The sequence below is a fragment of the Ictalurus furcatus genome, chromosome 8, assembly GCF_023375685.1.
Source record: "Ictalurus furcatus strain D&B chromosome 8, Billie_1.0, whole genome shotgun sequence".
In the NCBI taxonomy this organism is placed as follows: domain Eukaryota; kingdom Metazoa; phylum Chordata; class Actinopteri; order Siluriformes; family Ictaluridae; genus Ictalurus; species Ictalurus furcatus.
Window position 1 is genome coordinate 5,927,886 of NC_071262.1, and position 288,358 is coordinate 6,216,243.

At 39.5% G+C, this 288,358-nt stretch overlaps 5 protein-coding genes, 1 non-coding gene and 1 pseudogene across 14 annotated transcripts; 3 read left to right on the top strand and 4 right to left on the bottom strand.

The window, feature by feature from the left end:
• Window positions 1-5,161: 5,161 nt before the first annotated feature.
• Window positions 5,162-47,725, bottom strand: elf1 (E74-like ETS transcription factor 1). Of its 6 annotated transcripts, XM_053630409.1 has the most exons (11): window positions 47,421-47,725; window positions 46,684-47,015; window positions 42,083-42,155; window positions 19,644-19,980; window positions 11,511-11,682; window positions 11,145-11,252; window positions 8,977-9,138; window positions 8,544-8,627; window positions 7,855-8,047; window positions 7,401-7,760; window positions 5,162-6,667 (listed from the first exon to the last, which is right to left on the bottom strand). In XM_053630409.1, exons 4-11 carry the CDS (start codon window positions 19,713-19,715, stop codon window positions 6,097-6,099), a joined length of 1,722 nt encoding a protein of 573 aa, XP_053486384.1. In that variant the 5' UTR covers window positions 19,716-19,980; window positions 42,083-42,155; window positions 46,684-47,015; window positions 47,421-47,725; the 3' UTR covers window positions 5,162-6,096. The 6 variants fall into 6 exon arrangements, with proteins under 6 accessions (XP_053486384.1, XP_053486382.1, XP_053486385.1 ...); XM_053630407.1 differs by having other exon boundaries at window positions 46,684-47,725; XM_053630410.1 differs by lacking the exon at window positions 42,083-42,155 and having other exon boundaries at window positions 46,684-47,725.
• Window positions 47,422-47,493, bottom strand: trnae-uuc (transfer RNA glutamic acid (anticodon UUC)). The gene has a single exon. It is a non-coding gene; the product is annotated as a tRNA-Glu (tRNA).
• Window positions 47,726-59,218: 11,493 nt separating the features above from the next.
• taf7 (TAF7 RNA polymerase II, TATA box binding protein (TBP)-associated factor) lies at window positions 59,219-70,072 on the top strand. Of its 2 annotated transcripts, none has more exons than XM_053631123.1 (13): window positions 59,219-59,325; window positions 59,639-59,700; window positions 60,598-60,674; window positions 62,238-62,316; window positions 62,559-62,692; window positions 65,139-65,262; window positions 65,407-65,465; window positions 65,623-65,695; window positions 66,608-66,718; window positions 66,979-67,173; window positions 67,655-67,767; window positions 69,069-69,128; window positions 69,418-70,072. In XM_053631123.1, exons 2-13 carry the CDS (start codon window positions 59,682-59,684, stop codon window positions 69,460-69,462), a joined length of 1,089 nt encoding a protein of 362 aa, XP_053487098.1. In that variant the 5' UTR covers window positions 59,219-59,325; window positions 59,639-59,681; the 3' UTR covers window positions 69,463-70,072. The 2 variants fall into 2 exon arrangements, with proteins under 2 accessions (XP_053487098.1, XP_053487099.1); XM_053631124.1 differs by having other exon boundaries at window positions 59,254-59,365.
• A 3,748-nt stretch (window positions 70,073-73,820) lies between these two features.
• Window positions 73,821-75,934, bottom strand: LOC128611258 (uncharacterized; annotated as a pseudogene).
• Window positions 75,935-77,513: 1,579 nt separating this feature from the next.
• On the top strand, window positions 77,514-84,226 carry LOC128611126 (aryl-hydrocarbon-interacting protein-like 1). 2 transcript variants are annotated; one of them, XM_053630418.1, is made up of 5 exons: window positions 77,514-77,656; window positions 78,262-78,441; window positions 78,637-78,825; window positions 79,093-79,265; window positions 84,112-84,226. In XM_053630418.1, exons 1-5 carry the CDS (start codon window positions 77,561-77,563, stop codon window positions 84,143-84,145), a joined length of 672 nt encoding a protein of 223 aa, XP_053486393.1. In that variant the 5' UTR covers window positions 77,514-77,560; the 3' UTR covers window positions 84,146-84,226. The 2 variants fall into 2 exon arrangements, with proteins under 2 accessions (XP_053486393.1, XP_053486392.1); XM_053630417.1 differs by lacking the exon at window positions 84,112-84,226 and having other exon boundaries at window positions 78,637-79,168.
• A 519-nt stretch (window positions 84,227-84,745) lies between these two features.
• On the top strand, window positions 84,746-94,255 carry LOC128611125 (peptidyl-prolyl cis-trans isomerase FKBP5-like). Its single transcript, XM_053630416.1, has 3 exons — window positions 84,746-85,686; window positions 86,054-86,198; window positions 92,377-94,255. Exons 1-3 carry the CDS (start codon window positions 85,204-85,206, stop codon window positions 92,817-92,819), a joined length of 1,071 nt encoding a protein of 356 aa, XP_053486391.1. The 5' UTR covers window positions 84,746-85,203; the 3' UTR covers window positions 92,820-94,255.
• Window positions 94,256-98,927: 4,672 nt separating this feature from the next.
• drp2 (dystrophin related protein 2) lies at window positions 98,928-213,265 on the bottom strand. Of its 2 annotated transcripts, none has more exons than XM_053630414.1 (23): window positions 212,285-213,265; window positions 198,487-198,655; window positions 159,826-159,982; window positions 158,870-158,990; window positions 158,395-158,663; window positions 157,373-157,519; window positions 156,609-156,687; window positions 155,734-155,794; window positions 153,722-153,783; window positions 153,290-153,364; window positions 152,300-152,501; window positions 142,023-142,108; window positions 129,596-129,753; window positions 127,397-127,563; window positions 126,261-126,372; window positions 125,676-125,812; window positions 125,393-125,458; window positions 116,770-116,835; window positions 109,798-109,941; window positions 103,844-104,090; window positions 102,332-102,446; window positions 102,086-102,192; window positions 98,928-101,576 (listed from the first exon to the last, which is right to left on the bottom strand). In XM_053630414.1, the coding sequence occupies exons 2-22, from the start codon at window positions 198,531-198,533 to the stop codon at window positions 102,098-102,100; spliced, it is 2,613 nt and encodes an 870-aa protein (XP_053486389.1). In that variant the 5' UTR covers window positions 198,534-198,655; window positions 212,285-213,265; the 3' UTR covers window positions 98,928-101,576; window positions 102,086-102,097. The 2 variants fall into 2 exon arrangements, with proteins under 2 accessions (XP_053486389.1, XP_053486388.1); XM_053630413.1 differs by lacking the exon at window positions 212,285-213,265 and adding an exon at window positions 210,620-210,732 and having other exon boundaries at window positions 98,928-101,757.
• Window positions 213,266-288,358: the final 75,093 nt, after the last annotated feature.

A 288,358-nucleotide genomic window follows, 5' to 3' on the forward strand; every position in this document is an offset into this window, starting at 1 on the left:
GACCACAGTGAGAGCCATTCCCAGAAGTGGCCAACCTTCCAAAATTCCTCCAAGAGCACAGTAACTACTCATCTAGGAATGACAAAAGGACATCAAAGGACCTACAGGCCTCTCTTACATCAACAAAGGTCACTGTTCATGACTCCATTATCAGAAAAATACTGGGTAAAAATGGCATCCATGGAGTGGCGAGACGAAAACCACTGCTAACCCAGAAGAACATTAAGGCTCATCTGAATTTTGCCAAAACACACCTTGATGATCCTCAAACCTTTTGGGAGAATGTTCTGTGGATTGATGAGTCGAAAGTGGAACTGTTTGGAAGACATGGTTACATCTGGCGTAAACCAAACACAGAATTCCACAAAAAGAATATCATACCTACGGTCAAGCATGGTGGTGGAAGTGTGATGGTGTGGGGATGCTTTGCTGCCTCAGGGCCTGGGCAATTTGCAATACTTAAGGGAAACTTGAATTCTGCTCTCTACCACAAAATCCTAAAGGAAAATGTCCGGTCTTCAGTCTGTAATTTGAAACTCAAGTGCAACTGTATTATGCAGCAAGACAATGATGCAAAGCATAGGAGTAACTCCTAGTCTTAGAAGTAAGTGAGAGATGGATCTCCAGTTATCAAAAGCATTTGGTTGCAATTATTGTTGCTAAATGTGGCACAACCATATTTTCCATTTAAGGGCCAATTTGTTTTTTTTTTCACATAGGTGATAGGTGTTGAATAACTTTTTTTTTTTTGCTTCAATAAAGTTTTTTTTTTTTTTAATTGTATTATGTGTTTACTCAGGTTGCCTTTGTTTTATGTTGTATTTTGTTTGAAGATCTAAAGCTATTTAGTATGAGATGCACAAAATCAGAAAAGTATTTTTTTTTCACAGCACTGTAGAAGGTATTCATTTAATTATTTAAATTCAATTTTCAACTTATAAATATTACTTAAAAAGGGAAGATTTGAGATGGGTCTAAAATGATTGACTATAGTTGAATCCATGCAACTCTTTTTTAACAAGGGCTTGATAATAAGCTTGAAATCACTTGGGATAACTCCAGTTGACGGGAAAGAGTTCACAAAATGATGCTGGTAGAGGGGCAAACTCAAGTCCCATTTTTATCTACAGGATTTTTATGTGCTCTATAGTCAGTAAGGGGAAAAAATTTCATAGTTGGCTGATCAGGTGGATTTCTGAGCTATGCTCTGTGTGATCAAAAATATTTTGAAAATGAGTTGCAAATTTTGATGGGGGATGACGTTAAAGTTTTCTATGTAATACTTTTGTGAGCTTCCTTTCTTATTGAACACAGGGGGAACAGTATCTGACTGTACCATTCCCAACTGTCAGGATGTGTTCCCCCTGCTATGATGGACAAATGTGCTATGATGGAGGTGGTGTTAAGACAAAGATAAAAGCTAAAACCTTGTATGCTGTTGTGTGTGGTTTTTTTTTTTGTTTGTTTGTTTGTTTGTTTGTTTTTAATCTTCCATTTCTCTGAAAGTGGCTTGTTGGGATGGAAAACCATCATATTTAGTTTACTCTAAACAGCTGAACTGAAGTGGACAACAGAGCTCTCTTGTAGCCAAATCACACAATTATAGTTATATGAGTGAGCCCACATTTCTTCCAAAAGTGTCAAAATGAAAACTCTCTCACAAATATAACATTATATATGGAAAGAAATAACAGTAGGTGTTCTGTTACCCCATTTTCAAAATATAACTAGACAGTCGTGAAATATGCCTTTCACTTCTGGAATACGTTCTACAGATAAAAGTCGTTAAACGTTAGTTTTGAGTCTTAGGGCTTTCCATAGTACCTCAGTGGTACGAGCACAGCATTTTGGGGGTGAGTTTGTCCACGCGCGCTTTTTTCTTGGTTTGGGCGGGGTGTGGCTAGAGGAAACCTATCCCGACGGGGAAATGGAGTTCGACACAAGACCTGTACGGTACATGTATGCAGTGCGCGGTACATGCAAACGCTACATTCAAAATCGCATACTACCCTACCCTACCAAATAGTATGTTCTCCTGTACTGCTACACTTATGGTGCCGTACTGAGATGAAGCACTACTGCCATCATCTGGCACAGTGTGCAAACAACAATGTTGATTGTCACAAGCTGGTAAGCGTATATAGAAAATAATCGATGTCCCGGTAGCATAAGAAATCTTGTGGGTTTACCTTTTCGCACCTTTAAGTATCTGCCTATATCATCCGTATCTGCGGTCTGTGCTCAGTCCTGTATATATTTCTCTCTCTCTATCACACACACACACAACTGAACGTGCACTGAGCTATTCCTGCAGCAGATGTCGAGAAGATACGGCTTCAAAAGGATCCATAAAGTGTAGGCCTACTCAAATCCTTATTCTTTGCTGTTCCTCAAGTACAATTATTATTTATTTATTTTTTTCAGAGTGAATCAAAGAAAAAAAATGTAAGTGTATTCACTGACCTCTGCTTTTTCTGGAAGGTCAAACTTCACATATTGCAATATTTCCTGATGTTATACATCTGATCTATTATGGATTAATTAAGTGTACTGTGTAACTTTAATTTTAGCCGTGTCAATGGCACTTGCAAGTGGAAATTCATTCTTATATCGTTTTGTAGTTATAAAATGTAAGCAACATCCCTTGTTGCTATTTTTATTTATATGTGCTTATGGTTTTACCTGCCTCTAGATTTCTTATGTTGTGTGTGTTGTCTGTTATTGTTTTATTTTGTCTGCATATTGATTTGTTTTGCCAGTGGAATTGAGAGTGCTTTGTATTCTGCAGAAGTGTATGAATAGGATACTTGAGGGCAGGGAGCTACAACATGGACCAGCTGCCAGATGACTCCATTATCACACACACACACACACACACACACACACGGAATTTGCCTCAGAAAGTCTGCCATTTGAGTAACACAGTGATGTTTCTATCACAAACCATGCCACCTTCAGAGTTGCAAATATAAAAATAGGAAAACATTCGATGAATATTTCAGGTCATTTGTGAACACAATAGTTTAATTTAGTTTAATTTAGCACATGTTCTTAAATCCAATTCATTGATGCCCTTTTCCTATCACCTGCATCAGCTCATTAGTAATTGTGCATTTGGGTTTCACTCACCTACAGCAGAGATAAAGATTGTACACAAGCTATACACCATCTCACACTACTGAATATAAACATTTAGTTATTTACTGATTAGAGCTGCCTATCAGTGTTTTGCATTCTTCACAAAGACAAAAATCATCAAAGCATGCATGAAATCTAATAAACATATAAAGAAATTTCAAACAATTGCTCTTGTCAGCTTCCTTTTGCTCAGTAATGTTAACAGATTGCAGTTTTATCTGAAGCCATCTCAACACTCTTTAGTTTTCTATTTGAACAGATGAGATGATTTGGAGCACATATGGCTGGAAAATGAACAGCCTCCAACAAATTCAACTCTCAGCAAGATGTTTGTACATACTCAGAGTAGGTCTGACCTCATAGGAAGGTTTTGTGTTAATTCACATTACTAGATAAAACATGTAAGGACACACAGAGAGGAACAACCTGTTTCTTGTGCATGCAACAACGAACATATCTCCCTGCAGGGTCTGCAGTTATCTCTGCAGATGATCCTTACAGCTAAGGATTTATTTACTTGCCATAGCTGTAGTGGACAGAAGTTCAAACGTTTCTGTTGAAGCAATAAAAAATTTTTAAAAACTTTTTTTTGTATCTTTTTTATTGTAAAAAATAAAATAAAACAAAATAAAAAATAAAAACAAAACTACATCGAACATATGGAAAACGGCCCCAAAAAGCAGATGAGGTTAAGAAACAGGCAGGGATACATTTACCCAAGAGAGCTGGTATACATTTACCCCAAAGCAAGTTCTTAGGCAGTTGTTTCTTTATTGCACAATGTGCTAGGTAAGATAATTTCTTCATCACATGAATGTCAATGATTTTCATATCAGCATCACATAATTTGTAAGCTTGATTGTCAGAGCATTGTGACTCCATGCCCAGTGCAGCTACTGCATTTCAGACCATTGAATCTGTGCTCACTCCTGACTGCAACTAATTTAGCACAAATTGAGTCCAGGATCAATATAGCTACAACATGCCCACTATCTGCTAGGGGAGAGGCAGCTATTAAAACCACCTGTCTCAGAGATTATAGATGGTATACTTAGAAAGTATGCCATAGATAGAAAATTACATTAGATGTGAGAAGACTACGAATAAATATATTTAACTCATATAAAAAGGCACAGAACTAGGTCTAAAACCCAATAATATGTTTTTTTAAATGCATTGAAGATATTTTCAATAAGGAGGAGAATGATTGAGCCCTTTTACCTTTTACCCTGAGCATTGTGTGTCTGGATTGTGTCCTGATAAGATCTTAATCCCAAGTATTTAACCTTGGATCTCTGGTTTGCCGGACTGAAGGCTGATAGCTGTATTGTGAGTTAATATGCAGATCAGCTGATTTTAGTTATTTTTTGAATGACAGTTGTATTTTTTCCAATTTCTTTTTGCTAACATGTTTTAAAATTGCCACTGTCAGAACATGCGCATCCCCTCATGAAGTGGAACAAAAACTGATGCAAATGCATCATGGGTGCATTTATATATATATATATATATATATATATATATATATATATATATATATATATACATACATACATACATACATACATACATATATATATATATATATATATATATATATATATATATATATATATATAAAACACATATATTTTACACAATATCCTCTGCATATAATCCTGATATTCAAGATGTCTACAATGATGAGGTGTAAATGGGGCCATTTTGTTTTGCCTCACTGTGATGGAGTAAGAGTATGTCAGAGTAGAAACAGAAAGAAATAAGATCTGTAGAAATAAAGGCTTTAAAAACATCACAATAGATACCAAGGCAGAGATCAATTTCATAAAGCTCTATATATGTAAAAAAAAAATGTTACCCTTATATTGAAAATATGTAAAGGGTGCCAAGGACATGGAATGCTTTGAACTGAAATATACAACTTGCAATAAAACTAACATGTAGCTTGAAATAACATATTTTATATGTATGTATGTATGTGTATATATATATATATATATATATATATATATATATATATATATATATATATATATTACACTGCATGATCCCAATATTTATTACAATTTTAAAAAATTACCTTTTATACAGAATTTAGAAATTCACAAAATAAATAAATGTGTGGCCATAAACTCAATTATATATCATATATATTTATATACTGTATATTCTGTCTTATATGACATTTGATTTATATAAAATTGATTAAGGAATAATGGAGAAATACTCTGCTTCTGTAGCAGATGATTAGGGAATCTGCCATTGTACTGTCTCTGTATTCAGTAAATATATAAAGGTCTAATTAAGTTTTCTCTTATGACAGGAAATGCCCATTTCCATAGTAGCACAACAAATCCTTTAGGAATCTTTGTAATATGATTTGAAAATAACCTGGTCTCAGCCATGTGGTTTTATAGGCAAAGTCTGTAGTCCACAACAACATTTTTCCATCAGCATATTCTCACACCAAATCTAAGATATATTTAAAAAAAAATAATTCCAACCATTTGTGCCAGTTACAGAAGGCACTCTTTCAGTCTGGACAGCAATAAACCACAGGCAAAGACTTCACCCCTTTTAAGTGAAAATATTCTTGAACCTACGATATATTGGGTTATTTTTGTTCCATAGCAGCTCTGTGTCAACACTTCAATGTGCTGTTGGCTCTGTTTTAGGTGGAGCATATTAAAAAATGCAGGTAAGTCTAAGGAGATGAAACATAATAAGAAACTGGCACATGGCAGAACAATCCCTGGTCCAATAAATGGCTGGTCTCTGATTACAGGATTGCATATTGGATTGAAGGTGATGCCACAGAGCCAGCCATTAGATCTTTATATCCCTTAATATTCAAATTTAAGCACAATATCACAATATTGTGAGTAAACAATTGTCCTCAGGTGACTATCACTGAATTATTTAAGCACAGTCTGCGGTCTCCTGACCTTGGTTAACTTTTTAGGTCTCAGAGAGCTCTGTTTTTACCTGGATGAACTGGGAAGTGGGTATTTGCACAGCAATAGGCACTTGCGGGCAATCTAGCAACTCTTTGGCTCCGGCAATTTCGCTCTTCACCTCCAGCTCTTCCACTGGGGTTAGACCTTCACTGGGGCTGCTTGCCAGCTCTGCCCCTGCCTCTGAGTGTCCGTTAGTAAGCTGGCACATGCCCTGGCTAGCAACACCAACAATCACAGTCCTATGGCCAAGCTCAGATGACTCCCCATCCGTCTCCTCCTTGTAGAATGGATTGCCATTGACCAGCGACTGCAGGAACTGTGGCTCCAGGATCTCCTCTTTTACCTGCAAGTTCTGAAGCTCTCCAGGCTTCAGCACAGTGGCAATGACAGTACCAGGCTGCTGCGCTACCACAGGCTGCCCATTGGCATTGAGTGTAACCACACGGGTCAGACCATTCAGAGAGTCACTGTTGGCCAGTACAGACAGGGGCACCGTTTGCAGTGTGACTGGTGCTCCTCCTTGCGATCCGGATGTAAGGACCATGGGAACAGTGGCAGGCATGTTAATGGCTCTGTAAAGACAGATACAGATAAAGTAAGCAGGAACTGTCATTAGAGACACACAGATCATCTGAAATTTAGTGAAGTTCCCAAAAATGTACTTTCCCAACTTTAATTCAATTAAATTTTTATAGTGTTTTAATAGACAATGTCACAAAGCAGATTTGCAGAAATCTGGATGTAAATCCAGATCCCTAGAGAGCAAACCAAGGGCAATAATGGCAAGACAACACAAGGAAGACACCCTGACTTGAAAAGGGATTCCATCCTCTTCTGGGTGACCCCAAGTAGTAGGATTATTACAGTATTACTCATATACTGAAAAGGTAAAGAGTACTACACATATTGAAAAGGGTAGAGTGTTCAGTATGATCATATTATGTACAGGAGTCTTGAGATTGGTAGGACGTGACAGTTTATCCAGGTAAGATTATCAGTTTAAGCAGGAATGGAAGTCTTATGGCCTCCCAGGAGCTACCATGTCTTCTCACTACATAACGTATCACACCACTTACTATTCAATCCGTTCTATTCATCATTTAGCAGTTTTACATTTCTAGAGCATAGCACTTGCCACATGCAGATATTTACAATATTAGGCATATTTACTAACAGTTTGTAAAAGATATAATCATTTTGCCTTTTCATTTAAGACTCTCAGTTCAGCAATATTTTGCCCTTTTTTTATTCCAATACACAAGTTAATAGAAACCCAGATATTTTGTTCACATCTGCTTTACTCACCTCATTGTGTGTGCAGGAGCAGGAACAGCAGCCCCCTGGTTTGGCTGCAGCACATGTACAGTCTGCAGCAGCTGCTCACTTTGTTTATATTTGGCATTCTGGTAGAGCACACTGGCACCTGGCTCCTTCTTCACTGCCTTAGTTTGTGCGTGGCCTGACCCTTTGCCCTGGGCACGCAATGCTCCGCGGCTCATGACACGACTGTGGCAGTTGGAGCGCTGACTGCCAAAACCAGGGCTGGAGTCTCCACACTGCCCATCATCTTCATCAATCACCACCAAGTCTGTAGGCATCTCCTTAAACTGGTACACAAGCCTCTGACCTTCAACTTTGGCAAGAATGCCCCTCTGGTAGTAATACCTAAGAAGACAAAATGACAAAGGAGAGAAAAGAGATCATGAAACATAGGACATTTTTTCACATTTGCTTTTGATTGGGTTGCTACAGCAGTTACCTGAGAGCCCTTCCCATGGTCTCATAGTTCATATCAGGCTTGTTCTTGTGCTTTCCCCACAGCTTGGATACAGCCTTGGAGTCCACTAGCTTAAAGATACCCTTCTCTCTCTGTGTCCACTTGATGTATTTGGGACATGTGTTTTTGTCTTGCAGCAAAGCCAGCAAAAACTCCCACAGATAAATCGTGTTACCTACGTCAAGAGAAAGATGAAAATGAAAAAAAAGGACTATTCAAACTACTATACATTTGCATATTTCACTTCGTACTCCTTGGGTTATATTTTAAAAATGGAATTAGAGGTGAAATTATAGTATTTCTGCTCATAACCTTAATAAATCAATTGTACTCCGGCCCTGAACTAGGCCTAGAATTAATTTGAAGGGTCAGGCAGGAGATTATTCTTGTTTGTCAGGTGCTTTGGCCAGAAGCAGCACAAAACTGCAACCCAGAGGAGTAGTGTAGAAGAGTAAGAAGCCACAAGGGGATGACATCATCATGCCCTCTTGCCCACTATGACTTTCATTTCACTCAGAAACAGAGCATTTTAAGTACCCTTCATCAGTTAAGCAGCCATGATTCAATCCCTCAAGAATGGATAGGTGACAACATCAGAGACACTGAGGACAATGAGGCATGGAAGACTAACTTTAGTATATGCATGTCTCCACCTCTGCAGCAGGATTTACCTTTTCCTTCTTTACTCTTTTTCTTCAGTGGGAGAGAGGGATTGGTGATGGGGGAACAAGGGCGCACCACCCTAGGTTTGCGCACTGCAAAAAGTGAAATAAAAATGATTAATCTCTTGCTTTATTAATCATAAAATTATATTATAAATCTCTTTATTAATCTTAATTCTTAATCTATCTCTCTAATTCTCACAATACTGTTTTTATCTTAATATAAAAACTTTCATGAACCTGTCTCACACACACCTAATACTTCAGCAGGGATTTCCTGCACCAGACAAATGTAGCTAAATTTATCAACTATTAACCAATAGAAGCTGTTTACTTTATTTGTAAAATTATATCTTCTTATTTGTGTGTTCTATTGGAAAAATACAAATTAGAGTATGGATTTACAACACCACCTACTGGAAAGTATGTGCTATTGTAGTACCTTTATTTTTCCTAGGTGGTTTGGATGGACTCTTCTGAGGAATCTCATCCATAGATGATGTTTCTTCATCCAGAGAGACATCTATGCAGTCAGCATTAAGTTGCTCCGGCCGCAAAGATATGTAGGTCAGGTCTGGATCCAGCAGAGATCCATATGTGTGAACTACACATTACCAAGTAAGACCAGTGTGTGAGCAAAAATCTAAATTAGGTATCCAAAAATGCAAACCAAGTTCTGATATGTAATTATTAAATATTAAAGAAGAATTAACATTATTAGCTTCCTTACAAAAACACAAAAAAACAAAATTTATGATACTATATCCTTACATTTTCTAGGGCTGCACGATTATGTCCAAAATGATAATCACGGTTATTTTGATCAATATTGAGATCACGATTATTTATCACGATTATTCTTTGATTTTAGGGACAACATATTTTTATTTCACTTTCACATTTAAATAAACAAACCACTGCATTCACCTCCATGTTGTGCTACATTCCTGCTAATCTACAAATCTTTGCATCAAATTAGACTGGTCCTTAAAGTGCATCATCTCGTAGAGGCAAAATATAAATAAAATTGTACCCAAAATATAGGATAAGTAAAAATAAAAATGCCATGAACCAAATGAAGATATACATCAAATATAACAATAAGCAACCAAATGAAACAATTTATGCCTATGCAGAAAAGGCAATAACAGTGTTTGCATGAGGAGAGACGCAGCCAAATCACCCAATAGAGTGGCACAGGGATGACGTCATTTGATACCGAAACCTGGAAGTTAGCATCACACCGGTTTCCTCGACAAAAACCCAATAGGATTTTCCCATAGGCTTTTGGATTATTGCAAAAAAAATAAGTTCTGTGATCAACAAAACTTTACAATATTAACACGTTTTGTCCATCAAGATAATTTTCACAAATTGACACAACTTTTATGAAGTTTGAAGCCTAAATACAATCACCAGAAATAAAAAGCTAACCATATGCTATAAACGAACTACACCACAGTCACTCAACTTCAACGTCACAATCACCAAGCTTCCGACTACTTTTACAAACGTGATTTCCATAATACGGATTTACTCTGTGGATGAATCTTCATCCACATTTTGTTTTTGGGAATTGTGCACAGCATACCTGAACCAGTTTATCTGCAAAGTTTTTTCTTGTTCGGCATGATGTCGTTTAATGTCCCCGACAACGTCTGTAGTCCCATTTAGCAACATGTTAGTGACATGATTTCCCCTTGCGCAAGCGCTGGAGCACGCAGCGTGCTCTGAAACCCGAAGCGAAGCTCGCAGCGCAAGCGCATGCTTCTGGGTTTTTTAGTGATATTGACTTTGTTTACTTTCTACATGTGCATTTGTTATGATTTCTGTCCTGTCTCCATCAGTGTATTGTCATTGGTTGCTTCCTTATGTGTCATCATTAGTCTCAGCTGTTTTGTGTTCCCCCTTAATTACGTTTGTTATTTAAACCCCTCGTGTCTCATTGTTTGAAGCAAAGTAATGCGTGAGTTTTCTGTGTACCAAGCATTTGTTCATAGTTTTACGTCACATAGTTTTGATCCTGTTCTCAACCTCATTGTTTGATTCTTGTTTAGCCTTATTTAGGCCTGTTTGCTGATCGCCTGACCTTTTGCCCGTTTTTGACCACTCTATTGTCTCACGCTTTGGATTTGTCTGCCTCTCTTCAATAAAGCTATTATCTGCACTTGCATCCATCCTAAACCTTCATTACGTGACAGGTAGCAACCGCCTTTCTCAATACACGTAAAAGCATTTAAAAAATCATGAGTGGGGTTTTAGTGGCGTATTTTATGTCATAAGTTGGCTGTAAGTTTAGGAAGTACTTGATTTGATCTGCAGTGGAGTTTTCTATGAGCACGGGGCGAACTTTAAACGTCAATATCGCAGTCGCTCATGTTCATGTAATCGTGGGCAGTCCAAATCGTAACCGAGATCAATATTCAATTAATTGTGCAGCCCTAACATTTTCACAAACTAAAGAGCATTCTTTAGGAAAAAAAATAGGCTCTTGAAATATTTTACATTAATTAAATATTATTCATGAGAATTTAATGTGCTGTGGATTCAAGAAACTCTAACATATCAAAATACACATGCTTAGACAACAGAAAATATATCATGTCATACTCATGCGTTTCTCATCCAGGATGTTATTGGGAGACTCCATATTCAGCAAAGCCTCAGCTGCCTCAATGGTCTCTACATTATCTTCTCCTCCAGAGACTGGAGTCTCTACTATAGCCAATGAAATAGGAGTTTACATTAGAGCTAAATCTGAATTTTATTATACAGGATGATCCTAACCAAATCTAAGGCCACAATATAACAAAATTATTTTTGATCGAAAAATTGAAAATATCACATATTGTGATATAAAAAAGATATTGGGTTGTTATGTAGTTAATTCTACCCCAACACTAATCATAACCAAGATGAAAAACAATTCCAGCTGAAATGATTTGTTATGACGGTCAGATAACATGTCAGACTCACCAGACAGCCCTACATTTCCCACCATAATGTTCTCCTCCACTACATCCTGCATGGTGTCTACCATGATACCATTGGTGACCTCATCAGCCTCCAACCCTGAGTACACTTGCATGAGGTCAGCAGCCGGCACCTGCTCCACGATCACCGCTGGAAACACAGATGGGTCATCCAGCTGCCAAACACACACCCAGAGCAATGCCATTAACCTATTAATCTATAATTACCAAATAAACAGTGCAAATATACTCATGTTAAAGCATAAGTATATATAAGTATACTCATGTATATTCATGTTAAAACAAGTATATATATATATATATATATACTTATATATAAGTGTATATATAAGTATACATACGAGCCTATACATACAGTTCTGTGAAAAAGAATTTGCCCCATCCAGATTTCTTCTGTTTTTGTGTATATCTCATACTAAATTGTTTCATAAATGAAAAGAAAACCTAAGATAAAACAAAGGCAACCTGAGTAAACACAAAATGCAGTTTTTAAATTGTGCTGGATAACTTTTTTTTGCCTCAATAAAAATAAATAAATAAAAACTGTATTGTGTGTTCACACACAATACAGCAACATAAAACAAAGGTTGCCTTTGGTTTATGTTGTATTTCATTTGAAGATCTAAAACTACTGGGTATGGGACAAAAACAGACAAAATCAGGATTAGGGCAAATACTTTTTTACAGCTCTCACGCATGCACGCGCACACACACACACATCGATCAACACAATATTTAAACCACTGACAGGTGAAGTGAATAACTGCTGCCTAATATATCCCACCCCTTGACAGGTGCCACTGTAACAAGATCATCATCATCGTCTCCAAAATAGCAGGTCTTTTGGGTTACATGGTACGTGGCTGAGGCGCGGTGGGTCGCATAACTGGACTAATCTTGTTGCACAGCCAGTGTCTGTCATAGAAATAATTTAGTATAATTACCCCAAAACTGTCTCACACGATTCCTTTCCCAAATTCCTTTCCCTTTCCTTTCTCCTCCTATTGCAAGATAACATGAGGTTTGTGATAGCATTTCATCTGTGTGCTCTGAAGTACAAGTCATTTATTATATTGGAAAAAAAGAGATACAGTGACTTCCCCAGTTTCAGCAATTTCTATTTGTATTGATGCTTTGTGCCAGTTTCCCCATAAGTGACGATTTTGTTCTCTTGAACACATGGGATGGAAACGGTGCTCATGGTTCACATGTTTTTCCGTTAGGGATTAAAGTTATAAGCAGGACATATCTCCTTGATCTGCATGGAAGGATTTTTTTTGTTTGTTTATTTAGTTTGTTGGGTTTTTTTTGCAAATTGGATATCTGTCCTCTAGGACAACCCCCCTTTCGTTTTTGGCATATCCAAAGTAATGGAACATTGATGATTTTAGTTTTCAGCAGTGGGTATGGAGATGCACTATGGGAAGAAGGCAAGCTGGCAGAGCAGTGTGATGCTCTGCGCAATGTTCTGTTGGGAAACCTTGGGTCCAGGCATTCATATGAATTACTTTGACACATACCACCTACCTAAACATTGTTGCAGATGAAGTACACCCCTTCATGGCAACGGTATTCACTAATGGCCTCTTTCAGCAGGATAATGCACCCTGCCACACTGCAAAAATTGTTCAGGAATGGTTTGAGGAACATGACAGAGTTCAAGGTGTGGACTTCTCTGGGGTGTGCTGGACAAAAAAGTCTGTGGAGGCCCCACCTCACAACTTTCAGGACTTAAAGGATCTTCTGCTAACATCTTGATGCTAGATACAACAGCATACCTTCAGAAGTCTTGTGGAATCCATGCCTTGATGGGTCAGAACTGTTTTTGTGACAAAAGCAGGACCTACACAATATTAGGCAAAGTGGTTTTAATGTTATGGCTGATCGGTGTGGAATGGGATGGAATGTGATGTTTTCATGAACCATTTCAAATATCTAATGCTTTCAACTCATGCAGCCTCAGAAACATTTTGTTTGTATATTTGATTAAGGACATTTGTCAGAAACATCCTGTTTCTCTGAAAACTTTATGTATTATACTTAACATCTTATAGAATGTATTTTGAGCATGAATGTCGCTGAACATCAAAATTATAGTCATAATTCAGGCTCACTCATGGTACTGTACAATATTATATCATTCAGTAGGTAGATGTGACCTTGTTTTATATCAATTGGAATGGAATAATGAGAATAACAGCTCCACTGGCGCATTCCTGTGTGAGTGGGGCACAGCAACCCAGTGCAGGGGGGAAATATTTTGTGCTAGATGATATAATTATAAGAAATTGCATGCCATGCATTGTAGGCTTTTTTTTAACAGACAATACCAGACATAAAATCATGAATGGTCTTTCTTTCTTTTACTCTGTTTCATGTATTTTCTCTGAATGTCCTATCTTTTTTGAGCTATAGAGTTGACAAAGTCAAGTGGGAAAAATCGGCCATCATTCTGCTGCAATTTCTCTCAGTTTCAGCATGCAGCATTGTGTGTGTGTTTGTATATAAATGTGTGTGTGCGTATATGCCCTGCTAAAGCTCTTAATCAAACTGCAGTGGGAATAGAGACAGTGACTTTATATTATTTCTCTGAAAGACCTACAACCCGAATTCCAAAGAAGTTGGGATGCTGTCTAAAATGTAAATAAAAACAGAATGCAATGATTTGCAAATCTCATAAATCCATATGTTATTCACAATAGAACATAGAAAACATATCAAATGTTTAAACTGAGGAAATGTCCCATTTTAAGGTAATTTTGAATTTGATGGCCGCAACACGTCTCAAAAATGTTGTGACGGGGCAACAAAAGGCATGGTTTCCAAAAAGAATTTCAAAATTCAATTCGTCTGAACACAGAACGGTTTTCCACTCAGTCCATTTTAAATGAGCTTTGGCCCAGAGAAGACGGTAGCGTTTCTGTATCATGTTCACATATGGCTTTTTATTTGTATGATAGAGCATTAACCAGCATTTATGGATGGCAGAGCAAACTCTGCTCACAGACGATGAGTTCTGGAGGTGTTTCTGAGCCCATGCAGTGATTTCCATTACAGAATCATGCCTGTTTTTAATGCCTGAGGGCCCGAAGATCACGGGCATGCAATATTGATTTTCACCCTTGTCCCTTGCGTGTTTTCAGAACATTCGAATCCAGGCGAGGCCACCGTTCCCTGACTGCGCGTGCGGCGTTGCCTTACGGCCCAAAAGAGCCCTCATTTATCCGGGAAGCACCGGCGCGACTCCGGCAAAATCCTGCAACTCCTGCCTGCACGCAAGCACGCGCACTCACACACACTCCCACCCCCTGAACACCAAAAAAAACAAAAGAAAAGAAAAACTCATTTGACCACCTGACAACGGCCTCCTGTGTGTCTTTGCTCCTTTTTAGTAATACTTACTTGTCCAGCTTTTTGTTGCCCCGTCCCAAATTTTTTGAGACTTGTTGCAGCCATCAAATTCAAAATTATCTCTTTTTTTTCTTAAAATGGTACATTTACTCAGTTTAAACATTTTGATGTTTTCTATGTTTTATTGTGAATAACATATGGGTTTATGAGATTTGCAGATCATTGTACTCTGTTTTTATTTTCGTTTTACACAGCATCCCAACTTTTTTGGAATTTGGGTTGTAAACAAGACAAATGACTGCAACAGAATATGAATTACAAAAACAGACTGATTAGATGATTACTGGCATCTGATGTAGTGATATAATGACAGCAAAGCATAAGTTTGCTTAAAAAAATATATATATATTTTTATAAAATATATATATATTGGTTTGAGCTGCAAGGAAGGACATAATAACTCATATAATCACTCTACAACCATGGTAAGCAGAAAAGCATTCAGCATGCACAAAACGTGTGTTGTGTGTTCTGAGATGCTTTTCTGCTCACCACAGTAAAGAGTGCTTATTTGAGTTACTATAGACTTACTTTCAGGTCAGACCAGTCTGGTCATCCTACACTGATCTCTCTCATCAGAGGATTTTTTTTTTTTTTGCTCTAGAGACTGTTGTGTGTGAAAATCCCAGGAGATCAGCTGCTTCTGAAATACTCAAACCATGAGCTTGAGTATTTCAGAAGGGCTGATTGGATAACTGCATAAATCAGCAGGTGTACAGGTGTTAATATTTAAGTGGACAATGAGTGTAAATGCATGCATACATTTGCATTATACCACCAGGAGACGGCAGCAGAGTGCAAAAGACCAAACACACAGGCCTGTGTTGCACAGGTGAAATAAACAAACAAATAAAAAGCTTTTAAATTGACATAGAATGCACAGTGTTGCATAGAACTGCATACAAATGTTTCTGGCCTGACTAGATTACCATAAACAACCAATGAGATGCACTGGTGCACAACAGCATTGCCAAGAGTAAGACTGAAATGCACATGTACGTTTCCATGATCTTGGCACAGTTTTCTTCTTCATTCTCCCACAAGTCACTATTTCTGTGTCATATGGTCGTTTCACAGTAACTAGAATTGTTTTAGTGGTAGACTACATTCACCTAATAAAGGTACGAAAACAAGCCCTAAAATCAACCAGCTGACAAAGAATTTTGACAGAGCAGTATTCAGTGGCATGCCAGAGAGTATGGGGTACATCCCAATGTACTGAGCACACAATATCAGACCTCTACCTGCTTTCAGCCTTCTACAACCAGCTATGGACAAAAATCTGTTCTATACAAGCAATGTCTGAGATTGTTTTCCTCTACTTTCAGGATTACCCATATTAGGTATAGAAATGCCACTGTCATTTTTACTGCAAAAACCAAGTGAGATGTTCCTGTCTGGTATCAGGTAAGATTTTCTAGTCCTAGTGCATGTTCTTCTGTTGAGTATTCCATTATTTTTAGCATATCTTTACAAATTAGGCCTAGAAGAGAGACTCTCAACATGTAGCCTCAAACGCGGCTTCTTCCTCTTTGCTGTAATCAAGTGAATTTCTAAAAGGGAAATAGCTGATAAGGATCACATCTTTGCATATCTGAGTTCCCTGTTCCTGTTGTCAGAACAAACCCAGCAACATAAACCATGTTTCCCTCTTGTAAACATTTTTCTGTTTTACCTGTCATCTGCAACAACCATTAACCACCAAGTCTGTCTAACTAGCTGATGCAACATAATGTCCCATATTCCCAACACTTCAGTTCTAATATCAAGCTAACTTCAAGTGAAGGTTTAGCCATGATGAGGCTAGACCCAAGGCCCAGGGCTAGACCATTTATTTAACATACGTTTATGTTTAGCTTATTCAACATACAATGAACAAGTTATAGCTTCAGTTTAGTTGAACTGACCATGTGTATACATTAATTGCATACTGTAGGTATCAAGACAGGCTCACAGTAGCTGCACTCAGACATCCAGACGTGACATAATTTCACAGTCATTACATGATGTCTTGACATACAGTGGCAATTACTGACTTTGCACAACTTGATCCAGTTTGGCTGAAAATTAGAGCCCAGACAAGCACCTATACACCTCTATCATAGCTCTGAAGAAAAATCAACATGCACAATCAAATATAAATATAAGCTAACACACACATATTGGAATTTAAATCATATTAAATTCTATTTTAATAATATTGAACTTTGAGAAATTATGGCCCACCAGTAGGACACATACAGTGCCGGTAAATGTGTAAAAGTGCCGTAATGCAGGAATAGGGAGGAGTGTCATTCTTTAGAACAATAGTAGGAACACGCCCAGTGGCTCCACAACCAACAGGTCAGGCTGGTCAGGCCTGAAATCTATGTGGCACAGGACTGAATACAGCGAACAGATGACAGTTGCAGTTGTCACTTGCCTGTCTGTCTGTCTGTCTGTCTCTCTCTCTCTCTCACACACACTCACATTCACACACACACACACACACACACACATACATATACAAATGCAAACACAAACAAAAAATACACTGCATTCAGAGCAGGTTCCAGCTGCAGGAGGGACAAGCACATACACAAACACACATTCACCATTTCATTTCAGAAAAGTCAGCAGATGTGCTGGTTTATGAGTACATAATAAGTACAAGAAACTACTTAAAGACTTAAAGTCTACACATTGCAGTTATTACAAACCATGTCCTCTGAATAACCATCTATTCTTGAGTAATCTCCACCTCACCCATCTCACACATACACACACACTTTCCATCTGAGCCCTGACAGAAACCCACAGTCACTCCTCCTCCTTGCACTCAGTTTTTAACCCTTCCCACACCCTCCTGTCATGTAAGCAGATCAGACCTCAATGTCCTGGGGCCCTAACCCCCAAAAGCCCTTAGCGATTCTCTGTTCTGAACAATACAAACACATACACATATACACTCACCGTCCACTTTAATGGGAACATCTGTACATCTGCCCATTTATGCAGTTATACAATCAGCCAATCATGTGGCAGCAGTACAATGCATAAAATCATGCAGATACAAATACAGATTCAGTTAACATTCTCATTAAACATCAGAATGCGGAAAAAGTGATTGGAACAGCAAGGCCAATGCTACAGTGAATTTACATCTATATGTGTTAAATAACTTAAAACATGGCACCTTTTGGTGTCAGGCCACCCAATATTTAGGTAAGCTAAACTATAGGAACTGAAAGTCTTAAAGTAAATTAAAGTAAATAACACTTAATATTTGTTTGCATATCCTTTGCTTGCAATAACTGCATCAAGCTAGTGACCCACTGACATCACCAAACTGTTCCAGGCGTGCACTGCAGCTTCTTTCAGTTGCTGTTTGGTTTGGGGGGGTGTTCTCCTTTTAGTCTCCTCTTCAGCAGTTGAAATGCATGCTCAATTGGGTTAAGGTCTGGTGATTGACTTTGCCGGTCTAAAACCTTCCACTTTTTTCCCCTGATGCAGTCCTTTGTTGAGTTGGCAGTGTGTCTTGGGTCATTGTCTTGCTGCATGATGAAGTTCTTCCCAATTAGACTGGATGCATTTCTCTGTTGTTTTTTTTAAACATCTTGTTTCCATAGACTTTTGAATTTAATCTGCTGTTACCATCATGAGTTACATCTTTAATAAAGATTAGTGAGCCCATTCCAGAAGCAGCCATGCAAGCCAAAGCCATGATACTACCGCCACCGTGCTTGACTGATGAGCTTTGGATGTTTTGGATCATGAGCAGATCCACACTTTAGCTTTTCTATCACGTTGGTAGAGATTAATGTTGGTTCCAGAACTTTTCTAGCTCAACTCTATATTTCTTTGCGAATTCCAATCTGGCTTTCAGATTCTCACTGCTCATGGGTGGTTTGCATCTTGTGGTATGGCCTATATATTTCTGCAGTTGAAGTCTTCTTCAAATAGTGGATTGTGAAAGCTTCACCCCTGTCCTGTGAAGGTTGTTCATGATGTCACTAACTGTAGTTATTGGGTTTTTCTTGACAGCTCTCACAAAGTTTCTATCGTCAACTGCTGTTGTTTTCCTTGGCTGGCCTGTTCCATGTCTGGTTGTTAGTACACCAGTGGTATCTTTCTTTTTTAGGACATTCAAAGTTGTTGTATTGGCTATGAAATTTGTGTGTGCAATAGCTCTAATAGATTTTCCCTTTTTTCTCAGCTTCAAAATGGCTTGCTTTTCTCCCATAGACAGCTCTCTGATTTTCATGTTGGTTTATCCTTTTTAACAAAAAATACAATATTCACAGGCAAAACCTAGGGTTCAAGCCAAGAGTACACATTCAGACATAATAAGTCTTTAAACAGTTAATCTAACAGGGTACACCTGGGCAGCAAGAAACACCTATCAGTCACGTGTTCCAATATTTTGATCACTTGAATAAATGGGTGGGTTCAAACAAAAAGATGCCATGTTCTACGCTGTTTAACACCTCTAGATGTTAATATGAGGAAAGGAAAGCTGAAATTCTGATCTATATATATCACACACACACACGTGCACACACACACACACACACACACACACACACACACACACACAGAAGAACAAAAGTAAAATGCAGTGTGTGTACATGTTATGTCTTCTGTCTTCTATATGTTAGATTTAATGAAAAGGTAACTCGCATGCAGTGTCTTAGTAAAATATGTGGTTGTGTGTGCTTTTGGGTACCTGGTTGATTTCATCCATGCCACTGCTGGCAAATTCGAAGACAAGCTCGTTGGGCTGAACTGCAGTGGTCATGGTGCAACAGTGGACAGAGGGAGGACTCAGACTGATGGGCACTCTCCTGCCTCTCAAGATACTCCCCACATACACACACACACACCACTCTGCACCACACCCCTCAACACAGGAAGAGCTTCAAGGGGGACACACAGCTGAAGAATTTTTATCCACTTTCACAAGACAAAAGGTGCTAAAAACGATATAAAGGTCCCTTTATGGTCTTGTCCACACTCTTTTTCTGTCTCCCTCACTTTTGTGGCTCAATCCAGGGCATCTACACCTTCAAGGAGAAAAATATGGAGAGAAGGACAGAAGAAATCACATTAGGGGCATGTTTAAATAGGCTATATCACTAGGTATGCTTCCATCCAAGTTGCAAATGTAATTTTTAAGAACAATTGGAATATTGCATAAAACATTTGCAAATAAAACACCACTTCCATCCCGTGTGTTCAAGAGTACAAAATCGTCACTTCCAGGGAGTATCAACTATCAATACGAAGGGAAGTCACTGTGCCTCTTTTTTCCAATATAATAAAATACTTGTGCTTCAGAGCATGCAGACGAAACACTATAACAATCCTCATGTTATCTTGTGATCAGACTTGCATGCCTGATATTTGGGAACAGAATGGTGTAAGACAGATTTGGAAGGTAAAATTCTACCAAATCATTTCGATGACAGACTTTGGCTCAGACATTTCAGAATGACAAAAACAACATTTGAGATGCTGTGCAACAAGATTGGTCCACTGGTTAGTTCAGTTATGCTGACCACCGTGCCCCAGTTCCAACAGGAAAACGCATTGTCATTGTGCCATTTTTACTTTTCTGAGCCAAATATCCAATCACATAATTTGTTGAGGCAAAGTCACATGAATTTTTCTGATGTGTATTGAGGAATTTATTCGGTAAATGTGTTTCCATCATAGCTCATGTGCATGTCTTCATATTGAATAAAAATTATCTACCTCAAATGAGTGCATATGTTTTTTTATGCGCACTTTGGAGATTTTATTTGCATTTGGTGTTTCCATCCAGCGTTATGCGATATCCCAAAATTCGCATAAAAATACATGGAGGGAAACACAACTACTGTGTGATCTCCAAGAGAAAAAGGCTTTGGTAGACAATTACAAGAATGAGGCATTAGCAGTAGGTCAAATCCTGGTGGAATTGCCAGCTTCCAGCTTTCTGTCCCTGAGAGAATTCCCTTTTTCACAGAAGATTTAGATGCCTCATTCATGCTAGTCAGAGCCCACATCTCAAAGACTGTCAAAAATATGCCATTGCTTTCCAGTAATGCATCCATCATGGTCAATCTTCACAAATGATATAACTCATGTTTATTCATATCCATATCAGGACAGAGAGCTAAACATGTAATATCATAAGGAAAGAAATGACAAATTCCTCACCTGGCCATAAATATTGCCCTACATAATGTTCCCATTAATTATGTAGGGCAAAATTCTGAGTTGATGATTTAAGTTAAAAATACATGCCAATATTTATGCATATTTAAAGTTGTTGGTGCCAGACTGATCTCTTGAGATTTTCATAAACACCAGTCTCTAGAGTTTACACAGAATGATGAAAAACAAAAAACATTTAGTGAGCGGCAGTTCTGTGGGCAGAGAGTGATTTGAAAGGTCAGAGGAGAATGGCCAGACTGGGTTGAACTGACAGGAAGGCTACGAGAACTTAAATCACCACTTTTATAATCATAGTGAATAAAAAGCACCTCAGAACACACAATACACCAAACCATTTTCAGGTTGTCAACTGAATAAAATAACACTTAAGTTTTTTTTTTCTAATTCACTGTGCTCTCTTGTTTGAGAAACATGTCAACAACTTAAAGGACAAGCACGTATCTGCTACATTTACAGCTCACTTTAAGTGCTGTATCCACATACAGTTCAGTCCTCAAGATCAGAAATGTCTCAGATTACGATTCTAGCTCCTCCAAGCTCTTCTGTGCAAAAAAAAATCTATTCATTTTATTCATATATTCTATTTATTCATTCATTAATTAAGGGATGATACTCATTTATTCATTCATTCTTCCATGGTTTTTGAGTTCATTTACCCAATACATGAATTTCAGGCTTGCTTGTAACTGAAACATGACTCTATTCAGCAAATTCTGCCCTCTGCATTCAACTCCCATGCTGTCAGAGTAATGGCCAATGGCCTCAATATACTTTCAGGCAAAATTAAGTTCATGAGGGTTGTGAAAAGGCACTTAATTTAACAACTGCCATGTGTGCAACATGGGAGAAGAAGAAGACTTTATTTGTTACATATACATTACAGCACAGCAAAATTCTTTTCTTCACATATCCTAGCTTGATACAGTCAGACATGATATGGCCCTGCTGCAGCAGACAGGGTTAAGGGCCTTGCTCAAGGTCCCAACATGTCCCAACACTTTGCAGCGCTAAGGTTTGAATCCTCAACCTTCCAATTAGTAACCCAGCACCTTAACCACTGAGCCACCACTGCATCAGACAATTTGCAAATGCTGGTGCACATACAGTTTTAAAATGCTGCGCTGATATTAACTGAAAAACGAAACTGTGCTCACACACACTGGCTTCTGAATGTTGCACTGTAATTTACGAATACAGTGTTATTATAGAACATTTATTTCTGTTTATATGGACAATCTTGTGGAATATTGATATTTTAGATTTTATCAGTTAATTCCTAACATCAACAACACACACTTCTATACCTACGTTGCACCTGTCTCTCTGCAGCTTTGAAAAGCTTTGACACTCATGCAGTCTCCCCAGCCAGAGGTCAGAAACTGGAACCAGTTTAGCCCTGCATCATTTAACACAGGCCGTTTGCATCATTTAACACAGTTCCACTTCATGGTTTCACTTCCTTCTTTTTCTTCAAGTAATCAGAAGTGAAAATCCAAGGATAGCAGTCATCATCAGCCACAATTATATATCAGAATACAAATTTGATAATTCTATTAGAAGAGTTCACTCCAGACTCAGCAGTGCTCTGATGTGTTTTTGAACATTACTTGCACCATGTGAAGTTCATCTGCTGTCAAATGAGAATATGTTATCAGACTTATTAAAATGTTTCCTAGATAGAGAGCCTGGTGTGTTTCTGATTTGTATAAAGTCATTAGGGCGTGTGTGCATCACTGTGTCAAATGATAATGATGATGATGATGGTGATGTGGAATCTTGCACAAACGTACATGTAATACTACTTCTCGCTATCTTAACAATGAATCAGCTCAACAGAGGGAGCAAACAGTGAGTGGCCTTTGACACCAAGACAGCAGCCTATAAATGGCTGCAGAGAGCATGACAACAGCAGCTTTGTTTCAGTCCATGAGCTGCAATGCAGCACGTCACTCAGGCCTGCTGAGAGGGAGGTACAGCGTGTCTGTTACTCAATACACAAAACTCCAGTGAGCAAACATTCTCCAGGGTGGAGCTGACATGGATAGACTTAGAAACTATAGAACGTCTCACATTTTTTCCTCCACCAAAGGTGTAAATATTTTATGCATCCCTAGGATGCATCAGTATAGGTTAGTTGTATGGAACCCAGAATTAAACAGGGCAAGTTTGTATACAAATTTGTCTTCCCCCAAATAAACTTTTTTCAGCCCCAATCCCATTTAGTTTTCTCTGCCGAGCATGCTGTTGACCATGAAAGGAGGCAGTTTAAAACAATCAAATGACTAAACCATGAGTCACCCTGCTAGTTGAATTCTTACTTGGAAAGAGCTCATTCATGCATCATGATATAGAGGCAAACATAATAAACTATTTGGATGAGGCAGAAAAACATAATACAATATGTACAGTACGCATCAGCTGATGCAAAAAAAAAAAGGGGAATGACATCATGGCCACAGTGATGTCATATGTTTTGGAGAAAAACAGGTCTTAGCTCTCAGAATAGCATGGGAGTGGAAGCACACTTTAAGAAAGAGAGAAATCAAGAGATAACGTTTAAGAGACAAACAAAAAAAGAGGTCTGCAAAGGGCACAGAGGTCTTTTCAGTTTGGCAAGGAATCAGGAACGCCTAATTAGGCTAGTTTAGCTGCTACAGTGCCATGCAAAGTACAGTGTCTTTCTTTATGCTCTGCTCATATCATGTTCACGTAAACTGGAATTCATATAGATGTTTACACAATTTGTTTTCCTGTTCAGCATCAGAGGATGTTACTGTTTCAGTTTCAACTAAAAAAAAAAATCTGCATATATCCATTTTTCCTCACAGTGACTGTGTGAGCTAGCGTTTGGCAGAATTGAGACTGTCAGCCAATAAGACACAAGTGTTTCCATGTATTTTCCTGTAGACCCTTTCTGATTGGTCTCACCTCCGTTCACTGATGATATAAAATTACAACATTGCCGTCTTCTTTTACTGACATTCAGTTACATAGTGACAAACCACTCCAAGTGGAGAATTATTCGGTACTAAAGAAAAAATCTTTGGGGCTACAGCCCCAAATGCCCAGGCCAGGTTACACCCCTGGCAGCTGCGCAAAACATGATTTATTTAAAAAAATGCATTTTACTTAATATTGTTTTCTTAACGATAAATCTGTAATGCAAGTAACGTAATTTTACTGACATAAGTCGCTACAATCAAATTATAGAAATTTAAAATGTAATGCGTTACATTACTGTGTTATCAGAAAAAGTAATTAGAATACAGTACCATGTTACTTTGTAACGTGTTATACCCAACTCTCTTACTGGCATTGTAAAACTTACTCCCTTTGCAAGATGTCTGGACAGAGAATATTTCCAAAGAGACACAGGGGTGTAAATCAAACTCCCCATACCCTCCCTGTTCACTCCAGTATCTAAATAGCATCATTCAATACAACACCATTATAATATTCTCCCAACAAGAGACAAAGAAAGATACAAAGCAAGTAAAGACATAGAGAGAAAGTTGCTAGTAGATTGTTTGTGATACCAGAACAAAGCCCCTTTTACAAAGTCATCAGCTCCTGTCAGATGAACATAGCTGTTTTGGCCAGTTCCTATGAGGATGTGACTCAGGGATGTGCTGCCAGTGTGAGCTACTGCAACAACATGATAGTGAACATGGGCCAAAGGGGGGTCAAGTGAACTTGTCTTTATTTCTGACAACAAAGGTAGCTGCCTAATAACTACTAATGATTTAATATGGTTTATAATTATTAAGTTGCTTTGAAAATACTAATTACTTGCCAGTTTTATGCTGTCAGGTTCAATTACTGATCCAATCACAAAACAATGTATTCCTTTCTTTAAAAAATGCTACACACCATGCTCTAGACAAGAAAGGTCAACTGAATTATACACTATAAAGAAAGGTCATACACCAACAATGTGTGTGCTAGCTCATTCAATAGAATGAGAAGACAGCAGTTATTAAGTTGCCTTGACATGAAATGGAGAGACGAAAGAACACAGGCAATTCCCAGAGAATGCCAAAACAGCAAAGCCACATAATATGGGCTGCAGATTGTATCTTAACTACATAAAAACTTGTACACCACTGTGTTTTACAATTTAGACACTAATCTATGGACAGACAAAAGCCTTGGGGCATCCTCTAATGAGCACCAGTTGTTGTTTGAAAGAGCTGTGGAAAAACAGAAAAACAAAAGGCACAGACACTGAAACAGTGTCATTAATTCACATCACCTCCTGCTTGAAAGAAAAGGTATAGACTGGTAATGCTTATTTATCTGCTTAACAAGCATAGATTTAATGTACATTAACTTTTCATTTGACACAAAATGTACTTAAGCAGTGTAAATAATTACATATTTGCCCTGTATCATAGTCTTTGAGATACTGTTTTAAACTTGAGTGGTTAGCATAAAAACAAGCGTCTGATGCAGACACATTTAGTTGTAAGAGTGCAAAAAAAGAGAGGGAGTTAAAATAGATGCTGATAATTTTGAAAGGAAAGAGGACAGCCACAAACTGACCTGTGAATCTTGCAGTGACAGGAAATGCATCACTGAGCAATGGGTTTCTTGCTACTTCCTGACTGTTAGACCACAGACAGCAGAACACTTCTCTCTCAGTATGAGAATGGAAAGTTCTCCTGCACTCCTCTCTCACTGCGGCCTTTCTGGGGGCTTCAGACACAGTTAATGCTAAATGCTTCTCTGTTGTTGATGCTAATAACTACTTTTAGGACTGCCTGCTCATAACAAATAACAGCATGTTTGGTCATAAGCAATACTCAGAATATGCATGAAAGAGAATACCTATAGAATATGGAGGCAGACTTGTCTGGTTTGACCATGCAGCTTTAGCTTTTGAGCTTTGAAGTGAACCACTAACTATCCTCACTTATCATCCTTTATGAGGAAAATCAGAAAACCATAGTTCTCAGAAGTGTCTTATAAGGTGGTATTCAAAAAGCTTCTCTTACATATAAAACAAAATATTTTTCAGTTCTGTCAGCTGACATCAACATCTGTAAGCTGACAGTGATCGCAATCATTGAATATTTATTAAATATTGTTGAAATATTTATTAAATGATGATGTTATGCATGTGTTATGCACATGCTACACATAATATCCTAATCTACTATTATGTACTTATAATGTAAAAGATACATTTTTGTATACTTGTACTGTTAACATGGTCAATAATTAAGTAAATCAATGAAGAAAGGGTGTGAGCCTTTGAGTCTGAATACATCATGCATCTCATAGGCTGTGTACGTACTGAGAAACAGATGAAAAGGAACAGAGCATGGTGCACCACTACTCACTTCCTCTCTCTCACATCGCACTGAGTGCTTAGATCTTTTGTTCCATAACATTCAGCTACTTCCTCTAAATGGATGCCATGTCCTCATGCACTTTTACAAAAATATGAATAACTGAATGGATTTAACTTTTTTCCAAAGTTTTGAAATGTTAGTATATAAGATGATGCCTTATATACGTTTACTCAACCGTCAACTCTGAAACCATGAACTTGATAAGTGCAGGCTGTGTTCTAAAGAAATAGGCTTAGCAACATTCAGAGTGATCTATTTCTACTATGTGGCAACAGGCCACATGCCACAGATAGGAAGAACTACCCAAGTTGTGAAAACAAGACAGGAAATTGTTGCAGAAGGTTGTAAAGATGTGTTCTCCAATTTGTTGAAACACAAGATAGATTTGGGACATGTGGGACTACAAATGATAAATTATACTAGTAGTACCACTACACAAATAAAATAACTACTTATAATAACTGTTCATTGATACATAGCATTTTTAAAATCTAAAATATAGGGTTTTATTTGCAATTGGTTCTATTGCAATATAGCTACAGCTAATATCTGTATATGTATTTGTATAAAACATTAATGTTAAAAACGTTTTCTTTATTTTCTTTATTTAATTGAATTAGTTGAATTGAATTGAATGAGCTAATTAAAATAAACAAAGAAGACAGAGACAAAGCAATCAGAATAACTTAGCTATCTCAATGTGAAGAATATGTTTTGGCTTCAGTGAAAAAAACTATTCAGTGCATGACAGAACTGGAGGAACAAACTATTAGAGCTCTATCCAGACTTCAAACCTTGGCCAAAAGCTATTCAAATCATGAGCCTTTCACATACTTTAAGCCATAGATGTTTATTAGTTGACATTCCTTGGTAAAGTTCATCTAATGGATTCTATGCCATGGTACTGCATAGCATTGTACGGTATTGAATAAAACGGCAGATAATTATTATTTAATTTCTAATCAATAACCCACTTTTCATATTCACTAAACCACTCTTGTCGATAGGATGAATGTATACACAGTATACTATTTTTCATAGAAATACCTAGAATAATCTTGTACATTGCAAAGCCATGTAAAAACTACTCTCCTCAGGTTTTATTAGCCATGTTCTGGGTTTGCAGGCAGCAAATATAATATTGCAAAAGAGCGCCACGCGCACCATTTTGACTCGCCCATGTGTTTACTGTCATACCAATACCAACATGTTACAGCATATGTCTACTGAAGAAGGCAACGTGAATATACCAGCAAAACATGCCTGCCACACACCCACATATTCCAGCTACAATGAAAACAAAAGTACAATATGATATTGCCGCTACATAAAACAGGCTGCATTTGAACAACACAGCTGATTTTCTACATCAAATTACAATGTATTCTGGACTTTTGATTCTCACATATACCAAAATGCACTGCCATCAGAGGCTGAGATAAAAAGTAAGGTAAAAGAAAACATAAGATTTAATCCTCTATGGAATACTTAAAAATGTTTTGAGGAATCACATACAGTATATAGGCTGAAGTTGCTGAGAAGCTGAAGCTGGCTTGCTAAATGCAGAATGCATTCCAAACAGGTCTGGACACAAGCTGCTTGATGTCTGCACACACATCAGCCCAACAAGCTGCACTTTCAAAGCACAACTACTGATATCATTTTCATATTCCCAAGATCATATAATGTTTTTAGGTTGCATATTTCACATATTTAATATCATTCCACATTCATTCATCACTGTGACATTACAAATCTAATCCCAGGTTAATGTAAGCATGAAAATGTAAGAGCATGGCTCATACCAGTACTCAGTGATCTGGTTAAACAACAACAGGTTTCATACTGCTTCACAGAGTGAACGAGCACATGCTCGTTTATTGCATTCAGTTTTAGCCTCTGAGCAGTGCTAGCTAGCAGATCAGAGCAGAAGTAACTACAGGAAACTTATTCAGACTGCACCACTGAGATTGGCATCAAGGCTGTCATTGTCATCTTAAATTAGTGGTCTAAGACACAGCTTAAAAAAGGCAACTCGTGTTTAATTTATGAGGAGTGGTGTAATCATATTAGCTGTTTTCCCTCTAAACATTGTTTTTCAATGGCTAACACTAATCAACTCTCCTTAATCAACTCTCCTGGACATTGTTATGCAATTTTGCCAACCATCCTGATTTTGTTCCATGTAATCAGGTCACTTTAGCTACTTGTGTGTGCTTCAAATAAAAGATTTTACCACAGTAAAAAGACAGAACACACTGACTAGCACCTGTCTAGCCAGGTAAATCTATTGATGTTAAGAGACTTAATAGAAAAAGTGCTAATAACTTTTAACATTTTAAAATTAATGTATTTATTTGTCTGCAAATATTTGTTGCAGTCAAATATATGTTTGGTGTCTGAACTGTGCTTAAGGCGGCCAGTTTAGTATGCTTAAAATCACACAGCTGCCTGACATATAAACTTGCATATGTGGTTTTTGACATTGTGTGACATAATGCTGTATATAAAAGCAGTGGGCACAGCCATCTTTAAGTTAGAATCACTTTCAGCAAATAATTTGGTATCAGTCCACACAAGCAACTGGCAAACTAACACTGGTTGTATTTGTATTACCGATTAGAGGCCATACATTTCCTGGCCAAAGTTGGTGGAATTGTGTGTTGAAAGCAATTCAGATGATAATATGGTTCCAATTTGAATTTAAATTCATATAAGGTCTTACTATTATTTTATATAACTTCATCAACAAAGTCTTGCCAAACAAGGAGCGCATCCCAATACAGTAACTGATACCTTGATTCCTTGATCCTACACCCTTCAATCTGTGACCTGAAAATCCGCAATCAGTTAGGACATACCAATTCATAAAATGCATTTGGAGGAATCAAGGTATGAGGAGCTAGGAGGCTTCTAGATCAAGTATACTCAGGTCCTTCCTGCGGAAGTTGTTTTTTTGTAGCATGTGATATAAGTGAACAGTATAAATGCATTAAAGGAAACAGCCCCCAAAAAGTAATTCTATTCAAAGATACAACAATAGTACAATAGTAGAAATCAATAATTTGATCAATAAGTCCCTTTAAGGCAATGCTTCAGAGAACAAGGATGTCTAATTTGGTTCATCCTTGTCCTTGATTCATCTTGTCCTTGTTTGCTTTCCTTGTACATTTTCCTCACTGCCTTAGAGGGAGGAAGGGAAGCAAGCAGGTGCAATTCAAGAAATTAAAAATTTCCTTTGTCTACTTTTGCCATTTAGGTACAGAGAAAAACTAAAAGAACTTAAGACACCAAATAACTGCTGGCTGATCAACTACATTTGGGTCAGGAAAAAAAAAAGTTAATTTAATTTCTTTATAACAAGTTCCTGTTAATACGGCTTTATAGCAGGTTAGCAAGTCTCTTATCAATACATAATAAATTAAATAATAAACCAAAGCTAATTAATTTGTTGCTTTAATCACACCTGGTACTCTTCTAAACAGAATACTTTATAAAATGCTATGGGGCTGACATAATTATTTCAAACATGCATTGCACTGACTTCCCAAATGTAAAGAAGAACTTGCTTTGAGTTTAGAACTGTATACATGGAGTTTGTGATTTCAGTTTCCATGGAGTCTATGATTTCAGTTTCATTCCAAAGATAAAAATCAGTGTTGATTACTTACTTTTTTTTTACTAAAGTGTAATAATCACAACAAATTAGAATACTCATATTTGTATCACAAGACCTTTCTTGTAGGGCTCCCAGCAACCACAGTAATATCAAAAGGAAAAGTCATATCACAGACCCACGACCCTGATGTAACCATGCAGTCAACAAAAGCAGTCAAGATATAAATACACCTATTGGCATTGTACACTATAATGCACATGTATGATGCACACCACCTTGTATAGCATTTCTCAGTGACAGTTGTACTCTATTTAATGACAAATTCTTACTGTTTTTACATAGTTTCTGTGTAACCCTAATAATAACACTACCTTTAATAGAAAATAGGCAACATACAACTGAATCTCCATTATTACATTACTTAACTACCACTATAAATCAAGTGACACAACATGAAAAATGAGCTCATGAGAAACTAGATATAGGCATCACCTGTGCTTTTAATAAAGCTGCTCAGAAAGAAACAGCTCTACAAGGTAATCACTGACAAACACAGGAATAATGAAGCACAACACACCAAAGTCAATGCCCCCAATTCGCCTGTAAAGTTGCTGAAGCTAATAAAACATCAAGCAATCTACTGTTGCAAGAATTACATGATATGAGAATGTTAAAAAAGGGTACTTTTTGACAAATTGCTTTCAAAGGCCATTCAAGGGAGGGCAAAATTGCATATCTGAATTTTCTTGTTCTGTGGTGGTGGTGGCTTGGTGCAGGTCAATATTTGAGAAGGGATGTTGGGCTCAGTACAACATATAATTTGCTCACAAAGACCAACAATCTAACACAAGGTCATAAACCACTGGTTTAACCAAAAGCCTCATATGCCATAAAATCAAATATAATTTGTCTTTTTTGCACAAGTGGACTGCTCATACTTAATAATTTTTTAACTGTGTCCTCTGTTCAATTTAAACCAAAAATATTAGATTAATGAATATTAATAAATATGCAACAGATTCTCAATATATGTATTGAAATATAAAGTGTGTCAACCATGTGATTAAAGACATTCAATAAAAGCACATTCTAAGTCATTTGAAACTATATGTTTATAAACAATAAATGTTAGAATAAATGTAGACAAATCAAACAGAACAAGTCTGATTTATATAAGAAAAAATAATTCAGGATTGATGGATTTGTTTTCTTGCTAAACAGGCAAGATTTTTCTATAACTTGCTGGGAAGAACGATAGATGATAATCAGCTGATTTATCCTTGCTATGTAATTTTATTGCTGTCCAGCTGTGAAATTGTTGTCCTAGAGAATCATGAATGCTAGAGACTAATGAGAGGTGTTAGTGATTTTCTCTGTATTTTTGACTCAGTTATGTCAGGTAGCAGTGAGTCATCTGCTACATTAGAAGTGATGAGATGTGAAATTTTTTGTTATCTATGCTGTTTTTTTAGCTAGCTCGCTAGATTTAGCTGGCTAGTTCATGTCTACCATATCAGAGATATGTGGAACCATTTCTGATGTAGACTGACACAGGCCTACCACGAGCTTTGAACCTAAAGAGGTTTTGGTCTTTAACTTGGTACTCAGTGACTGTGAGTCACAGTGATGTGCACAATATTTCATAATGCATCCACAATACTGAGGAAATGGCAGCATTTAAATGTAAATCAGTAATACTTAACATACTAAATAGTTTGTCAGTGCCATAGGCATACCTGCAGTATATGGATTGGGACAGAGCCTTGAATTTTCTCTGAATGGATGCACTTGGAGATGTGAGATTAATTCATATGGTGGTCAACGATGCCACACAACCCACGTTTTGCGAGCAGCTATATGTGCAATAGCATGTTTTTACCAGAGAGGGTAAAATTTCAACATCCTGTAGATTTAAGTTTCACAGCATAAGCATTTTAAAGATAAATCTGCAACAAATGTGTGTATGGAGGACTGTAATGCAGGATAAAAGACAAAGGAATTCAACTTCCCTGGCAACATTTCAGAGTGTTTTTAAAACCATACCTTCCACCATGTAATGTTTTCTACATTTATTAAATAAATTCAGTGAACTGAAATAATGTTTGCACCCTGTTTGTAGGCACAAAGGTATGGGACTACATTAATTCTACTGTATAAGTGGCTGAAGGTTTAACTTCTGCCTTTATACACTACCAGGAAATAAGTGACCAGGCCTCAATTATGCAATTCCCCATAAAATCAATAAAATGTATGTTGTATGTGCTGCAGAAACAGATTACTTTCATTTTAGATCCTCATGAAGTTTTGAAAATTTCCCTCTATCACTATGAAATGGAAACCCAGTCATTAGACAATATACATAATTCTACACAAGATTACACAGCAAAATATGGGCATTTCTAATGGCTACGTATTTGGTCTCACTGCATTTGGAATGTAAGGGTACTAATTACTTTCTGTCCAACTTTTCAATCGCAAAGCACTGAAGTATGCTAACATCAGTTCCTCTTGTAGGGAAAATAATATTTACATCTTCAAGACATCAGAAACTTTTTTATAACTATTTTATTATAACCTAGTTATAACTGTTATAAACCTTGTTATCTCTATTTTTGGAACCTGAGACTTGTGGCTCTTTATAGTCTGTCAAACTGCAGTAAATGCTAAGTGTAAGTGTTAAGTGAGTGTCATTTTAAATACAAGATCTGATCACAAAATCTATGTGGAACATTAGACCTTGAGAGATTCATCACATGATAAACTGAAGCAGACTCTTTTCTGATATTTCTGTAAGTGGAATATGTCAATCATTGGTGATGGGTTTGACTTTTGATATGTTTCACAATTCACCTTCACATTCACCTGTGCAGATAAAGCACAGACTCTGGATTAGAGCCAACACTCCAGCTGTTGGTGTCCAATACTGTGAAACTCAATTAAATTGGTAGCTGATGAAAATATTTTATTGTGCACTACAAATGTCATCTTTGAATCGTAGGAACTGATGCAGTGAATATTCATTAATATGAGCATTCCATTAATACTCTATGAAATCATTTCTTCTTTAGTAACTTGTTTTTCATTGAAATACATGTTAAACAGTGGTTTGAAAACACCTACATACACATAAAGGAGAAACATGCATCTGTTTTATCCATGAGGACAGTATTTGTCATATCAACGAGTTTGCAAATTATTGCATTTATCATTATGTAACATGAAAATGATAGAGGGAAGATACTAGGCTATGTGATATTTTCATGACATATAGTATCTAAGCAGTATAGCAAGCAGTGTGATCACATGGGAAGTGGTCTAACACGTCAACTATCTTGACACATGATGTGTCTCTCAGATCTTATGAAGCACAGTGACAATGATGAATAACTTTTCAACTGAACAATTTTTTTAAATAAATTTTAAAAAATAATAATAAAAAAGCTGGTCAGTTTTATAACATTACATATTAGTAATGTCTTTCCCCTTCAGGAAAGCATAATCAAAGGCACAAGAGCCTTAAAACATTTTAACAGGCCTTATCCTGAGTCCTGGAAAACCTGCATGCATTCCATGTCAACCTATGCCCTTCTAATGGTGCCAAGCTTATCCCTGACCACACCCATTCCACCATTTCTATGTTGCTTTACCATGAAGTGTTATCAAAAGCTGTAACAAGTTATTCCAACAATAAACTCCTTCTGCCCTGGCCAGGGCTGCTGGGGCAACAATCAGGACATTTATTGGCCTGCTGGAGTGCTGTAAACTACCAGACCATCCTGTAAAGCTCAGGGAAAAAGACAGAAAAAATGTGGCTGAGAGCTGGGTAAGTTCTTACCAAAAAGTCAATTGCAACAAGGCACTTAAAAATACTAGCTTCTAACATTATCTTTTTAGCACCTTTTAATTTTTAAACAAACAAGTTATTACAGGTCACAAGACCAAGGAAATGGAAGTGTGCTGATGATGCAAACTGAGTCATTCCACTATGACATTCACATTTACCTCAAGCTTTTGCAAAAAAATGCATGATTAAAATATGTTGTGACTGGGCAGTGGGTACCTAGCTCTTACTCTGGGTACCTGACTGTAGAGGCATGCCAGTCTGAGCTTGTTAAAATCATTTAGTGTTCAGTATTCAGACAGTTGTAACACTGAGAATGTGCGTTGCTCAATGAAACTGAGGGAGAACATTATGGAAATGTGATGCAAATTGACTCCAGACACAAGTAGCATGCACACAAAAGGGAGTTGACAAAATGACACAGCCAGACGGCCTGACTACTCTCACCTCAAGACAATAAAATGGACATTACATGGGAGCTGTTAACATACTCTGTAGTGATGTATTTTTTTCCCATGCTGGCTTTAATGAATATCTCATTTGGATTCAGGCAAAAATGGTTCATTATAATAAGATATAACATTAACATTATATTAAGTTGCTTGAACTTACCAGGACACTAAATATACATCAAAGCTCACCGAAAATCTGAAAGAAGAGGAGATTCCTTCCACAGAACTATCAGTCCAACAGGTTTTTTTAACACCCACAAATTTTCCAACTCCATTCCAAATCATCCTTGAAAGTCAAGATGAAAGACAGCGTGTGTAATTTAAATCTGCATATCGATTTCACTACATCACTCCAACTATCCATTAAAATCCAGCCATGCAACAATATTGTTGCATAGAGGGAGACAAATACTGTTTTCATCTACCTAGCCCTCTAGTGTTTGTTATGCCAGTCCAGCTGAAGCAGTGTAAAACCCACCTCTCCAGTTTATCAGGGCCTAATGATCCCATTACAGGCAGGAACTTGTTGACAGTGCATTGTGTGAGGAACCAACCTGACACTACTGCCCACCCCGCCCATCGTGACAGAAACTCAGCCTCAAAGAGAAACTCTAAACAAAGCCATTCTCAACTGCAGGGCCTGTGCTTTGCTGCTGCCTGATTCTAGGTACTGCAGCTCATTTACAACACAAATTAGACAAGAAAAGGTGGGGGACATAGTTAGAGAGCTGTGGCCATGAGGAATTCCAAAGTTATTGGAGGTTTAAGGAGATATGAAGGTAAACAAAGCTGAATCTACCACTGCTTGGTAAACCTTTACCCCATGTGTCCTGGACATGGGTAGCCCTTGGTAGAGTAATCTAATCTTTAATTACAACATATTTCACAGAGAGTGCATTTGTATATACATAGAAGATGAACAAGTTCTCAACAACTTCTCAACACAACCTTAAACAAAGCTTTGGTGCTCTGTCAATAATAAAGTAGAACGAGTCGTCCTAGTAGGAGAAGTATGTAAATATTCTAATTAATGGCAATTTCTGTGATATGAACCCAGCGTGCATATACAGAATGCTATGTGGAAAGACATTGGAAGCGGCCTGAACTGAACTGACTCCAACCATCCACAGAAGAGGAACAGGTTATACAAGAGGAAGCAAAACCGAATGAATCTATTTGTTGTAATAGGGGCCTATATAAAGTAAGTAAAGTATAGGTTATAATCACATGGCTTTGTATCATATTGAGAACCTGCTTGTTCTCAGTACAACAGGATTAACAACATTTAAGCAAGGCGCCAGTGAACAGATGTAGCCTTGATAAGCTATGATGAGAAATTTTGGGGGACCAAGAGACCAAGAATAATCAACTCTTAACAACAGAGAGAATGACCATACCTGACCAAAGGTCACATAAGGTAGATATGATTTCATTTAATTTCATTTGACATTATAAGGTCAATATAGTTTGTACATCTTTCATATTAGTATATTCTAGGCACCATCACAAAAGAAAATTCTGTGTTCACACAGCCAGTCATTCTAACTGTCACATGGGATTGGTCAACAGGGTTGCAGAACATGATTCTCTGCCTTGCTTGAGCGACCCATATAAGGCAATGACGTTTTACATGTGGCAAAAAGGAAACCTACAAAATTGTTACCAAACAGAATCACCAATTATGCTTGTTTTTCACAACTTGCCATAAAGTAGATTAAAAACTTATACGTCAGTAAAGGAAAAAGTATTTATTAACCTCAATCACTCGTCTTTCAGTTCTATAAATCCCGTACACGTTATAAACCAATAATTTCCATAGTAATGCATGATATAGATCAGTAAAACTAAATAATTACATTAAACAAAGTTAGATTTTAGTCACTAACCTCAGCAAAACAGGTCTTTTTGTCACACTCCATGTTTGCGGTGGAGGATCTGTCAGATCTGAATTACAACAAAACTGAGAGAAAAAACAGAAGGTTGGCAGGAGAAAAAAAATACCCAAGGGTGGGGTGTGTCTAAAGCAACGAGAAATGCATGCTGAAGGTACCGAACACCGAGTGACCTTCTGCCTATCCCACTCTCATCAACAAGAGATAAAGTTAAAATGAAACTATAAAAGAGTGAGAAATGGCTTCTAAGCAATTTCTCTTTTTTGTCAGACCAGTATGGTGAAGCAATTTGCTCTCTGTCTCTCACTCTGTGTCAGTGTGTAAGCAACCACTGGGACGCTGAGCTGTGAAGCAGAACATTTTCTCCTAACCAATCAGCAGACAGGGCGGGACATAAAAGCAAATCCCTTCAGGTGAGCTCTGGGGGTGGTTTCGATTGGCTGGGGAACTTAGTGGGGGAGGGGAGACTGGGGCAAATATCTGACCCCAGCAGACAAAAATCCTTGAATTATGCATCAAAATATAAGACTCGTTTCTATAAAGTGGGAGTATTTAGTCCAAGACTGAGCTTGGAGATTATTTCAACAACCTACAGTAAAATGACTCAGTGGACATCGAATTCACTGAAACTCTTCTTCCCTTCTCCATTTACACTCATCCAGCAATGAAAATGGGACAGGTAGCTCAAAGGTAAAAGCAGGGGTGTGGCCTCATAAGCTTACAGAAAAGGCCGCAGAGGAGGCTTTCCGTCTAACATGAGAACCATATAAAGAATCCAGAGGTTATAAACCTAGAGAGACAGTGCCACTTGACCTGCCTGTGGAAAGCACACTGTTCTTAACCTTGTTGTTATAAACTCTGTGGGAGGGGGGGACTTCTGTATAATACGTGTTTAGAGTGCAGGACTCTACCACCAGGTGTCAGACTCTATGCCAATATTTCAAAGTCTTTAAATGCCATGCTCAGCACTCGTTTTCCTCATAATGGCTACACCTGACTAGGCCTTGAAAGTTTCCATAAACATATGGATCTGTGTTTCTGCTTATGTGTGCATGTTAAATTCTTTTGGCATGTTCATACATTTGTTCACATTCATGTCTGTATTTATGCATTTGCATTGTTGTGTGCACATTTAAGCATGTGTGAGCACACATGAGTTTTATCTGAGACTATCCAGTTGACAAACAGGAAGCTAGGGGTCTGAGGTGGGGCTTAGTGAGAACTGAGACGCATCTAGACGCATTAGACTATATGCTAATGACAAACAGGCCAACATACACTCAGCAAAATTTGAATAGTAACCTTATTGAGTCTCTACACATGTGTGTGATTATGTGTTACTTAAATGCACTTAAGAGTTAATTAAACACCATAAAACATCTTAGGCAACCTAAAATCTGATGTCTGTATACTTCAAATGCCACAGATGAAGATGAGTCAACCAGATTAAGCACATTATGTATTGCACAGAAAATGCTTGTTGCAATCCAAAACAGCTTTACAAGTGAGAACCTGCCTGAGTGTATGAGAAAATATACTTCAGTGACTAGAAAAGGCTTGGAATAGGGGAGATTGTGTGTTTTGAGATTTTCTTCTCAGTTTGAGAAAGTTGTAATGCAAAATATGCAAGAAATCAATGAGCATCTGCATCAATATGCACACACATGTGCATGCACACACACACACACACACGCGCGCGCGCGCGTACACACACACATGCACACACACGCACAGACGCACACACGCATACACAATGGACACAAAAAATGTATACACCCCTGTTAAATTTCAGGTTTTTGTGATATAAAAACAATTAAACCAAGATAAATCATATCAGATCTTTTTCCACCTTTAATGTGATATTTTAAGAAAAGAATGAGAAATAAAAAAACAATAACCGTAAGTGCATAAGTGTGCACACCCTATTAAAATGGTGCATGTGACTGTGCTCAAAATTAATTAGTCATATTCAAACTTATGTTCAAAAATAATTATCATACACCTGTCATCAGTTAAGTGATTCTGGTTAACCCTAAATAAAGATCAGCTGTTCCTGTAGGATTTTCTTGATATCATCTTGGTTTTGTTCATCTTGCAACATTAAAGGAACTGCAGGAATATCTGGCAAGCACTGGTCACTCCCTGCATGTGACAACAATCTCTCATATTCTTCACATATCTTTGCTGAGGGGAAGGCTGGCAATCAAAGGCTGGTAAGCCCTTTCTCATGAAATTTTGCCATAACATACATACAATCACCCCAGATCATGTGGCAAAATGTGTTATGGGCCTGAATAACTTTTTGGGTATAATTTCATACAGAGCTTGAAAATGTGAAATTTCTGCAAACGATTATATCTGCAAAAATATGACCTAAAACATCATCAGCTTTTCACACAAGTCCTAATAGTAGACATTGAGAACCCTTTTAAACAAATGAGACAAAAATATTATACTTGGTCATTTATTTATTGGGGAAAATGATCCAATATTAAATATCAGTGAGTAGCAAAAGTATGGGAACCTCTAGGATTAGCAGTTAATTTGCAGGTAAAAATAGGTGTCTGATCTTCACAACACATGTTTGCGGAAGTGTATCATGCCATGAACAAAGGAAATTTCTGAAGACCTCAGAAAAGGAGTGGTTTATGTTCATCAGACTGAAAAAAAGGTTACAAAACCATCTCTAAAGAATTTGGACTCCACCAATACACAGTCAGACAAATTACGTACAAATGGAGGAAATTCAAGACCACTGTTACTGCTACCCAGGAGTGGTCAACCAACAAAGATCACTCCAAGAGCAAGCTGTGTAATAGTCCACAAGGTCACAAAGGAACCCAGGGTAACTTCTAAGCAACTAACGGCCTCTCTCACATAGGCTAATGCTATTGTTCATGAGTTCACCATCAGGAAAACACTGAACAACAATGGTGTGCATGACAGGGTTGCAAGGAGAAAGCCACTGATCTCTAAAAAGAACAGTGCTGCCAGTCTGCAGTTTGAAAAAGATCACATGGACAAATAAGCAGTGTTTTGTTTGTGAGAATGGAAAACACTGCATTCCAGTATAAGATCCTTATCCCAACTGTGAAACATGGCGGTGGCAGTATCATGGTTTGAGCCTGTTTTGCTGCATCTGGGCTAGGACGGCTTGCCATCATTGATGGAACAATGAATTCTGAATAATAAAATGTCAGGACATCTGTACTGAAGTGAAGCTCAAGAGAAAGTGGGTCATGGAGTACTTGGTCTGTACAATGATGGACTAGCCTTTTCTCCCGATGCACATCAGTGAGCCTTGGGTGCCCATGACCCTGTTGCTGGTTCACCAGTTGTCCTTCCTTGGACCATTTTTGGTAGGTACGAACCAGTGTATACCAGAAACACCAAACAAGATGTGCCATTTTGGAAATGCTCTGACCCAAAACAGTTTATCCAAATAAAAATATAACTTGGTAGACAATTTTAGCTAAGCCTAAGGAATATTCTGATAGTTATCAAATACAGTATATAGATAAGGTAAAGGGTAAATACCCTATGTACCTGCTCTATATTTTTGCACAAGTGCTCACAAATTGCAGGTTTAGAGTCATTTCATAGACAATGCTTTTCACAGCATAATGTAAATCTGTTTATTGAGGTTTAGAGGTCAGTCAGACTTAAACTGCAAACTCTCTCTGTCTAAGACCATATGGGGTTAGTAACTGTCTTCATGAAGGCTAGCCTTGATCATGTGCTCATGCTGATTAAGTGCAAAGTCATACCTTTCCTTTATAGCCTAAATAAACCACTTGCCCCAAGTTACTACAGCCCATCAGAACTCCAACACCCTTTTGAGGCACAAAAAAGACTTTAGTCCAACTACATGTCTTAACACATGAATGCTGTGTCTCAGAAACACTGGCAAAAACACACATCCTACAGTTTATGGAATAAAACTAAATCATTTAAGACAAAAGTATTTTTGAGCAAGAAATCAGTGCAAGTATGGTGATGCAGTTAATTTCATCACTAAGAGAAACTGGGCTAGAAAAAAGTCTAAAACTAGTCATGTGCTTATTATTTCATTAGTCACTGGAATCTGAGGACAGTTACATTCTCTACCAGCATGGGTGATAGCAACTCTCAGGGGTCACAGTGAGAAATGCACAGAATTTTAACCCTCTGAGGTCAGCAAAAAACTTTAATTAAATTAAGGGTATCATCAAGACACACATGACAATTTGTACAAATTACACTGTTAGAGCACAGATGAAAGCAACAAGTGTGAAAACATTCCACAAGATTGTGATACACTTACTCTTAAAGCTGCTGGCTTACTAAAAATAATTTTAAAAAATAATTGAGAGATGACAAACTTCATAATTATTGGTTATACAATAAACCATAATCTATAAATCTATACCATTATATAACTACTTTATCCCTGTCCTTGTACTGTGCTTTTATCAAAGCAGAGATGCTAGGAGGAGATTGCGAGTAAACAAATGTCACATTTTTCCAAATGAAATGTTGCCACGGTTCTTCATTAGGCTAGATACTTAGCAAGATAACATATAGTTCTTAAGTCTTTTTTATGAACATTGTAAAATATGCAGTGACAGTGGAAGCAAGTCAAAACCATTAGGAATATTAAACTATTATGAAAATCCTCAGAACAATTTACCACAAATTCCCACTAGATGCATCACATAAAGAACTGACCAATCCATACTTGACACATCTCAGCTATGTTTCCATATTCGCTAGCAACAGCACCTTCAATTTTAGTCTACTTTGGCAACTTCGCCATTTGATTATCAGTTATCAGTAGATGAATGTGGTGATGTTGTTTTTTGGTTTGAGACAGACATTAACTGTTTAATGTTTAATAATTAACTAGTACTAGAGACAGATACCTAGTTAAATTGTTGAATATTCCAGTTTATCTTGCATTTACAATTAATTTGACAATCAATTGGCTCAAATTATTTAATTCGAATCTGTTAATGTACATTATTGTTGGAGAATGTCAGTTTTCCTAGTAATTGAACACATTTAATTTGTTTTACATTGGTGCTTGAAAGGTTGGGTTTTTGTTTGTTTGTTTGTTGTTGTTTTTTTTAGAATTTTTTATATATCTGCATAAATATTCTATCATTGATGGAACAATAAATTTTGAGTTATACCAGTGAATTCTGAAGGAAACTGTCAGGACATCTGTCCATGAAGTGAATCTCAAGAGAAAGTGGGTCATGCAGCAAGACAACGGCCCTAAGCACACAAGCCATTCTACTAAAGAATGGTTAAAGAAGAATAAAGTTAATGTTTTGGAATGGCAGAGTGAAAGTCCTGACCTTAATTCAATAGAAATGGTGTGAAAGGACCTGAAGCAAACAGTTCATGTGAGGAAACCTACCAACATCGTAGAGTTGAAACTGTTCAACACTGAGAAATGGTCAAAAATTCTTCGAAGCCAATGTGCAGGACTAATCAACAGTTACCACAAATGTTTAGTTGCAGTTTTTGCTGCACAAAGGAGTACCAGCTACTGAAAGCAGAAGTTCATATACTTTTGCCACTGAAAAATATGTAATATTGGATCATTTTCCTCAATATATAAATTACAGAGTATAATATTTTTGTCTTATTTGTTTAATTGGGTTCTCTTTGTCTACTTGTAGGACTTGTGTGCAAATCTGATGATGTTATAGGTCCTATTTATGCAGAAACATAGGAAATTCCAAAGAGTTCACAAACATTCAAGCACTTCTGTATATCTTTACAGTTCCACAGTCAGGTGTACCTCATGCCTGGTTTTGCCACACGATATGACACGTTGCTTGTTTTGGTCTTCTTCAGGACCTCAGCAGCCAGAGCTTTCGCCAGGGCAACCAGCCAGAGAGCACACAGGAGAAAGAGAATCATTTTATACAGTGTTACTACCAATAGGGAATGATTAGTCTGCAATTACAAAACAGTTCAAACAAAAACATCATAAAACTGTGGAATAGTGGGACCAGTATATTTGTGTTTTTTGTTTTTTCCATGTTTGTGTAAATTATCATAACATATAAACGCTTTGCAATGTTCAGAATTCATGACATCCTTATAACTAAACGTGTGTTTACAGTGTACAGAACACGTTATTTTGTAAGATATATGGATTTCTATTGAGTTTATGTTTCACTTACAAGCATGAGTGGAAAAGGTGTCTATCACATCTCTGTTGTAACCAGTGTAGTTTTTAAAGGCTTGTTAAAATAGAAGCACATTCAGTGCAAACTGGCCTTAAAACTAATCTAAATTATACTTCACTTCACTTGCAAACCAAAATTCGATGAATATCACGAGTTGGCTATTCATATGATATGTCCTTGCAAACACAGTACACGCATTTTCATTTAGCACTTAAATTAGCAATTTGTTTAAAAAATAAATAAATAAATACTCAAACACCAACATGTGCAGTGGCTGGTTGTGTTGATACTACATGGGTGGGATAGAAACTAATATCTATCAATACCTTGACAACCACAACAACAACAACAATAATAATAATAATAATAATATGTAAGTCACTCTGGATAAGGGCATGTGTTAAATGCTATAAATGCCCCAACAACTTTAGGTAGGAGATTTAGTACAGGTGCATATCAAAAAAATTATAATAATGTGGGAAAGTTTATTTTTTCTGTAATTTAATTCAAAAGTGGAACTTTCATATATTTTAGATTAAATGAGCTGTAAGCCATAATGATCAAGATTAAAATATATATATATATATAAAGTGAAATATTTCAAGCCTTTTTTTTGCTTTTAATCTTGAGATATATATATATATATATATATATATATATATATATATATATATATATATATATATATATAATGTTAGAATGTATACTCAGCAAAAAATTTATTGTCTCTTTTTCAGGAGACTGTATTTTAAAGATAATTTTGTCAAATTCAAATAAGTTTTACAGATCTTTATCAGAAATGGTTTAAACGATGTTTTTCATGCTTCAATGAACCATAAACAATTATTGCACATACACCTGTGGAACATTCCTTAAGATATGAACAGTTTACAGGCGGTAGGCAATTAAGGTCACAGTTACAATAACTTAGGACACTAAAGAGAACTTTCTACTGACTCTGAAAAACACCAGAATAAAGATGCCTAGTGTACCTGCTCACCTGCGTGAACATGCCATATACCTGCTGCAGCGAGGTATGAGGACTGCAGATGTGGCCAGAGCAATAAACTGCAATGTCTGTAATGTAAGACGCCTAAGACAGTGCTACAGGGAGACAGGAAGGACAGCTGATCGTCCTTGTAGTGGAAAATTACATGTAACCATGTCCCTGTGCAGAACTGACAAATCCTGTGCAATCCATGAGAATGAGATGTACTGTAGCACTTAAAGCAGCTGGTGAACACACCAGATACTGACTGTTACTTTTGATATTGACCCCCCGCCCTTTGTTCAGGGACTCATTATTCCATTTCTGTTTGTCAAATTTCTGTGAAACTTGTTCAGTTTATGTCTCAATTGTTGAATGTTTTTATGTTATTACAAATATTTACACGTGTTAAGAAATTTGCTGGAAATAAAAGCAATTGACTGTGAGAGGACGTTTTATTCGGCAATGTGGCAGCACCTGCAAAGGCTAAAATGTGGAGACAAATTAGAGATATAGCAAAATGGAAATAACTACACCAATACACCAACTGAGCCATTGTGCTAATTTGTATTGTGGTCAAATTACAGCAAATGGAACCTTTTACCATGTACACCTTTAACACTTTTCATGAAAAACAGGACTACATGGAATCATGCAATGGCAATCTCAGTCTCTGGATTTGAACCCTTTTGAATATGTGTGGTCCACATGCGCATTAGAATATAAAGGTGTGTGAAATGTTCCTCTATAAGTTATCTACAACTTTATTAGACATTACAGGAAGAAGCTCAGCTCCACCACACATTAATTGTTAAAATTATTGCTTTGCAGAAAAAAAAATGCTCTATTTTTTATGTTTTATTACAATTTTTATATATATTATGGATAACATTGTGTTAAAATAAAACTAACCTGATTTAAGGTCAAAATATAACTCATTGCTTGTGGTGTTCCTTTGTTATATTACTTTTTGCTCATATTAATGAAGGGTGACAAAATACCGGAATTAAGCCTAACTAAAGATCATCAGGGGTGTGGGGAGTGTGTGGAAGAACTGGAATTAGCCCACAGAATCACACATACTTGTACGTGTCTATGTGTTAATACATGTTCTCTCTTTAATCTTTTCTTTAACAGAAATGTAATAACATGTACCAATGACAGTGTCCTTATTTCTTTGTCCAGGACCACAGTTCACTTCTATTTTGAAAGTTAAGCAAAAGCACATGTTGAGACAAATTATAAAATAGGAAAATTTCTTTGTCAGTTGTAGTTAAGCCTCAGTGTGTCTCTTCGCAACAAATAATGTCATGTGCTCTTAAATTTGCTCATGTGACAAACCATGTGCTTATATATGAACAATGCCACCTTGTGGAAGACATAATCTTAATTTGTTTGGTCTACCTCAGTTAACTGAAATATCAAGGGAATGAGGCCTTTTTATTTTGTCCACATTTTATTATTTGTTGATTAAACATATATATCAAACAAGTAGGCAACCTTTAAAAAATGGTCTCAGGAATGAGACCATGATACCTCCCCACCCCAAAATATGTGCTAGCTCTAGATATCTAAGTGATATTGGTCTGTGAGTATGATTCATCTCATTGTTTCTGTTTTGGTCTGAGCCCATAGTGCCCTGCTGATGCAGTTTTGTACAAAGAAAAATGTCTCCAAATGAGCAGACAAATCAATAACCACCCCATTAGATCACATCTTATATGATTTCCAAACCATCAGTCCATGAGCACTCGAATAGAGTGCTCGAGTCAGGGCATGAGTCAGGGCCTTCTACTGTCTTCTGACACTCCTTTATTCCTCAGTTTGTATTCAGCTGAAGATGACTTGATGGTCATAGTTACTAGAATGGGAATAAGAATATTCCAGTTTCCCTGTTCACAAATGTGGCCCACATACCTACTGTTGTCATCCAGCAACATAAAATCCTGTGTTGGATCTAATAAGACATTGGACTACTGATTGTAAGATTGTGAGTTCAAATCCCAGCACCACCAAGCTGCCACTGCTGGGCCCTTGAGCAAGGCCCTTAGTCCTCAACTGCTCAATTGTATAAAAAAAAATGTAAGTGTACAAAAAATCAAGAGGACTAATGCACTGAAGGCACTTTTTTCCAGGAACAAAACCCAGCTTGCATTGGGTTAGAGAGCAACTACACTGTTGTTGGTATATTTAGAGCTCCTTACTGAGTCTAATTGGTTTCAGAAGACTGAAATTTCCAGCTTTCTGGCCACTGGGATGTGGGGACATTGAAAAGGTGGGGCCATGAAAACTGGATAACGTCCTTTCTGGACAGACAGGCTGTTCTGAGTCATACCAAAAACTCCCAAAGTAAGACAACAACATTTAAATTTCTCCTCCTCAAAATGGCCTTAGAAAAATGGGATATTTCAACTTTTGTGTCTTAGGCTGAAAATCTAAACATTTAAACAAACATCTGGGCCATTAACAGATGTAGGGAAACTCAGCAACAAAGTATAAGAACTGAAATTATATTAAAACATATTAACCTTAAATTATATTGAACATAGTTCTCTCTCTCTCTCTCTCTCTCTCTCTCACACACACACACACACACACACACACACACACACACACATATATATATATATATATATATATATATATATATATATATATATATATATATATATATATATATATATGATAATTATGATTCAGCTTATAGTTAATAGCCTATTTTCTGGCCATTTGACTGGGTTTAAGCCAAACCTCCATAACTCAAAACAAGTCAGCCTATAAATAATGTCAACTTGTTTGGAGGGGACCGTGTAATTTATTTTAAAAATAACGGGGTCCCTGCCTGCAAAAAGTTAGAGAAGCCCTGGCTCTGAGGACTGACAGGGCATCTTCCAACACGCTGGTAGCTCAGTGTCCGTGAACTACTCTGATGAGGAGAAAACTGCGGTAGTAAATCTTTTGCTTTATTTCAACGTGGTATTATGACAAATTCGAGGACCGTTTGAACTAGTGGGGGGAAAAAACATTAGAAAACGGAACTATAAATCAGTTGCAATTTAGTAGCCCAGTTGGTGGCTGTTGGGTATGTTTATGTTACATTAAATGTTACCATACGTTGTAACAACAGAGCTTCAAAAGGAAATGTCTGCAGCACTTTTATTAATATTCTGTCTTTTACATAAACTTTACGATGTTATGTTAAGGAAAAAACATACTTACCATTTGATGTACGATCTTGTAAAGTTGACTGTTTCAAGCCTCTCGTGCTAGCAATGATAGATACAAAATCCACTTTAATGAAGCGGCTCCAAAAAATGCAGACATGCTGCCTTCGTTGTCCGGTTGTCAGGAAAAGACACTCTTCTGTTAGGCTGTTGGTTCTCTTTGCTGTAGGTCGTGTCACGCAGTTCATTTCTCTGTGCACTCGTGCCTGCCTTAAGGTTCCACTGTTTTCCTGAACGAGGACCGTGGGGGAATTCCGAGGACTCACACTTTCCCTCTGAACCCACTGGGCAACATTCACTCAGCAAGAAACGCTCGAGAGCCTGCGCCTATAATGGACAAGCCGGACATTAAGCCCGTCATTGACCTTACCGGCACTGAGTAAAACGAAGACCGAATCAATTGCTAAAATATCTAAAATATTGCTAAAACCACGCCTATAGCTGATAGACTATGCTACGTTTAATGTAGTTTGTAGTAAATTAAAATTACACTTCGCCTCTAGAAGTAGGCTTTAATTAATCCCTAGTCTTGTAAAATCGTATGATTCTAATCTGAAAGCACATTAACGAGATGGTGGGCTGTTTGGTGTTATAATTCGGTGTCACTTTAATTAAAGGGAAATATATGTAGACTCTACTTCCTTATAGAACGAAAAGTGTACTGTTGTTTAACAAAAGATAAAATTCACCCTGGCATCTAGGTGTAATAAATACGCAACAAAGAAAACATACCTTCCCATACCGGGAGTCGAACCCGGGCCGCCTGGGTGAAAACCAGGAATCCTAACCGCTAGACCATATGGGAATCTATAACTCATTGCATCGGTCCTGTCTATATTTGTTGAAATACAATATATATTATTTATAGTATCTTCTTCGACACGAGGTCGCAACTTGTAATCATAACATCCAAGCAGGAAAAGCCAAAGAAAACATCCCCCAACTTTTAAATTCCTAATCGTCAATTTGGGGTAATCTCACTTCCTCCCCAGGTTAACGGAGTGACGTCAAATCAACATGGCCACGAACAGAATCACAAGTAAACAAAGTAGCACTTCTTTCCTTTAAACAAGTTGTGCTGTATATACAAGTGTTTACGTTAGATCTATCAACACAAACACATTCGCTTGCCAAATCGATAACACTGACAATATAGATCTTGTTTGAGGAGGAAAATATGCATCACTTTTCAGTTAGCTGGCTAGTTTGTTGCTTAAGAAAGAGGGTCATGAAGTCGTCCATGTTTTTTTTTCACTTTGTTATGTTTAAAGCTTAAGTTCACAATGCACCGACAGACGCTGACCAACGCCAGCAGACACGTTTGTCGGTTTTTGTCTCATCAGTGTGTTACCCCTGTTGGCGTCTGTTGCCGTTGATAGGCGTTTGTTTTCACCGACTGAACATGTTCAATAGGCATCTGTCGGTCGTGAAATGTCTGAACGGTGTGGTATGATTTTCCAACAAACTCTGACGTAATTTGACCTGGGAACGAATCGTTGCCATGACGATGAGGCAAGTGTCCCTGAAAACTCCATAGAAACAAAAGCCCGTGCACCAGGTGTGATAAGTGCTAAATCGTTGTTGTGGGTGGAATGACAGATTTCTGGACGAATCAGAAATAAGAGAATAAATTATGTATCGATGTGTTATTTAAACAAAATTGTTTATTTTGACCCCTGATGAGGATCATCTCGTGTTTTGATATTAATCGGGATAATCCGTTAACCGTATGCCATTCTGTTTCATGAAGTAAGAAGCGACATCGCAACAAATGTTTAAAACTTACATGTGCATAAAATTATTGTTCATAATGTATGGCCTAACAATGGTCTTAGCTTACCATATACAGTGCCCTGCACTAATATTGGCACTCTTGGTAAATATGAGCAAAGAAGGCTGTTGGATATCAAACAATTGCAAAAAAAAATCACAGGTTTATCCAAAAAAAAATCTTTGTTAAATATAGGTGTGCAACAATTATTGGCACCCTTTTAGTCAATACTTTGTGCTACCTCCCTTTGCCAAGATAACAGAATACAGAATTATCAGAATACAGAATACAGAATCTCTCCAGATCCTTAAAATTTTGAGGTCCACGCTGGTGGACTCGCCTCTTCAGTTCACCGCACAGGTAGATCCAACCGTGGCCCATTTTAAGCTTTCTAGCAGATGCAGTCAGGTTTTCATTTATGCCATGTATCCTAACAAAATGTCCAGGTCCTCTGGCAGAAAAACATTAAAGCCCCAAAACATTAAAGAGTCACCACCATATTTAACTGTGGGCAAATATATGTTTCTCGTATGAATTCATGGGGTGCCAATAATTGTTGCTTAAGACGTCTTTCGTAGAGTTGTTGAAACTGCTTGGGGTCAAACCAAACAAAATTTTGAAAGCCTTGCACATCCTTTGTCTGCAGTTCTCTGCATAATTTTAAATAAGTGCCTGTCTCTTACATGGCAACAACCAAGGCTTCAGCCACAACCTCTTTTTTTTCACTCTTCCTCTTTTCAGGAGAAGAACGATGCATAAATATACTAGTAATAGTAACATTTTGATTGTGGTAAAAGGATCTTTAATTTTTCAACCAGTCTGAGTGTCCATAAAAAAGTTTGCTGGTGTCTGTTGTGGCAGTGTGAACATCACAGCTGTGTTTCACAACATTCTAAATCCAATGGCCAACTTTTAAATGTTGGTGATTGTTGGCATGGGTCAGCGTCTGTCGGTGCAGTAGAGTTGGTGTAATCAATCCCGGACTTGAGTCCAATTACAGTGCATCTGCTGTGAACGTATTCACAGCACTTCACTTTTTCCACATTTTGTTATGTCACAGCCTTATTCCAAAATGGATTAAATTCATTATTTTCCTTAAAATTCTACAAACAATACCCCATAATGACAACATGAAAGAAGTTTGTTTGAAATCTTTGCAAATTTATTAAAAATAAAAAACAAAAAAAGCAAATGTACATAAGTATTCACAGCCTTTGCTCAATACTTTGTTGAAGCACCTTTGGCACCAATTACAGCCTCAAGTCTTTTTGAGTATGATGCTACAAGCTTGGCACACCTATTTTTGGGCAGTTTCTCCCATTCTTTTTTGCAGGACCTCTCAAGCTCCATCAGGTTGGATGGGGAGCATTGGTGCACAGCCATTTTCAGATCTCTCCAGAGATGTTCAATTGGGTTCAAGTCTGGGCTCTGGCTGGGCCACTCAAGGACATTCACAGAGTTGTCCTGTAGCCACTCCTTCGTTATCTTGGCTGTGTGCTTAGGGTCGTTGTCCTGTTGGAAGATAAACCTTCACCCCAGTCTGAGATCCAGAGTTCTCTGGAGCAGGTTTTCATCAAGGATGTCTCTGTACATTGCTGCATTCATCTTTCACTCGATCCTGACTAGTCTCCCAGTTCCTGCCACTGAAAAACATCCCCACAGTATGATGCTGACACCATCATGTTTCACTGTAGGGATGGTATTTGCCAGGTGATGAGTGGTGCCTCATCATGGTCTGAGAGTCCTTCAGGTGCCTTTTGGCAAACTCCAGGTGGGCTGTTATGTGCCTTTTCTGATTAGTGGCTTCCGTCTGGCCACTCAACCATACAGGCCTGATTGGTGGAGTGCTGCAGAGATGGTTGTTCTTCTGGAAGGTTCTCCTCTCTCCACAGAGACACGCTGGAGCTCTGTCAGAGTGACCATCGGGTTTTTGGTCACCTCCCTGACTAAGGCCCTTCTCCCACGATCGCTCAGTTTGGCCAGGCAGCCAGCTCTAGGAAGAGCCCTGGTGGTTCCAAACCTTCCATTTACGGATGACAAAGGCCACTGTGCTCATTGGGACCTTTAATGCTGCAGAAATGTTTCTGTACCCTTCCCCAGATCTGTGCCTCGATACAATCCTGTCTCGGAGGTCTACACACAACTCCTTGGACTTCATGGCTTGGTTTGTGCTCTGACATGCATTGTTAACTGTGGGACCTTATATAGACAGGTGTGTGCCTTTCCAAATCATGTCTAATCAACTGAATTTACCACAGGTGGACTCTAATCAAGTTGTAGAAACATCTCAAGGATGATCAGTGGAAACAGGATGCACTTGAGCTCAATTTTGAGTGTTATGGCAAAGGCTGTGAATACTTATGTACATGTGCTTTTTTTGTTGTTTATTTTTAATAAATTTGCAAAGATTTCAAACAAACTTCTTTCACGTTGTCATTATGGGGTATTGTTTGTAGAATTTTGAGAAAAATTATTAATTTAATCCATTTTGGAATAAGGCTGTAACATAACAAAATGTGGAAAAAGTGAAGCGCTGTGAATACTTTCCGGATGCACTGTTTGAACGAACTTGGGTAAACTTGTAATCAAACTTGGCACGGACTCTGAAGTTTTTCTGAGTACAGTCGAGTTCGTGTCATGTGTAACTTGAAAAGAAAGATAAAAAATAAATAGCAACATAAAAATATAGCTGCAAGCAGCAATGGCAGATTCCTCCTCAAGATTGCAGACCATTTAAAAATTTACATGGTAGAGAAATGTATCTCACAGATACAACATTTCAATGCATTTGGATCAATGGCAGATTTTAAGTTCATTTTTGTAATTTTCCACAAATGATCATTGTAGAGAAAAATCAGGAGTCAGTGAGCATTTTGGAGAATTACTTTGTGCTGCTACAATGCAACTTTAACATTATTTTTAATTTATTCCTGCTGCTATATCATTCATTTGATTTACTGCTGCTATAACATTAACTTGATTTACTCTGTGCTGCTATAACATTAATCTGAATGATTTCCTGCTGCTAAAATATTCATTTGATTTACTCTGTGCTGCTATAACATTATTTTAAATGACTTTGTGCTGCTATAACTCAGTGTTGCAGCACTGAGAATACATAATACAAATACACTTTTTTTTTTCCTGAACAGTGCTACAACCTGTTTATATTTACTCAACTCTGCATTTCGCAGACTGCTATACTTACACGAAAGGCAAAACATTCGGGGGAGAACAGTGCGTCAACAGTCCCACCTCTTCTCCACCACACACATGCATGCACACACACGCAAAGAGCAAGAGACAGAGAGAGGAGATTGTCACAAACAGCAAAACTCACCAAATACAATCACAAAAGATTACAAACTAGAAAGATGAATAATAAAAAAAAACCTCACAAGAAAAGCTTCTTCCAGACTTTACACAAATGATTCAACGCGTGTTCTTCACTCCGCCAAATTAAAATGGCTACAGCATGCAGAAAAACTACAAATAAAGTTGTATTTCAAAGTGTTCTTTGGCTCGATCCAAGACAAACAGTGCCATCTAGTGGACGATAAAAATATTGTTAAACATAATATAACATTATCAAAGATAACATAACAGGTCCTTTTAAAATCAATGTTTTTGGAGATATTAAGTTGGCATCACACATGGTAACATACTGTAGTGTCCTCTTTGTGTGTGGCACAGATCAGGTCCATAGGTTAATGGTCCACTGATTTATGGACACAAGAAATATGTGCAACAGTTGTCAGTTCACAAATATGTAAATAGTTCAGCCAATTTTTGATTCCTTATTGCTTATCACGCTATAGAAAGACATGTTAAAAGCCCATTATGTCAATTTATGCATCCACAAATAGGAAATGCAATTGGAAATACAGTTTGCAATTGCTTTTGAATATTGTCTGCAAAATACTTCCATAGACTGCAATTCCAATTTTAAACATATCGTTTAAGACCTGTTGTAATCAATAATGAAATGTGGGACTAAATAAGAGTGGACCATGGCAAAGAAATCTTCTTGACTCTGTTTATTCAAGAAATCCTTGCTGACCACAGACTGAATACAGAAACACCATTTGACCCAATCAAGAAAAGAAGGTGTTCCCTGGTGTTGAGGTTTAGATGTAAACTATTACTCTGCTGAAGATTCAAAATTTTTAGAAAGATAAGAACAACGTAATACTGTACACATAGATTGCAACAGATAAAACCAAATAATTAATAAGATGTTTAAATTAGTCATGAGTCACCTGCCTTTACAACAAGAAAAGTGTATTTGTAATCCTCACAAAAATAAAATGGCAAAAGTTAGTTATTTTTAACAAAAATAAAATAAAAACACATGAAAATCATAAGAAACATGGTAACTGGTTATATCCATCAATCTTTTGACTCAAATCTTATCGTGATAAGATTACAAATGAATTTTTACAAATTACAAATTTTTAAGCATATTCCACATTGAAGTTTAAGCAATATGATCTAAAATACTTTAGTTGTAAATGCCCACATATATGATTTTCTCCAGGAAAGTTTTTACTTGAAATACTGTGTCATTTCAGCAAAAAAAAAAAAAAAATATATATATATATATATATATATATATATATATATATATATATATATATATTTACACCACTATGCATTTTAAGCTCATTTAGATAAATTATTTTAAGTGCTAACAATTTCAAAATCTAGGTACTGTTCCATTATTTCTAATTAACTTTACATTAGACAGGGTGTCCGCAGGTCCTTAAAAAGTCTTACAATGTCTTAAATACCTTAATGTAAAAATGAGGCCTTAATTAGCATTAAAATTTCTTAAATTCAAGTTTCAAAGGTCTTATAAATGCAACCGAACTGACACCGTAAAGAATATTTAGATTTTATTTTGGTTGGTTGCTGTTTGAGATGGTAAAGCCATGTGACTGTTTGCACTCAGAGTGTGTGTGGCTCCTCAGTGTTTGAGTGGCCCGATCCACAGAAAGCGCTGCTCCACACCAACTCCATCTCTGTCTGTGCTGTGAGTTTGAGTCGCTTATAACCTGCGTTTAGACACAACACGCGCCAGGTTCACTTTGGTTTTATGTTAGCGTAATCTTAAACATTTTTGTCGGCAGAGGTTTCACCTGAAGCATTTCACCTGATTGGTAATGAGAAGTGAATTTTAAAAAACTGTTGCCAACTAAAAGGTCTTCCTTCAAGTTTCCACCAAAATAAAAGCCACATGGTCTAACACATAAAAGTGAATTAAGTCAGAAATATTATATATAATAAATATAATATTATACTGTTATATTACTATTTGTACCTCAACTAAAATTGTGTTATTATTTTTATTATTATTATTATTATTATTATTATTATTAATCAGTGCAAAGGTTTTATAATATATATATATTTTCTTCTTTACAAAAATTTCTGTACATTTCTAACACTACTTGTTACATTACCCTGGCATTAAATTACAAAAACACAAACAAACAAACAAACAAACTGGTAAACACTGCTGCAAGGGGGTTTCTAATACAGTTCCTGAGGGAGTGATGGTAAATTTGACATCTTTTTCTCTTCTGACTGCCATAATCCATCGCTCTATATATTTTTTCCTCTCTTGGAAAGTCATGGGAAGGAAATACTGGATTTTCCTTTCACTGTTGGAGGAAATGGTAATGCAAGAAGAATATTTGCTCTGGTCTCCCATACTTTACTTAAACCCATAAATGGATGCATGAACACAATCTATTATAGCTGATGTATCGTGTAACATGACTGAAGTGACATGCAGGTCTTAAAATCTTTTGGAAATGTCTTGAATATGGTATTAAAAAGTATTACATTTGAAGTGCTGATACCTGCAGATACTCCGATACAAGCTTCAAAGTTTTCGGTTGTGAATCGGTCACATCACTACTTGGCTGTATCCAATCAGCCACGCACACGGACCCTTTTTAAAGAGACCAAGACGTTTGATCCTGTTGTGCCTCTCTGATATTAACACTATTTCTTTCACATTTTTGTGTTTCCACTGTTTGGTTTATCCTTTTTGCTGATCTCCTGACCTTTTGCCTGTTTTTTTTTTTTTTTTACATTGACTCTGCCTTACAATTTGGAACTGTTCACCTGTGTTTTATACAGTAAAGACCCTGCTTTACCTGCATTTTCATTCGTTTGCACTTTCATTTCATGACAGAATACTTCACCGACAACGTAAACGGCCTACCGAGCTCTGCTCATGCCTGAGGCCAAGGGCTCAGCCTTTCAAGAATAGCTCAAGGCGGCTACAACCCCGGCAAGCCTGTTGCCGACCCACCACCTGCTTCCTGCCTGCATGCCCCAAGTCTGCTCCCTGGCTTCTCTGGAAGTAGACCACATAGTCAGTGCCAGCCTCGGCACCTTGAACTTAGTTTTGACACTTTGCCAGAGGGCCAGGACCACTGGGAGGGGGAGAGTGTTTTGGTCTGGGGATCTGTTAGAGATATGTAGGTAACTGCTGAGATCTGTCAGGGGATCTGTCAGCCCATAGCGCAACAGCACGCACTTCCGGATTGTCAAACTTTTGTTTACTTTGTACACGTGTTTTTTTTATGGCTTATGTCATGTCTCCGCCCCTGTATTGTTATTGGTTGTGTCCCTAACAAGTCTCACCTGTTCTGTTTTTAAGCTTGATTTATCAAAGCTTGACTATCAACCCAGAGGTTGATATTTAATCCTCTCATGTGTCTTTATTCCCCGCGCAATATTGTTTCAGAGTTTCGCCGCCTGAACATTACAGAGCCTTTTGTTTCCATAGTGACGTGATCTTGTTTCCGGTTTTTGCTTCTGGAGTTCCCCTGTTGTCTCTGTTTGTACATCGCATGACCCTTGCCTGTTTTGTGGACTATGTTTTTGATCACGATTTGGATTTGTTTGCCTGCCTCTCTTCAAATAAAGCCTTTTACTACAATTGCATCTGCCTGCACCCCAGTTATGTGACACTCATGAATTTTATAAACAGTTTTGTGATGTTTCTACAGATGAAGTGCAGGTATCAGGCAGCCAGAGAGTAACAGATTACAATAGGGAGCAGTCTGCAAGGAGACACCACATATCCACTGGGCTGACCATCGGTTTTTCTGGTACTATAATGAATTTGGATATACATTAGATATTACATCTAATACCTCTGGGGGGGGGGGGGGGGGGGGGTGTCATGTAGAACATTATTGCTAAATTTTGTTGCTTTGTAATAAACATTGCTGAGACAAAACAAAGAGAACAGACAGTGACAAAAAGGACAGTATCACTGTCTGTAGCTTGATGAACTGGTAGACTGGACAGGTGCATCTCCCCATTACATCAGCTGAAGTGTAAAATGACTGCTGAATTTGAGCATGATTGTCAGGTAGACTATGGTCAACATGGCATTTGTTACCATGTTGTGAATGTATTTCCTACCCTGCACATAGGCACATACCCAGAGTTTGTTCATGTCACTAATGAACAAGCCTTAAACAACAGCTGCCTGTTAAGTTCAGTGATTTTTAAGACTAATCAAAATTACATTTGACACAGGTTCATTCACAGCAGATAAATGTGTACTACAAGTACAAGAATTGACTTCATTTACATATGCATTTTGAAAAATATTAAATACTCTCAGTTTTCAGTGGGTTTTTATTTTTCCATTTGTGGAAGTCACATTGCAGCTACATATCAATACTTTTATTTTAAGTAACAAGTCATTTGAAATACATAGCTTTAAAAATAATCAAAGGCTCTCAAGCTCTCCAGCAGGGAAAAAGTCTCTGAAATAAAACCAAAATCAGTGGTTAAAAAACAGTGCATCTCTAATATTAAATAACTAAATGTACATGCAAAATCAGTAAAATATTGCACACTGTCAAAGCATTTAGATGAGGGAAAGTTCATGACACAGCATCTGACCCCAGCATTCCTATCAGAAAACTACAGTGAAAACCAAACATAGCATATCACAACACAAGCCTCATACCAACTGTGAAGCATGGTGGTGGAAGGGTGATGATTTGGGCTTGTTTTGCAACCACAGGACTTGGGAGACAACAATGAACTCTGAAAATTGAATATTATTGAGACAAATGTGAGGCCATCTGTCCAGCAGCACACAAGCAAATCGAAATCTGAATGGCTCAAGAAGAAAAAAAATCAAGGTGTTGAAATGGCCAAGTCAAAGTCCAGACCTAAATTCCATAGGGATACTGTGGCAGGATCTTGAGAGAGCTGTGCATAAACGAATAGCCTCAAACATTGCTATATATAATTATAATATTTGATTGATGAATTTGCTTCTATGTCAATTGGACATGGATCATTTCCCCATCCAAAACCCCCTGTTTTACTGTGGTTCACCTTTGCACCAGCTATTAATTTATGTTTTAAAATGATAATATATTCTATTATCTTCTTTCTTTCTACAGATACATCGCCTGCATATGCTGTGACTTTTATAATTGTTTTTGTTGAGGTTTGAGCTCATTGTACCATTGTTTCCTTGCTTTTTTATTATACCTAATTCAGCTAATTAGCAGCTAGAATGTCGAGCAGGGAATCCGTGACAGACAGAAACGAGAAAGGGTCATTAAGAGCCGCAACAACAGGGGGCAGTAGTGCTACGGCGTGCACACGGAGAACACCAATAGAGGACAGGGGAACAAAGAATGACTTTTTTATTATTATTTTTTTATTTTTTTTAATTTTTTTTTATGTAGCCCAATACTGCTTAATATTATGATTAATGACATATTTGATCAGGTCGGAGGAAATATAGGAAAGTCATTTTATGCGGATGATGGGGCACTCTGGGTTACGGGTCGGAATATAGAATATTTAAGAAAGAAAATGCAACATGCAATAGGGAAAGTAGAATAGTGGGCAAATGAATGGGGATTTAAACTTTAAATCAATTTCAAATCACAAGGTATATGTTTCTCTAAACGTCATAAAACAGTACCACTTAAATTATATGCGCTAGATCTTGAACAGGTCAAGGCTGTGAGATTTTTACGAATGTTTTTTGATGAAAAGCTGACCTGGGGTCTGCATATTGATAAAATTAAAAACAAATGTAAAAAGATTAGTCATGTTCTAAGATGTCTGTCAGGGCGAGACTGGGGAGCAAGTAGGGCATCACTCATAAATATATATCAGGCTCTTATGAGGGCTGCCTTTGATTATGGCTGCCTAGAATATATGTCTTAATATATCTTAAACTTTGGATATGTACTAGAGCATTTAAATCATAACTAGTGACTGCATTACAGGTCGAGACAGGAGAGATGCCATTGTGTATCAGGAGGGTTAAGATCATGCTGGCATATTGGGTAAATCTACAAGAGCATAGCAGGGTGCACCCCACGAAAGCCATCTTACAATAATGCTCAGAGTTTTATAGGACTAACTTTAATAGCTTTGGATGGTTAGGAAATGTAAAGGCAAAAAATGCAGGTCTCAGTCAGCTACAAGTAAGCCCCATTGTGTCGATACCAACTGTACCACCCTGGAGATTCATAAAACCATCTGTAGATACAAGATTACAACAAATATTAAAAGAGAATTCGAAAATAGCACCACAAGGGATAATAATTCAAAACTATATGGACCAATATCAGGATAAATTACTCATATATACAGATGGGTCTAAACAGCCTGAGACTGGCCGCACTGGTGCAGCTTTTTTCATTCCTCAGTATGAAGTAGCAGTCACAAAAAGGGCGACTGATTATTTATCAGTGTACACTGTAGAATTATTAGGAGTCCTATTGACACTGCAGTGGTTGGAAAAAAATCATCAGAGCCAAGATGCCGCTATAGCTTCTGACAGTCTATCAGCACTATCTAGCATACAGTCTGGGAAAACATCATGCAGACAAGACATTGTCTATCAAATACTTTATCTGCTTCTCATACTTCATGCTAAGGGGCTGAGTGTTTCCTTCTTCTGGGTTCCTGTACATGTAGGGATAGAAGGGAATGAAATTGTGGATGTACTGGCAAAAAGATCTATAAAACATGAAACAGTTGATATACAAGTACCATTAAGTAGAGCAGAGATCAAAACCATTATAAAGGGGCACACGCATAAAATATGGCAGGAATACTGGGACACAGCTGACACCGGACGACACCTATATACTATACAAAAACAAGTAGGCATAAGTGTGAGGCAGGGCAGAAACCCAAAGGAAGAGATGATAATTAAGCGTCTTAGAATAGGTCATACTGGATTAAATCTAGCATTAAACAGAATAGGAAAACACCCCAATGGACTCTGCACACACTGCAGTACACAAGAGACAGTGAAACATATTCTGTTAGACTGCAAAAGGTATGAGGAGGAAAGAGCTGAGCTAGAGATGTAGATTGGAAAAAAAACATGACACTAGAGAACTTGCTGGGGAAAACATCTGGGGAAATGCACCGCCTCCTAATAAACTATTTAAAAAGTACTGGTATAAGTGAGAGAATTTAGTAACCTGTAGTACGAATAACTAGTATATAGCTATTTATCTCTTTATTTTCTTTTATGTATGCAGTATTGTTTTGGTATTATTATTATTAGTGTTTTTTTCTATTTAATTTTACTATTATCATTATTACTATTATTTATTTATTTTACTATTATATTATTATTTAAAAATAAATAAATTCCTGCCAATCTACTGCCCACACTCCAGTCCAGTAGGTGGCGGTAATGCACCTTTAGTGGTTTGCCAACGGCCATTAAAAACAAAAAGAAGAAGACTTTTTTTTTTTTTTTTTTTACCCCAAGAAACTAGGTTTCCTTTAGTAATTTAGCCTCGCAAGCTAGGCCCACTAGACAATTGACCAAGTTAGCTGGTAAGCTCCTGTCATTTAACATACAGTTGATATATTTAAGGTAATGTTATCCATGTTTGCCTTGATGATTTCTGGTTAAATTGCTCTAAGGGAATTGTTGTTGTTAAGATAGCTAATCTACGTAGCTAGCTAAATGTAAACATATTCGAAGTTAACAGTTAAGATCGGTAGTTGCCATGTGTTCATATTAGCCATGTTTTTGTAATAACTGTAGTGGTCTGTATTAATTTGTTTGCCAATTTGATACCGTTAGCTAACTTTCGAGCTAAAGTTATTGCAAAAGCACCAGATAACCAGCGACATCCCGTTTTAGGAGGACGATTATCAACTGACGTTACATACAGGATAAGATCACCATGGCATCTAAAACGAAAGGTAGGCACCAACCTTATGGAGGACGTTTACATTGTAACCTAAATGTCAGGTAGAAAATACTTATTTACATTTGCAGGATTTAGCAGACGCCCTTATCCAGAGCTACTTTACGGAAGTGTTTACGTCCTCGTGCAAGTTCAGTATTTCAAGGTGTAAGAACAGCGTCGAGCTTAAAAAAAAAATAAACTACTTCGATTATAGTAGAAATTAGTACAGAATGAAAAGAAAACACGCAAGTCAGAGGTAGGTGTTTAGTCTTCGTTTGAAGACAGTCAGTGCCAGGACAGAAAAGTGTCTTGGTGCAAGTCTTTCTTGTACCTTGAGTGATGGTGGGTCCAGTCAAGCCATGTTTGTGTGCCTGGTGCTTAAACTTGGAGGATTTTGAGAAGCAGATAAAATGCTATCAAAGCTCTGCCTCCTCTGTAATAGTGCATGCCAGCTTTCTAAGAGCAAAGCGAACCTTATACTATATAGTTCTATATTCAGTGAGTAATTGTAGTTAAAGTAGATAAGAGTGTGAGCATTACAGGGAGACAATACATCCGCTGCATGTGATCTAGGCAGTTATTAATATGGGTGACCTTATATAAGTAGCACTGTTCACTGACCCACTGAGCCATGGGGAAAAGTCCCATCCTCCATCCTGAGTGCCGTGTGGAGTTCTCTCCGGCTTCTCTGTTTTTTTTTTTTTTTTTCCTGTATGGGTTTCCTCCCACTTTAAATTGTCCCCAGCTGTGAATGAGTGTGTCCTATAATGTGGTGTCATGCAATGGACTGGCATTGCATCTGGAATAGGCTTCAGATTCACCTGAGCAGAATAAATTGCTTCCTAAAGACATGCTGCTAAATATATATACTTTTTATATACATGACTTTTAAAAAGTTTCTCTTTTGCAGCTGGAAAGGTTAATTCCAAGAACAAGGAAGATGCTCCTCATGAGCTGGAAAGCCAGTTCGTTCTGCGCCTACCTCAGGTAGGTCAAACCAAATAAATAACCCAATAAATATGACAGCATAAAAAAAAATTGAGTTCACATGCACAGCTAAATATGAAGTTTTAGGTAATAATGTACAATCTCCACTTAATATTCACTGAAATTTAAATGCCTTTTGGTACTATGAAAATGTACTAAAACCACAGTCCACTGTGCATGCAGTGTAAAGTTTTTTTCCCCCAGACATTAAGCATTAGTCATTAGCTTCTATCATTAGTGTAGTGTAGCTTTATTATTTAAAGAAATATTCCAGCTTTATTTTCTAATCTCTGTCCATGGCATGTGTCACATGTGTGTGATTACATATATGTACTCCTCACTTTCTTGCACCTTGCACACTTGCACTATATCTAAGTGGTTTGTTTAGGCTTATTTTTTTGTATAGGGACAAGCTTTATCTCTCTAATAATAAAAGAATGGTTTACTTAAAACTGAAATACAGTGTTAGCCTAAGGACAGTTATGTTCCATTAATAAACATTTAATATACTGTATTCATCTACATAATGCAATGGTACACACATGGGAGAATCTTTGCAAAGCTGGAATTTAAGCACTAGAGCTTAAAAAGTCAATTCTGTTACTCACACTTTCCTGAAGGTTTTGTTCTACACATGTGGCATCATGGTAATGCATAGCTAAATATTATTCCCTCTGAAAAAGAATGTAATTCATCCTTTCATCTATGAAAGGATGAATTACATTCAATAGTTCATAAAAGTTTCTAAAATATGAGCTTCACATATTGACTGCCAAAACAAACTGCCCTTATACTTATAAATCCATTCTTTTCTCCAAACAGGGAAATGTTACTTATTGTTCATAGTAAAATATACTAGCATTTGCTTACCATGTAGCATGTACTGAGCTGACTACTTGAAATGAGTAGGCCATTGATGTCACCTGGTGTGCTACTCGGAATAAGTTATATTTGAATATGTACAATAAATACACATACAGTCAGGTCCATAAATATTTGTTCAAGTTATTGTTATTTTAGCTGTATATGTCAGCTGTACAATATATGTCATATATGAGCACAAAGTGGAAACTTTCAGCTTAATTTGTTGGTGGTCTTGAAAATATGGGCCCTCCTGGAATGAACAAATTGATGTTGGCACTAGAAAGTAATTATTTAATATTGGTGTATTTCTATCTTTTACTAGATAAACGATGATACGACCCAAACCATTGCCAAAAAACTGAGAACTGAACTGATCTGTGAATGGGGTCAAACATTACACAACTGTTTGACTCCCCAAGTTATTCCTGTTGATGGCCACAATGTTTACCCGATTTTAAGATCACTTTCTTTAGACCATTAGTGTCAACAATCACATTAAGTACATGTGAGCTATTGACCCACTTTGGATTATCATGTTTGTTTTAAACCTTGCCAGGACTTTGCTGACGTAATTAATTATTTTTATGACTTCAGAAAACCTGCAGTTTCCCTCACGGCCAATAAAATATCTACCTACCTATCTATCTATCTATCTATCTATCTGTCTATCTAATGCTGACCAAATGTTTTCTCTTTTAGGAGTATGCCTCCACGGTAAGACGAATTGCCCAATCTGGCAGCGTGAATCTTAAGGACAGACTCACCATAGAGTTGCATGGTATGCTCACTAAAATAGCTATGAGAAAGACTGAAAAAATGCATATGTAGCAATAAATGTCATTCAAATCTGATGTGGGTGATCTGTAAGTTTTCATTGTCTTTTATTCATATTTTGAAAGTTGTAATTAAAAAATTTGTTTAATGTAGTAATTGAAGCATTTTTGACAAAGCAATGAACAAAAGCAAATAACATTAATCACTTTGTAACAGTAACACTACCCCATTTGTTCTACTTCCTAGCTGATGGCCGTCACGGAATTGTTAGAGTGGACCGCGTCCCTTTAGCTTGTAAATTAGTAGATTTGCCCTGCATCCTAGAGTCCTTAAAAACAGTTGACAAGAAGACCTTTTATAAGACTGCTGATGTCTGTCAGGTAACACCAACTACCTTTAAAGGAATATCTTTAACAAGTCTGAATCATTAATTAATCTTACCCTTCTATGCATTTTTGTGTAATTTACAACATACCTAGTCAACTCAAGTTAATTTTAATGGTCATCTGATCCATATGCACATATACAGGGAAATGAAACATACAGAACAGGTGCAATCTAAAAATGCATTGGGCATTGTAGTGCATAGTAAATGTGTAAATTGACCCCTTTACTTATTGCACACTTTGTGTTGTGGATTTGATATTGCATGGATATAATTGCCATTTTTACCCATCAATATACACTTAATTGTAAGTGAAAACATGTTTTTAGAGCTTTTTGAAAATGAATTAAAAATCAAAAACTGAAATCTCATTCACAAAAGTATTCAGACTCTTTGCTGTGGCACCCCAAATTGTGGTCAGGTGCATCTTATTTGCTTTAATTATCCCTGAGATGTGTACAGAACTCTATTGGAGTCCACCTGTTACAATTTGAATTGATTGGACATGGTTTGGAAAGGCACACACCAGGGTTTATAAGGGCCCACAATTTACACTGCATTGTCAGGACAAAAACCAAGCTATGAAGTCCAAGGAACTGTCTGTGGATCTCTGCAATTAGATTGTGGCAAGGCATAGGTCAATGCAAGGATATATAACAGTTTCTAAGGTTTGAGTGTTCCCAGGACTACAATGGCTTACTCAATTTTGAAATAGAAGAAGCTTGTCCAACCTTGAACCTACTTGGAGTTGGCCATCCATCCAAACTGGGCATCTAGGAAAGAAGGACCTTGGTCAGGGAGGTAAGAAAGATCCCAACAGTCACTCTATAAGAGCTCCAAAAGTCCAGTCCAGAGATGGGAGAACTTGCTGGACAGACGGCCATCTCTGCAGCCTCAGTTAATCTGGCATTCATGACAGAGTATCAAGACTGAATCCACTGTTGAGTATAAGGCATATGACCGCGTAAAGGACTCTGCCAACATGTGAAAAAAAGATTCTCTGGTTTGATGAGATGAAAATGTAACTTTTTTTTTTTTTTTTTTTTTTTTTTTGGGCAGAACAGCAATAAACCTCTATAAGGTATTATAGCGTACAGGGCACTCAGTAGTTCAGTTGTGTGTTGGGGTGCAGTATTGCAGCAGGACTGACACTAATGAACAAATTAAGAAAAGCCAACAAAAAGTGTGTTAGTAAGGTCTTTGGCCACCATGAGATCCCAGAACAGCTTCAGTGGGCCTTGAAGTCTCTGGAACTGTACTGGAGAGATATTCACTCAGTGGGAGTTTTGATGACGTGTTAGACAGCAGTTTCCACCACCATTTGTTAACTATGTTTATTAGGGGTGCCACCAAAAAAGTTCAGCTGAAAAAGTGATGTTTGACCATTTTCTGTTGAAGTTTCAGTTAAATGTTCAAAAATGGCACTTCTTTGACCATAAGAGGCACTGATTCGGATGAAGGAGGAAAAAAAAAACAACAAAGAAGATTTCTAATAAGCCTACAACTAAGTGTAAAATCTAACAGTTTACAAGCATGTCTAATGGTAATGATGATTAGAAAGTGATTAAATCTGTGTTTGTTGTCCTGTCTTGGTCAGCCTAAATTTGTTCAAACAGTGCGGCCAAGCCCCCAGATATTTGGGGAAAGAGATGCTGCTGTTTTAGATAAGATGTAGACACATTTTTCTAGAATAGGAAGAAAGAAAGTAAACCTTTCTTCTGTAAACTGTCTTCCTTTCCTACATGTAAACCTTTCTAGTGTCTACAGCATAACAAGCTGGTGATAAATCTGTACATACTTGCACTACAGTTTCTACCTTAGACAAGTGATTTGCTGAAGGACTAAAACAAAACCCCCAAACCTTCATTGGGGTTCTCAGGTCTGCACTTTAAATACACACAGACAGTGCCACCCTTTTGCTTACTTAAATATCTGTCTAAACAGACCAAGGAGAAACTAGTGAAGGCCTTAACATATCATCTTGCATATTGAATAAAGTTTCTGTGAACACCAGAAGACTCTATTCCCAGTATTCAATATTAACTCTCTTGAGCCTCCTCCTCATCTGCCCCTCTTCCTCGGACTTGCATGTCTCTTGACAGACCCTAAGGTGTACGGAAATTTGATTAACAAAAGCAGTATAGAGCAGGACATGTAGTATATCCTTACTGTAGTAAACAAACTCTGTCGTTCTACATCAGGGTAGACCAGATATGACTCCCAAAACAATATAGCCCATAAACAGTAGCTTTACAAAACTAATAATTTGAGCAATGCTTTTACATAAAACCATAAAAACAAGTTAGAACTATGCCACAGAGAGACAGACAGCAGTAACCTGGGTCACAGCTGATCAACATCAACAGAAAGATTTGGATGTTGAATTATATCAGTCCAGACCTGATAGTCTGAGCAGTTTTCTTTATCTCTTGTATTTCTAGATGTTGGTGTGCAGTCTGGATGGAGACCTTTACCCACCTCTTGAGGAGCCTACTGGGACTGTAGACCCAAAAACCAAGAAAAAGGATAAGGACAAAGACAAGAAGTTCATCTGGAATCACGGCAGTAAGTTTCTGCTTCTTGTTTTGAAATGTGCTGATAAAGGCCATATATACAATATAGCTAATACTCAAGAATCTGATGTGGCAAAAGCTGCACATATCATGGATGAATTGAACTTATTTAATATTACATTTTGTCTCTTTCCAGTTACCTGCCCTCTGAAGAACACGAGAAAAAGGCGATTTAGGAAGACGGCAAAGAAGAAGGTACCCTTGTGTTGATTCTCATGGGCTTTTTCCGATATCCATTTGTTCTATTTATTGGTTGTATAAAGTGTGTGTGTGTGTGTGTGTGTGTGTGTGTGTGTGTGTTTTAGATTAATTACAGCTGAACTCTAACTCTCTAACCTGCAATGTTTTGCAGTATATTGAGTCTCCAGACGTGGAAAAAGAGGTGAAGAGGCTCCTAAGCACAGATGCTGAAGCTGTCAGTGTCCGTATCCTTGTGACTTTGTGTTCAAGGCACTCATGACACCACCAAATGAGCTGTCCATCCATCCATCCATCGTCTATACAGCTTATCCTTTTCAGGGTCACAGGGAACCTGGAGCATTGGGCACAAGGGCACAAGGGAGCATCGGGCACAAGGCGGGGTACACCCTGGACAGGGTGCCAGTCTGTCGCAGGGCACAATCACATACACATGCACGCACCCATTCATACACTACAGACATTTTAGACATGCCAATCAGCCTACCATGCATGTCTTTGGACTGGGGGAGGAAACCCCCGCAGCACGGGGAGAACATGCAAACTCCGCACACACAGGGCCACGGTGGGAATCGAACCCCCGACTCTTGAGGTGTGAGCCGAACATGCTAACCCACTGTGCGCCTTCCAAATGAGCTGTATTAATTATAACTTTACACTTAGTATTCAGTCTTATTGCACCTTTTGTATTCGCTTCAGATGAATAGCATGTGATGCACAGTTTTAACACCAGGTGTCAGAGTTGAGCTTTAGACTATAGAAGTGACAGCATAATGAACAAACTGTATGCAAGCATTAGAGAGATTCATCACTATTATGGAGCCAGGTAAAATATGATCTAGTTCTTTAAGTACTAGAAGTAATTATGAGAGAGCACATATTTTATTGTAGATATAGTCTTGTATAGACCAATTAATGGAACAAGCTGTTGGAAAAAAAAAATCATGATAGAATAGAGTTGGACAGCAGGGACGTGAGTAAATTTGGCAAATGCACAAACAGACCAGACAATATCATTTACTCATTTATTCATTGCCCATCTCTAATGCTGGTGTCACATTTAGAGTACATTGTACATGGTAGGTGGATAATTAAGAACAGCAGAAATGGGAGTACTGTTACCTTGACTTGGCTATTAGGATGGGAGGTCATTGCTGAGGATGAGACAAAAGAAACTGATAATAATTTATCTCTGTCCAATTTGGACTCCTCACCTGGAACCTCTGGGCACAAGGGCCATGATTCTTCAGGTAATTTTCACTTACAAAGGTTAAATCATAAACATATATACACGCTTTTGCTATGAAACCGGTGCTTTTAAATATTCTAAATGGGAATTCTAATTTACAGCATATAATTACAAATTCATGTCAAAATTGATTTTATGAATATGAACCTGCTTCCATCAAGACATGGTCTCAGTCCTGGGAATTCAGTACACCCAAGGTTAGTGTTCCTGTTTTAACACTATATTTGTCTGAAAGGTTTCCTTTCGTACTGTTTTGTCCAGTGCCACGCGATGAGTTGCGGGAGATATTTAATGACATCAGCAGTAGCAGTGAAGATGAGGATGATGATGTTGACCGGCATGAAGACGAAGACCTCAACATCATAGACACAGAGGATGACACGGTGGGTCGTCTCAACGAGAAGCTTAACGAGTCGGATGGGGGAAGAGATGAGAACAACAGGAACAACCAAATAGGTATGATGCTTGTGCATTCTCAGCATTAGTGGCAAGAGGCTAATTAAGATCAGAGTTCCATTAATGGCAGCTAATCAGAAGACAGACAGTACCCAGCTGACTTTGTTCAGCGATTTGGGTAACAAAATGAGCCGCTGTACTTGTAGCACACACGTGGTAGGGCACATCACCCAGTGGTGATACAGTCCTGATCCGTCCAGCTGGGCACCTGACAGTGTTCAGAGAGATGTGACTGCTGATTGTTGTACTACTGATGGAACACATTAAACACCATCACAAATACACTGAGGCAGAGTTGCTCTGGTCACAGTTCTGCTCAGATCTGATCTGAAGTTATTTCTGTTTTCATGTGCAATATGATAGATGTGCAGTATATTATGAAAATTGATGATGGCGCATAAACTGTCAGTCCAATTGCCTTAAATTAATACAACTTGAAATCTTTGTAGAGAGGGCTCAACTCTTTGCCATTAATCTGCAGTGATGGAGTACCAGATGCAGATCAACAATCTCAAGGCAAAACTACAGGAGACGCGAGCACGCAAAAAGCAGCAAGAGGATTTGATCATGAAAGTAGAGAATCAGGCCCTAAAGGTGAGGTTGCTACATCAACCATATTTTCTCTCTCTCTCTCTCTCTCTCTCTCTCTCTCTCTCTCTCTCTCTCTCTCTCAGTAGTGTGTGTGTATATGTATGTTTGTCTCTGTGTGTGTGTAGACAGTTGCAATCAAAATTATTCAACCCCCACTGCAAATCAGGTTTATTGTCAACATTTACAGACTTTCAGCTGTTTGCAATGAACAAATCAAACAAAAGCAATTGAAATAGTTCAACACAACGAATGCTTCAAGTGGTTTCCCCAAATTCAACTGAAAATGCAACTTATAATGACTGGATCTGTTGTGTGCTGGACCTGTTGCTCAGCATTAAAAGAAGATGCTGTGGCACATGGAACCAGTTTAAAAACCAGCTTTGATCCTGACCTGCACTAAATATTCCATCAGCTAAGGCACTTGTTTATAGCTCACAACTACATGCAGATACAATGGCTGATCATCTGTTTATAAGGTGGTATTTCTTTTGTCAATATTGAATGAGTAGTTTTAATTTGTGTTTTGTTGGCTCTCTTTTTCTTTGTTTTTCATGTTCTTTAAATAATTGCAAAACAACTGGTTTTCACAAAATTCTCCCACTGGTATTCCTGTTTTTCCTGACCTAGTAGCTTAGCAGGATGATGTGTTTTTTCATGAATACCAAATATATTGTGTCATTGCCCCTGTGAATACAAATAAATATACAAATTCATATCCACACCCATTGTGTGTAATTTTGAAGTGGACATTTATATATTATATTAATAGTATATTAAACAACAAAAAAGTGCTGAAATACTTATTTCCCCCCTCATTGTCCACTATATAGCCAAAAGTTTGGGGACACAATTGTATAGAATGTCTTTATATGCTGTAGCATTACAGTTTCTCTTCACTGGCCAAAACCAGCATGACAATGGCTCTGTGTACAAATCAAGCTCCAAAAAGATATGGTTTGCCAAGGCTGGAATGGAAGAACTTTAGTTACCTACATTGAGCCCTGATCTCATCCCCACTAAACCCTTTCAGGATGAATTGAAACACAGACTGCCCCAGGCCTCCTCTCCTTATGTCATTCCCTGACCTCACTACAGTGTCTGTACCTCTGTAGAATCACTCGCCCCTCAATACCTACAAAACTCTAAGCCCTTCTTCTGTTTAAAAACAACCTAAAGACATACATCTTTATACAATCTCTCACTCACTCACTCACTCTCACTACTTTTCCCTCCTTTTCACTCTTGATTTATTTGTCAACTATTTTATTGTTTGTTCTAACTCTTTCTTCTCATCTCTGTTGCAGACCCGCTTTCAGGCTCTGCTGAATGACTTTATCCATGAAGAAGAGCGTGAAATGGAAAAGGTACAATGCCACATAGTCAAAGGCCTACATAATGTACAATATATCCAACTAGTACTATTGCATCATAGATGCACTTAATCTTCTTGATAGACAGTCAGTGAGAAACAAGTGTATTTCATGTTTAAATCCCCACTGCTGTAACACTGGCCACTGGGGTTTGTTTATGCTTGAGCAAAATAAATCTAATAATTTTGGAAGTCTCGTTAATCTTTATCTACTTAGCCTACAATTACAGCAGCACAGCTAGCCATCAATCATCTCTATATCAATCATGTTTCCACTCCAACAGCTGGCTTCACTGCAAGAGCAGCTGGACTCAATGATGGAGAAATGACCAACAGAGGGCAGTGCAATTTCATCTCACTGCTGAATGAACAGTGCTCGAAACAAGTGTTCTGTTAGTGAATTAATCTAGTCTATGGTTATTAAATGTTAATCTAGACCTAACTTGGCTTGTGGTGGTGGTGTTGTTTTTTTGTTTTTTTTCCCCCGATGGACTGTTTTTGTTTGGAGGACATGATGGGTGGGATGTAATGTACTAATTGTTTTAAGGATTTTTGTTATTAAGGTCTCTGATTAAATAAATGTTTTGAAAGTATTATTTAAAAAAATTAAATACAAAAATCTTAGATCAGGGATGGCTGGTCCTTGATGCTCCAGTGGCATTACAGATAAATGAATACATTAATTTTTCATTCTGGTATTCTGGCCTCCACTGTATTGAAACCGTATTTGGTGCTGCATTAACTGGGTTCCAGCCTTTTAAGGACCAGCCGTTTTATTGGCAGGCACAGGACACACTATGATTGTTTATAAAGGGGACCCACAGGGTTCTATCTTGAATCCTCTTCTATTCTATGCTCAATGGTCAATAGTTAAATTTGTATGCCTAATTTTGTTCATGCTTCTGAAAAATGTTTGCTAAGCATTAAAAGTTAAAAGTAAGCATGCTGGTGGATTAAAAGTTTAATCTTAGAAAGCTTTGTGAGCTTTGATGACTGTATTATCATTAAATTATAGTTTTATCAAATATAGCCAGTAACATTGGTATTACTATGTTGGTATCTCTTGATCTCATACTTTTGTTACAGAAAATTTACTTATTCTATAAGTCAATTGATTTATATGAATTCACTGCTGCTTTTCAGCAGAGGAGCTGTAGAAATTGCATTTGCCAGATTAAACTTGCTGATCAATCCAGTACTGGTTTAAATTAAACATGTCCAACTGAAAGAATAAATAAAAAATTTTAAAAAATGGCTCAAACTGCCACTAAATCTAAAAGTGTTAATATATTAATATATCAGTACAAAGTTGTCTGTTTCCAAATCCATTCGATTATTTGTGTGTATTTTATTTATATTTATATATATATATATATATATATATTGTAATATAATATAAATACATTTTTTTAAAAATCATAGTGCTCACTCACACCTGATTGTCATCCCATTGATTCAGGGGTGGAGCTAAGGTATTGTCTTGGAGGGGGGGGGGGGGAGTGGTGAATGTTCAGGCCCCCCTTATTATTAATATAGGCTTACTAATTGTGTTGAGCAATCTTTCAAATCACACACATAGTACAGTATGTGAGGCTCCAGGACTGTATGTCTGATGTGGTGGTTAGCAACATGGCAGCACCACAGGGTACAGTGCTCGCTCCCTCTCTCTTCACCCTGTACATTGCAGACTTCAGGCATAATACTAGCAGTTGCCACATACAGAAGTTCTCTGATGATACTGTCATTGTTGGACAAGTATCTGAAGAGAACAATCAGGAATTCTGGGAGGTCATCGCTGACTTTGTCAATTGGTGTGAGTTAAACCACCTCTGCCTCAACGCCAGCAAGACCAAGGAGATGGTAGTCGACCTCCGCAGGAGGCCACCCCGGTCTACGCCAGTGAACATCCAGGGTGTTGACATCGAGAGGGTGGAGATGTACAAATTCCTGGGTGTTCACCTCAACAATAAACTGGACTGGTCCATAAACACAGATGTCCTGTATAAAAAGGGCCAAAGTCGTCTCCACCTGCTGAGGAGACAGGTCTTTTGGTGTGTGCAGGACCCTGCTAAAATTGTTCTATGACACTGTGGTTGCATCTGCTATCTTCTATGCAGTAGTTTCCTGGGGAGTCGGGAGCACAGAGAGGGACAGGAAACATCTTAACTAACTGGTTAAGAGAGCTAGCTCTGTCTTGGTCTTCCCTCTCAACAACATAGAGGTGGTGGGGGAGAGGAGGATGTTAGCTAAGCTGGCATCTATCATGGGAAGTTCCTCTCACCGCCTGTATGAAACATTGGGCTCCCTGAGCAATCCTCCTGTTAGTGCCCAGCAAGGGGAGTAAAGTTTTTCAAATGAGAACTATGCATTACTGAACCAGGTTATAGGCTACACCAGCTTCATCTTCCTCGCCATTTGTTTGGAAAATCTGGCGACTGCCTTGTCCTTGTCAATGTCAATTTCCCTTTCGATTTAGAGAAGTGTTAAATTTGACAGCCGCAACTCACCCATGCTTGACCGCAAGTAACTTTTGGTGAGTTTCAGACGACGAAAAGTCCACTATGCCTGTTACTGTTCTAAAGGGAAATGAGACATATGTAAACAAATTGCAACACACAATTTAGTAGCCTGCGATGTAATGATTTTTTGATCTATGTTTTGTTACTAAAAAAGAAAATAAATTTACAAAAAATAAAATCTTTGTGATCAGTATAGGGCCCCCCCTAGAAGGCGGGCCCAGGTTTGTTTGCACCTCCGCAAATAGCCCCCCCCCCCCCCCCCCCAAACTTCTCCAATGCATTGATTGAAAACACCTGACTTTAATCTCACCTTCAAATTAACTGCATTTGTTTAATTAGGTTCTCTTGGTCTACTTTGTGTGAAAAATCTGATGATGTTTTAGGTCATATTCATGCAGATTTATAGAAAATAAAGGGTTCACATACTTTGAAGCACCACTGTATGCTGAAATGTGTAAATGATAACTATAGCACTTGCACATTTAGACAATCTGGCATTAAGTCTCGCTATGGGCACACCTCACTAGCTCTGTGTCCCACCTTGGCCACCTCAGTCAAAATTCCCCTTGATCCACCCCATGTGCTTTTTAGATAATGGACACAAACTGCAAAACGTAGCATGAATATTGTATTCTATGTTGTTGTTAACTAGAGCTCACACCCATGACGCTTGTAGCAAGAACAGTAAAAAAAAAAAGATTGGTGTGTGTATTAGGCCTGGTTTATATTTCTGCAACTTGTGAGGGAAATTATTAATTTCTTACTTTGTAATAGTTCTGTTCGTGTTCATCAGTGAATAATGCCGCTTGTGGTCGGCATTATTATAACGTTCTTTCCTCTTACATTGACACAAACATGTTATTGTCTTCAGGAATGTCTGAAAGACCTTGAAACCACCAAACTGGCTCAAACCTCCTAGAACTCCCTTTTCGAGACTCACAGATATCCAGCTCTCCTTATCTTAAAACTTAAATAGGGCATGTGAGAGAGGAGTGCTTCAGAGCGCTCTCATCTTCTATCCTTCTTTCTTCTATCCTGCCTTCTTCTATCCTGTATTCATCCTTCTGTAATAAACCTTTTTCACCTGAGAGGACAAGTCTACTGGTGTTTGTCTAAATTTCTACCACCATCTGAACATCTATGAGTACATAGGTGTTTACCTTCATAGTTGCATTTAACATAAACTAGAATTTACAGAAATGGAAAGCAAAAAACAAGGAGAGTTCTGTGTTTCACTTTAGGAATACTAGTTAGTTAGTATACTATCTAAAACTCAATACAGTTTTTTTCATGCTCCTTCTTTAGTTGTGAGTGTAAATTAGTTTTGAGCAACCAGTTCACAGGAGTCACATACAGTGGATATAAAAAGTCTACACACCCCTGTTAAAATGGCAGTTTTTTGTGATTTTCCACCCTCAATGTGAAATTATAATGTATAAAATTAAGTGAAACAATCAGAGATATTTTAGGGGAAAATAGGAGGAAAAAACCTTTCAATAACCTGGTTGTGTGTACACACCTCTAAACTAATACTTTGTTGAAGCATCTTTTGATTTTATTATACCACTCAGTCTTTTTGAGTAAGAGCATGGCGCATCTTGGCAATATGTTCCCACTCTTTCTTGCAAAATCATTCTAGAACCATTAAATTGTGAGGGCATCTCCTGTGCACAGCCTGATTCAGGTCACCCCACAGATTTTTTGTTGGATTCAGGTCTGGGCTCTGGCTAGATCATTCAAAAACATTGATCTTCTTTTGGTTAAGCCATTCCTTTCTTGATTTGGATGTATGCTTGGGTCATTATCATGCTGAAAGTTGAAATTCCTTTTCATCTTCACCTTACTAGCAGGTAACGTTTTGCACTAAATGGACTGGTATTTGTAGCTATTCATGATTCCCTCCACCTTGATAAAAGCCTCAGTTTTGGCTGAAGAAAAGCAGCCCTAAAGCATGAAGCTGCCACCACTAAGCTTCATCGTGTGTATGGTGTTCTTTTGGTGATGCGCTTTTTTTTTTTTTTTTTTTTGCAGCAAACATGCCTTTTTATGGAATTATTATACCTTTTGGAATTGGTCTCATCAGACCAAAACACATTTTGCCACATGGTTTGGGGTGATTTGCTTGGGCTTGGATGTTTTTTGTGAGAAAGGGCTTCCCTCTAGCCACCCAACCCCATAGCCCAGAATGTGAGAGATTGTTGTCCCATGCAGAGAACAATCAGTACTTGTCAGATATTCCTGCAGTTCCTTTAATGTTGTGGTAGGTCTCCCTGGTAAGGTTTTGTCCTTTTATAAATATTAGAGGGATGTCCTGTTTTTTCTGATGTGGTGCTCAATGTTTTGTGTTACATCTAATGTTTTATAAAAAGGAAGGAAAAGTTGGCACACAATAGCTACAAAAATAGAAAAATATTTATTGCTTGTTCTCACTACAGGTGATGTTTCGAGCCCAATGGCTCTTCATCAGACAATGAACACATCCACTGATGAGCCCTTATGTACACAACAAAACTACATCACATCATGAATCACACGATAAATCACAAAATTGTGCTCAACACAAGGGCAACGAACAAATCACATAACTAGAATGAAAGTGAAAACATCAATTAACTGAAAACAAACATATCAAAGAATATCTGACTGCAAAAGATACAGATCAAAGATTACCTGACTGCAAAAGAAACATATCAAAGAATACCTAACTACAAATGAAAATATGCATCAATCAAAAAAAATATATAAAAAAAATCAATCAATCAAGAAATATGAAACAAAAAATACCCAACACCAAAAGAAAATATAAAAAGTAATGCAACAAATCCAAACATATAAATCCATACCATTATTAGAGAAAAGGGCAAATATCAAACTCTTCGTTAAGAATATATAATGTCTTAATCATAATGTGATAATGTGTTCAAAGTGTAAATCCAATATGCTTCACGTTTTAAAAGTAAATTGTTAATATCACCCCCTCATTGAGGTAATTTAACTACTTCAATGCCAATATATTGCAAAGTAGAAACTGAATGTCTCAACTTAAAAAAGTGTCATGATGCCTGATAGTACTTCAATGTTCTGTGATACAAGTTTTAAGCTGTCTACTTGTTTTGCTCACATAACAAAGTCCACAAGGGCAACATAACATATAAATGACATTAGTTGTTTTACAGGAAATCGTACCTCGGATCTTAAAACTTTTTCCTGTACAGGGATGATTAAAAGTTTGTGTTTTAAATGTAAAATTGCATTGTTGACAAACACCACACTTATAATACACCAAAGGTATATTACTCAAAAGATGTGTAGGATAAGGAACAGATAGATCTGCCCTTGCCAGCATATAGCATAAATTTGGATTTCTCTTGTAAACCACACAAGGTGATTTTGCAAAAATTAATTGCAATTTGGGGTCGCTCTCAACAATATACCAGTATTTCTGAATTATACCTTCAACGTCTTGCCAATGGAGAATACTGGATAAAGCAAATAACTCGTTGTTCTTTACATTTAGATATCTTGACCAGGCAAGCTTGTTGAGAAGAGTTACTGAAATGTGCTACAGCAGATTGAATCCACTCCTCCTTGTACGCTGAATCTGTCTGCCAAGATCTCTGCTTGATACTGATAATCCTCATCTCTACAACAGATTCTACGAATGCGGCTAAATTGGGAGATAGGTAGGGAACGCTTCAGAGGAACAGGGTGATACGATGACCCGGTCAGTGGCTTTACGATATAAATTAGTTTCAAGTCCGGTTTCAGCGAGAATAGCATTAACAGCTAAAAAAATAATCTTGATCTTTCTGGGCATCTATCGTAAAAGTCAATACATCACTGTTTGCATTAACACAGCTATGAAACTCTAAGAGCTGGGATTCTGTGCCACTGCAAATAAAGAAAATATCATCGATGTAGCGCTTCCACAATACGATAGATTTGATGAATGGATTAGATGCTTGATTGTACACAAACTGTTCTTCAAACAGCCCACAAAATAGAGATGCAAAACTCTGAGCCATTTTAGAGCCATACTAACCCCATAAATATGCAGATAAAAATTAGATCAAAACAGTTATGTGTAAGCACAAGTTTCATGAGATCAATTAAACAAGCAGTGCTAGGACCCTTATGGGATGGTTGATTTTAATAGTGCTCTGCTGATTGCAAAAACCCCTTCAAATGGGACATTGGTATACAAAGCTTCAACATCCATCGTGACTAAGAACACGGATGTTGAAGGCAATTGTACAGATCGAATGATCTCAATGAAATCCATTGCATCCCTAATATAAGAAGGCAGAGAACAAACAAGAGATTGAAGAAAAACATCTATGAAAGCAGAATTTTTTTTTCAGTCAGCGAGCCAATAGCTGACGCTATCGGCTTACCAGGAGGAATATCTAATGTTTTGGAAAAAAATTTTTTTATCCCTCTCCTGATTGATTCCTTTCAACATATCTGATACCATGCATGCTTTGTAAGCTCTTTGTGGACCATGGCTTTAGTAGTCAGATGAAACCAAAAACATGTAAAGAAAATCCTACAGAAACAGCTGGTCTTTATTTGGTGTTTATGAGCATAATTTCATTGATGAAATTGTATCAAACAGCTGTATGATAATTACTTTTGAGCATGAGATTGAACGTGGTTAATTCATTTTGAACACAGCCACAATCCCAATAGTAAAAGGGTGTGCACACTTGTGCAACTAGGTTATTGTAACTTTTTTATTTTTTCCTATTTTCCCATAAAATGTTTCTGATTGTTTTTCACTTACTTTTTATGCATTATAATTTCACATTGAAGGTGGAAAAAGTTCTGACATGATTTATCTTTGTTTAATTTTTTTTTACATCACAAAAACCTGCCATTTTAACAGGGGTGTGTAGACTTTTTATATCCACAGTAATTAGTTGAATGGAGTCCACTCATGTGCATTTAGTGTCACATAAACAGTATAAAGACACCTGTTCCTGGAAGGCCCCATATTTTTAAATAGAACCAAGTGGCTATCAAATTAAATCTAGGACAATGTTCTGGAAAAACATTTGGTTATTGATATGATCTCAATCGAACATCCCACTAAACCTTTAAATCCATTATTAGAAAAGGAATATGGCACAGTGCAATGTGAGGAGGCTGTCCACCAAAAGTAAATGGGTGGGTAAGGAAGGCATTAGTCATTAGTCAGAGACTACCCTCCACCACCACCTCCCATTTTAATATTATGGGCTATTTTGCATAGACTTTTGCTTAGTTTTATATTAGTTAATATTAACATATTTAGTATATCTATTTTCTCCCCTGACACAATAATTGTGTTGCTTAAAAAAAAACCAACTACAACAACTACACACTGTATCTTTAAAGATGCATTCTATATGTTTTACTTTCATATATTGTAATTACACCTGAAATTATGCCTGAGAAAATGCTATATTAATCAAACTTATTTTTGTGATTATATTACTACCTGAATGGTAACTCTGACCACAACCGTCAATGTCCAGTTGACCTGAGTTTTCTTCATAGATCATTCTGTGCTAGTTTGAAACCTCATGATAACCACACACATTCAGGTTTGACAGTTTTTGTAGAATTGTTGACTTCTAGAAGGAAAGTAACCTCCTGCATTCTGAGTTCCAGCTTTTGGTCACTCAGGCCTCTACTTGTTCCTGGGGATTACACTTGAGTCTTAGTGGATTAGCTGAGACAGATTAAAGTGGTCATCCTCAGCCTGTTAATCCAGCCATCTGTCAGAAAACAGCCTGCTGTTTGGAGCTTGTTCTTTTCCCTTGAATGTTAATTAGAGGAGTTAACACAGACACATACAGCACACTTACTTATTCAGACTTTCACACTGAGTGCTTCCCAGAGTCTACTGTGTTTCAAAGTTTTAAAAATGGAGGAAACATATCTATTTAACCATCCTGGAGTGAAAAAGGTTATTCTGCATGGTGGCCAGGGTCCTCTACCTCACTTTCCAAACGGTACTAAGGTAGGACATGAACCATCTTGATTAAAGAAAAACTCTAACAATACATGTTTTTATGATACCTTTATTCTGGATGACTTCATGTCTTACAGCTTATATCAATTAGTCTCTTGTAGATGCTTTTTATGGATTATTAAAATACTGCTTAGGTTTTATTTAGTGGCACAAGATAGCTGACTCATAAAATAATTAAAAAGAAGACCTTTAGCCATTGCCTCCATTCTGGTCCTTAGTTGTTATCTTAGTTATCTGTGACTTTTTGAAGGTTTTCTTTTTTGCTTTGTCCAGCCATCTGGCCTCAGGCTTAGAGATGGTGCATTTTTCATGACAATGCAAATATCAATCTCCTTCATTCAGCTGTAAGCACTGCTATATGTGTGTGCTCTCATTCTGTCAAGGTGCCGCCATCTCTACAGAGTATAAACAGACAACACATTAAAATGAGTCATTTCAGACGGGACTTTGCTGAACCACAAATATGCACTCATGCATTCCATTTAGTAATACACAGAGTGCGAGGGGAATACAAAGCTGGAAAACAGCATGCTCCCTCTTCTCTTCTAATCAACTCTGTTTTTATCTTTCTGTCTCTCTCCCTTTGAATAAAGTTGGTGTTCCATTTCCAGACACTACTGGACAATTTTGAGAGGACAGTGATCGATGACAGTCGCAAAAACAAGCAGCCAACAGAGATTTTTGTGGGGAAAATGTTCAAGATGGAGGTGTGGGAGGTGCTGTTAACCTCCATGAGGGTTGGCGAGGTTGCAGAGTTCTGGTGTGATGCTATTGTAAGTGCAGGAGCTCAGAGCAGGCCAGCATTATCATCCTGTCCTTCCTACATATCATGTTTGTCTAATTGTAAATTTGAATTAGGGTTTGCTGTCCATATATGGTAAAACAAAGACAGAAATGAGACATAATTGTGGATTTAAAAACCAGTAATTGTCCTGTTAAATAGCAATATATTTTTATATCTTGCGCAGCACACAGGTCTCTATCCCATGGTTGCTAAAGGGATACGTTTGGCTGCACAGGGCAAAGACCCACTGGAAGGCCAGAAGCACATGTGTGGTATGGGCAATGTGTTCACCTACCATTCCACAGGTTTCACTGAACTCGATGAGCTGATGAGGGAGCCACAGCCTCTAATCTTCATCATGGAGCTAATTTCGGTAGGATTACAAACAAACATGCACACATGCACAAACACACCACATTTACAACCCAGCAGTGCAATCCTGTCACTCCACCTGCAACAGATTTATTGCTGCAGCACAAACCACTTAAGGTCAAGCACAGCAGAAAAACACTGGGGGGATAAGCTGTTTACATGCTTCAGTCAAGTACAACAGGCTTACTTACTCTTCTGCTCCTTCTCTCTGACTCTCATTTTACAACACTGTTTGTTGCCTCTGTCCTGTCTGTTATTGCTCAGGTAGGTGAGCCATTCTCCTACCTTCGTGAGTCTTGGCTCATGGAGAAGGATGAGAAGATGCAACTTGTGCCCACCCTTCACCGTCAAGGCAACACACTTGTCCAGGAAAAATGTTACCATGAAGCATCTGAGAAATACAAGGAGGCTGTGCTGCTGTTACGCACCGTCCAGTCAAGGGTAATGTGACCATGAGATGCTAAACAAGATTAACATAGGGCACTTAGGACAAATGTGGAAGCCATATGCATTTAGTCAAATCCAACTACATTGTTACTTCTAGGCTTACAGGTGGAATGCTTCTAATACAGTATCCCATGAGAAACTGTATTGTAAAACTCTGCAAGGAGGGACTCTAGCAAATCTAGCTTTGATAACATAACTAAATGAGCCAAAAGGTAGCACAGGCACCCTAGATCACTGGTGTTGAGTGAGCCCCAGACACTAATTGAAAGGCTATTCTGCAGCTGTAGACAAAGAATCTCTACCTTTTCATTGAAGCTGGCAGGTGGATCATAGACAAAACGATATGATGGGGCAAGAACATTCAGTGCTTTAGACGTCATTAGTAATGTAATCAATGAAAATGGTTTCTGGGAGCCAATTTAGTGTGGATAATAAAGGGATGATATGGTCCAAACTTTTGGTTCTAGTAATGACTCTGGCTGCTGCATTCTGGACTAACTGGAGCTTGTTAATGTACTTGCTGGAACATTCAGACAGCAAGGCATTATAATAGTCATTCTAGAGGTAACAAAAGTAGTTTTGCTTCATGTAACTATTTTTCTATATTTCTTATCTAAGAAATGTTTCCGAGATGGTTGTCCTAGTAATATTATCTACATGCTTTAAATGAGAGACTCATGAGAGTCAATAATCACAAGGTCTATCACTGCTGGAGCCATCAATTCACATAAACCTTCAGTAAATCCAGATACAATTACCAACATGATTGCATGCTTAATGGAGAAGAGAATGAGAAAAACATAGCCTCTATTTTTACTAAGACATATTTCAAATAAATTAGGTGGTGATCTGAGATCATTTAAGTCTGTGCTAATTTAACAATTATTTAAATGTTTTCTAAAATGCAATGCAAAGTAATGTTATTGTGTTAATTAGATGATTGATTAAGATTCGTGAAACAATTTCAGCCGTAGTTCAAGCAAAGAACAATCACAGGTCAAACTGTGCCTGGTTTACAAAAACAATGAGTCAGTTGTAAGTTGTAAGTGAGTCAGCACTTATCAGTGAGCTATGCCAAATCATCTGACTCACCAAAAAGAGTTGGAATTCCCATCACTAATATTGGCAGTATTGAGTGGATCCCGTTAGATTTGTAGTGACTCCCACACAAAGTTTAGACAGAAATGTTCCTGTAGGATCTTACAGACTACCAAAATGAACATTAAAGACTCTGACAATTACTGCTTCTTCTAATTAAACAAGAAGATTCAACAGAAAGCCAGCAGAATTCGGTCGAAATTCAGAAAAGGCCCTGGTGGCTTATAAATACTAATGAGCAAGACTGAAAACGTAGACTTCTTTTTTGAAGCTGTATCAGTTATGTTAACAAAAGCACTTCCAATACATTTAATTCATAACCATGTTTCTGAGTACACTTTATTATGAACACTATTCTAGTACTGGGTAGGGCCTCCTTTTGCTCTCAAAACAGCCTGAATTATTTGTGGCATAGACTCTATAAGATGTTGGAAACATTCCTTTGAGATTCTGGTCCATGTTGATTGCATCATGCAATTCCTGCAGATTTTCCAGGTGCACTTTCAAGCTATGAGTCTCCCATTCTACCACGACTCAAAGGTATTGGGATTCCATTGTATTCAGATAAAGGTGACTGGGAAGGCCACTGAAGAACACTGAATTCATTGTAATGTTCATGAAACCAGTTTGAGATGACTTTTGCTTTGTGACATATTGCATTATCATACTGGAAGTAGCCATTAGAAGATGGGTAAATTGTGGCCATGAAGGGATGCACATGGTCAGCAACAAAACTCAAATTGGCTGTGGCATTCAAGTGATGATTAATTGGTATTAACAGGCCCAAAGTGTGCCAAGAAAACATTCCCCACACCATTACACCACCTCCACCAGCCTGGACTTTTAAAACGAGGCAGTTTGGGTCCATGTAGGGTTGCAACAGTATGAGATTTTCATGATTCGATAACCGTCTCAGAAAGCATAATGGTTTCACAGTAAACGGTATTACACAATTATTATTATTATTATTATTATTACAATGACCCTTAAAGGAATGACAACAGAAGGGGTTTTTGGTTGAACAAACGCTTTATTATAATTGAAACTTGAAACCATTTGAAAAAAAAAATGCAAGTATGTGTAAAAATATCTCACATTTAAAAATAAATCAAATAAATGATAAATCTCCCGTTTGAACAAAAGAAAAGGAGCAAGACCATATGTGGCTTTGGAAGTATTTTCGTTGGTGAAATAGAACAAAAACAGACAATATTGAGTCTAAAATGTAAGTCACTTAATATTAACTTATTGTTTACATGTTAGCATAGCATGTAAAATTAACTACTAAATGAAAAATAACATCAGCTGTGTGAGCTTTTAAAATACTGCCCTATGATTATTAACATACAGTGTATCTCCAAAAATTAGAATATTGTGGAAAAGATTTATTCCCCCGTAATTTTTTTTTGTAATATTTTGAAATACTGGATTTTTGATATCCATGAGCTGTAAGCCGTAATCATCAAAATTAAACCAGTAAAAAGGCTTGAAATATTTCAATAAGTCGGGGTCAGTAGCCATCAACATATTTTTATGTGAATTTTGGGATATCACGTAAAAAAAAAAAAAAAAACGCGATGGAAACACCAGATGGAAACAGCAGATGGAAACACCAGAATTCTAAAAAACTTATGCACTCAAATGAGGCGGATAATTTTTGTATTCAAAAAGAAGACATGCACATAAACTACAATGGAAACACATTTACCGAATAAATTCCTCATGTGCATCAAAAACGTCTTTTCCTCATCAAATCATGTGATTGAATAATTGACTAATGTGATTGGATATGTGGCTAACTTATACAGCGGAATGACAATGTGTGTCTTTTTTTTTAACGTTCACACATTTTTTTGTTAGAGATTAAATTTATAAACGGGACATATCCCTTGATCTGCACAGAGGGATGTTTTTTGGGTTTTTTTTTTTTTTTTGCAAACTGGATATCCGCCCTAGAGGACAACCCCCCTTTCGTTTTCATGCAATCCCATGCTGTTGATTTTAATTTCTTTTTTTGGCAGTGGTGTGTGTGTGTGTGTGTGTGTGTGTGGAGCAAGTTCACTAGTCTGACTGACAGTAAAGTAGATGCGCATGCCCAGATGAAATTCTCTGTCTGGTTGCTGGTACATGCATGATACTGTTAAACCGGTATACTGCTGCAACCCTAGGTTCATGTATTCATGCTCTTGGTGCCAAATTCTGATCCTACCATCTGTGTGCCTCAGCAGAAATCAAGAGTCATCAGACCAGGCTACATTTTTCCAGCCTTTACCTCAATTATCCAGTTTTTGTGAGTCTGTGCCACTGCAGCCTCAGCTTTCTGTTTTTGGCTGACAGAAGTGTAACCCTATGTAGTCTTATACCGTTGTAGCCTATCGGTCTCAAGGTTCGACATGTTGTGCATTCTGAGATGCTTTTCTGCTCACCACAATTATTCAGAGTGCATATCTGAGTTACTGTAGCGTCTCTGTCAGCTCAAAACAGTTTAGCCATTCTCTGTCAACCTCTCTCATCTCACCATAGAACTGCCACTCACTGGATGTTTATCCTTATTGCACTATTCTGAGTAATTTTATTGCACTACTCTGAGACTTGCGCATGAAAATCCCAGATCAGCAGTTATAGAAACACTCGAACCAGCCTGTCTGGCACCAGTGATCATGCCCTTGTCAAAATCACTGAGATCACATTTTTCACCATTCTGATGGTTGATGTGAACATTACCTGAACATTACCGGGGCACAATGGCTTCGTGGTTAGCATGTTTGCCTCTTACCTCTGGGGTTGGGGGTTCAATTCACATCTCTGCCTGTATACGTAGAGTTTGCAAGTTCACCCGTTGTTTCCCCCGGGTACTCCGGTATCCTCCCCCACTCCAAAGACATGCATTGTAGACTGACTGGCATCTCTAGATTGTCTGTAGTGTGTGAATGAGTGTGTGTGCGATTGTGCCCTGTAATGGGTTGCCACCCCGTCCAGGGTGTCCCCTCCCTTGTGCCCTGAGTTCCATGGGATACAGAAAATGGATGGAGTTGGTGTACAGGTATTCCTAATAAAGTGATCGGTGAGTGTATTCTTATAAATAGTTTTGATGCCTCCCCTTTCACTAATTAGACAAGAGCAATGTATATCTATACTGTATCTGCATCCAGGACAGCTAGACTTTATGGCTATATACACCTAATCAAATATTAAATCCTGATCAGATAAAAGATGTTAGGAATAAACTGTGATCTAATATTATGTTAATTAAGTTACAATCTAACTGAGGATTACTATCTGAGGATTCCTGTATTTGAGAACACATAAAAGTCTGTTGCCTGGCCCCAGGTCTAGATTGTCACTGATGAACTTTTCTAAATTTTACTTTTAGTTACCTCTAACTGACCATGTCAGTTAATCTCTCTCTTAGAAAAAGTGTGCTTGCTTAAAAAAATACTACCAGAAATGTCCTTTATACGGCTAACAATAACAGTCTATTTAATGTAAAGGCGTATGTAATTTCATATTTACACATGCTTTCAATACAATACTTTGTATATTGGTTTGTATCAATGTGTATGGCAAAAATATGGAAGTTATGACAATTACTGAAGTCATGACTGCTAATGAGGTGGGCCACCACAGCAGGCTAGCAGAAGATTTGAAAGAAATGTGGAGGCCATATAAATTCAGATAACTCTCTTCCAAAATGTAACTCATCCCAATGTCTGCTGATGAAGTTATTTGGTGCTCTTTGCAGGAGATGCCAGGAGATGATGACTATATTAAGCTGAGCAAGCTTATTATCCCGCTGGTCCTCAACTACTGCCAGTGCATGCTAGAACTGGAAGAATACTATGAAGTTATAGAGCACACCACAGAACTGATCGAGAAGCATAAAGGTAAGACTTCAAACTGAAGGAAGCATAAAAGCTTTATCGACATTTCAAAAACACTGTAGCATGTCTCATTAGCCAATGACAAAGGATGCTGCCTATACTGTAGTTGTATTGGGCAGATATCCAGTTCTTTTGATGAGCCTTCAGCATCGCAGCCCATAAATTAGTGTCACACTAGTTTTGTCAAAACATTTTTCCATGCAATTTCCATAGATTCTCTCCTTCCATTTGATCTCAACCCCATGAGTCATTCATAGACCCTATCTCAGCTTAATTATTCCATCCCAATTCAACACTTACTACATGAATCATCAGCATAATCTCAACTCATTCATGAGTCATCTCCTACAAAATGTTGCTTTCTGCACAGCAAGTACAGCATTTCTTACCAGAGACTACAAAAGAATAAGGTCTATTTAAATGTAGACAAAATGAAAGATATAGGGAAAACAAGATCAAATGAAACAGGAGTAACAGAGAGCATTCTGTGGGAGGATCTTTACTAGGCTCTCAAGCCCACTAAGCCATAAAGTAAGGATTAGATTGCGTGCATTTGTGTACTATTTGAGGAGGATAAAGTGACACACATATAGGATTATGCCCTGTGGTGTAATGCTTTCATGCTTTCAAGCTTTATCTTCACAATAACAATGCTTAACTGCAACAAAATGTGTGATTTGCAGAACTATGGTGTACACACAACCATTGCTAACAGAGCAGCTCAGTATAACAACAACAACAACAACAAAAAATGGAGCATCCTTTCCTTAGTGAAAACATCAAGAGGGATAGGGAAAAATTAAAACTTAAAAATTAAAACTTAAAAATTAAAACCTACTGCATATGCACTTTTTTCCCCATTCTGCTCACCAGACTGTGTGAAGGCATACTATAAGCGTGCCAAAGCATATGCTGCTGTCTGGAGTGAGAAGGAGGCAAAACGGGACTTCCTGATGGTGGCCAACCTGGACATGAGTCTGGCTAGGCTGGTTCAGAGAGAACTGAAGCTCCTCTCAGAAGCAATGAAGGAGAAATACTGGGAAGACAAAGAGAAATACTGGAACATATTTGAGAAGAAAAAGAGGAATGAGGATGAAAAGAATACTAAGGATAAAAAAGAGGAAGGATGTGCAGCAAAGCAAGATGAAAACATTTATCTGAATGAGAAAGTGCAGTGTTCTCAGCCAAAGGTCCAAGAGGAGCAGAAGTTTGAAAGTGCAGAGGCAAACACACAAAATAGGCAATTGGACGAACCGAAATCAGAAGTTGATCAGCAAATTGCTGCTCCAATGGAGGGTATGGACCGGCAGCAGTTGTTAAGGCTGATTATGTTGCTCCAGGATGAAGGGAATTTCTATATTAAAGAGCAGCACTTTGCAGAGGCCATGGTGAAATTTAAAAATGCCCTGGAGTATGTAGACTATCTTCAAAGCAAGGTAAGCATGCTAACAGGTAAGATTCCATAAAATGGAGATGACTCACTTCTATCCACAGTCAATTTAGTGGAGCTGTTATATAGCAAAATATAAGTACAGTATATGGCAAAAATATAAATCTTATCCAGAAAGGGCCAGTATGGGCACAGGTTTTCATTCCAACCAAGCAGAAGCCACACCGGAGTCTATTGAAAGCCAACCTCAACTGATTAAACAGGTGGAATCAGGTGTGGCTCCTGCTTGATTGGAATGAAAACCTGCACCCACACTGGCCATTTGTGGATAACATTTGACACCCCTGATATAAAGAGATCTCTGTAGGGAAATGCATGCACATACAACAATGTCTCTGATTGTTTGTGTATAGGAGATAGACTATAAAGGAGAGGACTGGGAGTCCCTGGAGAAAGTACGCCTGCCACTCACCCTCAACCTGAGCCAGTGCAAGTTTGAGCTTGGAGAATACCAAGAGGTGGTGAAACTCAACAGTCAACTACTAGAAAATCATAAAGGTGAATTCACACTCACTGACAAAGTGGACAAAAGAACCCCTCACCCCCTTTTCGTACACGCTTTCACACTAGCCACAACTCAGAGATCAAACAAAGAAGATAGAAAAAATGTACATAGACCGCTCCCTCTGTGGTTCAGTTGCAAGCTGTGTTAAAGCTTCCAGTCTTAAAGGAAATACAAACACGATCAGTTTTCTATAAAGCATTCATTTCATTATCTCACTATGGGACACAGCCTTTCACACTATCCCTCAGAAGCACTACTGCATTACACCAGCCAGGATTGGCTGGCAAACATAATGTGTGCATCACGGAGGCAGGGCTTACACCCGCGTTATAATCCTCGGAACTATGTCATCTAGACAGTCTAAAACAGGGGTCTCAATCTCCTGGCCCGTGGCCCACTTCAGGCCCACCTTCCCCCTCAGTCCGCAACGGTATGTAAAAAAAAATATATAATCTGACCCGCCAAATATAATGATATTTTATAGTGGTTTCATGCCAATTCAAGCTACCCTTTTGAAATAATTAAAATAAAAACACAATTCTGTTTTTTTTAAATGCATTTCGTTTGTTATGGCAAAGGTCAAAGTTGGCCAAAATGTGTGCAAGGTGCTGAAGAACAAAGATGTCGCTGTCAAAATCAAAACTCAAGGTGAATGATGAACACAGGCTGTTTCAAGAAAGATGGACTACCCAGTATTTTTTTCTGGAGTTTAATAGAAATGCTACCTGCCTGATATGCAACGAAAAAGTTGCAGTTTTAAAGGAATATAATATCAAGCATCATTATTGGACTAAACACGGAGAGCAGTACGAGAAGTACGAGGGAGATGAGAGGGCAACACGAGCCACGCAGCTACAGAGAGGATTTATGTCTCAGCAAAGTATTTTTCATAAAGCCAAAAAGGATGCTGGTACCGCAGTTGAGGCAAATTATGTGGTGAGTGAATTAATTGCCAAAGCCGGAAAGCCATTCACTGAAGGCCCATTTCTGAAGGACTGCATGATGAAAGTTGTGGATATTTTATGTCCAGAACAAAAGAGCTTGTTCAACAATATAGCGCTATTGGCTAACACGGTGGCGGAGCGGATCAGCGAGTTATCAAGTGACATTTATGATCAGTTACGTGATAAAGTTAAAGCTTTCACTGCATGAGCAGTGGTGGCTTAGTAGTTAAGGCTCTGGGGTTACTGATTGGAAGGTTGGGGGTTCAAGCCCCAGCACTGCCAAGTTGCCACTGTTGGGCCCTTGAGCAAGGCCCTTAACCCATTCTGCTTCAGGGGTGCCGTATCATGGCTGACCCTGCACTCTGACCCCAGCTTCCTGACAGGCTGGGGTATGTGAAGAAAACAATTTCACTGTGATCTACTGTATATGTGACCAATAAAGACTCATTATCATTATACTCTGTGGCGCTTGATGAAAGTACAGATGAAACTGACAATGCTCAGCTCACAATTTTCATAAGGGGTATTAATGAGAAGTTCAAAGAGAAAGTTGCTAAGTTTGTGTCCAATGCACGGCTGCACCACATCCAAAGATATTTTTCAGGAGCTGTGTGACACGTTTGAGCATGCTCGTTTACCATGGAGCCGACTGGTAGGCATTACAACTGACGGAGCCCCATCTATGACAGGCAGAAAAAACAGACTGGTTGCACTGGTACAAAGAAAATTAGAAGAGGAAAAGGCAGGTCCAGCAGTTGTTCTGCACTGCATTATACACCAACAGGCACTGTGCAGCAAAAGCCTGAAATATGAACATGTCATGTCTGTTGTCCTGAAATGTATTAATTATATCAGATCCAGGGGTTTGCAGCACCGCCAGTTCAGGGCCTTTTTGCAAGAAATTGAGTCAGCATATGGTGATGTACTTTACTTTACTGAGGTGCGCTGGCTCAGCAGGGGAAATGTCCTGAAGAGATTCTTTGAGTTAAGAACAGAGGTGAAGAGATTCATGGAAGATGGCAGAATGGATGTTCATGAATTTTATGATCCAAAATGGGTGATGGATTTTGCCTTCCTAGTGGACATAACACATGAGCTAAACATCCTTAACCTGAAGCAACAGGGCCCTGATCAGCTCATCACAAACGTGAAAGCCTTCTCCATAAAACTGAGATTGTGGAAATGTCAACCTTAGCCATTTTCCATCATGCAGATCTCTTGTGGAGGAGGGCACATCATTCAGTGGTGATAAATATACATCTGCTATTGACAACCTACTGCAGGAATTTGATGAGCACTTTGCTGATTTCAAGGCACACCGTGACACTTTCCAGCTGTTTGCAGACCCCTTCTCAGTTGATGTGGAGAGTGTCCCAAGTGTGTTGCAAATGGAACTTATTGACTTGCAGTGTAACAGTGTTCTAAAAACTAAATTCAGGGAGAACCAGGGAAAAGCAGATCTCATTGGACAATTTCTGAGAGAGTTACCTCCATCCTTCCCAGAACTGTTAAAAATGTTCAGTCGGTTAATGTGCCTTTTTGGAAGCACATGCACATGTGTGAAAAACTTTTCTCAACAATGAACTTTAATAAATGCAAGTACAGGTCCAGGATTACTGAAGCCCATCTTGAAGATGTACTTAGGGTTTCGACTACAACCTCCATCAGGGCAAAAGTATCTCAGTTGTGTGAGAAGAAGCGCTGTCAGGTGTCTGGCAAGAATTAAAACAAAACAAAAATTTGTGTGTGTGTGTGAACTATTACATTTATGTTGAAATTTGTACCAAGTTATTGTTATGGTATTGTTATGGTTATGTTTACTACTACTAAATCTGTTCAATAAAATATGTTGGTAATGGTAATTTAAAAAAAGTACATTTTGAGAATATTGTACTTTCTTGGAGTACTTTAATGCTCTTGCAGCCCACCTATGAGATGACAGTACTAAAAGTGGCCCCAGGGCAATTTGAGTTTGAGACCCCTGGTCTAAAACCTCTTCTTGCTCTCAGAAGCATCTCTTAGATGACAAGAGTGGCGAGTGGGTCAGCTAAACTGTTCAAGGAGTGGGTTAGCAGCTCGGTCATCGGACACTGCCTACTCTAAACTCTCATCTGCTCATGGCTAGCCTAGTCTCCAAATAGTAGACTTAGTCAGCTAGTCACCTAGACACCTTACTAAAGTGTGCATGTCCATGGCAAATCCCCCCTCAACATGGGAAAGGCAAGGCTAAAACATGCATCTGTGGGAACAAGATGTCGACCATGGACACTCACCTGGTGTGTGCTTTGTGCCTCAGGTTGCAACATGCCCAAGCTGTGCTAGCATCTCAGCTTTGTGTGAACACTGTGCCCGCTGTTCCTTCAAGAGTCTCTGGCACAGGCTAGCACAGTCATTCTCCTGCCACAAGACCCAGCAGGCTACTCTCAGGAACTTGCTTTTCCAGAGGAAGCTAGCTGGGGCAATCAGCTTCACTCTGTTTGTCTGTTTTTGTGCAAGATGGTGACTGCCTTAGGGCTGCTCACCATGTCACTGTAGAAGACAGAGTCTGTTGGCCTCACTTCTGATGAGGATGAGGTTGATGTAAAGCCTCAACTGACGGGAGACCTGCATGAAGTCTGCAAAAGGACAGCTTAAAAGCTCGGCATTCCCTGCCCAGAAGTCCTCAGGGAGACTACCATGTCTTGCTATGAGGGAAAACGGTTGCCAAAAGTAAAATGCTTGCAACAAAGCTGCTTCCAGTCTTTCTGAAATGCCTGGTAGAAGCCACTCATTCATGGAGCACTTCATTTTCTGCAAAGTGCCCCATCCTGAGAGGGTCAGTGTTGTATTGGGTCAACATGGAAGTCAGTTGATTCACCCACCTACCTCCTGTGGAACCCCTTGTGGCATCCCACCTCCACACCACCAAAAAATCCACCATGACTGCCTCAGGCTCTACTCTTTCCTCCAAGGCCAATTGTCTCCAGTCCTGCATTACTGACTGAGACATGCTACAAAGCAATGGCCACCTCTGTCAGGGTATTTAACACCTTGTCTTTGCTCATGGCCTATCAAGCATAACTGGATGAAGAAATAACAGCTTCACCACCCTAGAACTGTGGGACAAAGGGTGCATGGTCGCAGATTTCTGCCTACGCCTCCACAGATGTGCAGTTCATGCATCCGCCAGAAACATAGCCTTGATGGTCTCTCAGGAGAGATGATGGTCTCTCAGTTAATCACAATGTGTTAACCTGTCAAGCCTTTCTCATAGGAAAAATACGCTGTATATACGCTGTATACCCAAAAGGCCCTATCAGACCTGCAGTGGCCACAATTCAAAAATGGTTCAAGGAAAAAAGAGGGAGGGCAAAGTGCTCCAACTATGCCTCCCCTGGAAGCAAACAGCCCCCTCCCAGACATCTCAGCAGACATTTGCTCAGGCGGTAGCCCATCCACTAACTTTCCGCATGCAGCAAAGCGACGGCCATCACATCAATTCCCAAACAAGCCTTCAGATGCTAGAGGCACCCCCGACCCCTTCAACCCCAACGTAACACAAGGAAGCCAGGTTCCTGGCACTACAGAAGCAGTGTGCCACCTAGTTTACTACCCCTGAGAGGGGAGGGCAGACTTAGTCAGACACAGACCTTGCCAATACACAGAGATCACCTATCTCAGACTTGCAGGGATATATTTCACCCTCACCCAGAGTGCCTGGCTGTCTGGGCCTGGCCCATGAAAAGCTAATTCTTGGCTCAGTTGCTTTCCAGTTTTCGGTTCCTTTTGATCCTATAGTTCCTACAGGAACTGCTGTATTGGTGGGTACAACAAGGGGTAGGGCAAAGCATTCTCTACCATTAAGGTATACCTGGCTACCATTTTGGCTTGTGGCTTTGGGAACACAACAACAGGCCAACACCCCTTCATTTGCTGGCTCATGAAAGGGGCTCGACAACTCGTATCTAAGCCTTTGCTCGTCACATGGGAGTTGGCTACAGTACTGAAGATATTTTCAGAACTTCTATTCAAGCTCCTGGATCAGCTAGATCTCAGTGAGCTCTCTTTGAAAATGGCAATGTTGCTGGCACCAGTTTCAGCACAGCACATCAGTGACATCCATGCTTTGTCAGTAAATCCATCATATATGCAATTTCTATGAGGCAAGGCTCAGGTCTTGCTGAAGCTTAATCCCTCTTTCATCCCCAAAGTTATCGACACACAACTGACATACCAGCTAATTACATTATTGGCTTTCTATCCTCCTCACTTTGTTTCTGAAGGGCAGGAGCAGTTAAATGCTTTCTATCCAGTCCGCATGCTGTGGATCTATGTTGGCAGGACAGCTGTTTGTGTCATGGGCTGTGCCTTACTTGGGTAGGCTGACCAAGAAACAGCAACCCTCGTGTCGATCGTGGAAGCCATAGTCTCAGCTTATTTCCAGAAAGGACTGCAGCCTCCCATTCACTTGTGTGCTCACTCCATGTGGGGAATAGCCATGTACTGGGCCTCGTTTCAGGGAATATCAATTAAGGACATTTACAGTTTGGCACGTTGGTCATTGCTGCACAACCTCATGTGGTTTTATAGGTTTGATGTGAGTAAACCTACACTGGAGCATTCTGTCCTTAAGATAAGCTTAGCTGGCAATTCAGGAGTCATAATATCCCATAGTGAGATATACCAAAATGAATGCTTGAAATAGAACTTTAGGTTATGACTTTAACCCTGGTTCTCTGATAGCATGTGTGAGGTATCTCAACAGACCAAGCGGAAGAGGTGTGTTTGTGTAGACTGTCTAGGTGATATAACACTGAGGATTATAGGGTGGATATAAGCCCTGTATTCGCGATGCACTCATCATGTCTGCCATTCAGTCCTGGCTGGCGTAATGCAATAATGCTTCTGATGGACAGTGTGAAGGAGCATCCCATAGTGAGATACCTCACTCATGCTATCAGACAACCGGGGTTAGAATTATAACCTGAATTTGTGTGCCTGTAGCAATATGGGGTACATCTCCTTTGTTGTCATCTTACCTTGATGTTTAATTCATCAATTGTATTCCATCCCAGGAAGTTTAAAGCATTGTTTTATTGAATATATTACCAGGGGCCCTATGTAATGAGTACAACATTTTTTGCTTGAATTATTTATTTAATGTGAATGAAGCTTGGCTGGTCTTTTCAATTATCCTCCCTTCCTCTTTCACTCTGTCTATGTCTCATTGTCTGTGATCCTCTTAAAGACAACCAAAAAGCCATCTATCAGCGTGCTCGCGCCTATGCAGCCCTGTACAACGAGGACAAATCCAGACAGGATTTCTTCAGAGCAGAGCACCTTGACCCCAAGCTCAAACCCATTGTTGAGCAGGAACTAAAGAAGCTAGGTGAGAATCTTCGGGCCAAGTATGTGAATGAGAACAAGAACTACTGGGCCAGCAGCCAAGAGAAATGGGAAAAGAAGGCCCAAGCCAAGAGAGCCAACAAGAAAGTGTTGAAATTGACTGACAAGAGAAAAGCCACCAAAGAGAGCTATGATGAAGGACAAGAAATTAAGATAGGCATCTCTAATAAAGGAGGGGAGAATTCACTCAGCCAGGCAGGCAATGAAAAAGGACAGGATATAAAGACAAACATTTTGAATAAAGAGAACACAAGCTCTCTGCCTCCAAAGGAGGGGAAATATTGAGCTTGTAGATAAAGAGGGATATTCAGCAACAGCAAAGGTGGGGAAAGAAAATATAGACAGAACAACAAGGCTGGAGACAATTAGTCAGATTAAGGAAAACTCTCATGCAACTGCACCAGAAAAAGCTGTTAAAAGTACAGGTTCCAAACAGAACACTGATGACTCGAATAGTACCAACCCCCAAATGGAGCTGATGAACACAGCAGATGTTTGAACTAGGTGCTGCAGAGGACACAGGGGTTCTATGTTCTGAAACACTGACACAACCCAATGATTGGCCTGAATGTGGTGAGACCAAGAAAGGCAGATAACACAGGTAACAATACACAGAGGAAAACTGTATCCTAAAGATGCATCCACTATAGCTAGAGTCCAGAAATTCTAAACACAAGTCAAAACGGTAGAATGAACACAAGCATATTCCTAAATTAATTCATAAACATACAGAAATCAGCCATAACATTAAACTCACTGAAAGGTAAAGTGAATAACGTTGATTATCTCATTACAATAGTACCTGACAAGGGGTAGGATATATTAGGCAGCAACAGTTGGTTCTCAAAGTTCATGTGTTGGAAGCAGGAAAAATGGGAAAGTGTAAGGATCTGAGCGACTTTGACAAGGGGCAAATTGTGGTTGGTAGACGACTGGGTCAGAGCATCTCCAAAATGGCTATGCAATGGTTAGTACCTACCAAAAGTGGTTCCAAGAAGGACAACCGGTGAACCAGTGACAGGATCATGGGCACCCAAGGCTCATTGATGTACGTTGAGAGTGAAGGCTAGCCAATCTGGTCCAATCCCACAGCACAAATTGCTGAAAAAGTTAATGCTGGCTATGATAGAAAGTTGTCAGAACACCGCAGCTTTCGGTGTATGGGGCTGTGTAGCATTTGTGGAATGTGCTGGACAAACAATTCCGATCCACGGAGGCCCCACCTCTTAACTTACATGACATGAAGAACCTGCTGCTAACGTCTTGGTGCCAGATACCACAGCAAGACCTCAGAGGTCTTGTGGAGTCCATTTCTTGACAGGATAGAGCTGTTTTGGTGGCACAGGGGAGATCTACACAATATTAGGGAGGTGGTTTTAATGTTATGGGTGATCGGTGTATATGCTCAGTCATTTAAAGAACACACAGAACACACGGTGTATAAGAAATACAAATTTATTTCTCTGTTTACAATGAGTAGAAAGCAGCCAGTCATCCATTCACTTTTTAAAAGTTTTTTGCAAAAACTATATTTTATAAATTAATACTAGGCAAAATGGAAGGTGTATGTAATAATTTAAAAAAGTAATAGTGATAAACACAAACACATACTGGGGAAAACTGACAGTAGAATATTTGGAGTTATCAAGTTAACTTATCTGCAGGAAACAACATTGTATTGATGTAATTAATGCTACAGGTTCACAGATTAAGCAAATGTCCTGCATTTTGAAAGCAAAAAAACAAACCCAACTTGTTTTGCAGACCTGCAGGTCTGCTTTTTACCAACAAAAAGTATTTTCATTAGTGGGGTTAGTCCCCCAAATAGCAGGGACTTTCCTTAGCAGTCAACCTGAAACCACACCACACTACAGATTCCAGAAGTTTCATATAGCAATTCAAATTAAATGAGTATACTTGGAAGAAATATGACCTTAAGCAAAAATCATACTTAATATTTTAGACAAAAACAAAGATCTACAATAAACACAACAATGCATAGTAAGATTATAATGTAAAGGATTTGCTACAAGGCCAGGTCTGGCAATTTCTCCGTCTGTGACTGCATGATGTCCCTATGCCAGTATGTTTCAGGATATGTAATGATTTATGGATTTAAAACTTCCATAACTTATGCTTTTCCTGTAAATGACACATGGCTTGTGGGTAAAGACATTAGATATGTTTGTTATGCTTTCTTTTTTAATCTCCAAGTGTTTTTAAAGTGATAAACAGGTATCCCAGCTGGATTGCAGATGTTGATTTAAATATAAGAGCCATACCAGCTAAGCAGTGACCGGTGGTTTGGGCAGGGATGTGCACACTCTAGAACTCTCTCAGTTGTCATGTCCCTCTTTCCTCCATACCATATGGATCTCCTTCAATATGAATGACAATCTGCCTTTCCTGAGAGCAACCGGCAGTGCCAGGTTTTATAGGACAGTTCCCTAGCAACCTTATCGACACAAATAGTAATGTACATCCACGTTAAATGCAATCATTCGTGTTTATGAAGAGGCTTAAGCAAGTTGGAGTGGAATTCAAAGTTATATACATGCTCTGAAAACCAGGCTTCAGAGGGATTTTTGTCTAAGGAAAGGTAAAGAAATAGGCACTGTGTCTTGTCACATGACATAATTACTTCACAGAGATCATCCTCTCTGTGTTCTTCTGTCTCTCAGCAGTAAACTCTACAGGACTGCTACTCTACAGGATGAAAAGCCACAGACAATCTGTTCATTCCAACTGCCATCTCTTTCTTCATCTCTGTCTCTCTTTTCATAGCATTCCACCATTGCAACCTTTTGAGAATTTTTCTCTCCCATCTTTCTCTCCCCTATAAACCATTCAACAAGAAAGCCTCTTACATGGAATTGAATCTACCCAGGTCCTTATGCATAATGTAAAATCATCCTGTATAGCTCACTGCAGGGGCTGTATTCAGTAAATAAATAAGGAGATAAGTGACACTAAAAGTTCTTATCTGAGATTTTACTTATAAACAATTCACAAAACTGCTGAGGGGATCTTTTATCAAACATTAAGTTCTTAAGCTTAGCAAAACAACAAGGTTTATCCTCTTGCTTGTTGATCCCAAACCAGTTAGACTGTGTTACAATGTTGATTTGCAGTTAGCTGACAATTGATTTTATTTTTAGTTTTAAATTATTTAGATTTTGATTGAACTCGTTATTTTAAGTAAACAATCAGTTAAACTTAAAAATAACAATATAATAACAATTGCTACTTAACAGTTAAAAGAATTTGGAGCTCTGTCATTGTAATGGAGTATAATCATTATTCCACCTAGCTCTGTTTCACAAATTCTTGTGGGTCCCTTAACCTAATATTCAGAACCATGGCAGTGCTGGTCTGTGCAGTAAACTCACAAAAACATAATCTACTTTACCATATCAAAAATAAGTAAGTAAGTAAGTAAGTAAGTAAGTAAGTAAATAAATAAAATGAAATTAAAATAACAATTTTTTTTTAAACTGATTCTCTGATAGTTTACTTCTTGTCAAATACATTTTCCAGTAATTCTCAGCTTGTAAGAGTGGTATGTTGTGAATTGATTAGAGGGTAGTGTTTAATTTAATTTAATTCACATTTAACTGGAGTATCATTTTTTTGCAGCTGTCTTAATTAACAGACTGTACCCTAGAGTCAAGACAGCTTTATAGGTAGTAAGCATTTGAAGGAAACTGTATGAACTTTTGGATGCAACCTGAAGAGAGTGATGTATAACATGACGCATGCTTCACTCTGCAACTAAAATGTTGCAGGTTTAAGAGCCACTTTTAATGCTAAAGTATTTTTGTGCTGTTTATTTAAATAGGGCAGTTTTTTCTACATACCCTACCCTATTTCGAATAATAGCTGAGGTCAGCTGGCTTGGATGCATTTCTCTGTAAATTGGCAGACAGAATGCTCTTTTGGACTTCTGAATTTATTCTGCTGCTACCATCATGAGTTACATTATTTGTGAAGATTAGTGAGCCCATTCCAGAAACAGCCATGCAAGCCCAAACCATGACACTACCTCCACCGTGCTTGACCAGTGAGTTTGTATGTTTTGGATCATGAGTATATCTTTTCTTCCTCCAAACTTTGGCCTTTCCATCACTTTGGTAGAGATTAATTTTGGTTCCAGAACTTTTGTGGCTCATCTTTGTATTTCTTGCTGCTCTAAAAGTCTTCTTTGAATGGTGGATTGTGATAACTTCACCCCTGCCCTGTGGAGGTTGTTGGTGATGTTACTGACTGTTGTTTATGGGTTTTTCTTTACAGGCCTCACAACATGTCAGCTGCTGTTGTTTTACTTGGCCGACCTGCTCCATGTCTGGTTGTTAGTACACCAATGGTTTCTTTCTTTTTCAGGACATGCCAAATTGTGGTATTGGCTGTGCCCAATGTTTGTGCACTGGCTCTGATCGATTTTCTGTCTTTTCTCAGTTAAAAATTGATTGTTTTTCACCCATAGACAGCTCTCTGGTCTTCATGTTGGTTTATCTTGGAATAGGCAGGGATAAAAATTGTACTCCACCCAGCCACTAGAGGGCTTCAGAGACATTTTGGCTTCACTTTTAAACCCCTCTTATGGCATTCACCCACATATAAAGTCATTGGTAATGACCACCCGATTGTTTCATGAGCAGAGAAAATTGCTATAGTTCCCCTCTTGACATTTTTCCAGCTCTGTATTCCAGTTTCTGCATGAAAGCATTGAAGGGCATCCTTATATTGTACGATGACACTTTCAGATTTGGAATCCTGCAGCCGCTTGTCTCATTGTGCAGAGTGAATATATTGGCTAGGTATGCAGACTAATCCAGAAAGCAGTCAGTTTTTCTCCAGTTCACTGTTGTGGCCTCGCAGGATTATAGGATAACAATAAGAACTATTATCTTTCAGTTCCATGAAATGTACACTGCAAAAAAAAGCCATTTTAGAAAGTGAAATTTCTTTGAATATAGTCAAATTTATCTAGTAATAAAATTGCAGTAAAACAAATATAATATTTTTTCAATATATTTTTAATAATTTCAAGATTTAAATTGCTTTATTCTATTGGCAGATAATTTTTCTTCTTTATATAAATAAATACTTCTAATTAGCAAAAGTACCACCAGTCAAACCAGACTAGTTCAAGCTTGAAATTAGTAAAATGACTAGAAATAGGCGTTATAATGTTATATTTGGTTTATTGTAATTTTCTAATAGGAAATACTAGTTACATTTGTTCAAGGTATTTCCACTTGTTAAGCTGTAATTTTTTGCAGAGTACAAGAACTTGGTTACATGACAACCAGTGCATCTCTGTGTGTAACAATAAGGTCTGATGATTCATCTTCACGGTTGAGCCATTGAGCAAGACCTTTAATCTTCTCTGCTCCAGGGGTGCCTTATCATGGCTGACCCTTCACTCTGACCCCAGCTTTCTGGCATGCTGGGGTATGCAAAGAAAAGAATTTCACTGTGCTGTGACCAATAAAGACTCATCAGTATCATTATTATCATTATCTTCACACAGCTGGGCAAGGGGTCTTTTGTAGGTAAGGCAACTCATTGAGGTTCATGGTCTTGACAACAAGAGCGAGTGTATCACTAATATCTTCAGAAAGCTTTTTATTGGCCAGTGCCTAATGCATGAAAAATAATACATGCATAATACCATACCAAATAATACCATGCAGTAAAAAACAATACATTCTGGAAGCTTTCACTGTCAAGTGGTTATAAAATCCATTATTTTTGGCCATTAATGCCTTCGCCACATCAGTGCAGAAACCCACAAGATTCTCATAGGGTCGATTGTTGGATTCAAAGTATGTGTCAATAACTGTGAAAATGTCTAGGCCAGTATTTGTTGTGTTCAAATTGGTTGACATAAGAATGTCCTGTTTCAAATTACTGTCATTAATGTATTGTACATAAACAAAGAGCACAGACTTGTCTGCCACTCTCTGTTGGGGGTCTCATCCACCTGAATGACTAAAGGGATTTTCCTAAGCTTCACATGTAACTGTTTTGGGCATTTTCTCCAGCCATTTTATGTATTCTGTCTTTGACAGGGTTATTTGAAAGTGGGACTATCTGTATCAGTTTTGGGGAGTAGATAACTAAAAGTAGTGACTTAAATACATTTTTCAGTAGCATGATAGTAGCTCCTTTACTTTAAAAATAGGTTAACTTTTCCAGTAATGAGTTACTTTTTCAAATGAGTAGGGATGTAGCGCGACCAATCACTACTTATTTTGTCCAGTTATATCCAAAGGCATGCAATCGTCCTCTTCATTGCATATCTCCGGTTCCCGTTTGCTTCACAGGAATTAAGAGCCTTATTGTAACTCACATGGATAGGAAGAAACCATCTGATGGACATGTAAAACGACCAACCACAGTTTGTTATGTGATGTATGGGGCTTATGAATGATAATACCATAATAAATTAACACTGGAGTTTATTCTCTGATACAAAGAATATTACTGCCACTTTGTTGTTAACAAGCAACACAACATTTACTTACAAATAAAATAAAATAAAATAATTCAGATTATCAGTGCATGTCGAGTGATTGATTTTTACGCAATTAACGCAGCTGTGTTTTGATTACTTCCTGTGGCGGCGGACCTATGACTTGGGACGTATGCCACCAAACCAAACCTTCATGGCTAAAGATAGAAGAGGATATGGATGGAGTTTTAGGGGGAAAGTTTCACTTTAAAAAGTTTCGTGATGGATCTTTGGCAAAAACAAATGTAATCTGCGCAGTTTGCAACGCCAATTTTAATTACCACAGAAGTTGACATATCACCTCAAAGCAAAACACCCTACTGAAACACTCTCTACGGGGCCTCGCCAATCTATATTACAGGAGTGTGGTAATCATGGGTGAATAATGTGGGTGAATTAATCTGTAACTGGGAAGGTAACTAATGCTTTGGCTAACTGGATAGTTAAAAACACTTGAACTTGGAACACAACTTTTGGTGTTAATTTTAATTTATATTAGTGCATATAAGACATTATTGCCTTCTAAGCTAATTTTAATGGCTTTGATAGTTTTGAAGTTCAACTGGCATGTTAACATATATGTCTGGGTTTTGTTATTATTCCTGTTAGTACATATAAGAAATATGCCTTTCAAGCCAACAGTCAATTTTGAGAGGCATTGATGGTTTTATTGGAAATCTGTCACAGGAGAGAATCTGTTTTCCAAGTTTAAAAAAATATGCTATTAAGCAATAGTATTTTAATTTAAATATACTTAATTTGTGTTGATTCCATTTTAGTTCTGTAATTTTACATTTAAATATCCATTAAAAGCTTCATCTGACGAAGAAAAAAAGATTAATCACAATTGATTAGTTAATTTTTTAATGGATTGACAGCCCTAATAATTATACATTCTTTAAAATCTCACTTTCACAGTAACTCACTTTGAGCTTGAATTTGACATATACTGTCTCACTTAAATCTCTCACTTTTAGTGTAATATACAGTGTTAACTGTATTTTTGGATAGTCTATAAATAAACCAAGACTGTATAAATTCATAATTGTTGTGAATTATCATTAAATTGTGTTTAATTTCTTTATGATAAATTATGCACAGTTATTAATAAGCTTATTCACAATCACGACATACAAAAAATGTTGCCCATTTAAGTACCTTCAATGTAGTTAGCTACTTTTTGTTAGTAATTTGTAGTGTAGCTAACTACTTCTTTAAAGGGGTAGTTTGACTGTAGCTTAACTACTTCAAACTATGAGTAGCTTGGACCTTGAAAAACGACATTTTCAAAGTAACTTTCCCAACCTGGGGGCCACACAGCTATTCAACAATTTTCATCCAAAATGCTCTCTGGTACCATGTGGCTTTTTAGGATTTTGATATCATGAGCATTCAAGTTATACTTCTGTAGCCCTGTGTAAATCACTTCCTGCTATTTCCTGGTGTCTGCGTGTCTATTTGTTAATGCCAGCTGTCTTTTCCTTAAAAAAAAAAAGTAAGACTTTCACTGATGGTCTCTGTGTTTTGTTTTGCTAATGACTCTTCATTTTGCTAGGCTTCATGCTATCGTTAGCTAGCTTCATGTTGCAAAGTAGACATTCTGGCTGAGACCATTCTGTAAGACTATAAAGTAGCTGTCTGAGTACAGCCCCACCTTCTGCTGCTGCCATGTTTGTTAGACATTTTGACAACATCACGTGAAATGCACCCCTTCTTCCTATTTTTGAAAGAGACTTCAGCACCCTGTGTGTTCTTTTCTGGCCCTGTGCCAGGTTGAGAATCACTGTTCTAGGTTATCCTCCATCTGCAGGGCACAGCAGAGAGCTGACATTTTTCAAGCAAACACTTTCATAGCACCACAGTGATTCAGATCACCCTCACCAATGGACCTTTCACTGTGTCCAAAAAGCATGGGTGAATGTAATAATAGAGGTAAAACCCACATGAGAAAGAGGAAGAAATATGAGTGAGCGAGAGAGAGAGAGGGTTCGGCTGGAGTTGTCAGAACACAGGTGCTGTCCTCCCAGGTGCTATTCCATTTTGAATAAATGATAGGTTTTGCTGATGTTGTATCAACCCTACAGGGAAAAAACCCAAAAAACCACTTGCTCCAGACGCCAAGACCTCATACAAGACCTGAACAGCTTGTGTATGTGTGTGTCAATTTCAGTGTTGCGTGAGCAAGAAATAAACAGAAAAATAGTAACCAATTAAAAAAGGTACAAAGTAGCTGGCACAGGAATATAAGTTCCGCTAATCTCTGTGCGAGGTTGGTGGTGAGGTCATTGTGCTATATTAGAGAAGCCACACACACCTGCTGCTACTACAGGTAGCTGGTTAACACAGTGTACCGATCAAGCATTGGCCTTTGGCACCACAAGACATTAGTGAATCACTCAGAAATGTTCCAGCTCTCTTCGTTGAGTTTCAGTTGGAGATCAAAAAAGTGTGCTCCAAATCTGCTTTATGTTTTTCTGCCTTGCATATTCTGGACCCAATTCAGGTTTAGCTGAGAAATGTGGAATCTGGAAAGTATGCAAGAAAGAAAGAGATTTTTAAAATTCAAAAAGTCACTTGCATCCACAAATAACAGCGCCTTATTGTACAATGTCAATAGGGTGTGCACCTGGATGAATTTTACAGCATAAAACTAGACAATCTAGTCCAAGCAACTGACACTTCCACTTTTCTGTTCCATGATGACAACTGTAAGAATGAAATTTGAGTTTGAATTATTCAACAAGCCTGATGGAACACTGGGACTCTTTGACATTTACCTGACAGGAGAGCTTACATGAAATTAATTTTGACACCATTTATTAACACAAAATGTACATATTTTATCTTATATTGTTCATATGTGCAATTTATGTTATATATGGTAACTTGTTTGTTTTATTTCTGTACATACTGTATCATTATTTTGCCATAATTTCAAATTGCTGTTAATCTGTTGCTAAATAGTGAACAGAACAGAACATGTCTCATAAATAAATGTTGTATTACAAAAGCTATATCAAAACTGCTCACTTACCTGTGTGCCTCCTCATTGGGTTGGTTCAGATGGGAAGACATTCCTCAGCTGCTCGATCACCTGCTGTAGCTGTAGCACCGTGTCCTGCTCCGGTTCCAAATCTTCACCTGTGAGGGAATTACCTTCAGACTGTAGCTAAACACAAACTTGACGATTTTTATATCTCTTGCTATACCAAAGTCTAGCACAATAAAAATAAATATGTTGAAAGGGAATATGCTGCCTGTTTCCTGTTCTAGGTCTAACCTGTGGCTTCAGTGTCTGTGGTCTCTTTGCTTAGTAGCTCCCCTTGGTACACCACTGACACAGGCGACAGAGGAGAAGAGGGAGCTGACCCAGTGGCCTCTGAGTCATCTTTGGGCTAGAAACCATGAAAAACAAAGAAGATGGATAAACGAAAACCAAATAAAGTCAAACTCATAGGGAAATTGTAATATCTGTGAGCTATATTAATTACATTGGTAAAGTCTACTCAATCGTGAACTACATACTTTTTTTATAGTGCATACCATTTTTAACATTTAGGCAACAACTGTGTGAATGAAGTTCAAACTGGATTTATCACTGATGTGGAGAGGTTACCATAGTTGCTGTTGGTGGTGGTGCTGCTTGAAAAAAAACAGCTATCGTTTCCTTCTATATGTTATATTGCACAAAATGTGGCTCCAGTCTTACAATGTATTTCCATTAAGTACGTTGTCAGTGAATTTCAATTCAGTTTTATTTATATAGTGCTTTTAACAGTGGACATCATCAGAAAGCAACTTAACAGAAATCTGGACATGCATTTATATTTAGATCCCGAGGAATTTAGTGTCGAGGAATAACTCCCTGAAGTGACACGAGGATGAAACCTTGAGAGGAATCAGACTCAAAAGGGAATACATCCTTTTCTGGGTGACACCGGATAGTGTGAAGAGTCGGCATTACTCTTCTACAACTGCATACTACAAAGTCAAACAGTACTGAGTGTTTTAAAAGGATCCTCATTATGAACAAATTGACTTCAACAGAGACTGCTTACTTACATTCTATTCTAGTAGAAGTCATCCAGGCACATCCAGGGCTTGTTTTTACAGAACCACAGTGCATTATGTAATTTCTAATTCACACTTCCCTTATTATTAGCTAGCTCGTCTCTATATATTTCCCCTCTAATCAGCCATGGCTTCTTTTTCTTTCTTTCATTTTGTCACAATTTAGTTTGTCATCCTACTTTAACCTCAAAAATGTCTCTCTATATCTCTTTCTCTGTCTCCAATACCCTCTCTAATATTTACTTTTATCAGTGTCCTCCCTCATTTTACCCTTGCACAACTGCACTGGAGCTCTCTGCCTTTCATTGTCCTGCTTTTCATTGCTTTCTTTTATCTGGCACAGATGAACCCTTAAACTGTCTTTTCTTTTCTGCTGCCCATGCCCACCTCTGGAAATAATTTACCTTCAATCTTCACAATTACACCTTCAGTCTTTACAATGCTGATTTCAACATATATTCTCCTTGCTCAGCCTCTTTTTCTTCTCTCTGTAGATCTTCTTTCTCATTAGCCCTCTTTTTTTTATCAGTTAAATTTTTCTCCCCTCATTTTACCTGACATTAAGTCTCTATTGCCACTCTCCCACTCTCAAAATGATCCCTTTCTCTTCCTTTCCTTCTCCCTTTCTGAATTTTTCAGAAAAAAAAAATTCCTTAAATATTAATGTAAGCAAAATCAGAAATCAGATTCTTATCCCTCCCAAATGTATATGTTTCCCCACCTGCAGCAGTAGCTCTCGGAGTCTATGGAGCTGTGACTCCAACTGCTTGTTATGATCCTCCAGTATCTGCATGCGTGTCTCCAGGCGACTCTTGTGTTGCCTCAGCACTCGAGCCTCAGCCAGGAGCTCCTCATCCTGCTGTCCAAGTGGCAAGCCCAAGCCTGAGATGCCCTCCACCAGCTGCGGTGTTGCTGCTGCAGCCTCCTCGTGCTTCCACTTCAGCCGCCGGTACTCACCCTGCAGCATCCTGCACATATTTATCCATCAATATCAGACCAGCTTTCTTATTTTATCATTAGAAGTAGCAACAGTTCTGTAATGTGTATATGTAGATTGTGATTTAAATGGAAAATAAACTTCTTTAATTCCTTCTTGCAAATATTTTATTACAGTGGCATTAAGACGGTAATTCCTTCACTCAATATCAGCACTTTATTGCTTTTGGACTTGCTCTTGGAGCTGCATCAAAGCACAGGTAGACATAAGATAATTAATTTGCTTGTCAACTTTTGTTGAAACTTTGTTATCCTCTCTTAGGCAGTGGTGGCTTGCAACTGAAAGAATATTGCAATTAAGAGTGGTCAAAAATTCCAGCAAGCCTGGTGGACAATTATGCGAGATGCCTACATGAAGTTATTTCTGCTAACGGGGGAGGCCAAGGGTGTACTTACTTTTTCCACAGAAGAATATCACATCAATTGATATTTCTGTTGAATAAATGATTGATAATGATAATTCACAAGGAATGATAATTTTCCTTGTGATTTTGTTCAAGTATATCAACTTCATTAGGCACTGTTTCAAAGATGATCAAATGTTTGCTTGTCCAAATATGTCAAAAAAAGCCAACAATTTCCATGGGGTGTACTTATGACTGTGTGTTTTGTTATATATAGAAAAGCTTATAGATAGATAAAGCAACATTAAAGTGAGTATACTGTAAGTGTGTCATTATCACTGGTATCATTATATGCTCATCAAGCAAGATTTATTGGCTTTAAATCCACATATTGCATTGGCTGAAAACACCCTTACATTTTACACTTTCATTTCCTGATGAAGTCTGTGTTTGTGTTTAGTTGTGCTGAAGCATCACTAGTGGGTCGAAAGACATTTTCTTTTCAATGAGTGAAGAAGAAACATCTGGGTTACGCATGTAAAGAGATGTTGCGTTTAGCATAACACTATGGGAGTGCCCTTGCGCATGACCGGCATCTGAAGCTTGTGTAAAATCATGCCTATTTATAGGCCTGCCAGGATCAGGTCATGTGGCAATTAAGCGTGTCGCGTAATATATATATATGGCACCTGTGAACCGCGCCGTCAGTCTCTATTATCTGAAGCGAAGAGGCAATTCACAGGCCGGTATGACAAATCTACGCAACGTCTCGTTCTTTTCTCAGGGAACAGGGTTACATGAGTAACCCAGATGTTCCCTTTCAAAGGGAACTGCACGTTGCATTTAGCATAACACTATGGGAACGAGAATACCCACTCCATCATACCGAGGGTACAGCCTGTTCAAAAAGACTCAAGCCCGAGGGTCACTGCAAGACACTCGAGCCCCGGGCGGAATGAATGTCCAGGCTGTAATATCGAATGAATGTGTGTCGCACAGACCACCCTGCAGCAGCACACACGTCCTGAAAGGATACCCCATTGGACAAAGCCTTTGAGGAGGCGACCCCCCTAGTGGAATGAGCCCTTATGCCCAGAGGCGTCTCATAAGTGATAGAGATTGCTTCCACTATCCAATTAGAGATGTGCTGCTTTGACCCAGCATAACATCTACTGTCGGTGCCAAGCAGACCAGCAGCTGCTCCGACTTACGCCACTGGATGGAGTGGTGGACGTAAGTACAGAGAGCCCTTACTGGACATAGCGGGTGCATTCTCTCTTGTTCTGGTGTGAGGAACAGAGTTGGGCAGAAAGCCTGCAACACCACAGGCTAGGCAGCAGATGTAGGCACCTTAGGAATATAATCCGGCCTAGGATACAGGAAGGCCTTGGCTAATCCAGGGGCAAAGTCACGACATGAAGGGGCAACAGAGAGAGCTTATAGATCTCCTACTCGCTTGAGAGATGTCAGGGTTAGCAGAAGAGCTACCTTTAGAGTCAGAAGCTTCTCAGTGGCTGACACTATGGGCTCAAATGGGGCACCTGACAGACCTTCCAGGACCACAGAAAGGTCCCAGGAAGGTATGTGCGGCCTGCAGATGGGCCTCAGGCGCCTGACACCATGCATAAACCTCGAAGTTAGAGGATGTTGCCCCACAGAGGCTCCATCAACACGGGCGTGGCTGGCCGAAATGGCGGCCACATAAACCCTGATTGTAGAAGGAGCCCACCCCACTGAGAAATGTCCTTGTAAGAACTCCAGGACTGTAGCTATTGCGCAGTTTACTGGGTCTAGCTGCTGTTCCTCACACCACAAGACAAAAAGCCACCACTTGAGTGCATACAATTTCCTCATGGATGGTGCTCTAGGGTTCAACATGGTCTCTACAACCTCAGTTGTGAGACCAGAATCTATGAGCTGGTGACCCTCAGGGGCCAGACCCACAGTTTCTATAGTTCCGACTGAGGGTGATAAATCAGCCCTCCGGCTTGAGACAGTAGATCCCTGCGGATAGGAATCTCCCAAGGAGTGCCATCTAGCAGGGATATTATCTCTGAGAACCATATTCGAGCTGGCCAATAAGGTGCTACTAGCAGCAGACGTAGACTGTCTTGGCGAACTCTCGCTAGAACTTGTGGGAGCAGAGCAATCGGGGGAAAAGCATACAGATGTGACCTCGGCCACATGTTCACCATGGTGTCCAGCCCTAATTATGCGAGAGGAGTGAGGGCGAACCACAGCGGGCAGTGTGTTGTCTCCTCAGAGGTGAACACATGCAGTCCCGCTTGGCGAAACCTCCGCCATATGGACTCTACCACTTGTGGATGGAGCCACCAATCCCTGGGCCTAAGCCCCTGCCTCAACAGGATGTCTGCCCCCAGATTCCAGTTGCCCAGAATGTACATTGCATTCACTGCCAACGCTTTCCCTCTGCCGAGAGCAGAATTAGTTGTGCCTGCCTGAACAGGGGATGTGGACATAATCCTCCTTGGTGGTCAATATATGAGTCGACCGCTGTGTTGTCTGTAAACACATGGTGAATGTACACATGCATGTCTCAATTGACGTTGGCTGTTGCTGCCATAAGCTCCAATAGTCTCCCACAGAGATTGGGGGGATGCCAAGATCCAGCTTTATCTTGCTCAATGTTGATAGGATTGACCCTACGCATGTTGGGTACAGAAACGCCCTCATCGTAGTAGAATCTCAGCCGCTAGAAAAGTTGTCCACTGCACTGGAGAAAGCATACTTTTCTGAGGTTCAACCTGAGCCCCAAGCTCTTCATGTGGGTGAGAACATCATCTCGATGTTGAACCGCCAGTTCCCTGGATCATGCTAGAATTAACCAGTTGTCCAGGTAGTTTAGTACATGGATGCCCTGGAGTCACAATGGAGCCAGAATGACATCCATGCACTATGTGAAGGTGCGAGGGGATAAAGCTAGTCCGAAGGGAAGAACCCGATCTTGGATGTGGAAATATGCAATTTAGATCTATCGTCACAAACCAGTCCTCAAACTGAATCTGTGGAACGATAAGTTTGGGCGTCAGCATCTTGAACCTCTATGTCCGAAGAGCACAGTTCAGATGACGCAGATCTAAATTTGGCCGCATACTCCTCTATTTTTTGCGGACCAGGAAATAACAGCTGTAAAAACCTCCCTCCCTCAGGGAACAGGGTACATGTCCTATGGCCCTTTTGTCCAAGAGGGATCTTACTTCCTGCACTAATGTCAGGCTCTGGTCTGTGCTGACTACTGTGGTGAGCACACCTTACTGGATGGCAAAGCCGGCCCCCTAAATTACCTGCCGTCAATGGAGAGAGGTAGCTCGCAAGCGCCTCCTCCACCTTCAGCATAGCTAAATAGCCATGCCGTTCATTCCCCACAGTGGCCGAATAATCCAACATCACGGGGTTATACATATGGCTTATGCATGGTTTTCCCCGAGAAGCCTGATATTTTGTCATGTACTTCAGGAAGAAAGGGGAGTTTTCTGCAGTGTGAGGGATTTACTTTCACTGGGAAGAAAACGCTCATCCAGCTTAGTAATCACTTCAAGCAGCTCTTTTATGCTGCTCTCAGTTTTTAGCACACCCTTCTGGATTCTCGGAGTCAGAGAGGAATTAATACTATTATTTTTGTGTGTCTTTTTTTTTGGCTTTCCATAGTGGAAGGAGGAGTCGCGACGTGAGCTCCAAAATCTAGTGGAGAGCCGGACCCGGAAGACAGAGCAAAAGATAGATCAGCGCTCATCTCCGGCTCCTTTACCAGATCCATAAGAGATCCCCCGGACCTGAGACGGCTAGTTGTCTCGGCAGCGGCCGGCCCAGATCCACAAGGTTCTGAAATTCAACTCCCTTTGGCTTCCGAGAAGAGAACGTGTCACGAGCGGAGCTGCCTAACATAATGCATTATAATGCACAATCAGACCTCTCGAGGGCTGCTGTCGCATGCTCCTTCCCTAGACACTTCACACAGAAAGTGTGCACTACTCCCCGTGATGAAACAGGAGCAAGGCGTAACACACTTCCTGAGTTCTCACTCATATTTTTCTTTCTTGCTCATTCCTTTTTTTTCTTCTCTTTTTTTAAAGGGACAGAAAAGTCCAGAGTTTTTGAGAAAAGATAGAGAGGAAATGAAGCATCTTTTTGTTTCTTTACACAAACAACCGACATGCAAACTCGCTGAAGATAATAAGGCTGACAGCGCGGTTCACAGGTGCCATATTTATATCACGTGACGTGCTTAATTGCCACGTCACCTGATCACGGCAGGCAATGATTTTACACAAGCTTCAGATGCCGGTCGCACTCCCATAGTATTATGCTAAATGCAATGTGGAGTGCCACCGATTTAATGCCAGTCAAAGGGAATTTTGGCCACTTTGAGCTTCCGTAATGGGAATTCCGTAATTCAGATCACTTAGAAAAGTCATAGCAACTCGAGTCAGAAATGGCTGAAGGTCGGTGTGAGTTTGGTGCATGTAGCTTGAAAGCTCTGGGAGGAGTAGAAAATATTTTGTGTGTGTGTGTGTGTGTTCTCTCACATTCAACTGCTTTTATTTCCAGCAAATTTCTTAACATGTGTAAATATTTGTATTAACATAAAAACATTCAACAACTGAGACAAACTGAATGAATTTCACAGACATTTGACAAACAGAAATGGATTATTTCTTCAGTCCCCGAAGAAAGAAGCGGGGGGGTCAATATCAAAATTAACAGTCTGGTGTGGCCACCAGCTTCTTTAAGTACTACAGTGCAGCTCATCCTCATGGACTGCACCAGATTTGTCAGTTCTTGCTGTGAGATGTTACCCCACTATTCCACCAAGGCATTTGCAAGTTCTCGATCACGTCTGGGGGGACACATAGTTACATGTAATTTTCCACTGCAAGGACGATCAGATGTCCTTCCTGTCTCCATATTACAGACATTGCAGTTTATTGCTCTGGCCACATCTGCATTACTCATGCCTCCCTGCAGCAGGCCTATGGTATGTTCACACAGGTGAGCAGGAACCCCAGGCATCTTTCTTCTGGTGTTTTTCAGAGTCAGTAGAAAGTTCTCTTTAGTGTCCTAAGTTATTGTAACTGTGACCTTAATTGCCTACCGCCTGTAAACTGTTAGTGTCTTAAGGACTGTTCCACAGGTGCATGTGCAATAATTGCTTATGGTTCACTGAACAGCATGAAAAACATTGTTTAACCCCTTTCCAATAAAGATCTGTAAAGCTTATGTGGATTTTACAAAATTATCTTTAAAATACGGTCTCCTGATAAAGGGATGTTTCTTTTTTTTTGCTGAGTATATGCATGCATGTATGCACCCTTACCTGTTCTCGTTTTCCAGATGGGCCAGTGTTCGCTGCAGTTCCTCTTTGTTGTGGCAGTCAAGGTGGGTGAGGAAGTGTGGCCCTGGTGGACAGTCATGTACCAGGGCGGGGCTGGAATGACGCAGGAGGTACTGATCTTCATCCCTGAGCCACCATTGACAAGAAATAACACACACTGAACTTAAAGACCTTGTTCTATTCACTCAACAGCCTTTCACACTAACATTAAAGATTTAGTGTTCAAGCGTTCTGTCATGTTCCTTTTCAACAAAGATTCAGACTTTTCTGGAATATAAAATATTTTTCCTTCTCACACACCCACACTGTTGAGGTACCCCACACAAGAGGCAACAAAGCCACAGCATATAAACACATACATGGCAAAGAATGTATATACAGTCCCCTCTGAAAGTATTGGAACAGCAAGGCAAATTCTATTGTTTTCACTATACATTGAAGACATTTGGGTTTGAGATCAAAAGATGAATATGAGACAACAGATCATAATTTCAGCTTTCATTTCCTCATATTTACATTTAGATGTGTTAAACAACTAAGAACATGGCACTTTTTGTTTGATTCCACCCATTTTAACAAGTGATAAAAAATATTGGAACATATGACTGATAGGTGTTTCTTACTGGCCAGGTTTGCCCTGTTAAATTTATTGCCTAAAGAAATAATGTCTGAATGTCTACTCTCGGTTTGTGCCCTAGGTTTCACCTGTGAAGACTGCATTCGTCATAAAAAGGATAAACCAACATTATGACCTGAAAGCTGTCTGTGGAAGAAAAACAATCCATTTTGAAGCTGAGAAAAGGGGACAATCTATTAGAGCCATTGCAAAAGTATTGTGCACAGCCAATACAACAATTTGGAATGTCATAAGAAAAAAAAACAGTGGTATACTAACAGCCAGACATAGAACAGGTCACCCAAGGAAAACAACAGTTGATGAAAAACATTGTGAAAGCTGTGAAGAAAAGCCCAAAAACAACAGTTAGTGACATCAATAACAACCTTCACAGGCAGGGGTGAGGGTATCACAATCCAACATTTGAAGAAGACTTCAAGTGCAGAAATATAGAGGCCATACCACAAAATGAAAACCACACATCAGCAGTAAGAATCGTAAAGCCAGATTGGAATTCACAAAGAAAAACAGAGATGAGCCACACAAGTTCTTGAACCAAGAATAACCTCTACCAAAGTGATGGAAAGGTCAAAGTGTGGAGAAAGAATGGATCTGCTCATGATCCAAAACATACAAGCTTATTATTCAAGCATAGCTTGGGCTTGCATAGCTGCTTCTGGAAAGGGCTCACTAATCTTTATTGATGATGTAACTCATAATGGTGGCAATAGAATGAATTCAGAAGTTTACAGGAACATTTTATCTGCCAATTTACAGAGAAATGCATCCAAATTAATCTGGAGGAATTTTAACATGCAGCAAGATGATGATCCAAAACACACTGCCAACTCAACAAATGACTTTATCAGGGGGAAAAGTGGCAGGTTTTAGACTAGCTAAGTCAATCTACAGACCTTAATACAATTGAGCAGCATTTCACCTACTGAAGAGGAGACTGAAGGGAGAAACCCCTGAAACAAACAACAACTGAAAAAGGCTGCAGTAAAAGTCTGGAAATGCATCACAAAAGAAGAAATCAACAATTTGGTGATGTCAATGAGTCGTACGCTTGATGCAGTTATTACAAGAAAGGGATATGTAATCAAATACAAGTGTTATTTACTTTGACGTATTTGTACCTATATTTTTGCTCACCTAAAAATTGGGTGGTCTGATACAAAAGATTCTATGTTTTATGTTGTTTAACACATCTAGATGTAAATACCAGGAAATAAAAGTGAAAGCTTAAATTCTTGTCTAATAACCATCTTTTCATCTCAAACCCAAATGTCTTTGGTCTATAGCACAAACAAATTAATTAGCCTTGTCGTTCCAATAGTTTCAGAGGGGACTGTATCTGCTGGGGGCACCATGAGACATAAGTGTGTTGACTCAGTGACAACCCAGCCATACATGCACTTACACATTTGCTATGCATGTACATGATCTGATACACAACAGCACACAGACAATGCTATCAAAGACTAATAGCAATATTAACAAATGCATCACTACCGGATACACGCTCAGTGTTCAGAGAAGCATTAGTAAGTGACAGAACATGCACACATTCATAATCAGTATTCATACACACTCACGCACACTTCCACAAATAGATGAACACAATGAACGAAGGAATGGCGGAAACGAACATGCTGAGAGACCCACACTGAAGCACTGCTTACACAATTCTTTGATCTAGATACTACAACATTATCATCATGTCAGCTCAGCAAAGTTCTGACTAATGTTCTGTACACTACCTGCACCTTTGATTTAAGAGATTAAATAAAATTCTGAACCAGATTAAAACATTGATATCAGCTTTATGTAGAAATGCCAAAGACTGTTTTGGAGGTAACATGTGTAGTGCCACAAATCCTTCAAACCAAACAGCATAATGAATTTACACCCAACAAAAGCACATACATGGTCTATGTGTATTTCTCTTACATGAAGTGTCACGTAATGGAGGTTAGGACGGATACAAGTGCAGATAAGAGATTTTATTAAAGAGAGGCAGGAAGATAAATCCAAATCATTAGACAATAGCATGCTCAAAAAACAGGCAATGGGTCAGGCAATTGGCAAACCGGCACAAACTAGGCAAAAGAGGAATCGAGAAACATGGACAAGTACAGGATCACATGTAATACTCTGCAAAGATTATGTGTTTGAACAGACTCTTTTATGTGTGGTGTGATTGTGCTGTGAATTGGATGCAGGCCTGCGTGATTAGAATGAAAGTGAGTGTTCTGGGTCACAGTTGCGGTCACTGGCGGCCATGTTTGTAGACCGCAGTTCAGGATGGGAAATGTAGTCACTGGTTTGCTGCAACAGCAACAATATAATACTACTACGACTACTACTACTACTACTATTAATAATAATAATAATAATAATGATGATAATAAGTAGTGGCAATAGTAGTAACAAATAGGGAACATTATTTATTAACACATGATTATAAACATTCACAGAGACATAATTGTAAGGATTTATATTTAGCCCAAATGTGTGCAATACAAATGTGCTTACAAACTCAACTACCTGTACTGTAAGTGGAAGAAAAAAGCAAGACAACCAAAAATACTGACTCACTAACATCAATACACACTCAGACAATTACAGTTGTCGGGAAAAAAACATGACAGCATATTTATGCAATTATTCAGGCCTCATAAGATATTTTTGTACTGTGCTACATGTGTTCAGATATTCATAGTTTAGAAAAACTATGCTGTTTTATTTTTTATGTGCTATGCTCTTTTATTTTTTAATATTCTAATTTCAGACTTTAAACAAAAGTAATATTCTACTCCTAGCCTATCTTGTGAAAATTTGGTGTTGGCCTTAGATATGCATTCATCTCAAAGGTGTTCAGTGGGACTGAGGTGAGGGTTCTGTGCAGGCCACTCAGATTCTTCCACTCCAGCCTTGGCAAACCATGTCTTCATGGGTTACCATGGAGGCAGAGCTTTTTTCATTTCCACACTGTCAAAGCATTGTTGTACTTGTCTACCTGACAAACATACACATCAATCCCACACTAGTGAGAGAACACTGAAAGTCAAATCTCATAAATGTATAGGTTTAGAGTAAGGATGCACCGAAATGAAAATTCTTGGCCGAAACCGAATATAATGAAAAATTTGGCCGAAGGCCGAATACCGAACACGTTTTTTTTCACATTTTTTCCATTTATCTTACCATTTTTTTCACCACTGCATAAATTAAATAGTCAAAATGTGCTTTTTACTATTTTGTCTTGCTTTTCAAAAAAAAAAAAAAATCAATTACAAAAACTACAATTTCAAAATATTTATTTAACACTGAACATTTTTTTTTTCATTCCAACAGGCATAGGCTACCAACAAGGTACAATATAACTTTAAATAAATAAATTAGTAAAATAAAAATATCTTTATGTGGTCATCTTTGAGCCCCCTTTGAATAGCCAATGTTAGGCCTATAACTGACTGCTGAAAGAATGTAAAACTCTGTAGCCTACAACAAAAATGTGCATTAAAAAGTACATTGACAGGAGTGCAAAAAATGGTTCTATTCGGTTATATACGGCTGATTATATTGGGGATATATACCGCTCGCGTCCCTGTACACCTTGCGGAGTATTATAGTAGATATAGTATAGTTAGATACGTTGTTAATGTTATGTTCCCAATAAATACGTCTTTACCTGCTTCCGTACTCTACTCCCTTACGTCTCGCGACGTGACAGAATACTCCGGAACAGAAACAAAACAAACGCACGTGTCCACAGTAAACAATGACTACGTTTACATGGACAGCAGTAATCTAATTATTGACCTTACTCTGATTAAGACAATAATGTGATTAAGGTGTTTACATGAGTCGCTTTTAGAATACTCCTGTCATGTTCCCGTTTTACATGTTTTAGAACATAATTAGATTAACAGCCTGCGTCATTACGTCACCGCGCCATGCCGTCCAACGTCCCTCCAGAATTTCACGTATCAACATCAGTTCGTCTTCGTTATGGTGCCGTATAGTTTCGGGTGTTTTTATTTAATTTTTTTACGAACGCTTTAAGTGCAGTTAATTATTTGTCATGCTGTACATGCTAATAGACAACTGCTTGAAGCCGTGGGCTGCGTCCCAAACCGCATAATTACGTTCTATATAGTAGCCGAGGTACATGTATTTTTTCCCACTACAGGCCTATAGTAGGATAGTATGCGGTTTGGGACGCGGCCGAACTCTCTTGTTCGCCGTAAAACGTAAAACTGCCGTGTGTGATCATGTCTTGTCGCAAAATGCGGTGAAAACTCTCACACGACATTCATAATGTGATTAAGGTGTTTACATGTCTGTAATACACGTCCATAATGTGACTAAAACAGGAGTACTCCACCTGTCTTAATTCGATTAGAGCTTAATTCGATTATTACCTTAATTAATTAAGGTAAGTAAAAATTGCTGTTTACATGGTAGTTTCTTAATCAAAGTATGGTCTTAATCGGATTAAGAGTGGATTATTGTTGTCCATGTAAACGCAGCTATTGTCACAGTTGTCAACATCCGAAGAGCATGTGCTCTTGCACGTAACTCGTGCATGCGCGCGCCCCCTCATCTCTCCGAGCACGCTGCCGGAAGTGGAGGTCGTGAAATTTGCGCATCTCACTCTGGTTGCTAGGCTATTTGGGGCATCATCAAACACGTCATTGTTCGGTCAAATTTATTCGGCCTTTTCACTTATTCGGCCGAACACCGAAAGTGCTTTTTTTTGCTATTTTCGACGAATAATTTCGGTTGCCGAACATTCGGTGCATCACTAGTTTAGAAGCCAGGTATTGGTGAGATGTTCACCATTAAATGAGAAACGTGCTGATTGTTAACTTCCGTTTTCACACTGGTCAAATCTACATTGATATACTGTAGTGGCCTTAATTTATAACTTTTAGCAAAGATTTTGCTCAAAGTGCTTCAATGGGCTGCTAATTCCACTTTTACAGCAAGCCATCACCACATTTAAACACATGCTGACTGAAAACTAAGACATGAGAGAGAGAGTATAGGCTGTTATACAGAACAGCCAAAGACAGTTGCTATAGACTGCAGTAAAAATGAGTCGTAAAACCTGGAAATGAGTTAACATTTTAGCACTTCTGGCTCTATTGTCCGAGGTCAATGGGTTTTTGGAATGGGTGTTTGGTTAAATGAATGAAATAACGTCTGTGGTTAACACAAGCTCAAGATATTTTCACGCTATATTCTACGATGTAAAATACATCAGTAATACTCTACTTGTGATTTTTTAAAATGCTTTCATGTGTCTTGAAAAAGGCGATTGCTAACAAGCGGCTATATGGGACTACAGAGGTTGTCGGGGACATTAAACGTCATCATGCCGAATAGGAAAACTTTTCTACAACAGCAACCTTGTTGTGTTTATGCTCACACTCTTGCAAGCTATTCCAACTCACACTTCCCAACTTGTAGATTTATCAGTTTATAGTATTTTCCAATTGTAGTGTTCTTGTATCGCTATTTATAGCTTAGTGGTGATGACACTGTGTCATGTCACCGTGGTGTAGTTAGTTTATAGCCTAACTTTAGCTTTTTACTTCTGGTGATTGTATTCAGGCTTCAAAATACATAAAATTTGTGTTCATTTGTGAAGATTATTTTGATGAACAAAACGTATAAGAATCATAAACTTTTGTTGGTCACAGAGCTTATTATCTCCAGTAATCTAAAAGCCAATGGAAAAATCCTATTGACTTTTTGTCAAAGGAACCAAGGTGATGCTAACTACTGGTTGGCCTACAAAAATACATCATTTTTACTGCACTCTATTCATTAGTTATATGTTCCAATATTTTTGATCACCTGAAAAATGGGTGGGTTCAAACAAAAGGTGCCATGTTCTAAGTAGTTTAACACATCTAAATGTAAATATGTGGAAACTGAAGCTGAAATTCTGATCTTTAGTCCCATATTCATCTTTTGATCTCAAACCCAACAAAAGAAGTGGCCTTGCCATTCAAGTACTTTTAGGGGACTGTATGTATACATAGTGCATACCTCACTTTCAGCCATCATGTAGCTCCAAACATAATATTTCAGTGTATTTGTTTGCCCCATACTTTTTCTGTTGCAGAGACACTGACTCTATTTATATCCACAACTGCATCTTAATCATAAATCTTTTTTCATTTATCGTTTTGTTTGACTGCCAAGTCAGTTCCATACAATAAGATGCATACATGTGCATGCATACGCGCACACACACACACACACACACTAGGCATTAATGAAAGGTTTTTGTGTGGGGGGGTGGCAGGTAGCATACTCACAGACTTTCATCAGGAGAGAGGCTGTCAGTGAAGAAGGAACAGCTCTGGTTTTCCATTTCTGCCAGCCTGAGAGTGAGAGGTTGAAAAAGACAAAGAGAACAACAGAGAAAGACACGAAGGGATGGAAATTATGGGATCATTTTGGCCAGTCCCAAAACATGAACCATATACAATAGTCATGCTAAATAAAGAAAGCAATCTGTATGTTTAATGTTTTTAAAGTAATTATCAGATCTAGAATATAAAAATTATAATCTACACCTCCTATCTTTACAGAGATTGGGATATAGATTTAATAGTCTGCAATGACTACTTTCAATCATAATACACTATATGGCCAAAAGTATGTGGACACCTGACCATTACACCTATATGTGCTTGTTGGACATTCCATTCCAAAACCATGGGCATAAATATGGAGTTGTCTTTGTATGCTGCAGCATTAATATTACCCTTCAAATTTATTGAAATTAGGAGCCTTGCCCAAATCCTGAAAAACAGCCCCAGACCATTATCCCTCTCCACCAAACGTTACTGCTGGCACTATGCATTCCAGTAGATATCGTTTCCCTGGCATCCACCAAACCCAGATTCATCCATCACACTGCCACATAATGAAGCATGATTCATCACTCCAGAAAATATGTTTCCATTCTCCAGAGTCCAGTGGCAACATGCTTTACACCACTCCAACTGACACTTGACATTGCACTTAGTGATCTTTTGTATAGCTGCTCAGCCATGTAAGCCCATTTAATGAAGCTCCCAACACAGTTCTTCTGATTTTGCTTCCAGAGGCAGTCAATAGGCAATTTTAACGTGCTATGCACTCCAGCACGTCTTCACATGATACAATTATACAGGTCAGAACTCACCAAATTTTAATTTTCATCATGCAGCGTAGTACGGAAATTCTACGCACGAGCTTGCATTTCCAGTCTACCATTTTCGGATGCGTTTGAATGGAAGTCAATGGAGCGCAAAAGCCTAGTGTGGCCTTAGACATGGGGCATTAAACGGACTGTTTGGCCAAGACCAGACTTTACCATTAGGCAAAGGTCGGCAATTGCCTTGGACCCCGAGCTACCAAGGGCCCACAAGACGCTGCATAAACTTATGGTTAAGAATTTTTTTTTTTACATTTAACATTGGCGATGGCACGTGTCGTGTACAGAAAATGAAGTGAAGCAGCAGTGCTGAAAAAAGGAGAAAGTGGGAGGAAAGCAAAAAGTTTTTATCGGAGCCTGTGAGGTGTTTTTAATGAAAAGATTTTGCCTTTGTCATGAAAGCAACGGCTCTATCATTACAGCCAAAGAACAGCGAGGCTGGGACAGGCAGCAGCATTCTTTCTCTCTGTCTCTCTCTCTCTCTCTCATACACATAGACATACTCTTTCAAATATAAATTTCCTCATCCACACACACACATAATCTCATATGTATACACCCTTCTTCTTCTCCTCCTTTTTCCCTCATAAAGCTCTGCTGACCTGCTCCCTAATGAAGCAGTAGGTGAGTTTAATGTCAAATAATGATAGCGTGCCATTCAGATGTGGATTCATGTTCAGTGCTACTTCAAATAAACATGTTTAAATATTACCAAAATTTAGAAAAAAGAAGAATATTTTAATAAGCTGCTTCCTACTGTACCATACAGTGACTTATTGTTTGCTCTTGGTTAGTGGTCGTAGTGAAATAGTAGTGAAAATGACTTATTTATTAATATAGGTCTAATATCAAGATTCATTTAATAATATTAATACTGGAAAATAAAATACATTATTATTATTATTATTATTATAGTAGTAGTACTAGTAGTAGTAGTAGCAGCTGTAGTAGTAGTGGTCTATTTTTGGGGGTAAAAAGATGAGATGTGGATTCATGTTAGTGTTAAAAAGTAAAATTTCAGTCCTGATTCAGGAGATGTACAGCTGAGTGGGGCAGCTCTCCAACACTGCACCCAGATGATGCCCCCTGACTAGCTAACATGCTGTCTCGATTGTTTTATATTCTTTGTCACACTGTTCTTCTGTTTCTGCTTGCCTATTTTACAAATATGACTTTATATCTGTTCAGTGCTACATCAAATAAATATGTCTAAATAGCATTTATGTTATATTTTTATGCTAGTAAGTGGTGTTAAAAATTGGTCTAACCATCAATGAGCCAGTGTGTTATGATGTGGCATGTTGTGGGCCGGGTGTGTTGGTTCTCTGTGGGCCAGAAAGTCCAGGGCCACTTTTTGGTCCCAGTCCACCCCTGTTTATTGCTATTAATGCTGTATAATGTATGTGGAAAATTTAAATATCTATGTTAAAACACTGAAATGCCTAGGGCCCCCAAATAACTAAATCCGCCCCTGATGTCACTGCAAGAAATGAAAAGAAGTCTCTAATGAGAACAGATACTCTGATGCCACATTCTGCAGAACAGTATGCAAGACTACATAAACTGCAAATACACAAAAGTGTGAGACGAATGCAAGATAATAAATACACAGAACAATAAATACACAAGACAGTAAATACACCAGACATTAAATACACAGAACATGGGCTGTAAACTGTAAACTATTGTGTAATATAGCAGCACAAGTATAGCAGCAATATTGGCAGCAAAAATGAGTTCCATAAGGTAAACTGACTGATGCAGCTATTTAAAGTGCTGTGTGCAGTGGTACTAAGTCTTACTGGGTTAGGTGTTAGTCCACCTTGCCCAGGTGAGAGTTGGGAGGCAGCAGGGTGTTGTCTGCCTGCCTCAGGGAAGACACTGTAGTGGAGTCTGCTGGTGGTGGCATGGATGCTCCTGTACATTCTGCCAGACACAAGGGGGTGAAGAGTCCAGGAAAGGGATGAGAGGGGTCGTCCTCAATACTGGTGGCTTTGCGGACGCAGCTGTTGTTGAAGGAGGTGTTGATGATGGGTAGAGAGACCCTGATTATCTTTTCAGCTATACAATTCACTGTAGAGTCTTGTGATCGAAGGCTGTGCAGTTCCCATACCACATTTTAAGACAGCTGGTCAGGACCTGCTCTATTATCCCTCTGTAGAAGGAGGTGAGGTTGGGAGGGGGGAGTTTGGCTAGGTTAAGCCTCTGCAGGAAGTGGAGAAACTGCTCGACCTTCTTGGCTAGGCAGTTGGAGTTGACAGTCCAGGAGAGGTCCTCCATCATGTACAAACCTGATCTTTTGACTCTCTCCACAGTTGTTCCATTGATGTGCAATGGTGAGTTGTCCTCTTGTGTCCTCCAGAAGTCGACAATCATCTCTTTAGTCTTATCAATATTAAGAGATAGATTGTTGCCTCTACATCATTCTGCAAACTGGTTCACCTCCCCCCTGTACACTGACTCAACATTGTTGCTGATGAGGCCCACAATTGTAGTGTCATCAGGAAAATTAATGTGATTGGAACTGAGCTTAGCAGCACAGTCATGATTCAGCAGGGTAAACAGCAGTGGACTTGGGAGTGCCAGTTTTCAGTTTATTGTTGAGAGACTGAACATTGGAGAGGAGAATGTATGGTAGAGCCAGACGGCTAGGGTTAGGCTTCAGGTTTTGTCTTCAGTAAGTGAAAAGCATGCTCAATTGGTTTGAGGTAATCGGGCATTTAAGAACATTTAATTTGCCTTAAGAAGCTCTTGGGTTGCTTTCACAGTATGTTTTGGGTCATTATTCATCTTTACTCTGAAGTGCTATCCTATAAGTTTTGCAACATTTCACAGAAACTGAGCAGAGAGTATAGATCTATACACTTCCTGCTTCCTGCTACTTCTATTAGCAGTCACATCATCAATAAACACCAGTGACCCAGCTCCATTAGCATCCATACATGTCCATGCCATAATACTCAATCCACCATGCTTGACAGATGATGTGGTATGCTTTGGGTAATGAGCCCATCCTTTCCTTCTCTATACACTTCTCTACCCATCATTCTGGTCCAAGTTAATCTTGCACCAGAACTGGTCAAGTTTTTTTTGTGTGTTTTTTTAAAGCAAAGTTTTATCTGACCTTTCTGTTCTTGAGTGGTACCAGTGGTTTGCATCTTGTGGTAAACTGTCTGTATTTACATTCATGAAGATATCTCTTGATTGAAGAATTGACAATGATATGCATAGGTCCTCCAGAGTGTTCTTGACTTGGCTAGATGTTGTGAAGTGGTTTTTCATCAACAAGGAAAGGAAAGTGCAATCATCCACTTTAGTTGTCTTCCATGATCTTACATTTACATTTATTCATTTAGCAGATGCTTTTATCCAAAGTGACTTACAAATGAGGAAATACAAGCAAAGCGATATATCAAACGGCGAACAATACAAGTAGTGCTACCATGCAAGATTTATAATTGAGTTCTACAGGAGTAAAGTGCACAGAGTAGAGGTGTAAAAGCCAGAGTATGTTTTTTATTTAGTTATTTTTATTGTGGGGGTTGGTATTTTAGGGGTTAGTTAAGTGCTCTCAGAAAAGGTGGGTCTTCAGCTGGTGGGTCCAGGCCTTTTGGTGTTGCTGAGCTTGCCAGTGTATTTCTTCTTTTTAAGAATGTACCAAATTGTTTATTTAGCCACTTCTAAAGTTTCTGATATCTCTTTGATAGGTCTGTTTTGTTTTTTCAGCCTAATGATAGCCTCCATCAGTTGCATCGACACCTCTTAGGACTGCATATTGAGAGTTCCCATTAACAGCAGATTCAATGCTTGGAATCAACTCTAGACTTTTAATTTGTCATGAAATAACAAGGAAACAGGCCACACATGGCCATGAAACTGCTTACCAGTCAATTGTCCAATTACTTTTGAGCCTGTGAAAATGGAGGGCCTCTGTACAAATGCATGTAATTCCTAAACTGTCAATGCACTATTTTTGTTAAACCCCTTGAATTAAAGCTTTGAACTAAAGTATTCAATCACATCTCGATTGCTTCATTCAAATCCATTTTGGTGGTGTACAGAGGCAAAATTACAAAAATTATGTCGCTGTCCAAATAGTTATGGACCTGGCTGTATATCATTCCTCAGCAGAATGACCCTTTCCCCTATGCCCCAAGTTCAAAAAGCTGAGCTGCAATCATGAAATTTATTTCATATTAAAGCTCAATGGAAATCTTTACAACTACTAAGAGAATAAATAATGTAATACCTCATTTACACCCAACAAAAGCACATACATGTTCCATGTGTATCGCTCTTACATTAAAGTAAAGCTGACTCAATAACCTCATTTATGTCACTTTATGTGGGACAAGTTGCCTTGAGATAAAACTCAATTAAAATGAGTTTTACATTCTGCTGTAAAATGGAAATGGATCCTTGACTCCTGATCTAGGTAATAAAAAGCTTGTCTTCTCCATTTAGCCCGAACTCAGATCATGCTGAAATTTGTTGCAAAGAAGATAAATGTTTCTCCTCCAGAAGTATCTGCATTTTCATTCATGTAAAAATTGGGGTAGTAAACAAAATGGAAAGACTCTCACGCACACAGTTAAACAGCTAATATAGTACACTATATCACACTGTAAAACCGGATCAGTTCATTTAACTCAAAAAATTTGAGGAAACTAATTACCTCAAAATTTTTAAGTTGATAAATCAATTTCTTTAAGCCAAATACACATAAATATAACAAAAATTTTACTCAAACTTGTTAGATTTAAGTGTATTTGACTTGTTCAAGTCAACAAGTTCTAAAAGTAGATAAACAAAACCCAATAAAACAAATTGGAAAAAAATATTATACTTGGTCATTTACTTATTGAGGAAAATAATCCAATATTACATGTCTGTGAGTGAGTAGCAAAAGTATGTGAACAGTAACTGCAACTAAACATTTCTGGTAACTGTTGATCAGTCCTGCACACCTTGGAGGAATATTTAGCCCACTCCTCAGTACAGAACAGCTTCAACTCTGGGATGTTGGTGGGTTTCCTCATATGAACTGCTTACTTCAGGTCCTTTGACAAAATTTCTAGTGAATTAAGGTCAGGTCTTTGACCTGGCCATTCCAAAACATTAACTTTATTCTTTTTTTAAGCATTCTTTGGTAGAATGATTTGTGTGCTTGGGGTCGTTGTCTTGCTGCATGACCCACTTTCTCTTCAGATTCAGTTCACATCAATGATGGGAAGTCATCCAGGCTCAGATGCAGCAAAACAGGCCCAAACTATGATACTACCACTACCATATTTCAAAGATGCGATGTTTTTTCCAATGGCCTTCTGGCTTGTCCACATCATATTTTGGAAACTGCAGATGGGCAGCAATGTTCTTTTTGGAGAGCAGTGGCTTTCTCCTTGCAACCCTGCCATGCAAAGCACTGTTGTTCAGTGTTCATGCATTAAAGATGCATGTTGTACAATCATTCTTCCCCAGAAAAAGAACGGTTCAAAGAAATTACTGAAAGCCCAATATTGCCATGACATTCATGTTCATGATGAATGTATGTAAACGTTTGACCGCAACTGTATAACCGCAAGTATAATATTTTTGTCTCATTTGTTTAATTGGGTTCTCTTTATTTCTCTCTCTCTTTCTTTTAATTGGGATCTACTTTTAGGACTTGTGTGAAAATCTGATGATATTTTAGGTCATATTCATGCAGAAATATGGAAAATTCTAAAGGGTTTGCAAAGTTCCAGCAGCATCTCCTTGGCCAATGCAGATTTGTGATTCATCACTGAATATCACTTTCATCCAATTATCCACACTCCATGATTGCTTCTCTTTAGCCCACTGTAACCTTGTTTTCTTCTGTTTAGGTGTTAGTGCTGGTTTCCATTTGGCTTTTCAATATGAAAATCCCATTTTATTATATATATATATATATATATATATATATATATATATATATATATATATTTTATTATTATTTTTTTTTTTACAGTTCTGTCACAAACATTGACTCGTGTTTCGGCCCATTTGTTTTTTATTTTTTGTTGTGCATTTTCTATTTTCAAGGCATATTGCTTTGAGTTTTCCATCCTGATGCTTTGACATCTTCCTTGGTCTACCCATATGTTTTCCTTTTATAACCTTCCCATTTTATTTATACTTGCACCAAATTTTAGACACAGCTGACTGGGTACAACATCTTTTGCCACACTCTGTGTAGGATTACCTTCTCAAAGGAGTTTTATAATCCTTTCCAATGTTTCAATTGACAACTCTCTTGTTGGGGCCATGTTTCCTTTCAAAATGTCCAAGGTCTGTAAGCACTTTCTTTTAACTGCAGATTAATTTGCATTTTTTTAGATTTGTTCTGGTATTTGTTTTAAAAATGCAAATTACAAAGTCATTCTATAATTTTTTCCTCTACTTGATCTGGAAAAAATATGCCATTAATTAAAATAATTTCATTTAACTTGTTTGAAGTATGTTTCACGAAGCCTATTAAAGAAAAATTGTTTTGTGTCATATCTGTGCTTTATTTATTATGTAGGGTGAACATGCTCTAAGTGTGGTGATTCCATCATTTTTGCCGGGGTTGTCGGAGAAGATGTTGCCTGAGCTGTTCTTTTCTTTTGAAGTGACATATTTATTATGTAGGACTACAAATATGTTCTATCAGCATCTATAGTATTCTTCATTTTGGATGTTTGTGATAAAAATGCTGGACACATGCCCAGGATTTGTAACACCTCAGATTTTATATCAGCAAAATTGATAAGAAAGGCTGATTACTTCAGTGGAAGAGCTTAGTAGAGGTTAATGCAATTTTATTTTGTCATTTGTGAACCTTTCAGTTGATTTAACAAGAGGATGCTATAGTCATAGCCCACTACTTTTTCTATCCAGTAAGCTGCAATTACCATGGAAGCAGTTCTCTTAAATAAGCTTCTCCATAAAATAACCATCAGCATTTTTTACACTTCAGTTTAATAATACCAGGCCCACCTGAAAAACAATTTCACACAGTCATGGATAGTTTTTCACATGCAGTGAAATATTTAGAATAAGAGTCAAACTATGAAGAAAAAAAAAGAAGTAAATTCTAATAATGGCAAAAATGAAAGGTCAAATAGAGGATAAGAGAAAAAGAGGTAAAGGGAAAGTGTGAGGAAAAGAAGGAGAAGAAAGAAGTAAAACGAAGGTTGATGGGATGGGGTGAAAAGGAGAAATTGTAATGCAGAAGGATGGATAAAGTGTGTTGACAGGAGGGAGAAATAGTTGGAGACATATAAAGAAATAGAGAGAGAAAGAGAGAGAAAAGCATACATAAAGAGTCAGAGGAAAAACATTTCAGAGAGTAGAAACTGCATGTGTGTAATGGTCAACAGTGTATACACTAGGGCTGATCTGTGTGTCTCTCTGTTTGTGTGTAGAGAAAAAAGAAACCCAAAGTGATGATGCATTTCACTTTGTGCCTGAAGCCCCTCTACAGTCTCAGACTCAGTTATTATATATATTATATATAACTTAGTTATATATACGTTTATTGAAGAAAAAAAGAAAAGAAAAGGGAACAGTGTGGACATGTTCCCGGACCCCAAGAGTTTTTTTTGTCTGTTTTATTTTTTTAATTATTTTTTATTTTTTAAGTGTTAGGGTTAGGTTTAGGTGTGGGTTGTACAGCATTTATGTTCAGTACTACATCACTGGAAAAATCCCAAAATATATGACAAACCACATACCTGCTGGCGAAGTGCTCGATCCGGTTGTGTGTGTCTGCATGTGGTAGCCTGGGAGAGGAACATGGCCTGCCACATCATACACACAACACAATGTTAACATGGGAGTGCATTAAATGTCAGTGTTTCTCTGTTTGCATGTTCAAGGCAAACCAAACTCACTCTGTCACAAGTAATCCTCTACTTCACCCTCCTTTCACCAGTTTTGGCAAATCATCAGCTACTCACTAGCTAGCAGACCCAATGTATTTTTAAATGGCCATGTACCCTTCATTTGCATACTCACGTCTCACCACTCTCTGCTTCCAGGACCATTTGCACGGGCAGGTAGCCTCTCTGAGGGTGCTTGCTAAAGTATTGCTTTGATCTGAACTTGTTCTTTAGAGTCTTTGCAAAATCTCGCATCTTCTCTCCTGAGGTGGTCTACACAGTGAGTATGGAAGGCCAAAAATTAAAGGAAATTAAAAGGGAAATAACGATAGAAAGAGAGAGAGACACACACACAGAGGATGAAATAAATTGAGAGAAATGAGAACATAAAAGTGGATTAAAAAAAAAAAAGAGAAGGAAGGGGGAAAGAATTAGAGAGATTAGTCTTCTAAAAGGCTGCTCCTCTTTATTTATAAAATAATCATCTGCCTTCAAGCTCACTCCATCACCAACTAAGCAGCAGCTGCAACCAGTTTATGACAAGGACCCGAATGGCCACACACACAGTGTATAACAGTGATATATGTCCATGGGAAAAAACATTAAGCAAATGGGACTGAGAAAGCAGCATATGTGTGTGTGTGTGTGTGTGTGTGTGTGTGTGTGTGTGTGTGTGTGTGTGTGTTTGTGTTGTGTTAGCAGGCTCAGAATGAGTGTATACCAGGGTATAGTACTCCATAATGGGGTAGTGGAGCTTTTTGCCTTTGGTTGTTCGCCCAGTCAGGAAACATGCCTGGCAAATATCCACGTTGAACTGTTTCAGACTGCGGTATCTGCAGCAGCAACAAATCAGGGGAAAGACATTAGATCCAAGTGTGTTTTCATTAACTATAGAAATTAAGTCTCATTATTGCTGATCCTTGTATCATGCCTTTTAGTTGTAAATCATGTAGTGAATTGCTATGAAGACTGCATGAAACCCTTCATCTCTCTCTCTATCTCTCTCTCTGCCAGTGGGATGATGCAATCATCAAAACGTGTGCACTCAATGTCGACATGCTGTCTCACTGGGTATATTTTGTACACTGCTCTGAATCACTGTGAAAGGACCAGGTTGAAACTTGAACAAAATACATAATGTGCATTTTACAAACTGGCCATGAATGGAACCAATAATTATTTACTAAAGAGAAAAACAGAAGAGGAGGTCCAGCTAAGAGATAACTCCAGATAAAGAGGTCCAGATAAATCCAGGTAAGAACACTCCATAATTAGGTGTAAGATACACTAACATATGCTATTATTTAATGCTAATATACACCAAGCAGTGTATAACAGTGAGTCTAATATGATCAGGGTCATGAAAATGCTATTTTACATGGAAATTTCCAGGAAAACCACAGAGAACTCTGTTCCCAGGACACACCACGGCCTAGAAATATGGCTGCCAGGGACTACTATTCCCAACAGTGGACTCTGTTACATTCACCTGATTACTAATCAGCTACACCTGAGAACAATCATACATCATAGTATTTAAGGAACTCTAGTTCACATTCTCTTTGTGAAGTAATGTTCTTTGTGAAGTATCCTTACCTGACAATCTGTAGCTTGTGGTTTGCTAGTCTGGTTTTTGATCTTTGCTCTCTACCTGGTTTTTGTGTTTTGGTTTTGCCCATATTGTTTGGTTTGTACATTGCATGACCTCTACTTGTTTTTGCCTTCTGTTTTGGATTTGTTTGCCTGGATTACCTCAATAAACTCTCTCTGCACTTGCATCTATATCTGCTTACATGTTGTGACAAATGTACATACTATATACATCAACAATTCATTAATATGTGCTAACAAGCCCACCTGAAGCCCTTAATGGGGCACTGTTTACAGATGTAGCACCTAGCTTGGTGCTTGGCAGATTCAGCCATGGTCACACGATGCAGTACTGGAAGCCACACCATTGATTGTGGCTCGAGACTCACCCAATCCAGGAAGTGAGTTACTTCAATAGATGGCTTACCTGGGGCCTTGTAGGACATAACAGAAGAAAAGATATCATATAAATTCATATTAGTCAACCAATAATAAGTGCAATATTGCATCTAATTATCTAGGCAAAACAATACTCTGACAGTAGCTTATAACATATAGTAATATAGCTAATACATATAACACATGTAATTAAATAATATTCAATTTTATTGAGAGGGTATTTGCTCGAAAGTGTTACATCTGACAATCAAAACAATTTGCCACCTAAAAATACAAATAAATGCATTTTAATAAATGAACTATAAAATGAAGTTTATAGTTTGAATTATACTAACAGTTTCACCTGGCAGATATTAGAGTGTCACCATATAACAGACGACAGGAAATAAATACAATAATGGAGCTAGTCACAAGGTGCCAAAAAACAACTCATACTGTGTAAAATTCTCATTAATAGTGCATCAAAGGTGCATTAAAAGTTTTATTCTTCCCAGAGCTGTCTCTGAAGACTACTAAAGAACCATAATTAAACTGAATGTCTCTTTAACAGCCCATAATTGGCACTGCTATACTATGGGTGTGTGTGTGTGTGTGTCACAAAAGCAATACTTTTGTTACACAACTTGAATTAAAGCTGAAAGTCTAAACTTCATTTCATATCCATTGTGGTGTACATAGGCAAAATTACAAAAATTGTGTCATTATTGAAATACTGGACCCAACTCATTATATTTGTTTGTAATTTTTATGTGGTAGATTTATGTGGTAGTAGTTGTAACACACCCTATGTTGTAATATACATTTTATGTTATTTTGGACAAATGTGAGGGCCACTTTAAAACAAACACTGAACAGTACAGCAGAAGGCATTATACTTGCTTTTCACTCTCTCAAATAATTACACATGAATCGTATACTGGCACAACTTATCAGGTAGGTCTTCGACAGTGATCACTGGCAAACCATTCTGGTAAGTGTTTCAGATCTCATATCAGTCTGGAGGATTTTCTGTCATGCAGCATACACCCTATGGGATTGGCAATGACAAGTCTAGATAATAGACACATTTGCAAATCTGACTTCTAAGTAAAACAATGAGCATGGAGGGCCACTTAATTGTATGGCTCTACAACAAAGAATAACCAAACATTTGCCTAAAAAGCTTAAATTTTGTCTGTGATGGCAAATTCACAGCTATAATGTTAGCCAAGCTTTGCTTTATCCATGATACAACACTAAATCAAGGAGGAGCAGTCCAATGTTGCGTTTATACCTTTTATTAATTTATCTGGCCTCTGGGAAAGCGTTGCCTGCCAAATTTTGGAAATGTCAAAAACAAGTGAAAAGAAGCAAAAGAATGATAAGTAACTCAAAACGGAGACTTTATTCAAAATCTTTTCACAGAAAGCAAAATGGAAATTGAGGAGAGAACCTTTTGTTTTTATCTTCATATCTTTCCTTCATGCTGTTTTATTTTTCTGTTGCTTTATTTTATTTCTTTTTTTTTTTTTTTTTTTTTTAGACCTCTGTCTGTCTCTGCTAGCAAGATACTCTCTTGCTCTTCTACAGCTAAGTCAGTGTTCCTTCATTCATAAATGCCTGGTCAGGGTCACGGTGGTTTAAACTGGGCTATTAGTTTGTTTACATTTAGGAAATACAAAATAAACAAAAAACAAACAAACAAAAAATTAAATAATGTCTAGTTCAAGTGTTGATGAGGGATAGGAATTCTGACGGTGCAGGTGTTTCTACCTCAGCATTTTTTCTTCCTTTTCTTTTAGGTTTTTTTTTTCTCCAGTGTTTCAGGTGTCGTAGCGGTCAAACAAACAAACAAATAAATACACTCTGCATTTAAATCCAAATACAGATATGGATATTTAGAGCACTAAACCGATATAGATACAGATAGTGCCACTGCACCACATGCCTACTGCCAACCAGCCAAATCACAATCTAGAAGACAAAAAAGAGCTTAAAAAAGAGGTAAATAATATAGAGTGAAAGAATTTATCTAATATCTGGCAGTGTGTAAAGTATCATCTTTTTAAGATGCTGCTTGAGACTCACCATGCGGAAACAGCTATGGACACTGGGCTCCACATTACTTCCCCCAAAGGCTGCCACCTCACCAAGCTGCCGAGGGATCTGGACGGCTTCATGAAGAAGGAGGCTAAGGTGCTTCTGATCCATCAGGCCATTTGACTCACATGCCTGTCTAAACAGGTCTAAAAAACCAAGGAGGTATGGATTATCAATAATAAGTGCAATACTACATCTGAACAATATACAGTATCTCACAAAAGTGAGTACACCCCTCACATTTTTGTAAATATTTGATTATATCTTTTCATGTGACAACACTGAAGAAATGACACTTTGCTACAATGTAAAGTAGTGAGTGTACAGCTTGTATAACAATGTAAATTTGCTGTCCCCTCAAAATAACTCAACACACAGCCATTAATGTCTAAACCGCTGGCAACAAAAGTAAGTACACCCCTAAGTGAAAATGTCCAAATTGGGCGCAATTAGTCATTTTCCCTCTGTGGTGTCATGTGACTTCTTAGTGTTACAAGGTCTCAGGTGTGAATGGGGAGCAGGTGTGTTAAATTTGGTGTCATCGCTCTCACACTCCCTCATACTGGTCACTGGAAGTTCAATGTGGCACCTCATGGCAAAGAACTCTCTGAGGATCTGAAAAAAAAGAATTGTTGCTCTACATAAAGATGGCCTAGGCTATAAGAAGAGCGCCAAGACCCTGACACTGAGCTGCAGCACGGTGGCCAAGACCATACAGCGGTTTAACAGGAGAGGTTCCACTCAGAACAGGCCTCGCCATGGTCGACGAAAGAAGTTGAGTGCACGTGCTCAGTGTCATATCCAGAGGTTGTCTTTGGGAAATAGACGTATGTGTGCTGCCAGCATTGCTGCAGAGGTTGAAGGGGTGGGGGGCCAGACTGTCAGTGCTCAGACCATACGCTGCACACTGTATCAAATTGGTCTGCATGGCTGTCGTCCCAGAAGGAAACCTCTTCTAAAGATGATGCACAAGAAAGCCCGAAAACAGTTTGCTGAAGACAAGCAGACTAAGGATATGGATTACTGGAACCATGTCCTGTGGTCTGATGAGACCAAGATAAACTTATTTGGTTCAGATGGTGTCAAGCGTGTGTGGCGGCAACCAGGTGAGGAGTACAAAGACAAGTGTGTCTTGCCTACAGTCAAGCATGGTGGTGGGAGTGTCATGGTCTGGGGCTGCATGAGTGCTGCCGGCACTAGGGAGCTACAGTTCATTGAGGGAACCATGAATGCCAACATGTACTGTGACATACTGAAGCAGAACATGATCCCCTCCCTTCGGTGACTGGGCCGCAGGGCAGTATTCCAGCATGATAACGACCCCAAACACACCTCCAATACGACCACTGCCTTGCTAAAGAAGCTGAGGGTGAAGATGGACTGGCCAAGCATGTCTCCAGACCTAAATCCTATTGAGCATCTGTGGGGCATCCTCAAATGGAAGGTGGAGGAGCACAAGGTCTCTAACATCCACCAGCTCCATGATGTCATCATGGAGGAGTGGAAGAGGACTCCAGAGGCAACCTGTGAAGCTCTGGTGAACTGCATGCCCAAGAGGGTTAAGGCAGTGCTGGAAAATAATGGTGGCCACACAGAATATTGAGACTTTGGGCCCAATTTGGACATTTTCACTTAGGAGTGTACTCACTTTTGTTGCCAGCGGTTTAGACATTAATGGCTGTGTGTTGAGTTATTTTGAGGGGACAACAAAGTTACACTGTTATACAAGCTATACACTCACTACTTTACATTGTAGCAAAGTGTCATTTATTCAGTGTTGTCACATGAAAAGATATAATCAAATATTTATAAAAATGTGAGGGGTGTACTCACTTTTGTGAGATACTGTATAACATTTTAAACATTAACATATAACTGTGTAACATTAAATTATTACAAATGTGATAGGGAGATCAGGTTAGACAGTTACAGTGGTGCTTGAAAGTTTGTGAAGCCTTTAGAATTTTTTATATTTTGGCATGAATATAACTGAAAACATCATCAGATGCCATTCTTCGGTAGAACGACTTGTGTGCTTAGGGTCGTTGTCTTGCTGCATGACCCACGTTTTCTTGAGGTTCAGTTCATGAACAGATGTCCTGATATTTTCCTTTAGAATTTGCTGGTATAATTCAATATTCATTGTTCCATCAATGGTGGCAAGTCATCCCAGCCCAGATGCAGCAAAATAAGCCCAAACTATGATACTACCATCACCATATCTTACAGATGTGATAAGGTTTTTATGCTGTAATGTGGTGTTTTCTTTTCTCCAGACAAATGCTTTTCATTTAAACCAAAAAGTTCTATTACGGTCTCATCCGTCCACAAAACATTTTCCCAATAGCCTTCTGGCTTGTCCACATGATCTTTAGCAAACTGCAGAGGGGCAGCAATGTTCTTTTTGGAGAGCAGTGGCTTTCTCCTTGTAACCCTGCCATGTGCAACATTGTTCTCCTGATGGTGGATTCATGAACATTAACACTAGCTAATGTGAGGGAGGCCTTTGGTTGCTTAGAAGTTACCCTGGGTTCCTTTGTGACCTTGACTGGGTTACTTTGTGACCGCGACACAATCTGTCTGACTGTGGATTGGTGGAGTCCAAACTCTTTAGAGATGGTTTTGTAATCTGTTACAGCCTGATGAGAATCAACAACAATTCTTCTGAGGTCCTCAGAAATCTTCTTTGTTCATGCCATGATATACTTCCACAAACATGTGTTGTGAAGATCAGACTTTGATAGATCCCTGTTCTTTAAATAAAACAGAGTGCTCATCCATTGATTGAAAACACCTGACTTTACTTAAAATTAACTGCTAATCCTAGAGTTTTATATACTTTTGGCACTCATAGATAAGAAATATTGGATAATTTCCTCAATAAATACATGACCAAGTTTAATATTTTTGTCTCATTTGTTTAATTGGGTTCTCTTTGTCTAATTTAAGATGTAAAAATCTGATCATATTTATCTAGGTCATATTTATGCAGATATATAGAACATACTTCAAATTTCTTCAAAATTCAGAAACTTTCAACCACCACTGTAATTCACTTTCTGAGTCTGTGTGCGTGTTAGTGTTTCCATGAACATATTTTCTCAAGGTCTACTTAGATACCAGATGGCAGGGTTTTATTAATAGGCATACAATCATCTATAACATCTTTCTAGATCTCCCAGTACACTTCAGCCTACTCTAACAGTTGGCTTATTGTCTTCCAGGTATAGCTCATGCATGAACAGAAGACAGTCTCAAATACGCTAGTGAAGCTTTTAATGTCAGCTTGATAGGGAGATTTGTGTCCCAAGGTTGTTTGTATAAACATTCTGCATTGTGCTATTTTGTATCACTTTGCTGCTCAACACTATTCCTATAAATAGCTCCAGAAACCACCCACATGCACAAATATACTGTCATTAATGGCAGCAGATGTGTTATGACCTGTTCAAACAAACTGCCTACAGCACCTAAAATGTGAAAGCTACAGCAGCTGATGAGCATCTCAATAAATTTTATTGCTTAGGCCTTTAGAGGCGATATCAATGCCTTGTCCAACCATCATTTATTTAAACTCTGTCATTAAGCAGATATCCTTACAAGTTAGAGACAAATCATGCAGACAGAAGACAAAAAAATCCTGATGCCCTGCAAGAACCTATAATCTAAAGACAAAAACTTTTGCTAAATTTCAAGTGCTGGTGTCACTTTAATTACCAATTGCTAGGAGTGCAATTTGCTCATTCAGCCAAAACAGCATCAGTGAGGTCAGGTACTTATGTCAGGTGAGGAGGCCTTGGGTGCAGTCGGCATTCCCATTCATCCCAAAGGCATTCAGTGGGGTTGAAAACCATGTCTTCATGGACGTTGCATTGTGCCCAGTGGAATTATCATGCTGGAACAGGTTTGGGCCTCTTAGTTCCAGTGAAGGGTAATTGTAAATGTATATAATACATACTCTCACTGAGCACCTTATTAGAAACACTATACGAATCCTGGGTAGGGCCTCCTTTGGCTCTCAAAACAGCCGCAATTCTTTGTGGCATAGATTCAACAAGATGCTATAAACTTTCCTTTGAGATTCTGCATCCCACAATTTTTTCAGACACAGAAACTGGCCAGTTGAAGATTAGAAAAACATCACCTGGTCTTCAACTGTCCAGTTTGTGTCATGATACCCTCCAATTCTTGTTCTTGGCTTACAGAAGTGGAACCCAATGTAGAATCCCATTTTCTTCTGACCTCTCTTATCAACAAGGCATATTTCCCCACAGAGCTGTTGCTCACTCAATGTTTTTTGGCCTTTCTGTGTAAACTCTAGAGACTATTGTGTGTCAAAATCCCAGGAGATCAGCAGTTTCTGAAATAGTCAAACCAGCCATTCTGGTACCAACAACCATGCCACGGTTAAAGACATAGAAATCGTCTGGGTTATGCATGTAACCCTGTTCCCTGAGAAGGGAACGAGACGTTGCATTTAGCATAACAGTATGGGGAGCGCTCTTGCACGCGCGACCAGTATCTGAAGCTTGTGTAAAATCATGCCTCTATTTATAAGCCTGCCATGATCGGGTGACATGGCAATTAAGCGCGTTGTGTGATATAAATATGGCACCTGTGAACCACAGAGCAGACCAGCAGCTGCTCCGACTTACGCCACTGGCCGAAGCGGTGGACGTAAGTACAGAGAGCTCTTACTGGACACAGCAGGTGCATCCTCTCTTGTTCTGGTATGAGGAACGGAGGAGGGCAGAAAGCCTGCAACACCACAGGGTGGGCAGCCGATGTAGGCACCTTAGGAATATAATCCGGCCTAGGATATAGGAAGGCCTTGGTTAATAAAGGGGCAAAGTCAAGGCAGGAAGGGGCAACAGAGAGAGCCTGTAGATCGCCTACTCGCTTGAGAAATGTCAGGGCCAGCAGAAGAGCTACCTTTAGAGTCAGAAGCTTCTCAGAGGCTGTCTCTAAGGGCTCAAATGGGGCCCTTGACAGACCTTCCAGGACCACAGAAAGGTCCCAGGTTATGGCACTCCTTGGGAGATTGAGGCCCTTTTGGCTGAGGCCCTTTTGCAGGCCGCGCATACCTTCCAGGACCACAGAAAGGTCCCAGGAAGGTATGCGCGGTCTGCAAAAGGGCCTCAGCCGCCTGACACCACACATAAACCTTGAAGTTAGAGGATGTTGCCCCACAGAGGCTCCATCAACAGGGGCGTGGCTGGCCAAAATGGCAGCCACGGGAACCCTGATTGTAGAAGGAGCCCACCCCACTGAGAAACATTCTTGTAAGAACTCCAGGACTGTAGTTATTGTGCAGTTCACTGGGTCTACAGTGGATCCCTGTGGATGGGAATCTCCCAAGGAGTGCCATCTAGCAGGGATATTATCTCTGAGAACCATATTCGAGCTGGCCAATAAGGTGCTACTAGCAGCAGACATAGACTATCTTGGCGAACTCTCACTAGAACTTGTGGGAGCAGAGCGATCAGGGAAAAGCATGTGCACCATGGTGTCCAGCCCTAATTGTGCGGGAGGAGTGAGGGCAAACCACAGTGTGTTGTCTCCTCTGAGGCGAACACATGCAGTCCCGCTTGGCCAAACCTCCGCCATATGGACTCCATCACTTTTGGATGGAGCCACCTATCCCTGGGCCTCAGCCCCTGCCTTAACAGGATGTCTGCCCCCACATTCCAGTTGCCCAGAATGTACATTGTACTCACTGACAAAACTTTCCCTCTGCCCAGAGAAGAATTAGTTGCGCCTGCCTGAACAGGGGGCGCGGACATAATCCTCCCTGGTGGTCAATATATGAGACCACCACTGTATTGTCTGTAAACACATGGTGACCTCTCAATTGAGGAAGAAGGAATTTCAGTGCTAGAAATATGGCCCACAATTCTAGGCAATTTATATGTCACTCCAGATGAGGGCCACTCCGGAGACCGTGAGCTGGACAGCTGTCTAAGACCGCGCTCCAGCCCATGAGGGAGGTGTCTGTCATTACCGCCTTGCACTAAGAAGACACCCCTACTGGGTAACCCAAGGCTAGAAACTGGAGACACTCAAATTCTCAGAGCACATAGGCATCGCCACGTGACACTGATTACTCTCAGAGGTTTCATCCTTGGATGAAACCCCCAACTTCTCAGCCACCACTGAAATGGTCTCCTGTGCAACAGACCCAATTGTATGATTTTGGCTGCCCATAAGCTCCATAGAGACTGGAGAGGATGCCAAGATCCAGCTTTATCTTGCTCAATGTTGATGGATTTGACCCTGTGCATGTTGGGTACAGAAACGCCCTCATTGTAGTAGAATCCTTATAATTTCTAATCCTAGAAAAGTTGTCCACTCCTCTGGAGAAAGCATACTTTTCTGAGGTTCAACCTGAGCCCCAAGCTCTTCATGTGGGTGAGAACAACATCTCGATGTGGAACCGCCAGTTCCCTGGATCATGCTAAAATTAACCAGTCGTCCAGGTAGTTTAGTACACGGATGCCCTGGAGTCACAATGGAGCCAGAATGACATCCATGCACTATGTGAATGTGCGAGGGGATAAAGCTAGCTCGAAGGGAAGAACCTGATCTTGGCTATGTGGAAATATGCACCTTTTAGATCTATCGTCTCAAACCAGTCCTCAAACTGAATCTCTGGAACGATAAGTTTGGGTGTCAGCATCTTGAACCTGTATGTCCGAAGAGTACAGTTCAGATGACGCAGATCTAAAATTGGCTGCACACTTCTCTATTTTTTGCGGACCAGGAATTAATGGCTGTAAAAACCTCCCTCCCTCCCTCCGGGAACAGGATACATGTTCTAAGGCCCCTTTGTCCAAGAGGGATCTTACTTCCTGCATTAACGTCAGGCTCTGGTCTGTGTTGACTACTGTGGTGAGCACACCTCTGAACCGGGGGGTCGAGCTCTAAACTGGACTTGGCAACCCTTTTCTATGGTAGACAGAATCCATGGAGACACATTTGGCAGCAGTTTCCACGCTGACAGACGGTCTTTTAGTGACGTTAACTATTCCACATTCTATTGGAGGGAAAGCATCAGATTTTTGTTGCCCTGTGACAGCTCGCTGACCAGAGAACATTGAAAACCTGGGACAGCCTTGGCTACAGGAGGTCCTACAGTAGCACTAGGGGCTAACTGCCCTAACAACCTCATGTCCCCTGATACTTCCCTCCACGGCCCCTCAGGACTGCTCTTCTTTTATCTGCTTGGCCTTTTTGACCAATCTCATATTAGGCCTAGTAGCAGGCCGCGACTGTGGCCGCCCGGTTCCCCTGGCTGTCTGCAGGGGTTGACGGGCTACCATACTCGCCTTCTGTGTCTCCCTCGCACTAGTGTTGGCCCGGACTCCCCTCGTGGATGCCCGGGTGAACTCGACACAACAGGGAAGGAGCTGGCTGAATGCCGCCATATGTCGAGCTCACTCCGCAGGTCTACTTGGTAGGCCTGCAACGCTGTCATTGTCTGCAGTGACCCACAAGCAAGACTACTGCTGCATAGGCCTTGCCCACCAATGGCACGGTGGCCTTACACGGTGGCTTGGATGGCAAAGCCAGCCCCCCTAAATTGCCTGCCGTCGATGGAGAGAGGTAGCTCGCAAGTGCCTCCTCCATCTTCAGCATAGCTAAATAGCCATGCCATTCATTCCCCACAATGGCCGAATAATCCAACGTCATGGGGTTATAAATACGGCTTATGCATGGTTTTCCCCCAGAAGCCTGATATTTTGTCATGCACTTCTGGAAGAAAGGAGAGTTTTCTGCAGTGTGAGGGATTTACTTTCACAAGGGGAGAAAAAAGCTTATCCAGCCTTAGTAATCACTTCAAGCAGCTCTTTATATGCTGCTCTCAGTTTTTAGTACGCCATTCTGGCTCCTCAGAGACAGAGAGGAATTATTACTACTATTTTTGTGTGTGTGTGGTTTTTTTTTTTCGTTGTTTTTTTTCCCTCCCTTTTGGCTTTCCATAGCGGAAGGAGGAGTCACCACGCAAGCTTCAAAATCCAGCAGAGAGCCGGACCCAGAAGACAGAGCAAGTGATAGAGCAGCGCTTGTCTCCGGCTCCTCTTCTGGATCCATAAGAGATCCCCCGGACCTGAGACAGCTAGCTGCCTCAGCAGAGGCCCAGATCTGCAAGGCTCTGAAACCCAACTCGCTTCAGCTTCCGAGAAGAGAGCGAGTCACGAGCGGAGCTGCCTGATGTAGGCATTACAATGCGCAGCCTCTTGAGGCTGCTATTGCATGCTCCAACCCCTAAACACTTCACACACAAAGTGTGCATTACTCCCCGTGATGAAACGGGGCAAGCCGTAACACACTTCCTGAATTCTCTCACTCATATTTTTCTCTCTCGCTCATTCCTTTTTTTTATTCTCTTTTTTTTAAAGGGAAAGAAAAGTTCTGAGATTTTTAGAAAAGATAGAGAGGAAATGAAGCGTCTTTTGTTTCTTTACACAAACAACCGACATGCACTCTCGCTGAAGATAATAAGGCTGACGGCACGGTTCACAGGTACCAAATTTATATCACATGACGCGCTTAACTGCCACGTCACCTGATCATGGCAGGCCTATAAATAAAGGCATGATTTTACACAAGATTCAAATACCGGTCACGTGCGCAAGGGCGCTCCCCATACTGTTATGCTAAACGCAACATCGAGTTCCCTTTGAAAGGGAACACATTTTCCCCCCATTCTGATTTGTTGTGAACATTAACTGAGGCTCTTGACCTGTATCTGCATGATTTATGCATTGTGGTGCTGCCACATGATTGAATGATGAATAATATGTGTCCCTATGAAAGTGGACGGTGAGTGTAGATGTGTAAACAAATTAAAATTTAGTACTAAAATAAATGAAAGTAAATAGCACATACTATTTGGTTGCATATACCTGGCTTGCAATAACTGCATCAAGCCCACAACCCACTGACATCACCAAACTGTTGCATTCATTTTGATGCTTTTCCAGGGTTTACCCAGCTTCTTTCAGATGTTTGTTTTGGGAGCTTTCTCCCTTCACTCTCTTCTTCAGGAGGTGAAATGCATGCTCAAATGGGTTAAGTTCTGGTGGTTGACTTGGCCAGTCTAAAACCTTCCACTTTTCTCCCCCCCTTATGAAGTCCTTTGTTTAGTTGGCAGTGTGTTTTGGGTCATTGTCTTGCTGCACGATGAAGATCCTCCCAATTAGGGTGGATGCATTCCTCTGTAAATTGGCAGACAGAATGTTTCTGTAGACTTCTCAATTAATTCTTCTGTTACCATCATGAGTTAGATCATCAACAAAGATTAGTGAGCCCATTCCAGAAGCAGTCATGCATGCCCAACCCATGACACTACCGCACTGCTTGACCAATGAACTTGTATGTTGAGTTTGTGTGTTTTGGATCATGAGCAGATCCTTTCTTTCCAGAAATGTGGCTCATCTCTGTATTTCTCTGTGAATTCCAATCTGATATTCTGATTCTTACCACTGATGAGTGGTTTGCATCTTGCGGTATGACCTCTTTAGTTCTGCTTTTGAAGTCTTCTTCAAAAGGGGGATTGTGATACCTTCACCCCTGCCCTGTGGTGGTTGTTGGTGATGTCACTGACTGTTGTTTTGGGGTTGCTCTTCACAGCTCTCACAATGTTTCTGTCATCAACTGCTGCTGTGTTCCTTTTCTGACCTATTCAATGTCTAGTTCTTAGTGCACTAGTGGTTTCTTTCTTTTTCAGGACATTCCAAAACGTTGTATTGGCTATGCCTAATGCTTGTGCAAAATCAAAATCCAGAAAAAGTTGTGGGTTAGGCAATCTACAAACAGGCAAAACTAGGCATAAACGAGAAGCACAAAAACAATGATGAAAGCAGGATCAAAACCATGAAGCATGAACAAAGATCAAAAGGCTTGGTACAGCTCTGGCCTTCACAAAGTAATACAGAAACAAAAGGGTATAAATTGACAAACTAATCAACAGGGAAACATGGAACAGCTGAGACAATGATGACACATGAGAAACAATCACATGACAAGGGTGGAGACAGAACATAAACCAAAACAAAACACATGGAAATGTGAACAAAACATGTTCAACCCGGAAGTGCGTGCTGTCGCACTTCGGGCAGTTTATGCATGCTGTCGCACTTCAGGCAGTTCAGTGTGAGGTGAAATCAGTGACAGGATCAAACCAAGAGTTAAGATTCAGAGCTATTAAGCTATTATTTTTTAAACAATTAATCTAACAGGGCTCACCTGGGCAACAAGAAAGACTTGAATCACTTGAAAAATGGGTGGGTTCAAACAAAAGGTGCCACATTCTAAGCTGTATAACACATCGATATATTAAGAAATGTAAGCAGACATTCTGATCTATCATCTCATATGCATCATTTGAGCTGAAGCCCAAATGTCTTCAGGGTATAGAAAAACAAGAGAATGGGCCTTGCTGTTCAAATACTTTAAGAGGGGACTGTAAACATTGGGGAATTAAATAATGAATATGAGCTTAAATTGCATACTTTCAGCTCAAATTTGAGGGCATATATCTCCAAATTTTGTGAATGGTGTAGGAATCACAGCACTTTTTATATGCCCCCCTCCCACTTTTATAATTGTTAAACAAGCTAAATGCCATAAACTGTCATTTATAATACTTGGCTGCAAATAATAATAATAATAATAATAATAATAATAATAATAACAACAATTCCTTAGATTTATATAGCTTTTTACTAGGCACTTAAAGCACTTTACAGTGTATGGGGGAAACTCTCCTCAACCACCACCAGTGTGTAGCATCCACCTGGATGATGCGACGGCGGCCATAGTGCGCTAGAACGCCCACCACACACCAGCTATTGGTGGACAAGAGAGGAGTGTAACGTAGACAAATCAGGGATGGAGATTATTAGGGGACCATGATAGCTAAGGGTCAATGGGGAAATTTCGCTAGGACACCGGGGTTATACCCCTACTCTTTACGAGAAGTGTCCTGGGATTTTTAATGACCACAGAGAGTCAGGAACTCGGATTAATTTCTAATCCGAAAGACAATGCTGTTTTTACAGTATAGTGTCCATTTGCAATCAATGGCTGCCTGAGGTCTGGAACCCATGGACATCAGCAGATGCTAGGTTTCTGGTGATGCTCTGCCAGGCCTTTACTGCAGCTGTCTTCAGTTCCCGCTTATTCTTGGGTTTTTTTTTTTTGTTTGTTTTCCTTTCAGCAAGTGAAATTGCCATTGCAGAACATTACATTTCTATGCCTTAAAAAGTATTGGGTTGCTTTTGAAGTATGCTTCAGGTCATTGTCCAACTGCAATGTTAACCATCATCCCAAGAGTTTTGAAGCATTTGGCTAAATCTGAGCTATTTTTGTCAGCATTCACATCATCAATAAGTACAAAGGAACCAGTTCCATTGGCAGCCATACATGCCAGCACCATAAGATGAGGTGGTATGCTTCAAACCATCAGCAGTTCCTTCCCTTCTCCATACTCTTCTCTTCCCATCATTCTGGTACAAGTTGATCTTTGTGTCCCGTCGGTCCATAGGACATTTATGTTGTTGGCAAACTCTAATATGGTTTTTGAGGCTTACAAATGGTTTACAATCGTAACCACCTGTATTTACTCTAAGTTTTCTCTTGACTGTTGTCATTGAAACAGATATTCCTACCTCCTGGAGCATGTTTTTGATCATCACTGTTGTGTTGGCTTTTTCTTCATCAGGGGTAGAATTCTTCTAACATTTTTTGGTCTTCTGAGCTTTTTGGGACATAAAATAGCTGATTTGGACACACCTTATGTATAACCGTGACAGTAAGAATACCTGCCACTGACCTGCTCAGACAAACTCTATTCCCACCATATGAGTCTCACTACCAGACTGTCTAAATGGCTTGCAATTCATGTTCTTATTTACCATGTCACATTAATAAGATTTGCTTTAAACTGTAAACTTTAAACACTGGCCTCTTGTTACCTGTTTTCTACTCTATATGCTGTATATACTGTATTGCATCATATGTGCAAATAGAAAAAGGGTAAATGAAGCACCTGGAAAAAAGCAGCCCAAGATCTGAAATTTAAGACTGTTCTTTGTGTAAAAATCTTTTTGTTATTGATCTGTTCCTCCCATTAAGCTAAGCGGGTGTAAGCGCATAGTCTTTTTGTAGATATATAATGTTGCCATTCTGAAAGAAAAAATTTGCATGTTCCCATTGGGAAACACATTTTTTTTGTTTTTTTGTTTTACACAAAAACCCACCTTTGTTAAGAAGAAAACATTCCCACTGGATTCTGTAGAGGTCATTCCCATTGGATACTGAGGTCAGGGTTAGAGTTATGCATTTATTACACTACCATATGTTTCAAGGGACAAACTTTGTTTGAGAGGGAGATAGCGAGATTCCTACTCACATCTGTATTTCTCCTTGATGTCTGCATTGCACAAGCTAACTATGCCCATCTTGATGGAGAGTACCCGCATCTTTCCATTCCGACCACTGGAGGGGAGACAGAGCAAAAGATAATTTTTCATCAAGTGTGTGATTGTTCATAGTCTATGAAAGAGTGTATGCTGTTGAACCATTCTGAATGCAGATGAAAACAGAACCTCTTTGCTGAGTAGTGAAGGATGAGTAGCACACAGTATAGCAGTGTTACAATTTCCCCTTGGGCAAAACGCTGGAGCTCACAGCATGCTCTGAAAGCTGAAGCGCGAGCTTGAAGTGCATTTCTGTAAAGCTGCTTTGAGACAATGTCTATTGTAAAAAGCGCTATACAAATAAAATTGAATTGAATTGAATTGAAAGTGCGACCGTGCACTTCCAGGTTTTTCAGTGACGATTGTTTACTTTTGACAAGTGTTTTGTTATGGTTTATTTCCTGTTTCCACCCCTGTATTGTTATTGGTTGTTTCCCTTATTTGTCATCACTGTACTCAGCTGTTTTGTGTTTCAACCTTGATTACATTTAGTATTAAAACCCCTCGTGTCTCATTGTTCATGGCGAAGTATCGTTTGCCTTCCGCAACGTACCAATCCTTTGATCCTCGTTCTTTTGTTTCATGGTTTTGATCCTATTCTCGTCCTTGTTTATTGATTCATGTCAGCCTGGTTAATCCTATTTGCCGTTTGCCTGATCATTTGTCTGTTTATTACGACGCCTTTGCCTTTTGATTTGGATTTGCCTGCCTATGTCTAATAAAGCTCTTTCTGCACTTGCATCCATCTTAACCTCCATTATGTGACAAGCAGATTTATTGCAGTGTATAGCAAAGACTGTAGCAAATATTTTTGAGTGTGTGCATTTATGAGGAATTTTAATTCATTTTAGTGCATTGTACAGTAAGCTCCTAGGTAATGATTATTTCTAGTATTATTAAAATGTCCCTAGGGTTATGCAGTAGTTAGTTGATTCATTTAAATCTATTTTATTTAGGTGATAGTTCTATAGGTCTATACACACAATACTGTGGGCTCTTCTGTTTATTTGTATCCTTGTGTAAATTCTGTGGTACTATTACTTTACTGATGGTCATATTTACATGAGATTAAGATGGTGGGACCCATGTTTATATAAATATTATGCAGTCCATAGGGAATTTGTTCATTATGTGTAACCAGTTAAAGTGATTAGAGTAGTAATATTTATGCTGTAGTACAGACAAATGTTAGTGATTTCACATAATGTGTATATTTGTAATGCACATGCTGTTTAAAGGACCAAGTTGTGATAGGTTTGAAACTATAATATCCACATTATAGAACTGTATGCTTAAGGATAAATTGCATTTATTAATAATTAACAACAAAAATATAGCTGCAAGCAGAAATTATGGGGCCAAGCACCACAGAGGAAAAGTAAGGAGTTAAGCAAGCATCAGATAATGACCAACAGTTCAGCTTGATCTATCAATATGAAATTCGTAACTTTCTGGTATGGACTGAAAATGATCTGCTTGGATTTTTGTGAAAATCAGATGAATAGTCTAGGAATTTTTTGTTTTTAGCCCATATGGTTCAAAAGTTATTGGCATAAACATGAGTGCAATTTTGATCTGTTGGTGGTGCTAGAGTGTTTGAGATAACAACTTCAAATTTGATATAGCAACATTTCAAATTGGCCCCTATCTGCGTGCCAAATTTCATAACTTTCCTATGTACAGTTCGATGGGCTGCAATAGACTCCAGTGTGGAAAAAAAAGTAGAAGCAGAAGAGAAGCAGAAGAAGAAGAAAGTTGATGAAAACAATAGGTGCATACACACCTGCAATGCTTGGCCCATAATAAGAAGAAGAATACTAACAATTACAATAGGTGCCCTTGCACCTCCAGTGCTTGGACTCTAAAAATAAAAGTTAAGTCAAGTGGTTTTTATCATCATAAAATATACATTTACATTTTTGGCAAATGCCAATACAACTGAGCAGTTGAGGGCCATGCTTAAGGGCCCAGCAGTGTCAGCTTGGAGGTGCTGGTATTTGAACTCACAACCTTCTGAGCAGAAGTCCATGGTCCTAACCACTGAGCTAGAGTTAGAAACAGGTTATATAAATAATACCTAATATTTGGGTGCGTATCCCTTGCTTGCAATAACTACATCAAGCCTGTGACTCAGTGGCATCACCAAATTGTTGGGTTCCTCTTTTTTGATGCATTTATCACAGCCTCTTTCAGATGTTGTTTGTTTCATGGGGTTTCACCATTCAGTTTTCTCTTCAGAAGGTAAAATGCATGCTCAGTTGGGTTAAGGTCATTGACTTGACCAGTCTAAAACCTTCCACTTTTCCCCTTTGATAAAGTCCTTTCTTGAGTTGGCAGTGTGTTTTGGATCATTGTCTTTCTGCATAATAAAGTTCCTCCTGATTAATGTGAATGCATTTCTCTGTAAATTGGCAGACAAAATGTTCCTGTAAACTTATGAATTCATTCTGCTGCTACCATCATGAGTTACATCATGAATAAAGATTAGTGAGCCTGTTCCAGAAGCAGCCATGCAAGCGCAAGCTTTGACACTATGGTCCATTATGTTTCACAAATGAGCAAATTTTGGATCATGAGCAGATAATTTCTTTCTCCACACTCTGGCCTTTCCATCACTCTGGTAGAGGTTAAACTTGGTTCCAGAACTTTTGTGGTTCAACTCTGTATTACTTTGTGAATTCCAATCTGGCTTTCTGATTCTTACTGCTGATGAGTGATTTGCATCTTGTGGTATGGCCTCTATATTTCTGCTAATGAAGTTTTCTTCGAATGGTGGATTGTGATACCTTCACCCCAGGTTGTTGGTGATGTAACTGACTGTTATTTTGGGGGTTTTCTTCACAGCTCTCACAGTGTTTGTCATTAGCTGCTGTTGTTTTTTTTCTATGTCTGTTGCTCAATACACCAGTGGTTTCTTTCTTTTTCTGGACATTCCAATTTGTTGTATTGGCTATGCCAAGTGTTTGTGCAAATGCCTCTGATTGATTTTCCCTCTTGTCTCAGCTTCAAAATGGCTTGTTTGTATCCTAGAGACAGCTCTCTGGTCTTCATGTTGGTTTATCCTTTTAAACAACAAATTCAATTCAATTCAATTTTATTTGTATAGCGCTTTTTACAATAGACATTGTCTCAAAGCAGCTTTACAGAAATATCAACACGGTATACAGATATTAAAGGTGCGAATTTATCCCAACTGAGCAAGCCACTGAGTGGCGACGGTGGCAAGGAAAAACTCCCTAAGATGTTTTAAGAGGAAGAAACCTTGAGAGGAACCAGACTCAGAAGGGAACCCATCCTCATCTGGGTAACAACAGATAATGTGAAAAAGTTCATTATTGACTTATATGAATTCTGTATGGCCATAGAAGCAACCGTAGTCCCAGCAGTCTGGAATTGGAGTAGATTAGAGCTCCATCCAGAGGTAGGACATCCGAAACGGATCAGGCAGGTCCGGAGATCAGAAAGGATCAGGATCTCTAGTATCTCCATAAAATCGTATGTGGCTCGGCAGAAGGAGAGAGGAGAGAAAAGATTATTAGGACTGGGAATTAGCATAATAGAGAGACTAGTCAGGGTAGGCGTGAGTAAACAAATACGTTTTAAGCCTAGACTTAAATACTGAGACTGTGTCTGAGTCCCGAACACTAATTGGAAGACTGTTCCATAACAGTGGGGCTCTATAAGCGAAAGCTCTTCCCCCTGCTGTAGCCTTCACTATTCTAGGTACCGTCAAATAGCCTGCATCTTTTGATCTAAGTAGGCATGGTGGATCATAGAAAACCAAAAGTTCGATTATATACCGTGGTGCGAGACTGTTTAGTGCTTTATAAGTTAATAAAAGTATTTTATAATCAATGCGAGATTTAACTGGGAGCCAATACAGTGTGGATAAGATTGGGGTGATGTGGTCGTATCTTCTGGTTCTAGATGTGGTAGTATCTTCTAGGACTCTAGCAGCTGCATTCTGGACTAACTGGGGTTTGATTATGTTCCTACTGGAACATCCAGACAGTAAGGCATTACAGTAATCTAATCTAGAGGTGACGAATGCATGAACTAGTATTTCTGCATCATGTAGTGACAATATATTTCTTATCTTAGAAATATTTCTGAGATGAAAGAAGGCTATTCTAGTTATATTATCTACATGAGCATCAAATGATAGTCTGGAGTCAATAATCACTCCAAGGTCTTTTACTACTGTACATGATGAAACAGAAAGTCCATCCAGAGTAACCATGTGATCAGAAAGCTTATTTCTAGCTACACGTGGTCCTAATATAAGTATTTCTGTTTTATCAGAATTAAGTAAAAGGAAGTTAGTTAACATCCCACGTCTAATGTCCTTTACACAATCCTCAACTTTACTAAGCTGCTGTCTGTCCTCTGGCTTTGCTGAAACATACAACTGTGTATCATCAGCATAACAGTGGAATCTACGAATTGATAAGACCTGAGCCAAGAGAGGACTGTTCCCTTAATGCCAACAACATTTTCTAATCTATCAAGGAGAATAGTATGATCTATAGTATCAAAAGCTGCACTAAGGTCGAGTAACACAAGCAGCGAGACACAACCCTGATCAGAGGCCAGTAGTAGGTAATTTACTACTTTAACTAATGCTGTCTCTGTGCTATGATGAGGTCTAAATCCTGACTGATACATTTCATAAATATTATTCCTATGTAAGTACGAGCATAACTGCTTTGCTACAACCTTTTCTAAGATCTTAGAGATGAAGGGGAGATTTGATATAGGTCTATAGCCGGACAGTTGAGAGGGGTCAAGGTCAGGTTTTTTATCAGGGGTTTAATAACTGCTAATTTAAGTGATTTAGGTACATAGCCAGTGCTAAGGGAAGAACTGATTATATTTAAAAGTGGTTCAATTACTCCTGGACAAATCTGTTTAAAGAAACATGTAGGCACAGGATCTAGTATGCAAGTTGACGAATTAGCTGAAGAGATCAATGAAGCTAGTTCAGTCTCTCTAAGCGGAGCAAAACACTCTAAACATTGATCTGATATTGCTACATTATCATCTAATGGGTTTGATACAGTACTGTCTGGTTTTAATTTAATAGCCTGATAGCCAAATGCAGTCTTCACAGGTAAAACTGATGACTAAAACCAAGAGTAGATGTTTGGAGCTATTTATTGTTTATTGTGTGTCTAACAGCACACATCTGGGTAACAAGAAACACCGGTCAGGCACATGTTCCAATATTTCTGCTCACCTACGAATTGGTTGGTCCAATACAAAATGAGCTATGATGTTTAACACATCTACATATACATACCAGGAAATAAAAGTTGAAATTTTTTATCTCAAAACCAAATGTATTTAGTCTACAGCAAAAACAAATGAATTGGCCTTGCCGGTCCAACAGTTTTGGAGGTGAGTGTACATATTGCTTAAATTCTCAGAGTGGCTATAATGGGAGTACTAGAATGTCGATTATGATGGCCTTTTTTTAAAAAAAAATTTACCAGGAGAGAGCATAAACTGTTCTCAGAATGAAGTCGGAAAGAGTTACCACTGTCCTCTGTGGTCAATATAAAAAAAGCACTTAGTAGTGGACCTGTTATTTTTACAATTATGCTCTTCTGGATAATGGATCAGAGTTTACTATGGTGCTCCCAGCTGGGGTACAGATACTGGGTTTGGACAGGACCCCACAGCTTCTGGCCTCACAAACAATTAAACTGGACATCCAAACTCTGAAAAGAGAGTCAGTTTCATGTAGGTAGGAATATCTATCTCAGGAATATATATAAACACCTATTCAATCTGCCCCTACAATAATTTGACATGTCAGAGTACTTGTCCTTATTGGAACAGACCATAATCACTCAATTGCACCTATGGAGCCAGTTAGATTGGAACCTCCATCAGGAGTCACAGATCACCATTCTGAAATATGACAATGCTTGCATCATGAAGTAGCTCCTCAAACATCTGAGCTAATCAAAAACACAGAGAAACTCATCCAGACTGTTCCGGGAGCAGTCCGGAATACATCCCAGTCAGTACAGTCCAAGCATGCCTGAAGATCCTCCACAGCCTCCCTGGTCCAATGCTTTGATGTCCTCACAACAGGTTTGGAGAAATTTAATTTCTGTCTGTATGCAGGAATCAGACAGACCATGATGTGGGCAGAGTGTCCCAGTGAATCTCGTGGGAAGGTGTGATAGGCACTGCTTACTGTAGTGTAACTGATCCAGAATGTAAGAAAGAAAATGAAGAAAAGTCTCTGTTTTTCCCCACCAGTAGCTGAAGTTCATCCAGCTTGTTGCATAGCGAATGCACATTGGAGAGAAATATTCCCAGCAACAGTGTACGATCGGCAGAACATCGGCGGAAGCGCATAAGCGCACAGGCACGTTTCCCCCTCCTCCAGCGTTTCACTGCATGTGCAAAGGTGAGGTCACCTTTAACCAGAATGTCCCATAAATTCACAGATGTGTTGATGAAGGTGGGAAATAAATCCATAGGGACTGTAGCACCGATGTTCATAAGCTCTTCTCTGGTGAATGAACTCCCGGTATCATAAAAATAAAACTGTTTTAACAAACAAAACAAGACAAAACAAAGCGCACCAACACACCCGCGGTGCCATCTTGTAGTACTCTATTCCCCTAAATTTCTGGCATTTGGCAGCACTGCCACCAGCTGTGTCATTTGAGTTTTTACACATTGAGTTTGATAAATTGCTTTGTCTGCCCATTCATTCTCTTTGTTCTAGATTTGTTGTCATTATTTTTTGTGGTTTTCTTTTTAGTAATTTTTTTGTACAGTGGCCTTTTCCCAGAGATGTAAAGTCTCTCTTTCTAGCTTTGGACATGGCCCATTGTATTTCCACTGTGTCTGTCTTTGTCTGTTGCTGTCTTTTCTCAATCCGTTTCCTTCCTGGCTCTGCTCATCTTTACAATATGGACTTTATGGCAATGTTACTGTAGAACCCTGGTGTGTGAGAGGAAGACTCAAAAGACAGACAAAATCTTAACTGAGCTCCAGTATCGCATTTATTCAGACCCCGTTTTTCAGTGCACTTTCAAATACTCAACAGAAAACAAACACGAGTGACTTTCGCTCTGTCAGGTTCAAGTTCACGCTTCTTGGCGTGTGTACGTGCGTGTGTGTGTGCGCGTGTGCATATGTTCCGCAAGCTCTGCCAATCGGACTTGCACTCTTCCTCTCGCTCTCTCTCTCGCTCGTGGAATACGGGTGGCATTGAAAGCACAAACAGACACAAATAAGTAGATGGTGGTAATACGACACAGGTGAGAATCATCACAAAATGGAGAAAAAAGTCAGGTGAATGCAACAATGGGCCCACACACAAAACTACTTTTACCTGTCAAAAAGCCTGCTCACATGGCTCCCTCCACTGGACCAGATGTAGCACCCCCTTTTTAGTTAGGTCAGTCAGTGGGCTGGTGATGTCCGAATAATTAGGTTTTGATAGTAGCCAGCCTGCCACAGGAAATGCCTCACCCCCTTTTAGTCTTGGTTCTTGGGCAGGCAGAAATCACTTGTGTAATCATTTATCAATTTGGGGACGCACCCACACATCTCAAGGATCTCATAAGAACCCTGAAATATTGTACATGCCATTGGCAATCATTATTATAAATGATTATATCATCTAAATAAGCAGTGGCATGCACATTGTGCAGGTGGAGGATTCTGTCCAGTTGAAACATTGCTGGGGCCACAAACAGTCCAAAATGACACGTGACAAATTGGTGTAATGCAAACGGTTTGGAAAAGGCTGTTTTTCCTGAGATATTGGAGTTGGTTTAGTACAGTTTCAAATAAAAGTGAGCTGGATATGTGTCAAATTGAGCTATCAGCTTTGGGCACAAAGACCACCAGGCTGCTCCAATCACTGTGGGACTTCTTGATTAACCCCATGTCGAGCATAGCCTTAAATTCATCCCAAACCACATTTTTCTTGTGTTAAGGCAACCGGTATGGGTGGTTGCATACAACCACATCTGGAGAAGTCAATGTTGTGTTTTACAAGGCTGTGTGGCCGGGTAGAAGTGAAAACACATGGAGTTCACATAAAGAACATACTGAATTACTTTTTGCTATAAGAAGGTACCTCCTCCCAATTTTCTCTAATAACATCTAAGATGCCTCAACACTTGCATCCGTACAATAATTTGAATGGGAGAAACCCCTTGGAGTACTGCAAATAACAGTGGCTTGAGCCACTTACCCTAATTCTGCGAATCATCATGAACAAACTTACAAATCATATTTTTTTGAGCATTTGATTAAAGCATTCGATCAGCCCATCCAGCTGTGGATGGTAAACACTATAGCAAATCGATTTAATCCCAAACAAGTCATAAAGTTTGTGAAGTGTCTTTGAAATTAAAGTAGTGCCCTGGTCAGGAGATAAACAGAAGAGTGCTTCTGTAACACTGCATGCTGAGATGTTGCACAGAGGCACTGCTTCCAGATATTACTTTGCATAATCCACCATGACCAACACAGAGCGATATCCTCACATGCACCTTTTTAATGGCCCTACAAGGTCCATGGCAATTCTTTTGAAGGGGACCTCAGTGGAAAGGAAGGGGGAAGGGGTGCATTTGGGGTAGCCACGAGCTTCACCAGCTGACATTCACGACATTCTGCACACCACCCATGAACAGCAACATCACCGCAAATGCCTGGCCAATAGAAACTGGCCATGATATGGTTCAGTGTTTTTATCCTGGCCCAAATGCCCAGCCATAGGATTATGATGAGCCGCATGGAACAGAAGTTCCCTGTGGCCTTTTGGGACCAACAACTGGGTCAACTCTTCTGCTCGAGTGTCCTGCATCACGCAATATAACCTATCCTTAATAATTGAGAAATATGGCTGGGAGAGGGAAACAATAGTCTGAATTTGCTGACCATTGATTACCCTCACTTGGTCGAAGGCATGTCTCAGGGTCTCTTTGAATGATTTTTCCAAGAGGAAATCCCCAAGCGGAATCCCTGCCAAGGGTGGAGGGGAAGAGCCCTCCCCACTGTCTATTTTCCCTGATGCAGAGCTGATGTTGATGGCCCTGGCACTGCCTCCCCAGCCAATACTGCACACATTCCACACAGTGTCTAAGTCTACTTCAAATCTCGGGTTTCTGCACTACTGTAGAACCCTGGCATGTGAGGGTGTAAAGGAAGACTCGAGAGACCAGCAACAGTGGTGGATGATCGTAGGATCCTTTCCATGGTAAAGAAAAAACCCTTCACAACATCCAGCCAAGTGAATTACATGCTCCAGGAGGTAGGCATATCATTATCCAAGTCTACCATAAAGAGAAGACTTCAGGAGAACAAATACAGAGGGTTCACCACAAGGTGCAAACCATTCATAAGCCTCAAGAACAGAAAAGCCAGATTAGACTTTGCCAAAGAAATATCTCAAAAAGCCAGCCCAGATCTGGAAAAGCATTCATTCAACCTGTACCAGAATGATGGGAAGAAAAAAGTATGGAGAAGGCTTGGAACGGCTCATGATCCGACGCATACCACATCATCTGTAAAACCGTGGAGGCAGTGTGATGGCATGGACATGCATAGCTTCCAAAGGCACTGGGTCACTAGTGTTTATTGATGATGCGACAGAAGATAGAAGCAGCCGGATGAATTCTGAAGTGTATAGGAATATATTGTCTGCTCAGATTCAGCCAAATTCTGTGAAGTTAATTGGACAGCGCTTCACTTTACAGATGGACAATGACCCAAAACATACTGTGAAAGCAACCCAGGAGTTTTTTTAAAGTAAAGAAGTGGAATATTCTGCAATGGCCAAGTCAGTCACCCGATCTCAACCCGATTGAGCATGCATTTCACAGGTTCTGTTTAGGTTTCATTTTAATGTGAATTTAACATTCTCAATCAAGAGCTTTGGCAGGGACATCAAGTATGGGGGCTTTTAACTCTATCCCAAATACTTTGATCGGCTTCCTGCCAATTTTGGTCTTTCTTTGCCTTTGTCATGATCTGCTCCAATTCAAAGAGAATGCATAGCTCCAATATTAAACACCGTATTAAATCAAAGTAGTGAGTTTCAGGAGTCCTATCTTGAGAAGCACCCAAAGATGGAGTGGGTGTGACTGGAAGACAAATGAGAGTCTGTGTATAATAAGGTCAAAGCATATCAAGAAAGAGCAACAAGGAAGGGCTGTGCATAATGGGATAGTACCTGTCATAGACATTGAGCAACCAGTTGAGGCACATGTCCACGCAGAGTGGGATATTGATGAGCACTGATCGCTCCTCCTCCAGCTTCTCATACAGAGCAGTGAGGATGTGGATCACCTCCACGACATCCATCATGTATTCACTATGTTGCAGGTCCTGCTCTCTGAATACCTCAGCTATGCTGGTAAGTTTCAGCAGGTCCACTACACACACACACACACACACACCAAACATATAAAACCTACTCGCATTTTGAACCTGAGAGGTGATTATGTGCATGAAATGCAAGCTAATTAAATTTTTCTTTCCCAAAAATAATTTTCCTGCACCATTCCAGAGAGGACTATAGATCTGAGGCTGTTCAGTGTGGTCATGTCTAACTAGAGAAGATAATATATCGTGAGAGTAGCTGGAAGGCTTTCAGCACTTAAGAGACAGGAGCAGGTCTTGCAGCCTTTCTCTTCACAGCAAGGTAGTATAGTATATGACAGAGTTACTACAGTACTCAGTTAATGACAGTGTCTATTAGAGAGCAAAGTAAAGTGTTGGAAAAGAAAGAGAACAGGAGAAAGTGAGAATGAGTCAGCAAGGGCCCCAGAGAGAGAACAGGAATAAGAATAGGTGTAAGACAGAAAGAAACATGACCGCTGCCTCAGTAGTGCACTAAGTGTGTACTTAGGCAGTATTATTAACTCTTGAAAGGGGTCAAGGGAGGGGAATTTGGGAACTGTGAAAGAAACTATTCTGAAATGCTAGGAGCCAGGAGCAGTTAATCTGCTCTACATCTGGGAGAGAAAGTCCCTGCATGGGATGAAAAACCTCAGCCAGCCAGTCCTCACAGAATAAATCAGGGATTATAATGATTTCTTTAACTAAACTGTTTAATAACCCCCAGTAATATATAATTGCACTAATTCTTAGTCTTAATTAAGCAGCATGAACTTCACTGGGAGGGAAGGGCAGGCAAAAAATTTTCAACATGGACACTTACATTTTAGAGCCTTCTGCACTCGCCGTAGCTTCATGGCCGTCCGGTATGCTGAGAACTTTATGTTGTTCAGGTCCGCTTTGAGAGAAGTAAACCACAGGTAAAAGACAGAAAGATTATTAGGATTATGAAAAGTATCTATACCCATTGGCTAAGAGCCCCTCTCCTGCTCATAAATATAAAATAATATAGATGGCCTTGTGGCGTGCTTGTGGCACATCATCTGACACCATCACTGTTTTGGGGCTCTCTGTCAGTTCAGATTACCACACACAGAACATGCCTTTTACTATATTTATTAAAGGTATTGGATGCAGTCACGTTGGGCCCTATTTGGAGAGGTATTTAGGTAGGCAAATGGGCTTTAACAAATGAAAATTTGTATTGTGTTTCAGGAGCGGTTCATAAAGATAAAAGACCATTTAGTTGTCTTACCCAGTGCTTGATATAACTCTGTCATCTTTGGATGGTCCCAGCAGGTTGTCTGTGCCTGGTGGCTAGAAGAGATGACACAAAAGGGGAGGCAAAAACAACATGACAAAAGAACACTGCAAAAATAATCTTAGCAAGTGGAAATACCTTGTATATAGCCAATTTATTTCTTATTATAAGATCACAATAAGCCAAATATAACATTATTAATTTTACTGATTTCAAGTTTGAAACTGTCGTGTTCTATTGGCAGATAATTTTGCTCAATTCAAGCATTTATTTCTAGAAAGAAGCAAAATTATTTGCCAAAAGAATAAGAAAACTACAAGCTTGAAATGAGTAATAATGTCTAGAAATAGGCTTAATGATATAATTAATATTTGGTTTATTGTAAACCAAATATATGTTTATTGTAATCTTATAATAAGAAATACAAGATTTATTTGACTATATTCAAGATATTTTCACTGCTAAGATGACTTTTCTTGCAGTGGAGAAATCATTGCAGAGATTGTGAATTTGAATCCTAATGATGTCACAGCCATCCATGGCTTTGATTTCAAGAGACCTAATTGGCCGTGTTCTCTGGGTGGGAGGGATGGCATTATTTTCGATAGTTTGTCAATCATAGCAAGATTAGCCAATTGTGGCCATCTGTGATCTCATGCATATAGAAGATAGCAGTCAGCGCTCTCCTCCAAGTGTGTTCAGCTGCCCTTTAAAATAGCATGAGAAAGAATTTATAAAAGATGTTGTGGCTTGCTTCACATCTTGAAGAAAACACGTGTGTGACCAGGTGGAGGGAGGGGCCAGGCTGTGAGGATACACACCTGGCACTGAGTGATCTAATCAGTGGGAGAGAGCTATAAAGTAACGGCTGGAAGTGCTAGAAGGAGCGAGATGTATGCATGTTTTATGTTTATGGTCTGCTTATTATTAAACTTTGTTTATGTTCAGCTAGTTCCTGCCTACTCCTTGCCTATTGTTGAAAGTTTGTTCTAACGTGATAGTCTTCACCCTCCCCAGTTGTTGGCTGTCATGTGATAGGGGATAGTGAGCTAATGGGTAGGAACTGGCAATCAATCATATTTTGGGAAAATAAAGGTGTGAAAGATAAAGGACAGCAAGGTCAAAATCAGAGAACAGGTGTTAGAATTGGAGAAGATTCCATGAGCCAGAGTTCACATAATGCAAAGCACAGTCTAGTCTGTTCACATGTGTTCAACATAACATGACTTTGTGTCCTACTCAAATAAACCACTAACAGCTTTTCGCTACAGCCTGCATTACTTAGCAAATTCACTCTCTTTATAATAACAAACAGCACAGCCAAAAGACTGCCTCTGTATCATTGCACCTGTTAACATGGTAAGAAATAGATAAAAAATTAATTAATAAGGAGAACAAATAAAAGCACAAGGCAGCCCAGAGTGGACAACTGGGTAAGTGCTGTGGTGCCATTTGCTTGTGTTTCGTTAATTGAGAAGAGCTTACATTGATCAGCTGGAAACAAAGTCCATCTGTACTTTCCTCCTGTGGCCCACATGCACAACCCACCACACACTGCAAGACATCACTTGCCACAGCTATAGACTGTGATGGGTTTAGTGAATAAAAAACTTCTGTAGAGATGTGTTGATGGATCCCAATTAAAAAGCTAAACAAAACTTATCTTAGCCACTGGGTAGTATCAATAATCCAAACACAGAAGAGAGGCCAAGTGTCTTTCCCTAAAACAGGCTACTAGGGACATTAATGTCACCATTCAGGCTTGAATGACTGATATCTACGGGAACAAAAATGGGCTGTGAATCACAGCAGACTGGCTGACAAATGCCCAATGTGGTCAAAATATCATTCATATCAAAGCACAATAATCTTCTGCACCAGAGAACAGTAATTGTGCTTTCATGAATCTCACTCCCTTCTCTCTCTTTGCCTGATATTTTTTACTCCTGCTTTGTCTCATGGCCGCCACTGCATGCTGACTACAGATGGCTCCCAGCTAAACTTACTTGATGTAGTATGGCACTTTGTTTGGAGATATAGCGCGCTCCCAAGGTATCTGCACTGAACCTGAAGAGAGAAAGGAACAGAGAGCAATATCACTCTGACGAGCATGTCGTGCATGAAAAGCTATTTGCAAAATTCCAAATGGCACAGGTTGAGTTCTTTTAGGTGCACAACTATAATGCAACATGACAACAGCACATGAGATGTTTAGAATACATAAGGGTGATTTGACAATGAATACCATTTGTAAAAGAACTATGTAGCAGTAAAGATATCATAATACTGGGATTCAGGTTCAAAGTTCAGCTGTGTATTAAAATTGGGGCCAAAAGTTTACATATACCTAGACTGTTTACATATACTGTACTTAGACTGTTTACATATACTTAGTACACCTGCCACTCCTGTCTCAGATGCATCCACCTTTACTATAAAGGGTTTGGAGGGGACAGGATGTTTCAGGATGGGTGCAGTGGTAAATGCCTCTTTGAGCTGGGCAAACGTGTGGTCAGTGGCTATGTTCCACTGCAGTTCCTTGTCCCCTTTCTTGGGGAGAGCAATGAAAGGAGCTACAATGGCGCTGAAGCCCTAGATGAAATTTCTATAATATAAAAAAATTCTACAAATATCTAAAATAAAATTTTGCCAACCCCATTTGCCAAATCGTGAAATTCAGGGGATGAATTTTCACTGTGGAACAGTATTCAGGGCTTTCAACTGTAGTGGAAGTGACTAATAGGTTAGGGACCTGAAGGCAGTGTGTTAAACAATGTGTGGACCACAGTCATTCCCATAAAGTTCAGCTCAAATTCCCATTTACTAACTTCCAGAATTGTGCTAACTCTGGACCAATCCTATCCTAACCTAGTGTTCTTACTAGAGAGGAAGTGCTGTGATCCAGGGCCAAAGTCTCGGTGAGCATCCTGCAACTGCTTCATGCGTTCTTCTATAGAACCCTAAGAAGACAAAGAAGGAGAAAAAGAGACAGAGAGAAATCAGCAGGGAGAGAGAAGCAATAGAGTACAGGTGAAGGGGTGAGTTAGTAGGCAGTTTGTTTGCTACAGTTCCCCAATTCACTTGAGAATTTAGTACAATTAATCTGGTTTTATTTAAAAGGCATTGAATTTTTATCATGTAAATTATCTCTGAATATATCAAAACATGGATAGATGCAGACACAAATGCCATGAGCACACATTCTCTCTCACTGTGTTTCCATGGGGCAAAAACTAAGCCATGTTAAAAAAAAAAAAAAAAAAGAGAGCGAGATCAATATCAAGGGTATATGTCAGCTAGTCAAAATGCTGTGTGTGTTTCTGTGCGTCTGTGTTTTTTGTTCACTGCACTTGAATTGAACTGACTGAGCAGACGCTCCCACAACTAAAGTTTTATTATTATTTAATACATGAGTAAAGTATTAGTACACTATAGTATGAGTACAGGATAGGGAGATAACATTTATCACGGAATTCACACACAAACACACACACACACATCCTTTACCCACTCACTGGACCTCTTCTTGACTACCTATGTTCCATTTTATTGTCTTTGTCCATTCATTTCCCTCTGTATCACACATTAATTGTGACCATAATGTCCAATGAGGTTTAGTGACATTTACAGGCAGGTGTTGTCTACCTGCAGCAGCTTCCACCTGCTGTTGAGCTGCTCAAGGGCACGAGCATTTTCCATGGACAAGTGCACATCGGAAATGGCTAGCTGGTGGGCCAAGTCATTGATGTGCTTCATGCCTTCCTTGACTTGAGTCAGCTCTTCCTTAAACAGCTAAAGAGATGGAGGATAGAAAGAGAAAGGGGGTGGTAGGGTGGTAGATGGAGAAAAGAGAGGGGTACCAGTCTCAATGCATGCTTGAACAGCCAAAGAGCATGATCTCTCAGTGGAGTCCTGTTGCTCTTGATGCATGCTAGTATAGTCACCCTGGCAGCACAGCAAGGAAATACTATGCAAATAAATGATCTCAACCAATCAGTACAGAATATGAAGAGATATAAGATGACGGAATAAACAGCTACTTTACTGCAGTCACCTTTTAGATGCAACCCACTTAAAAGTACATTTTTTTTATATAGGTTTTTGCTCCCAAAGACCATTCTGTTTACTGATATGCAGTTAGAAAAAAAAAGCCTTCTCCATTGGATCGGTCTATGAAAGTTCTATGCTTAAATCCTTGAAACCCTTTTGAAAGGGAAACTATTTGTTGTAGGGTTCTACACCGGACATTTAAAGTTTCCCCAGAATGACAAACCTTCAGATTTGAACAGAAAACCAAATATCCTAAGGCCCATGTGAGCTCAGTTGAGCAGTAGTGAACTTGTAGCCATTCAAGAGATAAACAGATAAATGCATTAGGGTGGCATGATGTTTAAAGACAAAACCTTGACCTTATGTCATAACAAACATATGTGCTGCATTATACTATACATTATACTATAATGTATATACACAACTGGTCCTTCTGAGAAAAAAGGCAACATAGTAGAAGACATTCAGGCATCGTGGTGCATTTCAGAAAATCAGTTGCAGTTACCCCATACTGAGAGAAAATAACATCTTACAAGTTTTAGAGACACCACTTGGATCGATCTACATCATTACTGCAGTCATTACGGGCCTTATTAACAATCATGTACTCTCAGTACCTTTGTTGCATCAATATGGTCCTGCAGTGAATCGATGAAGAGATCTCCCACAGGCTCCCAGGCATCTCTCACACCATCAGCCTGCTCCAGAGCATGGGAGAGCTCTTCCATGGCTGCCTGCACTTGCAACAACCGCTCAAGCGTCCGCTCCATGTGACGGTGGCGATCTACACAACGTGCTGTCAGCTTCTCCCACAGGTCACTGGCCACGTTGGCCTGCTTCCAAACCGAGCGGCTCACATTCTGCACCCGGCGCCTTGGAGACAATTCTGTACAGAAGTAAGGGAAGAGGAGAAGACAGAAGACAAGAAAGGTGAAGAGTGATTCAGATCCAGTTTCTGACCCATATAAATGATGATGTTTTGTCATAATGTGGGTTCACAATAAGCATCTATACTGAGGTACTTTTTAAAATGTGTGGAATTTGAGGTAGCTGGTGTGTAGTGGAGGAGTGTGGTCAGAAATAGCAGCAGACCTTTGCCATCTGGCAGCATTTCGTCAGGTTCCTGGAAGGGATGTTGGGCTAGGAAGGCCTGGGCTGACTCTAGCACTGAGTAGATGAAGGGGCCTCTGGACTTGACATCCTCCATAAAGGCCTGCATGAATAAGCCACAGAAATCTCTACTTAGTGGCACACATGCATACACACACATTTGCTCAAACATGCACCCTTCTCCCCAAATTCTTTCTCCACAGGGTTTAAATCCACAGAGGCACAGCAGTGTACAGGCTGACAGCACTGTAAATTGGAAAAAAGGTGGAAAAGGTTTTTCCACAGAACCAATTACTGTGTGTGTGTGTGTGTGTGTGTGAGTGAGTGTGTGTTTGTAACTTAAAGTACAGCAGGAGTCTTACTTTCTTGCTCTGTCTGTATATATTGGTGTGTATATATATGTCCTGCTGTATTTGTTATTGATTGTGCATTGCTTATGTCATATTATATGAGTTGTTTCAGTCCAAAACCACTGACAAACAGCATGTATTTATTCATTATATCCCATGTGCTAATTTTGCTCTATTTGGATTTCTTTTGAGGGGATTAAGTGAGGCTCTCCACAGGCAAGAAGAAGAAGAAGGTTTAGCATTTCAATTGCTTGGTAATTGATTAGGATCTACAGTACATATATAGTCAGCTTGATTATATGGGTGGGCAAGTATCCATCCATCCATCCATCTTCTATACCGCTTAATCCTTTTCAGGGTCATGGGGAAACCTGGAGCCTATCCCAGGGAGCATCGGGCACAAGGCGGGGTACACCCTGGACAGGGTACTCTGGTGTAATTACTATACCCTCAAAAGTTGGGCTTATTGATTTGGTAAATGGTAAGATTGACAGCATTAAGCATAAATGAAAAAATTTAAGTTGATCTAAGGGGAAGGTGTAAATGTTGGTGTACATTTTGTGAGTATGTGTTTTTGTGTGATACTACCTGGTGGAAATCACGCTGGTGCTGCACAGCCCCAACATCACCCCCTATAGGCAGCTGCTCTGATAGCTCCTCATCTTTAGCTGTCAGCCATTCAATGATTTCGTGCAGTGACAGCTGCAGTTTCCCACTGTTGTCTGAGAAGGCCTCCAGACGCACCCTGGCAACACCATATACACAGTTACAATGCAATTAAATATTATAAATGGTAAATGGCGCACTTATATAACGTATTTATCCAAAGCGCTTTACACTATGTCTCATTCACCCATTCACACACACACACTCACACACCAATGGTAGCAGAGCTGCCATGCAAGGCGCTAACTTGCCATCGGGAGCAACTTGGGGTTCAGTGTCTTGCCCAAGGACACTTTGGCATGTGGAGTCACGTGGGCCGGGAATCAAACCGCCAACCCTACGATTAGCAGACAACCCGCTCTACCACCTGAGCCACAGCCACCCCATTTGCCTCTAAGGCCATTGCACAATATACCAGACAATAATAAGGTTAATAATTACACATACTATATAAATTATAAATATATATAAATTACAAAATTATAAAAATATATAAATTACACATACTATATAAATTACAAATAATGCAAATATTGTATACTAATGTACCTGTATACATTATTTTGACAGGATTCTAACACTGTGAGGAATCACCTTTACAATGGCATAGGATATGCCATAAATAAAACATACTGGCAAGTATGGCTGGGATTGTCTCTGTCACACACATTCCATCAGAATGACAGCTGAAGTTAAATAAGAGAAGAGGGTTGTCCCACTTTTGTGTCCTAGCATGAGTCCAATACTAGCAACTGGATCATGGCCCCCTGCAGAACATTATTTGCAAGGCCTCACATGATACAGTAAGCAAAACAGAGTGGAGTAAAAGGTGCTGTTATACTTTTTTATTGAGCTTATACTTATCCTAGAACTAAGTCTCCACATTTATACAAGTAACCTTACATACAAGGAATGGAATTTGTGCAGTACAGAGTTCTGCAAGCAGGAATGAGAGTCTGTAGGTTTATAGTGGATGGAAGTTTTTAAAGTAGCATTTTTAGACATTAATGATGTGTCTAAAAATGTTGTGCTCAAGCCAGGGTAAGCAATACTCTATGTATATTCTAGGGCTGTGTGGAATGTGGAGAAAGAGGAAATAAAAAGCTGAGTTATTCAACTGTGTAGGTGGCAATGGCAAAGACCAATGCACCTAATAAATAGTGTGAGGAACATGTCCAGTAAATTGCTAAAAAAAAAAAAAAAAAAAAACATAAATAAATAAACTTAAAGTTTGACAATACCAACAAAGAGATTTTAACAGAAATGTCCTATTTAGTGCCCATACTGATGACTATGATATGAGAGTAAAACTTGGCAGCTAAAGCAGTTGTGTTAACACATTCTGATACTGTTAAGTTATAAAGTCTTGTACTTACTGTTAAGTTGTAAAGTACAGACTTGTAAAGTCTGTAGATGGTTCTTTCCAGGTGTGCATGGAGAAAATATTTTGTTGCCAAACTATATTCATTTGGGATGATTGTGTACCAGTGGTGGTTGGTGGTTTTAAAATAAGGGAACCACAGGTGTCTGTTATAGACGTATTATCTATATACACTATATATATAAATGCCTTTCTTGAAACAAGCAAGACACACTTAATCTAGTTAAAGTGTACAAAAATCAAGCAAAATAATCTGCCAATGGGGTAAGCAAAACTGACTTGGTAAGAATTCTTGAAAATAGCATAAATATCTAGTCACTAAAAATGCTATTGGATCTTAAAACTAGACAAAAATGCCAAAATTTAAGCAAGTTGTGCTTATTACAGGCAATGAACACTCAGTTATTCAGGATAGACTTACTTAAAATTAGTATTCTGGTCTCTTGATTGAGCTTTAAGAATTTATTCCTTGATCTAATATTAATAATTAGCTAAATAATTTATTTAAATTCTTCAAACAGCATAATAAATATAAGTGACTGTCTTTAATTAAGGCACCAGAAGCATTGTTATTCTTAGCATTTTTATTAAAACACACAGGAAAACACAGTGTCAAGGATTGTAAAAGGATACAAGCACAGATTTTTATTGAATGAAGTGCAAAACAAATACAAAACTGTGAAAACATGAACCATAAACATAACAATGGACACAAGGCAAAAACATGCAGATTATGAGAGCAGCTGTAGGAGACAAGATAACACAAACATGACAACAACAATTCAATTAAATTTTATTTGTATAACGCTTTTTACAATGGACATTGTCTCAAAGCAGCTTTACAGAAATATCAACACGGTATACAGACATTAAAGGTGCAAATTTTTCCCAACTGAGCAAGCCACTGAGTGGCGACGGTGGCAAGGAAAAACTCCCTAAGATGTTTTAAGAGGAAGAAACCTTGAGAGGAACCAGACTCAGAAGGGAACCCATCCTCATCTGGGTAACAACAGATAATGTGAAAAAGTTCATTATTGACTTATATGAAGTCTGTATGGCCTTAGGAGCAGCCGTAGTCCCAGCAGTCTGGAATTGGAGAAGATTTGAGCTCCATCCAGAGGCAGAAAGGATCTGGATCTCTAGTATCTCCATGAAATCGTGTGTGGAAACAAAAGCTTGACAATTAGGTGCTGAAAAACTAGGGCTGCATCCGAAATCGCATACTACCCTACTACACAGTAGGCGAAAAACAGTACGCCAGAGGGGTAAGTATGTCCGAATTCTCAGTAGGCGAGAAACAGTAGGCGAGAAATACCCGGATGGCGTACAGCTTCCGGTGAGATTTTGCAGTATGCAACCACCATCGGTCCGTACACTACATGAGTCAAAATCCCATAATGCAACATGACTGGTGCGGATGAGCTCAGAAAAAAAATGTGGAAGACTGCACAGCGGCTCTTTTTAACTATTAAACCTTGTTTAAACAGGACTTGTTTAACAATACCCAAATAAATTGTTAACTTGTTGAAGGTTTAAACAAGGAAACTGTTGTCACAGTGTTTGAAACCTTCCTTAACCGGCCAAGCTAACGGAAACAAATTTACCTCAGCCTGTTAACACTGCCCACGTTAAATTGCAAATTCAGGTAATTTTCCTGAAGTGCATTTTGCAATTGTGGGTTTGCTTTAATCTGATGGTCCCTTTAAGATTTTTGTGTTTATGATGACGTCGAAGGTCACATGACAGTGCCAATATGGGAGCTGTAGCATGTCCAGGATTGTATTCATACTACACACACACATACTGATTGTGTGCGTACGTACTGTTTCAATGGCCATGCAGTAGGTACTGCATCAAATGCAGTAAGTATTGTCACAGTACGCGATTTCAGATGCAGCCTAGAACTTCTATAGGGGTGGTTATTAGTGGTAACACAGAACAGGTTTGAGTGATCAGTGGGATATGTAACATGTTCATGTGACATGCTGGTGCTGATGGGTAATGTAGCTCAGTGTGGATTTCAGGTTAACCATGACACATGCTTCATTGAAAAACTGAAGTGTGCAAGTGGTCTTAGTCTTAACTTAAGGAAAACCATCTTGTTCCTCTGCTGGTATATTATGCAAACCAGTGTTGTAGCTTGGCATTGGTTAAATCTTGCTCAATATTAGCTGGAATATCGTATTAAGACGAAGTTAGATATATTTTCTTAAAATCAGGTTACTTGTCTAATGCAAAACATGCTCAACAAGATTATTTTTCTTTTTACACAAAAAATAAGACTAATTTCCCCAGAAAAATTCCTTTTTTTTGCCGTGTATCTCTATGTTTGATCTGTTTTATCTATTTCATCTGTGGGTGTAGGCTCCTGTTTAATTCTTTCCTTATAAGTAAAAGCATAAGAGCATATGTTTCCAAAATTAGGTCGACAAACTTAGTAGAGTCTGCCAAGTCAAAAAAAATGCTTAAAAGCAACTAAACTGCCAACTAGCTAGCTAAATTTAACTTTAAAACATTAAAGCTTGTTGTCACTAAATATAGACTATGAACAAAAGTATGTGGACACCTGACCATCATACTTATTTGTGGAGCTTCCCCAAACTGTTGACACAAAGTCGGAAGCACAGAATTGTCTAAGAGGCCTAGCCCAGTCTTGTTCCAGCATGACAATGCTCCTGTGCACAAAGCAAGCTCCATGAAGACATGATTTGCCAAGGTCGGTGAGCAAGAGAACATGAACAAGAACACAAGTGGCCTGGACAGAGCCCTGACATCCCAACTAAACACCTTTGGGATGAACTGGAACTCTGACTGCATGCCATGTCTTCTCACCTGACATCAGAGCCTTAAATCAGTAATGCTCTTGTGGCCGAATGAGAAAATCCCCAGAGCCACATACAAAATCTAGTGGAAAGCCTTCCTAAAAGAGTGGAGGCTGTGATAGCAGCAAAGAGGGGACCAAGTCCATATTAATGCTCATGGTTTTGGAATGAGATGTTCAAGGACAGATAAGGGTGTGATGGAGAGGTGTCCACTTTTGGCATAGTGTATTAATACATGAATTTCATTGTGTGATTTATCATCATTATTGTGTTACTGACTTAAGTCAGCTTTAAAGCTGTAGTACTTTTTTGAACTTTTGCCTTACATTTTCTTGTGATCCTGACATAACAAAAGTTGTTTTCTCTTGATCTCAACTTAATTTTTCTGTGTACTCGACATCAATCATCCCAAAGTCAATGGGGTTTTTGAATAGATTTCTGGTTAAATACCTGAAATAAGGTCTGTGGTTAACACAAGCTCAATATATGTTCACGTTTTACACTACGACATAAAATACATCAGTAATACCCCACTCAGGATTTTTTAAAAGCTTTTACAGGTCTTGAAGAAGACAGTTGCTAACAAATGGCTAAATGGTACTACAGAGGTTGTCGGGGACATTAAACATCATGCCGACCAGGAAAACTCATCAACTACCGCCTTGTTGTGTTTATACTCACGCTCCGACTTGTAGATTTATCAATTTATAATTTATTTTTCCAATTGTATCATTTTTTAAATAAAGATTGAAAGCGTTGTTGGAAGCTTAGTGGTGGTGAGGTTGAAGTCATGCAACCGTGGTGTAGTTTGTTTATAGCCTAACTTTAGCTTTTTACTGCTGGAGATTGTATTTAGGCTTTAAAATTCATAAAAGTTGTGTTCATTTGTGCAGATTATCTAAATGAATGAAACATGTAAGAATCATAAACTTTTGTTTATTTTCTGCAATGATCCAAAAGCCAGTGGAAAAATCCTACTGTCCTTTTGTTGAGGGAACCTTTGTGATGCTAACTTCTGGGGTGACCTACAAAAATATGTCATCCATGCAGGATTGATGACTTCCACATTAGTGTCCGACACTTGAGAAGGGGGCACATCCATCTCTACAGCAGGCAATTATTACATTTATGATGGCGAATATGCCAACATGCATGTAACACGAGTCCCATTCCCGAAGTGCGAGATTTTCGCGGGATAAAATTACGTCGTGAGAAAACAGCTTTTGGTTATGTCAAGATCACAAGAAAATTAAATTGAGATCATGACAAAACTTTTCATGTTGAGATCACAAGAAAACAACTTTTTGTTATGTCGAGATCATGAGAAAATTATGTCATGATCACGACAAAACATCAAAGAAAAAAAAATTCATAATGCATGGCCGCTTAGGGCTTCCATACTATCGGCAAAATTGCACGTTAGTTGTGGAATTTTTTTTTTCGTGGGTTGTGTTTCGGCACTGCTCCTCTGCAGTTTGGAAAAAATCACAGGTCGCAGGTTGTGTTTTTTTGTGCTTGTTTTTAAAAATATGATTGCTTGTTAGGAAAATCTGACAAGAAAACATTTTTTACATTTATGTATTTTCCCCAGTGCATTGATATTGTCTTCTCACAGCCTCACAATAATATCAGTGCTTTAGTGTATTTCACCCTCACACAATTATTACAGGTTACAAAACACAAGCATAACACACTCATATATACTAATAATAGTTATGGTTCTAATGTAATCTCCTTTTCCATCTCCCCAATCATATTCTGCTTGCAAGAGATCAGATATGAGTTGATAGTGTCTGCCCTCCCTATAAGCTTTGTTGCCGTTTGATGATTTTTTATTAAATAAATTCTGTTTTTGCTTTTCAAACTCAGAGTGGTTTCAGTTTAATATGTTGTTCAATATTTATTGAGTCTGTTTATATTGAGGCTGTAACAGGCTATAATAATATTGGGCTTGTTTTGAAACTGCAGTTGCTTATTTGTCTCATGAAACTTGGCAACACTGAGGTATTCGTATGTGTTGTATAGTCCCAGATAGCATCTGGATGTGGGCCACTTCAGGCAGTGATGCGGCACCGCAGGCCTTCTTTTGGCCTGGACAAAATGGATATGAGCCTGAAGTGGCCCACATGTAAAATAGCAAATATGGCTCAAATATTCCAAATCATGTGGGATATTTAGGCAAAGATGCGGTGCTCATGGCAGTGTGTAATCTGGATGTTACCCTAAAGTGGTCCATGTGGTAAATAGTGAATACAGCCCAAATATCACAAAACAAATGTGGGCCACCTTTGGAAAAATGTGGCACAGTTGACAAAGACTAATCTGAGTGTAAACCAAAATTGGCCCATATATGTTTCAGCAAATGTGGCCCAGTTATCTTTAAACATATCTGGGCCAATTTTGGCAAAGATATGGCACAGTAAGCACTGGCTAATGTGGGTGTGAGCCTAAAGTGGCCCACATATGACATAGTAATTATGGCCAAATATATTACACCAAATTTGGACCACTTTTTGCAAATGTACAGCACAGTCAGCATTGGCTAACCAGTATGTGAGCCTAATGTGGCCCACATTTGACATGGTAAATATGGCCCAAATATTGTTGAAAAATATTAAGCCACTTTAAAAATGGTACTGGGTAATGTGGGTGTGAGCCTAAATTGAACCACATATAATGCAGCAAATGTAGCTCAATTATCTTAAAACACAGTCAGCACTAGTTAATTAGGGTGTAAGCCTAACATGGCCCACATTTGACATGGCAAATATACCCTAAATATCATAAAACAGACATATGCCACACCTGTCTTAGATGGAGCACGTTTGACGTTTTGGCTAATTTACATGTATGCCTAAAAAAGCCCACATTTGAAATGGTAAATATGGGTTTAATATTTTTCAACAGCATTGGGCTACTTTTGGTAGGATGCATGTCATGTCACAGCAAACCAGCAACTCCGTTTCTCATAATACACCTCAGCCTACAAACATGGCCACAGCAAACTACAACTCCCAAATCAACACACAGGCACGTTCACCTTCTCCAGAATACTAATCATACACACCTGTTACTATACACAAACACACACTTCCACCCACACACACACCACCTTTTAAATAGACTGTTCATCCATACAGACTTTGTGAAGTATACGCTCAGTTATTGTCTTTGTCTGTACCAAGCCGGTCGCTGTTGTTGTTTCTCTGGTTTTGATTCTGTTTTGCCCTCGACTCTGATTATCTGCTTAAACTTTTCCAGCCTGTTTGCATGATCGCCTGACCTTTGCCTGTCTTCGTTTTTGAGCGTTGCCCTGCAGTTTGGATTGTTGTTTTCTTATAAAAGCTGGCATACCTGCAATTGCTTCCGTCTCAGACTCCATTACATGACAATGCAACACAGTTGGTGCAGGCTAATCTGGATGTGAGGCTACATGTGACATATCAGTTGTGGATTGGCCTGCCCTGTGATTGACATTATTTAAGGTTTGTATGGATCAGAAGTTTATTCAGGAAAATTCCTGCTAAAAGGAGAATTGTTACAATCGTTGTTTATTTTTTTGTTATTCTTTTGGGCATTTCTGCTTTAGAAAGGCACAGTGGAGAGAGACAGGAAATACTGTATGTTGAATTTTGTTGATGCAAAATTCACTTACTCACAGTGTCATTGATATTCAGTCCATGAGTCACCAAAGTTTTAATGGCACAGCATACACACATACACACACACGAGCAGACACATTGCACATGCCTACCTAATTTTGTAAAAAGGCTGAGATTACTATAAATACACTTTGTATATGCAGACTTTTGACATGCAGAAGTTTTCCCTCCATTCACACTCGTCAACAAGGCCACTGATAAAGTTTTCCCACCAGCTGCTTGTCCTCCCAGATCTTACCCAAATGCGCCTTTTGAATACCCTTCGTTGGCGTAGATGCGGCTTAGTAATTTGCCATATGTAACAAATGTGTCTCCACTGGTCGTAGTAATGATGCAGTAAATTTACACTTTGCTGGAGAAGCATCAATAAACTCAAAATCATGAGCAGCACAAACACAGTCTTGTAGTCCCCCATTGTACAACCCCAATTCCAAAAAAGTTGGGACAGTATGGAAAATGCAAAAAAAAATAAAATAATAAAATAAACTAAACTAAAAGGGTAATTTGAAAATGCAATTCACTCTGTACTTTATTGAAAACACATTATTAACATATTATTTTATGTTTTACCTTTTGAATTAAATTTATTTTTTAAAATATACACTCATTTCTAATCTGTTGACTGCAACACATTCCAAAAAAGTTGAGACAGTTGACTGTTTACCACTGTTTAACATCACCTTTTCTTTTAATAACACTTATTAAGCGTTTGGCACTGAAGACACCAGTTGGTTAATTTAGCAAGCAGAATTCCCCCCCCATTCATCCATTATGCAATTCTTCAGCTGCACAACTGTACAAGGCCTTCGTTGCCTTATAATGCGCCACTAATTCTCAAACGGAGACAGGTCAAAACTGCAGGCAGGCCATGCTATCACCCGCACTCTCTGTTTACACAACCATGCGCTTGTAATCCGTGCAGAATGTGGTTTGGCGTTGTCCTGCTCTGTATGGCAGCATATGGTGAACTCACAGATGTGCAAGTTACCCATACCATGGGCACTGACACACCCTCATACCATGGTAGATGCTGGTTTTTTGACCTGACGCTGATAACAGCTTGGATGGTCCTTTTCCTCTTTGGCCCAAAGAACATGACAGCTGTTTTTTCCAAAAACTATTTGAAATGTTGACTTGTCGGACCACAAAACAGGATTCCACTGTGCTACTGTCCATCTCAAATGAGACCGAGCCCAGAGAAGTCGGTGGTGTTTCTGGACAGTGTTGATGTATGGCTTCTGCTTTGCATAGCAAAGCCTTAATTTACATCTGTGGATGCAGCGGTGAATGGTGCTGTTTGACAAAGGTTTACCAAAGTATTCCCGAGCCCATGTCAGGATATCCATTACAGACTTATGACGGTTTTTAAGACAGTGACGTCTGAGGGATCGGAGATCACTCACATTCAGAAGTGGTTTTCGGCCTTGCCCTTTACACACCAAGATTTGACCGTATTCCTTGAATCTTTTAATTATATTGTGCACTGTAGAAGGTGAAATGCCCAAAATCCTACTGATTTGTCTTTGGGGAATGATGTTCTCATATTGGTTGGATTATTCGCTGACGCATCTGTTGGCAGATTGACCTATCCTTGCTCTTGAAGAACTAGGCCTTATTTGGATTATATACTATACCTTATATTCTATGATTAGACAACTGCCTCACCTGTTTCACATAACTTTCTTATTTCAACTTCACATCACTATACATCCTCAGCGTCACATCGCTATAAGACAAAGTACATTTACAAATCGCTCCTCTTTGTTATTATTTGCATTTTCCCTATTGTCCCAACTTTTTCGGAATTGGGGTTGTAGTTTTGAATGTCTTGCACGTTGTTTTGAAGTACTTCCACACATGCCTATTGACTGAACACATAATATGCATGCACATTACATCATTGTTGAGACCGCCATGCCCACGCCGTGCAGCCAAAACTCAAAAGCTTCGCAATTTAGTATCGTCTATGCCTTTAGATGAGACTGACCAAATATGATGCTGATCTGATGAAAGCTCTAGAAGGAGTTTGTTAAAGTACGAGGCCTGGAAATGGCAAAAACGGAGCAATAATTTTTGAGAAAAATCAAAATAGCTGACTTCCTGTTGAGTTTAGGGCATGGGTTCAAGAGTTTTTGTACGTGTTGCTATCCTACACATGTTTACCAAATTTCGTACATGTAGGTGAAACGTAGCGCGAGGCACACGTCGGTGAAATTTTGTAGGTGGCGCTATCAAGCCATTTTGCCACAGTCAATTCTGGAACCCCTATCATATGTAAATTTTCACCGGTTCTGATGCGTCTGCAAAGTTTCGTGAGTTTTCGGGCAGGTCTAGGCCCTCTAAAATGCGAATCATTTCGGAAAAGAAGAAGAAGAGGATAAAGAAGAAGAAACGGAGCAGATCCAATAGGGCTTCGCACCAGCGGTGCTTGGGCCCTAATAAGAGAGAGTGAGAGAGAGAGAGAGAGAGATAGAGTGAGCGAGAGAGTGAGAGAGAGAGCACACCGTGTGTGGGTGTGTGTGTGTGTGTGTGTGTGTGTGATTGTGTGGGTGGGTGGCTGAATAATGCAAGCAAATCAGAGTACATATTACAGGAGAAGCATTTGAGTAAAAAATGTGCTGACACAGAAACCTTATTTAGGTGTGCAACTGCAAACTTACTTTGTCTAATGTCTGTCTGTTTTGTGTTAATATTTTTACAGGACATTGTGTCTGACAGTTTTTGATTTTATCTGACATTTTGAATTTTTAACAGTCAAAAAGCGGAAACTCCTGTGTAATCATATGGTGCAGTCAAACATACAGCAATTAAAGATACACACTTTTAATTGTGACCATGTGTGTGTAAGACAAAGAATGACAGAACCTTCATATATGTAACACTCCATCTACTGTGATAGATATATGTGTACACTGGAAGGATATCCTCACCCAAATCTGTGTGTGTGTGTTTTTGTGTCTATCAATATCTGTTTTAATAAAAGCCTGTCCTCATCCTTTTGCTACTTCTGGCAAGATCTGTTCTCATACTGCATCACAGCAGTTCATCCACTCGAGCAAGTAGTTCACTTGCACAGAGGAGTCACTCCTGTGCTCAATTTCAGCTTTTATTACCTGGTATTTATATACAGATGTGTTAAATGACATAGAACATTTTGTTCAGATCACCCAATCTGTAGGTGAGTAAAAATATTGAATAAAAAAATTAAGCTCTAATCGAATTAAGACAGGTGAAGTACTCCTGTTTTAGTCGCATTATGGACGTGTATTACAGACATGTAAACACCTTAATCACATTATAAATGTCGTGTGAGAGTTTTCACCTCATTTTGCGACAGGACACGATCACACACGGCAGTTTTACGTTTTACGGTGAACAAGAGAGTTTGGGTGCGTCCCAAATCGCATACTTTCCTACTATAGGCCTGTAGTGGAGAAAAATACATGTATCTCGGCTACTATATAGATGGTAATTACGTGGTTTGAGACGCAGCCCACGGCTTCAAGCAGTTGTCTATTAGCACGTATAGCATGAAAAATAATTAACTGCACTTAAATCGTTCGTAAAAAACAAAAAAAAACTGTATACGGTGCCATAACGCAGACGTTATGGTATGTTGATATGTGAAATTCTGGACGGACGGTGTGGCGCGGTGACGTAATTACGCGGGCTGTTAATCTAATTATGTTCTAAAACATGTAAAACGGGTACATGACTGGAGTATTCTAAAAGCGACTCATGTAAACACCTTAATCACATTATTATCTTAATCAGAGTAAGGTCAATAATTAGATTACTGCTGTCCATGTAAACGTAGTCAGTGCCTCCCCAGCCACAAACCTCACTGTACGTCACTGGTCCACCCTTAGGAGAACACTGAACAACAATTGTGTACATGGCAGGGTTGCAAGGAGAAAGCCACTGCTCTCCAAAAAGAAAATTGCTGACCCCTTTGCAGTTTGCTGAAGATCACGTGGACAAACCAGAAGGCTATTGGAATGATTTTTTGTGGATTGAAGAGACCAAAATAGATGCATTGGTTTAAATTTGAAGGGTTATGCTTGGAGAAAGGAAAACACTGCAATCCAGCATAAGAACCTTATTGATGGTGTCATGATTTTTGCTGCACATGGACCTGGACAACTTGCCATCATTGATGGAACAATGAATTCTGAATTATACCAGCAAATTCTAAAGGAAAATGTCAGGATATCTGTCCATGAACTGAATCTCAAGAGAAAGAGGGTCATGCAGTAAGACAATGACCCTAAGCACACAAGTCATTCAATCAAAGAATGGTTAAAGAAGAATAAAAGTTAATGTTTTCGAATGGCCAAGTCAAAGTCCTGACCTTAATCGAATAGAAATGTTGTGGAAGGACCTGAAGCAAGCAGTTCATGTGAGGAAACCCACCACCATCCTTCGACAGAGTTGAAGCTGTTCTGTCCTGAGGATTGGGCTAAAATTTGCCGATTTGCAGTACTGATTAAAAGTTACCAGAAACATTTAGTTGCAGTTGTTGCTGCAGAAGGGCATCACACCAAATACCGTTCAAATAATAATAATAATAATAATAATAACAATAATAATAATTAAGTTTCACATACTTTTACCACTCACAGATCTGTAATATTGGATCATTTTTGTCTCATTTGTTTGATTGGGTTCTCTTTGTCTACTTTTATGACTTGTGTGAAAATGTAATCATATTTTTGGTCAGATTTATGCAGAAATCTAGAAATCTCTAAAGGGTTCAAAATATGAAGTGTTCTTTAATTTACTTCAAGACTTATCTATTCCTATACTTTTGCTCACATAAATACTGGGTGGTCTGATACAAAAGGTTCTATGTTTTTTAACACATACCAGGAAATGAAAGTTGAAACCATCACAAATGCGCATATATATATATATATATATATATATATATATATATATATATATATATATATATATATATATACACACACAGTATCTCACAAAAGTGAGTACACCTCACATTTTTGTAAATATTTGATTACATCTTTTCATGTGACAACACTGAAGAAATTACACTTTGCTACAACGAAAGTAGTGAGTGTACAGCTTGTATAACAGTGTAAATTTGCTGTCCCCTCAAAATAACTCAACACACAGCCATTAATGTCTAAACCGCTGGCAATAAAAGTGAGTACATCCCTAAGTGAAAATGTCCAAATTGGGTGCAATTAGCCATTTTCCCTCCACGGTGTCATGTGACTTGTTAGTGTTACAAAGGTCTCAGGTATGAATGGGGAGCAGGTGTGTTAAATTTGGTGTCATCGCTCTCACACTCCCTCATACTGGTCACTGGAAGTTCAACATGGCACCTCATGGCAAAGAACTCTCTGAGGATCTGAAAAAAAGAATTGTTGCTCTACATAAAGATGGCCTAGGCTATAAGAAAATTGCCAAGACCCTGACACTGAGCTGCAGCACGGTGGCCAAGACCATACAGCGGTTTAACAGGACAGGTTCTACTCAGAACAGGCCTTGCCATGGTCAACCAAAGAACTTGGGTGCACGTGCTCAGCGTCATATCCAGAGGTTGTCTTTGGGAAATAGACGTATGAGTGCTGCCAGCATTGCTACAGAGGTTGAAGGGGTGGGGGGTCAGCCTGTCAGTGCTCAGACCATACACTGCATCAAATTAGTCTGCCTGGCTGTCGTCCCAGAAGGAAGTCTCTTCTAAAGATGATGCACAAGAAAGTCTGCAAACAGTTTGCTGAAGACAAGCAGACTAAGGACATGGATTATTGGAACCATGTCCTGTGGTCTGATGAGACCAAGATAAACTTATTTGGTTCAGATGGTGTCAAGCGTGTGTGGCGGCAACCATGTGAGGAGTACAAAGACAAGTGTGTCTTGCCTACAGTCAAGCATGGTGGTGGGAGTGTCATGGTCTGGGCTGCATGAGTGCTGCCGGCACTGGGGAGCTACAGTTCATTGAGGGAACCATGAATGCCAACATGTACTGTGACATACTGAAGCAGAACATGATCCCCTCCCTTCAGAGACTGGGCCGCAGGGCAGTATTCCAGCATGATAACGACCCCAAACACACCTCCAATACGACCACTGCCTTGATAAAGAAGCTGAGGGTGAGGTGATGGACTGGCCAAGCATGTCTCCAGACCTAAACCCTATTGAGCAACTGTGGGGTATCTTCAAATGGAAGGTGGAGGAGCACAAGGTCTCTAACATCCACCAGCTCCGTGATGTCATCATGGAGGACTGGAAGAGGACTCCAGTGGCAACCTGTGAAGCTCTGGTGAACTCCTTGCCCAAGAGGGTTAAGGCAGTGATGGAAAATAATGGTGGCCACACAAAATATTGACACATTGGGCCCAATCTGGTCATTTTCACTTAGGGGTGTACTCACTTTTGTTGCCAGTGGTTTAGACATTAATGGCTGTTTGTTGCATTATTTTGAGGGGACAGCAAATTTACACTGTTATACAAGCTGTACACTCACTACTTTACATTGTAGCAAAGTGTCATTTCTTCAGTGTTGTCACTGAAGAAATGACAGAGATATAAGATATAATATAATCTAATAATATTAATAATTTCATGGTTTTCTGAATAAATTTGTCATAAAATGAGACCTGATCTTCATCTAAGTCAAGGGTATTGACAAATAAAAAGTGTCTAAAATAATAACACAAAATAAATTCTGATCCCTCATGTCTTTATTGAACACACTCATTCAACATTCAAAATGGCAGTGGAAAAAGTAAGTGAACCTTTAGAATTAATAACCGGTTGACCCCACCCCTCCCCCTTGGCAGCAATAACCTCAACCAGGCTCTTCCTGTAGCTGTGGATAAGACCTGCACATCGTTCAGGAGGAATTTTAGCCCATTCTTTCTGGCAGAACTGCTTTAGCGCTGTCATATTCTTTGGACGTCTCATGTGTATGGCTCCCTTCAAGTCATTCCATAGCATCTCTACTGGGTTGAGGTCTGGGCTCTGACTTGGCTACTCCAAAAGGTAGATTTTGTTTTTCTGAAGTCATTCTGTTGTGGACTTGCTCCGGTGTTTTGGGTCACTGTCCTGTTGCATCACCCAACTTCTACACAGTTTCAGCTGAAGTACAGACATTCTCACATTATCCTGAAGAATTGTCTGATATACTTGGGAATTCATCTTCCCCTCAATGATTGCAAGTTGGCCAGGCTCTGATGCAGTAAAGCAGGGCCAAATCATGATGTTTATCGTATACTTTATGGTTGGGATGATGTTTTCATGATGATATGCCGTGCCCTTTCTACGCCAGATGTAGTGCTGTGTGGTTTTTCCGAATAGTTCAATCTTAGTTTCATCAGTCCACAAAACATTTTGCCAATACCGCTGTGGAGTGTCAGTGTGGTCTTTTGCAAACTTCAGGTGTGCAGCAATGTTCTTTTTAGAAAGCAGTGGCTTCCTTCGTGGTGTCCTGCCGTAGATACCCTGCTTGTTTAATGTTTTACGTATTGTAGACTCATGAACAGAGATGTTAGCCAGTTCCAATGATGCCTTCAAATCTTTGGCTGTCATTTGGGTTGTTTCTTTACCTCATTGATGAATCTTCATTGTGCTCTTGGTGTCATTTTGACTGGGCGTCCACTTCTTGGTAGAGTAGCAACAGTCCCAAAGTGTCTCCATTTATAAAATGTTTGCTTAACTGTAGACTGGTGAATTTCTAAAGTCTTTGAAATCACTTTGTAAACCTTGCCAGCTTTATGTAAGTCAACAATTCTTGATCGTAGATCCTCTGAAAGCTCTTTTTGGCTAGCCATGGCTCACATAAGCGTGTGCTTCTTGTGCAGAGCAAACGCCAAACGTTTGAGGGGTTTTTATCAGTCAACGTAGCTGTAGTCCACACCTCCAAACTCATCTTCTTAACGAGACTCCAGGTGTGCTAAAACCTGACTGCAATTAGCTTTTTTGAGGTCATTAACTCAAGGGTTCACATAATTTTTCCACAAGCACTATGAGTTTTTTTTGGTTGTTCTCAATAAAGACATGAAAGATCAGAATTTTTTTGTGTTATTATTTTAGACACATTATATTTGTCAATACCCTTTACTTAGATGAAGATCAGATCACATTTTATGACAAATTTATTCAGAAAACCATGAAATTTCAAAAGGTTCACATACTTTTTCTTGCCACTGTATATATGTACACACACAAACACACACACACATATACATAGTGGGGGAAATAAGTATTGAACGTGTCAACATTTTTTTCAGTAAACATATTTCCAAAGAGGCTATTCACATGAAATTTTCACCAGACTTTGGTATTAACTCAAGAAATTCACACATATAAAGAAATCCAAACATTAAAGTCCATAAATGAAGTTATGTGTAATAAAGTGGAATGACACAGGAAAAAATTATTGAACACAATAACTGAAATTTATTTAATACTTAGTGGAGAAGCCTTTGTTTGTAATGACAGCTTCAAGATGCTTCCTGTATGAAGAAATTAATCGGCCGCAGTATTCAGGTGTGATTTTGCCCCATTCTTCTAAACATATTGTCTTTGAATCTTGTTCAATTGGCTTCAAGTCAGGTGATTGACTGGGCCATTCTAACACCTTAATTTGTTTTCTCTGAAACCAATTGAGAGTTTCTTTTGCTGTATGCTTTGGATCGTTGTCCTGCTGGAAGGTCCACCCACGTCTCATCTTCATCATTAATGGAGTCTTGCAGGGTGAGTGTGAGCAGTGGAGTGCATTGGCTAGTGTTTTCTCTGTGACGATGGTACCTGTTGCTTCCAAGTGTTTCTGGAGCTCTTTCCGAGTGGTCCTTGGCTCTTGGGGTACTCTTCGGACTATTTTTCTGACTCCCTGGTCAGAAATTTTGCAAGGAGCAACTGTGCGTGGCCAGATGATGACGGATTGATGTTGCTTCCACTTGAGGATAATGGCCCCAATGGTGCTTATTGGAAGATTCAGAAGTTTTGAAATATGTTTGTATCTGATTCCATCAATATGTTTTGCAACAATAAGGTTGTGAAGGTCTTGGGGAGAGCTCTTTGCTTTTACCCATCATGAGATGTTTCTTGTGTGACACCTTGGTAACAAAAAGCCTATTTTAGACCATCAATTTTCTAACCCAGCTGATGTTAATTTGCACAGATAGGAGTTATAAATACTTAGGGATTTCAGCTGTTTCCTTGCCTTACCTTGCCTTGGAGAACTGCTTTATCTTAGTGTGTTCAATACTTTTTTCCTGTGTCATTCCACTTTATTACACATAACTTTATTATGGACTTTAATGTTGTGAATTCTTTATATGTGTGGATTTCTTGAATTAATACTGATATCTGATGAACATTTCATGTGAATAGCTTCATTGGAAATATATTTACTGAAAAAAATGTTGATGTGTTCAATGCTTATTTACCCCACTGTATTTTGATTTATTTTGGATTTTTTTTTTATCACAATATAATTCCCATAGTTCCATTTGTGTTATTCCAGAGTTTTGATGACTTTATTACTATTCTAAAATGTGGGGAAAAAAATCAAATAAAAAATTAGTGTGTCTAAACTTCTTTTGACGGGTAGTGTGTGTGTGTGTGTGTATACACACACACATAAATACACACACATATATCTATATACACACACACACACACACATATATATATATATATATAGATAGATAGATAGATAGATAGATAGATAGATATATAGATAGTCTTGTATTAGCACTGCTCCTACATTTTATCTCTGTAAAGAGTAATGTACATACTATATGTTGCTACAAACTGTATGGCCAAAACACCCTTTCCATCTCATGTAAAGAGACCTGGGGATTATGCATCCCCCTGAAACAATGAAAACTCAATGTCACACACCTGGAACCGTTTGCTAAAGACAAGGGCTTGGTACCTGGAGCATTATGTATGTGGATGGCTTAGCCATTAAGTAGGAAATGAAGGGATGAACTTTGTCAGCACTTATGTTTAGATACACTCTGCCATTAATTCCTTCAACATGTATTAGGGGCTCCAATGTACACTGCGAAAACTTTCACCACAGCATCATACTGCTACCAGCAGCCATTATTCTTGAAAACAACTTTTGACCCTTCCCTCAGCATAATAAAAAGTAAGTTTGATCTGTCTGACCATGTATCAGTGCCTTACATATTTTTCTGCTGTTGCAACCCATTCTAGACACAGAGTTACACTCTAAGATGCATCTTGCACACAAATCTGGGTGTGAGTTGGCTTTTGTGATCTATCTGTTTGCTTTCACACTAGTTACTATACTGTTTGAATCATATGTTGTTTCAAGAGGCTTTTCAGTAAACACTTAGGGCATTAAAAGTACATGCCTTTTGGGAGATGCTAGATTCAGCACAATCATGTGACACCTACCTGTCAGGTATACCCATAAACCTTGCAGAGACGATGAAACATGAGGGGGAATTGCATTAGGTAAACAACCAATGGCATGACAAGGGAGGAGACAAGACAGGAACCAATACAAAAACACATGCTCTGTCATGCTCCAAGCTCCAAAATTAAGCCTGGAGCATGACAGTATACTTCCGGGTTATTGTGACCATTTTCATTGCCATGTGCGTCTGTTTTTACTTTGACATGCTTGTTTTGATTCCTGTCTTGTCTCCTCTCTTGTCATGTCATTGGTTGGCTAATATGTCATGTCATATGTCATGATCACTTTCACCTGATCCGTGTTTCCCCAGTGATTAGTCTGTGTATTTATACCCCCCAATGTTTCATTGACACTCTGCGAAGTATTGTTTCAGTGTTTTGCCGCCTGAATGCTACCGAGCTTGTTTTTTCTGTACATGTCTTCATGGATATTGACCCTGATTTCATTCTTGCTCTCTGTTATTCTCATCTATGACTAGTTTTGCCCGTTTACTGATCGTCTGGCCCTGTGTTTATTTTTGTTTGCATCGTGTTTTGGATTTGTCTGCCCTCCCTTTAAATAAAGCCTTTTACTGCATTTGCATCCATCTCCACCCTGATATTCGTGACAGAATACTACCCCAACATAGATGCAGCAAGAAAACAAAAGGGATGTCATGCCAAGATAACCATGCCAGCTCTTACCTCCATCCAGTTTACTCAGTGAACTTTCCTGATTTCCCTGGAACCATATGATGGCTTTTCTGTGTATCCTGAGAGTTTTCTTTCACAATGCAAATTTTATTTTGCAAGCCTGGTGGACCCCAAACCCAATGAGAAGCAGTGGTTGGGGTTCTTGTCCCAGCTCACCGGTCCAGCCCGCCAGTGGGCAGTGCTCCTGACTGCCACAAGGTCTAGCGGCCTTAGTAGTTTAGCCCAGTTAGTTGGACTTATAGTTAAGGTGTTCGGATGTCCAGCGTTCAAACACAACCATAAAATTTTTCTGGGGAGAGAGCCTAACAGCCAAACCCATTCAGCTGTTTACCACCTACTACAAGAGAGAGGCTGGAGACAAGAAGGAAGCAAAGTCTCCAGCCAAGGTCCTGCAAGCAGCCTCTTTCCCTGCCCAGCTCCAGCCAGAGGCTGACAGGGCAGCCTCTCCTGCAGCAGGATGAATTGATAGAGACTTATCTTTAAACTTTTCCTGTCTGTACAGTTACGTGAGCTCAGGCTCATAAAATGGATGATACTGATGATTTGTCCACATACTTTATGGCACCTATATTCGTCAATGAAGTTGTTTTTTTTGTCATCTGATAAGAGTAAGCCATCTGGACATTCTCCTATATTAAGTCTGAGCTACTTAAAGTTGCACATGACACGTGAACAAATTAATTCTGCTCAGAAGGAAAATCTAATTTTGCAAAAGTGTTTCTCTTCTGTTGTTCCCTCAGATGTAGCACAAAAGAGGAAGTCTGCTTATTTTGTTGAGAATGGTTTGCTGTTGCATAAATGGTGCCCTAATGTTACAGATGACTCTGAGTGGAGTGTGGTGTGCCAGATTGTTATTCCTTCATGTTACCGACAGCAAGTGTTATCTCTAGCTCATGATCATGATTTAACGGGATATCTATGAATTAGAAAAGAGTTATCATCGGATTTTGAGACATTTCTTCTTGCCTTGATTAAAAACTGATGTAGCTCAATTTTGCTGCATTTGCTGAACCTGCCAGCTTACGGGTAAACTGAACCAGGTGATTCCACGTGCTCCACTTGTTCCCATCCCAGTTGTAGGGGAACCGTTTGAACATGTTATCGTTGATTGTGTCAGCCCTCTGCCTAAAACAAAGACCGGTAATAAATTCTTGTTGACAGTAATGTGTACTGCTACACGATTTCCTGAGACAATTCAGTTAAAAAAAATCACCGTGCCGGTTGTAGTTAAAGCGCTTGTTAAATTCTTTTCCACGTTTGGTCTACCGAAAATCGTGCAAACAGATCAAGGTACTAATTTCCTTTCAAAGCTCTTTTTGCAAGTTTTGACAACCTTGAATATTTCCCACAGGGTCGCAAGCACTTATCACCCAGAGAGCCAAGGCACGCTCGAACGATTTCATCAAATGTTGAAAGCAATGCTACAAAAGTACTGTATGGATACTGGTAAGGACTGGGATGAGGGGGTACCATTGGTCTTATTTGCTATTAGAGAGACAGTTCAAGAAAGCCTTGGATTTAGCCTCGCTGATTTGGTATTCGGCCATACTGTCAGAGGTCCGTTAAATGTACTTAAAGAAAATATGCCATTTCTTGACTCCAGACCTAAAATGAATGTGTTGGATTATGTTAGCAAATTTCGTGAATGGCGGAAATCTGTTCAGCGAATCTTTAAAGAGGATGGCATTGCTGCATATCGTTGGCTCTGCTTTATCAGCAGGTTTTTCCAGTCCGTACAAGGTGTTAAGAAAACTGAGTGACACAGACTGTAATCCGTACTCCTGACAGAAAGAGAAAATCCTTTGTGTGTCATGTAAATATTTTAAAGGTATATCACAACAGGGAATGTCCGCGAACAGATGTTCTAGATGTAGATGAAGATGCCGTCTCCATGTCATCTACTGTTGCAATAGCCTGTAGTATTGTAAATCTCACTGATGTCACTGACACTGAGGATGATAGAGTAATGGCAAATGACACCCCTCAGCAATGTGCCAGACTTACAAACTCTGAGATATTAAGTGATTTAACTTCTCATCTATCTCACTTATCAGAATGACAAAAGTGTGATATGCAGCTGATTAAGGATTTCCCTTCTCTGTTCAGAGATGTGTTTTCTCTCACCACAGTGCTGCAGTAAGATTTTAACATGGGTGATGCTCTTCTGATCAAGCAACACATGTATCACGTGAATACCACGAAAAGAGCTGTTACGATAGCCGAGGTTGATTATTTGTTGAAACATACACTTGCTAAACCCAGTTGTAGCCGTTGGAGCTCCCCGTGCTTGCTAGTCCTGAAGAGAGATGGTACTGCTACATTTTGTATGGACTATTGAAAGGTAAATGCATTCACTGAGTCAGACTGCTTTCCATTACCACGTATGGAGGATTGTGTTGACAACCTACGTTCAGCTCGGTATGTCAGTAAGCTAGATTTGTTAAAGGGATATTGGCAAGTGCCTCTTACTTTTTGTGCGTCAGATATTTAAGCCTTTGTGACTCCTGACAATTTTCGACAGTATTCCGTGATGACCTTTGGCATGCGCAACATACCAGCCACTTTTCAAAGGCTTATTAATATTGTGCTTTCAGGAGTACCAAAGTGTAACGCATATCTAGACAATTTGGTTGTATATTCTGCTGACTGGCCAGAGTATGTTTCCCTGCTATGAACTTTGTTTGGACGTCTTGACAAACTCTTACTGACTTTGATTCTAGCTAAGTGTGAATTTGGCCAAGAAACTATTACATATCTGGAAAAAGAAGTTGGTCAAGGTCAAGTGCACCCGTTAGACGCAAAAGTGGTAGCTATAGCTGGATTCCCTGTTCCAACTATCCGGTGGGAACTTCGTAGATTTTTAGACATGGCCGGCTACTATCGTAGTTTCTCCAAAAACTTTCAATCCATTGCATATTCCTTGATTTCACTGCTTACCCCATCAAGCCTTTTTTCTTGGTCTGATGGTTGTCAGTATGCTTTTGAAGCTATCAAAGCACTTCTGCGCAGCGCACCAGTCTTAGTAACACCAGACTGTGCGTTACCTTTTAAACTGGAAGTGGATGCGAGTGCAGTTGGTGCTGGTGCTGTGTTAATTCAAGAGGATAAAAACGGCATTGATCACCCCATCTGCTATTTTTCGCGCAAGTTTAATAACCATCAGTTAAACGGTTTGACATTTGAGAAGGAAGCATTGGCATTGTTAATGGCCTACAAAATTTTTAAGTATATTTAGGTTCACGTAATATTCCAGTCACCGTTTTTACCAATCATAACCCTCTGATTTTTACATCTCACATGTATAACCAGAATCAATGCTTAATAACACTTTCACACTAGAACTGTGTCCTGGTCTGCGCTACACTATCTCTTACTGTGCTAGTTTACTAGTTACTGTACTGTCTTGTGTTGTTTGCACACATTTGCATGTGCACTTTATGTAGAATGTGTAGGTCTTATTTAGTTTTGTGTCATCTCATGTGGTTGTTGTGTTGTTTATGTACCGTAGCACTATGGTCATGGAGGAACATTGTTTCATTTCACTGTGTACTGTACCAGCTTTATATGGTAATAGTAATAAAAGTCACTTGACTTGACTTCAATTGAGGTAATATAATTTACTGCACACACCTCCAATCAGAAAAAAAGCACATATGGTTAATCTGTTATCTCAGCACATTTAATATAGCAGAACTGTTATCTACTGTCAAGGCACTTTATAGTGGCTAAAATATTACATTACATGAATGCTTGAAACTACTAAAATTGGCAGACACCTCTCATCTGTACAACTGAGAGTCTGTATAATGATCAAAAAGTAGATTCTCCCTACTCCAGAGAACACAAGATGTAAACCATAAGGTTGATAGATTCTGGTAGCTATTCCTAAATGCAAATATTAACAACTACAGGTGTGATCAAGTAAATGAAAAAAAGCTACAGTGTCAGCACAAACCACTAGAACAAGTTCAGTGAGGCTTGGCATAGATTCTACAAATCTCTGGAACTGTATTCAAAAGATGAACACCATTGTTCAAAAAGACATTCCCTCAGTTGATGTTTTGATGATGGTGGTGGAGAGCACTGTCTAACATGTTGGTCCAACTCCATCTCCAATAAGTGTTTAGCAAAAGCTGTAACATATGATTTAGAACATTTTCATACAATTGAGCCTTTTTGCCTAATGGATAGGTGTATTGTCATCCTGGAAGAGACCAGAATGACAATACCCCTATCAAAACTGGATATGTTAACATTTGTGATGACAAACATTGATGTTGGCTTGACAAAGCCAATCTGAAAGTTTAATACAGTGAATCTGAAGGTAATGTGAAATTTTAACAAATAAAGAGAGACAGATGGATAGAGAGCCAATACTTGTAGAGTTGATTAGATAGACAGATAGATAGATAGATAGACAGATAGATACTTTTAGAGTTGGATAGATAGATAGGGTGCCAATACTTGTAAACTTGATTACATAGATAGGGTGCCAAGACTTCTAAAGTTGGATAGATAAGTAGGGTGCCAATACATTTAGAGTTGGACAGACAGGGCAGCAATGCTTTTAGAGTTGAGATGGATAGAAAGAGCGAGAGAGATGAACTGAGAGACTCTGTTACAGGTACAGGCACAGGCTGTGTGCAGGCAGGTGTGTGTGAGTTTTGACAGTTGGCATTTAAAATCTTGAACATTCTAAGCCAGGCTCTGAACATTCCGTCAGTGTAAGTGAATGGGAGTTTTGGGGATTTTGGATCAATCACTACGGGAAAGCCGGGGGTCCAATCAATTAGGGAAAATAGAGTATAATCAGTCTGAACAGCCTGAACTATGCTGAGTTTAGTGGAAGTAGCTTGAAAGCTCAAGGAGTTATAACAGTCATAACTTTTTCATGCAAGTCAACAGGAAAATTGAGCTTCTGTAATAGAAATTCAGTAATTCCTATCACTTAGAAAAGTCACAGTATCTTGAGTAAGAACAGTCTGAAGGTCCGTGCCGAGTTTGGTGCACGTAGCTTGAAAGCTCTAGGAGGAGTGTCAATTGAAAATTTTGGGTCTCAGAAGAATACTAATAACTAGACATGTACATTTCCTGAAGAAAATGTGAGTGGGGCTTGCCGTGGTAAAACTTGGCACTGGGCAGTTGTTACCGTGATGCAAGTGACTGCATGAGAGCCAAACCATAAGTCTGTATAATGTTCTGGTGCTGAAATATGGCTTACTCAAGATGTTATACGGTTGCTAGGGTTCTCTAAATGGTTGCTAGCCTGAGCTAGACATGCTTTGCTTCGCAAGCACCACTAATAATAATAAAGCAAAACAGTATATTGGCTTTGTCAAGCCAACATAAATAGATTTTACATTTTCTGAAGAAATTTGAGTGGTGCTTTCCCATGTAAACTTCGAAACAGATATGCAGCTGCACATGCTGGTCAGTAAGATTTTCTGATTCTCTGGACCAAGCCGAACACTTCATTCATGTCTGTGTCACTGATGGTGTGGGAGTTAGTGGGGTGTGAGGTGATGTGACACAAGCATGTCAGCCAAATGATGTCCAAGCTGTTACACCCATGTTTTAAGCCCAAAGTATACTTCATTATTTATGGGTGCACTAGGAACAGCATACATTATAACCGTGCGTACTTTGTACACGCAGGCCGCACATGTGCATTTAATTCTTTTGCACTATTTAGTTGTTCCACAAGGTGGAAACAGTGATCCAGGGCCATTGATTCTCAAGGTAGGTGTAGAAAAAAGGGAATAAATGGAAGAGATGGAAATGAGTGCAAGTTAGAACAACAGTGGATGGCTACGTGGATGCGAGATTGTGTGAGGAGGTTTTTTAATTTCTTCTTCCTCTAGTAACAACAAGTGAAGCAGCATTTCTTTCTGATCCATTGTTCTTCGACTTCTTGTTATTCTTCTTCGTTGTTGTCCTTCACACCAGAAGACCTGCTTCACTGCTCTGTACTGACTCTTGTAGGCAGGAGGGGTAGTGCAAGTTGTTGTAATGCGCATGCGTCAACCACCTGTGTACGCTTACATGTCAAATGGAGTATACTTTGAAAGGATGTGTGTACGACTTTGCACATACTCTAGCGTACACGTTAAAAATGAAGTATACTTTAGGCTTCATTCATTCTCCATGGGCTGAAAATGTGCGATTGTAAATCGGATCACTTACAAAGTCATAGCACAACTGTGCTCTCAAGAAGCCGGTCGATTTGAGCTCTCATTTATGTCCATGGCACAAAATTTTGTTCGGAAGAAGAAAAAGTAGATTTGACATTTTCTGAAGAAAAGAGTGATGCAAAATTTGACACCTACATGCAGCTACACACGTGACGTCACTAGAATACCAGTAATGCAACTGTCTTCATTGAGCTGAGTGTTTTGATATGTCACATGTCTATGTTGGGGTAATTTTGTGTTTTCACTTATTTTGGAGGTTAATATGCACGTGACATCACTAGAATAACCATAATGCAGTTGTCCTCATTGAGCTGAGTGTTTTGATAGAAAAAGAGAGTTTTAGTATTTGAAATACAGATGTACTGAGAGAGTAATACAGGTAGATTGATAAAATGAAATATGGAGTAGATTGATACAGGTAGATTGATAGAGAGATGGATGGAGAGAGTGAGTGCCATTTATAGAGTGATAGATGAAGTGAGAGTCTCTGTTACAGGTACCGACAGACAGACAGAGATAGTATTTTTCTTTAGATTCTTCTTCTTCGGAGACAATTAATTTTATATGCTAGAATAAAAAATAAAACAGTATGTTAGCTTTGTCAAGATCACATTTGACTGTATTATTTGTAAACATGGAATCAATTTCTATAAATGACATGCAATATTGCTGTTCTGCTGATTGAAACTGCATATGTCGTGTCATAATTTAAATGAACAATTCCTTAAAACTAAATAATGTTAAAATTAAAATAAAAAATAAGTAGATACTAGATGGGTAAAGTTTGAGGACAAACTTTGATGTTGGCTTGAAAAAGCCGGTATGCTGGATTAGACCGAGTTTACTTGTGTGTGTCTGTTTGTGCTTTCAGTGCCTCCCTTAGCGAGAGAGAGAGAGAGAGAGAGAGAGAGAGGACCAGCACAAAGACATGTGTGTGCATGTGCATTTATGGTTGAATGAGTTATATAATATTTGTGCAGACACAGAGACCTTATTTAGGTGTGCAACTGCAAACATACTTTGTCTAATGTATGTATGCTTCGTATTAATATTTTACCGGACATTGTGTCCGACAGTTTTTGATTTTATCTGACCTCTTGAATTTTTTTTTTTGATCATAGAATTTTTATTGAAAATTTACATTTTACATAACACCCCACCCAACAACCCCAACAAACAACCACAGCCAAAACCAAAAGAAAGGGGTAAACAAAAAAACAATAAACAAACAACCAGAGAGAAAAAAACAAACACAAAAAAAAAACAAAAAAAAAAACTAACAAACATAAAAACCCAAAACAACAAAAAAGGGGTAAGATGATCAGGAATTACAGTCCACCTCTCCTCAATCCACCACCAGGGTGCGTACATCATTGAAGTTTCCCAAAAATGAGTCTCCCCTGCCTCTGATGTTGTACTTGATTTTTTCAAGTTTTAAAAAGAAGATTAAATCTTTACGCCAGACTGATATAGAGGGGTGTTGTGGAGAGGTCCAAGACAACAGTATTCTGCGCTGAGCAAGTAACGATGCAAAGGTCACAATACTAGCTTCTTTATGGTTCAGAGGTTGACACTGAGATGGAACACCAAAGATGGCAATTAAAGGACAGACATCTAATTTAATTTTAAGAACGTCGGACATAGTTTTGAAGAAAGAGTTCCAAAAGTTCTGCAATTCGGGACAGAGTGCAAACATATGACTGAGGTTACAGGGCGAAAGTTTGCATTTTTCACACGTCAGGAACATTGGGATATATTTTAGACAGTTTACTCCTAGAGAGGTGAGCTCTATGGACCCCTCTTGAATTTTTAATGGTCAAAAACCGGTATTTACCGGCCAACGGAAACTCTGAGCTAGGGTGTCAATACTTCTAGAGTTCGATAGATAGATACATATGTAGCCTTTAAGAATGCACATTTTTCATCACTCGTGATAACAAGGCACCCTGCGAGCACGGTTCTTAGAATTTAAATTCATTTGTTGTAATTCACACAATAACCTGGAACAACATACTGTAGCTGAACACATAGTACACAAAAAAATGGAATGTGTGGTTGGTTAGATTAAAAAAAAAAAAATTATGTATGGTTCACATAAAAATATAACGTTTCTCATCAAAACTTCTGCTAAACCTAACAAGTTTCTAATTACAACATTCAATTATACAAAATAAGCGTGATTGAGTCATGTAGTCAGGATGTGTAAATCATGTTGTAAATATGCTCTTTCTGTAACAACAAATTAAAAAAACTATGCCACATGTTTAAACTAATACATAAAAGGTTTGAATATTTGGTTTAATTATGATCAATTCAGCTAAAATGTGTGTGGTAGAATAACGCAGTGGTAATGTGGCTGTTGCAGAATGCCAGCAACCGGGATTCAATCCTCAGTGCAGGTGGAGTTTAATTTTATTCAGGGCATTGGAAATATATGATCAAATCATGTTTGATTTACAAAAACAAATCATGTTAATGTAACTCAATTCAATCACGTAGAGCCAATGTACTGTACGTATTTAAATTAAGTAAATTCAATGGGCTGTACATGTCTACCATTGCCAAATTCTGCTGAACATTGGATAACAAAGCTCAGGAGGAATAAACAATGGACTGCGAGATGAGCTACGTGCTAATACGCGAACCAGGCCCTGGGACCGTGATATTGTCCGATATTGCTGGCCGGAAGAGAGGGTGCCAGAAACTGTGTGTGAGGCAGCAGAAGCACGGAAAGTGAGCTGGCATACGTGCTAGGCTAAAGGCTAACCCAAGCCATACGGTTCTACCATCCATTCTCCTCTCCATTGCTCGATGTCTTGACAATAAACTGGACTGATTAATAAATCAGGGACTGTTGTGTTTTCACTTTTACAGAAACATGGCAAAATTACAGCATTCCAGATGCAGCCATTCAGCTAGCCGGACTAACTGCACATCATGCTGACAGGATAGCGGCACTGTCCGGTAAGACTCATGGAGGTGGTCTGTGTGTTTACATAAACAACAAATGGTGCAGGAATGCATTTGTGATTTCAAGCTATTGTTCATCGCTGGTGGAGTTTACGACTGTGATATGCCGACCATATTACCTGCCCAGAGTGTTTACCATTGTCATATCACAGCAAACCAGTGACATTTCCCATCCTGCACTGCGGCCTACAAACATGGCCGCCATGGACTGCAGTTCCCAGAGCACTAACATTTATTCTAATCACGCACACCTGCATCAAATTCACAGCACTCACAACCACTGTATAAAGAGACTGCTTGAACACAGTGGTTTTGCAAAGTATTGAGTGTTCTCACCTTACCAAGCGTTTGTACCCGTTTCCTCATTTTGTTTTATGTTCACTGATCTTGCTTCTTGTTCCTCATTCTCGATTCTTGCCTTGCCTAGTTCATGCCTGTTTACAGATCATCTGAGCTATTGCCTGTTTCTTGACTTCAATAGCGTTATTGTAATCTGTCCTAACCTTCTTAACGTTTAATACATGACAACCATTGTGCTCCTAATCGTGGTGTACATTCCACCAGGTGCTAACACTAAGAAAGCTCTAAGTGAACTCTACACACCCCAATGGATTTTGAATTGTTGCCGGAGATTCACGTGAATCTGAAACCACTGCTACCAAAATTCCACCAGCATGCTGATTTTGCAACCCATGGTACAAAGACTTTGGACCTTGTTTACACCAACATTCACGATTCTTACAAGGCTGCACCCTGCCCCCCACCTCAGCGGCTCAGACCACATCTCTGTTATGCTAATCCCAGCATGCAGACCACTTCTGAAACATGCCAAACAAGTTCTGAAACAGGTGAGAACTTGGTCTGAGGGAGCCATCTCAACACTTCAGGACTGTTTTGAGCAAACAGACTTGAATATGTTCAGAGAGGCTGCTACATACCACAACACCACAGACTTGGAGGAATACACAGCATCAGTAACTGGCTACATCACCAAGTGCATGGATGATGTAACTTCCTTCAAGACCATCACCACATGTGACCAGAAACTGTGGATGACTGCTAAAGTGCGCTCTCTGTTGAAAACCCGAGACTCTTCGGGTCTGATGACAAGGCAGCCCTCTGCACAGCAAGGTCCAATCTGCCCCAGGCTATCAGAGAGGCAAAGTGGAACTATGCAGAAAGAATCCACACTCACTTCATAAACACCAAGGACACAAGGCGTGTATGGCAAGGCATTCAGGACATTACAGACTACAAAGCTACACCACCTGTCTGTGATGTTGATACCTCGCTCCCAGATGCCCTGAACAATTTCTACACCTGGTTCGAAACACAGAACAACATGTCAGTGAGGAAAACCACCCCAACTCCCAATGACCAAGTACATTGTCTGTCTGCAGTAGATGTCAGGAAAACTCTGTCCAGAGTCAACCCACGGAAAGCGGAAACCACGGAAGGTCCTGACAACATACCTGGCTGATCAGCTTGCATCTGTCCTCACAGACATCTTCAACATTTCCCTGAGCTAAGCAGTTGTCCCTGTGTGCTTCAACGACCACCATCATCCCTGTGCATCTGTGTCCTGCCTGAATGACTACCGGCCTGTTGCATTCACACCTATCATCATGAAGTGCTTCGAACAACTAGTCATGAAACACATAAAGAGCAGTCTTCCCACCACACTAGACTCATTTCAGTATGCATACTGTCCCAACCGCTGACCAGAGGACGCCATATCTGCTACCATCCATCTGTTTCTCACCTATCTAGACAAAAAGGACAATACCGTAAGGATGTTGTTCAGAGACTTCAGTTCAACATTCAACACAATTATCCCACAACAACTGATAAAGCTGAGCCTGCAGGGTTTAAACACCTCCCTCTGCAACTGGATCCTGTTCTTTCTGACCAGGAGACCCCAGTCCGTCAGGATTGACAACTCCACTTCCAGCACCACCACACTGAACAACAGCACTCCCCAGGGCTGTGTGCTCAATCCACTGCTGTTTACCCTGCTGAATCATGACTGTGTTGATACGTTCAGTTCTAATCATATCAGCAAGTGTGCTCATGACATTACAGTTGTAGGCTCATCAGCAACAATGATGAGTCAGCATACAGAAAGGAAGTGAACCTGCTCACAGAATGGAGTAGAGACAGCAACCTATTGCTTAATGTTGATAAGTTTAAAGAGATGATTGTCGACTTCAGGAGAACGCAAGTGGACCACTCACTACTGCACTTCAATAGAACAACTGTGGAGAGAGTCAAAAGCTCCAAGTTTCTTGGTGTGCACATGACTGAGTACCTCTCCTGGACTCTCAACCCCACTTGCCTAGTCAAGAAGGCCCTGCAGCGCGTCCACTTCCTGTGGAGGCTGAAGAAAGCCAAACTTCCCCCTCCCATCCTCACCTCCTACTACAGAGGGACGATTGAGTGTGTCCCGACCAGCTGTCTCACTGTGTGGTAAAGGAACTGCACAGCCTCCGACCACAAGATCCTACTGCGAATTGTGAGGACCGCTGCATCCGCAAAGCCACCAGTATTATGAACAACTCTTCTCACCCTTTTCATAGACTATTCACCCTCCTGCCAACTAGCAGAAGGTACCGGAGCATTGACTCTGCACCACTTTGTTCCCTGAGGCAGTCAGATTACTCAACACCCTGCTGCCTCCCAACATTCACCTGGACTAGCTGAAAATCTAACCCAATAAGACTCAGTACTACTGCACACTGCACTTTACATAGCTGCATCAGTTTTTGCTGCCACTATTGCTGCTATACTTGTGCCACTACATTACACAATAGCTTACAGTTTATAGTCCATGTTCTGTGTATCTATTGGCTTGTGTATTTATTGATTTGTTCTGTGTATTTATTGTTTTGCACTCGTCTCACACTGTTGTGTATTTGCACTTTATGTAGTCTTGCGTACTGTTCTATGTTGCACCATGGTCCTGAAGAAACATAATTTTGTTCCAGTTGAAGGAAATGAAAGTGAAATGAAGGAATGAAAAAGGAATGACAATAAAATCCCACTTGAATTGACTTGAAAAACCCAAGAGTTACATCATGTGATCTATAGGCCTCTGTAAGCACGTTAAATGTTTACAGTATTTTCGTGACAGCACAATCAGAAAAAGACTGAACAAGTATGGCATTCAGGGAAGGGTGGCTAGCAAAAAGCCCCTTCTCTCCAAAAATAATATGGAGCACAACTTAGGTTTGCAAAATTGCATCTGAACAAACCACAAAAATTCTGGAACAAAATCCTTTGGACTAATGAGACCAAGGTGGAGATGTTTGATCATCATGCATAGCACATGTTTGACAAAAACAAAAACAGAGTATCACCACAAACACCTCATACCAACTGGCAAGCATAATGGTGGACGGGTGATAAATTTAGGCAATAATAATAATAATAATAATAATAATAATAATAATAATAATAATACAGGTCAAGAGCTTCAGTTAATGTTCACATCAAAATGAAGAAAAATGTGATCTCTGTGACTCTTTACAACCATTGTGAGCAGACAAGCATCTCAGAAGTTTGATGTGATGACATGATTGGCTGATTTATATAATTGGATGAATGTGCAGGTGTACCTAATAAAGTGGATGGTGAGTGTATACATTTTGTAGAGTCAGCTGGACCTTTAAAAAAATAAAGAGAAAATAAAGTGCTTTTTGAGTTGCTTCAAGCCTGCCTCCAGTTTCCTAATTTCTGCCGAAACCATAGCAAGTGTTAGAGATACCATCAAGTAAAGTTAAAAGTTAATTCACTTTTTTTTTTCAACCAGAAGCTTTAATTTTGGAATTGAGTAAGGAAATATTTGACTGGGTAAAAGACAAAAATTTCTCCCACTTGAATAAAGTGTATATGTATATAAAGTGACAGGAATTTTTCATTTTGTAACTGAATAACCTTTCTAGATTTTCTGTTCATGTCAGCAAAAAATTCCACCTATAAGACCACCCAAAGAGTCCATCCCTCTAATCCCTGTGACCAGCAGTATTAGCATTATTTAGCTAAGATGCATACTTTGCTAGCTGTCTTATTTTCTCTGATAAAAATGGATATTAAAGATAATTGAACCATTAAGCAAACTACGTGAATCCCATTTTAATTCCTGTCTTGTTTTTGAACAAGATGATAATGAGTCTTTATTGGTCACATATACAGTAGAGGGTCAGCCATGTAGACCCCTACAGGGTCAGCCATGATACAGCACCCCTGGAGCAGAGAGGGTTAAGGGCCTTGCTCAAGGCCCCAACAGTGGCAGCTTGGCAGTGCTGGGGCTTGAACCCCCGACCTTCTGATCAGTAACCCAGAGCCTTAACCGCCAAGCCACCACTGCCCCAATTAGCTATGAATTAGAGGCTAGCTAGCAGCATACAATCCCCTGTGGAGACAAGTTTAAACAGCTAAAATGTTAATTAAATGTTAATTTTATTTAATGATGTCATTCTTGTATAATCCAAAATTTCAGTGTTATCTCATAGCAGTAGCTACTAATTATATGACTTGGACCATAGAATTATACTCTTTTGTCTGGTAAACTGCATCATTCCCAGACCCTGTGACTGGCAACAAATATTTATAGGAATGATTTTCTCGGCAGATCAACAGATATATACTGCAAAACTGTTAACCTGTTTCATCCAAAACATATTTTTGTACAAATTTTGTTATAGATGTTTATGAATTCTGCATTACTGAATCAGTACAAAAGCATTTTATATTTCCAAACATTACTTTTTCAACCAAAAATTAAAATTTTACAGAAAAATGTTTGCATGTCATTAAAGAAAGCACCTATTATGCAACAAAACACTTTTCAGACAAAAAACATGCACACAGACAAGCAAGTGTGACAGTCACGTCACCAGAAGAACTGCGGCAGATTCTCCAAGATGCACAGTAAATCTTACCAGTTAATTTCCTTATAAACTGCACAATTTGTACCTGAGACTACTTTTTGTTTTAAAGCAAAGGGTTGCCACATCAAATATTGATTTTGTTTAATTTATTACTGATTATTGATCTTTATAGTAATAATTTAAAATAGTATTATTATTATACATATAAGTTTGTGGACACCTGAACATTTTGAAGTGCTTTGGGAAAATGTGCTTTGTAGCTAACTTTGAAACTGTGTGAAGCAATTATGAGTTTGTAAGTTCAGGGACTGGGACCTTTCACGTGCCTCCTGACTTGTCAGATCACTACCCTCTTAGTGTTCTGGTACCTGCAGATTTACAGATTAAGCACTGAGGTCAGGGCTCTGTGCAGACTATTCGAGTTATTCCATTTCAACCTTGGCAAACCATGTTTTTATGGACCTCACTTAGCGCAAGAGGCATTGTTATGCTGGAAAATGTTTCCTTAGTTTCAGTGAAGGCAAAGTGTAATGCTACACCATACAAAGACATTCTATAGCTTGGTCTTCCCCAGCAAAAGTCTGGAATGGGATATTCAAAAAGCACATACTGTATGGGTGTGATGGTTAGGTGTCCACAAACTTTTGGCTATATAGTATATATACTATATATAGTATCTTATCATTGGTATCTGTGTCTGTGCTACAGTACCAGCTGACATGCACAAAAAATAATGAATATATATATTTTGTTCTAAATTATAACAGACTGGCATTAAAGGTTTAATATTGCAGAAAATAGTCATTTCTACTGATCTCTAAGGACCCATGTCACACCTCTTTGTCTCCCTCCATTGGCTTCCTGTAGACGCCTGCATCAAATTCATGGCCTTGATGCTCATGTACAAGAACTTGTCTGGAACAGCAACACCCTCAACACTCTCCTTGAGGTTTATGTTCTCTTCTGCAATCTGCGATCAGTAAACGACTGACACCTGGTAGTGCCTACTCAGCAAGGCATGAGGTATCTTTCCAGAGCCTTCAAACTGACTGTTCCTCACTGGTGGAATAAACTTACAACCTCAACCCGGACAGCATAATCTGTCACCATCTTCAAAAAAACAGCTAAAGGCCCACCTCTTCCATGAACACTTAACTAACCTCTACCTTGTCCCCTTGTCTCACTCGTTCTCACACTTACAGTGGCTATTACACCTCTACTCTGTGTGCTTTCCTCCTCTAGCACTCAATTAAAATCTTGTATGGTAGCACTACTTGTACTGTTCTCTGCTTGATATATCACTTTGCTTGTATTTCCTCATTTATATGGCGCTTTGGATAAAAGTATCTGCTAAGTGAATAAATGTAAAATGTAAATGTAGCTCTTCTCACCACCACTGGAAACAATATCCTCATAATATGGAACAATATCATATGAACTCATGACTACAAAAACAAGGAACTTAGAGGAAAGTTCCTCTAAGAAGTAGAGGGAAATAGAAACTTGCCCAAGATATCCAAGACTTCATTAAACATTAGAGGGTGATGAGGGACTGATAAAAGCCTGACAGATGCCATAAATGTAAATGACTAGAAGCAGGAATACAAACTGAAGCCAAACAGGAAATACAATAAACAAAAGAAACAAGCAGGGCTGTTCATACTGTCACAAATTTCCCCTCACACTGAGTACCGAAGCATTCAGCATGCGTGAACTGCTGAAGCGCGCGCTAACCAGGTTGTTACTGACTTTATGTTTTCACGTGTGTTTTTGATATGGTTTCTGTTCTGTAAACATGTAAACACACCAAGACCAGCTCATGCTTGAGGCCTCCCAAGCCTGGCAATCATGTCCTAGCCCAGTCATCTGACCCCGGCGAACCTGTCGCCAACCCACCTGCTTCCCGTCTGTATGCCCCATATCTCCTTCCCTGGAAGAAGCCCATTCTAAGACAATGCTGGCTTTGGGACCATGGATCCTGTGTGGACACTTTGCCTAGGGGGGCAGGACCGCCAGGGGAGAGTGTTTTTGGGTGCTTCAGGAGAAGCACTCTTGGGGGGAGGGGGGATTCTGTCACAAATTTCCCCTCGCTCTGAGTACTGGAGCATTCGGCATGTGTGAACTGCCCGAAGTACAACAGCGTGCGCTTCCGGGTTATCACTGACTTTGTTTATGTTTCCACGTGTGTTTTTGTTATGGTCTCTATGTTGTCTTCGCCCCTGTATTGTCACTGGTTGCTTCCATTATGTGTCATCATTGTCCACAGCTGTGTCCATTTTGTTTTGTTTTGTGTCTCGCTTTCCAGGTTATTTGATCTTGTTCTTGTTGCTGGTTCTGTGATTTTGGTTTTTGCCCTGTTTTGCCTGTTTGCTGATCATCTGCCTCAGACTGCATATGGATCTGTCTGAACTCGCCTTAGGTGACACATATAGTTTGACACATCTCCTTAACCTGCATTCTTTGAGTCACACCATTTATAAAAACACACACATACCTTCATTTAAGATCAAGTGTTTAGGGAAATGTACTTATAAATTTATTATTATTATTATTATGTTTCTCTAAAAATAAGAGCAATCTCATGCATCACAAAGCATTCATATTAAAATGCAACAAAATTTTTAAATGTACAGACCCACCCTGGGGGAATAATGAAGAGATAAACTTCTGATTTTCTCTGCAGCAGTAGGCAGGTAATATGGCTAGGGTTGGGCATTGCTGCTCAGTTTACATTAGGCTGAAGCTATATGTAACTTTTTGTCATGTCAACGCCAGAATCGGTGTATCGGTAATTGGTAATCAGTAACTATAACTCCCATAACACCACTTGGCCAACAAACATGGCTGCCATGGATTCCAACTCACCTGATTATTAATCACAGATACCTGGATTCCATCAAACTTGCCAGTATATAAGGACTGTGTTTGCATACCAGTCGTTACCAAGCCTTGTATTTGTCAAAGTCTTTCTGGTTTATGATCTAGTTATGGTTTCCTCATTTTTGCACTTTATCAGGCTCTGCTGCCTGACACTTTTGTCCAGTAAGACTATGCAAAATGATTCCTATACAAAAACAAAAACACTAGCATCCATACAGTAAAACCTAGCGAAGTATTTCTGTTATCCCTTTCTGTTCTGACATTGTCTTGGACATCTCTGTCTATGTAAGCATGCAAAGTCTTTTTATTTGAAAACACACTGAATATCCCCCACTAGCAAGTTTTTGCTTTACATGATGATTAAATCCATTCTAATATATCTGCCAGCAAGTTAGTTAAACTATAGCAGCGACACACAGCCACTGGATATTAGAAATGTTTTATCCATACCATACCAGCTGACAGATATAGACTCTGTGCTCCTGTCTGTTTTAATTGTTTTCCCTATTTTCATCTAGACATTTGTTAAATAATTCATGCACTAATAAGCCCCTGATGATTTGTTCTGTCTGGAAAGTTGTGTTCACCAACACTGGCACAAACACAACCTCCAAGTGCTTGATAATTATTGCATTCCAGAAGTCACACAGATGCAGCCCTCTATCATTAATAATACTTCATCTTCAGTCCCCTGCAAAGATGCAATTAACAGTCCCACAGTCACAGTCCAAAATCTAGTGGAAAACCTTTCCAGAAGATTGGAGGCTGTTATAACAGCAAAGGACCAACTTTGTGTTAATGCCCATGGTGTTGGAATGGGCACATATGGGTGTGGTGGTCAGGTGCCCACATACATTTGGCCGTATAGTGTATCTGCTCACCATGTACCTTTTTAAGAGATACTGACAAATCACCTGTGCATTAAAGATTCCATTCTGCATATTGCATTTATTCTCCATAACTGCTTCCTATAACTTGCACATAATCAGTATTGTTTTTTTCTCACTCCACAAAGAGACACACACAAACACACACAAACACACACACAGAAAGACAGAGGGAGAGAGAGTTTAGCAAGATGTCTGACCAGGTCAGATTCTAATCAGAGACCATTGCATGCTGTGTTTTTTTAGATGGGTTTGCTTAATAATTATCATGTTATTACAGCCCCATTAAGCATTACTGAGGAGACAGGTTCAAAAAGTGGCGAAAGGTTACAATGCTCAGTGGGCACATAGTGATAATAGCACAGTGAGAGAAAGAAAAATTATCTGGGTCATGAGCACTGCCTCACAGCTGCACCATGTGGGAAGTAAGGAGGGTCTTGTCATCTCCTGAAAAATCGCCACTAAAATCTTCACCAACAACAACAAATTCCCAGCAAGCCACTGTCCTCCTGTCTAACCCCCAGAACACATTCCACTCGGAGCACAGAACGCTTTAGTATGGTGTGAGAGGATAACAACAATGTCTGTCTGTTGATTATGACAAAGAGGTTTTTTGTTCCCTCCCTCAAAGTTTGTTTGACTTTTATATTGGCACACAAAATTATTCATGGTAAATTGCTCTAAAGAAAGTTAATAGATCAAGCTGTAACTTTTCAGATTCCACATCAAATGTTCAAATTCTTGCTTTAGCACAGATAACACTAAAAAAAAAAAAAAAATTGCCCTATGCTATAGCAAAAGGAATTGATGCTAACAATCAAATGAGTCTACACAGCAAAGCTCAGAGTGTTGATTTAACACCCAGAATGTTGAATTTATACCTTACAGTGTTTATATGGAGACAAATAGGTGTATATGGAAACTCTAGGTGTTAATTCAATACTAGGGATTTTATTGTGTAAACACACTGAGCAAAATGCATTGTGGCAACATGATCCCGGCAAAACTGGTCCAATAGCCATGGGCATTGTAACAAAACAGTCCGTTAACTCAGGCCAGCTGTTGAACATGGTGAGCCAAAAATGAAGGTAATGGTTTGAATGCTCTGATGTACTCCCTGAAAGTCTTCTATCCTTGCCCATTACTCCTGGTCTGTCATGAAATCATAACATATGCATGGGATGTTGGCTATTCTATCATGCTTTAAATGAACTATTTTTATGTTACCAAATTAATAAAATAATACCAATGCTTTTTTGTAAGTTTGATGCACTCGCATGTAAAGAAAACAGGACCATGGTTTAAAGGATAATTATTTAATTATTAATTAATTAAAATTGTTATAAATTTAAGTGTTATTGTGGTTCCATCAAATTGTCAGTCAGTGGCACTGGAATTACTGCTCTTTATTTGAGTCAGAACTGCACGTAACTGAGACGTGCCTCTGTTTTAGGCAAACTCCACCCCACACACAATTCTTGTGCAACTCTCGGAATAGTGCTTAAGACAGCAGTTACATATGAGGTCTGAATACCGATGTGCACAGTTTCAGTATTTTGGTATTAAATCCTCACTATATGCACGTAACTGAACTCTGCATATGGCCTTAAGTGCGTAAACAAACCAGAACATAATTAAGTTATCTAAATGTAATGGAAACAACTGTTTAGGAGCCTACTCATAGAAAGGCCTGAAAATAAAATCACAACATTTTTCACAATTTGGGGAATGTTGGTGTATGTTCAGAGAGCAGGTGTTTTTTTTAAAGCAAAAGTGTGAATGGTACCTGATGTTGTGGGATTTGCGCTTGATCTCGGTCCAACATAGGTTCATGTTTTGGTCAGAATGCTTGAGGTTGTGCCTGCTGCACTCGATGGGCTCCTCCTGCCCCTCAGGATCCCCCACTGACTGCCAGGGCACACAGTGGCATTTCGGCCACGAGGGCCGCCCTGCAGCTGCAAGACATACAGACAGAATTATTTAGGTGAAATTCTAACACACAGCAAACAGAAACAAATATAATCTATCTATCAAACATTACACATACAGTTGTGTCCAAAAGTTTACATAACCCTTGTAGAATCTGCAAAATCTTAATACTTAATACAAAATAAGAGTAATCATGAAAATCCCATTATTTTTTATTTAGTACTATCCTAAATAAGCTATTTCACATAACAGATGTTTACATATAGTCCACAAGACAAGATAATAACTGAATTTATAACAAATTACCCAGGCTATTGAAGTATACCATATAAAGGATGATACCATATCAAGCAAACACTTAAACTATATTTGGTTCAACAAGGTTCAGAGACACTCGGAGAATGTTTGTAACATTTCCCCTTTCTTCTGTTTGAGAAATACTGCCTTGCTGTCAGAATCTCACCTCAGAGTTTTCACCTTTGTAAGATAAAAGGCCCAGCTCAAAAAAGACTTATAACAGTTAACCACTGCCACTGCTTTGCAGATAAAATATGATAAAACACCTACAGGACAAAGGGCATGAAGTGTAACTTATATTAACTCAAGAGCACTTTAAATATAATTTTCTAATGACAGTGCAGGTCTCAGCCTCCTGTGATCAATGCCCTCAGTAATCTCTCAACAAATTAACATAGTAAGTTAAGGTCTTACCTTAATGTGGAGAGCACCCAAGAAATTGTAATACCTTCTTATATAGACAGATACCCTTCCTTGATCTCCTCTGAGTTGGTAGTTAAGCCTGATTTAGACTGTGTCTATGTCTGATCAAAAGGCATGGTTGAAATACCACAGAATTCCTCTCATTTCAAAGACACCATTGTCCATTGCATTCTGCATCAGTCCACCCGCCAGCACACCTACCAAGCCAGAAATTCAGAGCATACAACCCAGTAGGCAGGCACTGGTCACCAGCCTACCCCATACAAATATCTCAGCAGTGCCGTGCCAACCTCAGGCCAAAGCACACAACTTGCTGTTAGGGGCAAATTCTACCACAGGTCGTACCGACAGCTACAGGTACACTCCAAGTTAACTCCTAATTATGAAAATTGGCCAATCAGAAGCTTCTGAAAGTCATTATATAATTTTTTGGAATCATTTGACCCACTGGAATTCTGATATAGTGAAATAAAGCTGAAATAAATCCATCTCTAATTGATTGTTTTGAAATTACCTCTGAAACTGTGGATAGTAGCTATATACTGTACTATATATTGTACAAACCTATGATAAAGTTTCATTTATAAATTAGGCACAATCAGACATTAACAGGAGTAACAAATAATAAAACAGAACACTTATAATAATACAAATACAAGTTATGTGAATGTGGTCTCTCTCTCTTTCTCTCTGTCTGTCTAAAATATTTATTGTACTGTGCTCACCCATCTTCTTCTACGTTCGTCTTCTACGCTGGATAATAGGATGGGTAACGTCCCAGGCGGGACCGCACAAGATTTAATCACATCACTCAGAATGGCACGCAATTTAAATTATGAATGTTTACTGTATTTCTCTAATTTTCTATATAATTTTTTCATGCCGCAGTCAACTGAAAAAGTGAAACAGTGGATACAGGGGTTTACTGTATATATAAACAATAGGTTTATATTAACGTGCTCATTCTAATACATTATTGTTTTTATATTAATAGTTCATGTACTGTACAGGGACTTGTTTAGAAGACACACCACATAACCAAACCAAACAATAATAAAAAAAAAACATGTTTAATAAAAACGAAACGTATAATAATTGATGTGAAGTTTTTTGTTGGGAGGAATTTATTTAACATTTATTGAAGGAGTCATGTGTGTCAGTGCTTTGTAATAGTAACTGTGCTTTGCAAAGTTTCCCAGCACAGAAAAGTGTTCAGAACAGAGGAGTTTACAATAGACCAACAGTAGAAAAGACTATGAAGAACTTTATCCCTGGAAGTCATGCATTTAAGGGCCTTTTATGAGTATCCATAAAATCTAAACACTTCATTAATTTACAGTTTATTATGTGTTCGCAGTCTTTGTTTATAACAGTCCCTTTCTCTTAATTTAACATACCTGGTCCAGACCAATAAGCCCCCACTAGTATCTGAGTATAAAAGTGAAGTGTTAAAGTTCAAATTCAAATTTATTTGTCATACACACAACAAACCATGCACAGTATGACATGTAGAGAAATGCTCATGGGAGAGTTGCCATTAAACCCCTACACATGTTGAATAAAACAAACAATACCACATTTAAAAAACAGTTATTTATTCTTTATTAATAAAGATATTGTGAGAATAAACAGGATAAAATGTTTATGATTTATTAGTGTTTTTTGATTGGTCTTTTGCTTGTAGTTTAAACATCAACAAAGCTGAGAGAGCTGTTCTTTTGTACAGGATTGCAGGTAGTTTTCCTTTGCAGAAATTTAGGAACTGGAAATGTGAATTTTTATATATCTATTTATTTTGTAAACTTGTGTCATATAGTTAGGGATAGTTCTGTTTGACCTCTGTCAAACTGAGAGCAAGCAAACAATACTTTGCCAAACCACAGATTTCGGTGTAAAACTGAAACTTAATATTCTCACTTCATATTCAAATGCAATATGCAGATCGAATACATATCTGGCTAATGAACATGTGGCATAACCTTCTCATGGCCTGATTTGTAGATGCAGTGGGAGTACTTTAATTCTACAGAACTCTGATGATATTTGTGTGAGCTATGCACAATAGATAATAGCTCAAAACAGTTTTCACAACCTTTCAAACCAGCTCCCACTTCTATTCTCTGTGTATAAAATACATACAGTGCATCCAGAAAGTATTCACAGCGCTTCACTTTTTCCACATTTTGTTATGTTACAGCCTTATTCCAAAATGGATTAAATTCATTATTTTCCTCAAAATTCTACAAACAATACCCCATAATGACAACGTGAAGGAAGTTTGTTTGAAATCTTTGCAAATTTATTAAAAATAAAAACAAAAAAAGCACATGTACATAAGTATTCACAGCCTTTGCCTTGACACTCAAAACTGAGCTCAGGTGCATCCTGTTTCCACTGATCATCCTTGAGATGTTTCTACAACTTGATTGGAGTCCACCTGTGGTAAATTTAGTTGATTGGACATGATTTGGAAAGGCGCACACCTGTCTATATAAGGTCCCACAGTTAACAATGCATATCAGAGCACAAACCAAGCCATGAAGTCCAAGGACTTGTCTGTAGACCTCTGAGACAGGATTGTATCGAGGCACAGATCTGGGGAATTGTACAGAAACATTTCTGCAGCATTGAAGGTCCCAATGAGCACAGTGGCCTCCATCATCCGTAAATGGAAGAAGTTTGGTACCACCAGGACTCTTCCTAGAGCTGGCCGCCATGCCAAACTGAGCGATCGGGGGAGAAGGCGATTAGTCAGGGAGGTGACCAAAAACCTGATGGTCACTCTGACAGAGCTCCAGGATGTCATTGTGGAGAGAGGAGAACCTTCTATAAGAACCACCATCTCTGCAGCACTCCACCAATCAGGCCTGTATGGTAGAGTGGCCAGACGGAAGCCACTCCTCAGTAAAAGGCATATGACAGGACTCTCAGACTATGAGAAACAAAATTCTCTGGTCTGATGAATCAAAGATTGAACTCTTTGGCCTGAAAGGCAAGCGTCATGTCTGGAGGAAACCAGGCACCAGTCATCACCTGGCCAATACCATCCCTACAGTGAAGCATGGTGGTGGCAGCATCATGCTGTGGGGATGTTTTTCAGCAGCAGGAACTGGGAGACTAGTCATGATCGAGGGAAAGATGAATGCAGCAATGTACAGAGATATGCTTGATGAAAACCTTCTCCAGAGCGCTCTGGACCTCAGAATGGGGCGAAGGTTCATCTTCTAACAGGAAAACGACCCTAAGCACACAGCCAAGATAACAAAGGTGTGGCTACAGAACAACTCTGTGAATGTCCTTGAGTGGCCCAGCCAGAGCCCAGACTTGAACCCGATTGAACATCTCTGGAGAGATCTGAAAATGGCTGTGCACCGACACTCCCCATCCAACCTGATGGAGCTTGAGAGGTCCTGCAAAGAAGAATGGGAGAAACTGCCCAAAAATAGGTGTGCCAAGCTTGTAGCATCATACTCAAAAAGACTTGAGGCTGTAATTGGTGCCAAAGGTGTTTCAACAAAGTACTGAGCAAAGGCTGTGAATACTTATGTACATGTGCTTTTTTTGTTTTTTATTTTTAATAAATTTGCAAAAAACTTCTTTCATGTTGTCATTATAGGGTATTGTTTGTAGAATTTTGAGGAATATAATGAATTTAATCCATTTTGGAATAATTCTGTAACATAATAAAATGTGGAAAAAGTGAAGCGCTGTGAATACTTTCCGGATGCACTGTATCACTGTGCCAGGTTTATACCTGGCTCAATGATATTTTATGGTTAAATTCTACTAGTAAAAATGGTCTGTACAGATATCATACCCAGTCCTAACTGTAACCTTTACTGTAGTTTATTAATGATAGTATGTACAGTAATTCACTGTCCACAGGGTGTTAAGATTATACTGTTATTAAATTATCATTACATTTGATTGATGTTTTCCATGTATAATCAGTGTACATGCTGTATGGTATTATCGACTTTTACATTTATCTGAGGAAAGTTCCTATTCTATCAAATAAACATATTCATTCCTCTCTTTCTCACTAAATTCATCAAAACAAAGCATGTTTAAGTTCACTGAAAAGGGATTTATACATGGCCACTCAGGGCACCCCATACCACATGCACATAGCATTTCACAGCTGTTACCAGAAATAATGAGGACAATCATGGTAGAGCAGATTATGACCTGGGCTCATTCAAAAGGTAGGAATCTCATTAAAAGAAAAAAGCTTTCTGACATGCTGGATTATGACATCGCTCTCTCTGCCACCCAGGGCCATCTTGTCAGCCCCGTCACTTCTAGTTTGCTAAACAAGCCAATGAGAGGTTTGAGAGATGAGCCTGGTCCAGTCATAAATTATTAATCCTCCTGCAGGAACATGTGTACATTCCACCAACCTATGCAAAATGGGCTCATGGAAGGTTTTCTCTAACCATTTAAACTTATTTATACAATGAAGGGAAATTTTTATAATATGCTTTTCCGAGTTTGTGCAACTTAATCTATGCTTTCAATAACACTTGAAATCTGGGAGAGAGAATCGACGAGGCCTATAGTCTCCTTCGCTCTTTGGTCTTTTAAAGGAATGCCAAACACAAACACACATGAACTACACTGTAATAAATGATTTTATGGCTATGTAAATAAAACAGAAAAAAAAAATCATGTATCCTAACTTTAGCTTGTTAATCTCTGACATATTTACAAGAATTAATAAAATACTTAAAACAAATTACACCGTCTGGAAGAAAGGAATCTAGGTATATGTGGAAAGGAGAAAACCTGTGCTCACCAACAAGGGCTTCTTCAAATTACTTTGACAGGTAACATTTAAAATAGCATTATACTTTGGATTTTTAAATTTAATTCATTTAGTAAATATGATTGCATTCAACAGTTGAGTTGTCATCACTTAATTCTGTACATTTCAAAAGTTTAGAGTGTCTTCAATGATGTTTGAGCTTCGTGAAGCCTATACACACCTCTTAAAACCTCTAAGTTTTACATAAAGATGGTTAAAACCTTGAATGTGTTACTTAACCCATGATAATATCATTTTGTTTGATATTTGTTCTTTTGTACAGTTGTGCAGTGGTTCTTAAATTAGCTAGAGTTGTGACAAGGACATGTACTCGCATACAGCATGATAATGATCTGGTACATTATATAGTCATGACATTTCATTGTGGAGCTCTTTTATCGCTTTTTTAAACACAAGTTTTGTGTGATCTCATTTTGGGCACCAGGATACACAGCAAATCTTGTAAAATATATGGATGCTGCCAGGGTTTTATCTGGTTCAGCATTGTTTCAAAATTCCTGCTAATGTTTAGCCTGTTTCGCCATCCAATGACTGAAATGAGTAATATGAATGCAAATACTAATATTTGGTTTGAAAATGGCATTTTGCAGTTAATTACTTTTTTGTTTGTTTTCTTAATTGCAGGATATATTTCTCATGCACATCCTGTCATTTGTGTCACCTTTGCTGCAGAGCAGTTGAGAAGGAAAGAAAAAAGGGACCAAACACAGCTGTCATCAGTCCACACTGGGGTATAGCTGAGTGTTGCATATAGAGTCAAGAATTTTAATGTGACTGGTTTTTCTTCAAAGGACACAGTGGCTTAGTGGTTAGCATGTTTGCCTCATACCTCCAGGGTTGGGGGTTCGAGTCCTGCTCCTGCCCTGTATGTGTGTGGAGTTTGGGTACTCTGGTTTACTCCCCCAGTCCAAAAACATGCACTATAGGCTGATTGGCATCTCTAAATTGTGTGCGTGTGACTTTGCCCTGCGATGGATTGGCAGCCTATCCAGGGTGTCACCTGCCTTGTGCCATGAGTCACCTGGGATAGGCTCTAGGCTCCCAATGACCCTGTGTAGGATATGTGGTATCTTTCTTCAGTATTAACTTTTCACATAAGGTAGTTGTGCAAAAAATGCAACTTTACTACTTTACTCTCTATTTCTCTCCCCTCACCACCATCAATGTCTCCTCCCTCTATCTCTTTTCGTCACAATCTTCGCTCCCTTTCCCCCTCACATTTCTCCTCCGTTGTCACAACCTTACTACCCTCTGAAAGCCAACTTTCCTCACTTGAAATTAAACACCTCAACCGACATGCTATGTTCCACTCTAACATCTTCTCTTGACAGCATATGCCCCCTAACCTCCAGACCTGCTCGCACATCACCCTCTAGTCCTTGGCTCTCAGAAGCTCTGCGTAACAACCGGGCCAAACTAAGAGCATCTGAAAGGGAATGGCACAAATCAAACAACCCAACTGACCTAACCAATTACCAGACACTTCTCTCTTCTTTTTCCAATAGCATCTCCATTGCTAAAGCCACATTCTACCAAGAGAAGATTCTTAGTTCTCCCAACACCCACATTCTTTTCAAAACCTTTTCCTCTCTACTCTGTCCCCCTCCTCCCCCTTCCCCTACTTCTCTCACTGCAGATGACTTTGCCACTTTCTTTACCAACAAGGCTACATCAATCAGGAACCTGTTCTCAGCCCCAGACATGCATAGACTGACTCCTCCTCCGTGTAACTCCCAACTGACTTCCTTCTTTCCCCTCTCAGAGACTGATGTCTCTAAACTCCTCCTCTCTAGCCATCCCACAACCTGTCCTCTTGACCCTATCCCTGCTCACCTTCTTCAGTCCATCTCTCCCACACTATTACCTGCACTCACACACATCTTTAACACATCGCTCTCTACTGGCACATACCCTACCTCATTTAAGCAAGCCCGGGTTACCCCACTGCTTAAAAAACCATCACTCAACCCTGCTATAGTTGACAACTACAGACCTGTTTCCCTACTCCCTTTTCTTTCGAAAACTCTTAAAAGAGCCGTTTTTAATCAACTCTAAAATTTTCTCACACAGAACAACCTCCTGGACACCAAGCAGTCTGGCTTCAAGAGCAACCACTCCACTGAGACTGCTCTGCTTTCCGTCACTGAAGCCTTACGACTAGCAAGAGCAACCTCTAGATCATCTGTCTTCATCCTACTTGACCTCTCTGCTGCTTTTGACACTGTGAACCATCAGATCCTCCTGTCAACTCTCTCCAGCCTGGGCATCACTGGAACGGTTCTGCGCTGGGTGGAATCCTATCTTTCTCATTTGTAAGTCACTTTGGATAAAAGCGTCTGCTAAGTGAATAAATCTAATGTAATGTAATGTACTACATTGAAAAGATCAGAACTACTAAGACATTACAGACCAAAGCATTGACATAGCACATGAAAACACTCAATTCCTTGTCCGTACTCAGATTGTCATTGTTGCTTCAGGTCCTGGAGTGCCATATTTGTCCAGAGATCACAGAGAGTCATTGGATTCTGGGCAGGCCCTCTCTTTTAGGTGTGTTGTTTGTAATTCAGTAAGTAACCATTCAGAAAAACAATACTTTGAGCACAATCAAGGTCATCTAAAAAAAGTATGAAACAGTGAAATGTGATTTCAATAATTATAAGTAATTTACAAATATATATTCATTTGCATCTCATAAAAACAGGAAACAATCACCATTTGCTTGAACATTTCAAACTTGTCCTAAACACCTGATGATACTGAATTGGTAGTTGATGAAAGCAATTAATGTGAACCTGTTGTTGTGGAAAATAAGTTTTGTCAAAATAATCAACAATAAGTTGGGTTGCCTTTTTCTTAAATTAGAAAGCATTTTCAATGTGTCTAATAAGTACATTGATGAAATAATAGATGAGTTACAATTCATAACATCAACTACTTTGAATCCAGTTATCAAACATATTATTGAGGCCACTTTAAAAAGGAATGGTTGCAATGTTGATGATTTGTTAGCCTTAGATTTGATGGATAGTCTTACCTCCCTTAACCCGCTAAATGCAGCTCTTGGGGTGGACCTTTCAACACTTCATACAAGACGTATGTTTCACAAAGATCAATTCTCTATTGTTGAACTGGTAGCATATGTACTAGATGAAAAAAAGCACATTCCAGTATGTTCAATTTCGCAATCGCTATGACAGATATTAAGTAAGAATGATGAGGTGTTCAAGAGTGTACAAAACTCTAAAAGTACTGTTGTACACATTAAAATGAGTAATGCATGTTTGGGGAGATGTAGCTTTTTGTAACATCCTGTTGAAGCGCTCTACCTGCCCATTCCCCTGTGGGTGGTAGGGTGTAGTGCGGGACCCTGTGACTACACTATATTCCTCCAGCTTGGCGAACAGTTTGTTCTCAAATTCTCTCCCCTGGTCGTGATGGATTCTTGTGGGAAATCCAAATCTCAGAACAAAGTCCCCATATATCTTTTCAGCAGCCGTTTTTGTAGCCTTGTTCCTGCAGGGGTAGGCCTGGGCGAACTGTGTGAAATGGTCCATAATGACCAAAATATATTCATATCCTCCCTTACACTTCTCCAAGTGCAAAAAGTCAATGGAGACCAGTTCAAATGGGTATGTGGTCACAATATTAGTGAGCGGAGCTCATGTTGGTTTATTTGGTTGCTTATTTTTCAAACAGCTGCATACTTGGGTGATGTAGTGTTCCACGTCCCTCTGTATGTGAGGCCAGTAAAAGCGGTCCCTTATAAGATGCAACGCCCTCTCAACTCCCAGATGCCCCATATCCTGATGTAGTTCCTTGTAAACCAGCTCATGGAACTTTGTTGGTAAGACCAGTTAAGATCTATTTGCTGTTTTCCTATACAACAGTCCCTCCTCATCAACATGTAGTCTTTGCCTCTCTCTTATCAGTGCAGCTACATCGTTGTTGCAAACTTGTTCTCCTCTTTTCGGCCACTGTTTTGAGGTCATGTATTGCAGGACTTTATTGATCACTGGATCCTCTCTCTGGCTCTTCACCAATTCATGTCTGTGTATTTCTGCTATGGGTGGTTGCCACTCACTGTCAGTTAGCTTAGTCACCAGGGTGGATATGTTCACTGGACACAGCCATGGTTCACTTTCCTTCAATTGAACAGCCACAGCTTGAGTCACATTGTTCATGACCTCCCGTTGAAACCCTTCTGAGAACGTCTGTATGTACATCTCCATATCCATGGGCATGCGTGAAAGGCCGTCTGCGTCACAATTAACTTTACCAGGCAATACTTGATTATGAATTGTAAGTCAGATAGTTCGGCCACCCATCTATGTGTAGTTGCATTCAATTTGGCTGTAGTGAGCACATAAGTAAGGGGGTTGTTGTCTGTGTAGACAGCGAACGGTGGTGAATAATAGAGATAATCTCTAAATCTCCCACATATTGCCCACTTCATTGTGCGGAACTCCAGCTTTCCGGAATGGAGTTGGTAATTCTTTTCAGGTGCTGTCAGAATTCTTGATCCATATGCAATCACCAACAACTTGTTGTTTTGCTTCTGATAGAGCACTGCACCAAGCCCTCCCTGTGAGGCATCACAGTGAAGGACAAACGGTTGTTCAAAGTCAGGATATCCCAACAGAGGTGGCTGAGAGAGACAGTCTATCAACTGACAGAGTACCTGATGGTGTTTTGTTAACCATGTGACTGGGTGCGACGACGGCAGTTGGTCTCTGCTTTTCTCTTTTCTTCTCACAGTCCTTGGTCTTGGATCTCCTTTCACCGACTTATCCAAGGTAAGTATGTCATAGAGAGTCTTTGCTATTTTAGAAAAGTTAGGGATGTAGGTTCGGTAATATGACAGAAATCCCAGGACTTTCCTCAGCTCTCCAATGGTTGCAGGTTTCCTTTCTTTCAATACCTGGACCAGAGCGATGTCGGCCGGGTCCAGTGTATGTCCGTCCTTGGTTACAAACCTCCCCAGAAATCTCACCTCATTCTTAAAGATCTCACATTTCCTTGGCGTCAGTTTAACACCATGCTTCTGATAACGACACAGTACAGCCTTTAAGTCCTTGAGATGGTTTTCGAATGTCTGGGAGTGTACCAAGTTGTCATCCAAGTAAGACTGGCATACTTCATCACGGAGGCCGACAAGACACTCCTCCATTGATCGTTGAAACTCTGCAGGGGCAGATGATAATCCAAAGGGAATTCTCACCCACTCATATAATCTCCATGGTGTGATGAAGGCAGTGAGTGGGTGGCTTGACCCTTCCAGGAAGCCTTGGTGATATGCCTTTCCCTGGTCTAGGACAGAAAACCAGGCACTTCCTTTCAGGCTGTCCAGCATATCCTGTATGTGTGGAATTGGGTGGCGGTCGGGGATGGACTTCCTGTTTAGCTCCCGATAATCACAGCACAGGCAGAGACTGCCATCCTTTTTACGCACACAAATGATGGGAGTGGAGTAGGGAGATTTAGATTTTTGAATCCAGCCCCTGTTCAGTAGGTCTTCAAGGTATTCTTTTACCTTTTTATGTAGCAGCTTTGGTACTGAGATATATGTTCGCCGGACAGGCAAGGAGTCGTTGAGGCGAATCTTGAGTTGGAGCGGTGGAATGTTCCCAACATCATTCTCATCCCTTGCAAAAGCACTATTCTCTGCTCTCAGCAGCTGTTTTACTTGCTGTAGTTGCACTGGTGGGAGGTGATCAAAGTTAACTGGGGGGTCCCACAGGTCTTCCTTCCTTTGTTCTGAACTTGGAGTCAATATCTCTGCATGCTGTGCTCCCATTGGTTTAGCAGCTGCAGGATATATGGCTTTCGCAATCTGTGTTCTTCCCAAGACGGTTCGTGGAGGCAGTATGATATCATGAGTGGTGTTGTTTGTGACTGGGATGGGCAGCTGTGACCAAGTTCCCCTTTGTAGGCGTACTACGTTTTCTTCCACTCCTAACTCCTCTGGCCACTGTGGGTTTAATATTGGCTCAAAGAGTACATCTTGTGTTACTGGAAGCGCCCCTGCCCTCACGCTACACTTCACTGCTTTAGTCTTTCCTGCTGGAATGATCAACAACGTCTCACGCCCCATTTTGACTGTGCCTTCATCTATCCCATCATCCCCGCTCTTTATCAATTTCACCAACACTTCTGCTCGCTTGCAGTCAAAAGAGAATGCATTACTGACTGCCTCAGTAACTACACTTGGTAGCTCTATTCCCCTCTCCAACAGATGTTCAATTACATTAAAACCAATAATGGGCTCCTCTGCTACACCCTTTTCATCAGTTATCAGTACTGGGACCGACTTTACTAGTCCTGCACCCCTACCTGCTTGTAACTCAAATTCTACCTCCACCCACCCAGAGAACGGTACTGGTGTCTGGTTCACTGCTCTACCATCTAGTGTCCCAGGTCCCAGAATCTCCTCTATACTTCTCACCTGGATGTGTGGGAGATGCTGTTGTCTCCATGCCTCATTTATGAGGCACACTTGTGACCCGGTGTCCCACAGAGCCCTCGTCGCCACCCCGCTTAATAGGCAGCTAAAGTAGCTTTTCTTCCCAATCAGGTTAAGTAACTGTGTTTTGCGTTTTGGGGATAGCAGGCTTACAGTTATGACATCATTCTTCTGTGACTCTTTTGCGTCCAAATACATAATACCCTCTGTAATGAGCTTGTGGACATCTCTAGCTGGCCCCTCCTGCCTTGTCTGAGTGTTGAATGGTGTTTCTGCAGGAGTCACTGTATTTGATGACATGTCGACCTTGTCTGGTCTGCCTGTGGGCTTCCTCTGACCTCTGCACCCCCTGGATAAATGACCACTGTGTCCACAGTTGAAGCAATGGTCACATTGGTTTCCTTCATTCTTGGCTTTACAGTTGCTGCATCCCCGCTTCCGTCACTCGCGCCTGCAGAGGAGATCTAGGAGCTTCCTGTACTGTCTTCCTAATTTCTCCCATTTCTCTTTTCAGTTCTTTAATCATTGCATAAAGCTCAGTCTCCTTGCTACTAGCTGGTGGTTGTGTTTTCAGGCCTTTAACGCTTGCTGAAGGTGTCTGATCCTGTCCACCCACCGCTCCTGAGGCTTCTTGTGCGGGCTGTACTTCCGTTCTCAACTCGCGTATTTTTAATTCTTTATTGTTCCTTCTGAATTTCTGTTGTCTCTCCCACTCAAGGCTCACTGCTTTGTTGGTTTTAGTGATCAGTATATCATCTGTGACTGTCGGGTCATCTAAATAATTTTTTAACTGATATTTGACATTATCACTAATTAGTACCGTTCCTATTGCCCTCAGTAACTTCTTCTGAATTAAATCGGGTCTATACTGTTCTTCCGCGCCAGGCTAAAGAGTCTAGGAGTCTCTCTTTTAGCTCTATGGCTCTAAATAAGAAATTCTGCGGGGACTCGTGGCTGTCCTGTGTGACATTAATCAACCGATGGTATAAATCCACCGAGCTGTCCTCCTTGAAGTGGCCCTTTAGAATTGTCCGGAGTTGTGAGAGGGTGAGATCTGCTTTTATCTCCAGCATGTCCCGGAGGTGTAGCCCTGGGCTGATAGCTCTGACTACCGCTTCGACCAAAGCTACCGATCTCATGCTCACTGTGTCCCTTTTTCACTCCCAGGTCAATTTGGTGGATAAAATTTGTGTATGACAGTTTATCTCTCTGACCCCTCTCTCCAATCTGGCCATTAATCTTAAAGTCCCACCTTATGGTCACTTCAGGAGGTTGGATGACGGGTGGTATTACTGGTCGATTAACCATGACTTGAGTAGGTTGCTGGTTTGCCAATTTATTTGTCAGTCATTTTAGTTCATGCTCAATATTCTTTGTCGATGTCTGAAAGCTAAGTTGTAGCGCTGTATACTGTTCCTGCAGACTGGCTAAAACCGACGCATCACCAGCAGCATCGTCTACAACTTGCGATGGACATGCGCTTCCTCCTTCTATTGAATTAGCATTGGCTATCAACCTCTTTAAAAACGCATTTGATACTTCCTCCTCTTCATTTTCAATAATTCTATCAGCTGTTTTGTTGATTAATCGGATCAGCGCATGCTTTCTTGCCTGATTTTCAATAGGGACTTTTGCTTGAGTACACACCTCTTTTAATTGGTCAACTGTTAACTGCACCAGGATCTCATTCAGCTCATCCTGCAGTTCCTCCAGCGCCATCATGGCTCGTGTGTCGACTCCACTGCTTCACTTTTCCCTTCAATGGCACCGCTGATCCCAGGTTTCGGCACCAATATTTGTTGCACACATTAAAATGAGTAATGCATGTTTGGGGTGATGTAGCTTTTTTATTTATTCACAGTTGTCTTTATCTGTAATTAATTAAAAGACATATTAATCATTAGAGAACAGAATACATGCTGCGACAGTGCAACACCCTGAGCAGTGACGCTCTAGCTCTGTTACAAAATCAACCCGAACATTATGTACACAAATTAATACAGATACAAAACAATACCGTTGTCTTTATGCTTTGTAACCATGCCACATTTCAACACAGATGAATACAAAACCCAAACCGTCTGAGCCGTACTTATAATGCTTTTAGCTTTGCATACTTCACACATGCTAGCCTTAGCCTATTTAGCGCTGCGGCTAACTAGTGAACGCTTCAACCAAAAACTCTTATTACTGGGGCTTACGGCCAACTTCCCCACGTAACCTACGACTCATCTAACATTCAAATCTCACTATTTCATTCGGCTCATATTCATTTGCTTACCTGTAATTAATTACAAGACATATTAATCATTAGAGAACAGAATACACGCTGCGACAGTGCAGCTCAACACCCCGAGCAGTGGCGTTCTAGTTCTGTGCTTTCGCGGGTGTTTTTCCCCTACCACTGGTCATCAGCGCCCTCTATTGGTATAAGTACCAAGTATTCTTTCTGTCTCTCATCACGACTAATATTTCAATGGTAATTGTTGAAAATAATTATAACAGCAAAAATTACAGGCCTCCAGTCTTACTGATTACTGTCAATACCCATAATAATAATAATACCCCAAAATAATATGGGGGGGTGTCTTCTTATTAACAGTTTCCGGGGGGTGTCTTCTTATTAACAGTTTCCTCACAGTACATATGAATCCTTTTCTGGTTTTTCCTTTTCTTATGGTTCACATTTCAAAGTAAATAGATAAATTTTTAAAATAAAATAAATTTTGTCTGGAGATAATATAAGAATCTTTCTTATACACTACATTGATGATATTGAGGTGTGTAATCCACTTGGGTCATCTCAAATAAAGCACAAAGTTACTGGTGTCTATTGAATGTTGGAAAATATTTGCAGTGTATCATGTTCCTCATTGATATCCATCTATTTGGCAGTGCTTTGTAAAGCAAATGATGCAAAGAAATATGGATTTTCTCGTGTACTTGAACTAATGTTGACTGATCTGGAGTGTTTTGTTTCCTCTTTTAGGAGATTTATCAAGGGCACTGCATTCTTTGTGATTGCTCTGTATGTGTGTGTGTGTGTGTGTGTGTGTGTGTGAGAGAGAGAGAGCGAGCGAGCACACGCTGAGCCAAGTGACGTGAAAAAATGGCACTTTTTAATGCATAAGTAACTGATGCGGACACAATTTTATCAGTAAAAGGCCAATTGGATGTAAACAGGCGGGAAACAGCAAATATCGCAAACATTTTTTACGCACTTTCACTTTGTTGATAACAGAAATGCGCAAAAAATGGATGGAAACTTGGCATATGATAACAAGAACTCAACATCCACTCTCTTCGCTCTTCCAGAATACGCTTCTTCTGTGTTTACACTGGTTTTCAAAACAGCTTTCTGTGCTATGGCGTCACCTATCTTGAGCTTTTGTGCAACATCAGTGGATCTGGGCATGTCATTTAAAGCTCAAATCTAACTGGACAGCCCATTTCATTGTGGAGTGAAGGCAGAAAAAAATCAACACACTAGTAAAAAAAAATGCCATTTTGTCACACCGCGAATGATCGCGCCCGGTGTGAACAGCTCTATAGAGATTTATTGTTTCGATTCAAGAGCATCATCATGTCGTACATTTGCGTCGCTTAATCGCACTCCGTGTGAAAGGACCTTAAAACCCCCCACTCTGGTAATGATTTGCCAACAGCCTGAACAAGTTTTAGTGTTGCTTTGAAAGACAATGCGACAGTCCTGACACCATCCCCCATGACATCAGCCATCAGCTGCAGCTCGAGCTTGGTAACTCCAGAGTAGGGGCTGGGGCCCCTCCACAGCTGCACACCTCAATGGTTCCCTCCCCCTCCTCCCTCACCACAAGTACGACTCTCTCCGAGTCTTCAAATCTCTTCATCCACCCTGAAGTATTGTGCTGATCAGCTGTCTCCAGTGTTTACAGACATCTTTAAAACTTCACTGGAGAAAACTTCCATGTGCCAGCCTGCTTCAAGACCTCCACTATCATCCCCATCCCAAAAAAAATGACTACAGACCTGTGTGGTAATGAAGTCCTTTGAGTGCCTCGTGTTGTCCCAGCTCAAATCCATCACCGACCCTCTCCTGGACTCTCTACAATTTGCCTACAGAGCCAGCAGGTCTGTAGATGATGCAGTTATCTGTGCATCTCTAGTTGAGAGGGTTCAGCCCGTGGTCAAGGATGTATCTAACACGTGCCTTGGTGTTTAATGATAGATAGGATTAGGCAGACGCAAACCGGCAATAATTAAGTCAGCTCCTCAGAGTCTGCTGAGTGAAGATTCAATGATGTATGGCTTCCTGTGATGTTGGTTGTGTGCTGAGATCCTACAATATGCACAGAAATTTTTCTGCCTTGTTGACCCACTTATGTTGCATAAACTTATTGTGCTTAAAAAACTTGATAAACAGGTTTTATTTGTAACAGCAGTCTGTTAATATCACATTTTGTTACTGAGGTTAAGATGCTGTGAGATCTGTGCATGTGCAGATACCAACCAGGAAGAGTGAGTTCCTTATAGGCATTGATCACAAAAAGGGGCATCTCCATAGTTGAGTTAAATACTTAGAAGATATCACAAATGTGCACCGTGTTATTCAGACCTCACAATTATTGTGCTGCTCAGACAGTTGTGCTGTGTGGAGAAAAGGTTGCCCAAAACAGAGCTGAGGCTCAGTCAGTCGCTATTCACACTTAAATTCTTTCCTTGCACTATTAACCAGGTGGTGCCACAGGATCTATTTGTAAACAAAATATTTCAAACTGAAATTGATATATTGGACAGAAAACAATTGAAAGCCATTTGAAGTATTTAAATATATAAACATGACAAGCTTGTCTGCTACATGTAGCTGCGTAGGGACGGGGTCATGTAGAATACAGACACTCAGGAGGCAGAGGTGGTGAAAAGTAGTGCTGGAGTGGAGGCAAAGTGGTGTTGGGTGTGTGCATGGTGATTGCTGCCTTCCTGGTGTGGGGCATGATGGACAGGCTGGAGTGGCCATGTGGCAGGACCCAGGAGGCTTGCCGGAGGCCGAGGGTGCCAGTGAGAGGTGCAGCACAGCTGGGGAATTTCTTCTGCAGGCCAGGTTGACGGTGCTCCCTGAGTCAAGGAGGGCTGAGACAGGCTGGCAGGGATGCTGGATCTGGCTCGATGGGCATGGGTTCATCCTTGGGGGTCCCATAGGTGGGGCGACTCTCCTGCAGTCTTCTCTCCCAATGCAAGCTGGGCTCCCGGTGGATGGTCACTCCACTCACCCTTGCCAATGCTCCGCATGACTAGGGCATACTCGAGGGCCTCCACCATCTCCCTCGGGACCCTAGTCTTTTTCATCCCCACTGCTTTCCATTCTTCAGGTGACAGAGCTCATGGAAAATGGTCCATCACTACCCTTTCCATTACTTCGGTGGCGGAGTGCCATTCGGGTTGGAACCACCTTCTGGCAATCTGGAGTAGAGAGTCCATCTGACAGTCCCCCGACAGGAAAGGGGCAAGGATGTCAGCCCAACGTTCTTCTTCAGACTGTTCATGTTGGGCGACCCACTCAAACGTTAGGAGGAAGGCTTCAACATTGTCCTGGAGAGCTGGAGAGGAGACCGCCTCATGGGTCTCATGCTGAAACTCTGGGGTTTGAGACCGCCTCATCAGTCTCCTGCTGGAGCTCTGGGGAGGAGGTCACCACGCTGAGCTCCGGCTGGAGCACGGCACGTGAGACTACCTCGTGGATCTCAGGTTGGAGCTCTGGAGATGAGGTTGCCACGTTGACCTCTGGCTGGAGCTCGGCGGGTGAGCCCACCTCGTGGATCTCAGGTTGGAGCTCTGAACCTTTTCCAGCCTGATGAGCATCAACAGCTCTTTTTCTGAGGACCTCAGAATTCTCATTTGTTCATGCCATGATACACTTCCACAAACATGTGTTGTGAAGATCAGACTTTGATAGATCCCTGTTCTTTAAATAAAATGGGGCACTCACTGACACCTGATTATCATCCCATTGATTGAAAACACCTGACTCTAATTTCACCTTCAAATTAACTGCTAACCTTAGAGGTTCACATACTTTTGTCACTCACATATGTAATATTAGATCATTTTCCTAAATAAATAAATGACCAAGTATAATATTTTTGTCTCATTTGTTTAATTGGGTTGGCGTTGTTTACTTTTAGGACTAGAAACTCAGATGATGTTTTAGGTCATATTTATGCAGAAATTGAGAACATTCTAAAGAGTTCACAAATTTTCAAGCACCACTGTGTATCTTACTTTACTGGGTTAAATTTACTATTCCTTAGCAAGTGGTCCCAAAACAAGAAAATAGAAATAATGTTTACTTGAACCATTGCATACTTAAGTGGGGGTGTAATTTTGCATATGCCTTCACAGAAATTGATTTAATTTTGAGTATTATGGATGGGTTGTTTTCAATATTTTCTTGTTTTGTTTCAGCTTTATGGCCTGGGCCTATTGTATTATGAGATATTTTGAAAGATCAAGTGTCAGTAAAGTGTCTGTAACGTTTTCTTGGTTCACCCTCTATTTTCTGACTGTTTCTCAGTCAGGTGTATGGTGTGTGTGTGTGTGTGTGTGTGCACACACAGCTTAGTTAATTAATTGTCTTGGGTTCTGCCAGTTCAATCTTTATGATGGCTGACATGACTGTATTTACTCACTGGTGTGCTGTTTCTGGTTGGAACCATTAAATGTGTTAGTGACTATTAAGTAGCAATGAAAGGTTTGGGTTTTAGGAGAATAATCCTTGGTGATTTGTAAACCTTACTTAAATATTCTTAGTTAAATTTATATTTTTTGTGTGGACATTGTTACCACACTTTTCTTGAGTAAATTTCACTCTAAATTTTTTTTCAGTGAATTCTTAAAAGAGTCTATAATTAATAAAGCACCAAATTCTCCCAATTTGACCTCACAAATGGCTGCTTTGGAAAATGCTTTTTCTCACTTTCTGTTAGTTTGAATTGAAAAAGGTCAAATCTCCAAAACACCTCAATCTAAAACTGCTACATGAATCTGAGAACAGCACACAGAAAGTGTGTGTGAAATTTTATCTATCTATCTATCTATCTATCTATCTCTCTCTCTCTCTCTCTCTCTCTCTCTCTCTATATATATATATATATATATATATATATATATAAACAGAATAAAAGAGGACCACAGAAGGTGTTTTAGTGCCAACATCTAAAGCAAGCTGATTGTATGCCAGTATTACCTCATTCCATTTATGCTGTCTTTTGAAACACAACCTTCAAATTCTGAAGAAAAAGCTGTTCTAAAATCCACTTATAAAAACAATCTCAGTCTTCTCAATCTTGGCTTTATCAGATGAAGCCTGCTCACACACAGGGAGTACATTTTAACTTTCTTCTATAAATCTGTAGAATGGAACAAAGTGCTAAAAATGCTGCACCTTCATTTGGTAAGTAAATCATAAGCCATCTTTTCAAAGAATAATGCAAATTCAGTTTTTTGTTCTTGAATGGAAAATATGCACAATTTAATAAATTCAACTGCTATTGATATGATAAACTGTCAGCATGGTTTTACATGTTTTATTGGTAAATCATACATCCATCCATCCATCCATCTTCTACCGCTTACTCCTTCTTCAGGGTCGCAGGGGAACCTGGAGCCTATCCCAGGGAGCATCGGGCACAGGGCGGGGTGGTAAATCATACAGCTATGCAGCAAAGTCATTAGGCCACTAAAACAAAATCAGTGAATTCAAATAGATGGGTGAACTGAACAACAAGCTGCTTCTTGCATATGTTACATAATGGTCCACTGTATGAGCATTCACGGAGCAACCCAGTTTGCATGCAATTTTTTTGCAACACCTTCTATAGGATGAACATCAACGTTCTGTTACTTTTACTCAGCATTCATTCGAATGCTCTCTATGCCACATTCTGCACAAACATGGAAATGAACTGATTTATTCGTAAATCATTTGTATGAGAAATTTGGTATTTATTAAAATGCCATGAATTCTGAAAAACATTCATATCCTACTCGTATTCCTGGGTATGTGTAAATTTACGCATAATAGGACTAAATAACGCAAACCTTGACTTGATCAACTTCAAATCATATAATTTGAATGGATTACTCCACTTTTATATAAGGAATATGCTTATTTTATTATGTTACCAGCATTTATTAGGTGTCCTTATCCAGAACAGTCTCTATAAAAAACACATCCTTATGCTTGTTCATGCTAGTCCCCGACCTGTTTTTTTGATAGAGACTTTAAATATCAGTTATAAATACCAGATCTAATAAATCTGAATTAGAATAATTGACAATTAGACCTAATGACATCAAAATAACTTTTAAAAATAGTCCCTTACATATTAAAAATGTCCCTTACATACTATGACATATTTTGAAATAAAAAAATATATGTATATATATGTGTGAGTGTGTGTGAGTGTGTGTGTGTGTGTGTTACTTTTGAAGAAATGTGCTTTAAAAGGCAAATAAATAAAGAAGAAAACCAATCAGTCAGTTGTCATGTCAATGTTGGAATCAGCATTAAATTACAGTGCAGCCTACAAACATGGTCGCCAAGGACTCACAGCCCTTACGGCCGTACTCTCATGTTCACATTCACCCTACTACTGATTGCACTAACCACCAGGTGCATTTCAACACGTGGGACACCTTCTTGTACACCAAGGCATACCATCCTGCCAGCCCTCTGCTAAAAAGGCTGTTGATACTACTTCCAGATGAGCATCCTGTCTGGGTCTATATAGAGCATTCTTTAGGGACATAAGAGGGAGATCTCCTGTCTGACTTCTGGGGAATGCAGCAGATCTTTCGGTCCTTTCAGAAACATTGCTATAAGTCTAAAAGCTCCCAATAAACAAAGCCCTCACGCTAGAGTTATATTACTCCTGCAGTGCTATGACATAGTCATCAGCGTGTGCAATATATCAAGACCCAAACCCACATCCACAGATAGTCTGGTCAGGGGTACTGCACCTTTCTACTCATCTGCGACAAGACTCACCTGTTTTAGTCGCATTATCAAAGTGCATTAAAGACATGCAAACACCTTAATCATACTATTAACGTCGTGTGGGAGTTTTCACCGAATTTTGTGACAGGACACATACACACATGGCAGTGGTCAACCGTTTAACAGCAAACAAGAGAGCACGGCTGCGTCCGAAACAGCATACTTACCTGCTGTATAGTAGGCAAAATACATGTATTTCAGCTAATATATAGTAGGTAATTGTGTGGTTTCGGATGCACCCCATGGCTTCAAGCAGTCATCTATTTGCATGTACAGCATGACAAATAATTAACTGCACTTGAAGCTTTCAGAAAATTTAAAATTAAACACCCAAAACTGTATATGGTACCATAACAGAGACGAACTGTATGTTGACACATGAAATTCTGGAGGGAACATCGGACGGTGTGGCATGTGGACGTAATGATGTGCCATTAATCGATCTATGTTCTATAAAACGGGAACATGAAAGGAGAATTCTAAAATGTATGTATTGTGATTAATGTAAACACCTTAATCACTATATTGTCTTATTCAGAATAAGGTCAATAATTAGATTACTGCTGTCCATGTAAACGTAGTCAATGAGTCCACCTAGAGAAAGATTCCCAGGGTGTTCCAACCACTGGTAAGAGCAGTAGCAGAGCCATTGCTAAATTTGAACCTTTACTGACTGGAGAAGACTACTGCAGTTTTTCTGCTGAATCTTGTGTAGCCTGGGCAGAGTGACTGATGTGGGAATGCATACAATATGCTGCTAGGTCAGTTGTGAGTCCCTCTGCTTTGTCCCAGAAAGCTGTTTGGCTACAGAAGGGAAAACCTTATTCAATGTTAGCAAAAAGGTGTGCCTGGGTGAATTCCCAGATCTGCTGCATTAACTAACTGGGTGTATACCTAATAAAATTAATACTGAATAACTGAAATGTATTATTTGCAAAAAATTACACGGCATATTTTTATTACGTTAATTTTACATTTTAATATACTGTAAAGGTATCAAAACTGGTTACTGTTTGGTTGATGATAAACTCCATATTTTCATTCCTCAGAACTCTGTTTTACCATGGTAACTTTTAAACAATTAATAACAACATTAACTTAATCAATTCAAGTTTACATTTTATTTGATAATTGCCTATGTCTAATTTCTATTAAAATTCTGAAATAAATACACATAGGTATACACTCCTTTCAAAAAGACAAGAGCAGAAATTATTTTTTGAAATACACAACTGGCACCTGAAATCCCATCACAATAATACCAAAGTGACATATATAAAACAACAAATATATAAACATTTTCATTACATTTAAAAATCCACCCTCTCCAACCCTAGTCCAGAGCCCCAAAAACTAATTCATTATGCTTTGTTTACACAAATACCATACAATATACTGAAAGAGACCACTGAAACTGTGAAATTCCAGTCATGGAGGGCCACTGCAGAGTTTAGCTCCATCCCTAATCAAACACACCTGGAAAATTTAACCAAGTCTTGAAAATTACAGGTAGGTGTGTTTGATTAGCATTTCCATGAGTAAACTAACTAACTAGCCCCCTAAATGAACAAATCACTTTAAAAAGCTTTCACTGATGATGACTAAATCACATAGTTTGTGGCAGAATGCCAAATCAGAAGAGATAAGCAAGCAGGCTTTTAGTAGCAAACAAGCTAACATTGTCGATCAAATCTGTGCCAGGTAAGTTAGATCTGGAAAATGGGATGTCCTCATTCAATTAAATACACAGTGATAAGCATTAGCCTGGTAGTAACCTGTCCTCAGCTACAATGTCGTATTATGACAGATCGTCTGACTGCAAGTTGAGGTTTCCAGGGGGAAAAGTGAAGGGAGGAGCAGCACAGCGAGGGGGGCGGGGCGTATGATTGAAGAGGATGCACAGGATATTTTCGCTTCAGCTGGTGTTACAATGAACCTCCATGTTTTAAATAATTCAAAATGATGTAAATGATAATGTTCAGGGAATAGGAAAGCTTGTTTTAAAACATATCTACTGCAATCTACCTTATCAGACAAAGATTTACAGTGGTGCTTGAAAGTTTGTGAACCCTTTAGAATGTTCTATATTTCTGCATAAATATGACACAAACATTTTCAGATTTTCACACAAGTCCTAAAAGTAAATAAAGAGAACATAATTAAACAAATATGACAAAAATATTGTACTTGGTCATTTATTTATTGAGGAAAATGATCCAATATTACATATCTGTGAGTGGCAAAAGTATGTAAACCTCTAGGATTAGCAGTTTAATTTGAAGGTGGAATTAGAGTCAGGTGTTTTCAATTAATGGGATGACTATCAGGTGTGAGTGAGCTCCTGACTTTACTTAAAGAATAGGGATATATCAAAGTCTGATCTTCACAACACATGTTTGTGGAAGTGTATCATGGCACGAACAAAGGAGATTTCTGAGGACCTCAGAAAAAGAGTTGTTGATGCTCATCAGTCTGGAAAAGGTTACAAAACCATTGTTAAAGCGTTTAGATTCCACCAATCCACAGTCAAACAGAAGGAAATTAAGACCTGTGTTACCCTCCCCAGGAGTGGTCGACCAACAAAGATCACTCCAAGAGCAAGACTCCTAATAGTCTAGGAGGTCACAAAGGAACCCAGGGCAACCTCTAAGCAACTTGTTTGTCGTGACCAATGTTCAGGAGTCCACCATCAACACTGCTCTACAATGGTGTGCATGGCAGGGTTAGAAGGAGAAAGCCACTGCTCTGCAAAAATTACATTGCTGCCCCTCTGCAGTCTTCTAAAGACCATGGGGACAAGCCAGAAGGCTATTGGAAAAATGTTTTGTGGATAGATTAGTCCAAAATAGTGTTTTTGGTTTGAGAAGCATTACGTTTGGAGAAAGGAAAACACTGCATTCCAGCATAAGGACCTTATCTGTGAAACATGGTCGTGGTAGTATCGTGGTTTAGGCCTGTTTTGCTGCATCTGGGCCTGTTCAACTTGCCATCAATGATGGAATAATGAATTCTGAATTATACCATTGAATTCTAAAGGAAAATGTCAGGATATCTGTCCATGAACTGAATCTCAGAAACTGAGGAAGGGGGGCAAACAGCAAGACAATGACCCTAAGCACACAAGTCATTCTACCAAAGAATGGTTAAAGAAGAATAAAGTTAATGTCTTGGAATGTCCAAGTAAAATTCCTGAACTTAATTCAATAATAATGTTGTGGAAGGACCTGAAGCAGGCAATGCATGTGATGAACCCCACCAACATCCCAGAGCTGAAGCTGTTGTTTGTATGGAATAGACTAAAATTCCTCCAAGCCGATGTGCAGGACTGATCAATAGTTACCAGAAATGTTTAGTTGCAGTCATTGCTGCGCAAAGGGGTCACACCAGATATTGAAATTAAAGGTTCACATACTTTTGCCACTCACAGATATGTAATATTGGATCATTTTCCTCAATAAATAAATGACCAAGTATAATATTTGTCTCATTGGTTTAGTTGGGTTCTCTTTATCTAGTTTTAGGACTTTAGGATGATCTGATGATGTTTTGGGTCATATTTGTGCAGAAATATAGAAATTGTGAAGACCATAGCATATGATTTACATCAGCGGTTCTTAAGGGAGCTGCAAAGCGGTAGCAGTGGGGTCACAGGAAAACTTTTATTTTGAATGAGTGTTCAGTGCTGTGAACAAGTATTATTTCTTCTGTTTTGGTGTCTCATGCTAAATTGTTTCAGAAAATGAAACAAAATCTAAGATAAAACAAAGCCAACCTGAGTAAACACAAAATACAGTTTTTAAATGATAATGTTATTTATTGAAGCAAAAAAGCTATCCAATATCAATGGGGCCTGTGTGAAAATGTATTTGCCCTCGTAGTTACTAATTGCCCAAATCTATGAAACTGCATTCATAATGGGGATCAGCTGGACTAGTCGCAACCAGGCCTGACTACTGCAAATCAACATATAATAGAACTTTTTCAACATCATTTTAAGTTAGTTAAAAATAACACACTATGCCAAAGTTGAAAGAAATTCCAGAAATTATGAGGAAGAAGGTGATTGAAATATACTGAACCACAGTGAGTGCCATTATTTCCAAATGGAAAAGAAACTTGCACAGTGCACAGTAGTGAACCTTCTCAGAAGTGGCCAACCTTCCAAAATTCCTCCAAGAGCACAGCAACTACTCATCCAGGAAGTCACAAAAGAGCTAAGGACAACATCAAAGGATCTACAGGCCTCTCTTTCATCAATAAAGTTCACTGTTCATTACTCCACTATCAGAAAGATAACGGGCAAATATGGCATCCATGGAAGAGTGGCAAGGTTAAAAACACTGTTAACCCAGAAGACTCAGTGGGCTGAAGAATCGAAAGTGGAACTGTTTGGAAGATAGTGGTCCTGTTACATCTGGTGAAAACCATACATTGGCTTCAAAAAATACTGTCATTCTTAAAAGTGGGTCGTAATCGCAAAAAGGTTAATAACAGCTGATTTACATTATTTTCCTATTAGTCAAACCATTGAGTGACACCTCATATTTCATCATCAGGATATCATGATCAGTCAGAATAACTTTTAATCGATTTTTCAGTGCACCTTCCTCTAAGGGAAATGGAGCCATGCCAGCAAAATTCAGCATAATAGAGCCACCAGTTTTTCCTTTAATTTCTTACCGGTTTGTATATGTAGCTCATGTAATACACTAAAGTAATTTTACTATTTGATTAATTGTATAATTTTACTATTTTTTCTTGGTTTTTAGTACATTGTTCCCAGAGCAGACTGATTTAATGAGACTCTTTCCTTTGTGTGCACAGACCTGAATGTCAACTATTCACTCACTTGAAATTCATGTCCACTCTCAAAAAAAATTAACTTTTGGAATTAATTCTAATATGGTTTGATCTTCCTCATAATCCCCCCTAAAAACATACGAGTATACTTATGATTTATACTTTTTGGCTTCCCCATGTGGGATTTTTATTTTTATGAATGGAAACAGATGCAAATGCAAAGAGAGTTGAATAATAATAATGCGAAGAAAACAATTTCACTGTGCAAACAAATCCAAAACAAGAGGAAGAATTGTAGTCAAAAATATGGAAAAGGTCGGGCAATGAGCAAACAGTACAAACAGGGCAAAACCATAGAAAAAAACTACAACATAAGCAAAATCAAAAACCGGTATAGTCTTCATCGGCCATGTTGGTAGGGCGAGGTGTGTCCTGGGAAACTGAGTTCTCTGTGAGTGCAGGGATAGACCTGACACTTTTTGGCTTCCCCATGTGGGATTTTTATTTTTATGAATGGAAACTCAAGAAATTTAATCAAACCTAAAGCTTACAAAGTAAAGTAAGTATACAAAATACAGGACATCTAAAATGTTTACTGAAATTCCACAGAAGAAAACATCACAGAAGAAAGTCATCAGTTTTGATGTTCCAAGGATAAATAGCAGGAGTGGCTCAACTGTGATTAAGTATCAGTTGTGATTCAATGGTGGGCAGTTGTATCCCAACAGTTAAGGCTCTGCCAGCACCACCAAGCTGCCACTTGGGCAAAGCCCTTAATCCTATCTGCTCCAGGGGCGCTATATCATGGCTGACCCTGTGTTCTGACTGCAGCTTCCTAACAAGCTGGTATATGTGAAAAAGGAATTTCACTGTGCTGTAATGTATATGTCACAAATAAAGGTTTCTTCTTCTTCACAAGGTTGGGAGTAGGGGTTTAAAAATGCCTCTCTGCAGAAATATATATACAGTATCTCACAAAAGTGAGTACACCCCTCAAATTTTTGTAAATATTTGATTAATCAAGTCCCTGGTGCAGAACATGCCTTCTTACACATAACTGTGGCTGAGATCCACCTTTCAGCTGGGACTTGCTAGGTAAAACATGTAACTGCTATGTAACTGTATTAACTTGTTTTTCAACTTTTTTACCTGGCAGCCTTTGAACCATTAGCACACTGAGACCATCTGTTCCCTTTCAAAGGGAACTTCGACGTTGCGTTTAGCATAACAGTATGGGAGGGCCCTTGTGCATGCAACCGGTATCTGAAGCTTGTGTAAAATCATGCCTCTATTTATAGGCCTGCCATGATCAGGTGACGTGGCAATTAAGCACATCGCGTGATATATATATGGCACCTGTGAACCACGCCGTCAGCCTTATTATCTTCAGTGAGACTGCATGGCAGTTGTTTGTGTGACAAAAAGACGCTTCATTTCTCCTCATATTTTTCTCAAAATCTCTAAACTTTTCTATCCCTTTTTAAAAGAAAAGAAAAGAGAAAGAAAGATTGAGCGAGAAAGAATTCAGAAAGTGTGTTACGCCTTGCTCCCGTTTCATCACGGGAGGAGACGGACACGCTTTCTGTGTGAAGTGTTTGGGCGTGGAGCATGTGACGGCAGCCCTAGAGGGGTCTGTCTGTCAGCATTGTGAACATTTCACGATTAGGCAGCTCTGCTCGCGTCTCGCTCTCTTCTCGTCTGAAGGCAGTTGGGTTTCAGAGCCTTACGGATCTGGGCCAGCCGCTGCCGAGGCAGCCAGTCGGCTCAGGTCCTGGGGATCGCGTATGGATTTGGAAGAGGAGCCGGAAACGAGCGCTGCTCTATCTCTTGCTCTGTCTTCTGGGTCCGGCTCTCTGCCTGCCTTTGGAGCTCGCGTTGCGACTCGTCCTTCCCCTATGGAAAGCCAAAACACCCTCGCTGACCACGAGGAGTAGGTAGAGGGTGCCACTGCACCAAAAACCGAGAGCAGTTCCCAAGCATATAAAGAGCTGCTTGAGGTCATTACTAGGGCAGTTGAAAAGTTGAATATAGACTGGCCCGGGGAAGAGGAAGTGGCTCGTAGCAGGCTGGATGAGCGCTTTCTCTCCAGTGAAAATAAATATAAATCTCCCTCACACCGCAAAAACCTCCCCTTTTTTCCAGAAGTGCATGATGAGATATCACACTTCTGGGGAAAACCATGCACTAGCCGTGTTTATATCCCCGCGACGTCTGATTACTCAGCCATCATGGGGAGTGAGCAGCATGGCTATTCAGCGATGCCGAAGGTGGAGGAGGCGCTTGCGAGCCATCTAACAGCAGGTAATTTAGGGAGGCCAACTTTACCTTCCAAGCCATGTAAGGCCACCTCGGTGTTGGTTGGCAAAGCCTATGCAGCAGCGGGTCTTGCTTGTTGGTCACTGCATACAATGGCAGTGTTGCAGGCCTACCAAGCAGACCTGCTGAGTGAGCTCGATACTGGGGAGAGAATTGGGCCTGAGGCAGTGGCAGAGCTGCGACGCGCCACAGATTTATCTCTCCGGGCGACCAAACAAATGGCCCGTCATATCAGCCGTTCAATGGGTAGCTTGGTTGTGGCGGAGAGGCAGCTATGGCTCAACCTCTCAGGGATGGGGGACAAAGATAAGGTCTCCTTGCTGGACGCCCCTGTTAAACCTTCTGGCCTGTTTGGCCGCGCGGTTAATGCCATCGCTGACAGGTTTCACGAGGCAAAACTGCATACTGCAGCGTTCAACCAGTTCCTTCCCCATCGTGTCAAGTTCGCTAGTGCCAGCGCTAGTGCAAGGGAGGCACAGAAGGCGAGTGTGGTGGCCCGCATCCCCCCTCGGAGAGCTAGGGGGAACGGGCGGCCACAGCCGCAGCTTGCTAACAGGCCTGATCTAAAAATGATCATAAAAGCAAAGCAGGCAAAGAAGGAACGGTCCTGATGGGCCACAGAGGGACGTATCAGGGGACATGAGGTTGTTAGGGCAGATAGCCCACAGTGCTACTGTAGGGCCTGCCCTAGCCAAGGCCATTCCATGTTTTCAGCCTTCTCTGCTCAGCGAGTTGTCACAGGGCAACTGAAATCTGATGCTTTCCCTCCAACAGAATCTGGAAAAGCTAACGTCACTGAAAGACCATCTGGCAGCGTGGAAACTACTGCCAAATGTGTCTCCATGGATTCTGTCTACCATAGAAAAGGGTTACCGGGTCCAGTTCAGTGCTTGATCCCCCCGGTTCAGAGGTGTGCTCACTACAGTTGTCAGCACAGAGCAGAGCCTGACGTTAGTGCAGGAAGTAAGTTCCCTTTTGGACAAAGGGGCCATAGAACATGTACCCTGTTCCCTAAGGGAGGGAGGTTTTTACAGCCGTTATTTCCTGGTCCGCAAAAAAGATGGGAGTATGCGGCCAATTTTAGATTTGCGCCATCTGAACCGTACTCTTCGGACATACAGGTTCAAGATGCTGATGCTCAAACTTATCGTGCCACAGATTCAGTTCGAGGACTGGTTTGTGACGATAGATCTAAAAGATGCATATTTCCACATAGGAATATCGCCCAGTCACAGGAAGTTCCTTAGGTTTGCGTTTGGAGACCACACATACCAATTTCGGGTTCTACCCTTCGGGCTAACTTTATCCCCACACACCTTCATAAAGTGCATGGATGCTGCTCTGGCTCCCTTGCGACTCCAGGGCATCCGTGTACTAAACTACCTGGACGACAGGTTAACTCTAGCACAATCCAGGGAACTGGCGTTTCAACATCGAGATGTTGTTCTTGCCCATATGAGGAGCTTGGGGCTTAGGTTGAACCTCAAGAAAAGTATGCTTTCTCCAGTGTTGAGGACAACTTTTCTAGGGGTTATATGGGATTCTACTACGATGAGGGCTTTTCTATCCCCAACACGCGTAGGATCGATCCTATCAACTTTGAGCAAGATAAATCTGGGTCTGGGCATCCCCTCCCGTCTCTATGAGAGACTGTTGGGCCTTATGGCAGCAGCAGCCAATGTCATACCGTTTAGCCTATTGCACATGAGACCATTTCAGTGGTGGCTGAAAAGTCGGGGGTTTCATCCAAGGATGAAACCTCTGAGAGTAATCAGTGTCACACGGTGATGCCTACGTGCTCTGAGTATTTGGAGGTATCCCCAGTTTATAGCCTCGGGTCACACTCTAGGCACGTCTCCTTATCGCAAGACGGTAATAACAGATGCCTCCCTCTAAGGCTGCGGTCTTAGATGGCTGTCCAGCTCAGGGTCTTTGGAGCGGCCCTCATCTGGAGTACAATATAAATCGCCTAGAGATGCGGGCCGTATTCCTAGCACTGAAATTCTTCCTTCCTCAGTTGAGAGGTCACCAACTGAGAACACTGTATCTGTAACTGTATCTGACAACACAGCGGTGGTCTCATATATCAACCACCAGGGAGGGTTACGTTCATGCCCCCTGTTCAGGCAGGTGCAACTAATCCTTCTCTGGGCAGAGGGAAAGTTCTTGTCAGTGAGTGCAATGTACATTCCGGGCAGCCAGAATGTGAGGGCAGACATCCTGTTGAGGCAGGGGCTGAGGCCCAGGGGTTGGAGGCTCCATCCACAAGTGGTGGAGTCCATATGGCAGAGGTTCGGACAAGCAGAAGTGGATGTGTTCACCTCTGAGGAGAGAACACACTCCCCACTGTGGTTCGCCATCACTCCTCCTGCACCATTAGGGCTGGACGCCATGGTGCACACGTGGCCGAGGTCACGTCTATGTGCTTTTCCCCCGATCGCTCTGCTCCCATAAGTTCTAGCGAGAGTTTGCCAAGACCGTCTACGTCTGCTGCTAGTAGCACCTTATTGGCCAGCTCAAATATGGTTCTCAGAGATAATATCCCGGCTCAACGGTACTCCTTGGGATATTCCCATCCTAAGGGATATACTGTCTCAAGCCGGAGGGCTGATTTATCACCCTCGGCCAGAACTATGGAAACTGTGGGTCTGGCCCCTGAGGGGCACCAGCTCATAGGTCCTGGTCTCACAACTGAGGTTGATCACCTGATCATGGCAGGCCTATAAATAGAGAAATGATTTTACACAAGCTTCAGATACAGGTCGCGCGCGCAAGAGCGCTCCCATACTGTTATGCTAAACGCAACATCTCGTTCCCTTCTCAGGGAACAGGGTTACATGTGTAACCCAGATGTTTTCCAGAGTAGCACAGTACAAGCTAGGTCTAATTTATATTTCACCATTCACATGTGGAATGTCATCCCTCATGGCCGACACTAAATTCTGCTGTCTTCCTGCAGCTAATGGAGCAAAGCTGGATATGCAGGGGCTATTTATCTATTGTCAGCATACTCAATGTGATTTATCAGAAATGTCCTACAGGCAATGTTCCAAAGTGCAGTCACACACTATACTGTGCTAATGTGAGCATCACAGTGAGTATTTTTAATTTAGTTAGTCTCACTTGAAAATGACATGTGTGGGATATATCACAGTGCTGAAGCTCTTCTCTATAAAAGTCTCACCAAATGATTCCCCTTTGACTTAGTGTGGTGGATTTATTACTAGTTCCTAAACTCTGCAGGCATCTATGCAGCAGGGTAATTATTTTTGGACACTACCAATATGCACGTTCTTTAAATGATAAATACAGCTGAGTTCTGTGCTTTCAGCAGGAAGTTTTATCTTCAGCTTTTAGTACATTGATATATTGGTGATAGGCAGTTCAGCACTGCTTCAGCACTTGCAGATGCCCCACATTTCCAGACAAAAATCACTGATGAGCCATATGAATCACTTCACTCTCTTTTCAATAATTAACTGCAGCAGGATAATTTGCTATAAATCATTAAGAAAAGCTATCAAGCAAATAATTATTTTAAGTAATTCAGAGAAATGTACACTTGGACTTAATGAGCACAGAAACAAGTGTGCAGATGCTTAGAAGGCAGTTAATAAAGTGACAATGTGTTCAAAGCAAAACACAGGTCTCTTATTTTGGAACATTATAATGGAGAAACTACACTGCACATACGACAATAGAGCCCACTTTAAACCTATTAAAGGGATACTTATTCTAACATTATGAAGGCCAATTTGAGGCTAGTCTCTGGAGTTGACTGGAGAGGTGCCACACTTTGCCTACAGTCTCCCAAGTCCTGTCCAAGGAGGAAATTACAGCTCAAGTGTTTAATATTCCCAAGGTATAGTACTTATGTATGCAGTGAGTTTGCTAGAATGTGCTCACCTCTTAACTGACAGCTTAGTACCAAGTCCACTGAAAAGACCTCATCATAAACTGATAAAGCCCATCACATGGTTTTCTGTAAATGATTTCCAGGGTTTGCCAATGTAGCTCCAAGGAAACAACAATGGTTTACAACTCTAAAGTTAATTTCATACAGTAATTTTCACAAATTATAACAAACTTTCTGGATTATGACCCTCAGTAGGGCTGAATGCAGTTAATTAAGATGATCAAACAAGTTCTTTCAGTTCTTTCCTTTGAGGAAAGATGTCCTTCAAAGCCTGTGACAGAAAACAATATACTTTCAAGTTGTAAATATTACAAGCCTATTTATTATCTAAGAAGCTGTGATCTTGCTGTGAGGCTTATATTCAAAGGGCAGGGACCTTATGAAATAAAGTCTGTGTTTATATCTTCTAGACAAGAAGCAATGCTAAATAGATATGGGTTAAATCAATCTCTTTATTATAATATCATAATTAAATCCAGATTAAGGGCCACATAACAACTATTGGAATAGATTACATTATGACCAGAAAAGATTAACATTGAAATTGAGACTCACATGGTTGAGAAGGGTGATGGAGGAAAGGCAAATAAATCTCATTAACCACAGACCTAGAAGATAGAGAAGGGAACTGGAGCAAACATCAAACCCTCACATGCTCTAGGACATCAGAAACTGAAGGGTAGCCACTTGGTGGTGGTTTAAATGTGTTATGAAGACAAGATTTCAATGAAAGCATTCACAAACTCTGTCACCTCCCCCTCATACTTTAAAGCACAAATACACAGCATGTTTGCATCCTCAGGTAATCTCAACAAGTGCTTCAATAAAGAGCATAACTGAGCTTTATACATTTTAAAGCAGGGGGTACTGCACTGGGTCCTAACAGCAACATATGTTCACTACAGATTTCAGTATCTACCCATACATATACACCTTGCATAACCTGCTGTGCTTACTAAATTTTAATTATGAGGGTACTGGGACGTTTCTCATTTTTCACACATTATCGCTTAAGATGTTCAAAATAAGTCTATATACAGTAGCTGAAACTAAACCCCACATCTTTAGTGGGTCACTATAGAACTGACAGAAAAGAGAATGAAAAAACCTATTGAGAGTCAAATGGACAAGAAAGAGACACAATCATATAACACATAATCCAAGTCAGTGAGAGATGTTCAGTTTCAGTGGGTACAGGCTGGAAACTATGCTATTCAGCTGAATGATACAGCAGAGTGTAAATGAACACAGTACCTCTACCTCTGGTCCCTCTGTTGCCTCAGCATTAGCACAGAAGCTAAATATTCCCCCTCCTTCTCCTAATGCCTTACACAACCCACCCACATGCACACACACACAGATAAGCCAGCCGGCCACCCAGCACGAATATGCCAAATACAGCTCTACTCAGACCTATTCTGCTTCTTGCAGTTGGTTTGGACGCCCAGTACCCAGAAACTCTCTCTCTCTCTCACACACACACACACACACACACTATTATTATTATTATAAACATTATAAATGCATTATTCAACCTACCCTACTTAAATCATATTCCTGTTTTCCCTCTGGTCCTAACCTCCAATGCAAATTGGTCCTGTATCCTAAGCAGCTGAAAGCTCTCTATTTTAAAAGCTTGTAGGCAGACATGCTTTCAGTAGTACTCTCAAATCCAGCCCATGTAAATGACTTATAAAGAAAGTACTTGGTTCCACTTTATATTTAGGATTACAGCATTATATCACATATACAGTGCCTTGCTTAAGTATTCACTGCCTTCACCATTTCTGCATTTTGTAGTGTTACACCTAGAAATGAAATGGACTTAATTGGGATTATATGTCACAAGTCTATACAAAATAATCCTTATTACTGAATTGGGAGGGGACTATATAGTTTGCAAACTGCTTTAAAATAATGTAAAAGTTGTGACTGTATTCATCATCATTGCTGTGAAGCCTTTAAATTAGTTCTGGTGCAACCAATTGCAATAAAAAAAACCCCACAAAATTAGTTGAATGGAGTTGACCTGTCCACAGGGGACAAATATACAGTTATCTCAATATATCTGTTCCTGGAAGGCCCCAGAATTTTTTAGAGAACATACAAACAAACAGCATCATGAAGACCAAGAAGCTATAAAAGGCCTAGGACAACATTCTGGAACAGTATCAATCAGGGTTTTTTTTGTTGTTGTTTTTTTAAATCATCCTGTAGAGCACAAATTGAAAATAATACAGCACATCTGTGACTCTGTCCACAAGAGGCCAGAGTCTAAAGGGCATTAATCAGTGAAGCGACCAAAAGGCCAAGGGGAAGAAAAAAAAAAAGAGTTGGTGAAATCCTCAGCTCAAATGGAACCTAGAAGCTGTACACAGTACAACCATATTCCACAGAGCTGTGCATTATGGAAGAGTGATGAGTAAAAGAAGCCATTATTTAAAAAAAAAAATCCCTTATGAAATCCCATTTGCAGTTTGCCAAAAGAAAAGCCACAGACCCAAACAAAGGTGGAAAACCTTTGCTTTATCTCATGTACAGTACACACACATGTATTTATTTAAAGATTGACAAACATATGATATTATTTAATTATTTACAAATTATATGAATTCTGTGTAATATTTATGTTGTAACTTAATGTGCTGATCTAAGCTCTCTGAAATACTCCAGTACATCAATTAGCCATAACATTAAAACCACCTGCCTAATATTGTTTATGGTCCCCCTTATGCCACCAAAATAGCTCTGATCCAGTCATCTAGCCATCACAATTTGGCCCTTGTCAGAGTCGCTCAGATCCTTAGGCTTGCCCATTTTTTTTTGCACACACTTCGAGAAATGACAGTTCACTAGCTGCCTGTCAGAGATTTCCTCTCGCTGGGAAATGCTGGAGCAAGCAACACGCACAACAGTCCAAAGCGTGACAGTGCGCATGTACTGCCCAAAGCACGACAGCTAGCGCTTCCAGGTTGTCAGACTGTTTACTTTTGACACGTGTGTTATGTTTTGGTTTCTGTCCTGTCTCTGCCCATGTACAGGGGGGGATATGGGCAGCCCATCAGATAAATCTATCCCGCCATTCACCACCTACTATGAGCAGGCTGACAGGGAGGCCTCCACAGCTGAGCTCCGGAGGTCAACATGGCGACCTCATCTCCAGAGCTCCAGCTTAAAACCCACGAGGTAGTCTCCCCTGCAGAGCTCCAGCCACAGGTCAATGTGGTGACCTCATCTCTAGAGCTCTAGCCTGAGACCCATGAGGTGGGCTCCCCTGCTGAGCTCCAGCTGATAAAGTGGTCTCCCCAGCCATGTTTCTGCCAGAGGCTGATGGGTTGGCTTCCCAAGCCATGGTCCTGCCAAAGGCTGATGGCATGGCTCAAAAGCCATGTTCCTGCCAGAGGCAGATGGGACGGCTTCCCAAGTCCTCTTCACGGCGGAGGCCGATGAGGCAGACTCTCAAGCGATGTTCATGCTAGTGACCAACGAGATGGCCTCCCAAGCCATGTTCATGTTGGAGGCCGACAAGATGGTCTCCCAAGCCTTGTACCTGCTGGAGGTCGACAACATAGCCTACCAAGCTCTGCTCACGCCTGAAGCAGACGAAATGGCCTCCCACTAAATGCTCAAGCCAGAAGTCGACAAAACGGCCTTACACGTCCTGTTCCTGACAGAGGCCAATGACTAACCTCCCAAGCCATGCTAAAGTCAGAGACTAAAGTCATGGCTTGCTCAATCCAGAGGTTGACAAAACAACCTACCAAGCTGTGTGGATATTTTGTCCAGAGGGCCAGGACCACCAGGAGGGGGAGCTTTGGTAGGGGGATCTGTCAGAGATTTCCCCCAAAGCGTGACAGCGCACATGAACTGCCCGAAGCAGTGTGTGTTTTGTTTTGGTTTCTGTATTGTGATTGGTTGTTTCTTGGGAGAACTCTTTGCTTTTACCCATCATGAGATGTTTCTTATGTGACACCTTGGTAATGAAATGTCTTTTTATAGCCCATCAATTTACTAAGCCAGCTGGTATTAATTTGCACAGATAGGATGTATAATTACTTATAGATTTCAGCTGGTTCCTTGCCTTGGAGAACTGCTTTTTCTTTTTTCTTTTGTCATTCCTCTTTATTACACATAACTTCATTTATGGACTTTAATGTTTGGATTTCTTTATATGTGTGGATTTCTTGAGTTAATACTGATGTCTGGTGAAAATTTCATGTGAATAGTCTCATTGGAAATATATTTACTGAAAAAAATGTTGACGCGTTCAATACTTATTTCCCCCACTGTACTGCACATTTCTGACTTAACTTTTATGTCTTAGACCTTGTGGCTTTAATTTTGGTGGAAAACTGCAGGAAGACCTCATTTTAGTTGCCAATATTTTTTTTAATTCACTTCTCATTACCAATCAGGTGAAATGCTGTAAACCTCTGCACACAAAAACGTGAGATTACGCTAATGTAAAACCAAAGTGAATCTGGCGGTTGTTGTGTCTGAATGCAGGTTTTAAATGACTCAAACTCACAGCACAGACAGAGATTAAGTTGGTGTGGAACGGGAGTAACTGTGAACTGAGCCGATCTAAAACAATGATGAGCCGCACACACTCTGAGTGCAACACAGTCACACGAGTTCACCATTTCATATAGCAACGAAATAAAAATAAATAAAAATAAAATAAAATCTTCTTTATGGTGTCAGTTCGGTTGCATTTTTAAGATCTAAAGAAATGTGAATTTAAGACATTTTTAATTTAAGACATAAAGCTAATTAAGGCCTTGTTTTTACATTAAGGAATTTAAGACATTTTAAGACTTCTTAAGGACCCACGGACACAATGGGATTTGTCTTCCCGTTCCTTCACATGACACTGCCTAATATATCCCAACCCTTCACAAGTGCCATTGAAACAAGATAATCAGTGTTATTCACTTGACCTGTCACTGGTTTTAATGTTATGGCTGATCTGTGTATTTATTCCACCGGAACAGCCCATTTATTTTAAAGTGAAATTTTTATATAAAATGTACACTCACCATCCTCTTTAATAGGAACACCCATACACATGCTCATTTATGCAGCTATCCAATCAGCTAATCATGTGGCAGCAGCACAATGCAGATATGGAGATCATGCAGATATGGGTCAAGAGCTTCAGGTAATGTTAACATCAGACAGGGGAAAAGGCGTGATCTCTGTGACTTTAACCGTGGCATGTTTGTTAGTGCCAGATGGGCGGCTGTGGCTCAGGTGGTAGAGTAGGGTAGGTAGGGTTGTCCACTAATCGTAGGGTTGGCGGTTCGATTCCGCGCTCACATGACTGCACATTCTGAAGTGTCTGTGGGCAAGACACTAAACCCCAAGTTGCTCCTGATGGCAAGCTAGTGCCTTGCATGGCAGCTCTGCTACCATTGGTGTGTGTGAATGGGTGAATGAAAACCATTGTAAAGCGCTTTGGAACTGCTAAGGTTAAAAAAGGTGGTCTGCACTATATAAGTGCAGACCATTTACCATGTTTGTTGGAGCCAGATGGGTTGGTTTGAGTATTTCAGAATCTGCTGATCTCCTGGGATTTTCACATACAACAGTCTCTAGAGCTTACACAGAAGGGGGGGGGAGATTGAGTGAGCAACAGTTCTGTGGGTGAAGACGTCATGTTGATAAGAGAGGTCAAAGGAAAATGGCCAGAGCTGCCAGGTGGTTCGAAAATGGTTCGAGCTGCCAGGAAGGATATAGTAACTAAAATAATCATCCTTAACTGTTGTGATTACAAAAGCATCACATCATGCACAAAACATCAAAGCTTGAAGTGGATGGTGTACAACAGCAGAAGACCACATTCAGGAATCTGAGGCTATCATGAGCACAAGCTTACCAAAATTGGACATTTGAAGACTAGGGGGAAAAAATCACCTGGGCTGCATCCAAAATTGCATACTATGACGTACCTACTGCATTCGATTTAGTACCTACAGTTCAGCCGTTACATACACAGTACATACTTATAAGTATGTATAAGTGGTAAGCATGAATACAACCCAGACATACTACATGGCATAGATTCTGACAGCTCTTCTGCGCCAGTCCCTTTGCACTATGGGATAGTGCAGTATCCACAGTGTCCAGTGTTTCCATACTGCAGAATCAATGCTGAAGCAGTACGGTATGTCATCCAGGTATTTCCCACCTACTGTTTACTGAATACTGCGAATTTGGACATACTACTCCTTTGGCCTACTGCTTTTCGCCACTGTGTAGTATGGTAGTAGAGATATTCTGACACAGTCCTGGAAAAAAAAAGCACTCCAGGTATTAAACAATGCTCCAGTATTCCACAATATCCAGTCAGCTCTCAACCAAAGACTTTTTCAAGATGGGGTTCCCCCAAGGAGAACCTGGAATTTCTTTGAGGCCAGTAAATGGCCAGGGTGTCCCAGATGGGGTGGGTGCCACCCTAAAGATGAGGGCTAGACAGGCTAGTCAGTCAGAGAATTGATGTCCCCACAGCCAAAGTAATGTATGAAGCTCTGAGTAAGGGACAATCAAAGGTGTGGCTTTCATGTGTTGAAGAGCAAGCTGTGGAGGATGCTGTGTGAGGTTATGCCAGCAGATATTTCTGGCATACTTTCAATTCACTGGTATCCTTTTGAGAATATCTTGACTCTGATTCTTCCCCCACAGACTGTTACCTCTCACCACATGGCCATCATAAGAGTTAAATTAAATAAATGTGAATTATTGTGAATTATATAGCATTACATAAGCTTTTAAAGAATTCTGTGATCAGTTCATGATTTTTTATATGCTTATTCAATGATTTATTAAATAATCCATTTGTCATCCTGTTGAGCCTTTTTGACATATTTACTTGTCATTCCTGTTTTTCCCAGTTTGTACTGTAAAATTTGCCAAAAGATATATACATTAGTACTGAACAACATTCATGTGGTCCTGAGTCTTTATTTGTTACTGTGGCAACAGGGGTGGGGTCAAGCGTCAGCTGTGGACAGAGAGGAGACAGTTGTAATGAAAAGTGCTGCAGCGCTTTGCACGAGGGGAAATCTTAACAACAGGTTAAACCAGCAGGAAATGCGGGATGATTGTCAACTGTGTTGTGTTAGCACGAGTTTATTTATGTGTTTTTCCAGAGCCTCCCCATAAGAAGAGAGAGAAAGCACTGAACCACACAGAGCCATGTGTGTTCATGTGTGTATGTACAAAAAAAAGTGCTAACAAGTGAAAGTAACAGTCACAATAATAACAAGCCTTTTGAGTTGTTCTAAGCCTGCCACCTGTATCCACATTCACGACCGAACACAAGGGTCACAGTTCCATTTACATCATTATCTGTATCCATTCAATGTTACCATAAGCAAACTCTAATTTCAACTCTGTTCCCACACCATTTTTATTAAAATTTTAAGATTCTCTTGGTTCATGGCCTACTGCCATTTAGTCGCATTTATTATATGCATACTGTCTATGGTCAAAAAGGTGACAATAAATGCTGCAATTTAAAAAAAAAAAAAAAGTGACAACTGACATGACAGACAAGTTAGATTTTTTTTAAAAATGTTTCAACTAAAATAAAGCAACTCTTATCTGAAATTCAAAATGAATATGATTGTTTTAGCTCAATGGTAAAGGTTTTTACAAAAAATAAGCTTATAAAATAAACTTTGTTAGGATCCTGAGTTTTGGTGACAAATTAAAGATCTCATAAAAAGTGTCTTTGATGCCTGGGATGGACAGAAAACTTTTTCAGATTTTTGTTTTACATGCTTTTCTAAAATACATTACAAAAAATTGTGAAACAGGGATTTTTTTTTTTTTTTTTAAAAGGGTGTTGATGCGTAAATTTTAGTGGAGAATGCAGGATTCAAAACCATATTTGAGCTATTCAGAGAGGTGTGACTTTTACAGCACAAGAAACAGCAGAATGTAAAAGTGCCCCATGTTTCAGACACTCCACCCTGAGTTACCAGCAAGATTGGCATCGTTGCAGGTTATTTTTATGCCACAACATTTTACACTAGTTTTGAAACAAACAAACAAAAAACAGGAATGTATGCATGCCACTTTGAACTTGTTTCCCAAGCAAAGACCTAGTTTTAAAAAAAAGAAAAGAAATAAAAACATGTCTCCCCTTTCCGTTGCCCAATTTTTGGGGAGGTTAATATCTTTTTGTGCAATTCTTGAGATGTAGTTGGGATGGAAATTTTGCTGAGACCTGGTAACCTTATAAAATTTATTTTGATGGGAGACACCACAACATCATATAAAATGTGTCCTGTTACACCCCTAATTAAGTATGTTGTGTAAATGAAAAATAATCTTTTCTGCAGTATGCTTCAGCTGCATCTCCCAACACTGAGACACATTTTTCATCTCTCTAAATGGCCTTGCATATTTTAGTGCTGCTGGTACCAAGCAGTCCAAAGTGCTGAGCACTTCTAGCTGATCATGAGAAAAAATTGGCTTTCTTTGTTTAGGCTGTTTCTCATATATTTTAGGGTCTTATTACTGCAGTTACTGTCTATTTTATAGGCGTGTGTCAAAGTTCTTTTTGGCGGAACGAGCTTGCTGAGATTTACGGTGATTGCAAATAATTTGCTTATCATGACTAGGATTATTCATGACAATTAGACTAAATATATTTCACTAGTATTACATGTTTATTTGAATGTTTGCCGCCTTCTCATTATGTTTATATTGACACCTTATATACCACATAAAATATGATCTGCTTTACTATTACAAATTTTCAATTGACTGACTTTCTTCAGGCTTAAAGGCAAGTGTATGATTTAAAGGGGTGATGTAATTGAAAAATGTATGCGCTAAATTTCAAGGTGCTACACAACAATAAGATGGTATCCTTGGACATCTAAACTATAAACAGGCAATTTCAATCAAAGAGGATGCCCAGAAGCAACATTGCATGAGTGTGAATCTTTATAACAATACCTGTGTAAATACTGATGCATTTGAGTTGTGACCTTATGCTACCATCTCCAATATGATTACCCTATGATACAGCCCTAGAGAATCCAAGCAGGGCAGATATAATATTAAAGAAAATAAAATGCTCACAATTTAGATCATATTTATTTATTTTTTAACACAATCTTCTGCACTTTCTCTCTGGACACTGCATTTAGACATTTGTATGACTCTTACAATCCCCATGTTAGAAGCATAGGGATTCTCATTTCACAGGAACAGGGACTCCATGTTACTGCACGGAAAAAATAAAAGTAAAAGCATTCACTGCAACAGAAAGCAAAAAAATTTTTTTATAATAACTGCCTTGTACTCATATTGCCCTTTTTACCATCTGTTCACAAAAGCCACTGATTACTTTTCCAATTAAAAATGCTTAGATATAATCTCATAATAGCCAGAGGCTTGATGGTAAATGGTCTGAACTTATATAGCGCTTTTATCCAAAACGCTTTACACTGTGTCTCATTCACCCATTCACACACACACCAATGGTAGCAGAGCTGCCATGCAAGGTGCTAACTTGCCATCCGGAGCAACTCGGGGTTCAGTGTCAGAGCGCAGGGTCAGCCATGGTACAACACCACTGGAGCAGAGAGGGTTAAGGCCCTCGCTCAAGGGCCCAAGTGGCGGGGCCTGAACCCCCGACCATCCGATCAGAAACCCAGAGCCTTAACTACCAAGCCACCATTGCCCCAGTAATCTGATGGTTATCTCAGCAGTGGGTCATTAAGTAGTTTGAGAGAACCACTTTCACTAGCAAACAAAATAATGTAGGCTTCTACTTGCAAAACACCAGGACAAATGTAAAATAATAATAATAATAACAATAATAATAATTCAGTGTGCATTATCCACACATTAGAGACTTCCACCTTGAATATATATATATATATATATATATATATATATATATATATATATATATATATATATATATATATATATATATATATATATATATATATACTTTTAGTGGAAGCACATTGTACTCCAAATCAGAACCTATTCGCTAGATTTGTGGTTTCTATATGCTTCTTCCAGATATAGATTAAATAGTTTTAGTATAATGTTCCATTCTAAAGAAAATATAGTCCCATCCAAAAGTATTATAACATCAAGGTCAATTATATTTTTGCTATACATTGAAGACATTTCGGTTTAAATTTAACGATGAATACGAGATGATGGTTCAGAATTTCAGCTTTCATTTCCTCATATTTGCATGTAGATGTGTTAGACAACTTAGAATAAGACACCTTTTGTTTGAACCCACCCATTTTTTCCAGTGATCAAAATTATTGGAATATATGACTGATAGGTGTTTCTGGCTGCCCAGGTGTGCCCTGTTACATTTATTGTTTAAAGGTATAATATATCTGAATGCCTACTCTTGGTTTGAGCCCCAGGTTTCACCTGTGCATTTGTTGTTAAAAAGGATAAACCAACATGAAGACCAGAGAGTTGTCTACAGGAAAAAAGCAAGCCATTTTGAAGCTAAGAATAGAGGAAAAATCTATCAGAGCCATTGCATAAGCATTGGGCATAGCCAATACAACAATCTGGAATGTCCTGGAAAAAAAAAAAAAGAAACCACTGGTGTACTAACAACCAGACATGGAACAGGTCGGCCAAGGAAAACAACAGTTGATGATAAACATTTTGGGAGGTCTGAAGAAAAACCTTCATAGGGCAGGGGTGAAGGTATCACAATCCACCATTCGAAGAAGACTTCAAGTGCAGAAATGTAGAGGCCATACCAGAAGATGCAAACCACTCATGAGCAGTAAGAATCAGAAGGCCATATTGGAATTTGCAAGGAAATACAGAGATGAGCCACAAAAGTTCTGGAAGCAAGATTAACCTCTACCAAAGTACTAAAAAGACCAAAGTGTGGCAAAAGATTGGATCTGCGCATGATTCAAAACATACAGGCTACATATCAGTCAAGTATGGTAGAGGTAGTGTCATGGCTTTGCACGGCTGCTTCTGGAACAGGCTCACTAATCTTTATTGATGATGTATTTCATGATGGTAACAGCAGAATGAATTCAGAAGTCTACAGAAACAATCTACCAATTTACCGAGAAATGCATCCACTCTAATTGGAAGGAACCTCATCATTCAGAAAGACAATGACCCAAAAAGCACTGCCAACAGAACAAAGGACTTCATCAGGGGGAAAAAGTGGGTTTAGACTGGCCAAGACAAGCACCAGACCTTAATCAAGTTGAGCATGCATATCACCTCCTGAAGAAGAGACTGGAGTGAGAAATCCCAAGAACAAACAATAACAGAAAGAAACTGCAGTACAAGCCTGGAAAACCAACACAAATAATATATGCAATAGTTTGATGATGCCAGTGTGGCACTGGCTTGATGCAGCTATTGCAAGGGATATCCAACCAAATATTAAGTGTTATTTACTTTAAGATGACCTGTTCCTATACTTTTACTCACCTAAAAATTGGGTGGTCTGCCACCAAAGGTGCCATGTTTTAAGTTTTAATGTTTAACACATGTAGACATAAGTATGAGGAAATGAAAGCTGAAATTCTTATCTATCAGATTATCTCATTCATCTTTTGATCTCATGTATAGCGAAAACAATAGAATTGGCCTTGCTGTTACGATACTTTTGGAGGGGACTGTACATGATAAGTATTTATGCTCACAAGTATTTACCAGCAGTGCATAAATTAATGCTTAAACAAATCAAAATGTTTTCATTTGAATTACGGTGCAAACTAAATGTACTATAAACTATATATTATTATTATTATTATTAGTGCTGAACCTGACACCTGTAATTTTGGTACAAACACATTCAGAATATAAAGTATGGTCATCATGAAGCAGAATGAGAATAATTACTATATGATAATACAGAGTAATGTACATACATGCAAATACTTATCAGCACATCAAATACTTATGTATGTGATTTCTTCACTCAGTATTCAATGCTATACAAGACTGTATGTGACAGTCATCATCCTCAATGATTGATGAAATCTACTGACATACTTGTGAAACACAGGCACAGGTTTTTAAATAAAACATTACCTTTAGACAACATTATATTCATTCTTGTTCTTGGAAAACACTATGAGTACTACAGTATGTGCTTGAAATGGATGTAAGAAACGCAGAGGCACTGAAGATGAAATAGCAGCAGATTCCCCAGCTGAGAGAGATATTTTAAAATAACTTCAATTTTAGATTATGCTTTATTCATTATTATTCCTGTCAAAGACAATTTCAGAGAAGTCTCTCCATCAAGAAGGTATACACTAGCAGGAGGAAAGATACCGGAACTGTGTGATTTAGCACACTGTAGCAGAGCATCTCTTCTGGCCAGTGTCTGTTTAAGAGCTCTGGGTCTCCCTACAGTGTGTTAACTATATAAACAGCCATTTTTTCCCTCAGCTGTTGGTTTATTCACAAGGGTCTGCTCTTTTCTCAGATGAGATCCAAAGCCTGCAAAGCAAGTGCTACTTTTATGGTTTGATTAGCTTTGCAACATCCACAAAAAATCTATCTCCCCCCAGGAGATTCAGAATCAGCTCTATGTCTTAAGAAGGAGGTTCTCTCAACACAATGTGTCACAAGGCAGGATGGTCAATAAACAAAACCGTAAAGGTAAGAATAATTTTTCACTAAGACAGATCTCTTCCTCTCTCTATCTATTTTGCTCTCTCTCAGCTGTAAACAAGCATTTGTACATGATTGAGGACTTTGTCATTAATTACCCAGCTGTGAAGATGTGATCGACGTGACGGCAGGTTCCTCGTGTCCAAATTGGAGCGAGGGAGGGCAGGTTAGAATGCGTGAGGAGCAGTAGGTGAAAAAGTCTCAGCAAAACCTCTTATCCTTGACAGGGTGACCTGAGGAGAATTGAAGGTCATAGAGTTTGTCTGAGTGAGGATGTCACAAGCAGCTACAGTACAAAGACCTTCCAACACCAACATAGATTCATTCATTAAATCCTTACTGACTACTGGCATGACAAAAAAAAATTACACTGATACACAAATTGGGCTTCAGTCCCCTTCTCTCAGTGGATAACGTGCTCAATTGTTCACTCACTCTCCAGAACCAACACACAGATACACAAACTGTTGAAATCACGAGAGCTGGAGAGTGAAGCCCCCCCTTTTGTCTACACTTTTCCAGATAAATGAACCTGAAAGCAGTTTTTCTGAAGTGCCTTAATAAGTACATGTAATGTACTATATAATCAGCAAGCAGGGTCTTTAAAAATGAGTCCAAGGTATTATTAATTGTGTGCACACAAAGGTATTTGTAAGCATGGAGCAGTGAAGCAACCATGCAAGGAAACTATTGAGTGCAAGAGTTTTCAGTACTGTGAAAAAGATATTAATTTCATTGAGGATATCTGTAGCTAGCATGTTCTCCCCGTGCTGCGGGGGTTTCCTCCGGGTACTCTGGTTTCCTCCCCCAGTCCAAAGACATGCATGGTAGGCTGATTGGCGTGTCTAAAGTGTCCGTAGTGTATGAATGGGTGTGTGAGTGTGTATGTGATTGTGCCCTGCAATGGACTGGCACCCTGTCCAGGGTGTACCCCGCCCTGTGCCCGATGTTCCCTGGGATAGGCTCCAGGTTTCCCCGCGACCCTGAAGAAGGAGTAAGCGGTAGAAGATGGATGGATGGATGGATGGATGGATATCTGTAGCTAACTGACTTTCGCCTGGCATTTACGTTCACCAACTAATTTTTCACAAAGAAACATGGAAAATACAGTGGGGGAAATGTATTGGACGTGTCAACATTTTTTTCAGCAAATATATTTCCAATGAGGCTATTCACATGAAATTTTCACCAGACATCAGTATTAACTCAAGAAATCCAGAAATATAAAGAATTCACAACACAGAAAGGCAAACAAAGGCTTCTCCACTGAATATTAAAAAAATTTCAGTTAGAGTGTTAAATACTTTTTTCCTGTGTCATTCCACTTTATTACACATAACTTTATTCATAGACTTTAATGTTGTGAATTCTTTATATTTCCAGAGTTATTACTGATGTCTGGTGAAAATTTAATGTGAATAGCCTCACTGCAAATATATTTAATGAAAAAAATGATGACGCAGTCAACATGTGGTCCAATGCAGTTTTTGAGTGATTACCTCTATGTATTAGCATTGCAAAGTCTTTAAAAAAAATTATTTTATTTTACTTGGTTTAACTACGATGGCCATCTTTGTGTCATGGCACACAACAAATTTTGGTTATACAGTTGTTTAAGGAAACCTCAATATCTCAGCCCAGGATGGTCTTACATCCCCCACCCCCTTTCTAGGGGGGTACCTAGGTAAGAATAGTTTGCATGCAAAACAGTTCAGGTTTGGGACTTCTATTTTTTTATGGGAGTGAGAAAGTGCAAGTTTTCAAAATTCCCCTCACTTTCAGGTTGAATATCTCTGGTGGGGTAAATGGTCTGCACTTATATAGCGCTTTTTTCCAAAGCGCTTTATACGGTGTCTCATTCACCCACACCTCAATGGTAGCAGAGCTGCCATGCAATAACCTGCCATCAGGAGCAACTTGGGTCTTGCCCAAGGACACTTCGGCATGTGGTATAACCAGTTGGTGGTATTTGTCAGGGCTGGCAGTAATCAGGCCTGGTTGTGTCTAGTCCAGCTGCACCCCAATATAAATGCAGTTTCATAGATTTGGGGAATTAGTTATTACAGGGGCAAATACATTTTCATACAGGCCCAGTTGGTATTGGATAACTTTTTTACTTCATTAAATAACATTATCATTTAAAAACTGTATATTGTGTTGTTTCTTTGCCTTCATTTTATCTTACATTTTGCTTTAATTTCTGAAACAATTTAGTATGAGATGTACACAAAAACAGAAGAAATCAGGATGGGGCAAATACTATATATTGGCAACAGTGAAGCATGATCCATCACAGGGTTCTTCAAATCTGCAGAGTTTAGCTCTAACCTCCAAACTTACCTGCCTGTAATTTTATAGTATACTGAAAAAAAAAAATGCTTTCTTGAAACAAGCAAGACACACTTAAATCTAGTTAAGGTGTACTGAAATCATGCAAAAAAAATCTGCCAAAGGGGTAAGCAAAACTGACTTGATAATTCTTGAAAATGGCATACATATCTAGTCAATGCTATTAGATTCTTTTAAAAGCTACTGGATCTTAAAACTAGCCAACAATGCCAAAATAAAAGCAGTACATAGTCCTATCACCAGAAATTTAGTTCTCAACTACAGGACTAGAAAGCTGGTTGCGACAAACCCTAGAACTTTTATAGGGGTGCGTATTAAGGTTAACACGAAACAGGTGTGAGTGATCAATGGGACATGGTCAAGCATGACATGGTCATGTGGCATGCTGGGTCTGATGGGTAATGCAGTTCAGTTTGGACTTCAGCATAACCATAACACAGAACTGCTTCATAGAAAAATTTGTGCAAGTGGTCTTACTCTTAAAATAAGGAACACAATCTTGTTCCTCTGCAGGAATATTATGCAAATCATTGTTGTAGCTTGTAACTCTAGCTTAATGTTAGCTGAAATATCTTATTAAGACAAAGGTAGATATATTTTCTTAAAATTAGATTACTTTTCTAATGCAAAACATGCTTGACAACATTATTTTTCTTTTTACACAAAAAATAAGACTCATTTCTCAGAAACGAGGCTTTTTTTACTTTCTTGAAATTGCTTTCTTTTGCAGTGTAATCTGAATACCTTGGTTAGCATCTTCAGGTGTGCTTGTTAGGGTGTTTTATCACTCCTATGATAAAAGCAGTAAGTGACTACAGCTCAGAAGTCACTTACTGCTTTTATCACAGGAGAAACAAAATCACAGCTCTGTTTATGATACTGTGCATTTGCAAAACACCCAACTGAACACTGTAATTCCATATTTTGATAAACATTTGCTCACACACACCAACTGTACACCTGTACCAACATGATAAATGAGGGTTCTTCAAATTCAGCCCTGAAGGTCCACTGTCCTGCAGAGTTTATCTGCAACCCTAATCAAACACACCTGAACAAGCTAACCAAGGTCTTCAGGATTACTAGAAAATTACTGGCAAGCAAGTTTGGAGGTTTGAGCTAAACACTGCAGATTTGAAGAACCCTGTGACAGATCATGCTTCACTGTTGCCAATATAGACCTCATTGACAAGCATAAGCTGTTGTATGTTATAGTAGATTTATAAATTTTGGCAGTATATACTATATTATGTAATAATTATATTTTGTTCATTTATATTATGTTGTTATAATATTGTTAATGGCGTTTGTCTTGTGAGTTTGTGCCCTCTATAGTTGTGAAGGGAAAGAATGCTTAAAAGGTCATGGTGTTACAACCCTTCAAACTGCTAATAATTTATCTGTTTTGTGTTATGATTAATTTCTTTACTTTGTTAAATTCAAGTTACTTTATCAATCATTAATCTTCTTCTGGATATATGTATGCACATCACTGCATCAACATCTCCCATGGTGGATTAGAATCAAGGGACTATTACAGAAAGGAACAATACTTCGCTTTGTTTTTACCACTACACTTCTGCTGCATCTATATCCGTATTAGGTCATAGGAGAGCAGTGGGCTAAGTTCTTAACCCTTTATACTTTAGACCAGAGGTTCTCAACCTTATGCAACTAAAGCCCCCCCAAGCCTTCCCTATCATGTGGCATGCCAGACCAACCAACTAATATATATATATATATATAATTTTATTTTATTTTAAATAACTTTTATGACTTTTATAAAACTATATAACAGACAGGTGTTGAACATGAATGATCAAAAATGTTTATGAACACTATAACTACTTTGAACAAGAGAACTAGGCTGTACAAACGTGGACTATTTTACATGTAAAACATGTTGCATATTGTAACATATTAACATGTAACATATTCGTCTTGCATTCTAAAAACATTCACATAAGAATGATGTAAATGGGGACGAAGGCCACGTCTCATTATCCATGACATTGTTAAATCTCCGGCTCTGAACAGAGCAGACACAGAGAGAGGTGAGCATGCAGCGGGAAAGCAAGACCTCGCTTGCAGGACAGTACTGGGCGAGAGAGAACGTGGGTTTTTCAATTTATGCACATCCTATTTGAAAAGCAATAAAATACACCGAGGACCCAAATGATGCCCTGTCTGTGAATTCTAAAAAAAAAATTCGTGCCCCCCTTCCAATCTCTCCACGCCCCCCTGGTTAAGAACCACTGCTTTAGATGTACAATGTCAATAATAAACATAAGTACTGTAAAATACTGTTCATTTATTACTTCTAAGGATTTTCATTTATAACTTCTAAGGATTTTTTTAGGGCCCAAGTATTGAAGCACGCAGGGCCGTACTGTTTTCCGAAGGATTATTTTTAAGGCCCAAGCTTGGTGCTCATATCGTATATGTACAATACACTGTACACATATCGTTCTCATTAGCTCTGTCCAACAGGAAGTCAACCATTGTGGATTTTGTGAAAATTGCATGCAGTGAACTTTTAAATACTCTTCCTAGGGGATTCACGTGATTGTCACCAAACTTGGTCAACTTATGACATTTTCGATGCTAAATTGCGAACAGATTTTTGATACCTTGAATGGTTTCACCAAGGTGAGGCAATAAATTTATGGCGAAAAAAGGGAAACAGGAAGTGTCTCTGAGTGACAGGAAGTGCATCTAGTAATTTAGATTAAACTTGAGCTGGATGTTTGATTCTGGTGGCTGATCACATGGATGTGGCTATTGAGAGTCACAGTCATAGCACCACCAATTGGCAGCAGGAAGGGTGTCATTTAAAACAGGCTTTTAAATAGTCTTCTCATATTTACCTGAATCACCTCAAACGTGGTCAGAATAATGTCAAGACACGGCTGATGTAAAATTGTGAAAGGAGTTTTGATATCTTAAATAGTGTTGCCATGGTACTACATCAAACATTAATACTTTTTTCTGGTGTTTTTGAGGTTCTTTTCATGCTTAAAATTTCATGAAAGTCAGCACACACTTCAGAGTTGTCGGCCATTAGTTGTAGGCAAAAGCTGAGATATGGAAGTGGAGGGACGCTCTGTAGCTCCCCCTTTTGATTAAAATGGTGGGGTCCGTGTTACCTACAGTCACCAAACTTATATTGTACATATACTGTTCTCATCAAGCCAGACAACTTTCAAAATGATAGTCGTTAGCTATGCTCAACAGGAAGTAGGTAATTTTGGATTTAATGTGGGTTCTTTGAAAATTGCAGGCTATGTATTTTTAAATACTCTTCCCAGGGGATTCTTGTGATTGTCACCAAACTTGTTCAACATTATGCCAAGACATTGAATATGCTAACTTGCAAATGGATTTTTGATATCTCAAACAGTTTTGCCATGGCAAGGCAATAAATTTATGGCAAAAAGAGGGGACACAGATAGTGTCTCATATCTTCTGCATGCATTGAGTGATTTAGATCAATCTTGAGCTGTATGTTTGGTCACAGGGTCTGATCACATGTATGTGCCTATTGTGAGTCACAGTCATAGCGCCACCAACTGGCAGCAGGAAGGGTGTCATTTAAAACAGGCATTTAAATGGTCTTCTTATATTTACCTGAATCACTTGAAACTTGGTCAGAATAATGTCGAGACATGGCTGATGTAAAATTGCGAAAGGATCCTTGATATCTTAAATAGTGTTGCTGTGGTAATGCATCAAACTTTAATACTCTATTCTATTCTATGTATATTTCGGTATTTTGAGGCTCTTGGCATGCTTAAAAATTCATGAAAGTCGGCACACAAGCCAGAGTTGTTGGTCGTTAGGCGTAGGCAAAAACTAAGACCTGGGTATGGAGGGGGGCTCTGTAACACCCCCTTTTGACTAAAGTGGTGTAGACAGTTTTACCTACAGTGACCAAACTCTGTACATATTTTGTTCTTATCAGGCCAGACAACTTTCTAAATAACAACGCCACCCAACAAGAAGTAGGTAATTTTGGATTGAATGTGGGGGTTTTTTTATTGCAAGCTCTGATTTTTTAATTACTCCTCCAAGGGGATTCATGCAGTTCTCACCAAATGTGGTCAACATTATGCCAAAGCATTGAAGATTTAAATTGCGAACAGATTTATGATATCTCGAATGGTGTGGCCATTACACAGGATTAAATTAATGACAAAAAAAGGGAAACAGGAGTCTCATATCTTCCAAGTGCAATGATTTAGATCAAATTGGTATTGTATGTTTGGTCACTGGGCCTGATCACATGATGTGGCTATTGTGGGTCATGTTCATAGTACCACCAGCTGGCAGCAGGAAGTGTGGCACATACAACAGACTTGTTGCAATAGTCCTCTTATATACTCAACAAAAAAAGAAACAAAAAAAGAAAGACTGTATTTTAAAGATAATTTTGTCAAATCCAAATAAGCTTTACAGATCTTTATTGGAAAGGGTTTAAACAATGTTTTTAATACTTGTTCAATGAACCATAAACTATTATTGCACATGCACCTGTGGAACAGTCCTTAAGACAGTTTAAAACAGTTTACAGGCAGTAGGTAATTAAGGTCACAGTTACAATAACTTAGGACACTAAAGAGACCTTTCTACTGACTCTGAAAAAACACCAGAAGAAAGATGTCTAGGGTTCCTGCTCACCTGCGTGAACATGCCATAGGCCTACTGCAGGGAGGCATGAGGACTGCAGATGTGGCCAGTGCAATAAACTGCAATGTCTGTAATGTAAGACGCCTAAGACGGTGCTACAGAGAGACAGGAAGGACAGCTGATCGTCCTTGCAGTGGAAAATTACATGTAACCATGTGTGTCCCCAGATGTGATCGAGAACTTGCAAGTGCCTTAGTGGAATAGTGGGGTAACATCTCACAGCAAGAACGGACAAATCTGGTGCAGTCCATGAGGATGAGATGCTGTAGTACTTAAAGCAGCAGATACTGACTATTACTTTTGATATTGACCCCTTTATTTAGGGACTCATTATTCCATTCCTGTTCGTCAAATGTCCGTGAAACTTGTTCAGTTTATGTCTCAGCTGTTGAATGTTTTTATGTTAATACAAATATTTACACATGTTAAGAAATTTGCAGGAAATTAAAGCAGTTGAATGTAGAGGATGGTTTGTTTTTTTTTTTGCTAAGTATATTTATCCACTTAAATGCATGTGCCAATGACCATAGACCATGCTGGCAAAAATTTATCAAAATAATTTATCCATTAAATTGTTTAGCAGGTACGATCTGACATATTTTCTGGGAGTGGCCCATTATGAATAATACACCTTCTTGTGTGCACAAAGTCCAAACTTCTTTCCACCAGGTGGCAATGGCACCGTAGTGAGCTAAGATACTGAGGTTTCTGTAAACAGCTCTATAACCAAAATTTGTTGTGTGCCATGACACAAGGACGGCCATTGTAGTTACACCAAGTAAAAAAAAAAATCGCAATGTAATTCAAAACAGATCTACCAACTTTGCAATTATTGGACCATTTGAGATGGAATGACCACAAGCAAAGATTATTAAATGTTCTTGCACGTGACCATTTCACTGCACACTCACAACTGAGCCAAAAGGAAACAAACAGCTTAAACAGCATCCATTAGGCAGGCAGGGTACTAAAGATAGTGGCCAACCCATTAAGAGCACCATTCTGGATAAGCACTTGATGTATTTCTTCTTTATTATAATGCAGGGAAAGAAAGAGGAGCCAAGGACTAAAGTGCAGAATTGGCTGATGAGATAAAATAGGAAGACTGGGAATGCCAGAATTCATGCAGTAGCTCTGGTTTGGTGAAATTAGAAGTGAAGCTTTGGGATTTCCTCCTGCCACTATCACTTACTCAAATGCATGTCAGTATTCCCAAGGTAACCAGCTGCAGTGCATGCTGGTCCATGCCTAACTACCATGAAATGTTCTCCATTTAAGTTTCAGGTCCCTTCAGTGGGATATGAATAGACAGTATAGCCCCCATACCCACTTAGTATGCCCTTGTTTTGCTCACTCTTCTTTGTTTTGGCCAGACACTGACATGTCAAATTGGATTCATCAAAAGCTTGATAAGTAGCTGATTTGTGGTTGTTATAGCCTGCTATTCCATAATTTAAAGTTCAACTCAAACTGATATTAACTGACAATGCTGTATAGAAAACTTATAGTGGACTATACAGAAATATTGTAGTGCCTGAGCATTTCTGGCAAGCAGTACTATTTAGTTTTACATTAGGATGGATTTGTAGTAGAGTATGCTAGTTCCTTCTTCATTTAAAATCAGCACATATATGATAACTCCCGCACAGTTTGCTTTCATGTTACTTGCATTCATACTAAGATTGAAGTCAAATGTGAGGGGCCTATGAAAACTTTAAAAACTTACCCTATCTTTTGCATAAACCCCCATCACCACACGTTTTATGGACAATTATTAACAGTTTAAAGCTAAATTTAAATTTAGGACCAAGGGACCCAACATAAGCCTTTTATGTCCTTTCATAGCCAAAGACAGATATACACACTCCTGCCATATGTTGCATATTTCCAAATCAGGACTCATGTATCAATCTTTTAGTGAAGTTATGTGTAAACATATTTGTAGGTCTAACCAAACTAAAATAGTTTCAGTAACACTGATTTTTTTTCATACTCACATGCCAATCACCCATAAATTACCAAGTATGTTCACAGCACAGCTGATTTGCATTTAGTGATGCCAACATAACTATTACAAGCATCTCAAAGAGAGCAGAAAATGTAAAAATGACAACTGAATGGAAAAAGTGCACCTACTAAACAGCATGCACTAAATATTCCAGTAATGCAACTCAAGCTTTGCAGCATGTCAGCTACCATAGGTACACACTAATTCCATCCATTTTCCCTACCGCTTATCCTAAATAGGGTCGTGGCTAAGCCTATCCCTGGGAACCTGGGACAAATAGGTGAGAATTAAGCCATATTTTCTTTTTTCTGATTTTAATGATTATTCTCATTTCCTTGTCAACACATGGCCACAACATTGCTGTTGTGAGACACAAGAAGATGCAACAAACTGCACAAACTGACATTTTGGTGGAAAACTCTGGGGCCAAACTCTGAGGAATAGATCAGTAAATATTTAGATATCACAGTCAGGTCCATAAGCATTTGGACAGTGTCACATTTTTTGTAATTTTACCTGTGTAGACCATCACAATGGGTTTGAAATGAAGCAACAAAGTAAGCAATCAACCATTATGGCTGTAATTCCTAAACAGTTAATGCAATACTTTGTTAAACCCCTTGAATTGAAACTGAAAGTCTCCACTTCAATCACGTCTTGATTGCTTCATTGTGGTGGTGTACAGAGGCAAAACTATGAAAATGTCACCGTCCAAATACTTATGGACGTGACTGTAAATACATGATATGCAAGCTATGCAGAAAGGCTTCTTAGTGTATGCTTTGATCACATAACATACCTACAGAATATATTGCACACTGTAAAACACTCTTCTCAGTGTTGTACCTTATGAGGTACTGAAATATTTCAACACGAGGACACGAGTGCCAAGGAAATTGGTCAAGCACAAGGATGAATGTATTGCATCAGTGATATTCACAGTAAGAGTACAAACTTACAGTATCTCACAAAAGTGAATACACCCCTCACATTTTTGTAAATATTTGATTATATCTTTTCATGTGACAACACTGAAGAAATGACACTTTGCTACAATGTAAAGTAGTGAGTGTACAGCTTGTGTAACAGTGTAAATTTGCTGTCCCCTCAAAATAACCCAACACACAGCCATTACTGTCTAAACCGCTGGCAACAAAAGTGAGTACACCCCTAAGTGAAAATGTCCAAATTGGGCCCAAAGTGTCAATATTTTGTGTGGCCACCAATATTTTCCAGCACTGCTTTAACCCTCTTGGGCATGGAGTTCACCAGAGCTTCACAGATTGCCACTGGAGTCCTCTTCCACTCCTCCATGACGACATCACGGAGCTGGTGGATGTTAGAGACCTTGTGCTCCTCCACCTTCCGTTTGAGGATGCCCCACAGATGCTCAATAGGGTTTAGTCCATCACCTTCACCCTCAGCTTCTTTAGCAAGGCAGCGATCATCTTGGAGGTGTGTTTGTGGTCGTTATCATGCTGGAATACTGCCCTGCGGCCCAGTCTCCGAAGGGAGGGGATCATGCTCTGCTTCAGTATGTCACAGTACATCTACATTGACACCATCTGAACTAAATAAGTTTATCTTGGTCTCATCAGACCACAGGACATGGTTCCAGTAATCCATGTCCTTAGTCTTCTTGTCTTCAGCAAACTGTTTGCGGGCTTTCTTGTGCATCATCTTTAGAAGAGGCTTCCTTCTGGGACGACAGCCATGCCGACCAATTTGATGCAGTGTGCGGCGTATGGTCTGAGCACTGACAGGCTGACCCCCCACCCCTTCAACCTCTGCAGCAATGCTGGCAGCACTCATACGTCTATTTCCCAAAGACAACCTCTGGATATGACGCTGAGCACGTGCACTCAACTTCTTTGGTCGACCATAGCGAGGCCTGTTCTGAGTGGAACCTGTCCTGTTAAACCGCTGTATGGTCTTGGCCACCATGCTGCAGCTCAGTGTCAGGGTCTTGGCAATCTTCTTATAGCCTAGGCCATCTTTATGTAGAGCAACAATTTTTTTTTTCAGATCCTCAGAGAGTTCTTTGCCATGAGGTGCCATGCTGAAATTCCAGTGACTAGTATGAGGGAGTGTGAGAATGATGACACCAAATTTAACAGACCTGCTCCCCATTCACACCTGAGACCTTGTAATACTAACAAGTCATATGACACCGGGGAGGGAAAATGGCTAATTGGGCCCAATTTGGACATTTTCACTTAGGAGTGTGCTCACTTTTGTTGCCAGCGGTTTAGACATTAATGGCTGTGTGTTGAGTTATTTTGAGGGGACAGCAAATTTACAATGTTATACAAAATGTACACTCACTACTTTACATTGTAGCAAAGTATCATTTCTTCAATGTTGTCACATGAAAAGATATAATCAAATATTTACAAAAATGTGAGGGGTGTACTCACTTTTCTGAGATACTGTATGTGTACTTGGTGCTGTAGGAGATAATCACATACTTTTCAAATTTAGAGACAAATCCAAACAATCCTTTTATACCTTGTTAACCTAAGTTATAACTCTTATACAAAAACACATCTTACACACCACAACAGTGCATACGGTTGGGTTCAGAATATTCCAGAAATGGCAGCAAAATTACTAAAGAATTTAATCAACTCTACTCATGAAGGATAGAGAAATGTGATATTCACTATGAGCATTACAGTATCTAACAATTAATATATTTTCATGCAAAGCTTTTTACCAATATGAATAAATTCATTCGAATCCCAGATTAGGCTGAAGCCGTTGTTTCCACAGTTAGTTGCACCAGCAGAGCTAAAAAAAATTCTCAGGTATTATTATGAAACCTGTATGGTTGAGACTGATAGGGTCTTACAGGTATAAAACTATTATACACATAACAACACACTTATTGAAAGACAGATAGCCAGTACAATTGCTATTTTTAAGTCAGTAATCATACCATGTCTCTTCCGAATAGCAAACATTGTAAACAGCTGTGCTTGCAATTACCCAAATTTATTCTTTCTTTTGTTTGTTACTTCATGCAGTTTGTACTTTAATTAAACAGTGTTTGCTTAGTCTTTTTATTTCTTGTTTCTCCAAATGCATTTACAGACTGAGCAACTAATACACCTCATTCGCGTTTATTATATTTGCTATTGTTTTTTACATTGGCCTTCTTAATCATTGCTGATGATGCGTTATGGATGTAACTGTGACTTGGGCTTAAATAAATTAGCTGGAATGCACACAAAGTCTAGGGGGTGTTTGAAATCTCTTGGAGACAGTATTGAATCACAGGTTTTTAAACTTGAGACTGATGGCCATTGCAAAATACTGATTTTGTTTCCTCACAACCATTTCTGTGTTGATTTGGAGGTACATTTGGGGTCACTGTTTCATTGAAAGATTAATCTGTGACCAAATCTTAACAGGTTTTGGGCTGAAATATCTAACACCCCTGGACCACAAGCCAAAAAACAGCCCCAAATTATCAATTAAGTTCCCCTTTTTTTGACTATGCCCAAGTGGTTCATGGCCAAAAAATTTGATTTTGGTCTTATCAGACAATGAAAATACCAATTTTGAATGGCAGGTAAATTTGTCTCTCTGGTAAACACACTGCAACACTGTTTGACACTTTCATTGAAGATATTTCTTTGGAAATTGATGTTTTAGAGTTTATTGAAGTCAGCATAACCTGAACAGTTTGAAGTTTGTTATGTATAGTTCATTGTGTTAATCCACACATGGTGAGAGAACATGGCAGGCTCATGAGTGTAGTCAATTTTGAGTGCAAATGTTTAATTTATTTTATATGTATGTTTTGTTTACAGTTGTGACCAGATTAACAGCGTTTTTATCTGTAATGGTCTTTCTTCTGTATTCTCATACAGGTATGTTGTGTATTTGTTTGTTGTAATGTCTTGTGTTTAATTGGAAAATGAGTTTATTTATTTGTGCAAAGAAATATTAATATACTTCTTGAAAGTTGAGAGTTCACTGCCGAGTTGAATGGCAGTTGTGGCCAGAGTAACAGCATTTTTTATCTGTAAACTGCACTGCCAGCATGAAATCAACACACTGTCTTTGCATAATCCTTCTGAACAAAGGTAGTGAAAGAACAGAGGGGTTACACATGAACTCTTCAATAGCTTTCTGACTGACCTAAAGCTAAAAGCACAGTCTTTGAAATTTGCCAATTTAATGGACTCCATGATAAATTACCATATTGTGTTTGGCGTACAGGACAAAAAGACATAAAGGAAGAATGTCAGGGAACCTGAACTGTCTTTGGGGGGAGCAATTAATATTTGTTATGCAAATGAGCTATCCCAAATAAATGTGAACATTTGGACACATGGCGGTGGGCAACACCATTGCAAATGATGTTGTAACAGTTGGCACAGTCTCCAACCAGAGGAGAAGACATACTCAGGTACAGAAGGAACCTACACCACAGTCTGATGTCAACTGTAAGTGCTGCAGTTCACAGCACAAGCCAAGACAATGTCCAGCTTTTGGAAAATGAAAGGAACATCTGTTAATGTAGTTGAGGACACTGTCTGAAACATTTTTATGGGCATTGTGAACTGTGAAAAAAATTTTTGCACAAGATGATAATTGGATAGCACCACTGATTATAAATGGAGCTGTAGTCACATGCAAGTTAAATTAGACACTGGTGTGTCTAATTTGATCCGCATATCTGACACTAAAGCACAGAAGAAGACAATAATGCTGAAAGACTACAGTGGGCAAACTATTAACTGTTTAGGCACCTGCAAAATGAAAGTAACAGTAAAAAACAAAATGCATAATCGACTCTCCTCTGTTGTAAATGAATGCCTAGGGGACAGTGGTGGTTTGGTGGTTAAGGCTCTGGGTTACTGATCGGAAGGTCAGGGGTTCAAGGCCCAGCACTGCCAAGCTGCCACTGTTGGGCCCTTGAGCAAGGCCCTTAACCCTCTCTGCTCCAGGGGAGCTGCATCATAGCTGACCCTGTGCTCTGACCCCAGTTTCCTGACATGCTGGGGTATGCGAAGAAAAGAATTTCACTGTGCTGTAATGTATATGTGATCAATAAAGACTCATTATCATTATTCACTACTTCATGATAGAGCCTGTGAAGAACTAGAGCTGATAAAAAGAGTGTACCATAGCAACACAGCTATGACCAGTGTGAGTGACTGCAGATTTTATTGTGCAATCCTTTTCTGATTTCTTCATGGGTTTTGGTACTCTGCCATTCACATACAAAATAAACTAAAAGAGCATGCACAGCCTGTTCTACACCGTGCATGAAGAGTTCCAGCACCACTGAGGGATCGTCTGAAGAAAGAGCTTGACAAGATGATCACACTGGAGGTGATTAAAAAGGTCCAGGAACCAACAGACTGGGGTAAACCCAATTTGTGCATTGACCCAAAGGACCTGAATGACTACATAAACATGAACACTACCAAATAACAAATACCAAAATGTGAAGAAATGACCTGTGAGATGGCCAAGGTCAGATACTTTAAAAATCTAGACATATTACAAGGCTTCTGGCAGGTGAAGCTGGATTACAGCACCACCAGGGACTGAAGCTTTCATTTACATTTATTAGTTTAGCAGACCCTTTTATCCAAAGTGACTTACAGATGAGAAAATACAAGCAAAGAGATATATCAAGCAGAGAACAATACAAGTAGTACTACCATACAAGATCCATTAATTGAGTTCCAGAAGAAGAAAAGTGTGCAAAGTAGAGGTGTAAATGCCAGAGTAAGTTTGTTTTTTTTGTTTTTTTCAGGGGTTGGTTAGGTGTTCACGGAACAGGTGGGTCTTTAGCTGGTCCGGATTGAGGTTGGAAGTTCATTCCACCACTGAGGAAAAGTTAGTTTGAAAGTTCTTGAATGGGACCTTGAGCCACGCTGAGTAGGCAATACTAAGTGTCGGTCGTTCGTTCATTGATCGCAGATTGCATGAGGGAACGTAAGCCTTCAGGAGAGTGTTGAGGTAGGAAGGTGCTGTTCCAGACAAGGTCTTGTACGTGAGCATCAAGGCCTTGAATTTGATGCGGGGGTGGCTACAGGAAGCCAGTGGAGGGAGATGAAGAGGTGTGCTTTCACACACCATTACTGTACAGATACTGTTTTCTAAGATTACCCGTTGGTCTCAACATTGGAAATATTTTATAGAGCAATAGAACACATCATAGAGGGGCTGGAAGGAGCACGAACATACGTAGAGGAGATCATTGTATGGTGCACCACAATGCAAGAACACAACAACTGACTGATAAAAGTGCTGGAGAGGATATGAAAAAATGGACTGAAGCTCAATTAAAGCAAATGCCAATTCTGAGCTCGAGAGATTGTCTTATTGGGAGACAGAGTGTCTGTGCAAGGTGTTTAGCCAGATCAATCCAAAATCAATGCTATATTAAATATACCAAGGCCCACAGACAGAACACATGTATTTTTCATCATGAGAATGGTCAATGTCTTAAGTAAATTAATTCCCTACTTATCAACAAAGATCTCTGGCATTTGTGTGCTCCTGCAGAAAAAAAAATTAGTTAAAATGGACAGTTAAACATGAACAGGAGTGGAAGAAGCTCAAGATTTCCTTGCTGTCTAGCACATCTTTAAGATGTGTCACATGCATGTATAACACTCAATATTGGTTCAGCAGGAGTGAGGATGCCAGAGGCAGGCTTGGGACAACTCAAAAGGCACTTTATTTTTTCTTTCACTTTTCAGCTTATTTGGACACACGCACGCACACACGGCTTTGTGCTGGTTGCGCTCTCTCTCTCCTTTTTATCCTCGCATCTCCCCACTGCAACACTGAACAATCATTAATAGAATTCCTCACAGGTGTGAATTCCTCACCACACACCTTCTCCGGCTCCAGGCTCCATTCACAAACCGGCGCTTGGGCACACCCCCGCTTCCACAGCATGCAAAATTCATTTTAGAACAACATGGCATTCCAACCACAGTGATGAGTGACAATGGACTATGCTTTAATAGCAGAGTGTGGAGAGGGTTCGTAGAGCAGTATGGCATTCATGATGCTAGACTCTAGTCCGTTGTATCTTCAGTCTTCAGTGGAACAGCAGAAAGGAAGAAATTTGATAGCAATTTGGATCCCTGTCTTGCCCAACTCAGTTACAGAGCGTCACCTCTGCAGTATTGACTGTCACTTGCTGAGCTTTTGCTGCTCCAAAAAAAAATTGGACAGAGACTAAAGAGACAGAAAATGAAGCAGAAGACATTCTATGACAGATCAGCGAGACGTCTCAAATATCAAGGAATGTTTCCACCACAATTCTCCACCAGGAAAAGCAGAAGTAAAATGAATGAATGAATTTGGTGCGTGCAATTAGGCAAAAATGCACATATGCAGAATGCAAGCAAAGATTCTGATTGTGTAACTAATCATATTTAAAACCACAGTAATTAGTGTCCTATTTTAGATTAACAACATTTGATAAGACACAAAGTTCATTTGCACATATCTCATTCAGTTTATTGTATTTACTGTATTCAGGTGTACACATAACAGTTTTTTTTTATTTGCATGATTATCAGATAATTGGGCTACATATAAACATACCCACACGAAGTAGTGAAACTTTCCTCAAGCAATCTGGAATTTCTTACTTGAGTGGCAATAGTAAAAGTCTTCATCCTCAGGAGCAGCATTTGAACAGAATACTCATTGCCCTACAAACTTTCACTCATGCAGAAAATATACAATAATGTAATTTGCCCAGAGAAGTGATAAGTAGTCACAGAAGGCAAGTTGAATGTCACTGTATATGTTGCATATATTATTCACTGCCATTTTTGCACACCTGATTTTATTGCTCCTTTTTTTCCCTGTGCTTCGGGAGTTTCCTAATGAAGCTGCAAAGCCCTGTATGTCTGACACAGCTTCTGATATTACATTAGCAAAAGGGCATGGATTGTTACATGCTAGCTGAACATATTGTTAGTAGCTAATGGCACTGCAAACATATTTGTTAGAATAATGATAAGCATAGCTATAAATCATGATTAGCCATATCACTTTTAATTAAAGTAAACATAAGAAAATAACAAATACATTGGAAATGAATAGCGAAAGGGTTATGGGGTACAGAATACTTATTTGTAGGGGAGGTTAGATTATGGATTTCACTTCTGTAAAAGTTAGATTAATAATTATGAAATAATACATGAAAATATTTGTCACTGACATTTATCTTTGGGAGCTCTTGCAGATACAGCGGATAAAGAACCGCCATTCCAAGTGCATTGAAAGAACTGAAAATGCAGGAGCCATACTAAGAAGAACACAGAATTGTTAAACTGCCATTGACACTCCCTCGCTCTGGGTGAAACAGTGCTTGTGAAATTAAATTAACTCTTGAATGAATGCACATTATTCACCAACTGAACACAATAAGTAATATTGCAGGGCAATAGTTGGATGAGAAGTAGTGCTGCCATGGCAACACTGATGGTGGCACCATGCTCTTATCACCTGCAGGCATCTTCACTGCTCATTCATAGTTAGACTACAAGCACATAAATTTCTAAAAATCAGTCTATTCCCCTAGTGCAAACAATTATAAAAACTGAAGGACTGCATATTGAATACCCTGCCTCTACTACTAAGTCTACCAGCTACAACATGGGAATACAGTTGAGATTTAAAGTCTACAGAACTTTTTTGTGCATCCTGCAATCATTCTTGCCTTATCCACTCTTATTGGCCATCCAATGCCATTTCAGAAATTAATTAGCGTTTAGTGTATATTGCACGATAATTTAGCAAATGTTAAAGAAATGAAATCAGGACACTGATGCTTTCAGACAGGAAAAATAAACTTCCTAAGAGTGCAAGTGCATGCTCACTTTATTAAAGTATCACAGAAAATCCAACAACACAAATCCAGCAACGAGATCAAAAAACAGGCACAGGTATTCAGCAAACGGGCTAAACAAAGGCAAACATGAAAGGCAAAGTAGCAACAGAAAGTCACAACTGGAACTGCACCATGAGACCAAAGGCTTAGAGCTGTCACTAGGGTAATCACTATGAGTTTGCATTCAGTGTATTCCAGGCTTCAGTGTAGTCCAGGTATTTTAAGTTGTGTGTGTGTAATTATGAATAGGGATGTAATCAGAATGTGTGAGTAACTCATGTAACATGATTTGTGAAACTGGACAGTTGAAGATAAATAAATAAATAAATAAATAAAACCTCACCTAGTCTTTTTCTAGTCTTCAGCTGTCCAGTTTTGTTGAGTCTGTGCCCATGATAGCCTCAGATTCCTGTTCTTGGCTACCAGGAGTTGAACATGATGTAGTTTTCTGCTGTTGTAGCCCATCTACCTTAAGGTTTGATGCGTTGTGAATTCTGAGATGCTTTTCTGCTCGCCATGGTAAAGAGTGCTTATTAGACTTCCTGTCAGCTCCAAACCAGTCTGGTCATTCTCCTCTGATCTCTCTCATCAACAAAGTGTTTCAGTCTGCAGACCACCCTCACACAGGCTGTTTTGTGTGTGTGTGTGTGTGTGTGTGTGTGTGTGTGTGTGTGTGTGTGTGTGTGTGTGTGTGTGTTTTGCACCATTCTGTGTAAAGTCTAGAGACTGCTGTGTGTGATAATCCCAGGAGATCAGCAGTTTCGGAAATACTCAAACCAGCCCATTTGGCACTAACAACCATGCCACAGTTAAAGTCACAGAGATCACATTTTTTCCCATTCTGGTGTTTGATGTGAACACTACCTGAAGCTCTTGACCTGTATCTTCATGATTTTATGCATTGTGCTGCTGCCACATGATTGGCTGATTTGATAACTGCATGAATGAGGAGGTGTACAGGTGTTCCTATTAAAGTGGACCAGTGTTGGGGAGTAGTTAACTAAAAGTAGTGATGCTAATAATGTAACTACATTTTTCAGTAGCGTGACAGTAGCTCCACTACTTTAAAAATAGTTTAGCTTTTCCAGTAATGAGTTACTTTTTCAAACAAGTAGCGATATAGCTACGAATTTTTGTACAATTGTAATGGTCCTCTTCATTGCATATCTCAGGTGCCCGCTTGCTTCACAGGAATTAAGAGCCTCATTGTGGCTCACATGGCCAGGAAGAGACTGTCTGATGGACATGTAAAGTGACCAACCACAGTTTGTTACGTGATGTATGGAGCGGTAAATGATAATACCATAATAAATGAACACTGGAGTTTATTCTCTGATACATAGAATATTATTGGTGCTTTGTTGTTAACAGGCAACACAACATTTACTTACAAACAAAATAAAATACTTCAATAAGTTTATCAGTTTTGTGTGAACACAATAGTCTGATTGTTATAATAATATAATTATTAGTGCTGTCGAAATTAACACAAATTTTTGCAATTAAAAAAAATATGCAGTTAACGCAGCTGTTTTGTTTACTGTCTGTGGTGGCTCACCTATGACCTATGACAGTGTGCACTGCCAAACAGAACCATTTTTGCTAAAGATGGAAGAGGATATGGATAGAGTTCTAGGTGGAAAGTTTCACTTTAAAAAGTTTCACGACAGATCTTTGGAGAAAACAAAAGTAATCTGCACGTTTGCAAAGCCGAATTTAATTAACACAGAAGTAATGCGTCTTTGACATATCATCTCAAAGTAAAACACCCTACTGAAACTATCTCTACGGGGCCTCGCCAATCTATATTACAGGACTACGGTACTCGTGAATAACGAAACCTGTAAATGGGAAGGTAACTAATGCTTTGGCTAATTGGATAGTTAAAAACACTTGAACTTGAAACACGTTTTGTTGTTAATTTTCATTTATATTAGTGCATATAAGAAAACATGGTAATTAATGGCCTTGACAGTTTTGAAATTCAACTGGCACTTTAACATATAGGCCTGGGTTTAATTATTTCTGTTAGTGCATATAAGAAATATGCCTTGTCAATTTTGAGGGCCTTGATTGTTTTATTGGAAATCTGTTGTACACAGGAGAGAATCTGTGTGCCAAGTTTAAAATAAGATGCTATTAAACAATAGTATTTTATTTTAAATATACTTAATTTGTGTTGATTCTACTTTAATTATGTGATTTTACATTTAAATAACCATTATTTAAAGCTTCAGACTTAAGAAGGGGGAAAAAAAGATTAATCATGATTAATTAGTTTCTTTTTTTTAATCGATTGACAGCCCTAATAATTATACATTATTTAAAATCTCACTTTCACAGTATCTCTTATATTTGCTTAAATTTGACATACATTGTCTCACATAAATTTCTTAAATTTCTCGTGTAATATAGAGTTTCAGTATTAATTGTATTTTTGGATGGTCTATAAATAAAACGACTATAAATTCATAATTGTTCTGAATTATATTTAAATTATGTTTAATTTCTTTATGCAAAATTATGCAGTTATTCATACGCTGATTCACAATCATGACATACTAAAATGTTGCCCATTTAAGTAGCTTCAATGTAGTTACTACTACTTTTTGTTAGTAACTTGTAGTGTAGCTAACTACTTTTTTAAAAGCGCAGCTTGACTGTAGCTTAACTACTTCAAACTATGAGTAGCTTGTAGCTTAAAAAACTACATTATCAAAGTAGTTTCCCAAATACTGAGTTGGACAGTGAGTGTGAATAAATTCCAGGTATAAATTTTAAATTTATAAATTTATCTCTAATGAGCAAGCCAGATGCAACAGTGGCAATGAAAAACTCCCTGATATGACATGAGGAAGAAACCTTGTAAGGAACCAGAATCAACATGGAACCCATTCTTATCTGGGTGACACTGCATAGTGCAATTGTAAATAATTTCCCTTCTATAACTGTATACTATATAGTCAAAAAGTGGTTACGAGCTGATGATCGCTCTCTTGGTCTAGGAGATATGGTGATTGTATGTCATGACTATTATGACATGGTGAATGTATCAATGACTATTTTTATATGCACATCAATATTAATTATATTATATATTATATTATATTAATTTGACAATTATTTGACAATATTCTAATTAGTATTGAGTCATGTAACCGCAGCAATCCGGTTGCCCGATTCAGATTACAGCAATATTCTGATTCCCCAAATTCTGATTCCCACCCCTGGGATATGCCTATTTTAATCAGAAATGTGTTGCATGTAAACACCTTCTTCAGAAAATCCACTGAAAGGAGATATATGTGCATGCTCAGTCCACATGGAATTATGGGTGCTAACAGATGCTTAGCTGTAGGCTAGGTATTTAGGAATGGGAACTCAGGCATACTTACAACAACCACGTATACAGGAATATTCTGATGCCTGTACGCATATTTGGAATATAGCTGCAACCCAAATATAGACCTTAGACAGAATTTTATATGCATGTTAACATGCTAGCAGGCAGCTAGTGTTGTAGTCCACAGTGGCCATATTTGTAGCCCACAGTGTGCTCTGAGGAATGAAGTCCCTTGCCAATTTTAGCATTAACATGGCACCATGATGTGACAGGCTGTGTGCACAAAAAGTTACTCTAAAAAAATCACCTCAAATAGCAAATTCATCCAACCTAAAAATGGTCAAAAATAGATCAAGAAGAATGAATAGTGTTGATTATGGTGGTTGAAAAGTGTGATGTTCACTATAAAGTAATAATATCAAGTTTTGCATCAAGCATGCCTTAATTGATGGTTAGTGAGTGCTTTGTAAATTTTATATGACTTTAAATGAAATTAGAAAATGAGGTTAGTTTAAATCAGGTTAAGCTTCCACCTCATTGACTCTCAGGATGAAAAAGGCCAGATGCTAATGAAGACCTTCATCACAGATGTAATCTTAAAATGTTGTGCTTGCAGTCATTCAACTTAAGCATAATAGAGTGCAAGCTCCCAAGCCCATCCAGGGAGCAGTAATGGAGGTCATTCAATTATACCACTGATCTCACTCCAGGACAAGTGGCAACATCATAACCGTTCTCCATCTCACCACCTTCCTGGCATGTTTACACTCTCCTGCCATGAACACCAATGCAAACTGATACCAGACAGCATTTCATCCAAAGGCTGCAGTTTGATATTATACAAATCTTGTACAGCATCACTTTATCATCATAGACATCAGCTCAGTGTAAAACCATAGCCAAGACAATTCAGGATTTCCAAGGTTTTCCCAGGCTGTGAGTGAAAGCTCTATACAGTGATATTGCCATGTGTCCATGTCACTCAGTTTTTATACACTCCTCAATCATGTGAAAAAATAAGTACACCCAAGGAAATTGTTGGCTTTTTCAACATATTTGGACAAGCAAACATTTGATCGTCTTTGAAACAGTGCCTATCAATAAAGTTGATACCCTATCAATTGACACACAAAAAAATTACATTTTGTAGTAATTTTCACAATTTAAATAAACAAAAAATGGATCAGTCACATGGAAAAAGTAAGTACACCCCTGCATTTATCACACCTTCAAATCCATAAAATTAGAATCGAGTGTTCAAGATTGGGTTCCAGTGATTAGAACCTGCTTAGGAAGTGCAGGTGGTCTTATTTACAGCCCTTTCATATCTAGTGTCTGGTGTTCCCTTTGTTATTGAGGTGTGCGGTGTCATCATGACAAGATCTAAAAAGTTCTGTAAGGCCTTCTGAAAAAAAGGTTGTGGATGCCTAGGAGTCTGGCAAGGGATTTTAAAAGATCTCCAAATTATTTGAAATACATCATTCCACTGTAAAGAAAATAATCTACAAATGGCACAGATTTCAAACGACTGACAATTTGTCCAGGACTTGCCGTCCTAGCAAATTTAGACCAAAAGCAAGCCACAAAATTTAATCATAGGATTTGCTTGCAACTGAAGTCTTGCAACTGTTGGTGTCAAGGTGCATGCTTCTACACACAGAAAGAGACTGCACAAATTTGACCTGCATGGGAGGCGTGCCAGGAAAAAGCCTTTGCAAGACTACAGTTTGCCAATGAGCACATAGGCACAGACCAGACCTTTTGGAATAATGTGCTCTGGACAGACGAATCAAAGATTCGTTACTGCCACAGTAACAGCAGACATGTTTGGCGCAGATCAACGACAGCTTTTCAGGAGAATCACCTCATACCAACTGTGATGCACAGTGGTGCAATTGTTATGGTTTGGGGTTGCTTCGCTGCCTCAGGTACTGGACAGCTTGCTTTCTATGATTCAACTATGAATTCTGCATAATATCAAAGAGTGCTTAATAATAATAATAATAATAATAATAATAATAATAATATGTTTAATTTATATAGTGCCTTTCCAGAGCTCAAGGACTCTTTACAATATTAATACAATACAATAATACATAAACAATGAACAATCATGGACAAACACAAAAAAATTTAAACACAGTATAGATAGTACAGTCATTGAAAGTATATAATAATAGTAAATACGTGAGGATCTAAATGCATGAACCAGTGTTTCGGCGTCTTTGCGGCTAATGAAGGGACAGAGGCGAGCAATGGACAAAGGTGAAAGAATCCAATTTTAGAGATGGAATTTATATGAGCTTTTAAGGTGAGGGAGGAATTATAGATGATGCCTAAATTCTTTACAATACTGGATGGTTTAATGGGAGAACTGTCAATGTCACAAGTCATAGAGAATGTTTTTAGTGAGTGCAGGTATTCCAATAATAATGATCTCAGTTTTTTCTATATTCAGTTTTTAAAAAATTGGAGTTTTTTTAAATTTCATTTACACATGCTGATAGTGGACCGGTCTGGAGAGTGGAAGCAGATCTATAAGCTTTATAAATTTGAATGCTACAGTGGTAACTGAACCTGTGGTGGCAAATAAGTTAACCCAAAGGCATTATAAATATAATGAATAGTAGAGGTTCAAGAACCGATCCCTGAGGGACACCTAGTTTCAGAGCGACTGCAGGCAACTTATGAGATGAGATGCAGCATTGAGATGTAAACTTGTCTGTCCGTGAGATATGGAGTAAGCCACGAGAAAGCAGCAGCCGTGACTCCGATATCCGAGAGGCAGGAGAGAAATATGCCATAACTAAGATCGGAACCAAGATCAAGTAATAGAAGAATAGAGAGAGAACCAGAGTCACTAGAGAGTAGTAGGTCATTGACAACCCTTACAAGGCCGGACTGAAAGGGATCAAAGAGATAATTTTGAGCAAGGAAAGATTGCACCGTTCCAGTATTTTGGAAATCAACAGTAAGTTTGAGATAGGAAGGAAATTAGAGAGAACAGTGGGGTCCAAGTTAGTTTTTTTTTTTTTTTTTTTTTTTTTTTTTTAAGAACTGCTGCAGTTTTAAGTGGTAAAGGGAGAGAAGCAGAAGCTAAAGATCTGTTTATGAAGTGTGAGAGAGGTGTAGAGAGGACAGAATGACAGCATTTGAGGAGACAGCATCATAGCAGGATCAAATCAGAACTGACGAAGATGAAGAACTGGATTTCAGTGATAAGTCACTGATTGAAAAGGGGTTTGTAGGAATAAAACTAAACAATTGTTGACAAGAGTAGTCAGGCAGAAACCTAAAATCTGAGACCTTGCCTACAAAGCACTGGCAGACAGCATTCAACTTTTCCTGGTAATAATTCAGAAAAGAACAACAGAGCTCTTCAGATGCATGAATATTATGAGCCATCTACCAGTGACTTTTAAGGCCTGGAGCTCAGGTGTATACCAGGAGGAAGTGTGGGAGGAGGGAACAGACCTAGTCTTAATAGGAGTGTGCTCATGCAAAATAACAGAAATAACAGAGTGGTACTTTGAGAGTATCATTGAAGGACAGGAGATATCAAAGACATCAGAAATTGTAGCGGCAGCAATGGAAGTAGAGACTAATGTGGCATCAACATATTTAAGTTCATCATTGTTTTACTGCATTTCTTTTGAGCAGGTAGACAGAGACTAAATTCAATGAGCTTGTGATCAAAGATGATAATGTCAAAAGAGATTGAAGCAATTTCAAACCCAGATGTACAAATTATATCAAGAGTATGACCGTGAGTGTGAGTAGAAAAAGTCACATGTTGAGTCAAATTGAAACAGTAAAAACCAGACAATAGTTGAGATGAGTTAGAGCCCATTGTATCCACATGAATTTTAACATCAGGGCTGAGCTGCGAATTATGGTGCTGGTCATCGCTGTTGAGATATATCAACTATAGACAGGGACTTGGACTTAACTGGAGCCCTATTGTTAGACCAGATGCATAGGATAACACCAGTTATTGAACAGTGAGTATTCAGGGATATTCTGGATGAGCTGTGTATATATCATGGATGACGAGTAATTCCAAGCATCTGACAGAACTCAAGTCACAGAGTTGTTGATGGCAGTTAAAAGCCCTGCGTTGGAATGGTGAGTATCCAATCTCCATTTCAGTTTTATCAGAAAAACTGGGGGGATTTGAAATGGGCAGTACCTGCATGAAAACCCGCAAACATCGTGCAACTGAAAGGATATTGTATGGAAGAGTGGTCAAAAAATTCCAGCAATCCTAGTGGACAACTATGCAAAATGCCTACAATATGTTATTTCTGCTAAAGGGGGCAAAACTAGCTTCTGAGGCCCATGGTGTATTGACTTTTTCCACAGATGGATATCACATCTAATGATATTTCTGTTGAATAAATGATTGAAAAAGCTAATTCTACTTGTGGTTTTGTTCAAGTATATTGTTCTAACATTTGATCATGTTTGAAACAGAGTCATTAATAGGCTGATTAATGACTGAAGCCATTAATGAAGTCATTAATAGGCTCTGTTTCAAAGATGATCAAATGTTTGCTTGTCCAAATATGTCAAAAAAGCCAACGATTTAAATGGGGTATACTTATTTTTTTCACGACTGTATTTAAAACCAGCATGCAGCTGCAGTTTTCCTGAGCTGCTCTCTTTCACATTCTCATGTAACCTATATGTCATATCACAGCAAACCAGTGACTACATTTCCCATCCTGCACTGCAGCCTACAAACATGGCCACCATGGACGGCAACTCCCAGAACACTCACATTCATTCTAATCATGCACTCCTGCATCAAATTCACAGCACTCACAACCACAGTATAGAGAGATGGTTTGAACACAATGACTTTGCGAAATATTGAGTGTTATCACCATACCAAGCATTTGTATCCTGTTCCTCGTTTTGTTTCATGTCCGTTGATTTTGCTTCTTGTTTCTCGTTCTTGATTCTTGCCTTGCCATGTTTATGCCTGTTTGACAATCGCCTGACCCATTGCCTGTTTCTTGACCTTGCTTGTTTCATGTTTTGGATTTGTCTGCCTGTCTCTCTCTAGATAAACTCTTATCTGCATTTGCATCCGTCCTAACCTCCATTACGTCGATCTCGTGACAGAATACTTCGCCACACCATGGATGCAGCAGGAAGATGGAGAAGAAACCACACTGGTGAACCCCAAGCCAGACAAAGGGCAGTGGCTCGTGTTCATTGTGTCCCAGGTTTGAATTCAATCCAGTTACCCCAGTGGACTGTTATAGGACTCCCAGATCCATACGATGAGTTTTTTAGCTACCCTAAATATTTTCTTGCTGACTGCTGACTGGAACATCTTTTTTTTTTTGGGGGGGGGGGGGGTCAGCCTCGCAGATATACCTATGAGCGGGCAATCAGGGTGACCTCCTCCCCAAACCCACAAGATGGTCTCACCTGCAGAGCTCCAGCTGGAGGTCAACGTGGCAACCTCATCTCCAGAGCTCTAACCTGAGACCCACGAGGTAGTCTCACCTGCAGAGCTCCAGCATGAGACCTACGAGGCGGTCTCATTCCCAGAGCTCCAGCATGAGACCCATGAGGCAGTTTCATCCCCAGAGCTCCAGCATGAGACCCAAAAGGCAGTCTCATCCCCAGAGCTCCAGCATGAGACCCACGAGGCGGTCTCATCCCCAGAGCTCCAGCATGACACCCATGAGGTGGTCTCATCTCCAGAGCTCCAGCATAAAGTCAAGTTCCTGCTAGAAGTCAACGAGGTGACCTCCCAAGCCATGTTCCTGTCTGAGGTCGAAGAGACGACCTCTACAGCCCAGTTCCTGTCCAATGTCAAAGAGACGGCTTCCCAAGACACATTCCTGTCTGAGATCGACGAGGCGGCCTCCCAAGACATGTTCCTGACTGAGGTCGACGAGGCGACCTCCTACACCAAGTTCCTGTCTGAAGTCAACGAGGCGATCTCCCATGCCAAGTTCCAGTTAAAGATCGACGAGGTGACCTACCAAGACAGGTTCCAGTCTGAGATCAACAATGTGACCTCCCACGCTAAGTTCCAGTCTGGGATTGACGATGTGACCTTCGACGCCACGTTCCAGTCTGAGATCGACGATGTGAGCTTCCATGCCAAGTTCCAGTCTGAGATCGACGATGTGAGCTTCCATGCCAAGTTCCAGTCTGAGATCGATGAGGCGACACCCACACCAAGCTCCAGTCCAAGGTCGCTGACATGGACAACCAAGTTATGCTCATTCCTGAGTCTGTTGACACAACCAACCAAGTTCTCCCCATGCCTGAAACCGACGTCATGACCAACCAGTTCTGCTCACACCTGAAACCAACATCACGACCAACCAGGTTCTGCTCATGCCTGAAACCAACATCACGACCAACCAGGTTCTGCTCACGCCTGAAACCAACGTCACGACCAACCAGGTTCTGCTCACACCTGAAGCTGATGTCATGACCAACCAGGTTCTGCTCAAGCCTGAAGCCGACGTCACAAACAACCAGGTTCTGCTCACGCCTGAAGCCAATGTCACTAGCAACCAGGTTCTGCTCACGCCTGAAGCCAACGTCATGACCAACCAGGTTCTGCTCATGCCTGAAGCCGGCGTAATGACCAACCAGGTTCTGCTCATGCCTGAAGCCAATGTCATGACCAACCAGATACTGCTCACGCCTGAAGCCGATGTCACGACCAACCAGGTTCTGCTAACGCCTTCTGCCTTCCTGCCCTGCTGAGAATGTTGCTCCACACTCAAGAAGGGCCGATGAGACGGCCCACCAAGTCACACACCTGTCTAAAGCTGACGACACAACTTCCCAAGCCTGGGTCTTGCCTAATGACCCCAGCGAACCAGCCCCAGCCCCGGTCTGCTCCTTGGCCCCTTGAGGAACATGTCACATGTCGGACAATTCCTGCATTGGAACCTGAGGGGCTGTGAAAACATTTTGCCCACAGGGCGCTTCGGGAAGCGTCCTTGGGAGGGGTGGGAGGGGTTCTGTCATATCACAGCAAACCTACAAACATGGCCGACATGGACGGCAATTCCCAGAACAATCACATTCATTCTAATCACGCATCAAATTCACAGCACTCACAACCACAGTATAAAGAGACTGTTTGAACACAATGACTTTGTGAATATTGAGTGTTATCACCATACCAGGCGTTTGTACCCTGTTCCTTGTTTTGTTTCATGTTCGTTGATTTTGCTTCTTGTTTCTCGTTCTCGATACTTGCCTTGCCATGTTTATGCCTGTTTGACAATCGCCTGACCATTCCCTGTTTCTTGACCTGGCTATTGTCTCATGTTTTGGATTTGTCTGCCTGTCTCTCTCTAGATAAACTCTTATCTGCATTTGCATAAATCCTAACCTCCATTACGTCGATCTCGTGACACTATACAGCTGCTCTTTTGCTGTGACAACTGACATTTAGATGCACATCAATCATTATACTAAAGAGGCCTTCAAGGACTCTAGCACACTTTCCTCATACCACAGGAAAGGCTAAAGTTGGGATTAATAATGACGACACCAGTCAAAGGGAAAAAATGTTTTTGAGTATGAAATAAAATATTTTATTTTGATTTCACTGGAATATATGATGGGAGCTCTACGGCTACATTGAATTATATAGTCTCTGTTTTGTGCCCACACAAGGGATTAAATAGTACTACATGTGCTCATTATTTTTTAAAGCTTGTCACTTCACTTCTAGTGTAGTGTCAGTTCCAGACAGACTTTTTAAATTTGCATCACACCACAAGTCTACAATTTGGGCAACACTAATAACATTTACACGTGTGCTGCCAGAGGAGTTTTTCTTTAGTCTCAGTAAGATAATTTGTCTTGATGTTACGAAGCGTAGACGGAGACAAGCGCGGGCGAGCGGAGAGGTGATGTCAGAATGAACACCAAACGAGAATCGAATCGGGACAGAGCAGGTAAGCTATGTATCAGGGGCGTAGGCAAAAGCGTAGTGAAAGACGAGCGTTAAGTCGAGCACCAGGGAAAACACTTCTATGAAAATCGGCTTGGTAAACAAACAGAGACGAGGCTGCTGAGCGGTTACTTCGCAAGCGGCTAATGCTAGGGAGGCCCTTATATAAACTTAGGTGTCTGCAGGTGTTCGTAATTAGAACTCCGGCGAACTCGAGCGCGGGTATGACTGGGAAGTGTAGTCCTCCTCCGCCATGTCCCTGGGCAGCACTACACGTTGTGAGCTGCCGCACCGATTTCGCCGTGTCGTAACACTTGATAGCACAAGTAGAATCTGAAAACCCTATGGTTCGAAATATTTTTAAATATGAACTCTTATTTATAAAAATATATATATATATATACACACACACACATATATATATATATATATATACACACACACACACACACATATATATATATATATATATACACACACACACACACACATATATATGTATATATATATATATATATATATATATATATATATATATATATAAAACGTATATGTATATATACATATGTATAAATGACCCCAAGCAAACACTGCATGCAGAAATGATCCTGCACTAGTACAGTAGAAATGCTTTGAATTAAGATTTAACACTGAAATATCATCCTGGATATGATTTGTTTTTCTTCTCTGGGAGAGTGATTTAGTATAACATGATAATGAGGTTTGCTTTGGGAATTCCCTAATAGTTTTTATGGATTGGACTTGTTTCGTGAATTTCCAGATTTAGCTGAGGTTGCACTCGTGTACTCGTGTACAGGGGCAGAGACAGGACAGAAACCATAACAAAAACACACGTGGAAACAAACAAAACATGACTACCCGGACACATGTGCTGTCGCGCTTCAGGCAGTTCCCCGTGAGCGGAAATCCGTGACACCTTTCTTATCATTTGTTTTCACAAAAGCAAAGCTAGAAATGATGAGTAATAACAGGACATGGAAAATAGGAGTCTTAAAAAGCTGTGTACTGGGAATTCTGAAATTCCACACATACAAATCCTCAGAACTAAAATATTTCTACATTATATCTAATATGAATACTTAAAAGAATTAGAAATGCTTCTCATTCTTCTCATACTTGCAGCATCTTTGTAATAAAAGCCAAAATCCATGTTGATATATGTGTCACGTCGCGAGACATAAGGGAGTAGGATACTATTAAAGGAGCCAGGCAGATAAATCCAAAACGTAAAATAGATGTGCAGTCAAAAACAGGCAGTGGGTCGGGCGATTGGCAAACAGGCATAAACAGGGCAAAGCAGGAATCGAAGTCGCGGTCACAGAAAACAGGGTCAAGACACAAAACAAGAAACATGAACTATGACTATGACTATGAATTGGGAGCGTAAAAACCAGTGTGGACTAAATGAACTAATCTAAAGTTTAAACTAACTAAATCAATCTAACTATATCAAATGCTCCGCAACGTGTACTGGGAGACGCGCGGTATATATATATCAAACATAATCAGCGTTAAGTGCTGGCAGCTGAAAACAATAAAGGCACACCCCCGAACCACAACCAATAACGGAACAGGGAGGAGACAGAACAGAAATAAAACAAATGCACATGTCCATAGTAAACAATGTCACGGTTGTCAACATTTGAAGAGCTGGCGCTCGCGCACCTTGCTCGTGCAAGCATGCGCCCTCCGGCTCTCCAAGCGCACTGCCCAAAGGGGAAACCGTGACAATATGGGAATGTGTTCCATTCGGTAGTCAAACATTGACCCTGATAACACCAATATTTTAATGTTATGTTAATGTTATGTTACTTATTCCCATCTCTAATTATAGATAATTACAATCCAATAAACATACAAAGACCATTCCTTTTGTTACCTTCCAACTTTCAAATCCAATTCTAATTCATACATATGGGGCAGTGGTTAAGGCTCTGGATTAGAGGACTGCTCTGGGATTGGGATCCCACGGGTCCCGCGAGACCCAACGCAAATCTTGCGGGAGCGGGCGGTTTTACCTTTGCTGCGGGTGGGAGTGGGTGGTCAAAAAATATAGCGCGGGATAGTCCCGGGATTTGGCGCGTAATAAGAATGGAGTCAACAAATTAAGTTGAGAAGAAAATGAAGGTGGCTATTTACTTCACAAATTCAAAGCAAGGCAAGTCCGAAAAATTTTCAGTTGTTACTGAAAGAAATGGAAAGGAATTTAATTTTGTAAGTTGCGATAAATGTGCAAAAGTATTTGTTTACAACGGGCACAAATCTGGCACCTCTGGGTTGAGACGACATACCCGCTCCATTCTCCAGGGTGCATCCTTCGTTTCATCGCCAAAGCCTATCAATGCTGAAATAGCCGAATATCTCAGCACCTGACTCATGGACAACCCAGATCCAGACAGTGTGCTTGAATGGTGGAAGTTTAACAGAGAGCACTTTCCTGCACGTTTTATTTTCAGTATCCCTGCATCTAGTGCGCCGTCAGACAGGGCATTTAGTGTGTGAATGTTGGAAGAGAGACGCACAAGCCTGGGACCGCAGTCGAACAGTAACAGGTTTTTTGTAGGTGACACCTACACCACACCTTTGCAGGTGTGGGCGGGAGTGGATACAAACATTGCGGGTGCGGGCGGGAGTGGAACAGACACGTTGCGGGAACGGGCGGTAACAGTCAGAAATTCAGCAGGAGCGGGCGGGAGTGGGATTAAGAAATCAGTCCCGTGCAGGGCTCTACTCTGGATTACACATCAGATGTTCAAAGGTTAAAGCCCCAGCATTGACAATCAGCCACTGTTGGGCACTTGGGCCAGACCCTTGACCCTCTTTGTTCAAGGGGCAACATATCATGACTGACCCTGTACTCTACAACTGCCTAACAAGCTGGTATATGAGAAGAACTTAAATGGGTCATATCATGATTTTTAAACATTTTTAAATGTTAATTATTTTGTTTATTGGGTGTAGTAGAATATGATATATATATATATATATATATATATATATATATATATACACACACACACACACACACATAAATACATATATACATATACATATATACATATATATATATATATATATATATATATATATATATATATATACATACACACACACACACACATATATATATATGTATATATGTGTGTGTGTGTGTTAAATATGTTATATAGCTTTATATAATGTTAAAAAAGTCACATAATGTACATTATTGAAATATCTTTATTCCCAGGCTGCCTGAAATGCTCCAATTTCTCCAAAGCTCCTCCTTACGAAAAGCCTATAGTGCTCTGACTGGCCAGCTAATCTGTTGCGTGATTGGCCAAAAACTTCAAGCTTGTTTCGGAAATGTAATGCTTCGGGTTGGCTTAAGCCTCCAAGGCTCTAAAGCAATTCTAAGCTCCTAAGCAACATGTCGTCAGTTTAACCATATCAGTTTGAGCCTGAGTCAGATTCAGAAAATGTGAATGATCAAGTGGAACCAACTTTGCAAACACAACTTGAGCAGAATGTTTCACAGTGGTAAGTAGAGCTGCAACAACTAATCGATAAATTCGATAATAATCGATTATGAAAATCGTTATGAAGATTCGTCAACGAATCTCATTATCGATTAGTTGGTCTGCTGGTCGCATTATCGATTAGTTGGTTTACTCATGACATTATTTCTGTTCCGAAAACAGGCTTTGCAGAGTACATACTAAAGTTGTGTCCCAATTCACATACTATACACTTACACTATATATTATGTGCTCTACCGTCTAGAGCAGTGCTTCTCAACCAGGGGTCGGCGGACCCCTAGTGGTCAGCGGTGTAATTGCAGGGGGTCTGTTGGAAAGTTTTTAAAATGAACTATGGATTTAAACACTAGTTAAAATGGAAGTGCTTTCATAGAAATGCTACTCTGAACACAGGCGAGTAAAAACTTTTCAGAAATGTCATCACTGAGAATACATTCACTTTATAATTGATAACACAAGGTTTCTTTTTCCCCAGCACTTTTCAAAACAAAGATATGCCTGTGTTATTATGGTATGCCAAAGGTGCATACCAACACCCTATTGTTATTCTACCTTTTCTTCTTGTTCTTGTTAGTGTTCTTTTTCTTCTTTTTCTATGACAGCCCATCTCTTAAAAAGTGAAATTTGTGACACTAATTGGGCCAAGTGTTGCCCACGCTCTAGCGCCACCATCGGGTCAAATTTGGGCATAATTTAGAAGTTTATGATCATAACTTTTGAATCATTTGTCCAAAATTTAAAAGCCGTGGATTCCCTGGGTCAAGATGAGTTTTACGCACCATATGACATCAATTTCCACCTAATTAGATTTTGTGCCATCTTGGATTTTGTCAAAAACAAATTTTGTCCAGTCATCACCAAATTTAGCACACATTATCTTCGGAGCAAGCTTCACAACAGTTATCAAAATAATTTTGAGTACTCCAAACTATTTGTCCGTAATGGACCAATGAATCTGATAGCAAAGCCACCAAACAGGAAATGAGGCTGTATCTCAGCAACAATTTTGAGCACTGACACAAACCTTGGAGGGTGTCCTCAGGACCATAAACTGAGGCTATGCAAAAAAATTCTGGACCAGTGCCACCTACTGGTCAAAAGTTACAATAACATAATAAAAATGCTTCCATCTAAGTGCTATTTTTGATACTCCTCCTCCAAATTATGTCCAATCTTCACCAAATTTGGCTCACATCATCTTGAGAGATGTCTAAACAAATGTTATTAAAGAAATCTCCCATAACAGACTGGAAATGTGTGAAACTACAAATCAGTCTTGAATCCCTTGGCTCTGCTTTCCTGTGATTCATGTGCTGACATGAATCTGTAAAGCCTTACCAACTTTTGTGTCTTTGTAAATCCTTAGCCATGTACACTGTGATTACCATTCCTTTGTTTGGACTCTTGCCTTGTCTTCTGATTAATATTTGGATGTCTGAATATAGTCTGCCTTTCTGTGTTTGACCATAGCTACCATTAAGACACTGAGATTTAGTCTTAAACTGAATTGTTTCAGTTTAATTGAATTGTAAACTGTTTTGGCTTTGTTAATAAAACCTCCTGTACATGAAGCCTAAACCACCTCGCCAGACTTGTTTGCTACAGCTTTAATTCCAGTTATTTGGTGTCTTGCCTTGCAAATTACAGCAACAAACTGAATTGGTTGGAGTGTGTGACTGAGAGAGCTTTGAAGAGAAGGAAGAGTTGCTATGGAGATGACTATCAAGGCTATGTGTGCCAGTGGATGGTTCAGATGAGCGTCACCACAAAGATGCAAACACACAGACCTTCCAGTGACATTATTAATGCAGCTAATTAATGATATGCCTACAGCTACCCTCATCAAGAAAAATAAGATTTTAAATTTTTTTTTATAGGAAAAAAATGTTTTGTAGGTCAAAATTGTCAAATAATTCCTGTCCTTTTGGGGACGTTTGAGACATCCCTGAACATTCCCTCCCCACCCCCCACAACACACACACACAGTAACCAATCAACTGCCCACACACACACACACACACACACACACACCTAGCCTATTCTCTCCACAGATAACCAGTATCATGGCCTTTAGGAGGATGCACTTGCCATAGAAATGCAGAAAGAAATACTCATCCTCTACTCTCCCAACACCACGTGACCAGTGATATTTTTATGTGCTGCTTGTAAAAATGTCAGCAGAAGGAGTGCGCAAAGTCTACTTCCTTCCATTTAGTGCAATGACTCTTTCATATTTTCTTTAACACAACCTTTTACATGAGGATGTAGCAGTTAAATTTCTTTCTTTCAGTCACAAATGGTCAATAACAATATACTTGCCCTCAGACTAAACATGCAAGGGAAACTTAAGGACACTCACAGTGAAAAAAACATAAATCATCTGAACAAATGTGAAAAGTTTGATGCTTTTCATATTGGTTAGGATTATAGGATTCCATACACAGTATTATGAAGGTCACTTCCATTGATAGTGGTAGCTGTGATTTGTCTCATATTGTGTGAGAAGTGTGTGAACTTCATCCATTAGGTGTCCCAGCAATTGTCAGATTGTCAGATATAAATTTAATTATACATGTTAAACACACATATAATTAAACAGTTAAACACTTTTGGGGACAGAGAAGATTAACAAACATTCAGGCACTACTAAGGCTAGTGCCAGGGTTTTATACTCTGGTGTAGATACTACACTCATACTTCATTTTAAAACTTTTACAAATTTTAAAAATAACAAATAATAATGACAACTAACAGACTGAGCTAACAGAACTTGTGCATATGTGTACTTTTTATGCACATGAGATACACTTTCTAGAATGTATTAAACAGAAATATATGGTAAAATATTCAAAAATACTATGCAATATCCCCACCAGCATGCCCACATGGGTTGAATGTGGGCCAACAGGGCTCCACATTAGCATGGGCAGTTACTTTGGCCCAGAAAACAGGCTGAAAGTGGCAGGCTAAAAGTGGGCAATCCAGAAAACCTATACATGTGGGGCACACATAAACCGTTGGTGGACTTGTTTCAGTCAAGGTTGTTCAGAGGCTTAATCTTATCCCTGCAATACTTCAGAAGTAAATGAAATTGCTTTCAGTTGTTAATTAGGTGTATTGTATTTATTACTAGAGATGAGAGATGTCTTGTTTTCTGCATCCTAAAATTGGAATAGCTCATTGAATATTAATTCCACAAATACTGCACATATGTTACATGTTCACAGAAGTTTAAGATAGGATTTAGGATTAAGTGTGGTGTAACTGGGTTGTATGAACGGCAGTGATTGGGTGACTAGTGGTCATTAACTGGGCCCCAGTTGCAGTAATTAACTGGGCCTTAGATGCAAATTTGTTGTTTTTATATACTTCATTGGTGTCAGAAAACCTCAAATTAATATTATTAAGAACTATTTGGTTTGATTTTTTTAGTGTCAAACCCAGTGTCAGATTTATAGAGGGGTCTGAGATCACACTGAAAATATGTTTTGTTGTTGTTTTGGGTTTTTTCCCCAGTTAAAACATCTGGGTTATGCATGTAACCCTGTTCCCTGAGAAGGGAACGAGACATTGCGTTTAGCATAACACTATGGGAGCGCCTCTCTCGCGTGACTGGTATCTGAAGCTTGTGTAAAATCATGCCTATTTATAGGCCTGCCATGATCAGGTATAAATATGGCACCTGTGAACTGCGCCATCAGCCTCTATTATCTGAAGCGAAGACGCAATTCACAGGCCTGCCCTAGTATGACAAAGCTACGCAACGTCTTGTTCCCTTCTCAGGGAACAGGGTTACATGCGTAACCCAGACGTTCCCTTTCAAAGGGAACTTCGACGTTGCGTTTAGCATAACACTATGGGAACGAGAATACCCACTCCGTCATACCGAGGGTATGGCCTGTTCAAAAAGACCCAAGCCCGAGGGTCACTGCAAGAAACTCGTGCCCGGGGTGGAATGAACATCCAGGCTGTAATAATGAATGAATGTGTGTGGCATAGACCACCCTGCAGCAGCACACACATCCTGTAAGGATACCCCTTTGGACAAAGCCTTCACGGAGGCGACCGACCTAGCGGAATGAGCCCTTATGCCCAGAGGCGTAGCAAGACCACGCCTCATAAGCAATCGAGATTGCTTCCACTATCCAATTAGAGATACACTGCTTTGACACAGCATCACCTCTACTGTCGCCGCCAAAGCAGACCAGCGACTGCTCCAACTTACGCCACTGGCTGGTGCGGTGGACATAAGTACAGAGAGTCCTTACTGGACACAGCAGGTGCATTCTCTCTTATTCTGATGTGGGGAATGGAGGAGGGCAGAAAGCCTGCAACACCACAGGGTAGGCACTTAAGGAATATAATCTGGCATAGGATACAGGAAGGCCTTGGCTAATCCAGGGGCAAAGTCAAGGCAGGAAGGGGCAACAGAGAGAGCTTGTAGATCTCCTACTTGCTTGAGAGATGTCAGGGCCCTCTACCTTTAGAGTCAGAAGCTTCTCAGAGGCTGACTCTAAAGGCTCAAATGGGGTCCCTGACAGACCTTCCAGGACCACAGAAAGGTCCCAGGAAGGTATGTGGGGCCTGCAGATGGGCCTCAGCCTCCTGACACCACACATGAACCTCGAAGTTGCCCCACAGAGGCTCCATCAACACGGGCATGGCTGGCTGAAATGGCAGCCACGTAAACCCTGATTGTAGAAGGAGCCCACCCCGCTGAGAAATGTTCATGTAAGAACTCCAGGACTGTAGCTATTGCGCAGTTCACTGGGTCTACAGTGGATCCCTTAGGATGGGAATCTCCCAAAGAGTGCCATCTCGCAGGGATATTATCTCTCAGAACCATAATCGAGCTGGCCAATAAGGTGCTACTAGCAGCAGACATAGACTGTCTTGGCGAACTCTTGCTAGAACTTGTGGGAGCAGAGCGATGAGGGGAACAGTGTACAGAAGTGACCTCGGCCACATGTGCACCATGGCGTCCAGCCCTAATTGTGCGGGAGGAGTGAGGGCGAACCACAGTGGGCCGTGTGTTGTCTCCTCAGAGGTGAACACATGCAATCCCGCTTGGCCAAACCTCGCCATATGGACTCCACCACTTGTGGATGGAGCCGCCCTGGCTCCAGATGAGGGCCGCACCAGAGACCGTGAGCTGGACAGCGCTCCAGCCCGTGAGGGAGGTGTCTGTCATTACCGTCTTGCGCTAAGGATACACCCCTAGAATGTGACCCAAGGCTAGAAACCGGGGACACTCAAATTCTCAGAGCACGTAGGCATCGCCGCGTGACACTGATTATTCTCCGAGGTTTCGTCCTTGGACGAAACCCCCAACTTCTCAGCCACCATTGAACGGTCTCCTGTGCAATAGGCCCATAAGCGCCAATAGTTTTATCTTGGCGCTTTATGTTATCCAGCTTTATCTTGCTCAGTGTTGATAGGATTGAACCTACGCATCTAGACCTATCTATACCTTTCTAGAATCCCTAGAAAAGTTGTCCAATGCACTGCGGAAAGCATACTTTTCTGAGATTCAACCTGAGCCCCAAGCTCTTCATGTGGGTGAGAACAACATCTCGATGTTGAACCACCAGTTCCTTGGATCGTGCTAGAATTAACCAGTCGTCCAGGTAGTTTAGTACACGGATGCCCTGGAGTCACAATGGAGCCAGAGTGACAGCCATGCACTTTGTGAAGGTGCGAAGGGATAAAGCTAGCGATATTTCTATGTGGAAATATGCACCTCTTAGATCTATCGTCACAAACCAGTCCTCAAACTGAATCTGTGGAACGATAAGTTTGGGTGTCAGCATCTTGAACCTGTATGTCCGAAGAGTACAGTTCAGATGATGCAGATCTAAAATTGGCTGCATACTCCTATTTTTTTTGGACCAGGAAATAATGGCTGTAAAAACCTCCCTCCCTCAGGGAACGAGGTACATGTTCTAAGGCCCCTTTGTCCAAGAGGGATCTTACTTCCTGTGCTAACATCAGGCTCTGGTCTGTGCTGACTACTGTGGTGAGCACACCTCTGAACCGGGGGGGCGAGCTATAAACTGGACCCGGTAACCCTTTTCTACAGTAGACAGAACCCATGGAGACACATTTGGCAGTAGTTTCCATGCTGCCAGATGGTCTTTTAGTGATGTTAACTATTCCACATTCTTTTGGAGGGAAAGCATCAGATTTTCGTTGCCCTCTGACAGCTCGCTGACCAGAGAACACTGAAAACTTGGGGACTGCGTTGGCTAAAGGAGGTCCTACAGTAGCACTGGAGGCTACCTGCCCTAACAACCTCATGTCCCCTGATACGTCCCTCCACGGCCCCTCAGGACCGCTCTTCTTTGCCTGCTTGGCCTTTATGACCATTCTCAGATAGTAGCAGGCCGCGACTGTGGCCGCCCGGTTCCTCTGGCTGTCTGCGGGGGTTGGCGGGCTGCCATACTCGCCTTCTGGGTCTCCCTCGCACTAGTGCTGGCCGGGGCTCCACTCGTGGATGCCCGGGTGAGCCTGAGACAACAGGGAAGGAACTGGCTGAATGCCGCCATATGTCGAGCTCACTCAGCAGGTTTGCTTGGTAGGCCTGTAACACTGTCATTGTCTGTCTGTCAACATTGTCAATGTCATTGTCTGCAGTGACCCACAAGCAAAACTACTACTGCATAGGCCTTGCCCACCCATGCCACGGTGGCCTTACACGGTGGTTTGGATGGCAAAGCCGGCCCCCTAATTACCTGCCGTCGATGGAGAGAGCAAGCGCCTCCTCCACCTTCAGCATAGCTAAATAGCCATGCCGTTCACTCCCCACAACGGCCGAATAATCCAACATCGTGGGTTTATAAATACGGCTTATGCATGGTTTTCCCCCAAAAGCCTGATATTTTGTCATGCACGTCTGGAAGAAAGGGGAGTTTCTGCAGTGTGAGGGATGTACTTTCAATGGGGAGAAAAAGGCTCATCCAGCCTTAGTAATCACTTCAAGCAGCTCTTTATATGCTGCTCTCAGTTTTTAGCACATCCTTCCGGCTCCTCGGAGTCAGAGAGGAATTATTATTATTATTTTTGTGTGTGTGTGTGTGTGTGTGTTTTCCCCTTTGGCTTTCCATAGCAGAAGGAGGAGTCACGACGCGAGCTCCACAATCCAGCGGAGAGCCGAACCCGGAAGACAGAGCAAGAGATAGAGCAGTGCTCGTCTTCGGCTCCTCTTCCGGATCCATAAGAGATCCCCCGAGCCTGAGACGGCTAGCTGCCTCGGCAGCGGCCGGCCCAAATGCATGCTACATCCCTAAACACTTCACCCAGAAAGTGTGCATTATTCCCCGTGATGAAATGGGAGCAAGCCGTAACACACTTCCTGAATTCTCTCCCTCATATTTTCCTCTCTCGCTCATTCCTTTTTTTGTTCTTCTCTTTTTTTAAAGGGATAGTAAAGTTCTGAGATTTTGAGAAAAGTTAGCAAGGAAATGAAGCATCTTTTTGTTTCTTTACACAAACAACTGACATGCAGTCTTTCACTAAAGATAATAAAGGCTGATGGCATGGTTCACAGGTGCCATATTTATATCACATGACGCGCTTAATTGCCACGTCACCTGATCATGGCAGGCCTATAAATAGGCATGATTTGACACAAGCTTCAGATACTGGTCATGCTTGAGAGGTGCTCCCATAGTGTTATGCTAAACACAACGTTGAAGTTCCCTTTGAAAGGGAACACGTGTCAGGCAGCAGATACAGACACAGATGCAGGTACACATAAACTTTAATTATATTGACTGTTTGGCTGAAATTTAATCAAAGAAGATGAAGCACAACGTGTGTCGATTTGCTTTTATTTATGTAGACGTCACTTGTTTAAATGTTGGATGTTTTATCACACTGAACATCCGTCAGTAATCAGGTCTGCGGAAGTTCAGTGTTGACCAATTTGTCAACACTTGGATGAGCCTTTGTTTGTTGTTTGTTTTGTATTTGTGTGTATCAGACAATCATATTGAGAATGGTATCTTTATGCAAATCAGAGTCTGAGTGGGATAGAGACAAAGAGGGACCACCACCTTCTGTTCCAGAGAGCTAGAGATCTAGGTTTGTAAAATAGTTTTAAATATTGGTAAATATAATAATCTGTTTTGTTTTGACTTCTGGTTTAATTACATTAAATTAATTAATCTCTGATTAATTATGTAGGCTTGTTCTGTGGTGTTTAGTTTATGAAAGCCCAAATTGCTCATAGCTAATGCAATAGCTAGTTTCTGGTAATGACCTATGCTAAAAAGGTTATTTTACAGAGTATCCTTCTCTTTAAATTAACAAATCATTTTGAGCAAATCATTATTTCTTATCATTTTATTACTTCAAATTAGCTATTATTTATCTAATTCCATTCAGAGTGCATGTTTGCATTTGTCCATAAATTGGCATACCACATTCTAATACAATGGCAGCAGACTGAGGAAGGGGCACACTCTTATTACTAGTGGCAGTATTATAATTTCCTTTAGCGAAACGAGATGTGTAAAACAACTTGTAAAAAATATTAAATAAAATAAATTGTAACATAAAACACATTTATGTTTGATTAATTGTGTTTATTTAAAACCTGTCTATGATGAATATCAATAAAATACTTATAAAATAAAGTCATCATCTTGGCTCATACATTAAATGTTTTCATTTTCCTTTAAAAAAACTCTTTGTTGAAACTGCAAACAACCGATATATTTGCTTCAAAACTTAATTTGATGTCAATCACTGTCCCTAGATATTTATAATTGTCAGTCATCTCAATATCCACACCATTTATCTTTGTCAACCCTGGACTTAATGTTGACCTCCCAAAGTCAATTAACATGTCTTTAGTTTTTTCCACATTTAACTGAAGGTGGAATCTACTACACCACATCACAAAGTCATCCACTACAGGACCATGCCCTTGATCCTGTTCCTGTAGAAGACACACTATCACAGAGTCATCTGCATATTTGATAATATGCCTGTCCTTGTATGAACTACGGCAATCAGTTGTGTACATAATATATAACGGGTGACAAACAACATCCTTGAGGAGACCCAGTAGAACAAAATAACTGTTTGGAACATACATCATTCATTTGAACACACTGTGATCTTCCTGTTAAAAAATCTACAATCCATCCAGCAACATTTAAATCAATGTTAAAATTAGATATAAATTTATCTATTAATAAATGAGGCTGAATGGTATTCAAAGCAGAAGAGAAATCGATAAATAAAAGCCTGGCACACACCTTAGGGTTTTTCCAGATGCCTATATACAAGATTTAAAGACACAGAATAGCATCCTCCACATCACTACCCTTTCTGTAGGCAAATTGTAATTGCTCAAGGCTTTCTCTATTGGTTGTAAAATCACTTCCCTAACTATTTTCTCAAAACACTTAACGTTAAAGCAACTGGTCTAAAATCATTTAAATTCTTAGGCATACTATTTTATGGCACAGGGACTATATTAGATTTCTTCCATATTCTTGGGATTTTTTGTAGCTTAAATATGGTGAAAAATTCCACACAGCTGTTCTGCACAGGTCTTTAACACCTTGTCTCCTATATTATCAGGGCCTGGACTTTTCTTTACATCTGTATTTTGAAAAAGACGTTTAACATTATGAGTTTGATATTTCCACACTTACTAGATATTGTACTCTGTTTTAAATCATTGGTTTCTACTCTAAAATCATGATTGTCAAACCTTAAATAGTACTTATTCAGTTTATCAGCAAAATCCAAATCCGAGTTTAAAAACATCCAATTTTATCCTATTTAATTCCTTGCCATGCTGCTCTTAAATTTTTTCCATCCAGCTGATCTTCCACCTTATCTTTAAAGTTTAACCTATCCTTCTTTATTTCTGCTCTCACCATTTTAATGATCTCTCTAACTGTGTGTGATTTGCCCATCTGAAAAGCTATTTTCTTTTTATGTAAAAGATCTTTCACTAACTAAAAGATGGTGTGCCTAAAAAAAAGCACGCACACACACAACTCTGTGTTGGTTGACTCTCTCTCTTGATGCGCTCATCTCTCTCCTTTTTATCCTTGCCTCTGCTCACAACATAGAACGTTCATTAGTAGAATTCCTCACAGGTGTGCATTCCTTACTACTCACTTTCTCTGGCTCCACCCTCTACTCACAAACCGGCACTCAAGCACACCCCCATTTCCACACGAGCTTTACACTGACACAGGCCATACAATTTATTGCCATGAAGCTTGTTTCATTGAGAATACTAGCCACCCTGTCAAGGCTGGACTTATGCATGGGCACCAGGCAAAAGGGGGCCCCCAAATTAATGAGAAGTTATAAATAAATACTTAGGTTAGTCCAGCTATTGGAATAATTACAAAGAAAAATTCAAGTTCAATACTTAGCTCGAATTAGTGCTTTGATCAGTTGATCATATTTGGCTTATGCTTTGACAGTAGGAAGGAATGTAGTGTCACAGATTTCCCGTCATGCTGAGTGCCGGAGCATTCAGCACACATGAACTGCCCGAAGCACGACAGCACATGCTTCCAGATTTTCACTAACGGTTTACTTGTGACACGTGTGTTTGTTTTGGTTTCTGTCCTGTCTCCTCCCCTGTTATGTTATTGATTCTTTCCTAATATCTCAGATGTTCTGTGTTATGCCCTTTGATTAGTTTGTATATTTCAACCCCCGTGTGTCTTTGTTCCATGCGAAGTATTGAGCTTCAGTGTTTGCTGCTTAAGCCGTACTGAGCCTTTGTTTATTGTCCTTGTTTCCCATTTTTTGATCCTGCCCTCATTTCCTTGTTTCCTCGTTTCTGCATTTCTCATCTATGCCCTGTTTATGCCTGTTTGTAGATTGCCTGACCCACAGCCTGAGACCCAGGAGGTGGTCTCCCCAGCAGAGCTCCAGCTGGAGGTCAATGTGGTGACCTCATCTCCAGAGCTCCAGCCTGAGACCCACGAGGTGGTCTCCCCTGCAGAGCTCCAGCCATCGGTCAGAGTGGCAAGTTCATCTCCTGAGCCCCAGTGTGAGACCCACAAGGTGGTCTCCCAAGCCATGTTCCAGTTAGAGGCTGAGGAGACAGCGCACCCAGCCATGTTCCAGTCAGAGGCCGAAGAGTCATCCCACCAAGCCATGTTCCAGTCAGAGACCAACAAGACAGCCCACCAAGCCATGTTACAGTCAGCAGCCGACGAGACGGCCCACCAAGCCATGTTCCAGTCAGCAGCCGAGGAGATGGCCCAACAAGCTTTGCTCACACCTGAGGCTGACAGGATGGCCCACCAAGCTTTGCTAATGCCTGAGGCTGACAACACAGCCTCCCAAGCCAGGTTCCTGCCTAAGAACTATGGCAATCATGTCCCAGCCCAGCCATCTGACCCCAGCAAGCCTGTCACTGACTCACCGCCTGCTTTCCACATGTATGCCCCATATCTTCTCCCCGGCTCCACTGTAAAAAGCCCAGTACTAAGACAATGCCTGCCACTTGATTATGTGTTCAGTTCAGTGTGGACATTTTGCGAGAGGGCCAGGACTGCCAGGAGGGCTCTGTCACGGATTTCCCCTTGTGCAGAGTGCCAGAGCATTCAATACGCAAGAACTGCGTAAAGTGCGACAGCACACGCTTCTGGGTTTTCACTAACTGTGTTTGTGTGACACGTGTTTATTTTGTTTTCTGTCCTGTTTCTGCCCCTGTTATTGCTTATTTCCTAATATCTCAGCTGTTCTGTGTTATTTGTTCCATGTGTAGTATTGAGCGCCAGTGTTTGCCTCCTGAGCCGTACCGAACCTTTGTTCATTGTACTTGTTTCCTGGTTTTTGATCCTGCTCTCATTTCCACATTTCTGATCTATGCCCTGTTTCTGCCTATTTGTAGATGGCCTGACCCATGCCTGTTTTTGGATATTGATATTGATTGAAATAATGATTTGGATTTGTCTGCCTGCCTCTCATTAAAGCTTTTAACCATACTTGCATCCATCTCCACCTTGTTCACATGACAAGTAGTCAGATGGGCTTTTGATATTAGCTAACTGCCATAATGTTTATTAACAGAAAATATGATAGTGGACCACCAAAAAAAAACTTTGGACGGATTTTACTGAGGTGAATTTCCCAAGGACTTTTCTACATATATATGCATGGGCAACATTAGGTGGGGGCAAGGTGGGGAAGTTTCCCCCCGCCCATATCGCAATCAATTTATTGTAGTCATAGAGTTTCAGATTTGAAAATT

Excerpts from the sequence above, each read along its gene's own strand:
- elf1 (XM_053630409.1), bottom strand. The coding sequence starts at position 19,715 with ATGACCACTGCAGTTCAGCCCAACGAGCTTGTCTTCGAATTTGCCAGC. Across the intron at positions 8,048-8,543 it reads AAAGAGTAAAGAAGGAAAAG|GTAACACGATTTATCTGTGG; the intron begins GTAAATCCTGCT and ends CTCTTGACGTAG. Across the intron at positions 6,668-7,400 it reads GCTCCTGCACACACAATGAG|AGCCATTAACATGCCTGCCA; the intron begins GTGAGTAAAGCA and ends CTGTCTTTACAG.
- LOC128611125 (XM_053630416.1), top strand. The coding sequence starts at position 85,204 with ATGGTGGCCAACCTGGACATGAGTCTGGCTAGGCTGGTTCAGAGAGAA. Across the intron at positions 85,687-86,053 it reads TAGACTATCTTCAAAGCAAG|GAGATAGACTATAAAGGAGA; the intron begins GTAAGCATGCTA and ends GTTTGTGTATAG. Across the intron at positions 86,199-92,376 it reads ACTACTAGAAAATCATAAAG|ACAACCAAAAAGCCATCTAT; the intron begins GTGAATTCACAC and ends ATCCTCTTAAAG.
- taf7 (XM_053631123.1), top strand. Across the intron at positions 65,263-65,406 it reads GTTCATCTGGAATCACGGCA|TTACCTGCCCTCTGAAGAAC; the intron begins GTAAGTTTCTGC and ends GTCTCTTTCCAG. Across the intron at positions 65,696-66,607 it reads TGCTGAAGCTGTCAGTGTCC|GATGGGAGGTCATTGCTGAG; the intron begins GTATCCTTGTGA and ends CTTGGCTATTAG.
- drp2 (XM_053630413.1), bottom strand. The coding sequence starts at position 210,650 with ATGGAGACAACAGCATCTCCCACACATCCAG. Across the intron at positions 156,688-157,372 it reads GCAGGTGGAAGCTGCTGCAG|GGTTCTATAGAAGAACGCAT; the intron begins GTAGACAACACC and ends TTGTCTTCTTAG. Across the intron at positions 102,447-103,843 it reads TCCGAGAGCTACTGCTGCAG|CCCAAAGATGACTCAGAGGC; the intron begins GTGGGGAAACAT and ends CATGGTTTCTAG.
- LOC128611126 (XM_053630417.1), top strand. The coding sequence starts at position 77,561 with ATGGAGGAAACATATCTATTTAACCATCCTGGAGTGAAAAAGGTTATT. Across the intron at positions 77,657-78,261 it reads ACTTTCCAAACGGTACTAAG|TTGGTGTTCCATTTCCAGAC; the intron begins GTAGGACATGAA and ends CTTTGAATAAAG. Across the intron at positions 78,442-78,636 it reads AGTTCTGGTGTGATGCTATT|CACACAGGTCTCTATCCCAT; the intron begins GTAAGTGCAGGA and ends TATCTTGCGCAG.